Consider the following 227,565-nt stretch of genomic DNA (forward strand, 5'->3'; position numbering starts at 1 on the left):
GTTCCAACTGCTGCGAATACCTCTCCGCAGCCCGCGATCCTGGTATCTTCGGCCCGGTATTTCGCTGCTCTGTTCCAACGAGCCGCGGCTAGCGTCTGGTTCCGTCTCGGAGCTCTCTGCCATCTTGCTCGCGGCGGCCACACGCCGAGACATGTGAAGGGCGGCCATATCCGCAGCCTCGCGATCCCTCTCGTCTTCTTCATCCTCCTCCATGTACTCGTCGAGCGTGCTGTGGAATAGCGGCGCATCCTGGGCGGCGGACATGCGGGAAGCAAAGCCCATTTGACCATAACGCGAACCGCCCGTCTGGTAGGGGTTTCCTCCGTAGCCTCTACCTAGAAAGGAGCGTCCGCCATTTCGAGGAGGGCCCCGCGATGACCAGTCGTTCGGTTGTCGTGGTGGGTTCTCGTTGCCTTGATCTTGCCCCGCAAAGTTGGATAGTCGAGACTGTGATTGCGCCAGAAACCTGGACGCATCTGGGGGCGAGTTAGTTGGTTGACCGCCGCTGCTGGGCGTCGCCTGGGGTGGTTCCGCAGCGGTGTATGAGACTTACATTCCGAGAACATGGTGCTACCGATAGCGAGGACCTTGTCCCCTCAGGAAAAGTTCCGTAATCTTGAGAAGTGGCAGGACAGGAACGCGGGACGTCGGGGCAAATAAGTGTCGGGCTGGTGAAGGTCCTATGAATGATGATGACGGACAAAGAGCAAACGGCTGGAATGTTTTGGGTGCCGGCGGCGGCGGTGGACACTAATGGTATACGCAAACAGAACCTGGAAAGAGACGGGTTGACGGCAGTTCCTGCGGAAAGCCTATTCTTGGACTGGGAGAGAATGCCACCTTTGAGATAAGGTAAGGACAATAAATCTGATCAAGCCCGGAGAGCTCGTGAGAAGGGCATCTGCACCGGGTTCTGGGAAAAGATATGAACCAAAGGTCATGCGGTACGGACGAAGAGGTGAAAGGTGCCTAGGCCGGTGAGTGACTGACTGATGGAAGTGGACCGGGCCAGTGAGGGAACTGGGAAAGTACATGGATGGCCGGGGGTCGCCTTCTGGGATGCCCGTGGAAATCCCACCACCCAAGGTACCTTATGTAACCCAATGCTTTACACGCCTGTGAATGTTAGGCAGCGCGGACGCTGATGCAGCCTAAGCAGTGGCACACAGATGGCACACGACACCCGCGACACCGCCCACACGACAATGACAAGGTACCTTTTACCTGGGAACCCTTCCTGCCGGGTACCTACCTCACTAACAACCCAGCCACTCACAACGTCGATACCCGGGGAGGCAGGCAAAGCAGGGGAACGTGGGAGCCACCCACGGGCTGCGGCCGGCACTCATCGGACTTATCGTGGTGGGCGATAAGGCGGTAAGTTGGCGAATGCATTGCAGCATTGCAGCATTGAGGGCCCGGATTGCCTGAGATGGGCTCCTCCCAGTTCCATGTTCGCCTTGATCTGGGAACTCCGAGAAGCGCATACTGTGGTAGGTACTCCTCCATACAGCATTAACCCAAGGGAAAACCTACGTGAGCTGGAGCACGTTTTTCAACTTGTTGCATCTTGTTTTTTCACTGCAGTTACATGGCACCTGCTCCCCTTACCCAGTGGAGTGAGTGCTTCAAGCGTCGCAGTTCTACTGCCCGCCGTCTGCCTTTCTATACCTACCTACCTTATGTGTACTGTGAGATTCCAAAGACACTTCGACTGCTGCCTCCTGCATGGCACTGACATGTCCTGGCGCGAGACCAGCAACTAAGAAGGCACTTGGCCCGAATTAACCCCAGTTCCGAGTCATTCAGTCCTGAGTAAGTCAGTCATTTCCCCAATCATCGTCAACTGACAATCACCAAAACTGGCCGCCGTTGTTTATTGTTGCTGCTGCTACCTTACGTGCTTACCTACCTAGGCATTGGTACTCTGCGAGTCTGCGCAAACAAGCGGCTCGCCTTATCACTAAGTACTTGCGTCACTGATAACACCATGCCAAATCCCTGCCGCCCTTTCCCTGGTCATCGGTCCAGTTTAAACTGGGGCTCTGTCGTCTTCTTAGGCCTAGCCTGTGGACATGGGGGACGCCATCTTAAACACTGACCAGCGTGATGCAACTCGCCATTTCTTGCAGACCAGCACATTTCCGTCTCCGATTCCACCTCTCAGAGATACTCTAGAAAGCCGTTCGCACAACCCAATCTAAAGGTCATCTTCCACTTAGATAAAGGAGAGGTCGCCATCAAAGTCATCCCCAGGTCCAAACATCATTTCTCGGGAACCACGCGGACACCGAACATTGAGAACAGACGACATCCCTCCTGCTGCCAACCGTTTCCAAACATCCCACTCAACTCGCCTGTCTCCCTCGATCGGAGCCGACGCAACCCCCCCAGTACCCAGTGCCCACCCCTTGTCAGACGTGAACTTCTGAACACGTGCTCCGATAACCGACAGCTGTTTGAAGCTTTCCAACATCAGACCAACCGACAACCAGCAACAACACCACCACTGCACTGCTCACCACACCATACACGGTCCCCTTCCAATCCACCTCTTCGAAACCATTCATCACCAGCGGAAACGGTCTCGCGGGGCAGCCGAGAGAGACAATCGAAAGAAAGGGGGGAAACAGCACAGCTATCCATCTGTCTGGTTTATCAAAGCCAAGGAAAACCACAGACCTCTACGTCGAACCTCGCTCACACGCACATACTCCCTCCTCCTCCCACCTCACGCGAAGCCACAGACCGCAAAGGGCCATGTCGTCTCCACCATGGGACTACATCGCTAAACTCGTCTGTATCGGCGACTCGGGCTGCGGCAAATCCTCCCTCACCATCCGCCTCTGCGAAGGCCGCTTCTCCCGCACCACGACGTGACAATCGGCGTCGAGTTCGGCTCCCGCATCGTCCCCGTCGGTCCCCCAAACACCCTCCTGCCCCTCCCCGGCCCCGGAACCCAAGACGAACCCGGACGGCAGCGCATCCTCCACCGGCCTCCCCGAGCCCCCGCGTATTTCGGCTACCGCAGACCAAGGGCCCCAGAAGCACATGAAGCTGTCCCTCTGGGACACCGCCGGCCAGGAAACATACAAATCCGTCACGCGCTCCTACTTCCGCGGCGCCAGCGGCGCCCTCCTCGTCTTCGACCTCAGCCGCAAACAAACCTTCCAGCACGTGACCGACTGGCTCAACGACCTGCGCCAGATCGCCGAGCCCGACATCGTCGTCATCCTCGTCGGCAACAAGGCCGACCTCACCCAGGGGGAGGACGGGGACGGCAACAACAAGCGTGAGGTGACAAAGGAGGAGGCCGAGGAGTGGGCCAAGAGGAACGGCGTCTTCGAGTACGTCGAGACGAGCGCAAAGAGCGGCGAGAACGTCGAAAAGGCCTTTATGCGCGTCGCCGAGAGGATATACAATAACATCCAGGCCGGGAAATACGACCTCAATGATCGGAGGTCCGGTGTCAAGGGACCGAGTGCGGGGGGCAATAAGCAAGTGAGAATAGGGGGCGACGCGAATAAGGGCTCCGGCGGTGGCTGTTGTTAGATGTGCCGCGAAATGAAACAAAAACAAAAGCATACACGAGAAGGACAGTGATACCCAGAGGACCATCAGCGACAGAGTTTTTTCTTCTCCCTTCTTTCGCATTCAGCAACCCCTTTGTACTACTACTCTTTTTTGTAATTATAATGTATGGTCAATGGGCTGGTCAACTCACGATGAGAGAAAGAAATAGTAGGAACAAGGAACAGATTTCATATTGCATTATGTACGGAAGTTGTTATCCCGTCAACTTTGGCTTCCCCCAAAGCTCGAAAGGCCCCCACCTTGCCACCGTTTTTATCGCCCATATCCTTACAGAGAGAGAGAGAGTTGGGTAGCAAAGCCGAGTCATAAAAAACCCCGGCCGTTCAAGTACATGATTCCCACGGAGGAATCGTTCTGATACAATCTTTGGTGACTCTTTATCAGATTTAGTCAGAAATTCTCCAGCTGTCGAACCACTTCAAGTAGCTGTACTGCTTGTTGTTGCCCGTCATGCCGAAGCAAATGGGGCTGAAGAGAATGTAGAGACCAATAATGGTCGCGTACAGGACGCCGTACACGCCGTACTGGAAGACCTGGTTCTTGTTGCGGAGGAACCAATCAGCCAAGAAGCCGAAAGTAAGGATGGCGAAGTACAGTGCAGGGTAGTAGTGGTGAACGTAGGTGACACGGGCCATGACGACGAAGGGGAGGTAGTGAAGGAACCAGCCAGCTACGGGGTACAATCCCGCGTAGTGGATCTGGTCAATCTCCTTCGAGTTCAGGTCGTTGTACCCGCGTTGCCAGCGGATCAAGTACCAGACGACGACAAGCGCGAAGACGCCCAAGCCGGCGGTAGAGCCCCAGTAGACCAGGGGGTTGCCGAGGAGGAAGTACTTGACAATGTTGTCGTCCCAACCACACATGCGCAGACCGACGTTGAGAATGGGCCACTGCCACCATTGAGAGGCCAGGTCGTCCTGCTTATCGGGATCGGGCACAAGGGCGTTGTTGGAGGTCATCATGGCAACGTTGAGGTGGATGAAGTCGTGGAGGAAGGGAGACTTGTAAGAGCCAGGGTCGCCAGGGGGAACTATATCAGTTAGCAGGCTGAGCAAGACAGACAGGAATCATAGCTTCAACTTACGCTTCTCGTTCCAGTGTGCCTCGACGTTCCAGTGGGTGTATGAGTCTCTGGGGTTGTTGGTCTTGGTGCAAGTCACCTCAATCTGTTTGAAACCCCACTGAGGCAGGTTGACGTTGCCAGCGCGGAGGTAGCAGCCAAGAACCGGGTGCCTCAAGCGGAATGCCGTTGTCAGGGTGCGAATTCTGCTGCGATCACGGGAGGCGACATCACGAACGACCTCAACAGTCCAGTGGTCCTTGTCGTCACCAATAGTCAAGTTGCCGTAGCTGGAGACTTCCTTGTCGGACTTGGTCATGGGAGCAGCGATCTCGTGGGAGTGAAGGTTGCGGCCGGTTTGGGCGTGGATAAGACGGATCGTCTCGCCGTCGCCAATGAATCGGGGAGGGGCTTCGGCGTCGTAGTCCGCGTCCGCACGGTTGGGGTAGAAGAACCAGTCGTTGTTGGCATCCTTGTGGTGGTAGCAGGTGACCTGCTGCTGAGTAGAGCCCTCAGGGTAGGTCTGGACGTGGGAGTGCAGGAGACCACCACCATATCCCATGTTCTTGATGGTCGCGCGCGATCCGTAGGCGACTTCCAAGGGGCTGTTCTTGCCGACCTCGGTGCCCTTCAAGTTTGCCTGGAACAAGGAGCTCATTTGCGCATCACCAGGACCTGTGTGGTCGAGAATGGCAAAGTGGAGTGCGAAAGAGAGCATGTAGACCAGGAACGGGACGATGATGAGGCCAACGACGCGAGTGACAACGTGAGCGCCCAGTGTGGTGACGGGCATCTTGGTGTTGCCAAACTTGGTCCAGAGATCCTCAATGGTGTACAGGCCGACGAGGGAGGTGACGAAGAGACCGACAAGCTTAACACTGCACACACAGCCAATGCTGAGGCCAGTCATGAACAGCCAGAAGAACCACTCGGGCTCGAAAGCATCATTGCGCTGGTTGTGAAACTTGGCCCAGCACAGAACAGTCGCCACAGTTCCGAAGAGCAGCATCGAGTCGAGAAGGATGAAGCGGCTGATGGTTGTGTACGAGTTCTCGCAAAGGACCATGAGAGTAACAAGCCAGACAGCAGGACGTCTGAGGTTCAGCTCGCGGGCAGTGTAGTAGGCCATGGGAATGCAGAGAATACCGAAGAGGGCGTTGAAAGCTCTCATGAAGGTGTAGTCGACATCCTCGGGGTATTTTTCTCCAGACTTGAATTCGAAGGATCCGTTGTAGCCAGCGAGAACACCAGAGAGGCCAACAAGCATCTTGCCCAAGGGCGGGTGAACATCGAAGTAATATTCATGCTTGATGTAGTGAGATCCGAACTTTCCAAAGTGGGCCTCGTCCCAGGTAACGATGTCGCTGATGCCAATCCTCCAGAGTCGGGTGAAGATGGCGACGGCCGTGAAGATGATGGGGGCGATGATGGGCTCCCATTGATCGAGGAAGGAGCTCTGCTAAAGAAAGAGACGAGCGTCAGTACCCGAATAGATGTACAAAAGCTAGTGATGCTGTAGAGGGAGTGCGCTTACCTTCTTGACAAGCTTCTTCTTGTCGTCGATTTCAGGGGCAGCCGTTATGGGGACGGACTGGCCCTGGGGAACGGCTCGTCGTCTGACGCCATCGCCCACGTCAGTGCCGGACGCGACAATGGGCTTTTCGGTAGCCATGGCTGTTGGTGAGACCAGTCAGCAAACGGAAAGGCGGCGTAAGGAATGGGTAGAGACTGACTCTCGAAACGGGATGACCGAATGCGTTGATGAAGGCAGGCTTCAAGGGGGTGTGTGCAGGAAGAGTGGAAGTCAAGCTCCAAGAACAGGAGCTCTGAGCTCCTGGTTAGTGATCGGACGAGTCAAGACTCAAAAAACGCCCGGGGGCAGTAAAAAAGTTGGAGAATTGAAGAAGGTGAAGAGAAGCCGCGCAAAAAGAGAATCAGCGAGTTTCTCTTGAGGCACAGGTGTTCCGCAAACCAAACCAGCTCATGAAAAAGAAGGTGAGGTCAGTCAGCTGGGGGGGAAGGAAAGAGAAAGGGAAAGCTGAAAAAGGGCACCCAGAATTACCAGGGAATCATGCAATTAATATGGAGGTGGACGGGAGAGTGGCAGAGTGGTGCCCTTTGGCCAGGTGGGAATTTTTTGGTGAGGTTTGAACTAAATCGGGAGGAGCTGGGAGCTGGGAGCTGGGATTCTGGGAACCTAAGGAGAAAGCACCCTTCGACCCTTTGGAACCCCCTTGCGGCAACACGAAATAAATGCCACCTATGCACCAACAGACACGGTATCCCTCCCTTTCCACTCCTTCCAGACCACCAAGACCCCGACCACACTTTACGCGAATCTCGTCCCTGGGTCCAATGGCCGTGATCTATTGGCTCAGCTGCCCTCAAGTGGCCTTTAAGCGGATGGCCTACGCCGCATACCTTGGGCAGGCCGCGCAGGTCCTCTCGATGGAATGGCCTGAATGGCCCGGGAAGGACCCCAAATAGCCCCTCCGTTACCCCCTGCCCCCACAGGCTACCTTGCCTTACAGCTGCCTACCAGGTACGGATACCTTACCCCCTGAGGTCCTACAGATGGGATCCCCACGCGGCTCTCTCACTCTTCGACGATCATTGTCAATGTCGATGGAACCCGGAATCCCACTCCTACCTTACCCTCCATACCTTACGCCTTGCTGTATTCGATTCTAACATCGTGACATTCAAGAATACGGATGCATCATACCTATTCCTACCTCCCTTGCAAGGTATTATTAACGATCATATATATACCTTACCTTGTTTACGGATACAGAGCACCATCATCATCATCTCCAGCTTGGGATCCAAAGCAATGGAAGCAATACAGCTTGGACACACCTGCAGCCACCTTATGAGGCGTTCATTTTCTTCCACAACTGCAATGCTAGCGCCATAGCAAAGACCAGACGACAGAACACAACACAATCCATCCTTTTCTTTTCCATGGACAAACACACAGGCCACACACAACCACCAAGGATGCAAAATGTACAATGTCTTTTCTTCATGACAGCTGTGGCTCAGCTGTGGTTTCCGACTGCGCTAACCCTTCCGGGCCGCACGATAAGCCCCCGCTTTCGGGGCTAACCGGAATGCCAGTGCGCATCTTCCATTCAGTCCCATCGGCCCAGAGAAGAGACCATCGGCCGCGGTGTGGACTCGATCTCGGCGTTTCGGGGAGTCGACGGCGGTGGAGGCCTGCGCCGTGCAGATTGCCCGCAGATGCGGTGGTTCTCCAGTAGAGCAGCTTCCGGAGAGCACAGTTGCACGGCACGAAGGAGTACACTACTCTCACCGGCCGCCTCAGCCCGAATAAGAAAGTGCTTTTACTTCTTCTGTCTTGTATGACGGAGCGCAAAGCCTTTACTGACATACCTACTTCTCACCCAAAGAAGTAAGGACCGGGAAGACCTGATTTGTTGCTGGGAGCCCGCCATCGCGGTGTTTCTTCAGAGGAAGAAAGAAAAAAGGGGTCACTGCTTCTGCCCGCCTCTCTCACGGTTCACCTCAGACACTGGGCCAGTCACCAATCTAACTCACCATCGCTTGGGCGCGGCCCATCTGCCCCGCCGAGTCAAGCCTCTCACTCACTCTGCAGCATGCTGAAGCCCGCATGCGGAAACGCCAGACAGCTGCATCACATGTCTTTTTTCGTCCCTACTCTCTCATCCACTCCGTGCTGTTTCCCCCCTCCTTGGCTGGTCCCGGTCTGATCCATAACACATTGTCGGCACAGACAATCGTTGCTAACAATCGCCCCATTGCGGTGCAAATGTACATGTTCCAGAGACTCTCTGGCACCTGATTTTGGACTCACATCAAGCCTCAGGTTTGTCTTTTCGAAAGTGTACCCCCACCACGTCCACCATTCTGGATCTGAACCGTCTCCGCCGACGCCGCCGACGAGAAAGAGCGGATTGCATTAGGGGTCTCGCCCGTCTTATGTCATCGCTCCTGCATCCAATCGTCCGGTCCCGTACCACATCTAGCACCACCGACCACCACCACACTACCTTACTACAACCACCACCACCGGACACCACTACCACCATTACCACCGCTACTTCAAATATCCTTCCCGCGGTGCCCCGACCGTCCAATCCTCGCCTCCCCTCCTCTCGATCTTGTCGCCCTGGATGTAGCAGACCTCCTCTGCTGCGCGTCACTTTCTACAAATCCGGCTCGGCCCCCCGACTCACCTCTCCGCCGATACCTCCTACCTCTCAATGTCGTCTCTGGTATCCGACTTCCTCATCAATCCGGTCCTCCGACAAGCTCGCCGCTTTTCTGAGATCTCGAGAACAACCTTTGTCTCCGAACGGGATTCTTCGTCCGACCCTGTCGCCGTCCCAAGCGACGTGGATAGTCCCGCAACTCGGCATGCGACTGTTGCGCCACCCGAACCCACCCCGGCACGATCACTCGATATTGCGACACTACCGCCAACCGTCGACGACGAGCAACCTCAGTCTCCGACTCCTCTAGCTCAGAACCCCCCACCGTACACGATGGCCGCGATGCCGCCTACGACACGGGAATCTCTGCCCGCCGATGACGGTATGGGTGCGATGCGAAAGCGTTTACTCGACATTCAGTCGCAAGATATCGCAGCAGACGACAAGGCCCGGCTTATGCACGAGGCTTTGATGGAGGGATACCGCAAGTCTCGAGACGCTCCGCGCCAAGGCAATGCACCACCAGCCAGCGTGATAGCTGCAGGGGAAGCATGGGAGCAGTCAGTGCCGATTGCACCTCTCGAGTCGTTGAAGTTTTGGCAACATGCGATTGGAGAGCCCTCCTCGCCAGAAAAGTTTATTCTTACCGCTGACGATGTTCGGCCCACGTACGCGGCCGCAAAGCTCGCTACAAGAGAAGAGCCTGAGGGTGCGGTGATTCTTGGCTGCCAACACTACCGCCGCAATGTCAAGCTGCAGTGCTCGACTTGCGCCAAGTGGTATACTTGTCGTTTCTGCCATGACGCAGTCGAGGACCACACCCTGGTCAGGAAGGAAACCAAGAACATGCTCTGCATGCTCTGTGCCACGCCTCAGAAAGCATCAGAGGTTTGCGTGAACTGCGGGGAGACTGCAGCCCGTTACTACTGCAACATGTGCAAACTTTGGGATGACCATCCATCCAATCCCATTTACCATTGTAACGACTGCGGTATCTGCCGACGAGGAAGAGGCATCGGGAAAGACTTCTTCCATTGCAAGGTATTTGAATGAACTGAAGCCAGAGGCTTTTCTTGACGGTCGCTAACATGTGTCTTAGAAATGTTGCGCATGCATCTCGATATCCATTCAACAGTCACACAAGTGTATCGAGCGCTCAACGGACTGTGACTGTCCTATTTGCGGAGAGTACATGTTTACATCTCCTAAGCCAGTCGTCTTTATGGGATGCGGTCACAGCATTCACCAGAAGTGCTATGACGAGCACATGCTGAGATCATACAAATGTCCCATTTGCAACAAGAGTTTGCTCAATATGCAGAGCCAATTCCGCCAATTAGAGCTGGCTATACTTGCCCAGCCGATGCCCCCTGAATTCAGGGACACCCGCGCCACAATCTTGTGTAACGATTGTAGCGGAAAGAGTTCCGTCCCTTACCACTGGCTCGGCCTCAAGTGCGCGATTTGCACTTCTTACAACACCGTGGAAATCCAGATCAGCGGCGGAAGAGAAGAGACGCACGCGACACACGCCAGTCACGTGCCCGTCACGCCAGCAGCAGTTACGCCAGCTCTTCTTTCGCCTGCGCTTCCTACCCCCGTAACGACTCAAGCTGCTGCTCCGGCAGGAATGGACATACCGCAGATCGGCAGGCGACGACATTCATCTCATGCTGGTCCTGAGGCACGTCATCTGATGTTGGATCGCTTTGCTAGGTCAGCCTCGCCAGCAGTCACACCTGGGATGTCACTACCAAACGCAACAAATGCTGCCATCGAAGAAGAAGATGAATCAGAGAATGACATTCTTAACTTATGGGGACGGGGTCACGGTGATTCGGACAGCGATACCATGTCGACGGACATGGACGAAGAAGACTCGGAGGGCGAGGATGATGACGATGATGATGACTATGAGAACGAGATCATGCTCATCGGACATCGGTAACCTCGGCTACGATGCAATCATGATTTAGACAATGAGGTGCATCTGCAAGAGACGGATATAAGATGGCGCACTGGGTTTTTGCGATGGTCGCATGGATTGGACATATGGGTCGTCAAAGGTCATTGTAAGCATATTACTAGCTGGTTGGGTAAGGGTTAGTCGGCGTTTTTAGGATGGCAGAGTTTGTCAGCCTCGGATGGCACTGCTAGGTTCCTTTTCATAGCCCTTGGAAACTGGGCATTATTTAATGTTTCCATAATAGACAAAAACTGAAAATGAATGACAAGCAACGCAAAATGCCTGAAACGCCTACTATCCGTGAATTTCCATCCTTCTTGCCCTTGTCGTAACTTTCATAGCAGACTCTCCTATCTCAAGGCACACACCTATTGACGCCTCCGTGATGCAATTTGGGCATCGACCTCCTGGGATTCCTTTCTAAGCTCCTTCACAACGGTCTATTTGCGATAGTCTAGTTAGTAAGTGTCACGTCTGATTCGGGGCTCGATGGGTAAGGTGTATTATTCTTACGGCAAGAGCCTCTGGGTTTACGCCATTCTCAATCATGGAGATGCAGATCGACAGGGTGCGACGGTCCAGGTGGCAGTTCTTCTCTCACAATCATATTAGCATGGAGTGGGATTTTGAGAGGGTGTAGTAGGTGGGCGTCGCAACTGACGAGGATGGTAGAAATCTCATGCAAGATGTCAACAGCCTGCTGGGCCGCAGCCTGCTTCCCGCTTCGATCGTCGGCGGGCATTTTTGTATGGTATTTATTGCTGGTTGCGAGATTGTATGAGTGAGATAAAGGTCATTGAATGAGCGGACGTCGCTTTGTTCAGCGGGAGCGGGGCCAATCAACTTCAGTGAGTAACGGTAGCCTGTGAGGTGCTTGAGGTGGGTGTCTTAGTTGTACGGAGTTGAGAGTCGGCAGGGGCCGAAGTTGCCCATTAGGAAAACGCGTCTGAAGAGTGGCCCCGACGCGCCGGGCGAACTAATGGCAGGGGTTGGCTGGGCTAAAGTGGGCAACTACCGGAAATGGGGCCCATCTTTTTTTATGTGAAGCCGCGACTGACCGAACTTTTTCACGTTTCTTAGTCCGTTCAGTCTTCCGTCGCTGTCTCACTTTTGCTTTATCGTCATGACCTCGAATTTGCTGCAACAGTCAGCTCATGTTTTCTGACGGCTAAAGTTGCGCATTTTCTGTGTTCCCATACAACTAGCTAGGCACCTTCCACGCATGACCACGAATCGTTCATAGCCCGCCAGGCTTTTCTATCTTTCTTCGCATGATGAAGCACACCCTACCGCTCTCTCACGATATGCCCAGTTTCCCACGAATACACTACTTAGACTTACGGGAAACGAACGGGTCTAATGACTGACGCACGGGAAGAGACCAGCCGCTTATATGGCCCCCCAAAAATCACTATTATTCCTCATGAAGGGATTGAAGATGGACCACCTCAACTGCATATGAGCCGGGTGCCAGGCCAAGGTGAGCGAGTGCATCGGCCGGTTTTGGCCTCTCGCGTTTGCTGACCTTACAATAGCTCAAGCTCTTCGGATTATCCAGGCTCCTGAGACCCTCTATCCTGCCTCTCTCTCTACGGAACTGGCACCTTCATCAACAATTTGGGATTCACAGCGAGTGCAGAGACGATGGCTGTTCAACGCTCACCCAGAGGCTTTCGCAGGCAGCTCCGAAGCCGCCAGCTTTCTGTACGAAGGACTCGCTCAGCTCATGCGCGCCGATGCCGCGCCGACGACTCAGCCGCTTATGACGATCAGTCAGATGGCAGATGTCACCAACCACACACGGGTTGTGCCCGTCCCCGTACTGGCCACGGCTGCCGGCGAGTCGGGTGAGCTCCTCCGTCTGTCCAAGATTGATGAGACAAACTGGCAGTGGGGTGAGAACGAGAGCCCAACGCTTCGCATGTTGAGCATCGACCAGCATGACAAGGAAGAATCTGTCTTGTGGTCGAGCGATGGAGCCCCGATTCTGCAGATCAAGCCTGCGCTGAGCTTGGTCCGGTTCGAGCCCACGAGATGGCTGCTGGTGCAGAAACGGACTTCGACTACCATCCTCCAGCCGGATTACCACAAGATCCCTGTTTCAGAACGCCCATCTGGGATTGAACAGGCTATCGAACGCCCATCTCGAATTAACCCGAGACCCGTCCTCACCATCTCCTCGGAGCAGACTGGGGGTTTTGCGCATTCTGATGTGTCTTTCAGCTATGGCTCGCAGAAAAAGCCGCCTCAGCTGGCCATTATAGATGAGTGCGGCTACTACAGTGTCTGGGATGTCAAGGGTCGAGGCATGGTGGGTTCCAGCGGCTTGCGTCCAAAGCTCCGTCATTGCGGCCACATTCACTTGGGTGTCACGGAGCAGCTCCCCGACGAGGACTCGCCGGCTTTCCGCGCAGAGCCTCATGGCGTCATGTGGATCGGCGCGGCCGGCCCAGGTGTTGATCTTTGGGACGTGCCCGAAGGGCAAGATGTCGATGCAGGAAACGACCTAGCCGCCCTGACGTCGAGGTCCAAAAAACTCGTCATCTGGAACCGCGCAAAATTCGAGGTCGTTGATATCAAAGACTCGACGTTCCGAAAGAGCTTGGTCATACTCAAGACGGACGAGCCAGACTACATCCTCGACGTGAAGCCAAACCCTTTGAACAGAAGCCAGATCTTCATCCTCACGAGCTCGGGGTTCTTTTGGATCGAGACGTCGTCTTCAGGGACAACAGCCAACAAGGCAGGCGGACTCTCCATTCTACAATCCTTTGCACATCTCAGGGGCTCGGATGCCGACGCTCTCAGGCTCACCGTGCATCATGGCGGTTCGGAGGCAGGAAATGAGAAGTGCACGGTTTTTATCTACTCTGACAGATCACCAGAGGTAGATGTCTACTGGTTCTACGCGCCTGAAGACACGGGATTGCCACAGTTTGAGCACCATATCATGAAGCTCACGGGCGACGCGACGAAGCTTCAGACTCTGTGTCCGGTGCCAGCTTTCCTGAGAAACCCCTCTCCTGCATCAGCCAAGGGCCCAGGCTTGGAGTACCTCAACCATGAGATCAGATTTCAGCAGTTGTTCGTTCTTGGCAGGGACCTCAGCTTGAGCCAGAGCCTCTTTGCAATCTCAGCCGGCCCTGACCTCGATGTGGTGGCCCCCGATAGCAGTCGCGAGTGGTCAAGGGATGGACGCAGACAGGCGCACAACAAGAGGCGAAGACAGTTCCTGCAGCATTTTGAAGGCACTTTTGTCGTTCCCGATGGCCTGGGTGATATGGATGAGCTGGTGCAGCGCCGCGCCAATCGATATCAGGAGCTCATGGAGAGTGAGCAGGCAGGAGAGGAAGCACAACTTAAACAGCGGTGGCCTAGGGGTCTGAACCTGGACCAGTTCGTATCTCGCGTCAATGTTTCGATCGAGTCGGTCATCATGGCGTCAGAGCAAGCTACCATTGAGGGGCCTCTGTCTGTGTTCGAGGCCATACGGGAAGCAGCCGTCAACTGTCTCGAAACTGAGGGCGGGTACATCCCGCTGCATACTTTGTAAATTTGGATCTTCCCACGCCCACGTCTTTCATATACTGATAGGTTCTCAGGCACGAGTACGAAAATACCTTTGAGGCGCCCCCTGTATCCCACGAGGCAGTAGCAGCGTGGGACTCTCGCTTCCAGGAGATGATGAACGCGCAGACCGATCGCGTCATTGCTCAACCTCTCACAACGCAATTTCTACACGGCTTGGAAACATTGTCGCCCCTCGCAGACATTCGTGACCAGCTCGAGGAGATGTGGAGTGCAGTGGGCCTCCCGCCTAGAGCACAGCAATCACGTAACGTTGTGCTGGCAGAGACGGCCGAAGCCATCGCCAGGTCCCTCTTCGGTGTGGCCGTACTCGACGCGAACCTCCCAAGTAGAGAAGACGAGTCCCCTACCTGGGTTCCCGAGCCTCCACCACTGCCAGTCCGGCAGCCGAGTCAACGGTCAAGCCAGCGCTTCTCGTCATCGCCCGCAAAACGTAGCCAACTATCGTCAAGCCAGCGACTCTCGCTCTCCCCGACCAAATTAAGCCAGCCCCTCAGCCAGAGAATCTCTCTATCGCCAACCAAACGCGGCCAAGCCCTCGGCCACCGCCTATCGTTCTCGCCTTCCAAAGGTGCCCGCTCCCAACAACGCTTCGATATACCCCCTTCATCGTTCCCCTTTCCCTCCTCAGGGCCCCTATTCTCCCCGTCCTCCTCCGCCGCCCCCTCCTCGAGCTTCCCAGACGCCGCACCACCAACACCAACAACACCTGCACCCACCACAATCGCAACCACGGCCCTCCAGCGCCTAAGCATGCTCGCCGAAGACATCAACACCGCGGAAGCCCCCGCCCGCCAACACAAAGTCCTCGCCTACTGGCCCACCGCCCGCGGCGTCAGCACGGAAGGCTACGTCTCCTCCGTCCTCGCCTCCTCCACAAAACACATGGACGTCCTCAACGAGCGCCGCCACCGCGCCGAATCCCGTCGCCGCAAGCGCAGGTCACAATTTCTCGGCGCGTCGTCGCAGCACGGGTGGGGTACGAGCGAGATGGACGACGTTTTCGAGTCATCTGGGCCCGGGACCGGGCCGGCGACGAAGACGAAGACGAAGACGGCGACGAACACCGGGTTGGAGTTTGCGCCTGCGCTACCGCCGGCAACGCAGCCTCTTCCCAAGCTTGCGCCGCCCATCATCGGCTCGAGCCAGCTTCCGCCCGTGCCGTCTTCGCAGGCTATCTTCTCGTCGCAGATGCCGCTCGTCATGTCACAGCCCATGGCTGGGAGGCACGGTATGCGGTCGCCGGGGAAGAAGAAGAAGAGAAAGTCTGGGTTTTAAGGGGGCCTGGGACATGGGGGGAAAAAAGGTCCGCCTCGGATCATTGTGTTGCAGGTTGTTACTCATGTTTTTTCATAAATACTACGGTCATGTCGGAGATACATCATAATACCCCCCCTATCTGGGACGATGAGCTGTTCCTCAGCTCAATGCAAATTACTATCAATAAACCCACTTCAACCCTCTCACTTTTCTAACTTCATCTCGCATCTGTCTGTGACAAGTCTCTTCAACTCAACCTCCATCCCCTGGGAAACCCCAGCTCCTTCCTACTCACTGCCGTCCCCCGATCCCGCTGCCAACATCATTCACCCCCGTCCCCTTGATCTTGTGATCACTAGGATTCGCCGCCGCCTCGTACAGAATATTCGCCGGTGCCCTCCCCAACTGCATCCACTCGCCCTTGAACCCCACATACGACACCCTCGTCTCGTCCTCGTCCCCGTCACCGAAATTATCCTCGAAGAACAGCGTCAGGCGCTGGACGCGCCCGAAGAGGCTCCGCTTGACGGGGATCTCCTGGACCTGCCCCGTGCGCGAGAGCTCGAATTCCTGCGTGGGGTGCGCGTCTTCGGCCGAGGAAAAGTCCAGGTCGTCGCGGTTGATGAAGAGTTTTAGGGTGCGGGGCGCCGAGGGGGAATCGGAGGTGCGGAGGAGGAGGGCGTGGAGTTTTACTTGGCCGGTGAAGCTGGCGGTTCGTTAGTGGTGTTAAGGATGAAGAGATGTTGAACGGTTTGTGTGTGTGTGTGTGTGTGTGTGTGTGTAAAATGAATGAGATGGATGGAATGAGTGAAAAACAAAGTTGAACAGCTCGTAGCCACAAAAAGCCAAAACACAATCAATAAGACAAGACCAGCTGAGAGTAAATAAATACATGGACAAATAAAGGGAAGAAGATGAAGAAGAATAAAGGGTGGTGCTTCACTCACGGAACATTAACCAACAACTGCTCATCACAGTCGCTCACAACCTCGGGCTCGGCGTCCAGCCTCTCGGCCCACGTCTTCTTGACGACGGCCCGCGCGCTGCCGATGGCCGCCTCGTTGAGGGCCGTCACCTCGTCAAAGTTGATGTGGCCGTACAGCGAGTGCTGCAGCGCGGGCGTGATGTCGTCCGAGTGGTCGTGCTCGTCGTGCCCGCCGTGCCCGCCGTGGCTGTGGTCGTGGTGTTCGTCGTGGCAGTGGGCCATTGTGTGTGGTATTACTAGGTTATTATCTTGCTGTAGTGTTCTGATGTTTTGATGTTGGGTGTTTTGGTGATTTGCTGGTGAGATGGGTGGTGACGATGGTGGGGTGTTTTTGGAGGGGTCGTTTGGCACTGGTGAGGGGTTCCTCCTTTCTGGTGGGTAGTTTGGGTGATATATTCCAATGCGTTGGTAGCTAGGTGATATCTTTTTTCTGTGGTGATATCTCGTTGCGTAAAGACCGTCTGGGTATCAAGGATGCGAAATGAGTGAGTGATGAAGATGAGTCGTTCTACGTTTGCTTAATGATGCTCTGAATGATGTAGTGCAGTGAACAAACGGCCCCACTTCAAGCTAGAAGGTTCCGGCGCCGGGTCCGTGATTGGCTCTAAGCCCACCTCCGCTGGACGTCGAGGTCCGTTGCGGCGTCGTTGATAGAAAGAAGCTTTTACCAAAATAGGTTGTTTCTGTTCATAGAAATCATTTCTTGTGGTTTTTTTTTTTTTTCTATTTTTCATATCTTAATGATTGAATGCTTGAATGTCTAAATGAAATACTCGACCGTTCGTGCTGTTTGCTCGTCTTGTCAGGCGGGCGAGAACTGGGTCGGGCTCACCTTTGACTACCACGAATTCACATCTTACGTGGATCAGAAGGAGCTCCATATCTTTAAGATTCTAATAATCTTTTGTAGTAGAAGTCATATTGCCATTCTTTCATTTCATCGTGTCCTGGTTCTGTTCGCATGAGTATGTCTGAACCAAATTAGCTATTGGCCGGTCCCAAACACATCGTATGTGGCTAGCTATATCTCTCAACAGCGGCTATTTCACTACACCCTACCGGTACCAGGGATTCCAAGTTCTCATATATTTATGGGAAATTTCTTAGATGTTCACGTTTCGGTAAGACAGCAAGTATGCCCTCGGTCTGTGATGTGGACGGCATGTACTTGCCAGCTTTTGCCGTCTATCAACTTTACGAGTGACAAGTAGAGTGTTAACTTAGCCGGTACAATACAATGATACCTGGAATTTATACGGTATGAGATTGCAAAGTTTCGCTAGAAACGCAGCAAAACTTACCCTCCCTGCGACAACATCCTAAGATTTCAAGATTCCCCCTTCAACACCGTCATCGCCTCCGCCTCACCATGGACGCAACCTCCCCGTCCCCCTCCAAACTCTCATCCACAAACCCAAACCTCTCATAAAGCCCCTTGCCCGCCTTACTAGCATCAACATACGCCGCGACCCCGTTCTCATCCGCAAGGCCACACCCCCACGCGAGCAACATGGACGCCGCGCCCCGCCGCTGGTAATCCGGATGCGTGACCAGTGTGTCGAGATCTGAACGTTCCTCCCCAAATATTCATCAGTAACCATCAATAGCCATCATAGATACGATTCTCTCGTCGAGAGCATCTATACCTCTCTCGGGACAAGATCACAAAAAGTCTCAGAACGCCTAAGGGGAAGTCCAGGTCGAACAATAGGTCAAGGGAGAACCGGGAAAACCAAAATAGAAGAAAACCAACTCACAATAATGCCTCTCATCACCCATAACCCTTCCCCTCTCCCCCTCTTCCCTAGCAAAGAACAAATCACACACCTCGGAAGGCATATCCTCCGCCCAAGGAGGATACCGCCGGCCCCTCTCGGCCGGCATACTCGTATCCCACTTGGCCCACGCCGCGATCCTTGGTCTGCCGCCGCCGCTGCCGCCTCCTTTCCCCCCTCTCTCATCCGTTTCCTCCGTCCCGCTCCCGGCGATGCTACTCACATCAACAACCTTGACAAACCGCTGAAACGGCTTCGCCCGCAAATCCCCGCCATTCGCGTCATCCCACCACGCCCTCACGCCCAGCGTATCGGGCCACAGACGGCGAATCACCTCGTCGTCCGCAAACGCCGCAAACCACGTCTCCGTCAGGGCGGGGATATCATCCAGCGTGGCTTCTTCCAGCTTGAGGGTGTTTTCCTTCTTCGTGGCCATTGTGTGGTTTCTCTTTTTCCTTTTTCCTTCCCTTTCTTCTCCTTCTCCTCTATTGTCTCTTTTCTTCTGTTGTTCTGCCTTTTCTTCTTGTCGAAAGGTCGCTGTCGTTATGTTGACGAGCTTTGATCACTCGTGATGAAATCGCACCTGAGAAGTGAGATGAGATTAGAGATACAGAAGTAAGTATTCTTTGTTGACCAGGTAAATCAGGGGCAAATAGGTAAGCAGGCAGGACAAATGCGGGGTTTGCATCTTTGTCGATCAGGGGCAGATGGGTGACACGATCGATCCAATGTGGTTCGTATTGGCTGAACTTCAGTCTCAAATCTCGGTAATCGACTCCCGTATTCGTCCTCAGCTAGTTTGCAATCTTTGACTCTGCTTAAAGATGACCTTTTGTTGAAAATGAAGCAACCTACAAAGGCATAGGTCCTCACGCTGCAGCTGCAGAAGCCGATGGACACCCAAGTAGGAACACCAACACGGTTCATCACCTATCCGCGAGCAAGCCACAAGTTTGATCAGCACTCTTTTTGCGTGACTGATTTCAATGATGCAGAAGTCGCTGGTGATAGACACAAAATTTATGTACAGACACTGTCCAATGAAAATAGCTCCCATTCAACTAAAGTACGTAAAAGTGCTCGCAGACGCTGGGTTCGGCGACCCTCTCATCTTTGTTCTGCAACGCTTCTCTTAAATCCGATCCATCATCCTCGTTTTTTCCCACACCCGTCTCAAACGTTGAAAGGAAAAGTCAACCCAGGCGCTCAGCCGTTTCTTTACTATCCAGTCCGGGAGGCCTGAGACACCGAGGAGAAAGTTGCCGCCGTCTATATGCAAAATACCGTCTAAACGTGTTGATTCTCTTGTGCGCCGGCCTCATCTCAATCATCCTGGTTACCCAGAGGAGCGTATCTACCGCTGCCGCTGCTGCTCTGGTCTCGCGTGCGACCAACAACTCTGGAGACCCATCCACTAATGGTACTGCTGGCCTCACCATCCTGCCCCTTGCCGTCGGGAATGTCAGGAGGGTCGAGAGACAGGCCGGGAATGGCGCTGTTGGCAGTGAAGTTGCCAGGCCGTCCCCGGTATTCGGATCCAATGGGCGATCCGGGCATGAGCGAGTCGTTCTCGCGACCATGCAGAGACGGTGTCCCAATGACAGTGCTGGCGTCGCCAAAGAGCGAATCCATCTCTTCCAAGCGGACACCACAGGTCTCGGGGTAGATGAAGTATACTGCGTGGGTGTGTTAGCATTCAAAGTGCAGGATGGGTACGAAGAAGACAACTTACCAACAATGAAACTGACTGCACAGAAGAAGGCGTGCACAAGGTACAACCGCCACTTGATCCACTCCTGGAGCAGGGGCGTCATTTCTCCGACGAGCCAGTTGAACGCCCAGTTGGTTGCCGTTGACAAACTGGCACCCTTAGAACGAATGCTCAGGGGCAAGATCTCCGGAGGGTAGAGCCAAGGGATCGGGCCCCATGAGTATCCAAATGCCGCATTGTATATCATGACAAAGATGACGACCAAGGTGGGTGTGTAGGTGATGTCGAGGTAGAGCCAGTACGAGATCATTGACAGTGAAACACACATGACAATGGCACCGCTCAGCAGGATTGGCCGGCGACCCCATCTGTCAACCAGATACCATGGGGGAATGGTCGAGAGAAGGTAGGTAATGCCGTTCACGCCAGCCATGAGGACGGCGTCATGACCAACCCAGCCTGCCTGTTCAAAGACGTAGGGAGCATAGTAGCTGATGACGTTGATGCCATTGAGCTGAGCAAGACCCTGGGCCGACATGGCAATGAAGACACGGGTGCTGTACTTGCGGAACATCTCGGCGTATGTCCTCTCACCCTCCTGTCGCTGGAGAAGCACGTTCATCTTAATTTCGCGATACTCGTCTCGGGCCTTTTGGTTGTGGATGTCACCCTTGCCGTAGAGGTTGGCAATGACAACGATACCTTCTTCGTCGTGATCGTTGTCAAGGAGCCATCTGGTCACACGTCAGGATATCGCACACAAAACATTCACGGCACGCAGAAGACCAACCTTGGAGACTCTACAATGACCAAACTTCCGAAGCCGAGAAGGGCTCCCATCACGCACTGCATCAGAAGAGGAACACGCCATGACATGTCACTTTTGATAAAACCGCAGAAGTAGTCAACCCAAACCGAGGTGGTGTAGCCGATGATGTTACCGGAGAACTCGATGCAGGCAAGCTTTCCACGGTTGTGGGGAGGGGAGATCTCAGACTGGTAGACTGGGACGATGGTAGACAGAGCACCAACGCCCAGACCAGCAATGATTCTGCCCAACATCATCATGGGCATGCCAGTAGCGAATGTTTGCAAGGCACCGCCAACGAAGAAAATCATGGAGCCATATAGAATAGTCTTGCGTCGGCCGATGATATCGCCAACCTTGCCAACGACCAGGGATGAGATAAAGGCACCAACCTCGAGGATAGCAACCATGGTACCAATCTCGGCCGAGGAAGGCTGGTGGAAGTAATTACGGAAGTAGACACCCCTATTGATTCCATCGATTAGCTGTGGCGATCAAAAAGGTGAGCGGTGGGCAGAGTAGTGGACGTACGTTATGATGCCTGACATGACACCCTGATCATAGCCGAATAGGAAGACTCCCAAGGAGACGAAGATACTCGTGAAATAGCTGTTGGACGTGATTGTCAGTCAAAGGATGTCGCGATAAGGGTGTTTCGGAAGGGCTGGACGCACATCAGGGCCTTGCCAGTAAGGCCGTGAACAGAGGAACCGCCCGGCATGATGGCGCCGATGACTCGCTGCGCGCGGGTCGGACGAGGTTGGGCGATGTCGGGAACCTCGATTGCCTCCTTACTAACACCTCCACGACGGGTTTGTGAATTATCGCGGCGACTAGGAGACTCTTGTATGCGAACACGCTTCTTCTTGGAAGACTTGTGGGAGGGATGTCTCTTGTGAACGCCGGCTAGCAGCTCGTCATCAACGTCGCTGGGCAGCTGGGTGCGAAGGGGGTCTTCGTCGTCGATAAGGTCGGCGATGTCCCCAGTGTCGGTCCAGGAATCGGACTCGGAACCGAGAGAGTCCTCTGATGACGGGTGGCCGTGGTGATTGTGTTTGTCGTTGTCAAAGTTGTGGTGTTGACGGTGGGAGGTGGAAGAGGAGGTGTGGTTGTGATCACGGTCACGGGCGCTGTGGTGGTTGTCGTCCCGATCAGATGCTAGCAATGACGTCTCTTGTTCTTGCTGGTCTGGATGTGGCCGGGACTGCAGGGTCCGCAATGGGATGTTGGACGGGAGACGTCTACCGTTTGAAGAGGGAATCTTGGGCGGTTATGGGGCTGATTAGCGACAGCACCCTTCCGCTCTAAGAGGAATTGAAAAGGTTGGGGGGGTGGAAGTGAAAAGAATGTCTAAAAAACGACGACTGGCGGGCAGCGAGTCGAGTCGAGTCGGGTCGAAAAAGTGACGGTGCTTGGTGCTTGGTGCGTGTTACTGGGTGCGGCGAGTAGGCCGAATCGGCATGTGTACTCTGTAAGGTGAGGTAAGGTAGCGTTGGATGACAGTCCAATCCACTCGCTGATGCAGCACTGCAGTGAGAGACTATGGTGGGACTAGGAAGGGGCAGCTATGCGGACGGGCGGGCTGGCCGTGGGACCGCTGGGCAGGTAGCTCTCTGGCTGGTGAAGGTGCGTGCTTGGTCCCAATGTTGGATTTTGGGGAACCTTGGAAAGGGATTGGGGAGCAAATCGAGGCCTGCTATTGGTGCTGCTGTTGCTGCTGGGGGGAGGGAGCCTGGAGCAGGACGGGCGCGGGATGGGATTGGGCTGGAAGGGAAGGGAGAAGGGGAGGGGCCAGGCCAAGGCAAGTGCCAGGCAAACAGGCTGACAGGCAAGGCAAGAAAGAGGGAGAGGGAAAGCGGCGGGAAGGGAAGGGACGGGAGGGAGCGACTGAGAAACTGCAGGAGACAGCTCAGGCTGGCGGGCTGGCGGCAGGAGCAGGAGACAGGCGGCGCGAGTCCGGCTTGGTTGGGGGCTTCCAAGAGTGGATGCCGTCGATGCAACCTGCTGCACAGTGACACACGGTCTTTCCAGGAAGCCTGTGAACTTGGGAAAGACCAAGGAAACCGATTGCTGGGGGTCCCACTTTCCTTCGGTTGTAGGTAGCTTGTGCGCTGAGCAGCAGATTGTGGATCACCGCCGACCGGTGCAAGAATAGCTGAAGACGGGAAAGTACTCTGTACTATGTATCCTGAGAATAGGATTCAAGAGAACAAATTCCAGTCTCTGCTTTCTTCGCTTCTTCTTCTCGTTCAATTCCAATGCCAGTGTCTCTCGGTGCTTTCGAATAGAACGAGAGGACAGGGTACAATGGAAGGTCAAGAATGATGTCCAGGAATCCTGGCTTGGGGCAAGTGTCTTCCTGCGATAGGTAGGTACCGATGAGAAGCAGATGACCAGCCAAAGGGGAGTCTACCTTGTTCCTCCAGGCTTCCCGTATCCTTTCGATGCAGGGTGCAGCTGGCCAAGGGGGCAAAAGGAGTACAGGCCGTACGCAGTAGCGCGCGAGCCCACCTGAATGATGCTTCTACGCAACGGTGCAGCAAAGACGATGCCGCGATGGGGAAAACGGATGCAAGAGGCAGAGAGAACTCTTCAAGTCCACGCCGTTGTCCGACTTTCTCCTAGGGTGCGGAGAGCGCCTAACGGGTTTGAGGCAGTATGCCCAGTAGCGCAGATCTACCTGACCCTTTGCCTTGGCACAGAGTCCCGTCGATACAGCACGTAGCACGCAGCAGCAGCAGCAGCAGCAGCAATCAGTATCGACAGAGCGATGAAATGATTGAAGGGGGTTGGTAAATGTGCTGCCCACTGCCGATGACGAAGTCGATTGAAGAACGTGGATTGGTTTGCTGCTAGGGCGGCTACCCGCTTGGACGGTAAGGTACGATACGGTAGATATGGTGAATGTACCTCAAGAACCAGGGATAGAAGAATGAAAAGAGCAGATGGAAATGGCAAGCATGAAGCGAGAGGATCAACAAACGGTCATGCGGCCGAGTATCAGTCGAGTCGTGGGTGGTGTCTTGTATCGAACAAAAGGAGTGTCAGGTGGTCGGTCTGGATGAAGTATCTGTACGGAGTACTGGGCTACGAATGTTGCTCGAGAATGGGTTGGAGGGTGAATGAATGGTGGTTGAACTTGTGAGCCTCCTTTGGGGGAACGCGTAGGATACCTTAGACAGGACGGGGCACACGACCTCCTTTTCTTCCGGCTGGACGAGCAGCAAGGGACAGATTTCTGTCCTCAGTCCTGCCGCCCCTGAAATGAGGATTATCCGATTCTGGCGCATGGGTTCCGGGAGCCAAGGGAAGGGAATCTGGGAACTCTGCGGACGGGACGGGCTGTCCAATGCGATTGCCAGATGGACAGATTACACAGATTACCTCCTTCTCACTTTTCAGAGGCTGAGGAAGTTACTCGCCCACTAAGTATGGATCTATGGATGGACCTGCTGCGTCGTATGCGTATGAAAAACTATGGGAACTCAGCGAGGCTCAGAGATCAGAGAGATTGAGGGACCACTCAACTCCAGACCCGAACCTTCCCTCACAGATTCCATTTCTAATTCCGCAGTCCAGCCCCACGCCTTGCAGGCACACGCCGCACGACTTCACACAATCCATCCTGGGCCGCGTTATCCCATCCCATACTAGGTATGACACTTCACGCTCGGCATGCTGCTCTTGGCCCTCTCAATTCACAGATGATTTACGTATCGCTTACACTTCTATTCTCAACGTGAGAATTCATTATCTACTTCAAAGGTGACCACGCACGTGAAACCGTTTGCTGACTCGATTCACATGTGGGCCATTCTACTGGTCCCGATGGAAGGGATCATCGGCGTGTCGTCGGGCTTTCGGACCATACGAGACCGCCCCCAAATCTTGCCTTTCGCAACCAATCCCGTATGCCGATAGACGACAGCCGTGCTAGTTGCACTCGTCGAATTGAGGCCCGTCTACCGTCACAGAGTGCAGACTACCTTACAGTGTATCAATCGGAACTTTCCTTTCCTTGAGGCTTTTCAGCCGTTGAAGATCGTCCCGGTCCGGGTCGAACTATCCGCCGGTGCGGTTCGCACACCCTCATGGAACTGTCGTGCCTTTTTTTTTTCTCTTTGATCCCGGGCACTATCCCGCTACCGTGTCCCAGCACAGGCGTTTCGCAACGTCCATCCAACGGTTCCGTGAGGGTACACGGCCCCGTTTTTGACGACGATGCCGAAAACCGTCTGAGGGAAAGAGGCTCCACAACGGTGCTTTGCCGTCGTACCTTCCCCTTCGCTGCCCACCAAAACATCGACGTCATTTCTTCAGGACCCATTCGAAGATGCAAGAGGGTTCATCCTGCCACCACCGCCTTTACCCCAGACAATGCAACCACAAACCCTCTGCGCAATGTGCACGGCGTGACAACCTAACCCTCGCCAACCTCGGATCTGGGAAATCTTCTCCTCCCCCCAAAAAAGAATTCAGATTCGGAGTTGCAGTGGGACATGATCCAACCTTTTCGTGACCACCTGACACATTGTTGCATGGACTGATCGACGAGTCAAAAGTCGCACGCACGCGACAGCAGACAACAATGCACGTCTCTTTCCACGACCGCTCGACCGACAACAGTGGCACTGTCTCGAGAAAGACCCTGAAAAGGAATAACTTTCGGGTTTGGGCCCTCCACTTGGTGAACACTGCGATCCACATAAGTCTCGAGAACCAAAGCTGCCTTCATGGCTCACGACACAACGGATGGGCCTCGTTTTCCACTGATCCATCTTCGTGCTTGGAAGTCTACATTGGAAGAGCGGGGGTGATTCCTTTCTTTTACGAGTACCTAAAACCCCCCAGTCCATTCCCCCGCGCCTAGGTTGCTCACGAGTCGCGGCCGGTCAAGACCCCGAGACCCCAAGACCCCAAGACCCTTAAACATCGTGGAGGAGGGGAAGCAACTTGAATCGTTGACTAAGACACTGGAGAAATGACCGTTCGATTCCCGCCGAAAGTGTAGTTTGTAATGTGGACGACGTGGGGAAAGTGACATTTCGGAAGACTTGTGACGGTTGAACATCGCTTATTAGTCAACTTGCTATGCAACAAGCATAGCAACAGAGAGCTCTGGTCTATTGCCAAAGTATTCAAGGTGAAGGCAGAAAATGACTGAGTATCGTTCACCATGTCAATTGAGTTATGCCGCATGCGTTGCTATTCATCGCAGTCTGTGTGTGTACCGTAAAGTAGGCCGTGCCTAGGGTAAACAAACGCCCGTTACTTCCCACATCCTATCAACACCCTACCGTGTACTAGATCAACAAAAAAAAAACCCAAGAAGCATACGGAAATTTCCCAAGGAGATCAAAACAATCTTCTCACCGCAACTTGAAAGCATATTCAACAAGATATCACATGTGGGTCGTGAGGCCGGGGTGAGCAGCAAAGTGGGAGGGGGGACACATCGTGAGTTTGTCCGTGGTGGAGTCAAAACACCAAAACTTCAACGACAAAAACATACAACACCAGGTATTCGCTGGTCGTCACCGACCCAACTACTAATCCGGCCCTCATTGGCTTGTCTATGGGAGAGCGGACGGGATCCCGAATTTTCCAATGGGTATGGTCGTATGTGATGATTTAGGGAGGGCAAGATGATTATAGCCTGGTGGGATGACGAGTGATTGTGTCCGGATGGAATGTTATGGGACTGTGAATTATGAAAGTTGGGCTGTTTACGCGTCGAGATACCTCTGCTGAGAGACCCAATGTCATATAAGGAAGTCCTAGTAGTATGAGATTCGTGTGTAAAACGTCTGGCTGTTGCCTCCCGCGGTTGCCTTGTACCGGAACCGGTATTGACCATCATCAAGGAGTTTAAGAGGACTGATATATAATAGGCCCCTAGCTAGATCACTATTTACAGGCTGTAAGCGCTACTTGGTTTAAAGAGTGCGAACAAGTACGCAGACTTTTCTAGTAAAAACGCTTTCGCAATACAGCAATCCTTACCTTAGGCTCGAACTTCAAGAGCTTGCAGTTACAGCTTCAAGGTTGACAAAGCTGTCGATATCGGATACGTGATGTTCAGTTTCTTGGTGTTTCCTTTCATTACTCTCAAATGATTTGTAGATCAGTGTAAGTAGTGGAGGTCCCGCGGACGACAAAACCAAGATTCGCGGTCTTCAACAAGCACAGTACGCTGTTCAGATGTACGTGCGGCTCTTCGAAGACGCAGGAATTGTGCCTCTCAGTTTCTGTTCAAATAGTCTAAGTGAAAAGAAGAAGGGCTATTGATAAGTCGACAGAGAGAATCCGCTTTTAAACTGGGAAGGAAACCAATTGCCTTGACTTTCCCGTTCAACCCTCTTGATCCTCATACCAACAGCAGGCACAGGAGATCCATACATCCGATACCGTCTCTCCTCAATCTTGCATTTGGTTAATACCTCTTTTTGAGATGATTGGCTCTCTTAATCCATGCGTCTCTTTTTTTTTTGTAAGCAATTTACCATCATGAGTATGGTAAATGCCCTTGATCTTTCTTATCTTGGTCGGAGCTCGTTCCGCGCCACGACACCAGAACCGTTCCGTACAAGTTCCGAGAGAGCGGGGAACCCGATAACACCAAGCCGACAACCACTATACTCCAGGATTGACTATCACAACTCAAAGAATTTGAAATATAGATCTCATCGATTTCAAAGACGATGAACCAGTCGGCTCGGAATAAGAAGGAAAAGTCTCGAAGTGGGTAAAACGCGCGCCTCTCATGCCGACTGTGGTGGTTCCTCTCAACTAACAAATGTCTGTCTTCCAATTACCTTAGGTGGTTGCCTCGTGTGTAAGCGAAGGGTAAGTCGATCTTGACGGTTACTCCTACGGGAAGTGTTGGGACTCAATTCTAATATCGGGTTGTAAACCAAAAGCGAGTCAAGTGTGACGAGCAAGAGCCGAGCTGTCAAAGATGTATCAAGATTGGCACCGAATGCCCCGGTTATAAGCGACCTGTGAGATGGTCTACCAAGTATGAGAAGGCTACGGTCTGGGATCGCAATGCGACTGAGCCTTGCTGCCGAAAGACTGCCAGAACGGTTTCAAGTGTCCAGAGACTCTCGGTGGACACAGAACATCCGACCTTGCTGGCATCTGAAAATCTTCAAGATGTGCCTCCTCCCGCTGAGAGCGGAGAATTCGACACAGTCGTGGTACCAGAGGCTTTGACGAGCATTGGCACAATCACACCATCACCGTTTCAGGACTACTCAGGAGAGATATCAGCACTCTTGCGGTATTACTTCGCCACAGTCTGCCACGTTTTATCCTCTTTCGATTCGCTGCACAATCCGTTCCGCTCAGAGGTGCCTAGGTTATTCAGCCAGTCTCCGCTACTGCTCTACTGCGTCTTGAGCATGTCCGCCGCACACCTCTATCAAAACGAAGAGTCAAAGGCTGTTGTTCCGTTGAAACTCCAGACAAAGGCCATTTCGTATCTCGCCGGACAGCTACCCACGCCACCTCATATTGATGGGCTTGGAGTGTCCATCTACCGCAAGCCAGCAGCAGGAAGACTAGTCAGAGCTAGTGTTCAAGATGATGTCGTTCTGGGAACTATTCTACTAGGAATGACATCGGTATGTTTTTTTCGCACTCTCCCGGCTTCACTCCATTTCGACCGCGGTCTATGATTGATGAGTTTACAAACAGGCCTGGCACGACGTATCTTCCACTGGATTAATGCATCTCCACGGATCAAGGGAGCTCTTTAAAGCCTGGATGTCATCTAGCCATCTAGACACCGGCCTCCAACAGATGAGGAGAACGACGACCGCTACCCAAGACTTTGTGGTCTCGTCCATGGTGTACTGGGAAGCCATGAGCTCCTTCATCGTAGACCAGGACCCGGACGCTCTATCCTACCTGGACGTCTTCTGCCACCTCCCGCCTTCTCTCAAGAGGTACCCGTGTCCCTGGACAGGCGTGGGGACGATCACCTTCATATACCTGGCAAAAACAGCGACGTTGGTCAGGAAGTTTAGAGTTCTGGGTAGTTTGGGCTTGTGCCTACGGGGTGGTGGTGTCCAGGATACGTCGTACTCGGATCTTTTGCAACAGGCCACGATCTTACAAGAGGAGATTTCAAGGCTCGAAGATTCAGCTGTGGGCTCAGTTGCAGACAGTGGCGATATATTCACACCTCCAGATCATCTCATCGCCATGGAGCAATGTTACCGGCAGGCGGCTCTGATTGAGTTGTACAGGGCATTCCCCGAGCTGGTAGAAATCTCAACCGCCAAGGATCACGCGAGGCTCGATGCCAATGAACAGGATAATGGGAAAGCGGGAGAAGTTCATCATCTTGCTTTGAGGATCCTTCAGACCATGGAAGAGATACCCGTCACATCTGGCACCGTCTCGACGCAGCTTTTACCGCTCATCATCGCCGGGAGCGTTCTCGGTCTGGTTTCGAGAGAGGATATTGCCGATGAAGGTACTGAGTTTCTAGGCAGTGCGAAAGAGGTCACGAGGTGGAGAGACTTTGTGAGAATGCGCACTCGTTGGCTTTACCAGTTGATTCGACTCAAGCCTGTAAGGCATGGGTTGCTCATCTTGGAGGAAGTTTGGGCGCGCATGGATAACCTATACGCTGCAGATTGCTCTGATAACCTCAATCCAAAGGGTAAAAATTGCCATTGGATCGATGTAATGGAAGAAAGGGGGCTAGAAACAATGCTGGGGTAAAGCTACGACAAGCATGACATAGATACCTCAGCTCAGACTTACACGTGAGAACACGCAGACTTTACCAGATTTTGGTATCAGTAGAAGCGTGATAAGTAGAAAAGAATGTAAATTCAATGATCAAAAAAAGAGCCAGCGTTATGAGCGAATTCGAAGGTCTCAGCAGATGAATGCCATCCGTTTGGGCGCTTCAGGATGTAGTAGCGCACCTCGCACTTTTTGTCCTAATTGGGAAATATGTGTCCCCACCAACCACGATGCAGTCGACACCGGCGATAGCAGAGACAGGAGTGATGAACATGGACATAAATAGACTCTGCTTTTCCAGTCGAATTGGGGCTTCGGAATATCTTATTTCTATCAGTCTGCTCCAGTAATTCCTTATTGGACATTGTCTGCTTCAAGCCCTATACCATGCCTTCAACACGAGACGGCTACCTCTGGACTCCGTCCGGGGAAACAATCGGTCTATCCACAAAGGCAGTGGTAGACTCTACCCCAGAATCTTCCATCACCAAAACATACGACGTCGTCGTGATTGGAAGCGGCTTCGCCGGCCTCATTGCCGCGCGCAACCTCAGCCGTGACTCTGGCGCTCGAGTTCTTCTCTTGGAAGGCCGAGATCGCATAGGAGGGAGGACATGGACGGCAAATGCGCTAGGAGAGGACTTTGAGATGGGCGGGACATGGGTACACTGGAAAGTCTTCTCAAGTTGTCACCGAGCATATGGTGCATGCCAACTAACCGGAGCACAAACAGGCACCAACCCCACGTCTTTACAGAAATCCATCGATACGGCCTACAATCCAACCTAAAGACGTCTTCAGGCACAGCTGCCGTGGAAAACACATTCTACACACCACAAGATTCGAAGCCTGGGCTGGTCGATACCCTTGCCACCAACAAAGCCGTCCAAAACGTCGCGGATGCCTTCTTCTCGATCGACGGTCTGTCCAGCCGCGAGTTGATGCCGTATGCCCATGACCCATTCCGCCTCCCTGCAGCTTGGATGAAGTACGATCACCTGTCCGCCAAAGACCGTCTGAATCAGCTCGACGTTAGCCAACACAACAAGGATCTTTTCGACGCCATGATCAGCTCTTTTGGCGCGGTCCCCGGCAGCGAGTGCGGTTTCACCGAAGTACTGCGTTGGTATGCCCTGGGAGGTCACTCTATGGCTGGGACCTTCGAGCTTGCCGGCATGTATAAGCTTGGTGGAGGCGGGATGACCTCGCTAGCACGGGCGATTCTAGCAGACTACCGCGGGCATGTGATCTTCAATGCCGTGGTTGACAAGGTAGAGCAGCGGGGATCGACTGTCGTGGTGTCCACGAAGAATGGACGTCGGTTCGAGGCCAAGTATTGTATCTCGACTATTCCCCTGTAAGTGCTTCTCTCTTCAACTGAAATACCTGAGATGCTAAGAATATGCCCAAGGAACTGTCTGTCAGACGTAACCTTCTCCCCGCCGCTCTCACCACTTAGAATGGAAGCCATTCGGGCAGGCCACATCAATAAGGGAAGCAAGGTTCATTTCCGACTTGCAAGGCCTGAACCGGGATGGTTCTCCATGGCGAATGGATACGGATCTTCACCGTGGTGCTTTGCATTCTCAGATCACAATGGTACCACTGATAAAGCAGACACCGGCAACTTTTGCATCGGGTTTGGCTACGGTTCGCATCATATCGATCCGAAGGCGTCTACCGAGATGATTACGACTTTCCAAGACAACATCAAACCCGCGGCCGGGATAACAGCCTACCTCACCCATGACTGGGCCAGCGATAGCCTCGCCAAAGGTACTTGGAGTTGCTGGGGGGCTAACTCAATGACCAAGTGGCTCAAGGAGCTCCAAAGACCAGAAGGCCGAGTTCATTTCGCGAGCGCCGATTGGGCTGATGGATGGCGAGGGTTCATTGACGGGGCAATCGAGAGAGGTGCTACCGTGGGACGGGAGATTGAGGTGTTGCTTGCGGAAGACAATGTCATCGCTAAGCTGTAGTGGCTGGATGTATCCCAATTTTGTTATATTTGTGTACATATCCTTGTTGAGTGTGTCATGGTGATCGCCTAGCAATGGAGCATCCACAGACATCTTTGAATAGCAATGTGCGTGCTGTTTCAGGTTTCAAAGCCACACCCTCAAGAACCAAAAGCCTTGATGTTTCCCGCTAGAGACACTGACTTTGGTATGTATCTTTATTAATAACAGAGGCGATTTTTCTCATCAAGATGAACCCTACTTTGTTGTACATTAATCGGGCCGCAAGCCAACCTTCTTTTGGGGCAGCTGCTAGGCCTCGCTTTCTCATCTTTGTCTATACCCTTTCGTCGAGTCTTCGTCATGTCCAACGATCTATCGGCCTCAGCTCCGAGACTCCACGTTCTATCCATCCAACGCCGTTGCTTGTTTTTTGTTTTCTTGTGAACGTCTAGGCTCCTTTTTTTGTCTTCTTCGTTTATTTCTTAAGCATGCCGTCAAAGGCGGGAATGAGAGTCTGTGCAAGCCAGAATGAGAAGACCAGCTTGGGTCCAGTCATGAGGAGCTACAGGGGAGATGGAAAGTCAGCAAATGGCCGATATGGACAGAGGAAGGGGAGAGGGAAAACTGCTGGATAGTCTTACCTTGGGAACCAGACCCTTGAAGAAAGCGGTGGCACCTTCGTTCTTCATCATGTTGGAGATAATTCTGAAACCGCTCTCGGGGTTCTCAAAGTTACGGTTCTGGATACGGGTCTTGATGACGTCGAGGGGAGCGGAGACGAGGAGGGAGGCGGAGGCACCGGCAATGGAGGCGATGAAGTTCTGGAACCAGGACGCCTTGTTGTAGTCGTCGAGCTTGAAGAGGTACTCCTTTGTGAAGGCGGAACCACCGAAGAGCTGTTGATAGAAACATAGGTTAGTTACTGCCACAGACCCAAAAAATGAGACCGAAAAGCGCTTACAGCGAAAGAACCAGGAGCGTTACGGGCGGCGGTCCAGCCCCAACCTCTGTACAGGCCGAAGCCCTCGTCGGCAACGATTCTGAAGACACCACGGCCGCGGAAGGCCTCGGGGTTTGTCTGTCTCTTGATCTTGAGGACGTCGAGGGGAAGGAGAACGATCTCTCCGATACCGATCAAACTGTGATAAAGTCGCGCGTCAGAATGCGTGTTTGGCCCTCACAGATTTCTTCGGTCTCCGAGCTTGCGCAAGGGGACCAAGAAAAAAAAAAGACTCACCTGCCAGCGGTGGAGTGCATGATAGCCTTGCCAGTCTTCTTGCCGAAAGCGCGCTCAAAGTCCTCGCCATAGTTCTTGGCCAAGAAGTCCCTGGCGATGGGCTGACCGCCATACTTGTATATTCTCTGGAGGACTTTGTAGCCGGCGGCGTATCCCAGACCGGGGAAGAGCGAAACGAACTTGCGGCCCGCTGTCGCGTTGGCCGTGTCCTTGAAGATGACCTTGTTGAGCTGCTCGACGCCGGAGATCTTGATTGCGGAAACGTGTCAGCTTTCTCGGGGGGTCATGTCGTTGAAGCCTTGCTTGCGGTAGGCAGGAAAGGGAGGGGAAGCTCGGTCCGGCGTACCTTGGTCTGGTTGCTCATCAAGCGCTTCGCGATAGTGTCCACCTGAGCTTCTGATTAGCTTCTCATTCCGCGGGCCCTTTTATATAATCGTAGCTCGTCGCAGCACTCACGGGGTGGAAGACGGCCAATTCAGCAATACCAGCGGAGCCTGCAAAACGTCAGCGCGCCGAAGCTTCATGCGCGGGCGCAAGAAGAGGGAGCGTACCGGAGCCCAGGAGTCGCGCGGTGTTCGACTCCTTCTCCCGTCCAGTACCAGCAGTCGGAGACATCTTGATAGGAATCTGCGATAAAGTGCGAAGGGGAAACTAAGAAGTCCCAATTGAACAAGAGTAAAAAAGGCGGGTTCCAGAGGTTCGGACTATCGTCAGGTCGTGGGGGCACGGATATCAGGAGCAGCTCAAAAGAGAAGGGTGATTCAAAGTTTGGAGTCGACAGCTGGGAAATTTTTACTCAACCACTTTGGACCGAACTCGCAGCTTAACTTTTGCTGACCCTGCAGGGGCAGGCACCCCCTGGACCGCCGAGCACCGGGAAGTGGAGCCTAGCTCGGCAGGGATTGGTTCGCCGCGCCGAAGCAGCTTCCATCTACCGACCGATACGCTAGCTCCGACCGTTCTCGACCGATCGGGCTGGATTGTGGCTCGGTTTATAGATAGAGATTCACTTGACCACGATCAATCGACCGTATACCTATTCTCACTCGGAGTCACATCGTGCTGTCGGGGTGACTAAGCTCCAGCTTGGGCGAACTCGAGAATCGCACCCCCATTTTAGCGAGTTCGGGAAAGTTGTGTACGATGTTGAGACGCCGTTCCTGGAAAAAACTGCGCTTCCTTTTGATTTTGGGTATCTATCATCCTTTTGCCCTCCCCATTTTTGAGCCATCCTCCCAACAGCCCATTGCATATGCCGATGACGATGGCACCTGAGGCGCTGTGTACGGTTCTATGCCTCAATCTAGTAGTCTCTGAAGACTCCCACTAGTTCGTCCAGTCTCATGACATGAGCAAGAAGTTTGCTCTGCAACTCCAGGTACTTGCTGTACTTGTTGTAGTGTTCTGCAGTCATGACCTCTTCCTCCTTGCCCTTCACGTCCCTTCTCTCGACGAATGACAGAATGTTGCGTTCTCGGTAGCGATGCACTTCCAGGTTTTGAAGGCATCGAAGCATTGCTTTGTAGTAGTCGTCGACCAGTTGCGCCTCGGTTCTTTCAATGTCAAAGAACCAAAAGAACATTGTTCGCGTCGCTGTTCGGCTGGCATCTCTGGGAACCTCCTGAACATCAACGAAGCCGGCCATCTGCATGGCAAGCATTTTGCCCTGAACCTCGCCCTTCTTCATGAGAGCGAGAGATGGGAGCATCTTCTCATCCAACTTTCCCTTCTCCCGCATGATGCGAGTCAAACGCAGTCCATGCCGACCGAATGACTGTTCGATGACGGCATCCACCTCTGTCTGTTTAAATCCCTCGATCAATGGCTTGAAATCGACGGTCCACTGCCCTCGACCTTGACTGCCACAGTGCCGCAGAAAGCCTTGTCGGCTTTCAGATAGTAGTAGCAAATGCTGCCGCATTTGATCAATACGGCTAGCGCCGAACACGGGCCCATCTTCGAATCTGACCTCGCGGGATCCAGAAGCTGCCCGTGACCCTTCGTCTTCGGAATCGCCCGAATCTGCTGCGCCATTCATATTGGGACGAGCAGAAGCCCTCGGAGCCATCGGAGGTTCATAATCAGAGTCGTCGGAATCGTACATAGGCTGGCCTGGCGTAGCTCTGACCTTCTCAGCACTGCGAACGTCAATCTGGTCTGCAGAAGCCTTTCCAACTCCATGAGAGACATCAATAGAGTCATCGAGGTTTTCGAGTATTTCTAGACTAGTCACAGTAACTTGGCGTGAGTTCGAGCCTGGACCGTCTGCGTCGTTATCAGAGTCGATTCTCGGATCCAACTGACAGCGGGACACCTGTTGCGTCAATAGCCGTAGAGCGGTATGGTATATATGGCCGGTGACTTCTCCAAAAGCATCGGCTGCGTACTGGGCCAGCTTCTGGTTTCGCAGCTCAACGAGACACTTCTCGGTATTGACCCTCAGAACAATGTGCGACTAAACTTTGTAATTAGCCAGGGAAGAGGAAGACAATATTTCATGCAGATGAAGACTCACGTCGATCTCAGGTACATCCTCGTCCCAGTCTGCAGTCTCTCTTGCTCCTTTGCCATTGGCAAGCTTTCTCCGCTTGGTAGAAAACATGTTACCACGTCCGACTTGTCGCTTCAGCTTTTTGCTCTCGTCGCGTGCCTCTCGGAGTCTCTTCGAAACTTCTGTTTGCATGAGTTCTTTGTTCCGTGCTGTCGCTCGCTCGCCAGGGGCCGTTTTGGTGACCTCTTCTTCGATTTCGCGGTAAACGTCTTCGGGGTTTCGAAACGTCTTGGGCCCGACCTGATCAACAATTTCCGCCACAATCAGGCGATTCAAGACAGCGTGAAGCTCCTGAGCCGCATGCGACGGCCTATGCCCATTGACCTTTGCTTTAGAGCCGTTGCCATTGACATGACCGTTCGTCGCATGGTCGCCATTGAGACCTGTCCCGTTCCTCCCCTCGAAAGCCTGCAAGAGATCCGATACCCTAGCGTGGCCGAGCTGCATAATAGTCTGTACAATCTCCTGTTCCGCAGGGCCGAATTCGATGCCAACCATCTCGATGATTTTCCCAGCGCGGATTATGTTGTAACATCCATCGGGATTCGCTTCATATGTGCCGATCTTGTTATTGGAGTCGGACTCGTGGTAAATGAGGCTCTGCTGAACGAGGAGGGCTAGGCCATGGCGCAGCTGCCGCGGAGTAAGACCAGTGGTTTGGATAAGTTGAGCAATGGTAGACCTGCCCTTGCTGAACAGTACAGCCAGGATTCGCTGGAAGAAAAGCATTCGTTAGTATGACCTGTTGAGGATACATGATGTGTAAAAGGTGCGATTATGTTGCGCCGTGTGGGACATAGAGATGGTGCTTGAAACTTACTGCAGGTAACTCGCCGCATATGTCGTTGACGAGGTGAGCGCATAGCTCAGCGCCATGCTTGGTCTGGGGGAGGAGTTAGAGAGATTATGACTTCAGCTTGATCAGCGCGATGCGAAACCTACCACCAACATGGCGAAACTTGGATCCAGGAATCAATTGACTCTAGAGATCCTCTCAATATCCCTAGAGCTGCCACACAAGCTACCGAGAAGTCATTGAGATAATACAGTGCCGTGTGCTGGGTATTGAACAAAGCACTTGGCCACGGATGATTTTGTCGCAGTGAAGGTCGCGGTCTTCAAGTGGTGGAGGGACTGAAATAAAAGTATGGGAACTTTTTTTCTGAGCGGCGGGCCACCTAAGGCGGGGTGGGGGACAAGGTCGATGGAAAGCGCCGAGTCACCGACAGAGTCATGGAGGCTGAAGCTCCAGGTGGATGGATGGCGTGGCTAGAACGTCTGAGATGCAGTACCAAAAACTTAGGTAAGAATGGATCAGCGACGCTCGAATGGAGCCTGAAATTCAGACGGGTCAATTGAGGCCTTCTTGGGATGGCGGGTGCTTACTGGGGCATGTGGCTTGTGGCTTGACACCAGCCTCAATACCTAAGGTAATGTCGGAAACTTGGGATTCACGGATTCTGCGACTCATCACTTTGATTACCTAAGGCAAACTACGGGCGATGGAGGAAGCAGAGTGGAGCGTTCGGCCCCTGTGCCAGGTAATCAGACGGGCTTTCATTGGAGGTTCGGGGATAAGGCAGTTTTCCATCACGTGACGGTGCGAGTGACCCGTAGCTAACCTCGTTCGATGGATCGAAAATTGGTCGGGATGTGAACGAGGCACTTTCTTGTTGAAGCTCCGACGAATTGAGCGTCACGAAACTGGATCTGCCAATTGTCGGCAACCGCATCATCGCAATGATTTCTAGACCGTCCCTCACGAGGGCTGCGCAGCAGACCCTCCGCAACTCGAGCTGTGCTCCCACAATCTCGGGTCGTCGGTTCGCCAGCGCTGCTGCTGGCTCCGGCGCCTTTGAGACCGCCGACGTTGGTGGTGTCAAGGTTGCTGCCAGAGACTCCCAGGGCCCTACGACCAAGTTGGCCATCGTGGCAAAGGCCGGTACCAGATACCAGCCTCTTCCCGGCCTGGCCGCTGGCCTCGAGTCTTTCGCCTTCAAGGTACGATGCGACCCGTTTCCAGCCCTTGGAATCTTTTCCACATATCCGAAGATATTGCGCTGACACGATTTTCAACGAGTAGAACACGACAAAACGCTCTGGTCTGCGCATCGTTCGCGAGTCTGAACTCCTCGGCAGCCAATTGACCGCATACCACACCCGCGAAGCCCTCGTCCTCGAGGCCAGCTTTTTCCGCGATGACCTTCCCTACTTCACGGAACTCCTCGCCGAGGTCGTCTCCCAGACCAAGTACACCAGTGAGACTCGCAAATACATCTGAGCGTGTGGCATGGTTGGTTAACTGTTTATCTAGCCCACGAGTTCCACGAGGAGGTTCAGCCTGTTCTCCGCTTGAAGCAGTCTGGCACCAGCGCTGCCGCTCTTGCCCTTGACTCCGCCCACTCCGTTGCTTTCCACTCCGGCCTCGGCTCTCCCTCCAACCTGACGCCCTCGATCCCTATTCAGCCCTACCTCAGCGAGTACGCCGTTTCCGACTTCGCCCAGGCCGCCTTCGCCAAGTCTAATATCGCTCTTGTCGCCGATGGTGCCTCCGCCGCGAACGTCAGCAAATGGGCCGAGCAGTTCTTCAAGTCGGTTCCCTCTGCCTCCTCCGGCAAGCTGGCCCTGAACACCGCCGCCACCAAGTACTTCGGTGGTGAGCAGCGTACCTACAGCCCCTCTGGAAACGCCTATGTCATCGCCTTCCCCGGTGCCACCACTGGCCAGGCTTCTCCCGAGCTTGCCGTTCTTGCGGCTCTGCTGGGCGGCAAGTCCAACATTAAGTGGTCCACTGGCTTCAGCTTGATCAACAAGGCTGTTGGCGTTGTTCCCGGCTTGTCCACCTCAACCGTCAACCTGTCATACTCTGACGCTGGCCTCCTGACTATCCAGCTCGCTGGCTCAGCCTCTGCTGTCCGTGGTGCCGCCCAGGAGACTGCCAAGGCCCTGAAGAGCATCGCCGAGGGTACCGTTAGCAAGGAGGACCTGACCAAGGCTATTGCCAAGGCCAAGTTCGATGCCCTTGAGGCTTCGGAGAAGCGCAGCGGTAGCATCCTCCTCGCTGGATCCAGCCTCGTCCACAGCGGCAAGGCCGTTGACGCCACCGAGGCCATCAAGTCTATCGAGTCTGTTACGGCTGAGAAGCTCAAGGCGGTGAGTGAACTGAGATTTCTGATACATTCCCAAGAACCCATTGCTGACGATCATATCACAGGCGACGAAGACGATCCTGGAGGGTAAGGCCAGTGTTGCGGCAGTTGGTGACCTGTTCGCTCTGCCGTACGCTGAGGAGCTTGGCCTCCGGGTATAAATGGGGATTTAGCCCTGTCTTGTAGCGGCCGAATGAACCGTGTATCAACAGTCAAGCATTTGCGGTAGAATGGGGAAATGTATCCTTTGTGAACATATGTAGTAGAATTTTCTTGTGTCTGCCTAGCTTGCCTAATTCCCACGTATGAAATTGTTTTGTTCACTTATTGACCCGCGTTATGCTCAAGATCATACGCTACTGCTGTCTACTCTCATCGTCGGCCTGTAGAGAAATACGTCTCTCAACGTTTCTCAGATGAAGGGTGGACTCAGAAGAACATAGAAGGGGCTGAAAACATTCTCCAAAAGCTCGATGTCTATTCCACAGGACAAATGACGAAAAGCTGTCTCTGCAGACGCATAACTCTTTTGGTAGAAACGGTATTACTTCTTCTTCTTCTCATGTGGTCGAACAAATATTTTTTCCGCAGCTAGCCTTCAGAGATTGATATGATGTACATAAGAAGGAGGCTCTATATGTACCCTACAGCGAATGCATATTGCCACATAGTACTACGTAGGATGGTACAGAATGTTTCTCCGTCCAAGAAGGTTACAACAACCACCGGTCCACCAGGGGTCTTGAGGCACCCGAGCACCAACGAGGGCCACACGGACACAGCTCATTGGTCTTCGGGCCTGACCAAAAGCTTATTGGCTGAGGGTGCAGTTGCCGAAAGACTTTCAGGTCCACCTACACACTGGGCAACTTGAAGTACGTCTTGCGTAAAGAAGATAGGTCTGTGGCTGGTGTACCATCTTAGCTTGAAGGAGGACGATACTCCCTGGAAGTACTTAACGATCACAATGACAACTTTGGCCAAGTATTTAGCCAATGGCAGGAAAGAATGAGGTAACAAGACGCAATAATAAACTACACCAAATGTTGACTGAGAGTTGCTCGAAACAATGCATGGACATGGAGGTGAGGGGACAACACAGAGCACGGCCCCTCAGTGAGGTAAGGTAAGGTATTATTGGGCGACAAGGTACCTGTTTTGAGTACCTCATGTTAAGGCAGAGTAGCCAGACAACCATACGGTCCATCCATACCCTACGCAGTACATACATGCTTGGAGAGCAGCTCAGGTGAGAAGTTGGGGGCTGCAGCAATGGAACAAGAATGAGGTAATTGTGCGAGTGCGAACCCCCAAAGTTGAAAGAGCCACCTCAGACTGTAGCTCAGGGAGTGTGTACACAGTATCTGCAGTACAGGACGACATGAGGCAGCCTAAGGAGATGTCTCGTGCCTTTAATAAACCGCGCTGATGGTGGTGGATTGGTTCGAGGGGCTTAAAACGATCCAGGGGCCACTCATCTCTAGCCATCCCCCGGGAGCACTATCCGTACCCGCACCCACACCCACACCACGCCTTTTCCCTCGCTAGCCCCCGTCCAAAGTGCAAGGCGCAGGGTACGAAGTACACCACACCAGAGGGCAGGGCCCACGGGCGAAGGAAGGTACCCCAAGTTAAGCATCCCCAATCCCACACAGAGCCCAGCACCCGGACAGGTCCAGTACGCAGTAGGGGACTGCTGGTGCCAGTTGCTGCTGAACACTGGTGGAGGGAAAACAAAGCCTCACCTCACCTCACCTCAACCTCCACACCCAATCCCAACTCCCTCCACGTCCTCGCCCTTTTTTATGCCCACGATCGACGCCGGTCTCTTGTGCCTGCTTCTTCCCCCCCCTTCAACCCTCCGCTCGGAGTTGCCCAATTGCGACGCAAACTGAGCAGTGCCTTCTCGACAAGGACTATATCTGGGGGAGACTTTCGTTTCTCTCCCCTTTTTGCTGGGCCTATTCAGCCCTCTTCGCAGAACCTCTCGACCAGGTGAGACACATAGCCATCATCCTCCTTCCCAATCTTCGCATCGTCCTTCAGCCCTACACTTTGGACATAGCAACACCACCTTCTCTCTTTCTTCCTTTGCGCTGCCTTTCTCCACTGCATCGCACCTCCCCTTGTTCTCTCTTCGCTGCTTTGAACGTCGTCGCCAACCATACGTCAAGCTGCGACCTGAAGCTATCTGTCCTTCACACTGCTGTTCTCCCCCCGCCGTTGAACCCTTGAAAGCTAACCGTGGCCAACATTGTCGTTACTGCAGGTGAATCTGCTCAGAACTGTCGGGCCCACCGCGGCCTCACTGTCTGAACATCTCGACGATCAAGGGTCAACGACGACTGCTCGATTCTCGAACCCGACGAACCGATATATCCTCCGATTCCCGTCGCAAGGTGTGTAGTACCACTGATTCACAGACTCTTTACCTCGCACTCAGCGGAGTCATTTCCGATTATCAGCGTACTGTCCGAATCCGATTTGTTACTTCATTTTCGATTGCGTCTTGGAATTCCGACCCAAACCACTCTATATTGATGCACAAAAAGTATAACCAAAGTGTTGGCTGACTTCTTCCTCGTAGGGAACTGGAGGTCATTGGTAGCCAAGGTGGCACTGCTGTCGAAAGAATCCTACCTGTACTACCTCGACAGTCCACGGCTGCAAGATGGTCGCCCCTAAGAAACCTCAGAGCGAAATCAACAACGGAAACAAGTCCAACAACATGTCCTACAACAAGAGGGATTCGGCCATGGGTGGTAAGGCTGACGGCAAGGGCCAAAATGGCATGCCTATTTCTTCACCCTGACCACTGCAAAAACATAATGCTAATCGTAATGCAGGCGCTCGATCTGGGTTCAGAACCGATACCGCTATTTCCAACAACAGACCCGGTACTGAGCGAACCCTCCAGCCATGGGTCCCCGACTCAAACGATGGCATCGATGGCAGTTTGGAGAAGCCATCTGGCAGTGGAGGAGCTTGGGACCAATTCGCTGAGAATGAGCGACTCTTCGGCCTCAAGACCGACTACGACGAGAACATCTACACAACCACCATCGACAAAAGTCACCCGCAGTACCGTGATCGCATGGCTGCCGCCGAGCGCAAGGCTCGCGAGATCGAGCGAAGCCTGGCCACCACGGCGCACGTTGCGGAGGAGCGTGTCATGGATTATGTCACTGGCGGTGGTGACGACAAGGGCGGGGACGAAGAAGACAAGTAAGGCTCTCTCTCTCCTTGATGTCTTCGTCTTGAAGCAGCCCAAGCTAACACCCATTTCCAGATACAGCGGAGTCCGCCGTCAGGACTTTCCTCCTTTGTCGAGCCGCGAAAACAAGTACACGCCTCCTGCCAAGCGAGCACCCGCTTCGAATGCGACCGTCGTTGGCGCCCCGATTGACCCCGCGATCATCTCGTCGCAACTGAGAGCCCCCGCAAAGAAGCAGACCACAGTGAAGCCCGAAGATGCCAAGCTTTTGAGCCAGCTCGTCAACAAGGGCAGTGCTACCCAAGCTGCTGAGGCGCCCAAAGCCGCTGATCCCAAGCCTGCTGCCCCCGCCACGAAGACTGCCCCGAAGCAGGAGCCGACCAAGCCGGCCGAGACAAAGCCAGCAGAGACGAAGCAGACCGTCGCCGCAAAGCCCGGCGACGCCAAGACTGCTGAGAAGTCGGCTACCCAAGCCCGTCCCTCGGCAGCTACGAGCCGAACGATCTCCCCGCAGGTCAAAGAAGGCGCCCCGGGAGCTCCGAGTGCCACTGCGACGGTCGAAGCCGACGTTTTGAAGTCGTTCAGAACGTTTGCCAGCCAGCAGCGGCAGAACGCTGAGAAAGTTCGGAGCAGCAAGGCCAAGGCCGACAAGGAAGTCAAGTTGACAGAACTGAAGAAATTCGCCGACACCTTCAAGCTGTCTACTCCAGTTCCTACTGACCTGATTTCCATCATCGCCAAGGACCCCGATAAACAGAAGGAAATTCAGGCGAAGGCTCTCCAGAACGCGGAAGATGTTGCTCGTACCAAGACGACACCCACTCTCAAGGGCAAGGACGCTTCATCGAAGGAGGGTGCAGGAAAGCCGCCTGTTGATGCCCCAGCTGCTCAAGCCTCCGTTGAGACAAGGAATGCTACTCGTCCGGCGCCAGCAAATACTATTTCTCCCTCCAATGTTCCGAACCGTCACCCGAATGCTCGCCAGTCTTACGCCAGCCCTCAGTATCACGCCCAAACGTACAGGAACGATAGATCTGGCCAACACATGGCACAACAGAACCGCCAGCCCTTGGCACAGCGCCTGCGCCACGTGGAGCAGCAGAAGATGTCGGCGCCTCCCAACCAGCACCCTGGTGGCCCTGACATGCGGATGCCGCCAACCGGCCCTGCGAACAACACTGAGGCCTTCCGGCGTGCAGGCGGTGTCCCGAGTCACCTTGGCGGGAAGTTGAACCCTAACAGCCACGAGTTCAGACCGAACCCCTTCGCGACTTCCTTCAACCCGAATGGACACCCCAGCGCAGGTTCCAGTCCTCGCTCTGCTGCTGCCAACAACGCCCCAGAGACAGCATCGACCCCGGCAACAGCTGGACAGTTGATTCGTCGGAAGACGAAGGCAGTCGATGTGAAGAAGTGTTACATACTGGCACACGTCAAGACGTTCACGCCGCCCCAGGGTCGGAACTGGGACGACAACGACGGTCTGAGACCCTCATACGACACCCCGCCTACTTGGAGACAACCTTCAGACAACGAGAAGCCGGATTCTACGATGCTCATGACTTCCAAGGAGTTCTTGGAGCGTCAGTCATTCGCTGTGTCGTCAATTGCCACACCGAACCACACTCACGTTGTTCCTAGCGTGGCTCACCAGCATCAGCTTCCCTTTCATCTGCAGCAACCTGCGCACGGTATGGGCCCGCGTCAGTCACCACACATGCCACCCATGCCTATACAAAACCAACATGGACATGTTCCCCATACACCGTACCAGAATATGGATGACCACCGGATGATTCACTCCAACTCGGCCCAGTCCTTCGCTTCGCCGCGTATGGCACAGGTCCCTATTACTTACAACACGCCAGCCATGACCTCGGCGGGTCAGGTGCCCTACAACCAGCCGATGATGCAGCCCTACGGTGGGCCGGCTACACCTCAGATGGGTGGCTACCGAAACTTCTCCCAAAACCATCAATACGTGCCGCAGCAGCCCGGTGGCCCTATGGGGGCACCTATGATGCCTCAATTCATCAACCCCCAAGGCATGGTGCCGGCACCCGGTCAAATGCCAATGTATGCTGGCAACCACCAGTTCATGCCTCCGAATGGCGCGCCGCCTCAGCCTATTCCAGGGGCCAACGGCTATCCCAGCCCGGGACGCCCGTCAGCGCCGATGATGGTTCATCAAGGCTCGCAGCAAGGCCAACCGGTGTATGGCATGAGCCCCAACGTGCAGTACCAGCAGCCTGCGTATACTCCGCAGCAACCCGGCGGTCAGGGTAAGATGGTACCCGGCAGTCGCTTTCAATAAACTGCTAACACCTCGGCTTAGTTGGCAATGTGCGTGGGTACAATAGTCCCGGACCTCAACACTTTGGAACGAGTCCCTCTCAAATGCATCAATACGGCGCACAGCACCGCAGTGGAAGCAACAATTATGGAGGCAAGCCGTTCAACAACCATGGGCAGCACCAGGGTCCTCAACAGGTTCCCGCGGCGCCTGCCAGTGGTCCTGGACACGCTCCTGGAGGTACCGAAGAAGCCAAATGAGAGCTCGACGAAACCACCGAGGCATACCAACAACGCCATGGAGAAGTATTCCAGCACATCTCAGTATCTAGGCCCCTTTAGCGTTGATGAATAACTACTTGATCCGCGAAGCTTGGGATGGATGCTGCCAACTTGGATGTGCCAGCAATTACATGAAGCAGTCTATGGAAACCTCTGGAGCGGCTGTCAAGGAGATATCTCCAAGGGGGCTAGCATTCGGGGGGAAGCCAGCCACCGAGCTGGAGGAGCAGGGTCGGACTTGCTGTATGTAGTGCGTTTGCTGAACTGGAAAGTCATGTATTGGTCAGCTTGTGGTTGGAGAAGACAGTCCAAAAGGTTCAGATGACGCAGGGGGTCAACTGCGATGATGCCTGAAGGAGTGGGACTGTCATACCTCACAAGCGGATCACGGCAAAGGATCAAGGGGGATGTGAGGACGTCAGTCATGATCCAAACGCACATGTGAAGGCTGGGTGTGTCGCGGTAGCTAGGTAGAGCTAGTGACGAGAACGAAAAGCATAGGAGTTGAACAGTGTAGGCCAAAAAGCCATCTATCAATAGGTGGCTCCAAATGACAAAATATTACTTCAAATGGTCAAAGTGAATTGCGCCCGATTAAACAATAAAGACTTCTGGGCCTCTCTGGCAGCTAGTCATGCCAGTCTTTGCTGCATTGTGTAATGCTTTTGGATCAAGGACAAACAAAGCAGAAATGCACGAGTGGCCATGAGAAAAGGGAGAAGGAGATCGGAAAACCCTAGTGTTGCTGGAATATCTCGGGACGGCATGTTCGGCACCTTGACACAGCTACCTGAGGAAAGAAGAGGAGTTCAGGAATAGAAACTTGATTGTGCGAGGTCAGGCTGAGACTTTGATTATGGGTAAGAGGGCTAGTAGTTCACGGCTGTTTCCAGAGTTTGAAAGACTATTATTCCTGGACAGAATGAGAGAAATGGAGAGTTAAATGACGTGAGAGGGGTCTAGTCATACTTGCATGGGCTATTTTATCGATGATGGGGGATTGAATATAGTTGTGAGGTTGAGGTGGATAATTAAAGAGTTCGAGGTATCATGGCGGGGAGATTTTTTTAAAAAGGATGGGATGTATGGCAGCATGGAGTGAGTGGAGGGTGACAACCTAGGGCGCCTCTTGATGCAGGATCCATTGTTAGAACTTAGCATGCGTAAGGTATGCATTTTCGACTGGCGGCTGTATGAGGATGAGCCGATGAGGTACCTAAGGCAAGCGTGGCAAGGTAGGGAATGGCGGGAAACATTCTCATTCGTGGCGGTTGTAGGATGCATGCCATTTGACGGCGCATGTCGCATGTTTCAAGAACCCCCTGCTTTCTTCTTTTATCCACCCTCCTTTTGGCCCTTTCCCCGATCGAGCATGGGGAAGTTTGGACGTTTGAAAAGTTGTAACCGTACTTTTTTTTTCTTCTTCTCCAAGTCTGCCAAGTCACGTCACAGTCGGTTCCCGTGGATGGCTTGGGTGGAGGGAGCCGAGGAGGCACACCGCGCATCACCGAACACTGGCTGGAATGAAGCCGTGTGGACCTGGGCGGCCTGGACCTCTTTGGGGTCGACGACCTTTGCTCTCTCAATGGAAGTTTCTGCGCTCCACAGATGGTCACCGGACACCGGTGAAGGTGAGGCTGCTACCTACGGATAGCTGGCGCAGGGGGGCACTTTTGCTCGGTTCAATGTACACATCAGTCAAGGACTGTAAGAACTAGCTGCGTTGACTGTTTCGTGCTCAAGTTACTGAGATGTCTTTCTCTATTCTCTTGTGGTCTAGCTTGGGATGTATCCTGTCTTGTAGTGTTCGTCCTTGAGCTGGAAGGCAAGGCAAGCTGGCAAGGCGGTAGCCCGCCCGCCTGGGTGAGTGTAAACGGACAGCGCCAATCAATGAACTGGGCGCCGAAGCGACAGTCAGACACGCAGGCCGGTTGGTTGGACGCGGTCTGGATGACTTTTCCCCAAATTCAAGTATGCTGGCATGATAGTATGATGGTAGGTACTTCGCGAACATGGAAGTAGCTAAGAGGCACAGCGGCTCATCCAAGGTTCGATTTGTGGCCCTTGCGCTTCACATCTTTACCGCGCAGCTATGTACAGCTACCGCTGTGGCCTGCCATTTGCGCATCCGTCACTGAGCCAATGACAAGCCTGGATCAGCACTTTGTCTCTTTTTGGACGGTCCAGGGTCTGTTCATCCCACCTTTTTTGGACCACGTCCCACACCTCTCTCACCCTCTCTCGGCCATCATATCCGCACATCAGAGACAAGACAAACGCGCTTCTTGTCGCCCAAGAGTGGCCCACGGTGAGGGGGAACAACTTACAGGTACCTTCGCCGACATACCCGCATCGCATCGAGAACATACGATGAGGTGCAGTGTGACTTGGTCCCTTACCCTTGCCTTGCCTTCATCTGTTCGGCCAAATGGGAGGGAGTGACTCTGGAGTTGTAACGCTTTCCGCGAGACCAGACCGGGGTTCCGTGAAGGACCCGCAAGGCGGCAGCAGGCGGGTTGAGCAAGGGTGCAAGGGGCACAAGACAGGAATTCGGCTGCTGCTCCTTGGGGCGCCCAACTCGGGGATTTCTCTTTATCGAGTTTTTCTTCAGGATGGAGCCGTTGTTGGACAGGAAAGAAGGGGACGGACGGGTGAGCCGAGAGTTGCGCCAGGACCTTGGGTCGTTGCGAGAAGAATCCAGAGGGAGAAGAAAAGGGAGGATATCAACCATACGCCGTCCATGCTGGACCTACACTACGTTGAAGGGATATCTCAAGGGTTCCCCTTCAGTTTCTACTTTCTACTAGTACCCGAGTTGCAGGTTGACATATCCATAACTTCCTAAGTAGCTATACTAGTTGTTTGGAGGCATCTAACCTGGGCGCCCGAGGTATCTCAATGTAGACCTGTTGGATGACGATGAAGAAAAGAAGGGTGCATGCGCCCAGGGCAGGGGTTGACTTGCGGCGCGAGAGAGGCACACCCCGCGACCGCTAGCCAGGCCGCATGGCTACCTCACCTTCATGGATCAGAATCCAGGTTCTGGACTGCAACTGGACGAGAAGTCAGAGAGTGAGAGAGCAGGCCTTTCAACCCTGGCAAGCCTGGGAAGCGGCTCTCTCCCCCTCTTGTTCGTACCCTTTCCTTTGCCAAGATACTGATGCACCAGCTGAGTGGTGTGGTTTGTTCGACAATAAAGAGCCCGTGACGGCCTCCCGCCTTTCTTCAGCCCTCTTATTTCATCTTCACCTGACTTCATTCGTAGCAGCTCGATCCGAGTTCTTGGGAACCTTCTTTTTTTCCCCTTTCTCACCTCTATCTCTACAATTTCTCTTTCTGTTGCTCAACCTCGTCCAGTGTTGTTGCGTCATCCACGCTCTTGACTGCTACAAGACTCAGCCCAACTTGGCCTACTTTCTTCCCCATTTACACGTGGAGAACTCGTAGCCTCACTGCCGTTCCTTCCTTTCCTGCCACTTCTAAATCTTCAACGGTTACGTATTAGTCGGTATTATTCAACTCCCGACCAGCCTCATTGTTTGGACGTTTGAACACATTCCTTCCACCGCCTTTCTCCATTGTAAAAGTCACCCGACTTTTTTTCTTCTCTTTCCTCGAGCCGGCTCGACTCTCAAGACCACATTCAGATAAAGACAAGTGAAGACACCCCGTCTCACTCACCTTGATTTGTCCGACTCATCTTCATTCGCCTACAACAATTCTTCAATCACCCCGACCTAAGAATCAACAGACCAACACACATCTCAAGACGAGGAGCAAATCCACTCTTTGACCCTAAAGAAAAATCCATCCATCCTTCTTCCAGTCAACACCAAGCTTTTGTCAACAACATCTGGAAGCGAAGCCACCTTAAAAAAGGAACTTCTCATCCTCTTCAAATCACCCTCAGCCTAGATCATATTCTTCCGACACCAGACGACACCATGAAGTCCACCTTCGTCTCCGCGATCGTGCTGCTTGCCGGCCAAGCCGCGGCTCATATGGCCATCACCTACCCGCCGCCTCTGCGATCCAAGCAGAACCCCTTCGCCGGCCAGGACATCGACTACAGCATCACCAGCCCTCTGAGTGCTTCTGGCAGCGACTTCCCCTGCAAGGGCACCTTGAACCTCCTCGGAACCGCTGCGGCCTCTCCCGTCGCTACTTGGCAGGCCGGTCAGCAGTACAACATGACCATCGCTGGCGGTGCCAACCACAACGGCGGTAGTTGCCAGGCTTCCCTCTCCTTCGACAACGGCAAGACCTTCACAGTCATCCACAGCTACATCGGTAACTGCCCTGTCGCAGGCACTTCGTCTCTCACCTTCACCTTGCCTGCCGACACCCCGTCTGCCAAGGACGCCCTCTTCGCCTGGACTTGGTTCAACAATGTTGGTAACCGAGAGTTGTATGTCCATCCTCACCTTCTGATTCTCGCAGAGACCATGCTAATCTTCCTTCCACAGCTACATGAACTGCGCAGTCATCACCACCACCGGCGGAGGCGGCAGCGCTTCCACTCCCTTCGCCAGCCGTCCCCAGATCTTCAAGGCCAACATCGCCAACGGCTGCAGCACTGTCGAGGGATCCGACGTTCTGTTCCCCAACCCCGGCCCCCCTGGAGACGTCACCAACGCCGGCACCAAGACCGCTGCCCCTGTCGGCACCTGCGACGTCGCTGTTGGTGGTGGCAGCTCTGGAGGTGGTAGCAGCAGCTCTCCCAGCAGCTCTGCCAACGTCGTCGCTCCTGCTCCATCCGCTCCAGCCGCTTCTCAGGTCTCTCAGCCGAGCTCCCAGTCGACTACTCGCGCTGCTGGAGGCGCCTCGTCATCTGCTGGACTGTAAGTGTATCTGACCAGCGTCATTGTAATTATACTAACTCCCATTAGCCCTGGCGGCGTCTTCCTCACCGTCCCGGCCTCCAGCAACTCTGCCGTTGCCTCTGCCCGACCGACCACACTCGCGACCGTCAGCATTCCGGCTTCACCCAGCGAAGAGTGCACCGAGGGATCTGCGGCACCCACCGCCATGCCTGCTCCCACTTCGGCAGTCGTCCCCTCTGCCGCTCCTTCTGCTGCCCCCTCGGCTGCCCCATCCGCAGCTCCCTCGCCTGGCGCCGGATCTGGTGATGCTGCTGACGGCTCCATGACTCCCGGCAAAGCTTGCACCCCCGAGGGCCAGTGGAACTGCGTCTCCGGCACTCATTTCCAGCGTTGTGCCTCTGGACAGTGGTCGGTGCTCATGAGTATGGCTCCTGGCACCAAATGCCAGTCTGGCACAACCGAGGTCCTAGTCTGGCAGAAGAAGAGAGCCCACGGTCGCCGCTCCCTCCGCGCTAGACACCACATCTAAGCCTCGCGAGCCTCTGTAACAACCAACTTTTCTGCCCTTCGGAATGTATTGTCGAAAGGTTCACGACATTTTTATGAGACTTGGACGAGATACGGGGACACGCATCCATAGACATGGGGGACAAACTCTGGCTTTCTGAGATTTTGGCGTTTTGAGGATAGCATGGATCTTCCAGGACTGGTTCTTGGTTCGCATAGGAAAAGGCTGGCAGGTAAATACGCCAGACAAGCTAGTTAGCAAATCACCACGATCGTTGTAAAACATGGCTCTCTCGTGTAACATGCCGACGATGCAGTGCCAGGTGACGTGTACTTGGTGTGACTGTGGTTGTCGATGTCAAAAAGACGACTGGACTTGGCTTGTCGTCTGGTGAGGATGACACCTGCCGGGCCGGCAAGAACTGGTCAGACAGTGCCAGCTGGCAGCCGACCGCCACTTCAGGCAGCATACGCTCCTGTGGCTGGAGCTCTGAACCTCGAGACTTCAACCCCAGGTGAAAGACATTGAACGATTATCATTCCACGCTACCACATTATTTTCGCATTTGAGCGATAAATTCTTACCGTTGCAGAATTATTGAATCATACGCGACTACCTACTGTCGATCTGGCGGGTGGGCCGCTCCTGACGTACCGGGTCTCATCCCTGCGAAGACCCAGGCCGGTTCATCTGAGGCAAGGAGGGAGTTCACATTAAGGTGGCTTGGCAGGGTGGTGACGAAGTGAAGATCTCAACGCTATGCTTCGCAGCAGCCTCTAAGCATATTACATAAAACTGAAGATGGCGGTACCGTCAGGTCGTACGGCCTTCAAGAAGAAGGATGGTGTCTTGACCCTGACGCCGGATCAGCAGTCCGTCATTTGGACTCCAGCACCCGGGAATGGCCCGCCTACGGTCTCCCTGGTGATTGCCAATATCTCAAGTGAGCTTCCACCGGACTAGACAGTATTCTGCGTTACTGACGCGGGCCACAGATTTGCAACAAACACCAGACAGCGCGGCCAAGGTCATGCTCAAGATCTTTGAGAAGCCTCCAGATGCAACAGAACAAGTGCCGTACCTCTTCCACTTCACATCACCAGAAGCCAGGTCCGAGGCCAACGCCATCAAGGACCTGCTCTCGAGGCTGTTGGCCGATATCCGCTCCGGCGATCCCAACGTCCCCAAACCCTCCGGCAACTCAACTCCGAACGCGGCCAACGGCGCAAATGGTGCCAGTGGTGGTGGCGCTGGCGCCGGCGGCGGCTCGTCCATGGCGTTTGCCAGCTCCGCCAACGCGAAGCCCAACAGCGCGCGCTGGTTCGACGACGCCCAGCTCAAGGGCGATATTGAGCTGCAGCAGTCCCTTATGAAGAAGGACCGCACTCTACACCAGACGTACATGGATGCGCGCGCGACCAAGCCCGAGTCGATATCGGACGCGGCCTTCAACGCGCAGTTCTGGTCGACGCGCACAAACTTGCTGCGTGCCCACGCCATCGAGGTGAACCAGCAAAAGGGCGCGTACAACGTCCTCCCCGCGATAAAGCCGCGGCTGGAGAACGACGTGCTGAAGCTCGACATCACCGTCGAGATGGTTCAGCTCATCATGGCGCAGCACCCGCTCGTCAAGCGGCTCTACGACGAAAACGTGCCCAAGGTCCCCGAGAGCGAGTTCTGGTCCCGCTTCTTTCTTAGCAAGCTTTTCCGCACGCTGAAGGGAGACAGGATCACGGACGAGAGAAAGGAGGGCATCAAGCGCGACGCGCTCTTCGACGCCCACGACGCCAGCGAGAACACGACAATGTTCCAGCGCAAGAGCATGGCGCAGAGCGTGCCGCACATCATTGACGTCCACGGCAACGAGGAGAACCAGGGCGGCTTCCGCAGCGGGAACCAAAAGGACGTCGAGATGCGGCCGCGCAAGAACGTGCCCATTGTCAACACCCTCAACAGTCTCAGCGAGCGTATGCTCGCCAACGTGGCCCCCTCAGATCGCGATGGCGGCGCCGAGGCCGAAGAGGACTCGACGTGGGCGGAGATTGCCCTCCGCGACCTGCGCGGCGACGCAAAGGAGAACAAGATCATACTCAACATCAAGGAGCAGAACCGTTTCTTTGCGAAAAAGGACGAGGCAAAGTCCGCAAACGCCCTCGCCTTTGCAAAGCAGAACCCCTCGGACGTCCTCTTTGACATCCAGACCGACCTCGAGACCATTGAGACGGACGGCGCAGGCGGCCTCAACCTCCGCGCGGGCATCGGCATCGTCGACGACAGCGACAGTGACGACGACGCCGCCGGAGGAGGAGGAGGAGGAACGCGGCGCCCGCCCCACGTCGGCTCCCGCGCCGCGCGCAAAGCAGCGGGCGACGACATCATGAAGGGCATCCGGCAGCGCCGCGCGCAAAAGTACGGCGACACGGCGGCGGACGAGTCCCGCCCCATGGGCCTGCCCGTCGAGGTCGCGGAGCGGTGCCAGCTGACGCACGCCACGACGGTCGAGTTCCTGCACCAGTTCTGGAACGCTTTCTTGTCGGGCGACCCGGACCGCGCCAACGAGCTGCAGTACCTCGTCGAGTCCCTCAAGCGCTCGGCCGAGCGCATCCACGCCGTCGCCGACGAGGCGGAGAAGACGCGCGACGACATCATCCGGGCCAAGAAGAAGGAGATTATGGATCACTACAAGGCGACGGGGAAGAAGATTCGCGGGTGGCGGCCCGAGCACGAAAAGGGCGGGAGGAAGGCCGTGTTGGCGATTATGCAGCCCACGCTCGAGGCGTTGAAGAGGGCGCAGGGGGATTATCAGCGGGCTCTTGCTGCTGAAGGGGTTCAGCTTTCCACTGAGGCTTGATGAAGATTGCACTTGGGGTGAGGTGAGGTGAGGCTGGGACTTGCTAGGGGACTACGTTCTGGGCTTATGGCGGAGAGAAAACTAAAGGGTCGGGTTGTACAAGAGATATCAAAATGCGAAACCATCAGGAGCTTTATTGAGGAATTAAGCAAACCACATCGAGCCGTACACGCTTCTTCTCCGATGCTCACTATGCACGCAAGTCTTGTCGAGTGACGCTCCATACTGTCTCGTAAATCACCAAGGAGGGGCACATAAGTTAGTGTTTTCCAAATCCCATGTTATGAGGATAGTAATTCATAGCCCATCTCTTGCTATTCCTTCTTGTTCAGCAAGTCTTTAAGATAATACCTAATTAGGTACCTGATCGTAGATGGTTTGTGTCCTCTCAATGATAATACAGTATCCCACCACTCACTTCCTTCCCCCCTTTCTATAGCCCACAATGGGGATGTCCTCAGAGGAACCTCTTTCCCACCACGCAACAAAAATCGTACAAGTTCGCCCCGAAAGACCAACCTCGTCCCCATCCATCTCTTTGATGATGGCCAAGTTAAGGGTGGAAGGTTTGCTTCAGCGAAGCCAGAATGACATTACAAAGAGAAAGGGAACAGATAAACGCGAAAAATGAATTAAAGGTGTCTTCAAGCAACCGCCTGCCGCACCCGAGCCTCCTCAGCATCCGTCGACGTCGGCAACACACCGAAGCCCATGCCCTTCCTCTTCTGGCTATTCTTGGCCCGGACGTCGCCGTACTTTTCGTCGAACCGCCGGATGCTCTTCAAGCTGTCCATGTCCTCGCTGACGCTGGCGGCAATCATTTTGAGGGCTTTGTCAAAGTGGTGCTTGACGAGCGTGCGTTTCGGCGGGAACACGTAGGGTTCCGGGCCGGTGTGCCGTGCCGCCACCTCGCTCTCCTCCTGCACGGCCGTCATGGCGGCCGCGACGCAGAGGTTCTTGAGGTCGGAACCGGAGTAGAGCACCGTCCTGCGCGCGACGTCGTCGACGTCGACCGAGGCGTCGAGCGTCTCGCCCTTGAGGAGGATGCGGAGGATGGAGGCGCGGTCCGCCTTGAGGGGCAGATCAACGAGGATTTTGCGCGGCAGCCGGCGCAGCACGGCGTCGTCGAGGTCAAAGGGCCGGTTGGTGGCGACCATGATGAAGGCTTTCGTGTCGCTCATGCCGTCCCACTCGCGCAGGAACTGGTTGATGGTCTCGCGGTGCGCGGCGCGGTTGCGCTGCCCGCGGGCGGCGAGTAAGGCGTCGGCCTCGTCGATGAAGATGACGAGCGGGCTCAGCTTCTTGGCGAGCGAGAAGAGGGCGCGCACGTTCTTCTCGCTCTGGCCGACGTACATGTCGTTGATGCTGGCGCCGCTGACCTCGAGCATGTTGGCGCCGCTTTCCTTGGCGACGGCCTTGGCGAGGAGGGTTTTGCCGGTGCCGGGCGGGCCGTAGAGGAGGCAGCCCGGTATCCTGTCGGTGGCGAGGACACCGTAGGTGAAGGCTTCGGGGCGGACAAGCGACAGCGACGTCAGGAGCTTGAGGTTGTTCTTGGTTTCCGCGTCGGCGTGGACGTCGGCGAACGTCGTCTTGATCTCACTGCTGTTGACGAGACCGCTGAGGAGCTTCTTCTCGTAGTCGTTGTAGTTGCCGGACACGCGGAGACGTTCGGGTTCGGGCTTCTGCATGTCGGCAGACGAGCTGCCGCCACCGGAGGAGGGTTTGGAGCGCGTCGGTCGGTCCTGGATGCGGTGCAGCTGCGCGGTGCTGTAACTGCTGGACTCGACGACATCGAAGAGAACCCTCCATGACTCGTCGGGGCTGACGGTGCCCTCACAGGCGTAGAAGAGGCGGGTGATGTGGTATACGTCGGAAAGGGGTAGGATGGAGGTTGCCAGGACGCGGGGGATGAGCGAAACCTCCATATAAGAGCCGTGCGTGTCATCCAAGAGGAATTGCGGTGGCGAGGACTTTGACACGCCGACGATACGCAGTTTACTCGTGTCTCGCGTTTGGCCAGAAATGCTCTTCAGCATATGCTGAATGTTTCGCAGGTTCTCTTGCAAGTAGTCGTTGGCCTCGTAGATCTTCTTGGTGTTTGCAGCGTCGGTGATCCGCTGGAAGTTCAGGGGCAAAGGGATCAAACACTCCTCTGCTGCAATCTCCTTGAGTGTCGATGCGTATTGCTCCGAAGGGTTCTCGTTGGATGAGGTGCCCACGAGGGTGACTCTTTTTCCAGCGCGCCACATAGTGTCAACGATGGTCCGAAGTCGACCGATGAGCAGCGCACCCTCGAGCGTCATGTTGAGCTCGACAAAGTCGTCCACGTGAATGATCAGGTTGCGATCAGGCTTCGATGTCATCTTCGTCGCCGAGTTGGCAATCTCCTCGAGGACGGCATTGATCTTCAGGTTCTCCCATCGGTCGACAGAGGGAAGGATGTAGTCCTTGGGGCCTTCTTTGATCTTCTGCAGTTCGTTGTCCATCGGGTTGCCGTAGCCGCCATCAACCCCATGATCCCGAAGGTTGACCCAAGCCGCTTCGATCTCGCCAGAAAGATCCTCATCGTTAGGCTTGGACGGCTCCTCGCTCTTGACGAGACGTCCGTTCATCTCGGCAGATCGGTACCCCAGCATGGAGATTGAGCCACGCGAGTAGGCACAGTCCTGTCCGATGTAGTCGCCCACAAGCATCGCCAACTCCTGCGCATCGAGGTGAATCAGATCAGCCTCCGCGCATGACGCAACGTGCTTCATGAGTTTCTTGGTATGGCTTCGACCGGTGTAGTTCGGGATGTTGACGACAGTAAGAGGTCTCTTGAGCTCCCTGCCTGCGGCACTTGTGTCCGGCTGCAGGGAAAGCTCCGCGCACACAGCCGTGACAACTTCCCCGCGGATTCTGGGGTCGAATAACCTCAGTCCGTCACGTCTCAGCTTCGGTCGTCCCTCTTCGATGTATTGCTCGACAAGTGACTGCAGTACGCTGTCTGGGTCTTGTGTTGGATCGGCGTCCGTCGTTGCTCTGGTGTGTTGCGACAAAAGGTTCGAGAGGATGAATTTGTTGGAGTATCGAAGCATGTCTGCGAATTCCGTGGTCGGCAGCGGCTCGCGGGAGCTCTGCAGGTTATTCGAGGATCGCATCTCGTCAATGGAGAGACTCAGCCACTGCGATGCCTCAGCGAGGAGGCGGCTCCTCCTCTCAATGGCTTCGAGATTGCCCCGGCGCAGCGCATCTTGCAGCTTCGCTTCGCTCCAAGACGCATGGCTGAAGACGAGATCCAAGTCCTTCCAAAGCAGGTCGTGCCAGCGGGCGCCCATGTATCGATGGTGCCACAGGTCGTTCGTGAGGGTGTTGATGCGGTTTTCGGGGTCGTACAGCGACACGCTGGTGTCGAGGAAGCTCTGCGGCAGCTTCACGGGTGGCAGCTCGTCAGCGGCCCGCGGCCTCGAAAGGCGCGCTCTCGCCGAGGCGAACGCGCCGCCTCTCGACCTCCGAAAAGCCGACTCGGCTGTGACCGACTCTGTCTTGCTTATGTTGCCATCTTTGCTTCTACCGCCGTCTTCTTGCTCGCCGGCTGGTTTGTCTGATGGTTTGCCGTCTTCTGCGCCGCCTTCGGACGGGCTCTTCCGCAAGCTAAAGGACGGGTGGAAATGTCGACACTGGCTGCGATGAGCGGCCGAAAGCGCTAGTCTTGATGATATTGAGACGCGAGAGGCTGAAGCAAGGGCCCGAGGCCCTATTGCATACATTCGGAAGGAAAATGAGTAAAATGCCAGCAATTGGTAGTGTCGTTGCGTGGCAAAAAAGACCTTGTTTGCTTTCGAGTTGTTGAAGCCGGCACCATGCTTAGTGAGAACGGCGGAATCTCGGCAGAGCCTTCACCGACACTCACCGAGCAGCCCACACCGAACTAAATCACAATGAAATCATTTACGATGGATCCTAGACCAAGCCATAGATGACTCAGCATAGGAAATGCAATAGAATAGAAATACAGTCAGGAAGGTTTTCGTTAATCGCTAGTAAATAGCTTGTTGGTATGGATATTGTACATTTCGTTCAGCCGGAGGGATTGGATGCTCTGTGACGGGCACTTTTCTCAGAATATGACGTCCTCCCCGAAATCCACTTCCTCAGTATCAGCTGGCAACTCTTTCACCCTCGTCCACCACTCATGCCAGTTCCGCATTTGATCTAGCAGGCTCGTCGTCAATTCTTGCATGTCCCAGTTAGGCCGTAGTGATCCAATCCCAGACTGTGTTGAAGGTGTCCCGCGGTTTTGTGCTGATACCGTTAACAACGGTCCTGTCGTAACCCAATTCCTACTGATGTCATTTCCTATATGCTCTGACCAGGTCAGAACCGTGGTGTCCTGGATTGTAAAGATCTCATTGAGAGTTCTAAGTCGGCGGAACAGCCCCGAAGCTGCTATGAAAGGGGTTTCTTGGTTTTCAAGATACTCTTGCGCCCCTTCGGCAAGCAGGCTGAACCAATGTAACATCGCCATGACGTTGTCCCAGCCTCTAGGTTCTGTGGCCATGAATGAAAACGCTTCGAGAGAAGGTCGAAAAGCGTTGAGGAGCCAAGTGATTCGTCTGAGCACATGAACATGCTCAGGACTAAGCATGCTCCGTCCTAGGGCGGATGCCCAAGCCAGTGTGGTCGTGACCAAGGCAGCAATGCACCCAAGATTGTCTTCGCTGACTTGACGAGGAACAGGTGGCAATTTTATTGCCAGTCCAAGCGCGTCGCATAGAACATCGAGCATCGCGTAGGCCTCGACATTGGATAGAGTAGCATGCAATACCGCGGGAAGCATCTTGCCGAGAACGAACGACATGATGGCATCGTTCTCTAGAGCTCCTTTCAGCAGGACAACTTCATGCGGCAGTCGGCCACGCTGGAGAGCTCCCTTGAAGTTATTGAGCAAGAAGTGGAATAGTGTACTAGGGACTCTGGGGTCGCCTTCCGCAAGCTTGAATCCGTATGACTGGATCAACGCTGCTTGTAATTGCGGGTCCTGCATGGGCGGCGAATACTCCTTGCTCACCTCCAAGAAGAACTTTTGCACGGGACAGATGTCTGACCCATGTGCCTTGATCAAGGAGATGATGTTGCGTACGAACTTCACATAGCTCGGGTGTTGTGATACGTCTGCGGTCATGACCTTAACATCAGCCCGCATTTGGTTCATGACGGCACTCAGCACTCTCTCGAACTCCGACCGCATGTTCTTCTTAGAAGCAGCATCGGCTGCGTGTAGAGATTTCCGCATCCAAGATATCGCGTCTGAACGTGGTCAGTTATCTGTGCCACGGGATCAACTTCCGCAAGTACTCACACTCAAAAAAGTCACGATTGGCCGCGTAGCCTGGGTTGACGACGAGACCTGCTTTGTCCGGAATGAAAGGATAACCCTGTCGCTGAAGCTGCTGTCCAAATCGGTTCTCAAATCTCAAGTAGTGACTCGGCTGTACGATGACCATGAGCCACAACAGCAAAAGGCTTCCTCCAATATCCTGCGTCATGTTAGTTATATATATGTATCACGCGTCAGTGGCGTTCCTGACCTCCAGGTTAATGGTTGCTCCCTTCTGCGCAACAACGGAAAGGAAGAGTGGAAGATATTGACGTTGTTCGCAGCCAAGCTTGTTTGGCGCTTTCCCGAAAAGCCCATATTTGGTACTTTTGAAGACCTGCGAGAGTGCCTAGGAATGGTTAGCGATTGATACGCCCTCTGACTTAACTTATATCAACTCACCATCATTCCACAGCGGACGAAAAGACCAATCATCATGCCAGACACCACGACAGATTGCTCAACACAGGTTGTTGACACACTTGAAGTGCCAGGTTTACCACGCGATTGATTCGACAAGAGGCAGCGTGCTGCTGAAAGGAAGGCAGCTGCCAACTCACGGTCCAGCATCTAGGAAGGCGTCAGACACGTAAATGAAACAGAAGTATGAGTATGACTTACCAAAATAGCATCCTCAGACTCCAAAGTTCGAGAAGCCATACTGTCTTGACTATCATCTGCTTCATTGAAGACCGACTCGATTCGACCGAGAAGACGTTCGAGCGTAGTCAGAGAGGCTTGGAGAAGGGTGGAAGGGAAGTCTGCTGGCAAAGTAGAGAAGTGCTGGAAGACTTGCTGCAATTGATCTGCGAGTGATGTTAGTTCAACTACGCTGAATGTCTGGCAAGTTATCTTACAAGGGCTAGACGCGAGCCTTGCCAGCTCCAAACTACTCGCATATTGCACAACCTCCATTGAGGACTTGACTGAGAAAAGCATGATCTCCATGGTAGCAGCTTTGTTCGTAGCTACAATGGAGTTCATCAGGTCTTCGCTGACATTGTTGCTGTCATCCTTGGACAGCGCCAAGAACTGCTGTTGGATATCTGCCGCGGCAGAGTTGTACTGGTCCAACAGCTGCTTGAACACATTGGCCTGCCAGCTAGCCAGCGGGTTGAAGGACGCGGTGGACTCTTCATGTACAACAAACCTTGCCAGTTGATTCCAGGCCCGCAGATTAATAAGACAGGCTTCCTTATGAGAGCTAGCAGGAATAACCAACTTCTCCAGATTGTGGATGCCGGGTCGAAGATCAGGTGGCGCTGCCCAGAACAGAGTACATAAGAGATCATGATGGTTCCTGAGAGCGGCTAAGTCATGCTGGTGGACATTTTGTTCTTTGGAATATTGCCGATCGTGATTTGGCAGTGTGCGAGCGACCAAATTCCGAATGTCGTTGACTGCCCCTTTCTGCCTCAACCTCTTGATGGCTAGTGCCACGAGTTTGAGAAATATGTGGAAACACCTATCCTCAGGCTCGACATGGAGAGACGGGTCAAGGTGAAGGCTGTCTAAGAAACGAGCTGAACGGAAGGCTTCTTCGTTGCGTAGATGAGATAAGTTCTGGGAGCCAAAGAAGTCAAAGATGGTACCGATGATACCGCTGCTTTTCTGCCAACCCCATTGATCGACCAGATAGTGACATCTAGATACTAGTGCCCGACAGTAGTCGTTGAAGCTCGGCGACTGGCGGGGATTGTCGCGGTATAGTTGAAAGACGCGTTTGAGGACTTGCTGGGGTAAGCTCCACCCCTCCAGGGGAGCCAGGTGTCTCCGATCAGAAACGACTACACCATTGTCGTCAAATTCGCACAGAGGTAGAAGTGTGAACATCTTCTTCCAGAGATTCTCAAACTCTTGGGAGTCCATGCCACGAACGATGCTTGGTTGTATCATGGACGAGTATGTGACATCCCAGAATGTCATTCTCGGAATCCGAAGATATTCTAGGACCTTCATAAGAAGCACCCAAGCGTGTGCTACGACCTTATCGGAGCGAATGCCACGCTCGCGGTATCTCAAGGTCTGAAGATCATCGTAGAGTTGTGTAACGTCGTCCAGGCCAATGTCGAGTAGCAATCGGACCAGTGTTTCTGCAGTTTTTCTAAGAAGCGCCTCCATAGTAAAGCTCTCTGTCATCAGATTCGGACTTTTTTGACAAAGGCGGACTGAGTAGGAGACGACGAGAAATACATTCGACAACACGTCAGCCAGTTCCCGACGTCTTGCCAAGTCAACCACATTTTGAGAGTCGAAGCGTGTCAAGAAAGATTTAACCACGTCCGAGACCCGAGAGATGAAGGAACCAGCATCGGCATCGTTGTTGAAGCTCATAGCTTTTTGAACATAGTCCAGAACAAATCTTGCCGCTCCTTTGGCATTGGGTGTGACTTCTGCAGACAGTGGTGGCTTGAGAATTTGTTCGAGGATTCCGTCCATCACGATGCCGAACTCGGACGAGACCTGTTCGGTCCACGAGTCCCATCGAAGGACCATTTCACCCAGAGTATAAGAAATTCGGGGTCGATGATTCCACACCTTCTCGGGAAAATGGTCATACGCTGCTGAGCTGACCCGACCATTGCCTATGAGTGTTGTCTCGTGGAAAAATACCCCGCGGTCCAAGGGGAAGATGTCAAAGTGCTGTGTGTAGTGTGTGCCGAAAGGACCAAGACCAAGAAGCTGATTATCGTTGAACAAGGCCGTGGGCGTTTCAGTAGGAGTCATCAACTCTACAGTAGGTAAGGGATCGTCTGCATGACGGAAATGGGCTGCCGTAACATCGATCTTGATTGGCTGTGCAGACTTTCTCGGACGTTTCAATAAGGGCTTTTTGACTGCTGCAGGCTCAGGAGAGCCTCTAGTAGCAAGGCTGTGCCCTGACACTACTGATGATGTGTCGTCTAGGAAAGAGTCCAAGTGCGCACTTCTCGATGACAGCGACTGCGAGTGATGACGCTTGAAAAGAGCATCGAGAGCTCGCTTCTTTGCTTGAAAACCGACTCTGCCCGGTTGCTGGGTCAAGTCCGTTTCAAGCTGAGCCGGTCTATTTGGGGCATCTTGCGTCTGCTGGCTTGTGACCGAATTGCTCCTCGACATTTGCCTTACTCGAGAGTGCGTCTCCGGCAAAGGCGTCAAAGGCGTTGAGACCTCACGACGGAGTTCATCCGGCTGGGCGGCGCTGCGTGCCTTCGGAGAAGGTACAGCACCACGAGAGAAGACGTTGGATGGTAGTTGACTGAGTGGGCGCCTTCCACTTGGCCCTGTGGGCTTAGGTCTCTTCGCCTGCAATCCAGATCGTGGTCGAATCTTGCCTCCTTTCCACTGTTGAAGCACTCTGCTCGCATCCACATTGTCCTTCCGCGTGGCTAGGCGTATGCTCTTGTTTGTAGGACTGGATCGTCCCATGTGCCGTTTGCTCTGAGCTGCTCGAGCCGCAATCTTGAGAAACTTTGGCGCATCTGGTTCGATGACATCCAGAATACTCAACCTTGGAGGAGATTTGGCTCGGGGCACAATTCGAGTACTGCTCGAAGCAGATTTGCGACTTTTGGAGAAAGGATCAAGGCGTGAAGCCCCATGAGATCGATTTGCGGTTTTCGGCGGTCGCCCACGTTTCTTGGGTTGAGTGCCCAATGGACGGTCGTTCTTTTTCTGCCTTTTGGCGGGTTGTTGAAAGTCTCTCAAAGTCAATTGACGTTTTCTGCTTGGAAGCATATGATCAACTTGATCTTCTTCGACGACGGAGCCACCGTCGTCGTCGTCACTGATTTCCATGATCTCGGGTCTTTCGAAAGGCAACACAGTCTGGATATTGTGAGAAGGGCGTGTGGGCGTCTGCGCAGTGACAACATCGTCGTCCGAATCATCAAAGAGGAACGCTGCTGCCGTAGACGATGCCGAGCGGCCTACCCGTCGGACAGCTACGCCTCGTCTTGGACCCTTCTCAGGGGAGTCATCAGGGCGTTGATATTGAGTCGGCTTGGGGCGGTTTGCCTGTTGATCGAGTCTAAGCCAGGATGCCGGAAGAACACCTCGCATTCTCTTTGCAATCGCCGCGCCGACCTCCTCGCTACCGCCATTCTGACCCTCCGACTCCTCTCCTGAGCTGCTCTGCGCATCATCATCTCCGGATCCATCTTCTTCTCCCACATCGGAAGTGTGTGCCATGGTCAGGTCGAATACTGGCGGCTCCGCTTCGACTGAAACACGCCGCTCGAACTCAGAAGGAGATAGCATGTTGCTATCCACAATAGGCAGATCGTCGCCCTCGAAAATAGCCGTTTCGGCGTTGTTCTCGGCAGGCAATGATGTTGGATCAGCCGGACGGTTGAGCGAAGTGATTTGCACTTCAGGCGACGAAGAGGGCGAAGAAAGAATGCCGTAGATCTCATCATACTGCTGAAACTGCGGACGCGAGGGCGAAAGCGCATTTGGGGCTGCCGCCTGTGTCACTACAGCCTTCATCGCAGTGGCTTTCCCACGTTTTCGCTTGTTGGTAGATCGGTTTGCCAGCAAGTCGCGATGAATCTTATCAAGAGAAGGCAGATCATCGACATCGGAGAAGCTGGTATTATCCGTATCTCCCTGACTTGGTTGGCTACTCGGTCCACCGCGGTGCTTGGGGGATGATGTTCTTAGGGGTGAAGCGGAGAGGGACGACATCAGCTGAGGACTGGAGCTCGGCGGGACGTCCAGGCCGTTGAACTGGCTCTCATCTGTGGTTCCGTTTGGCGCATCAGCCGTGAGTTCTTGGCTGTCATCCTCAAAATCCTTCTCCTGGGAATCCTCCTCCGGCCGTTGTCGTCTCGGGGCTGGTTCTGTCGGCATTCTGATCGGCCGGATGCCGTGTGACTTGAGAGCCTTGCTGTACTGAGCATTCTCAATGAGATATGGGTGTTCCTGGATGGGTTTCCTTGGTCTGAACGAGCGTTCATACCGCACAGCGACTTTTCGGGCAACCTCCTCGTCCCTGCTGGAGCTTTCCACCCGCTGAATAGCTGCCGGCCTCGGCTGCTTCCTCGGCTGGGCCGGCGCCGGAGAAGCTAGGGAAGAGGCTGCTGAGGAGGCGAACAGGGGCCTCACGGGCGAAGCACTGCTATTATTGGACTGCTCGGCTGGAGCCGCCACCTCTGCCTCCGGACTCGAACTAGCAAAGAGCTGGGCAGCCAACCGTCTCTGCCGGCTCTGTTGGCTGGGTTGTGAAGAGGCCATCAGAGGTTTGTTGGGAGGTGGAAGGCTTTCGGTATCGTTCTCGGCGGGGAACTCAGGTTCAGGAGCAGTGATTCTAACATAGCTCGTCGAAACAGTATCATCGCCAGCCAGTGGATCGGGGGAGTCGTCGCGATTGTTGGGAAGATACATAGTCCTCGTTTTCGCCGTAGGTACCGCCACCTGGGCTTCTGGTTCGTCTAAATCCAAGTTGAAGGGGTCGTCCAGCTCATCCACATCCGGCACCGAAGACAGCGGTGAAGATGGCGGCTCCCCGTCAAAAGGCGTAGACACCACATGATGGGGGTTTGTTGCTACACGATCTGGAGTCGCGTCTGCTGGCGTATCTTGTGACGATTCGGGAACGTCCCATATGCTCTCTCGGGCACCCTTCGCTTGCAAAGTATCGGGGGTGGGTTTCGAAGGTAGTTCGGGGTTCGGTAGCGACTCCAGATCCTGGCTATCGAAGTCGAGTTCGTCGTCCGAGTCTGGGACCTCGCCCAGTTCTTTCCAGTTTGCCATGACATAAAGCGTTCATCATAAAGAAGTACACATCGCAAAGTATGAAGCAGTAAAGGGCTTCTGAGGATGGTTGGGTGGCCAAAATTTCGGCTCGTCTTCTGCGATTCGGAAAGCGTAGTGCTCTCATTACCTAAGATAAGGTAATCGTACCCAGGCGAGATGCAAATAATCCGAGTGTTGAAGCAGACGCGTTCGGGCGGTCGCTGAGCGCGTCTGGTGGGGTACACGCTGTTGCACGCGGTGGCACGGGGGCGGGAAACCACTTTAGTCGATTGCGTGTGCGCACAGGCCCCGGCCTGTACCGATTTTTGGGTGACCGACCGCGACCTCTGGGTTCGCGCTACCTGAGCTATCCCGGGTGTATCAATGATTACATCACAGCCGCCGCTTCCTAATATTTGCAAGATTGAGCTACCTATCCTGGCATAATAATCGTGCACCGAAGGATTCGTTCCAAAATTCGACTGTTCCAAACCGTTCAAGGCCTTCAAGATGAGCTTCAGGAACGTTATACCCATCGTCGTAGCTGTGGTAGCAGGCATCTCCATCAGTACGCACCACCCCCAACCACTTGATGCTAGAGGAGAGACTTCTGGCCCAACTCGACAGTCGCTGACCTTGATAGCTAACTACACGTTAAAGCCTGAGCTCGAAAGGCAAGCAAAGCTGCGCGAGCAAAAACAATTTCAACTACCCAAGCCCATCTTGTCAAGCGAACCGAATACCTCCGATTTACAGACTCCGAACCAAACAACACCTCAAGCCGGCACGGGTTCCGAGAACTCAAGACCGAATTCTTGAAGATCTAAACAGAAATGGATTTAACAATCTCGCCACAGAGCTATCAGGCTGCTACAAGCTAAAGTAACTTGCATTCTGGCAACGGAAGATATCCAGGTCTACCAGGAGACATATCACGTACCCCGGAGACCATGATATGGTAAGTCCCCCAAAAGAGAGGGACTTATGGCGAAAAAAATAAGTTCAGGCAAAACAATGAATTGATTCGCATAGCTTGTCAACTTCATGCCTAAGGGAACAATACTCGAAATAATAGAGTCGGATAATTGAGTCGGATAATTGAGTGGATGTAAGATATTCGACAGCACCCAAGAGCATGCTGTGTCTGTTCAGTTCAATTGTACAATAAGTATCAAGAGCACAATATCGGACAGCACTACAGGAGGAGAGAGTGCGCAACCAGAAGCATATAGAATTCGCTCATTGGCTGAATTGTCTGGGTTGCACAAAGGCTGACAGAAGTCACCGACTTCGGCCGAGATGCGCCGTGATGTTAAAATCAAGTACAAACAGAACGGTTCGTATGCGGCAGCCGATTGAGCCGGCAAACCCGTGAAACACGGATCCAAGAGGTTCAAAAGTGATGCTCAAGTGACTGAGCAGTCCCCGAAGCACATTTATACTTTTAAATAATGACCACAAGACGAAGCAACTGAGATCCCGGTCAAACGGCGGTATTCGGGATGAGCCGACAACCGAGCCCTGCAATGGGAGCTGCGCTGTTGCAACACTGGGCTGCAAACCTGCCAGTGACAGCAGCAAACAGCACTTTGGTGCACTGGAGAGCTACCCGTAAAGCTCCCCGTCAGCCCAGACACCGAGGTGAAGGAACCGGCAACACCCCCTGTGGCCCGGCTCCCCCGTGCCCAGCACTCAATTCCATTGGAAGGATGGCTCTCGCACAGGCCACAAAATCATCACGTGATCTCCCAGTCACCCAGTCGCAGCCGGCGTATTGCAATCGAAATTCCAATCATACGATTGCCCGGAACTTCTAGGTAGACCAAAAAAACCCTCTTCTTCCTCCTCGACGCCCATCACGAATCTCGCAAGAAACCCCCCCCACCCGCGACGTCCACGAACTCAATCGCTCCAATTGAGCTCCTCCCCGAACTCGACCGTTCCCCTTTAGCGATTTTTCGATTTTTTTTCCCCCGACGACACATAAACCCCGACACAATGTTGCGCCCGACCGTTTCCCTGGCCCGTACCGGCCTGCGCGCCCACTCCGCCGTCATCCGCCGCGCCGCTTCCACCCACGCCATCTCCAACCCTACGCTCGCCAACATCGAGAAGAGATGGGAGGGCATGCCCCTCCAGGAGCAGGCCGAGCTCTGGATGGCCCTGAGAGACCGCATGAAGGGCCCCTGGGCTGAGCTCACCCTTCAGGAGAAGAAGGCCGGTGCGTGACTATTTTCCATTATATTCCGTCGGGGGAGAGGAAACGTGGTTCGATATTGGCCGAAAGAGGATAGAGAGAAAGGGAGGGAGGAGACAAAGCCATTGAGAGGAAGCACTCTTCAATTGAGAACATCAATTGAGCAAGAGGGAAGAGGCATCTTATATATGCCATCCGATGCTCTCTCTCTCAATTGGCTTTTTCTGATGCCCGAACCTCATATCCATCCCCCCCATCCCTGTGCATATGCATTGCGTCACATCGAGAAACCTCGAAAAACTAACGCAAATTGTCTCAACAGCCTACTGGATTGCCTTTGGCCCTCACGGTCCCCGCTCCGGTACCCCCGCCGGCGAGACCGGCCGCGTCTTCTGGGGCGTCATGGCCGCTGTCGCCGCCAGCTTGGCCATCTTCTCCACCGTCCGCATGTTCGCCGGCCCTGCTCCCGACACCATGACCAAGGAGTACCAGGAGGCTTCCAACGAGTTCCTCAAGGTATGTAGCATACACACTGGCAATCTTCACTGCGTCCTCGACTAGGGACACGTCGACGTCGACGTCAAACACAACGTCAAACACAAATACATCAGATGGCTAACCACTCTTTTCCTTCGCGTATAGAAACAAAATTCTGACCCCCTCACTGGTCTCTCTTCCGAGGGCTACTCCGGCAAGGGCATGGTCCAGTCTCCTCCCAAGGCTTAAAACCCCCGATATCCCGTTACCCTTCCCTATCTCGTCTCTTAGAATCACGAATCACAAATTCGACACACACCATGGCAGTTTTGCCCATGTATTAAATGACTACTAGTAGAAGGCTGGCTGGCATGGGCTGAGGGGGGTTTGCGACGTGACTCGAGGACAACCCAATCTGCTTGGTGTAAATACTGTACTAAAAGAGCTGAATTCCAAGCAAATTTCCATTTGTTTCTTTAAACGAGTCTGCCCTTGGTGCCGTATCAGGACGTGTGGTGACTCACGTTTACCTCACTAATTTCTTGACTATGTTGACTTTGTCACTCAATATCATATCACGTATGGAGAGATATCAAAGTCCACAGGCTGCCCATGAGCATATCTTGCTGGTGGCCAAAGTTAAAGCCATAATGGCGAGGAGTTTCGAAAGGACAGGTGATAAATCTATTGGTTTGGTTTCTAGAAACACAGTGCTTTTGCGTAACTCATGACAATTGCGATTAGCTTGGTAAGTAAGTCTCCTTCTCTTTCCCTTTCTCTATTCGTCTTCCACTATCCATGGCCCACTGCTTCCCCTCATTGTAACAACCACTGCTTAAGAGTGTTGGGAAATGGGTGACTCCAAGCCAAGCACCTACACACTGTTAGTCTCATAGGTCCTGTTATTGTAGAGGGAAGCCTTACCAAAGCAGATCTGCTGGGAATGTAGACGTGAGTCCAGTTCTTGCGGTTGTTCCACTCCATGGCAGTGGTGAAGAATCGAGTTCCCTCATCCACCCGCGCGTGACCTCCAAAGTCTTTGGAGTCAGTGTTGAGGATAACCTTGTAAGAGCCGGGCACATCAATGCCGATTCTGTAGTCGGCGAAGCTCTCAGTGGGGTGGAAGTTGAATATGAAGACTACACCAGCCCTCTCAAAAACAATGACCTTGTCGTTCTCGTTCTTGAGAGAGATGTACGCCTGAGGCGCGGCCAACCAGCCGTACTTGCCCTCGGTGGTGTTCATTGCGCGATCAAAGTTGTTCAAAAATTGGTATCGAAGCAAATGATCATCAGTGAGGTTCAGCTGGCGTCTAGCATACCAGAACGAGTTCTGGTTGCCCTCGCGCGGGAAGTCAAGCCATTCAGGATGGCCAAATTCATTGCCCTCAAAGTTCAGGTAGCCTTCGCCGCCGAGTCCGTGGGTCAACAGACGAATCATCTTGTGGAGGGCCATGCCGCGGTCAATAACCGGCGTCAAGGGAGTCAAAGTTGACATGTTCGTGTACATCTCGGCATCGCAAAGATGGAACATGAGGGTTTTGTCACCCACAAGCCTGGTCCCAGTTAGCTTCAAGTGTCGTGAGTTTCGTACAAAGGGGCAGCTTACGCCTGGTCGTGACTTTCAGCATAAGCAATCGTCTTCTCTCCATGTCTCCGGTTCGTCAGAGTGAAGCAGATGTTGCCAATGTCCCAGTTCTCGTCCTTCGTCTCCTTGAGGATCTTGATCCACATATCCGGGACAGCCATGGCGAGTCGGTAATCGAAACCAACACCACCGAGGGAGAGCGGCAGGCAAAGAGCCGGCATACCCGAAACATCCTCAGCGATGGTAATAACTTCCGGATACAATGAGTGCAGCAGTTCGTTCGCGACCATGAGGTAAGCAATCGCCTCCTCATCAGCATCTGGCCCGAAGTACTCGTGGTAACCACCAGAAAATCCGCTATCGTCGTCAGCAAAGAGTTACCCAAAGAGTGTTTTCAGCCATGTCTAGCACTTACGTTCCGATACCGTGGTGCTGGTAGAGCATGCTCGTCACACCGTCGAAACGGAAACCATCGAAGTGGTACTCATCCATCCAGAACCGCAGGTTGCTGAGCAAGAATCTCATGACTTCGTGATGACCGTAATTGAACAGCCTGCTGTCCCACAGCTCGTGGCGGCCACGTCCTCCCTCGTGGAAGTATTGGTGGTCTGTGCCGTCGAATTCGTTGAGTCCATCCAAAACGTTCTTGGAGGCATGGCTGTGAACAACGTCGAGAAGCACAGTGATTCCCATGCTGTGAGCCACGTCGACCAATTCCTTGAGGTCTTCCGGTGGTCCGTAACGACTGCTAGCGGCGAAGAAGTTGTTGATCTGGTACCCAAAGCTGGCATAGTAGGCATGCTCCATAACTGCCATGAGCTGGATAACGTTGTATCCGAGATCTCTGATTCTGGGCAGCATGTTTTGGGTGAACTCCTTGTAAGTTGCAACGCGCAACTCGGGTGATGAGATTCCCACATGAGCCTCATATACGCGTGCGCTGCGAGGCTTTTGTGGCCTCGGGTACTTGAACTCGTACTTTTCTCCCGGAGGAGGATTCCAGAAACGAGCATCATAAGCTGGAGATACGGACAGATCTTGCGTCACGTATTTGATCCACGCAGGGAGTCGGTCGACACGCTCGCCACTGGGGAGTTGCAAGGAGATCTATAATGATGTGAGCCCAACCACGCCTCAGAAATCCTGTGAAATAAGCGTACCTTGACTTTGGAGTTGTGAGGGATTGCAGCCTGGCCATTGTTTGCGGGAAGAGTAATTTCAAAAACTCCGAAGTCATTCTTCTTCATCTCATGTGAGTTCCGGTCCCAATTGTCTGTTGCCACCCAATCAGCGTGTGCCGTTATACTAGATGCGACTCAACTCACTGAAGTCACCAGTCAGGAAAGCCTGAGTGGCGTTGGGTGCCCATTCTCGATAAATGATGTTGTTGTCATGGTCGACATTGAATCCAAAGAGTGAGGTGCCCTATTCACCCAACTTAGCTCTTGGGTGGAAGATACGAGCTCACTTGACCTACCTTGGAGAACTTCTCGAGCCCACCTTCAGTGTCATTGATTTTCTTGATCCAGTCCTGAGCGCGGGAGTAGCGCCTCTTCAAGGATTCCTGAAAAGGCGACAGCCATGGGTCAAGCTTGACAACGCCTGGCATATTTTAGACAATGGCCCTACAAGTAGATATGATTAGGAAGCTTACCAGTGCCGTCGGTTGGGAAGCCATCGGCAGCACCGCTCGGTCCGTTCAGAGCGATGGTATTGGCAGAGTTCTGAGCAACAGCGGCCATGTTGATTGATGACGATGGAGCTTGCGGTGGGAAGACGAAGTTGATGGTGCGGGGCAGAACCGCGGTTGTTTGAGCTGAACTCGATCTAAATAGGGCAGATAGAGCACGTCAGGTGTCGTTCAAAGTTGGTCGGCAATATGAAGCAGGGTAAGGTGAGAGAGAAGGAGGCAGCGAGGGGGTGGATTGGAAGCAATGGAAAGCTCCCCGCACAAAATGTTGAGGTAAGGTGAGGTGAGGTAAGGTATGGTAGAACAGCTATGTGACGGCAGAGCCAAGCAAGTACCTGAGCTAGATGGAGATTTCACGCCTTTCCTAACGTAGGTCGGTAGGGGTCTGGAGCTAAGCAAGGAATGCGCAGATTGGGAGCAATCTCTGCAGGAATTGAGCGAGTCTGGGGTTCTCGATCAAGCGTTGGATGTTGGACTTGATGGAGAGAAGAGGTCGGTCAACGGTGTCGAGAAGGAAGATGCAAGGGAGAGAAATAAACACGGATGATTGCTTTCTTGGACGAATGCCAGTGACAGTTTGTTTGGATTGCCTGATAATTCCCCCGCACTGCCGGGATAAGCTTGGGATGGGTTTAACCTTCCAAACCACAGAACTAAAGATGGGAAGGGAGAGCTCAAGGTATATCAATTGGCGCTGTGCATGATATGACGTCGTGGGGCAACGCAGTTGGGAGCTCGCATCTCGCAAAAGCAGCCCGGTCAGTACACTATGTATGCTAAGGTAGCCAAAAGTATTACCCCATACATCTCGATAGGAGAAGCACCTGGTACCCACGGGGCAAAAGTCCAGGCCTTCCTCTGATCACCTCACTGATGGTTGGTCTGGCTGGTGCGACCAATTCAACGAGAATTGCTGCTCCATCGGAAGTGGCAGGGCGCTAAGGCAAGGTAGGAACGAGAAAAAATATGCTGCCGCCACTCGAAACCCCCTCCCTGGGGATGCCTGTTTGGTGCATCTCAATTCTCAACAACAAAAAATTCACCGGCCGAATCAAAACGGGTTGATGAGCGACCAAGGCGCCGCGCAGCCGATTGGACTCATCGCCACCTCCGGAAGGGTGGCACACCCACAGCGCTCATCCAGTGTGCCAGTTGATCCAGCCTGAGTCCAAGGCGAAAAGGCAACGCTGAAGGTTGAGGCACTTCTTTTAGCGGCTGAAACTCCGCGTTGGTACTTGAATTTGCTCGGCAACCCCGTCTTCTCACTTGATGGACTGATGGAGGCGTCGCTTGCTTGCCGGTTTTTACACCTTGCTCCTTCGAGGTGAGGAAAAGAGGGTAACGTCGATAGGTAATGCCCTCCATCAACCAGTAAGAAGAGGAAGGGGGAGCAGGGGAGACGAGTACGAGTTATCAATATCAGCGTTGGTGGGACCGATATGTCGTTATCGTCGCCAAATGCCATCACCGATACGTCGTGGGCCCTCTGAGAATTGCATGCCAGACGCATAGTGGTGGAGCTTTTCTGCTAACAAGAACTCTGGGGTGGGCTGGAGGCGCAACTTCGTTGTTTCGGGTGGTTCTCACCAGATGGCCCAGTCGTCCAGCACATTTCTCTGTATATTTCTACATAACGATAGGTATGGCAACTTACATGACTACCTACAGTCAAGAAAAGTACTGTCTAATTCTGTAGACCGACGTTGAATTTCACGGTCCGCATTGGGAAACCGTTAGAGACGGCTGTTTCCAGAACCATCAAAACACCTTTCAGGCTTTTGTTGCTCTCCAATACAATACAAAACTCATTCCCATATCTGTCCACGGATTTTCAATGTGCAGGCTTGTCTCTCAGCTCTGATGGACAGCCGTAGTAACCTATAATGCCAGTTATTTACAGTATTTTGCTAGATGTATTGATAGGCAGCCCAGACTCGGACATGGACATGGGCCACTGTACCTTCGCACCGAGAGCTTGATCGGTCCTACCTGGCTCGATTCCCACTCCCAAATAGGGCAGAATCCAAGATATGCTAGTGATCGCGGCCGGGGTATATCAAGCTAACGCAAGCTTCGATGCAATGGGAATTGACTTTAGGAAGGTGAGCAATCTAGAAACCATTCTCGAACAACGAGCTGATGGGAGCTTTCCCCAGTGTTAGCCGCTCCTAAGCGCTGCTGCGCTGGAGCTCCAGCTCCTCAACCCCGCATCCGGGCCACTGGACCGCCGACAGCTCTGAGCAAGGTCCCTTATCCGGCCTATCTATCGAGCCAGCCACACTCTCACGACATCCCCTCCGGTCACCGGACTCCCCGTCATCATTACCGACATCCCCCAAACACGGAGACCACGACCGATATCGACGAGCTTCACGAATATCACGGCGGCTATCTGATTATGGTCCCTTGACCGGGCACCCACAACAATGGCTCTATCCACGAGGCCGCAGGCCTACACATGCGCACGATGCCTACTCCTCTCGAGCGCTAAGCGTACCTTCTCCGCCTCCTCCGCGGCTCGAACCGCCCCAAGACGTACACAAGATTTCAACTCTGGTTTCACAAGCAGCTATGATCCGACTAGTGATACTGGACGTGGGCCCATGTTCAACAAGAACAACTTCGGAGTTCCGCAGTTCTATCCCCGAGATCTGAAGAAGCGTGTAGACGACTATGTTGTCGGCCAACATCGAGCAAAGAAGACCATCTGCTCCACCATCTTCAACCACTATCAAGGGGTGCGGCGGAGAAGGCACCAGGAACACGAGGAGAAACTCCAGAGAGAAAAGGCCGAGAGGCAACGCTATGCCCGAGACAGAGACATTCTCGAGAGGCGTGACATTCATCCTGTTCAAGGTCAGCGAGGTCGTCAATCTGCCTTCCAGCGCTTCCCTGCTGATGACGAGTGGCCCCAAGATGAGTTCCCTGGTCACGCTGAATCTGCGCAACACCTGGACGAAGGCTATGAGTCGTCCACCGGTTTTGACGGGTCCTATCTTGCAGAGGAACCTGCAACCCCTCCTCCAGTCAAGATAGACAAGAGCAACTTGCTGCTCATCGGCCCCACTGGTGTCGGAAAGACATACATACTAGAGTAGGGTTGTCATGAATACCCTCAATGCCTGCTGAAAGTCTAACATGACATAGAACTCTAAGCAAGAAGCTCAACGTACCGTTCACGATCTCCGATTGCAATGGATTCACACAGGCCGGCTATATTGGACAGGATGTCGAGACATGCGTCGAGAGACTATTGATCGAATCGAACTACGACATCAAAGCTACAGAGCAGGGCATTATTGTCCTGGACGAGTTTGATAAGCTGGCGAAAAGGGAGAGCATGAACGGCCGCGACGTTGGCGGAGAAGGCGTTCAACAAGCCTTACTCAAGCTAGTCGAGGGCTCCAAAGTAACAATCAACGTCAAGGACAACCGCTCTTCACGATCGACACCTCCTATTACAACAAACTATACTTCTTCGAGCTCAACGTCAGCCCCTCAATCGACTCCGCCGCAGGGCAAGGTCGACCAGTACACAATCGACACGACAAACATTCTATTCGTCTTTTGTGGTGCGTTTGTTGGTCTCGACAAGGTTATTGTACGGAGAGTATCGAAGCCATCCATGGGCTTCGGCTCAGAGCTGAAAGGAAAACATGGCCTCGCCGGCAATCAGCACGACTTACCGCGCCAATCGTTCTCGCATCTGCCGCATGTTGACCCCGAGGCACCGGCATCAGCATACACTCCCTTGGACCTCACAACGCCAGTGGATCTGCAGGCGTTTGGGTTCATTCCCGAACTGATTGGTCGAGTGCACAACATCTGTGCACTTAGCCCTTTATCCCTGAACGATCTTTACAGAATTCTGACTGAGCCGCGCAACTCTCTGGTTGCGCAATACACTGCTCTATTCGAGACATACCCTTCCAAGCTACGCTTCACGCAAAAAGCCTTATATGCAATTGCGGAACGGGCTGCGAAGGCCGAGACTGGAGCTCGAGGCCTTAAGATGGAGATGGAGAGAGTTCTGGCAGAGCCGATTTTCGATGCGCCCATGTCGTACGTCTTGATCACCGAAGGTTGCGTAAAGGGCACTGAGAAAGCTGGATACTGGGGCAAGGACGGCCGTATGGAACTAGAGCGGCGGATGGCCGACGAGGATGCTGAACCTGGATCGCAGCCACACGATGTCACCTTTGAGCAGTATCGCGAAGCTGGCCAGAGTGGCGCATGAGGCGGTCGCAGACAATGACCTCCTGTTATATACATTTCCCCTGCTATGGAGTCCTGGAGTTGGCAAGGTGCTTGAGTTGAGTTAGTCATGCACTGGAATGAGAATAATCATGCATGAAGACTGCTCCTCGTCCGTCGTGAAGTACTTGATGTTTCTGAAAAAAACATTATTGCTGCGGCATCACATCCGTGTAAATACAGATACTATTGAAGTCCTGATAGGTAAACATAACATAAGTGGAGTTGTCAACTAAGGTATAGTAAGAGGTTCAATTGCAGATGTCAAGTTGTCGGCGGAGACACCTCGGCTCGGACGGACATGGCGATGTTCGGAGGGGAGGAAGGGAGTCAGGGACTGAGGCGTGCATGAAAGCTGGCACCTGGGGGCGACGGCTCTCGTCACCCGGGGGATCGGGGACACGTAGGCATTGGGAGCCCGTACCGGAGTCCTTTCTCTTCTTCAGTGCCTGGAGAGCCTGGGAAAGGCAACAAGGCCCCAACATTTGCAAGATTCACCCACAGTCCCCACGCCGAGTGGAATCCTTCAATTCCAGGTTGAAAGGCCGAGTCTGGCAGCTTGAAGCCAGGCCAAAAGAAAAAAAGTTTCCCGTCATTTCCTGAGGGCGAAGCTCCCAAGACGTGCCAGGCTGGGTGCTCCAATTGAACCCGAGCGTGGACCCGGTGTATCCCGGAGAGAGGAGCTCATCCAAATCGAGACTAGCGCAGCGAGGTAATTTTTCCTACCCAGATTCCGGTCACGTGACGCCCCCGAGCAAAGCTCTAACCGACGAAGCGTACATCCCGAGCAAAACTGCTCACTTCCTCCTAAGTCCTCCTCCAACTTTCAACCATCACCTCTCCACTCCCATCCGAAGTCGCCCTTAATCATCTGTGAAGATGTTCAAGAGGTTGGTACCAACTACCTGATCGACTTTTTGAACCATCTCGCGTTCAATTGGCCCCAATTGAGCTAACCGGTCCCTCGCAGCGGCATTTCCTCCTTCGCCCGGGCGGCTCGCCCTTCCTTTGCGGCGACCGCTCCTCGCGCCATCAGACCTTCCACCTTCAGATTCCCTGCCTCCAGCAGATTCGCCAGCACTGCCGGTGTCGGTGATGGAAAGATCTACCAGGTTAGTGATGGCTTCGTTCATCCCTTCCGTTGACCCGAGGGCGATGTCGGTTACTGACAACAACAAACCAACAGGTCATTGGTGCCGTCGTCGACGGTTCGTACTATCCGAAGAAAACCCTTTAAAGGGGTTCGACCATCACGAAATCATCAATACTGACGCGTGGATACAGTCAAGTTCGACACCGCCAAGCTCCCTCCCATTCTGAACGCCCTCGAGACGACAAACAACGACCAGAAGCTGGTTCTTGAGGTCGCGGTACGTACCTTTGGCAGCTGGAAAAATATCCACTGCAAATTAGCAAAAGTCGAGTTTCATCTGACACGTCTGCACAGCAACACTTGGGTGAGAATGTTGTCCGCTGCATTGCCATGGACGGTTCGTATATCCTACCCTGAAAAAGTTTTTCGCGCTCGTACTCACAATCCCCTTAGGTACCGAAGGTCTCGTCCGTGGCCGCCCTGCCACCGACACTGGTGCCCCCATCACCATTCCCGTCGGTCCGGCGACCTTGGGCCGTATCATTAATGTCACTGGTGACCCCATTGACGAGCGTGGCCCCATCAAGACCGAGAAGCGCCTTCCCATTCACACCGAGCCCCCTGCGTTCATCGACCAGTCTACCACCGCCGAGGTTCTCGTCACTGGTATCAAGGTCGTCGATCTTCTCGCTCCCTACGCTCGTGGTGGAAAGATTGGTCTCTTCGGTGGTGCCGGTGTCGGCAAGACCGTCTTCATTCAGGAGTTGATCAACAACATCGCCAAGGCCCACGGTGGTTACTCCGTCTTCACTGGTGTCGGTGAGCGTACCCGTGAGGGTAACGATCTGTACCACGAGATGCAGGAGACTTCCGTCATTCAGCTTGATGGCGAGTCCAAGGTCGCCTTGGTGTTCGGTCAGATGAACGAGCCCCCAGGTGCCCGTGCCCGTGTTGCCCTGACTGGTCTTACTATTGCCGAGTACTTCCGTGACGAGGAGGGACAGGATGGTGAGTTGAGAATCCGCTCTTCTTGACATTGAAATATATGGCTAACAAATCCTCAGTGTTGCTCTTCATTGACAACATTTTCCGTTTCACCCAGGCCGGTTCCGAGGTGTCTGCCCTTCTGGGTCGTATCCCCTCTGCCGTCGGTTACCAGCCCACCCTCGCCATCGACATGGGTGGTATGCAGGAGCGTATTACCACCACCAAGAAGGGTTCCATTACTTCCGTCCAGGCCGTCTACGTCCCTGCTGACGATTTGACTGATCCCGCCCCCGCCACCACCTTCGCTCACTTGGACGCCACCACTGTCTTGTCCCGTGGTATCTCCGAGTTGGGTATCTACCCCGCTGTCGACCCTCTTGACTCCAAGTCTCGTATGCTGGACCCCCGTATTGTCGGCCAGGACCACTACGACACCGCCACCCGCGTCCAGCAGATTCTCCAGGAGTACAAGTCTCTCCAGGATATCATTGCCATTCTTGGTATGGACGAACTTTCTGAGGCTGACAAGCTCACCGTCGAGCGTGCCCGTAAGATCCAGCGTTTCCTGTCCCAGCCCTTCACCGTCGCCCAGGTTTTCACTGGTATCGAGGGTAAGCTGGTCGACCTGAAGGAGACCATTTCCTCCTTCAAGGCCATTCTCTCTGGTGAGGGTGACAACCTTCCCGAGGGTGCCTTCTACATGGTCGGTGACTTCGCCTCGGCCAAGGAGAAGGGTGAGAAGATTCTGGCGGAGTTGGAGAAGAACTAAACGATTCGCGACGAAAATACCAAATGACGTCGAGAGTTGGGGCGTTGAGCCTGTGTATAGAAGAGGAACGATGGAACGGGGAGGTTTCTTAGCTCAATCCAAGTCTCTTTTGTGAGCTGTGTACCAAGAAATCTACTTAATTCCTCTTGTAGTTGAGAGAATCTCCTTATTTCTTCAGCCGTTGTCCCACCATGCAAGTGACTCGCCATGCTTCCCGATTAGTGACATGCTCGTAATTGTATCCCATATAGCTTGTGATTCGTATGCATTTTGTTCCGCTTTTCATCAGATCCAGACAAGCTTTCGGCTTTTCATTGTACAAATGATGATGTCACGTACCCTAGGTTGCCAATCGACGCAACGACACGATCTCTTGCTTCATCTTCATTTCTCGGATGTGGAAAGTCGGGGCCGCTTCACTCTGTCTGCTCCAGGCGCTCGGTCGGCCATACATACATACGCTTCTTGCGGACCGTGGCCAGTTCCTTGTCAATCTGCTGCTGGGAGCCCACCGTCCAGACGAGGCTTCCTTTTATAGGATAAGCGAAAAGTAGGAATTTCCGTATCCTCTTTGACTTACGGACAGTGCCCTTTAATATCATTTAGTCTATTGAGTGTGTTCCAGTCGGAATATTTCTAAGATGATAAAGAGTGTAACTTGGCGGCGGAAATTACTTTAGTATGAGTAAATATTTTATAGTGACGAGTGCCGCCTTCACCTTTGAACCTTCAATGGCCAACGTCATCAAAATACTTGCAGGATACCTCAAGTCCGAACTCGTGGTTCTTGTCGTCTACCTTTTTTTCGAAGTAAGTCGGTATCTGGGTCCATCTAGATGAGAAGCTCTTGAGGTCGAGACAGGTCAGCATTCCAAAGAAGTTGAATGCTGATGCCGATTTTCTCCGTTGCGTCTTGGAAGAGTGTACACCATCCGCCAGCTTATTGCAAGGATAGATAGACATGCATAGGGAGCTGAGTGATTGAGATTACAGACAAACCTTCCATGGGCAAGATGCTGAACTCCTTCGACCTGGCTTGCCACGTTCATCAGACGTCCTAAGCCCATAGTAAGATCAAGAACGGCTGGAAATCACAGCACTCGCATTGCCACACTTTCATTCCCGTCAAAGCATCATACCGGACAAGGCCAGATATTCATGGCTATGGACAGGATGACGTTCAAGGCAAGGAATCTATCTACGTCGAGTTCGTTCAGTCGAATACAAATACGGGTACCAAGAGGAAAACATTGAAGCGATTCAAAAAGAGGCCAGTTGCCCCATATAGATAGATCTATGTTCTAGCTTGGTCTCACAAAGCGGTCGAAAACTGTAGGTCATTCTGCAATAATGCCTCACCTGATACTCGAGTAGTTCATGGGCCGTCTTTTTGCCAGAGGCGACAATGCTCTTCCGCTTATCGCTCATGTTGATGACCAAAATAATGACTGAATCACTCTTAAATTTCTAGAATATGAAATAGCACAGGCCGGCAGTCTTCTCCCCTTTCCCGGTTTAGATGTAATCTAGAGATATTGGGCTGCCTACAATGACATCTCACTCCTGGTCTTCGGATCCAATTTGACAGCCACATGATCAGTTTATCCACCGTTGGTGTGGGCGGCGACATTCTTCCGTCTTACGTTTCTTAGACTCGACTCCTCAGTCTCATTTATGGTCCATTCTGCGCATCTAAATGAATCTGTTCCGGTATATAAAGGGGGATCGATCGCCGTAGGGTGTAGTCTGTCTCCGCCAGGCCGTTGCCGATCCGGCAAAGTCGGACCAGATGAGGCTGGCTGTCTCCAATGACGACGATGATGATGTTGATGATGGTGCTGATGAATTATTTTTAGTTATGATTTACCCCTACCAAAACTCATTCCTCAATCAGATCCATTTCTAATGCGTAGTAAACTCTCGTTCTGAACGTATTCGTGAACGGATACGTCGTGTCCACTCGGGCGAGCCGGATAGAGAAGAAGTTCCGGAACAATGCCTGGAAAACAAAAGAATCTCATCATGGATTTTCCCAAGTGAATAAAAGGTCCATCCGTCATTGTCTCCTTGCGAACCCAGTCGCTCTGCCACATGATCCAAGGCAACACCGAAGAAGATTGCCGCCGTATCCCACTCAGCCCGTTCAATCGTTACGCTCTTATTCAAGCCTTCTAGGAGCCTTTATTCACGTGATTGAACGGATTACATCGTACCTAATTTGGCGAGCCTGATGGAAAGGAGGAAAAGCTGCTGCAATGCACCATGCGTGGAAGAGGAAGATATCCCATATTATTTCATGAACTAAACAGGTCCAAACTGTATTACACAGAGTCCACCTCACGGACATCTGGCAGTCGATGACTTGCTCCGAGGCCCATTGTCCCTTGTGTAGGATCTCATGTTCAATTAACTAGCGTTCTTATTCTTATACTTTATCAAGAGTCTTATACGTATGAAATTGCTACTGTTATGTTGGGGAAGGGTTCACTCCTTCTTTTTTCTTAAATTTTTTTACGTTCTTGAAATCTGAAGTGACGCTTTCCCATGCCCGGTCAGCATGTGCGTGAAAGAGAATCAGTGGTCACGACTATCCACAGTTTATTCTTTACACATAGGGTTATTGGTGAAGTGAAGGGGGGTCCCATCAAGTTGCGTTCACCGATGGTGGCTTGTTTACGGTGTCTATGTGTGGCAGCCGGCCAAATTAATAGGAGAGGATCAGGGGCTCTGCCGGTTGTTTTCTGTCCCCAGTGAGCTTCGCATAAATAGAGGTGAGTAAGTGATTCGTACTGAACAGGTGATCTCTTCAAGCAACCAACTTGCATTTGTCTTGATCTCACACTGGTGTTCAGTCTTGATCTTGGTCTTTGAGGAGCGGCTAAAACTGAAAGAAAGACAAGATACCACCAACTGGATGGTTCAAAGTAGGAAGCTGCCGTTCAAGAGTGCCGGTCACTCGTGAAGCTATTGTACGCTCATGTACCAGGGTTTCAATACAGGAGAAAAGTAAAAGGAGAAGAGGAGGAAGCATACAAAGGCAAGTCCATCTAAAATCTTGGAAAGAAGTTTCCCACAGGATTAAGATCTGAATCTGCATGGAACACATGCTTGGCTCCAGGAAGGAGGTGAGTGTTGTTGTATTGCTTGCCTCCTCCTGTAGCAAGGTCTTTGCAGTGAGTTTCCATTCGTAGATTAGCATCAAATCATGTAGTTTCCATTTATGCAAATATGTACTGATATGGCTTGTCAACATCACATTCATTCAACCACATCGTAGTTACCATGCTGATGCCATGTAGGGTAGTTGTTTTTTTACTTCTCCCAGAACAGTCTGTCCACTAGGCAACCTCCAGACTATGCATGGTCTAGATATACAATCCATTACCTTGCAGTTGAAGGTACGAACGGTACATCTTCTAGCAACTGAGCTCTGGTCCGTGTTGACATGTCATCAATAGCAAACCAATATATTAAACCCATGTTATGCACCAAGAGAACCGTGTTCATTAACGTGACACGCTGCCACCGACTGTCCAACTACTGAATTGAATGGGTATCTGTCGCAAGAACAACTTTCCCGTCCCATGCAGTCACCAACCCATGGAACCTCCAATATCAAGCCCTTTTTGTGCCTTCGAAATGCCTATTGGGGAAAGATCATCCGTATTAAATCTCCTTTCATCATAATCATCATCCTTCGTAAAGAAGAAGCCTGCACAATGCCAACGCCTTTCCCATTTATGTGCCGTTGTTACCCCCATTGGCGGAGCCAGTGGAGGCGGTATGGTGATGCCCAAGACCCAGGACTCTTTGGAGGCTCTTCCTAATACCCTTCCCCGTGCCGTCGTCCTGAGCCTCAGATGTCTTTTCGCCTCTGCCCAAAAAGCCGAAGCTCATCCTACGAGTGGGATTCGGGCCTTGCCCGTCCGTCACTGACTTCTTCCGCCGCCGTACGGCCACAATACCGGGCTCTGCAGCTGAGGGCTTCGGTGGCCACTCGCCGTCCCGCTTCCAGCCAACCACGCACGCCCGGATCATGTCTGACAAGTTGACGGGACAGGAGGGTGTCAGTGCGTGGACTATCACCTTCTCATACAAGGAAATGTACACGGAGGGAGTAATAGATGCGCGCATTGGGTTACCCGGTGGGAGCAGTGGCGCTGGAACAGGAATGAGTGTCTCGACGGGGTATGTCGTTGACGTGGGAGATGCCGTCGACTTTTGAGACTCTTTGGACTTGATCGCGGTGAGTTCCTTGGACGGGTCCTTTGAGAGCTCAGAGCCGTCTGATACAGCGGCCGAGGCTTCGTTGCTCACCCGCTGTTGCAGAGAGTGCGCAGGCGACGCTGGTGAGGCGGGAGCGGGCTGAGGGTGAGAGAATGAGGTGCGAAAGAAGAGGCGGCGTGGGGAGAGAGGGGAGAACGTCTGCGTAGGAGAAACGGGCTTTGTGCGAACGCGCACCGTTCTTGCGCCTGTCCAGGCATTGCGCCTTGCCTCGAAGCAAGCCAACCCTTCATTCCATTCCATCTCCTCGCGCAGGGCTCGCCGTCTCCGCGCACGCTTGTCTGCTATAGACGCCTTGACTGTCGCGCCGATTGCATCGGGGCTGTCGAAACGGAAAGGAGAGAGAGACAGGGGAGGATCTTCGTCGGACAGATCAGACACCCATTCTAGGCGAGGCTTGAAACGCGCCGCGTCTTCTGAGACGGTGCTGTAGACAGACTCAGCGTCGTTATCTTCCTCTTCGTCGTCGTCGTCTTCTTCACTGTCTGTTGTGTGGATGGCTTCATCATTCGAGGTCGCCGTAGCTTCGACCTTCGGTTCAGAAGTTTCTTGTTGCGGTTTCTCGGCGGTGTCCTGTTCGGGTGTTGCACTAACATCGGGTGTAGCATCGCCGTTTTGGGGTTGGGGTACGACTGGTGGCCAGACGAATTCCCAATCGTTGCGAATCTTGGCGGTCAAGTACTTCTTGACAGCTGCCTTTTGCTTTTCTTTGTCCTTGCTAAGCAGATCAGGATCGTAGTCGGGCAAGTCCAAGGCCAAAGGCTGTTGTGACATGGACAGACGGAACTTGGCCAGCGGTGAGCGTGGAGACTTGTACATGTCTGAGAAGAGCATCTTGGAGTTCGAGGAGGAAGGGTGTGGATTTGGCTTTGACGGGGGGTTGGCCGACGGCGCAGCTGACGACGGAGGAGAAGCAGGAGGCATGAGAGGCGAGTCGAGGGACGAGGGAGCGGGTGCCGTCCGCTTTATATGAAGGGCAAGTGAAGCTCCGGGCAGGGTTGCCGCGGGCGTAGGAGTAGCAGTAGCAGCTAATGCTGGCGGCGTAGCAGCAGCAGCCGCAGCCGTCTCCGTTGCAGTCGCGTGCGGGGTGGGCTGGTGGTGCGGGTGAGGGTGATGGAGCTGGGGCGCGCCGACGTCTGGATCTGGGACCGGGACCAGGACTGGGACTGGGGTGGTGGTCGCGGCCGCGGGTGGCCTGATGTTGGTTTCCAAGGGGGCTGGACTGTCAGTTATATCAATCCTGTCATGTACCGGTATATGGCCTGTACGCTGTTTTGGTTTTGTGCAACACGACACTCATAAGTCATGCAACATGCACCGCATCCAGGGTGTCGTGAACAAAATGAAAACGGGGTAAAGGAAGAAGAAGAAGGGGGGTCGTGTTGGAGTAGTGTGAGCCACTGTCTGGCATCGTGTGCGAATAGGTAGGTATTAGAGTCAAGTGTCGGCGGGCAAGCCAAGATGGTCCAGACCCTTGCTCAGTCTACCACCTATTCCACTTCTGTCTCTGTTGGGGCAATTTGGGGGGGAGGCACATGGGAATAGATATAAAAAAAAAGGTGGAGGATGGACAAGTGAAGAAAGGGCCAGGCTACACCAGGCAATCGGACTTGATGCCTGTACTGTATAGTACGTGTACCTAGTAGCGCATGGTATGAAAGAGAAGGTCGAGGAGAGGAGGCAGAAGGTGCCAGGACCATCTCGGTTTAGCGTCCTGTGTCTCGTGCACTCACCTTGATTTGACGAAAGAGGAGCGGTGACTTCGTCGCCGCGGGGAGCAGAAGCAGTAGGAGCTGCAGCAGCAATAGTAGAATCAGAAGCAGACGCAGATGCAGACGTAAGGTGGTGGTGATCTTGTTGGCTGGGCATAGATGTAGCAGTGGATGGCGCCTCAGCGTGCGAGGAAGGTAACGGCATGGTTTATGAATGAAGAGGATCGACCAGCCCGAGTATTCGCACTCCTAACACACGTGTACGAGACGAGTAGGGGGGGGGGGGGGAGGAGCAGGGCGTTCCAGGGTCCAACAAGGCATGAAGTTCGTTCGGGCAAACAAAAAAAGTCAGAAAAGAAGCGAAAGGCAATTCTGACTCTATTTCTTGCGTCTTACGCTAGTTGGGAAAAGCACATCCGCCAGGGCCAATTTTTCCTTCCTTCCCAAAGCTTAAGAAAAGGTGGGCAGGGATCCATCATAAGGTAGGTACACTACCTTACGGCGTACGCAGTATCCGTACTTGACTACTCAGTATGGGTACATCCACCAAGCAACACAAAAGTTCAATGTCACCACCTCAGTTGACAGTTGCACTTGCACTCGCCCCCTGGATTTGTGCCTGTCAGCAAGTGCCACCTCTATCTAAGGTAGGTGTACGTTCCGCGGTATTATCCAATATCGCAAAAAAAGTCACCTTGAGCCGGCCTGCCTGCCTATGATAGTACAACATGCGAACTCACTCTGAAGGTTGGCCTTGCGCTTTCGATGGTAACTTGGTAAGGACCTGGAAAGTGGGGAGACTAGAGACAGGATTTTTGGTGTGATTGTCCACGCGACATGGCCTCTGCAAAAGTTTGCCCTCCTAGAGTGACATCGCCATCGGCATCGGATCCGAGCTCACCTCTCATCTCACAGAAATCGATGCCACTTGGAAAACCTCGTCGGTCAGCTGTCCCAGCCTGGCAAGCCTGGACTTTTTTCTTCTTCTCTCGCCCCGTCGGTATCGCGTTCCTTTCACTCCCTGGCACCTCTGCCTACGTAGTAGAGTCCGAGAAAGAGGGTCCTCCAGCTTGAGGCCGTCTCCAAGCTAGGAGACTGTCATTGGCTTGGCATGACAAGCCAAAAGGACGGAAGGATCCTGTGGCCCCAGCAGCAGCTTCTGGCGAGCTGGAGCGTGCCATGGAGTTTGCTTGATTGCTCGATATCTTTGGAAGCTTCCATTGCCTGCGGCTTGCTGACTTGCCAATCTCCTTGAGTTTGCCAAGCTGGTTCGCTGCTTGATTTCTCGCTCCTGTTCACCGTCCGGTAAGCTCGACCCCGTGTTGTAACCTGTAATACCTTAGGTAGGTCTCAATCAACCCCCGTCCCGGCTTCTTGCAGGTGCAGATCCGGGGTGTGGTTGGCTCCCTGAACCACGAAAGAAACATGAACACCCTAGACGCGGAGAGCTGCAGTCGACCACCACCTCAGTATTGGATCCAGTACCAGAGCAATTTACCGAGGTAGGTGCTCCTGTAGGCTGTTCGGTATACCAGTCATGGAAAGGGATGTAAGCTTGCTGACAGCAAGAAACAGAGTTCATCTCCAACCGAGAGAGAGTGAACACCCCCGGCCGGTGAATCATGACGTTGAATATTTCTAACCCATCAGAATCATTCAACGGCAGCGTTCGACGGTTGAAATCACAACCCCATATTTTTTCTTCCCCCAGATCCGCTTCAACGTGCGCGCCCATTTTTTTCTTTCGGACATCGCACCACTCGCACATATCGGCAATGAGGCTCGGGGGATGATTGTACAAGCAAGCGACACACTCCGTCTATCAGACCAAGTAGAGAGGAAAGCAAGCTACCTACTCAAGCTTTGTCCAAGATCGTTACCCTACTTGGCTTCCATCTGCCTAGCAGACTCGGTGCTTGGAACACACCCGTGGACAACAAATTAACGCTCGACCAAAACCTCGGTCCAGAGTCTTTACTACCAGACTACCTATGTATCCGTTACTGTCTCTGCGGAGAAGCAAGCTGCAATTGCTTCCACTCCTTCAGGCAAGGTCTGAGGCGGGGGAGAGACACCACATGACTGACGCCTTCTCACTTCTGCAAGGATCTCCCACCAATGTGATTATATAAGCCAGCGACTGCTCCACGGGGATGCTCCGTAGCGTGGTAAGGATCGTCGCTTGTCGCATCACCCCACAGCTGAACCGCTCATATGTTGAGGTACCGGATTGACGACAGACCAGACGGCCAGCTCCGAAGCTGAAGGGTCTTGTGTATTCCGTGATTTGCAATCAGTGAGCTGACGTCTTCGCAGGATTCCCCAAATTGCATGCTTTTGGGGATAAGGCTGAAGCAATCGAGTGCTGGTCATGTATGCACATTTTGGGGGGGAAAGTCTAGATCCGTTACTTGGTTTTAAGCTACTCCTGACTATGTGTACTGTAAAATGATGCCAATTTTCACCCAGCGCCGCCCACTGCCCCCGAACGACACCTTTTGACGGGGGAGGTAAACTACCATCTGCATTTCAGGTGTCTCGTAACTCGAATGCAGCTTGTGATGTTCCCTGAAGTAAGAGAAGTCAAGCAGCAAGAAAGGGGTTAACGCATCCGTCTCTCTATGCGACTTCCTCAACCATCTTGCCGGATTTCAGACCTGGAGGTCCAAACACCTTGCCAGTCGGTCCTCCGATGATCTCCTCGGGCACAGCAACGATGCTGCCCTTCTTGGAGTTAACCCAGCGGACAAAGGCGACATCGGGCTTCGATGAGTCGCCGCCGGGTGTGTCCTCACCATTGGCTCCCTTGCCTTTGGTCTTGGGCGCCTGCTTCTTCAAAAGCTTGTTGATGGTTTCCATCTGTTGTCTGGCACTTAGCATACGTCCTGTAAATGACCAGTTATCCGCAGATAGGGAGATACTTGCCTTGACTTCTTCGTTACGCTTATCAGACAGGTTGCGCCGTCGACGTGCCATTTCTGCCCTTCTCATCGATAACTCCTCAGCAGTGAAGACCTTCTTTGCTTGGACCTCTGTTGTGATTCCATGTCAGTGTTCTGCTTTTCGTCAAGACCCCTCGCAAAACAACGCATTCTTACCGTCTGAGAGTTTCATGTACTGCTGAGGCTCGTCCTCGAAGCGAGCCCGCTGTCTCCTCGTCATCTTGGTCAAATCGGGCGTACCCTCACGACTGCCCAGGTCGCTGTCGAGCTCGCCTTCGGCATCCGCTCCCACAGTCTCGTCCGCGACTTCAATCTCCTCTTCCTCCTCGCCCTCGGCGTCTTCTTCTTCGCCTTCGGCATCTTCCTCTTCACCTTCAGCATCCTCTTCTTCGTCTTCCTCGTCCTCGTCGTCCTCATCATCATCGTCGCCGGCACCCCCAACGTCGATGCTCATGTTCATCGTGTTCTCAGGGTCACTAACTTCAATCTCGCTAAGCTCCTCCTCGTCATCGTCATCGTCCTCAATCACTCTCGCCGCTGCTGGTCGTCGAGGCGTGACCTTTCCAGCCTTGGGCAAGGAGATCTTGATGGTGGGGGCCGCAGGGGTGTCCATGTCGATGTCGCCATCGGCATCTTCCTCCTCGCCCTCGGCGTCGACTTCCATGTCGTCGTCATCGCCATCAGCATCAGGCTCCTCCATTTCCTCGTCTTCGTCTTCCTCATCCTCATCGCTATCGGATTCTACAACGTAGCTCTTCTTCGGGCCACGGTTGCGTCTGCCGGCAACGACCTCGCTGTTGACCGAAATGCTATTTCCCGTCGAGTTCCGCCCCCTGCTGGTAGCCTCGCGAAGCTTGTTCGCGGGCACTTTGACAGTGAGGTTCAGATGCTCACTTCCTGGTGACGAAGGCGGGCCGCGGGATACGCCCGAGGTCCGGCCATCTGAGCGGCGAGCACGGGTAGACATGCTGCTGGTTCGCTCGCTATCGGCCCAGTCAGTAATCTGTTCTTGCGCCTTCTTGGCCGCCGAGCGGCGCGGTCGCGAAGCCATGTCTTGGGTATATGCGAAAGCTGATCTCTCTCGTGGGTTGTCTTGGCAGGAGAACAATGACGCGCAAGGGGATTACGCCACGTATGAGTGGTTTATGTACGGAATGAAGATGGGATATCTCGGGGTGAAAAGGTTTAGGGTGGTTTCGGGATAATGGTGGGGGAGTTTTTTATCCAAGATTGGACGCGGGAGGTTGAATTAAGGTAAGCTCGGGGGCCGGTCCAGACAAGGAAAAGGAAGGGGAAGGGGAAAGGGAAAGGTGAGGTGGCACTGCTGCTAGGGAATCTGATCCCTTGATACGGGAGATGAGGTAAGGCAGTCAATGTAGTTGGCCGAGATGCAACTTTAGCCCAGGTAGGTTTCAACGCCTTCTCTTCTTAATGAATCGCATACGCACGCGCGGGGCGCCTTTTTCGGTTTCTTGTTAAACCACCCGGGGACTCGCCAGTCTCGACACGGCCACTTTCCAACAAGACTATGTCGTGGAACCAAATCGGATTCGCAGAGTGAACACAACCCCGGCCGATATAGTCTCTCTTTCTTCTGAGAGATGTTGGATTGCGTATCGATATCGCTGCGGTTTGCCTCACTTGACTTGGCAGAGCAATCCGACGATGTTGATATTGTGATTTGAAGGAGGAGAGAGACAAGCACGAGGTGAGGGTTGATGCAGGTGCAGTGTGTAGATGTGACGGGGTGACAAGGAAAAAGCTAAAAGGAAGAGGTCGCATCTGCGATGGGATTTTGAGCTTACCGATTGATTGATACCTTACGGAGGATAGACGACGCTTAGCCGCAGCAAGCAAGATGGGCGCGCGCAAACAGGCGGACGGCAAGTGGGATGGATAATCGCCTTTTTGGTGGCCTATCGCCCTCACAACTGGATACCGGGCACAGAGCAACCTTGCTGGGACGGTTTTGGTGGCTGTGGCCAAGCCAAGCCGCAGAAGGCAGAAAAAAAAAAGTGAACCCCCTGGAAAATGGGAACTGAGACTTTTGGGATCGATTGGATCTTGTCGCCTCCTGAGTACGTGCTGCAGCTGTCGCTTCTTCTCTTTCTTTGTTTTCCTGCGTTTCTTTCGTGTGACGCTTGGTTTCTCAACCCCTGGCGCTTGAGCTTTCGTTCCTATCCCCCTTTACTTAGCGAGTCCACTCCCAATTGTCTCCTGCCCATGTGGTACACGGTAAGATGAGCAATTGGCCCGGTGAGAGCTTACCTTGATCCTTGGTCGCGCGGCGAGGTGTGTCGGTGAAGGCGGCCCAGTTGAAGAGACGGTTGGAGATCGTCGGTGACCACGCGAATCGGATGGTCCCGATTGAGAGCCTTTGCTGGCTTGAAACAGGAGTGAACCTGGTACGGAGTACACCTTGAAGGGATTTTCGAGGCGGGCGAGAGATGGATAACGATTGCTATAGTTGAGACGGATTCTCAATGAGAATGCTTGTGCTGGTCCGGTTGCTACTCACCTTGAGTTCAGCCTTTCACCAGAGCACTGAAGTCCGCTGAAGCGCGCCCGGATGTCGAAAACGGAAGCCCCGTTTTTGGGGTGGTCGCCATGGGCACCGTGCATTGGGCCCAGCACCGTGTAGAACTGAAGGGCCCCAGCGAATGGCCGTTATCCAACGTGCTGGAACAGTGACCCCCGTAAAGAACGTCCAGCCTCTTCCGTTTCCCGCTTCCCCAGCCGAGGCATGTGGTCATAGGTGCCGAACCGCCGACCCCATCAATATCCCGCCCTCCGGACCAGTGCCCGACTCATACGCGATTCAATATTGCGCCAAAATCCACGGCTCTCATAGACACGTTTTTGCAAATCTCCTACTACAACAGGGCGCAATTACTTAACTCTGACCATGAGCGACTCCGACGACAGTGGCAGCACGCCCGGTATCCCGTCATGGCAGCGCGGCCAAAAGAAAGAACCCGAACTCGAGCCGGAGACCACCACCTCGCAGGATGCGAAGCGGGACGACGTCCCCTCCCGCGATGACAGCCTCGAAGTCGCCCGCAAGTTCCTGCAGGACGACGAGATCAAGGACGCGCCGAGGGAAGCAAAGGAGTCGTTCCTCAAGACCAAAGGCATCTCGCCAGAGGATATAGAGCGGCTGTTGGGTAGCTCGGCATCTGAGCCGGCGCAAGAGGTATGCTTCCCAGTTTCGCTTTTGCCTCGATTCATGGATCTCTTATGACTGACGACATGAATACAGATCACTCAACCAGGACAGTCACCGCAAAGCTCAAGTCAAGTAACAACAGCATCACCAGCACCAGAACACACAACACCATCACAGACACACTCTACACCCTCACCCTCACCACAACCGCAAAACGAAATCTCCTTCCCCCGCCAAACAGACCAACCCCCCGTGATAACCTACCCCGAGTTCCTCACGAAACCGACCCGCCCCCGCCGCTCGTCACCGCAAACGGCATCCTCAACACCCTCTACGCCTTCGCCGGTATCTCCACCCTCCTCTACGGCACGAGCAAGTACCTCGTCCAGCCCATGGTCGAGAACCTCACCGAAGCCCGCTACGACCTCCACGAGACAACCTCCCAGAACCTCGCAAAGATAATCGAGAAGCTCGAGGGCACCGTCTCCGAAATCCCCGCTCCCAAGAAATCTGCCGCGGCGGCCGCAGCAGCAGCAGCAGAGGGCGCAGCAGACGACGACGCGAGCAGCGCAGACGACCCGACCGAAATGTTCCACCGCGATATCGGCACGCAGACATCGATTCCTTCCACGCCCTCCTTGACGACCTGGGGAGAGAACAAGAACAGCAACAGCGACAAGGAAAAGTCCCCGACGGACAGACAGGCCGACAAGCTGACGTGGTTCAAGAACCAGGCCGCCTGGCTCAAGACCACGGTCGTCGCCGACGCCGACGACGTGGCGGACCTGAAGTCGAAAATGGACGTGCTCAAGGACGACCTCGTGCAGCTGGCGTACCCGAGCCCGTCCGACTACGCCGGGAGCAGCTACTCGCTGTACGGCGGCCCGCGCAAGAACGAGCCCGAGGACGAGATCAAGAAGGCGAGGGATAATATTCGGAGGGTCAAGGGGGTGTTGCTCAGCACGAGGAATTTCCCTGCTTCCGCGAGGTGATTTTTTCCCCCACCCCTTTGGTGGATAGATGGATCTTTTTTTTTTTTTTAATCAAAAATGCCTTTGGGACACCGGGCCGGGGGGTTATTTATGAGGATGAGAAAAATATGTATCATATTAGTGAAAGCTTATAATGGAACTGAGCGACTTTTATTTACTATTGCTGGATACGTTTGGCGCTGGGAATTGTTCAATATGGCCGGCGGTGCATTTTATTGACGCCCATGCCTGAAGGAGGCGAAGACAGCCTTACATGCTTCCTTCACTCGCAGTACACGTATAAGGATGAACTGAAGTTGCCATCTGCATGAGGGGGTTGGAACTCCTTAGTTTCCTATCTCATCCATGTCATACGCAGACTTGAATGTCTAACATATCCTTTCCATGCCATGCCTGCTCAAATGCAATAATCACACAGTCCCTCAAATCCGGAATTGCTTTACCTCAGGTAACTGGTGATGATACTCCGAAATTTGATCCCTCTGATTCGCCATCGCACGGCTGAATCCGTCTGCACGAGACTACCCCTTTCCTTCTGGTTTTCTTCTTTCACTTTTTGCCGCTCTCTTGCGACTCCGCCTTGCTCTTCTCGGCGGGCAACCTGAGGACTTCAAACACCCGCTGCCAAGAAGCAATGTTGAGGTGCTCAAAATGCCGGTTCTCGGCAACCTGCTGCTGGTACCACTCGGTGGTCGGTCTGAACGTGTAAGGCCACGCGGGACGAGGATTTTGTCTGTCAATGTTCATCACCCAGGAGTAGAACAAATTCTCACATCTGCTCTGTCCTGTCGGATTGATGGCCCTGGGCGGGTGGAAGATGATCTTGCTCTCGCTGCCATGATTTCGATGACCCCCAATCATGTCAATATCCATTGAAGAGTCTGCAGGATGACGCCCTTGCCCGATGGGCGCATCGCCGGGACAAATCTTGCGGAAACCCCTGCGGAGTAATAATTTATCAACCGCTGGAAGATGTTGCTTGCAGTCCGACATCATCACGTCCAAGTTATGAAACGTGATGTCGACTGGCAAGGTATAGTCTGAAGTCTGTGTTTCGAATCCACCATACCAGACCTCTAGCAGAGGAAGGCCCCGATGTTTGTCTTCAGATCGTTCCCGTACCATCTGGATAAGGTGCTGCTGTGCCTGCAAGAGTTGGGACTCGTAGATCTCGCTCGCTGTGGAACATCGATTCTTGGCCGCGATGTCCCATATGAAAAGCTCGGTTCCTTTCCAAGGCGCATGAGGTTCACGAACCCGCCAAATCGCAAGCCAGGGATGACGCGGTGGCGGTTTGCTTGCATGATCGTCTTCAGGAGTGTAAAAAAAGGCGAAGTAGGTGTTGAATGTCGGCGGCAAATGAAAGGGTGCCGCAGGTTGCTTGAAACGCTCCTGGTAGGATGAGAAGAACGGCCAGGGCCACTCCATCCACTTCTCGAAAGTTGAAAAGTCGCGATGGAAGTCTCCATAAGAGTCAGCTGTATTGGCAACGTCTTCGTAATAGGAGACGGCAAAGCCGAAGAGCTTCCCAAATGGACACACTTTCGGACGTTCGTTGCGAGTGCCAATTGCCTTCAACTTGCTCATGAAGTGGTGGCCAGACAAGCCCTCAAGAGGTTTACTACCTCCACTTTCTGGTCCAGGATTATTGTCGGAACCTGACATGGTCTGACGGGGACCATGAACATCGGGGTTTGGTTCGGCTCCAAAATCGCGCCCAACCCCAGGCGGGTATATGGGAATGTCGCCGTCTTTGATGAGGTGGCTGTTGTCAGAAGTGCCATCTGTTCCTAAAACGTGGAACTTGCGGAACTGGTCGAAACGAGTTTGGGACCAACAGCCGAACCAATTCACCAAGCTTTGCTCGTCATTGGCATCGATAGATCCGTCAGCAAAGACAATGGCCTCAAGCTGCTCATCCGGCACAATGGTTGTCTCTATAGCCGACTGAAGGCCTTCCACTATCGCCCATGTCTCAAATCGAGCTGTGCAATCTTCTTTGCTCAATCCTGCAACTCGTGCTATATCCTCGCGCTTCGACGTTGACCACCGGCGCGTTAGGTCACCATCCGCCATCAAGTCGTCCCGGCGGGCGGACCGCTCATGCGCAAGATCGCGCAGATACTCACGCAGGCTCGCCGCCGCCACAATCTTTTGGTTATTATTGGGCTTCTGATAGGTCCTATGGTACCACTGAAAGAGTTGGAAGGCACGGCGTGGTTCAGAGACCAGAAAACTTGGCGTAACCAAAATTGCGTTACCGTGTGGGAAAAACCTCGTCAACTCAAATGTGCCCAGCTTTGGCATCTCGTTGTACATAGACCGAATGGATGGGTACGCGGGAGACAGCTGGAGTGACTCTCCAATGCACCAAAAGACGTAAGTTGCACTGCTCTTGTGCAAAAGCAGCTTGAGCAAACCAGGAAACCGTCGGAGCGAATCGGCGGCTGCCTCGTGAATAATGATAACTCCTTGCGTAACAATTTTCGGGTTGGTAAAGGCGGCCCAGTCGCCACCCGTTTTAGTTGAGAATATCCTACATTCGGGATTCTCTGAGCGCAGCCATTCGCTCACGGCCTCAAGTAACAGCACCCTAGATGGAGGAAACGCCAGGTAGAAATTGTGGCGTACATTTCGAATGCCAGGGGGTAGCATCGTATGGTAATCGAGGCGTAAGAGATCGCGAAAAATGGCAATCCGTGAAGCTATCTTTGAAGTGTTGACCTGTCTGATCGGCAAAGGCTTCTTAATAGCCGGCTGTGGCTTGAAAATGACATATGTCAGGGAGACGTTTGCCGGGCTGTTGGCTTCGACTTCAGGCATTGTTTGCTTCCAATCCTCACACTCCGATGGGTAGATGATGATGAGAAAGTCTTCATAGAAGCACGCAATCCCAAACGACCCTGATCGTAATCGCTCTGCTGCTCTCTCTACAGCAGCTTGGTCGTTGTTTGACTTGGGCCTGACGCTTCCATTTGAGAGTACTCGTTCAACAACAATTGCCCTTTGAGAGGCAAAGGTTTTCGCTGTGAAATTTCTGGCGAAATGCAGCTGTTTCTCGTCAACAAATTGAGAATGCCATGCGTCAGAGTCGGCTCTAACGTTATCAAATGTCATTTCGATGTCTTTGCTTCCCTGAGGACCGAAGACGACAGTTTTGTCGTAGTTTTGGCCTGTGCATCTCGACTTGTAGTCTGTTATTGATAACTTGCGAAGGATAGACTGAGGCTTAGCAGGCGGTTGAGTAGACTGTGATGGATCTGAAGGCATTGGGGGCGACTTGAGTCTTTTCGGCCGAGCAGTCGGATAGTCCACGTCCATCTCTTCTGGCTCATCGACAAGCGGAACATCTGCAAACTGTACAGACTTCCTTTTCTTGGTCGTTGGCTGAGTAGTCTGCGACTGACCCAGGTTTTGAGGGTGTGACGCCCCTGTCCTCTCCGACGTCGTCATACTGGACTCACTGGCTGATCTCGTCGAGAGATCATCGACTGAGCGCTTCAGTACGGACCGAGGGATGCAAGCGGTGGTGCTGGTGCTCGAGACGGTGTTCGTACCGGTAGTGGTTCCAGGAGGAGGCCCGCGGCTGATGCTGAATAACTTCGTTGGGACAGCCGCGGGAGCCACGTCCGCTTTCTCACGACCTTGTAACTCGGCTTTTCTCCTGAGTCGGTGATTTGAGAACAGACGAGCATCCTTGGTGGGATCGGCCACGTTCTGTACAAGTTGACGGCGCTGCTTTGATTGCTTGCCGGCCGCAAAGACATTGATGCCCGTTCCGCTGTTCTGTGATCTAACCATCGTTCTGGAGCTCACAACAGTCTTTTTGGCCTTGTGTGTGGTCTGCGAATTCGCACTACCCACCGGCAACCGGCTGATTGTCGCATTATTGACTCCTCTGTTCGGCAGAGGCTTCTTCTTTGCTGTTCCTTGATATCCAGTCGCCGCTGCCTGCGCCGAAGGTGGCTGTGAGCGTGGCTGAGGGCTAGAGCTGGATTGTGCCTTTCTCGTTGGTGACTTTAGTTTCTCTGTCGCTGAAGTCCGTTTCTGGGAGATTGGTTTCTCTGCAACGTCCTGCTTAGGGGCGATCTTGGAGGGTTGAGTATCAGAATGAAACGCATCCTCGTTTCGCCCCACAACCTTTGGAGGGGGGAATACGGCGTTAAACTCATCCTCCCCAACGTCGTCGTCGCTAAGATAGTAGTCCGCTTTGGTTTCACCCTCCCACAGCCTAAGCTGGATACCTCGTTTTTTCCGTTCAACATTGCGCTGGTGATGCCGCTGGTATTTTTCCTCTTGACGCTTGACCACGCTTTCTTGCCAGGCGAGAATGTCGAACGGCTTCTCCTCTCCGCAAGCTTGCTTTGCTTGGGTGTCTTTCCATTCCCCAAGTAGCTCATCCGTCACGTTTTCCTCAGGCTCCCATGTTGCCTCTTCAATGGGGTAACCGGTCCACTCTACCAAAAATTTGTCTCTTCCACCTTCGCGACTTTGAGCGCGGATACCCTCTACCAGCCATTCCTCATCGGAATCATGTTCGGACGCGAGGGTGGAGTTGATGGAGATGTTGTCGTCGTCAGGTTGCTTATCACCGGCGACGAAAAGCCCGGAAACGTCCATGACACGCTTATACTCTGGAGAACATATCCAGAAGGCACGCTGGAAGGAATACGCTATGAACGTATGTGTAATCTGTTGCCACAGGTATTCGACGCACCAGAGGTGGACGCACTCAGATGACGGTGTGAGTGTTGATACACCGGGTAGCAGGCCTCAGTGAATGCAACCGCACGCTGTACTAGAGTATAGAGAGGAACCTCTAATGCTCAAAGGGCAGTGCTATTCGGGCGAGGGCTGAGAACTGTTGATGAGGCAAAGAGGATGGAGCTCTGGTTCATGAATTCCAATGCAGTTTATATGAACTAGTAAATGGTGAGCGACGAGTTTCTTCAGGCGAGATAATGAAGACTGACCGGCGGGACAGATTGCGTCCCTACTCGTCAGGTACCAAAGGTCAATCAAGACTTTGGAGATGGAGATGGAGAGGGGCGGGGAAGGTGGAAGGTGGAAGTTTTGTACAAGATAAATCAGGTATGTACCGAATTGCTTTCCTGAAATTGGGAGCGAAAAGTGACGATTCAATATCGAAGATGCACCAGGGCGGTGGGAGAGCGTTTACATGCATGTCACCACAGCGTGGGCAGGTACGGAGGGCATCCCGTCGTGCCTTTGGGGAGGTGCCATGGGATAGTGTCCGTGCGGCATTTCAGGGAAGGTGCCACGGCCCACGGTGCTTTCAGTGTTCACAGTGCTGCAACCAAGGTAAGGTAAAGTAGGTGGGTAGGAAAAGTCAAGTACGGGTACCCTATGGTAAGTGGACCTAAGGTATCTAACGATGGTAGAAGGCAGCGGGTAGCGTCTTAGCGTGCAGAGAGTACCTAATGTCCTATAGGCCCTCGGATAAGAAGCAACTTTCCATCGACGACCTCTACCTTACTGAAAATACTAGATGGGGACGCACCAACATCATACGATCTTAGTTACTCAATGGACCTTATTAGATCCTACCTTGAGAGCCGGAATTCGTAAAGAAAACTCTCTACGGGTACTCTGATCAACTCGTGAATTGGCTGGGTACGGTGAGTGCGGGCAAGCAAACAGGAATCTCTCTTGTCTGTATTGACGATCTCAAAATGGTTGCCTCAACTGGCAAGGATATTGTTCAAAACCTAGGTACCCCACTTGATCTTGACAACTTGTAGAACCTGCCCGTGATTACGGACCTCAGTGGTAAACAAAGCTTAGGTCGCCTCATGGAAGGCTTGTGTCCTGGATGCCGCAATCTGGAAGTTTGTGTCATGCATGTGGCGTTGAAGATCGAGTGCTGCTGCTGCTTGGGGGCACTGCGTGTAAATGGACTACGTCAGCTTCTTTGGTACTTCAGCATAGATCAAGCTGTGTGTGACACTCAGAGCACATGGCGAGCTGGGTCAGAAGAAGCGACGTGAGCCATGCTGAGGTTGTCCTCTCTGAACACCGCGGCGTGGGCACACGTGATGCTTGAGGTGAAACGCGACACTTCCGGCTACCGACGGCGGGATCCCGTCCTGGGACCTCACCTACTGCAGTCAACTGCTGACCTCTTCACATCCTGTCAACCTTCGAGGCAAACGAGGGAGACGCCGATGTGACGAACGTGGTTGGTGCATGCCCGGCGGTGGTGTGGCTCAGCGGGTTTAGCACATCCGGGAACGTGGAGCATCCTCCCCCTTCGACTTTGATGTGTCCGGGCAGGGAATGGGTAGCCATGGAAGTAATGGAAGCAAAGGCATTGATCAATTTTTGTACTTTCCTTGCCAGCGTGTCGTCTATTTATCTGCATTCTTGCCAAAGTACCTCTTTGACCTTCTTGCATATTATGGACGTTCCAGTTACTTGACAACCCCACCAGTTGATGATCTGGCGGCAGGGAGATGCTGAATTGCCGGTTTCTAAAAACACCATGAATGGCTTTCTGATTTAACCGTACCTTTAATGATAAACTCGCCCCCTTTCATTCCGAGGAAAAAACATCTTGTAACTCCTGCTTTTGATACCTCTGCCTCTTGCTCATCCGCTCAATCGTGCAAAACGTCCAGTAGTCTCTCATACGTCTCAAACGTTATCAGAGCTCTTAGGTTCATCATTAACTTGCACCACGCGCTAAAGTACCTTGACAGTCGAGGTACTTCCTGTACCTTAACTGGATACTCCCAATCTTCCAGCACCCAGGACCCGACAAGCCCCCTTTGCCGCTGCTTTGGGACGGGATACAACCCCCAACGGCACCCTTACCTTACCTTACCTTACCTTCCATACCTTACAGCACCCCACTGTACCTTAGGTAGGTACCTGACACGCCCAGATACCTCACCTTAGGCACGCCCGACTTCTCTTTTCCCAGTGGCTGTTCGCTCTCTGGGTACCTATAGTGCCTACTTTCCTCCGGGCAAGCGAATCTCTGTGGCCTAGAGCTGCCCGGGTGCCGACACCACCACCTCACCTCAATCTTTGCTGCCTCACCCACCACCCTATGCTGCCTTGACCTGCACTGTCCACCACCTCTCTCAGTTTGGTTCAGTTCCAGACCCTTACACATTGCCTCGCCTCAACTCAACTGCTTTATCTCTCGGGGCCGCGCACCACCTCCATCGAACCGCAGTATCCTCGCTTCGCAAAACACCAACGAACCTACACCTCCCTAGACACTCGTCCATCGCATTTGCAACACAATCCGACATCATGGCCAACGACGAATATGACGTGAGTCTCTCCATCTCCAATCTCCCATACCCCTTGGCCCTACTGCGGCCCCTCTCCCTCTTCCACTGCTCTCAAGTCTCCCCCTCCTTGCGCTAACTTGAAGCCTCGACAGTTCCTCTTCAAAGGTGCGCCAACGACCGATCCGACCTTGCGACGTTATCGCATAATAGCCAAAGGGTTTCTGTGAGGACCAGCTGACATTTTTATCTTCTAGTGGTGTTGATCGGAGACTCGGGCGTCGGAAAGTCCAACCTTCTCAGTCGATTCACCCGCAATGAGTTCAACCTGGACTCCAAGTCGACAATTGGTGTCGAGTTTGCCACTAGATCCATTCAAGTCGACTCTAAGACGATCAAGGCACAGATTTGGGATACCGCCGGCCAGGAACGCTACCGCGCCATCACTTCAGCCTACTACCGAGGAGCTGTCGGTGCCCTCCTCGTCTACGACATCAGCAAACACCAGACATACGAGAACGTCACCCGGTGGTTGAAGGAACTGCGAGATCACGCTGATGCCAACATCGTCATCATGCTTGTCGGAAACAAGAGCGATTTGCGCCACCTGCGAGCGGTGCCTACAGAGGAGGCAAAGGCTTTCGCCAGTACGTTGCGGTGAAGCGTCAGGGGGGAGCGCCGTAGACCCTGAGTTGGCTAACCGTTGCTCTAGGCGAGAACCACCTTTCATTCATTGAGACGTCTGCCCTCGATGCCAGCAACGTCGAGCTTGCATTCCAGAACATCTTGACCGGTGCGTCTACTCCCCTATTTTGCAACTCGCCTACGCAATACCGGGTGTCTCGTGATATTCAAGTGCTAACGTGACCCGCCTTGCCGCAGAGATCTACCGCATCGTATCTAGCAAGGCCCTCGACTCGGGCGACGGACCCCAAGCCTCGATCGGAGCCGGTGCCGGCATTTCGCTCAGCACGCCTGCGGACAACAGTGCAGAGAAGAGCGGCAAGTGCTGTTAAGCGAATCCCCTTCTGCGAAACTGTTTCACGGCCTTTTGGGAGGGCTGCTACGGTCGATATCATGGCATGTCACACACATGCCCCGGAATCTGTACGCCACTTGGTCAAGGAGGGGCTGCTGCATCGAGGAATGACTAGGAATCCAATGAGTCTTTTTTATGATTTCTGAGGGGACGGAGTATAGTCTCGGCCTTTCTTTTGTTCTCCTTTATACGGCTCAGTGCGGCTTGTCTGGGATTTGACGTTTCTGACGATCGCTCTGACATGCTTACGTAGTTGAATGAATCCATCTTAATGCCTTGAGAGAAGGTCTTCTATGGTGATTTAATGACGTGAGAAGTATTTTTTGTTTTATTTTTTGGCTTCTCCATCCAAACGACCTGTCCTCGCCATTTACATACACATCGTAGCCAAGATATCCCTTGGCGAGGATGTCCGTGGTGTGCGATGGTACCTCGAATAAACGGGTCGCATCTTTGGCCGCCTTCAGCCTGAACAGGAAGTGTTCGTGAGTTCTGACGTACCCTTTCTGGTGCACCAATACAGTAAAGTAAATTGCTAGGTGTTTTGCGGTCATGACAGGTGTTCCTCTGAGTCCAAAGGGGCTTCTGCCCCTGGCCCAGCTCATTATCTTAGTGGTCAAACCAGCCATGCCTTTACATTGAAGTACCGCATTCCCAAATTTCGGGGTCTTTCTCAAGCCATGTCCTGGCATCACACTGGTCAGGATGTCTTGAAGCGCTCCAGCGAGGTGAAATTGAGGTGGGCATGCAAGCTTGCTGCGATCCACAAAGTTTCTTTCCCCCCAGCCCGCGCTAGGTAAGTCGTAGGTCCTACGGGTGTCCATCCCCTCACGCCTGGCCCTGCCCCTCGAGTCCCCCTCGCTCTTTAGTTGGGTTAGCCTGCGCTTGAGATCCTGTCCCCCCCTTCTGTGGCATACTCTGATACGGTCTGGGCGACAGGGCAGCAGAGGCAATGAATGTGCGCAAGTCAGGTACGTACCTCCCTTACTCATTGAAAAGGTTCGAGGTGCACTGGCACCACAGGGAACCTCTCTCAAGTGGGTGTGTGCCCCGCTATACCGGGTCACCGCCTGACCGATAAGCTCTCTTATCGGGCGTCCCGTCCGTAGCGGGAAGAAAAAAATTTGGGCTGGTCGCAAACCGTCGGCTTCTATTTCCTGCAGGTGGGCTGCGATATCTTCTTCGCGTCAAACATTCACCTTCGACGTCGCCAACACACCCCACACCACTTCTATAACCCGACAAGATGGCTTCCGTGTACAAGTCATTGTCCAAGAAGGCCGACAAGCCTGAGGCGCCGACCAATGGCGTCAAGAAGGTGCGCCAGAAGAGGCGCGCTCTTGTTCTTTCGAGCAGAGGCGTCACTTACAGGTGAAGCTCCGCCAACAGATTTCCATGTGCCATCACAGTCTTTCTGACCTTGTACCTCAACAGACACCGACACCTGATGACCGATATTCACTCGATGATGCCCCACGGAAAGCTGGACAGCAAGGTCCGTAACATCCTTGCCATTGCTTGCTGAACTCGTCGACCATTCTCGATTCTAACAAACCGCTTTAGTTCGATACCAAGTCAAAACTCCACGTCCTCAACGAACTCGCCGAGCTCAACTCGACACCTCAGATTTGCTACTTGGAGGCCAGGAAGCACCAGGACTTGTACATGTGGTTGGCAAACGTGAGTGTTTCCCACAACAATAGTTGATCTCGAAGGGGGTGGGCAGTACTGACATCTACAAGGCACCGAACGGCCCCAGTGTGCGTCTACACATTCAGAATATCATGACCATGGAGGAATTGCGATTCCCGGGTAACTGTCTTAAGGGCAGCCGTCCTATACTGTCCTTTGACTCTGCATTCGATACCGAACCTCATCTTCAGGTCATCAAGAACTTGATGACAATGGTGTTCGGTGTTCCAGAGGGAGCGAGAAAGTCCAAGCCTTTCGTGGACCACGTGATGGGAATCAGCTGGGTTGACGAGAAGATCTGGATCCGCTGTAAGTCTTATTACTACCCTGCCAACCGCATTCGTTTCTTAAAAACTGACACCGCGACAATCAGATTTCGAGGTCAAGGAGGTCGATGCCGAGACGGAGGAGGAAACCGGAAAGTCGGCCCTCAGGGGAGGCAAGACAGACGTCGCCCTGGTGGAGATTGGCCCGCGGTGGACGGCGACCCCGATCGTCATACTCGAAGGCAGCATGTGTGGAAGCAAGATCTGGGAGAGCCGAAGCTTCGTCTCTCCGAACCAGATTCGTGCGGACCTGAGGAAGAAGAAGTCCACTCGTCACGTCTCGCGGACGGAGCAGGAGGTAGAGCGGGCGGCAAAGAGAGGCGAGCTTGGCCTCAGGAGCAAGGGTGGAAAGAGCGCGGCGAAGGACGAGCTGGATACCAAGGCACTGTTTGCGTAATAATGAGATTCCATGCCGTTCGGGCATATTTGAGTTTATTGGCTGGCAAGGGGCCACTCTGTTTCTGCTCTTTTTGCTCAGGAGTTTTGAATTGCCGAGGAAACCTGGAGCACACGACGAAGGCAGAGAAGAATGAGGTACGTCAGGTAGCAGATATGTCAGATGGTAGATATGGTGTATACCTGGCATCATTCACTCATATGGGTGGGCGATGCGAAGCTTTTGATAACAAAATACGTACTCTCAATGTCGGCTCCAACAACCTCTCAATGATTGGCTGATGCACCGCAAACACCCCTAGCCACAATCACGAGCGATACGGCACCCCTGACGCCAACTCCCCGGGGAAGGAACCCACTGGAGGTACCTACCTAGGGAGATAACTTCCGTCATCTCGGAAACTCGTGGCACCTGTGCGGCTTGACCTCCTGAGCTTGAGCAACATTAGGTCAGCAACCGGGAGCTTGGTGCATGTCCTCTGCGTCACCGTCGCATCTACCCTTTTGCTTCACCTCGATTCCCCCTCCGCGTTGAGGTTTCCCTTTCTGCAGCACTGCTTCAGGAACCCAGCACCGCGTTCAGTGTGAGCAAGCATGGCCAACCGGGACATCTGCCAGCTCATTTCGACCAAAATCGTGTCCTCTGTGCAAACAATGCCGACCTACATCATCGCCCTTATTGATAGCCCCAACGTCGGGGTTATCAGGAAGTAAACCCCTTGATCCGATACCTCACTGGTGATTCCATTCATCCGTGAGGCCAGACGAGACGAATCAGTCTCTAAAATACACGCACATCTATTGTGGCTGGATCCTTATCCGGTGACGATTTGTTGAAGAGCTCTTTAGAGCTTCCTTTCGACATCAAAGCTAGGCCACGGGCTCTAGCTCATTCTGTCCGTCCTTGATAAGCAGGCAAGCATCAAAAGACGCCAGGGAACTCATTGTCACGAGATCCAACGAAAGAAGCTGCCTGAAAGCAACATGCTGCAATACACCAGTGAGTCGCGGGTTTGCCACATCATTGTTTATGGGATAAAGCCTCTGACTTGTTCATAGATTCAACTCGTATCATCTTTGCTGCCGAAGGCGTTCCGCTGCTTCTCTGACCTGTTCATCTGAATTGTCGTCAATTTGAATCAGCCCCAGACTGAACTATAGTCAGACTACCCTCTCACCACAAACATCCCCCACCCTGAAACTTGACTCTGCATCGCTCCATCAGACCAATCTCTTCCTTATTCTTGATCAGCTTTCAGACCACGATCGCCTTCATTACACATAGACCGCTATAGACAACCGTTGAATGCTTTCAAGATGTCTTCAACCTACTCGTCACTATTTGTGGGCCCACAACTACAACCAAACCTGGCGGATGACGATCTGGGCAAATTGGACGGTCTCGAAGGACTTCCCCTTGAGATTATTTTCGATATTTACCATCAGCTCGATATCCGCAGCATCTTCTCCCTAGCTCGGGTCAATACTCTGTTCCATGGACTCTTGACAAGAAACAAGGCGGCTATTTTGCTGCCAGTCCTCCAGCGAGAGTTTAGCCCCTTGCCCGAGCTTCTCCAAGTCTTCACGGCATCGGACCAAGATATGGCCCAGTATGGAGATACCTTCCAGCCGCGACGAGTAGTTTTCAGAAGATTCCCCGGCGACATGACCGGTGTCACTCTATCCCGTGGTGGTGTTCAACACAATGCGGGTGCTTTGAACGGCGACAAACCCCCAAGAACCACTTTGCCGTCACCTCGATCGGTCACGCTTGTTGAACGGGACTTGAAACCCTTGCTAAAGTATTGTTTGGTGACACGACAATGGGAGGAATTGTTCCCTCAACTCCACTGGTTTGCGACACCCGAGGACTGCCGTCAACTTGACGAGCCAGAGAGATTCAAGCTTCGCCGTGCTCTTTATCGTTGGTGGCTCTACGCCTTTTATTTTCACGGTGAACTTCTTCGTCCTCGAAGTAGTCAGCCGGAGCCGTTCGTCAACGATATTCGAACCAGCCACATGAGACTGCATTCAACTCGCGAGTTGATCGAGATGAGAGATCTCTTTTTGTCGATGAAGAATCTTGTACGGCATTACATCTACCCAAACTTAGAGCAGAACCTCGAACCTGTAAGTGGTATTTGGCGCCTTACAATATAATATTGCAGGCGCAGCGGCGCTGGAATCGAATCAATCCTGACATCTACCACAGGTTGACGAGAGCAGCCCCCTCGAGACTATGATTGAGACCAGCATTCGCGAACGCATTGTGGACACGTATGCCAAGCTGGATCCGGAAGACCTGATGTTTTACTTCGAGAACTTATTCAACTACCCTCGGAAGAGACTGGTAATGGATGTCAACTTGAAGCACCCCGCATTCTCCCAGGACCAGGAATCTTTTGTGGCAGCGATCCAGTCAGCAGCAGACGAGCGGCCCTGGCTTTTCGACATTGCTGATTTGACCAGCATTGGAGGCATCGTTACCTCTAATGACGACTTGGACGAACATCTGGGTCGAGACGGAAGTCATGATGGCTCGATACCTCCTCCGGGAGCATTTCGGCGGCCGAGAGGGATTTGGGCGCCACCAGGAGACGATGGCCGAGCTCTCGCTGAGCGAAGTCATTCCCACGGCGGGCAACGTTACTAAGCATGCTTAGTTTCCGGATGGAGGCAATTGGGGCTGGGGCCAGCGTCCCATGATGGTTTGTCTAAGCTGAGAGTGAGATATCAATTGGCCTGGGTAATGTAGATCCTAATAGAGTCATCGTCAATGGCCTCATATCGCCATCGTCAAGTTGATGTCGCATCTTTCGTGCATGAGACCTAAGTGGTTTTTTTTTTTAGCAACGGCGCGTTCCTTCGCCGATCTATGCTAGACAATGTATCATTATCATTCATCAACAACACCATCACGAACTTCCTCATTTGCACTGTCATTTTGTTGGTATCGTCAAAGCGATGATGGGAAGTAATGTGGTAGCAGACTGAACTTGCCTTATTCGGGAACCCAGCAATGAGTGGATTGCGGACTTGATGTCTTAGCTAGTGCAAGGCTGCGACCTACAGGGGCGTAAGTGTGGCGGGTGTACCCTGCAAGGCGGCGAGCTTGTGGCCAGCTCCCGCCTTGTCAGTGGCCCAAGCCTCTCCCATCCTCACTCACACCCGGCCACTCACTTAATAGCCGTCCTACACGACGGCATTGTCCCCCATCAGCGCGGCGCATTGTCTTTGCGCATCTGGAACCTTGTTCTTAATATCTCCTTTCTCTCGAACTCACCTCTTACACCCGATATACGATCCAACATCTGCAGGCGCTGCGCTTGTAATCCGACTTGCGACAGACCGACCTACTACAGCTGGCGGCGACCTTGTCCGATCTCAGTGCTGATCTCATCTCGGGCAGCAGCCATAGTTGAGCCGCCGTTCTCGCAAAGGTCAGTTGCTATTTCACAAAGTGCCTTTTCTATCTATGACAGTCAAGCGACAGTCTGATCAGTCTTGTGTCTCATCATCAAGCGGGCTAGTTGAGATGGCGCATCTTGAATGTTTCTCTTTAAGCCGTTTGCCTTTCATCAAGACCGAGCAACAAAGAAGCTTCATTTGAGCTTCATAAGTCCTCAGTTTCATTCTGAGAGGTGTTTTTGATGCTATCACTTATTCAAGAGACGCGCTTCCGAAACAACAACTCACAAAAGATACACTTTGTCTTTCACTTGGCCTGCCTTGCTGTTCATCAACGTTCGGCTCCTCGACGAACCCTGAGTATATAACTAACCTGGAATTAGAAGATCGCCTAATTCAGGGCAGTCTGGATTGTTTCTTTCTGCGTGGTTGAAGAGCGATAAGCTTCCGGAGACAGGGCAGAGCATTTAGTCGGACCTGCTCATCTTTCTGAGACATAGGACTGCCTTCCGTCCTAGCTCAAAACATCTTGGCCATTAGTACCTCGGAAAGTCTCTGTTATTTAGCCACGGCGATCTCGCTCTGCTGCCCGAAGTATCGGACACTGTCCTCATCCCAGGTCGCTTACGATAAGCATCATCATCAACGTTTTGGGGCGTGTAGATACAGCCGGTTTCTGGACCATGGAAGGCGGCGACCCGGACGTCGTCATGGGCGGGGACGATAAGCCTTCAAATGATGCCACAACCACCAATGGAGTCGCAGTGCCTGCTGATGGGGTACAAAAAGATGAGAATACCACATCGCCCGACGACGAGGATGAGGAGGACGGAGAGGACTATGAAGAAATTCTAGACGATGACTCGATCCGCAGACGAGGACTACTACCCACGGCATGTTGCTACGATGACCGCATGAAGCTTCACGTCAACGCCGATTTCGGTACCACGCCTCATCATCCGGAAGACCCTCGCCGAATAGAAGAGATTTTCAAAGCGTTCAAGAGGAATGGCCTGGTTTTCAACGGCCCAGAAAGCAAAATCACGGAAGTGATGCGCCACAACCCGTCGAAGTACATGTGGAGGATTGGCGCTCGCGAAGCAACCAAGGAAGAAATTCTTACCACACACACTCCGCTGCACTATCACTGGGTCGAGAGCCTATCGAAGATGGACTACCCAACGCTACGAGAAACGAGCCGGCAATATGATCAAGGCCGTGCCTCGCTCTATGTCGGTAGCCTGACATTCACGGCAGCCCTTCTCTCCTGCGGCGGCGCCATCGACACCTGCAAGCATGTCGTCGAGGGTAACGTCAAGAATGCATTTGCTGTCATCAGACCCCCCGGTCATCATGCAGAATATGACCAACCCCTCGGGTTCTGCTTCTTCAACAACGTGCCCGTCGCTGTCAAGATATGTCAGCAAGAGTATCCAGAGGCCTGCAGAAAGGTGCTCATTTTGGACTGGGACGTTCATCACGGCAACGGCATTCAGAATATTTTCTACGACGACCCAAATGTTCTGTACATCTCTCTTCACGTCTACCAAAATGGACAATTCTATCCCGGACCGCCAGAGAACGCAGAAATACCGGATGGGGGCCTCGAGCACTGCGGTACGGGACCTGGACTGGGGAAGAACATCAACATTGGATGGCATGATCAGGGTATGGGGGATGGCGAGTACATTGCCGCCTTCCAAAAGATCATCATGCCTATCGCCAAGGAATTCAACCCGGACTTGGTCGTCATTTCTGCAGGATTCGACGCTGCCGACGGAGACGAGCTTGGCGGTTGCTTTGTGAGCCCTGCTTGCTACGCACACATGACCCATATGCTCATGTCCTTGGCAGAAGGCAAAGTTGTCGTGTGCCTGGAGGGTGGCTACAACCTGCAAGCCATCTCAACGTCAGCGGTATCAGTCGCTCGTACGCTAATGGGAGAACCACCACCGAAGATGAATTTGCCATCTCTGAACAAGGACGCGGCCAGGGTCCTCGCCAAAGTACAAAGCTATCACGCGCCGTACTGGGAATGCATGAGACCTGGCATTATTCCGATGCCGGATATCCAAGATCTGCATGTAACAAGACTCAACGACCACATCAGGCTCGGCCAAAGGCAGGCTCTGTCACAACGCCATCAGATGATTCCTCTTTTCATACAAAGAGACATGCTCTTCAAGTCCTACGAGAACCAGGTCCTCGTAACACCAGACATTCCATCCGCGCGGCGAATCCTCATCATCTTTCATGATCCGCCGGAGGTGTTGGCTCAACCTGATGTGGTTGACCGCCACGTGGAAGCCCATAACGCCTGGGTAGTCGACAGCGTCGAACAGTACATCGATTGGGCTGTTGGCCAAGGCATTGCGGTCATGGATGTTAACGTTCCGAACAAGGTTCTGCGAGACGAAGACATGGAGCCTTACACCCAGCAGACAGGAGAGATTGAGCTCCTGGGCGAGCTTCAGGAGCTGGCGAACTACTTGTGGGACAACTACATCCAGCTCTACGAGGAGGCCGACGACATTTTGCTGCTTGGCGTAGGTCGGTCGTACAGTGGAGTCAGGGCGCTCTTGACTGGACGAGGTATGTCTCTTCACAACAGAAGTAACGTGCTGTTCCCCTACTAATCATTTCACGGCAGACTGCAAAGCCAGAATTGCTGGAGTCGCCTGCTTTATTAAGGGAATGTTGCGACCTGTCAAGTCTGACGTTGACACCGAGCTTGCACCTTGGTATAAGGATCACTCCCAGATCTACGTTGAGCATGATCATGCGTGCTGGTCTCGTGCGGACACAAAGCACAGAGTAAGTAAGCGCCGCTTCGGCACGGTAATTCGGAGTCCGGAAAACGGCACCCAGAAGATGGCGCAGACCCATGCCAAGGAGGTCCAGAGCTGGATGCTGGATATGCTCGCGGCTCGGCAGAATGGTGACACTACGGAAGACGATAAGATGGCTTGACATACGCCGGCTGAGCGAAGCTGGAAGTTCGAGCATGGGACGAGAAACCGGGGTAGGCGCGTCTAGTGCAGCACATATGCAAATGGGTACTGAAGCGTCGGCTGACGTTGAGTACGGAGACATGTTCCAGGTCCGCAGCACGCTGATTACGGGGGTGCGGAGGATTTTTGAGAGAAGAGACACTTTTGGTAGCGAGGAATCTTCGAGCGCGGGATAGTGGCCAGCGACGTACCTTAGGCATTTCGCAAGAGAATTCTGTTGATACACCACCACAGTTGCCAACCATGTTGCCCCGAACCGTTCAATCTGCCCTACCTACTATCTGCGTAGTGCGATAGAGAGCACCGTTCACCAAAGGCGTAGTCTGTAGCTGGGTCCAAGAGGCGAGTCACAGCCTTCCTCTCCAACAGTGGATCACAGCATCCACACAATAACCCGCCTTGCTAGCTCAATCGGTAGAGCGTGAGACTCTTAATCTCAAGGTTGCGGGTTCGACCCCCGCGTGAGGCTCAAATCCTCACCGCGATTGGCAAAGCCACTCTTCGGGTTAATCTTTTGCTTTTTGACCTTTCGGTGATGTGTCTTGCACCAGGTTTGGCACATGCAGGGTGAGGGGGAAGGCATGTAGCAGTAAGTGACCTGACTTTTGTCTTTTTCAGTCTCCAAGTGTAGAAGAGACTTAGTCAGTGGATCCTTCTCTGAAAACCTGTTGCCGCAATGTTTTTCGTGGCCTTTCGATACTCGCCTCGTCGTGGGGGCGTCTGCAATTTTTCCGGCAAATCACTTTAGATCCCAGGCCATCGTCAATTCTCTAGACCTTAATTGGTCCTAGCCGAAAGGACGCCTTGTGGAACAGCACTGACGTTGTCGCGCTCTCTTTAATTGGCCTAATAGCCGATGTGTCTCTATCTTATCTCGACTGCCGCGTCTGGGCGCGCTTCACAGCTGGTTCTCAGCCTCCGTTTTGTGGGTACCCTTTGGTTTTCAGGGGGGGCCCGATCCCAATCCTCGGGCGCTTTTTGCTGCTTGCATCCTTAGGAACCCTGCTGCTCCATCCAAGGACGATTGACGTCTAACGTTGGCGCGCATTTTAGCTGACCCATCAACTTTCCAACCCGACTACCTATCGCGCGCGCGCAAGCAAAGATTCACGACCCCATCACGAGAGGCGTTGTTACGAGCACTGCTCTCAGCCTATCTGCAGGCTACAATTTCCACGACACACGAACGAACATGGATCGCGATCGGAGAAGCAGGTAAGTAGTGCTATGGCAGCTCTGTTGTATTTCCCATCCGTTCATTCCGAGCTCATCGAGGGCCTACCTGATCGAGCTTGGCATATTCCACGATTCCTTCATACTGGAGCGTCGCTCACGGGAAGTGGAACCCCGTGGCATCAGTGATCAGTGTATCGCTTGCTTTCCAACTTGGTACCTGTCACGGACCCATCTCGGACTGCCGGACCTGTACGGCGATCACACATCTTCACAGGCAGGCAGGAGCGATGTGCCTCCTGCACCGATTTACCATTGCCCAGCCCCCATGGGCCTTCTAATTGTATTTGAACCATCATCCATGGCATCAGCTGACGAAACATCCCAGGTACGAGGACGGTGAGGTCACTAGGTATGGCGCTGGCGAGTCCTGGAGACCCTTCCCTAGAGGCGGAGGTGGCGGCGGCGACCGCTCTCCTCGACGAGCCCGAAGCCCGCTGAGGGACCGCGAACGAGACCGAGATAGAGATCGTGACCGCGACCGCGATCGCGACCGTGATCGTGACAGAGATAGAGACCGGCCAAGATCTCGCGACCGCGACAGAGACCGAGATCGAGATACCAGAGACACCAGAGACACCAGAGACCGCCCGAGATCCAGAGACCGCGACAGAGACCGCGCCCGCACACCACCGTTGACCTCGGACAGCTATGTCCCCGGAAGATCTCCCGCGCGACGCCGCTCGCGCAGTGCTGAGCGTTACCGACGTGATCGGTCCCGCGATAGAGACCCGCGCCCTCAGAGCGACACATGGCGCAGACGAGACAGAACTCGAAGCCCCCCTCCTGTGAGACGGCCCTCGCCGAGACGTAGCCCTTCAAGGCGCCGCAGTCCTATTGGAAGATCTCCCGCCATCCGAGATGAGAGAAGTGATCGAGCCAGATCGCCGCCGCGCCGCGACAACAGAGACAGAGAGCGTGAGAGGGACAGAGACAGGGACTTTGATCGGCGGGACGACAGGTACCGTGCGTTGCCCCCCTTTGCGCAGACTACGGTCTCATTACCTATTAGACGCCGGTCGCGTTCGCCATATGGCCGCGACAGAGGTCCCAGGGACAGAAGTCCACCCCGGCGGTCGCCTGCGCCGGTATCTCGTGGCAACTACCGCCCACGGTCTCGTAGTACGAGCCGCCGTGGCGGTGGGGGCGAGAGATACGTAGGATCCTCTTACAGACGGGCCTCGCCGCCCCGAGATTCTGGCATCTCGTCAGCGATCACGTCTCGATCAGCTTCAGGCAAGTCGTCACCGCATCCTCCTCCTTCCACCCGAGCACGTTCGCGGCCGCAATCGAGGGAGCGTGGGGAGCGTGTCGAGCGAGTCGAGCGGGAGCAGCAGCGAGAGCGAGAGCGGGAACCCACACCGCTTCAGACCGGTGCTTCTGCCGCATCATCGTCCTCGACGATGACGACGACGATTCGCGAAGCACCCAAGCCTGCCGCAAACGCCACCGCAAACGCCGCCGTTTCCGCCGCCTCCGCGATCGCCGCCCCCCAAGAGCCGGCCCCGCCGGCCGCAAAGACACCACCTCGAGGCCCCGCCGCTTTACGTGCTCCTCCAACCGGCCCTGCCGCGACCCGAAACTTCACTGCGCCCGCCAGCTCACCAGCTGTCCAGCCACCCTAGACACCCGCCGACCCCGAGCGTGCCACCCTCGCGCGCAGACGCCGTTAGCCCGACGATCCCCGGCCGGCCCCCCGAGGCTATGTAGCTCCGGCCAGGGCGGCGGATACAACGCCCGCGGTGGACGAGGCTCGTGGTCCGGTCCATCCCCTCGCCAGGCCCCTGCCCCCACGACATCCCCTTCCGCCATTGGCAACGGACCCTCCAGCATCCCAACCGGTCCGCGCGCCAACCCCTCCAACACAACACCGTTAAGCACATCGTCAGCACCTAAAGCCTTCAACCCCCCCACGGGCCCCTCCTCACAGCACGGTGGCCCCGGAAACGTCCGCCTGACGCTCGCGCAGAGCATGCTTGCGACCTTGCCGCCCATCATCCCCGGCGGCAAGATCGACCCGTCCCTGCTCCCGACGACGACGGGCATCACGAGGGACATTGAGCCGCACTACAAGAGACTCAAGGCGGAGGAGGAAAAGGCCCGCGCAGAGCTGGATGCGAAGCAGGATAAGTTGCGGCAGAGCCTCCAGATGTGGGACAAGCTCGAGATGGAGTCCAAGGCGTGGAAGACGAGGGTGGACGTGAGCGAGCAGAGCTTGAAGAGTTTGGCTGGTGAAGGCATGGGCGGTGCCGCGTTCTAGGAGAGAGCGAGCTCCGTTACGTGGTAGATTACATTGGGAAGGACGTAGAAGGAAGGAATGGACTCTGTGTTGTGATTTCGGGTGGACCGGAGACGGGGGAAAGGGCTTACTCTTGTTTTCTTTTCTCCCCCCCTTTTACAGCGGCGATGAAGATGTACTACTACTATTATCTGTTAGTCGGAGAGGCACATACCCTTGCCTCCTCCCTTTCTTGCTTTTGCTTCATTACATGTAGGAAAATACAAGAAATCAAGTGGGTGTCCAAGTACATACATACCCTCCGTGTGTTTGTAAACTTGACAGGTACCGGAATACTCGTATGTCTGGTCTGGCCAAACGGATTAATAAGTCCCCCTTCCTCGTCGGGAGTTTGTAGCAAGGTAGCGAGAGAGAGAGAGAGAGAGAGAGAGGAAATCTGGGTTGCTGTGCCTCTTGTGGCTTGATCCCGAAGAGTGAAGTAAATGCGCGGTGTATTGGATACGTCCCAGTTCATGAATGAAGAAGAAGGCGTGCCAGCATTGATGGTACCGTTTCTTTTGTCTTTATTAAGCAACTGTTTACTGCTGCCTTATCTGTACCGTAGGGCATGGAAGAAGCCATAACCTGAGGTACCTTATAGTAAGGCATGGTAGGCCAGAATGTGATGCCTCCAAATTGTCTCTCTTCTGGCCTTTCAGCCCGATCCATCAGTTCATATCCATGATCCATACCCATTTCCGTAAACCCATGCTGGCCAGCCAAGCGAGTTCCAGTGAAGCCCTTCCTTATTTCCCAAGCCAAACCATAGCTCATCTCGTCGTCTCATCTTTCATGGTATCAAGCCATGAACTCGTGTGTATAGAAGACGGCCAAGTTGTAGTATTACACAATATCTGAGGAAATTTGCATCGTCCTCAGTGCTTCCCTGGGAAAGCCAAAATGAAAAAGGTCATGCGAGTACACCTCTCACAGACAAACAAAGGGAAGCGAAGACTCAAATCATTCCTACGCGTAGTCCATATCGCTATCCCACTCGTCGTCGACCTCAAAGTCTCGTTCGTCGTTCAGGAAGTCATCCATGCTGTACTGATGCTCCCGAGGCTTTTGGTTGTCGATATGGATATCGACAACGTTGCACATGCCTTGTACAAATTTATCTGCCGCCGTTTCTTCTGTGGCCTGGTCGGTTTCACACTCGTTGGAATCTTCTTCGGGTTCTTCCATATCGACATCGCTATCAGAGTCAAATTCATCGCTATCAGGCTCCGCGTACGACTTGGGCTGCAGCTGCTGGCCACGAAGCCCTCTCGACGTGCTGCTAGCGCGAGAAGATGTACCGGAAGCATGAGACACAACTCGTTTGCTCCGCCGAGATGGCTCTGCGATAGGTTTCTTGGACTTTCGTTTCGAAACGACCAGGGGCGATGGCTCGACGGGCAACGGTTTCTGCAGGGTGAAGTGTGGTTTTGGGTCAGGGCTTTGTCGAAGGAAGATCCTTTCAAACTTTTCCTGCCACGACTTTCGGAGCTCCACTCGTGATCGCCAGGAAATACTGAGCATTGCCTTGATGGAGATATGTCTAAGATCCGGTAACTCTATAGCGCTATCAATCAATGATTGAAGAAAGGCCTCGGCAGCCGCAGTATCGGCTGCGCCGGAGCTCCAGTGACGAAGATTCTCCAGATGAACCACTTGCAAAGATGCTGGCCAGCTAGGAACCTCATTCGGAAGCAATAGCGTGTCGTAAGATGGAAGTCGATCGTTACTCGATTCCAATAGGCTGAAGTACTGCAGGTTCATACGCAGCTCCTTAAGGTGCGGACAAGCAGTTCCCAGCACCGTAAGGAAGGACAGGTTCAGTGAACGGTTGTGATTCAACATAAGCGACTGCAACTGATGTCCCTTCGTGACCAGAAACAAGCTGAAATCGTCGGCAATGACTTCCGCACAGTTCACTAGTTCTAGGCGTCTCAGCCTTGCTGGGAGCAAGGGAAATAGTGACGTAGTAATGATTGTCGATGATTCAAAGACCAGATCGTCGAGATTGGGGAGAGCCAGTATAGAATTCGCAAGCAGGCTTACAGACTTCTGATCTTCGGCAAGCAATTCAGGATTGGTCTCGGGATCTTTGTCCAGTCTGATGGATGGCATCTGGTAGTTCACGAACTTGAGTTTCCGTAAAGAGACGAAGCTCGGCATCTGGTGAACTTCTTGAAGCCTCGCAAGGCTCGCCTCCCAGTTCTTGTCCATCAGCCTGGAGCTCCACTGCCAGCTTTGGAGCCGTGTTATTGCAGTCTTTTCCCCAGCCTCAGCATCTGCAGTAGGAGACACCTCAAATGCCTCAAAGAGCTCGTCAGGGTAAGTCCACTTGATGGATTCCTTCAGCTTTCGGAAAGGGGCCTGGTCATATCCATGCACGAGCAGGACCTCTTTGAGACGTGGCAAGTTCTGCATCAGCTTCAGTGGCGATGTCAGACCTCTTAAGGACACCAGTCTCACGTCGATGTGAAGGGCCTCGATTTTGGCTCTGTAGTTGAACGTAGTCTGCGATAGCGGCTTCTCGAGCAATTCCGCGAGCCCATAAGCTTTGGTCTCGTCCCGTACTGGTGGACATTTGTAGAGAACGGTCAATGCTGGATCAGCGAACTGCCTGCACGTCCTGGCCGTATGGAGAATCCAGTTGACGTCTAATGTATCCTGCTCATCACCTGAAACCGCCGCGAATTGAAATATCTGAACCCAGATTGAATGCGCAATTTGAGGGTCGAGCCAATTTGGAATGACGGGGCTTGTGGTGTTCATATCGATATCCGCCTTTTTCTTCGATGGCCTTCCACGCGGCTTAGCCGGAGTGGTCTTTGGGGTACGTTTCGCATCTGAGAATTCGTCTTCGAACCCATTGTCTTCAGACTCGTCCGAGGAGTCGTGCTTGGCTTTCCGCGGTGCAGCCTCCACTTTGCGAGGTCGACCTCGACCTCTCTTATGGGCAGAGTCTCGCGCAGTGGTGGTCGACTTGCGTTTGGTGCCGGCCCGGCTCGCCCCTCTTCCGTCGCTAGCCTTATTCGGCGTCTTTCGGGGATTCTTGCGTGAGGTGCGAGGTGATTCTTCAAAATCTTCGGATTCGTCCGCGACGGAGTCTTCCTCATCAGTGCTTTCCATGCCAACATATGACTGAATGTGGGAGCGAGTCGAGGATCGAGTTTTAGATCGGAGACCATCGGCAAGCTTGTTCGGGGACGTTCGGGCTCCGGCCTTGGTAACTCGCATTCGATCGTTGGCAGTAGATTGGGAACCTGTAGCGATCGCTGAGCTGCGACGAGGCCTCGAGGCTGTGGCTTGCCGCTTAGAAACCATGGTGCAGTTGTGGTGTGCCCTGCATCGAGAGGAGTTGCTTCTTAGGGATTGTTCCAATAAAGACCGTCTTGGACTTGGTGACTAACCTGTGCTTCAACTATACGCAGAGCCGTCCGGTGATGTAACCAGTCAGAAGAGTGTCGAGTTGCACACCAAACCTAGCGCATGCTGATTGAAGCTGTCAAGTGATGACGTTTGCGACGGTATGCGCCAGCGGCCGGAAGTCCGATATCAATAAGTACAACGACAAGTTGCAGAAGCGATTCACCCGTGCAACGTGTAACAAGAGATGGAGGAAGAATTGACGGCGCACAGCGACACACTTGTGTAAAGGGAAAGTGTAAGGTAAGAAATTTGGAGAGGCTCGTGGAGGAAAGTTCACACATTTGCAAGTGAGTTGGAGTTGGTGGGGTAGGTGCGCGCAACAGTCACCTCACTGAACCACCAACGAAGAGGAGCTGTCAGCCTTGCACTAGCGTCTGGGGACACCTCAAGGCTGCCGTGGGCTGCAGTCGACGCTTGTTAAGGAGCCCCGCAAACACATGGCCTGTGCGCCGTAGGTACCATAAAGAAAGGAAAAAAAAAAAAGAAGGCCAGGTAAGTGGAAGTCCTCGGTCTCTCAACTTTGAGAGTGAGTTTGCTTGAAGTGTGACAGCATCAGGTTTCCCTGGCGTAACAACATCGACACAAAGAATGCTAATGTGCGGAGTGGCGGTAATTTGGATAGGAGCAAGTAGATCCTGGCCGGCGAGGGAAAGATTGGCTGTCATTTGCTTTGCGCCGAGTTGCCGTGCGGATGGCAGCTCTACTGTAGCTCTGGAAGAAAACATCATGTCATGTTCAAGTGCAAGTTGGCCTGAAGGAAACAGAAATATTTGTTCAAGAAATTCGAGACAGGGTTCCATACTCGGGAAAGCAGGACCAACTTAACTTGATTTGGGTGCCGGGGCGAGCATCTGCGCAGTCGGGTGCTTTCCGTTTCGCCTGGAGAGAATGGCCCCGCTGGTACAGGAGTTTGACCAATCATGAACATGACTTGATGGTTTCCTCGAGTAACGTACCCGTACCTACCTTACCTTACTGCGTACACCACCTTACTCCGTAAGGTATCTGAATGCAGGTAGGTATCCGCAGCCAGAAGCCCAAAGCCAACCAGAACAGGCACAAAGCACACCTCAGTAGAAGACACCTACGGAGTAAGGTACCTTAGGTACCTTATTCATCGATCAAGTGCTGTGGTGCCCCCTTGCCCAGGGCAGGCAGTTAGTTTCACGGGCAATTAGGGGGCGTGAGAGCCTGGCGCCACTGGCCAGTGACAAACACGTTTGCTGAAGGCCCCCCCGGTCCATCTCCAAAATTCAATTGCTCCGGGGGTGGATTATCCACGTTTTTTGAGCCATCGACGACGACGCGCTTCCACTCCCACTCTATCACGGCCTGTTCCTGTTATTGTCATCGCCCAGCGCCACCACTCTTGACCGTCAGGAACGCGCCGTCTTTCTTCAGCCAAAGCTAGAACATGGTTTTCTAGTCTTGCAGTCCGTCATATTTTAGGCTCGCTTCTGTTTCTTTCGTCCAAGCAGCCTACCGCCCGGGCTTCTTTTTCTTTTTTCTGACCAAGACCCGAGTCGCAGTCGCAGTCGCGGTCGCGTCTCGCTCGTTGGGTCCCACTCACTGTCTCGGCCCTCCTGTCGCATTGCTCACAAGTCACCACGACACCTCTTTGGCTCTGGATCTGGCACAAAAAAAATCTAAACTTGACTTGCGCCTTGTCCGGATTGTGCAGCCCGCCACTCTGCATCTTCTGCTTCAAGACGCCAGAAAGGAGACAACAGTGAGGTTGCGCCTCACTGCCCCTTTCTCGTGAGACTCGGCCTCTCACTTGCAGTCCTTCAATGAGCATCGAGACAAGACATCCTTCCACTCTGGCTCACCACGTTGAAGTGGGCTTTGCGAAGTAAGGGGCGACCACACCCAGGGTAGATTTGAAGGCTTACAGTCTTCATTTAGCCTTTCTGGGAAGCACCAAGCGGGACTATCTCTATAAACCTCTCATGGTCCCCCTTCACCAGCTATGACGCTTCACTCGCGGCGCCAGCGCAGTACCCCTTTTCTCCAGAGGAACATCTTGCAAGGCATGGGAAACACCCAGTCTTCGGCTTCCAAGGCCGCTGCTTCCGGAGATGTTTCCAACGGCCATCATGAAGTCCGCCCCAACAAGCGTCGTCGCATGGATGCCGATCATCAGCTCGCCGACCAAATATTTCAGGCACGAGATGTTGGTGATCTGCAGCGCAACCTCCGTGTCCAGGTCAACAGAATCTTCCACAGGGCCTCGAAAAGAATATCCGTGGCCCCTTCCGACGATGTAGTGAACCTCAAAGCCCGATGCAAGGTTTCGCTGTCGCATGTCACCAAAGCTGGTGAAGTCCTGCTCTACTGCAACAGCCAGCTGTGCGATATCAGGTCTTTCAAGGATCCTGGCGGCCCCAATCGAATGGCGCGCATCTGCCTGCAACGCCCATTCTACATCCCGGAAGACAGCATGCGCATCAACCGCGACGACAATGGCTCCTTTGACTTGGCTGACTCTTACCGTCTCTGTGTCGAGCTCGAAGCTGCCGGTCCAACCTTTTGGCCTCCCATCAACATCAACTCTTCAGGCGACGATGCAAACCCTACCGAGGCCATACACTGGGTCCTCGCTGCCGCATCGTCAGATTTATTCACACGCAGGAAGGCACTACTGAACCTCAAAGTCAAAAAGACGCCGCAGTCCCTTGGCCCGACAGAGCATGTCATTGATATTGATGCGCAGTGGACGACTGCCTTTGAGGCAGGCCAGATTCGGGCTGTGGAAGCGGGCACAGAGCCCTCCATCACAGTATCCGGCATGCTAGCCGCGCAGGATTCACTTCTCACGGATTACGGCCAGGAGCCATTATACGAAAGTCCACCAGGAACTCCAGTCAAGGCTCCCAGAAACGGCGCTGTGAACGGGGATGTCCACGTCGACGAGGATCTCGAAGAGGAACTCACCCCTAACCGGTCGCTGAGAGTGCGCGGCGCCACCAAGAATTACAACCTGAAAGTCCTCAGTGACAAGGCCCAGGGCAGGGACAAGAAGCGGAAGAAACGCGGCACCGCAAATGCTGTTGAAGAGGGAACCGTTACCTATCACCTACCCAGCGAAAAAGTCTGTCTGGACTCATTCCGCTGCGTCACGTGCGGCATGCCACATAGCTCGCTTCCTCAGCTACAGGTTCATCTCATTAGTCTACATGACCAGTATGAGTTCCGGCCGCAGTCCCGCGCGAAAGGCGCAGAGTTCGAAGTGGCACACCGCTATGAGTCCTACACATTTGGTCCGGAGCCGTTTGCTCTTAGAAGACCTACGAAGGCGTTCGATTTGGATCAGTTCGCAGAGGGCAATATATCATTCTTATCATCACGGTTTGGTACCGAGGACCAGAGCACACCCGGACCCCAACCACTAGGTCGCGGCAGCAAACAACCGCTCGCCAAACCTGCACAGGTTCGCTCTCCCGCAAGCTCTCTCACAAGAACGTTGCTGACTCTTTATAGACACGATCGAAAGTGCTTCTGCCAGATATTGGACAGACGCTCTATGACCCCATCACCAGGGCGACATTACAACCAGGCACCGAATACAAGAAGCCGCCCGCTAGCGATAAGTGGCTCATCCAGTGGCATCGTGATGCCTTGGCGGACTTCTCTGATGTCCCGCCGGACGAGAGGGAGTATATGCAGGAATGGGATAAGTTCATGCTCACCAAGCGCCTCTCGTCTAGCATATACTTCCCCGCGGCGTGGCTGAGCTTTGTGAGGCTCAAGTCGGAATGGCTCCTCTCTTCGCCTTCTCGCATGACCGAGTTTGGCAAGCACTTTACGTACCTGTTGGCGCGAAGCAGCCTCGACCACGGTACTGTCGTGGAGGCCCTCGACCACATTGCTATGCGCAAGGCGAAACTAGGCATCAAAACCGGGGAGTATCCGACGCTGGTGCCCAAGGGATCGCCTCAGGGGCCTCACATCCGCAAGAGCGCCGGTGGCTGCTTGGTGTGTGGGCTGACTGTTCTGGGACCGAGGCTTCTCCTGTGTACCAACCTGGTGAGTGATGACCCGTGATTAAAAGCAACCTTGCAATCGACGCCAGCTAAACTTTGTCTTTAGAAATGCTCAAAACGGCTCTATCACTCAGACTGCATCAGCGAGAACGCAAAGATGAGCGTCGATGACCCGGATTGGGTTTGCAACGAGTGTTTTGACACACAAGCGGCAGAACGGACATGAGAGGAAAGCCCAGCCACCGCCAGCCGCGGTAATAAGATGTATAAGCGTATAGTAAGAAGTATTCACTCGTCAACTCGAGGGATGGGGAGAGAAAGATTAGGGGAAACGGGAGGATGTGTATGAGGGGAAGAAAGAAAGAAAAAGAGAGAAGAAGAAGAAGAAGCCTACCATTTTCCATCTCAACAAAGCGGACATCATCTGCATAGAGCAAACGGCGTCGCATCATGATTGTAGCGAGCCGACAGAGATGGGATTCTAGAGGCACCAGGCATGATCTATACTAATTGAATCTCACTTTGAAATGACGAGTAAATGGCCTCCTAACGTCCGAAGTTGAGTTTGTTCTGTTTTTTGTTTTTCCCTAGAGCAATCTATTCGAGATACCGAGACCAACATATGTATGCATGGGATCGTCAAATCGCAAAAAAATAACATTCAGAATTTCTGTATGCCCAACCCGGCGCCGATGCCCCTATTGCAACATAAAAAACCATTCAAGGATACCATTACAATTCTCTCTCTCTCTCTCTCCTTTTCCTTCTAGACGAAAGAATTCAGCCAAGCACCAAGCACCAAGCACCAAGTCAGGTTTAGAACCTGTACTTGCTCTGCTTCTTCTTCTCGTCGTTGCGCTTCTCATCCACCTTTTGCCTCTTACGCGACTCCTGCGCAATCATCTCGGACAGATCCTCCTCGTACGCCCACTTGGCACCCAACCCTTCCTCGCGCTTCCCTTCCTCGAACCGCCGCCGCACCTCGTCCTTGCTGATGCCGTCGTTGTTGAGCAGCGCGTCCGGGTCGAGCGCGACGTCCACGTCGCCTGGCTTCTTGCGCTTGCGGCTGTCGTCCTCCTGGCCGAGAACGGGCATGTTTGCCTTTTGCTGGTTGAGGTCGTACACTCTGTCGCTGCCAAAGAAGCCCTCGGTGCGCTGCTGCCGCTCGGGGATGACCTGGTACGCCGAGCGTGGGTGCGAGCTCTCCTCCGTGTCGAAGCCGCGGCGCTGCTTGCGGAGATCCATCTCGCCCGCCACCGAGGTTTCGACGCCGTGGCCCGGGTAATCCGTCGGTACGGATGAGACCATACCCCCCGAGGTCTCAATGCCGCTCGGCGAGGCGAGGCCGCCGCCGGGGCCGTCCTCGTCTTCCTCCTCCTCCTCGTCGGATTCTTCTTCCGAGTCTTCCTCTTCGGACTCCTCGTCGCGGGGTTGCAGCTCACCCCAGAGAGTCTTCTCGACGGGCTCGCCCGTGGCCAGGGGCGCGGCGACGGGTGGTGCGATTTGTGCGCCGGCCTGGTTTGTGAGACCGAAGACGTCGCCTCCGTAGAGGGGACGGTTGAATTCGTCGACGGGGGGCTTACCCCAGCCACCGGGATGGAAACCCCACGAACCGCCTGGTGGCGGCGGGGCGTTGAGTCCTGGGATCTTGAGAGTGGGATATGATGGAGGCGGGCCGAATCGCTGCTGGTTGATGAGCCATGGTGGAGGTGCGCCTGGCGGCATACCCAAGGCCTCCTTTGTGGCCTCGGTCAGGTCACCCGGCCGGAAGTGCTGGAAATCAACCTCGCTCTCCTTGCCCTCGTAGTACACCTCGCCGAACCGCGTGAGTTCCGGCTTGGTCTGGAAGCGGAAGAACGCATCGTAGAGCTTCTGGTAGTCGATGTCCAGTTTGCCCATCTTTGGGGCAACACGCTCACGCTGCTTCTGCTTCAGAGATTGCTGCTCCTGCTTTTCGAGAACAGCATCGCGCATTTCCGTAATGCCCGTCTCGGCGATAAACTTTGGTAACCGGAAGGGCGGCTTCTCGATACCTCGCTTCGAGGAAAGGTACTCCCTCTTGAGCGCCCAGTGGCCTGGGACGGGTACCACATTCCTTTGCGCCTTGATCTGTACGAGAAGGCGCGGGTCTGTGGATGAAGTATCCTGCCACTCGACAACATCAGGGATCTTGACCAAAGCCTTCAGTTCCGCAATAGAGAGCTTGTTGAGTTGCTTCCTCTTCTTCTTGGAGAGCTTTGTCTGTCCGGATGCCTCCTCGTCCTCGCTGGGGATGTCATCCTCGTCCCACAATACCTCGCCCGTATTGCCTGCATTGGCCTCCTTTGAAACTTCGTCCTCGTCTATCGCGACGCCGAATTTTGAGAAGATATCCTTGAAAGCTGCAAACCTCTCATCGTCAAAGTTGAAATCATCGTCGGCAGGGCCATCGGCTTCGACCTTGGCGTTGTTCTCGGACTCGTTCTTAACCTCGAGATCGTTGCCATTTGTTTCTTGCGTTGCCTCAGTCTCCTCAGGCTTCGTCTCGTCGTCCTTGACCTCTGGAGTGTTTGACGCGACCTGATTGTCCTCCACATCAGTATCACGCGCGCATGCAGCAACACAGAACGGAAAACGCACCTCTGTCTGAGCCTTCTTCTGTTCCTTCTTTTTCGCTCTCCGCATCTGGTTCTTGGTCATCTTTGGGGCCGCCATCTTGAATCGAAATGCGCCGTGGAGCTGAACGCTTTTGGTGTAGCTTGTGTTACGACGTAGCAGACCACTGCGGCTATGGTGAATCTTTTCGGGTCTATGCGAGGGCGCATGCTTTGTGGGAACGCAAAACGGCGGTGGTGCTGCGGGCGCGCAGGAATGGGCTGGAGAGAAGGATTACAATGTGATGGAACAGATGTTGATGGAAGTCGAATGCTGAACAGCCTTCTGGAGGCGACTGGCGATGCGTGACAGCCGCGCCAAACTTTTGGAGGCTGCTTGACGATTAAGTGGGTCTGTCCGTAATCCTGGCCGAAGAGGTAAGAACGGTACGTATTCTTACTGCTCGAAGCTTGGACCGGCGCCGTCCAGTGCTTGCCAAGTGGTATCGGTAGGCGGCGTTACTAATCATCCAGCAGCGCCGTAGGTGTCTCCCGTCAATGCCACGACGCCGTGCAAACTGCAGGTGCCAACCCGTTGCGCCGGTCTTCCAGCGGGTTTAGTGCCCGGGCACGGGCTGTTGAATGCCGTGGTACTGGTGGGCGAAGCTCCGTGGGGGGATGCGTTTCTGCCCCTTGCTCAGCAGGGATAGCAGCCACTGACAACGAGCCATTCCTAAGCCGCGCTGCAGCACCGTGGGATCTCCGATTGATTGAGATGAGGACAGCTCCCCCAGTAACTTTAGGGAGCTGACTTTTTGTATGGACGTGTAAATCTCGCCCTGCCGTCGAGACTTTTTTTTTGCCCATGCGAAAGAGAGAGAGAACGTCTGGCCTCCCACCATCAGAGCGTCACCATCTGAAAATCGACTTTCCACAAAGGCAGAGACAATGCTCGACCTTAAGCAAGTCTAAGGTTTTTTGGTTTCCTTCGCGCATGATTGCCGCATCTGTCACTCGTTTTTCTATCAGTACAACAGATATCTCCAGAGGGGTGCCCAGGCCTCAGAGGTACTACCTAATTTACGAGAATCGCATACCCACCCTGCCAGCATTATCAGCTACCTTACGGAGACGGGATACCTTGTCTTGATACCAAGAACTTTTGTCCCCGCCAAATTTCCCCCAGTGCTCGCGTCATGCCTCACTCCACAAGTTCTGGTTCTACAACACAAACCTCCTCGGTCAATCGGTCGCAGCACTCACCAAGACCGTACGGCGATATCGATTCCCTCTCTGCCAACGGCAACGGCGGCATGGAGAAGTTCCCCGACCACATCGATTCCCACCTCACCAACGGTTCGAGGGCGCCGAGTCCTGCAAAGTCGAACGGCTATGCGCTGCCAGGAGCGCCCGTAGGCGGCGACCGCTGGCAACCCAGAAAGGAGAGTCTCCAGGGTCGCAGCGTCAGATGGGGTGCACCGGGGCAGCAAGTGCCAACGCGGTACGGCCACGGGAGGCAGAAGAGCCTGGGTGACGCCATTCACAACATACGGACAAGAGGCGGAAGTGTCGGCCAGAATGCTCACGAGATAGCTGATGCGCTCAAGGCGCCTGTCTCTCCGAGGTTGATTGTGAGTCTTGTTGAGAAACGCTGCTCTGCTTCCTTCCTGGTGTTTTTTTTGCTTGCTGGCCGCTAACAGCTCGCATCATAGGCGCTCTGTGTCCTCTGGTACACCTCGTCCGCCCTTACGAACACGTCCTCGAAGTCCATCCTTACCGCCTTCGACAAGCCTGCGACGCTGACCCTTATTCAATTCGCCTTCGTGGCGACCTACTGCATCCTCTTCGCCTGGCTCGCCAACATCTTTCCAAGTCTCAAGACCACGATACCAGCCCTCAAGCATGGCATTCGCTACCCTTCCCGCGATGTCATTTCGACGACGATGCCCCTTGCCGCATTCCAAATCTTTGGCCACTTGTTGAGCTCGACCGCGACCTCCAAGATCCCCGTCTCGCTGGTCCACACCATCAAGGGTCTCTCTCCCCTTTTCACCGTCTTGGCTTACCGCTTGATCTTTAACATCCGGTACTCCGTCAACACCTACCTGTCGTTGGTCCCCCTGACCCTCGGAGTCATGCTTGCTTGCTCCGGCAAGCACAACAGCTACAGCGGCGAGCTCCTGGGCATCTTATACGCCCTTCTCGCCACCATCATCTTCGTGACGCAGAACATCTTCTCGAAGCGTCTCTTCAACGAAGCCGCCAAGGCCGAGGCCGAAGGCCAGTCGGCGCGGTCGCAAAAGCTCGACAAGCTCAACTTGCTCTGCTACTCCTCCGGCATGGCGTTCATCCTGACGGTCCCAATCTGGTTCTGGAGCGAAGGCACTGGCATCATCGGCGACGTCCTCCACGACGGCGCAGTCGACCTGAACGAAAAAGCGGGCTCCTTTGACCACGGCCGCCTCACCATCGAGTTCATCTTCAACGGCACATTCCATTTTGGACAAAACATCCTCGCCTTCGTCCTCTTGTCCCTCGTCTCGCCAGTGACGTACTCGGTCGCCAGTCTAATCAAGCGCGTGTTCGTCATCGTCATTGCCATCATCTGGTTCCGCAACCAGACCACCCCTCTCCAGGGCGTCGGCATCCTGCTGACCTTTGTCGGCCTCTACCTCTACGACCGCACCCACGACCGGGACAAGGCGGACCGCAAGGCAAAGATGATGGAGATCAAGGAGGAGCCCCTGCTACCCCTGAACACAAAGGACGCCTTGAACGCCAGCCAGAATGCGCCCGTCTTTGAGAGCCCCATGGTCTCCGCTGGAGCCTTCCAGTCGTTTAGCAACGGGCACTCGCCTCATGGCGAAGATGCCAAGAAGTCTGACGGCCCCAGCAACGGTAGAGCTCGCGGCGCGAGTAACGCTGCTTGGCTCGCACCGGGCACCAAACAGGAAGATACCTGGCGATTTGGGGACCGGTAGAGAGGGAGGATGGGGCAGGACGCAGGATGGGAGTTGTAAAAACATGTCTTTTTTTGGCCAATGAGTCGCAAGGAGTTCAATGTCAATGTACTATCATGATAGGCGCCAGTCTGGGTTGACGGCAACGTATGGATGAAACACGCACACTTGTAAGCTTGCCTTGGGTTTAGATGTGATTGGGGGGGTTCTGGCATTAGGTGAGGTTCACCTTCCAAGACGAGATACCTAGACACCGCGAAGCGAGAAAGGCTCCGGCGTTTGAATGACATTCTCGATGCATTTCAAGCTGAACATCCACAACGTTTCATGAAAAATTGGCAGAACTTTGATGTCCCCTTCATATTGTTACTGAGCCTGGCCATAACAACTCTCATGCACCGTCTCAAACATCAAGTCATCCGTACACTGACAACCCAACCTTAGTCGATGAGCCATTCCTCCACCTCAATACCAACACTCCGCCCCACGCCCCGAATGATGTCCCACCCGACATTAATCCTCCACTTGCCGCCCCGATCCATCGGATCACCACCCGTACCAACCTTCATCAGCAACCGCAGACTCGCGAGCGTCGAGATAGCCATACCGACGTCGCCGTCCACTACGCTGCTGCCGCCAACGGTACCGAACCCGCCACGCACGTCGGCCTCGGCCCACTCGCTCCGCACGGCAGCAAAGATGGCAAGCATGCGCTCCAGAACAAAGGCGTGCGCGCCGAGCAGCTTGCGCGAGATCTTCTTGTGCTTGCTCGGCCGGCCCCTCTTCGGCGCCACGAACCCGCCGCCGCGGCGTTTCCGGCGGCCGTGGTGGTATGTGGAGAAGAGCGTTAGGTCGTGGCGGGGCGCGTTGTGCGAGGCGAGGTAGGCTGCGAGGAGGAGCAGGCGGGTGGTTGTCGGTAGTAGGGTTGTTAGGTCGGCGGTGGCGGTGCTCATCAGTGCCGCCGTCGACTGGGCTGATACTGTTGTCGCGTGCTTCGAGGGCGTGCCTACTGGTGTATGGCCATTCACCTTTGTCGTCGTCGTTGTCGTCGTAGAAGAAGAGTTGCCGAGCTTGATGGAGACGATACTCGGGTTCAGGAGGCTCTCGTCCTGAAAGTGCACGCGCGAAGCGATGAGGAGCTTGGAGAACTCGCGCGGGCCGTGGGTGCGCGCCAATATGGGCGCCGTGAAGCGCGGCCAGAGGGCGTCGCAGCTGTGGCGGCACGAGGGCAAGGTGCGGGATGCCGATGTCGTGAGGGCGTCGCAGACGGCGCCGACGAAGCGGGTCCAGAGGAAGTTTGTGTCGTCTTGCGTCGTGGTCGGAGTCGGCGGCGGCGGGGACGCCGAGATGATTTTTATGAATTCCTGTTTGGTGTAATTTGGGAATTGGATGTGTGGTACGAAGGAGGTGCGGAGGCTGGAGGGGGGAGGGGCGGTGACGATGAAGACGCAGGTTAGACACGGTATCTACGGACAGTAGGGTATTAGTATGCCATCGGTTGAAGGGGGAGAGGAGGGGTTGTATATGATCACTCACCACTTCGGATAGCCGTGCTAATGCTGGGAGGAGAGTTGCGGGAGCGTCCCTCTGACGGTCAATTGCGTCGAAGACGAGCACGAAGCGCCAGCCGTCGGGTCGTTGTGTGTACTTTAGCATCTTGCAGAGCTCAACCAGCAATTGGGCCAACGTCTCGCACTTCCTGGGCGGAGCCTCCCATTGTATCGCGTCCACCACGGCAGCGATTGTCCGCTCGAACAGATGCCGGCCCGTGATGCATTGTATGGAGTTGACGATGGCGAAGCTAAGAGAGGTTCTGGGTTCGGGTTCGGTTTCTTCGTCGGGGGGCTTGGAGAGGTTCTGCAAGAGTGACTCGACGATGGCTGACTTGCCGGTGGCTTCGGTGCCGTAGACGATGAGGTTGCGACAGGGCGCGGCGGCGGGCTGAAGTGTTGAGGTCAGTGTCTAGTCTTCACATATAGTCTTCGATCGAAGACTTGGCGACTTACATGGAGAAGAGTAGCTAAAGAACGGATCTGACGTTCGCGGCAGGGGAAACGCTCGAACAAGGGGGATAGGAGGAGCTCCTCGGGGAGCTGAAAGAGAGACGCCATGTCAATTGGGGGCAATTGCTCTGGCGTTCGAACCTTTTAGTAAGTATCACCTCGAAAACAGCGTTCGTCGCCCGGAGAAAGAAAACCGGGGAAACGGGCCGGAAACCCAAGACCTCCGTGTCGCGTACGAAGGTACGGAGTAACATGGAGAGGAAAGGACCTGCGAGCCGCTGAGACGCGAAATCAGGTGACCGGAGCATCGGCCCACCTCGGGCCCCTCTTCACGGCGGGCGCAGGGGGACCAGAAATGGCCCGCGTGCGTTGGGACCCAGGCGCCCTGTGCCGGGCGCAGCTCCACTTCTTGAGACTTGACCACACTCAGTTTTAGCTCGCCTGCGGCAGTACGGGCCTCACAGCTCACAGTACCTACCGGTACTTCTCAAGTCACAACTTCCCCCGCCTCCTCCTTCACTCACCGGGAACTGTGCGCCAAGTGTCAAATGTCCACGTTCCCCAAAGGTCAAACAAACATGTCCGTATCCAAACCCACTACAACGCTCAAAAGGGCAACCCACGGAGGGTTGACAGCAGGGAGAAGCGTACTGTGGGAGGCGCAGTGCCTTTACGGATACACAGTACCCTTCTTTCCGACCCTTGGAATGAACAAACTTGTGTGTAATGCCGGGTGCTGAAAGGCTTGCGCAAGCCTCTTATCCGTCCTTTTTCCCCTTCTTGCTGCCGCTGCACACATGCTTCGTGGCCCCCGCGGGCGCAGTTTGGGTACGTCAACGGCATGGAAGTTGGAACACACCATGTACTGTTGCGGTGCGTTCGTTTCTCTCCCGCTTGTGAGGTGAGCTTCTCTGGCTTCTATTAGCCCGTCTTATTAAAACCAGCATGCCACCACCTTCGAAGGATTCGTGCCGCCCAACAGGGAAAAGCGCTAGTCATCCGTCAGATGAGAGTCAGGTAGAGAGCTCGTCAGCTCGTTGTGGGGTCAATGATCTCTCCATTTGTGGCTTTGATAACTAAGGTAACAATTACCAACACCTGGGGAAGGCAGCAGCAGCAACAGGCTCGTTTGTTCGTGAGGCCTCACACACACACACTCAACCCGACACAATTTAAGTCGGCATTTGCATAGTAGAACCAACGAAGCCAACCACCTAACCCCTGGGGGCAAAAAAGAGACAAACTTGAAGCTAGCGGGCCGACTAATCAGTGCGAAGGGGGACTGTGTTTTGAAGCTTCATCCGATAACTAGGCGTCTCATTCCGTCAGCAGCGTCACCCGCCCACGGAACTCTGTTTCAACCCCGACGACATCTCTACTTCCCCCGTCCGGCCGTTGGACATCATCCCTAAAAAGAAGTAGAGGTCCGAGCATCACCAACTCAACCCCTTCTACCTAGCGTCCCGACTTCACACACTTGACAATTTCCGAACGAACGTACCTTTCACCTCATTGCCACTACCGAGAAGCTTCTCTTTCTCTCCCTCCCATCTTCCCCACTCGTCATTCATCTCACCCCAACAACCTCCACCTCATCTCACTTCACCCCGTAGCCATCCTTCCCTCTCATCCCGAATCCTGACGCCGTAAGACTGAAGGGCAGCTGCTTGGTTCAGGTTCATCATTGAGACGAGAGTCGGGTGGCCTTGGGGGGCCCCGTCAAGGACACAAACATACACTCACACGATGACCATCCTCTCATCCTCCGGACAGTCAGACTCAGCGGACGCCGCCGCCATCACCGCAGGAGGCTCAACAAATCACATCGAGGATAAACCGTACCACTCAAAACGGCCTCACAAAAAGTCCCGGACGGGATGTAAGAACTGCAAAACACGCAAGGTGAAGTGCGATGAGGCTCGTCCAACATGTCGTAACTGCTTGCTCCGCAAGGCCAATTGCAACTACCCCGGACCGTCCCACTCTCACCCCGACCGCCACCCACCGGGATCGCCATCGGGCTCCTCCGCCGGGACCTTCTCCCCGGCCCGCTCGCGGTCTCACACGCCGCCGCACCACCGCAACAATCACAACCACCACGCGGCCGGCAGCGGCGGCGGCGGCGGCGACGACGACGACGCCAACGCCCTCGTCATCAAAGAACCGCTCTACATCCCCGCCGGCGACAGGGATGCCATTGACATGAAGCTCCTCTGGTTCTATACCACAAACACCTTCACCTCCTTCGCCACGCAGGCCGGCAGGGTAAAGCGCATCGACGACATCCTCAAAGTCAAGATCCCAAGCCACGCCTTCCAGAGCCCCTTCCTCATGGACTGCCTCCTCGGCACATCCGCCCTCCAGCTCCAGCACCTCAAACAAGACATCGCCCCCTCCCGCGCCCTCCGCTACCGCGCACGCGCCTTCGAGGGCTACCGCAAGGCCATCGAGGAAGGTAAACCGGAAACTTTCCCGGCCCTCATCGCGACGTCCTTGCTGCTCACCGCCTTATCGTCGCAAATGTTCCGCGAAGAGGGGACAAAGGACCTCTACATCATCGACTGGATGGTCGTCTGGCGCGGCATCGGTCTCATGATCGACATGGCCACACCGCAGACCCTGTGGGATTCTGGCCTCGCGGAGCTCTTCATGCGACCGCCGATCAACCTCGACGAGGCTGCCAAGCATATCCCCAATAACCTGCTCTTCATGGTCTCCTCCATCCAGCCCGGCGACCCGGACTACGACGACATCTCGACGTACTACGACACGCTCAAGTACCTCGGCTCCCTCTATGCCGAGCTCGTCAACGGGTTTGGGCCCATCATGACCCTCCGCGTCGTGACGTGGTTCACTTTTATTCCAAAGGGCTTTGTCGAGCTTGGACGGGAAAAGAGGCCTCGCGCGCTCGTTATTTTGGCTCATTATCTCATGTTCATGAAGGCGACGCAGAACCTATGGTGGATCGAGGGTATCGGCGATCGTGAGATTGCGGGGATTGTAAATCATCTGGGCGAAGGATGGTACGAGCAGCTCGCCACGCCGCGTCTGGCTCTGCTGCTGGACGACCGGACCGATATTGCGCGGCTGATTCTGGGTGATCCGGACTGGGAGTCGCCCATTGACTTTTACAATGCTCCGACGCGGGATCCACGGACGGAGTTGCTCACTTGGGTGGATGATCACGGCAAGAGGTATAAGGGCATGCCGCAACGGGTTGGGGATTTGCACCCTGCGGATCCAGCGCCGAGGACGTTACCATGGGAAAGAGATGGTTTTCATCATGATCCGATGATGCTCAGCCCCGCGGGGCGGCGGTATGCTGAGAGGGTGCTAGAGGCGATCGACTCGGGAGTTCAGGACATGGATGTATCTTGAACAGGCTGGGAACAGCTTTGTTTAGCGAAGGTACGGAAAGGGTTTCCGACAGTGTTCGATTGCAATACCCAAATGGTGCAATATGTTTACAGACTATAGCGAATAGTAGAACTATCTTGACCCTGACAATCCAGACATTCAATGCAAGCGCAAGCAAGAATGGGCCAAGGCCTTGTGATCGGACTTTCAGCAGACACTCGGTATTCTTCTCATGTAGAAGGGAGGTAGATTTCGTGGCTGCCGAGACTCTCATTGCAAGAGACGTTTTAGTCAACATATGAATTTTATTTGATAAATACATTTCATCAAGAGCGAGCATTCAAAATTCAAACAAAGGCCAGGAGAACAATGCATCAAACGACAAAAAATAAATAAATAGAAACTGCAACCCCCGATCAAACAACAAGCGATATCGGCCTCTCGCAGGTAACGAGTAAATTCAACTTCAATCCAGCTCCCCAAGTCAGCAGACGCGTTCCCGGCGTCGCTTCCAGCCGCGAAACGGAAGTGCGAGTGCGTGCAATCCCCAAGAAAATGCCTACCAACCACAAAAAAAATCTATGTGGTATGGTGCACTATTTGGCGCAAATCTTTTAAAACACTTCGGACAAGGAATGCTGATATCCCGCATCGCCGGAACGTATTTCCCCGCCTCGGGGTGATCCTTCTTCCTGTGCTTGATGAGATCTTTCTCTCTCGCGTAACCCTTGGCGCCAGTCTTGCTACATCCTCTCACTGTACAGGGGAAGGCTGTGAAGTCGTGGGCGTTCTTCATGTGTTTGGTGTATTCCGACTGTGATTCGAATGGCTTGGAGCGGTTTTGTTCTTCACGACTGAGTGTTTTGAAGTTTTCGTCCCGGTGGTGCAGGCAATCCGCAAAGTGGCAGACTGGAGGTGTCTGGTATTTTCCTCGGCGGGAAGGCATGATGTCTTCGATCTTCCCCTCGGCTTCGAACTTGTGGTAGCCGCGGACATGTTGTACAAGATGGTCTCTTCTTCGAAAACCGTTCTCTCCGCGGTGACTTTTGCAGAACTGACAGGGGAATTTCGGCAGGTCAGTCCCCATGGAGTCAAGATGCCGATTGAGGACATCAAGTCGAGCGAAGTTTTTGCCACAAGAACAAGCAAACGGGTTGTGCTGTGCTTCGTTGGCGTGCTCTTGAAGTTTGGACTTGCTCTTGAACTCAACGGAACACTCCACACAAGCAAACGGATGCCCCTTGTCAACGCGCTCGTGGCCTTCAAGATGAGGCCGGCGTTGATGAGCATCACGCTCTTCTCTCATCATGAATCCCTTACCACAGCCTTGGACTGGGCAAAAATATGCCTTATGGTTTTTGCTCTTAGCATGCCATTGTAGTCTGCATTCGCGCTCGAATTCTTCGCCGCACTCGGCACAAGTCCACTCGACTGGAGCTGTTGAAGCTACCTCCAGGGATTTCAAACCACTTTGGACCGAAGCGTTGGCCAATGACAATGTCAACTCATTGCCGGCATGTGGACTGCAACCATGCATGATCTCATCTGCACTAAGACTGTGTTATTTGGAGAGGAGGTATGGGAAATGGGGCGGGAAACTCACGGCCATATTGGATTAAATGGGTCAGGTCTGACGTTGATGCCACTGACACCCTTTTTGTTAGCAAGTGGTAAAAAAAAAAAAAAGTCTCACGGATCCAGGGGGTCCGCAGCGCCAAGAGCGCCATCGTCGACGTGGCCGAAGTCGTAATAACCAGTAGGATCAAGCAGATCCTTGAAGCTCATGTCGGTGGCGTTGTCCTCGGCATCGAGCTCGTCGAGGAACTTGCTGTCGGTAAAACAATTGACGTTGTCAGACATTGTGGCGTTATTTGATTGCTGGGGGTGCGTTGAAGCGGCGAGGGGAAATCAGGCTGTGATGAGAGCTGTATGCTGGTGTAGAGTCGCAAAAGAGGTGCGGATGAGTGTTGGCCAAGGGGAGAAGGGGATGGGGACAGCGTCCTGCTTATCTCACTCTCAGAAGAGCCTCCTAACAGTCTCTCGCTGCTTTAACGAGAAGACAATAAGTCTGAAGTGTGGTGGAGGCTCAAACCTGGAGACAAGAAAGGTGATAGGATGGAGAAGCAAGCCACCTTCCGCCCTATTTGTGTGAGGAACAGGAAACTGACACCCTTTTCCTGTGAGATAAGGAAAGTGAGGCTGTTGGAAGCGGCCACATGCAGGTTAGGCTGTGGTTGCCTTAAGTAGGCGGCACACAAGGAAGTTGGGCGAACCAGAGAAGCAGCGAGGAAGGGTCGCAAGATATGGTATGGTATGATTTGTGTATTGAAACAACCAAACTCCAAAGAGTAACAAAGAAACATGAAATCGTTCCCAGAATTTCCAAACCAATCGAAAAGCCCCTCATCCAATCAGAGAATCTTCAACAGACATTAACAAAGCAACAAATGATATCAGATAAAAGAGACCAAAAATGGTAACACACTCAACACTAGTCCCCCTCTATGCAGTCTTTAGTACAGTATGTACAAAATCCCTCCTCTTATTGCTGCTCAAACAAAAGCGACCTGGGGTTTCCAAGCAGAATCTTGAACGTCTCCTCAATCTTATCAAGAAGCTCGGCAGCATGACCCTTCCACGACTCGAAGGTGACGATCTCAATCGTCAACTTGTCGCCCTGGGGGAACGCCTGGATCTTCCATTCGCGAAGGGGCTCCTGCTGCGGGTAAATCGTCTCCATGCGGCTGCTCGCCGTCTCGAACCCGAGACTCTCGACGTGCTCGACGTCCTGGTGCACCACCGTGTCGAACCAGTCCACGGAAGCGGGCCAGTCGGTGCATAGCTTGGCGATCTCGGGCAGACCGATGCCCTCGTGCGCCGAGCTGGCAATGTGCTGGTTCTGCACGAGGTTCAGAAGGTCGAGGACCGTCCAGTCGTCCTCGAACTTGACGCGCACGGGCACGTATTGCCAGCAGGGGCCGACGACCATGTCGGCGTTGGGGAAGTCGATGTTACGACCGCTCACGACTTCGCCAAAGGTGACGTCGCGCGTGCTCTGCAGACGGGCGAGGGTAAGGGCCCAGGCTGCGGTTGGGAGCGTGGCGATGGTGACGTCTTTAGAGCGGGTGGAGATGTCGAACGTCCTGTCGATGGCGTAGTGCTGTCTCTCCGTCACGGGGGTATCGGGCTTCAGAACATTGACAGAGGATCCCTGGAGGAGCTCCTTCCAGTAGTCGACACTCTGCGGGATGTTGGACTTGACGACGTGGCCGACGAAGGAGGAGAAGGGGAGAGCCTTGGGAACGGGCTTGCCCTCGTGCAGAGCCGAAAGCTGATGCAACATGATGGGAAGGCAAATCTCATCGTACTGAGCGTGCGAGACACGGAACACCAGAGCGGATTGGCCGTTGCTGCTGTGGACGAAGAACCACTTGATAAAGATGGAGCCAAGCGGCATCCGGGTCTGGACGTCCATGTTGCAGAGGTCCTTGACAAAGGTCTCGACGTCACTGTCGATCTCGTACTCCACGACAGGGGTCTTGACATCTTCAAGGATGACGCTCAGGCAAGCGCCGTTGTGCTTGACAAAAACTGATCTCAGCACCTCGTTGAGGGAGACGAGCTCTTGACAGCTCTGGAAGAGACGGGGGCGGTCGACGTCGCTCTCAAAGTACATGGCCTCATAACGAGCAGAGAAGCGAGGGATCTCAATCGTGCCCTTGACGGCGACCTCCTGCAACGGTCTTGCGGGGAAAGCATCGACAATCTTCCATGTCGGGTCGGCCAGCAGGGGGCGGAGAGTCTCTGCCGGGGCATCGCCGAGGTTCTCAACCAGCTCGAAGGGAACAAGAGGCTTCAGGGACTCTTGAGAGTCCTGAGTGGGCTCAGAGTCCTGCAGGACGCTGGCCATGTCATACAACGTCCTCTTGGTGAAGACCTGGTTGACGGTAAGTGTGAGGCCAGCAAGGCGAGCCTCGGAGACGAGCTTCATGGCACCGATGGAATCTCCACCAAGGCGGAAGAAGCTGTCGTTGAGGCCGATATCACTCTCGGGGAGCCTGAGTACACGGCTCCAGAGAGTTCGCAGACGACGCTGCTTGGCAGACGTGGCAGAGATGCGCTTAGTAGGCGCCTTGGTGGCGGTGCTGGCCTTTTGGACCAGATCGCTCGTCTTACCGGTGATCTCGACAGATCCATCCGCGTTGAACTTGGCCAGGCGCTCCGTCTTGTAGAATTTGCCAGCTTCCTTGTTCTCGGCCCACGAGGGGTTCTCTAGCGTGGAGAGGGACAAGTCGGACTTGCTGACTACCACGAGTTCACCAACAACTCCAAGAGGTGCCAGAAGCGCAGAGTCGGTCGGGTTGACAATGTACACCGCCTCGGCCTCAGGGTACTCCTGCTGAACGCCCTTGGCGCTCTCGGTGCTCAAGCGAGCGACCTCGGTCTTGTCCTCCTCAGTCAGGTACGCGATATCGCCAAGTGGCGTATCGGTAAGCTGGCAAAGCTTCTGCGCCACCTGGGAGAACTGGGCGAGTGCCTTCTCCATGAGAGGCTTTTGAACAGTCTTTGAGTCGAATGAGGCCATCACCAAGAAGCCCTTGGGGTCCGTCGAGCAGACGAGCATGAGGGCGTAGGTGTTGAACTTGAGAGCTTCCTCCGCGGCCTCCGCGTCGCCAGCGGGGACGAGGCGGTTGGCCGGGTACTTGTTGAACTCTTCCTGGTCGAAGTCGTCGGCGCTCGGGTGCAGAACAAGACCGGTTCTCAGTTCGCAGGCCTCGAGGGCATCCGGGCTGAGACGACGGATGTGCTGGAGACCGGTGTGCTCGTAGGGGATCTGCTGGATGGTCTGGTCCTGGATGTCTTGGAGGTAGTCGCTGACGAGCGTCTCGGCGTTAACCTGGGTTCGGAAGGGAACGGTCGTGATCATGGGGCCCTCGATCTCGTCAGAACCTCTGATGGGCGCGTTACGGCCGGTGAGAGTCTCGCCAAAGACGACGTCGTTGGATGAGGCGTAGTGAGATGCAACGTAGGCCCAGGCACCGCGGATCACGGTGGCGACGGTGGTGTTGGACGCGGGTCTGCCGTTCAGGGGCACGTAGACTTCCAGGAGAGAGTCGGCCTGCGTCTGGTAGCCCTCGTACGGCAGCGCGGGGAACTGAGTGGTGGCAGCGGCACCCTGGAGCTGTTCGCGCCAGTATGTCTCGGCGGCGCTGCGGTCCATGCTGCCGAGGTACTTGATAAAGTCCTTGAACTCGGCCGGGCGCTGGGCCTTCTCTCCGTCAAAGGCCTTGTTGACCTTGTCGACGATGAGGGGCATGCACCAGCCGTCGTACAGGGCGTGGTGCATCGTCAGCACGAACTGCACCTTGCCCGACGCGTTGTCCGTGACGAGTGCGTAGCGGACGAGGGGTCTGCCGAGGTCCATGCCCTCCTCGCGGTCCTTGACGAGGTAGCCCTGGAGGTCGTCGCCAATGTGCCAGGCAATGTCCTCCTTGACGACGACCTGGGCGAGGCCGCGGCCGGGCACCTGGACGATTCTCGTGCGGAGGATGGCGCAGTCTGCGGCGGCAACGTCGAAGGCGTTGCGGAGCTTGTCTGCCGTCGCCGTGTCTGCGAGGTCGACGACTCTCTGCGCGACGTACGCCGAGGTAACCTTTGCCGACAGAGCCATAAGACCCTCCTGAAGGGGGGTGCAGGGGTAAATGTCCTCGATGGCGGACTCATCGATGCCGCAGAGCTTAGCGGACTCGGCGCGGGCCTCCTCGGGGGTCCAGCCTTCCTCGAGAAGAGAGAAGGGGGCGACGGCGGCGTCGTCTTCCTTGGACACCTTGGTCGCGTTCTCGGCCATGGCCTTGAGCGTGGGGAAGTTGAAGATGGTGGCGACGGTCAAGGCGATGCCGTCCTCTCTTGCGGCAGCGACGAGCTTCATCGCGCGGAGGGAGTCACCGCCGAGGGCGAAGAAGCTGTCATGCAGACCGATGGCGGCGGCGGACTCGCTGCCCAGGATCTTAATCCAGACCTGCTGCAGCGCCTTCTCCATCTCCGTCTCGGGCTCCGATTTCTCGGTAGGTGCAACACGCAGGCGGGCGACTTGCTCGCGGGACATGGAGCCTCCGAGCTCGCGCAGGCGCTTGCGGTCGATCTTGCCCGAGACCAGGGAGGGCATCTTGCGGAGGGGGATGTAGGCCGAGGGGACCATATAGCGGGGGATCTCGGCGCCGAGGGCAATGTCGATCTCGGCGATGGCCTGGCTGAACTCGGGGGAGAAGGTGGTGACGTCGCCGCTGTCAGCATCTGCAGGGCCGTCAACGGGGTTCTGCTCGACGACGAAGGCGACGAGCGTGGGCTCGCTGCCGCCGGGCTTGATGACCTCGGCGACGATCTTGACGCCCGAGGGCATCTTGCCCCGGAGGTGGTGCTCGACCTCGGCCAGCTCGATGCGCTGACCGCGGAGCTTGACCTGCTGGTCCTTGCGGCCGACGAAGGCAATGGAGCCCGTACCGTCTGGGTCGTAGCGGACCAGGTCGCCCGTCTTGTACAGGCGTCCGTGTCTGCCGCAGGCGGGGCCGCCGCCGGCGAGCAGCCAGGCCGGGTCCTCGATGAAGACCTCGTCCGTCTTGGCCTTGTCGTTGAGGTAGCCCATGCCGACGACGGGGCCCTCGATGAGGAGCTCGCCGACGGCGCCGACGGGCATCAGGCGCTCGTGGTCGTCCGGGTCGACGATCCAGGTGAGGCCGCCGGTGCCCTTGCCGATGTTGGTGGAGGTGCTGCTGACGTTGCCGTTGATTGTGCAGCCGACGGTGCACTCTGATGGTCCGTAGGCGATGATGACGCTCGTGGTCTTGCTCCAGGTCGAGGCATCTCCAGCAGAAACGGCTTCACCTCCGAGACCGAGGACCTCGAGGGAAGGAATGACGTCCGCGTCGAGGACACGGGCGACGGAAGGGGTCATGTGCGCCATGTTGCACTTTGAGTTGCGGATGGCGCCGCTGAGGTCGTTCATGCGGTCCTCGTCCGAGGCGATGCAGAGGCACCCGCCGGCGGCGAGCGTGCAGAGCATGCAGTCGATACTGACGTCAAAGGCGTACGAGGCAAAGTCGAAGCAGCGCGAGTGGGCGCGGTAGCCGACCTCCCAACCGCGGGGCACGGCGCCGCTGGTGAAGTTTTCGTGGGAAATCATGACGCCCTTTGGCTTGCCCGTGCTGCCGGAGGTGAATTGGATGTAGAGCGGGGACGAGGGCGGGACGACGGGCAGCTCGGCGGCGAGCTCGAGGGTATCATTGTTGAGGGTGTCGTCCGAGGCGATGACGAGGGTCTGCTCGGGCGCGATGCGCCGGCCGAGGTCGCTCTGGTTCTGGGAGGTGACGATCATGGTGGCACCGGTCTGCTCGACGATGGTGCGGAGGCGGGCCTCGGGCTGGGACGGGTCCGTGAGGGCGAAGGCGGCGCCGGCCTTCATGACGGCCAGGAGGGCGACGGTGGTCCAGCGGGACTTTTCAAAGCACATTGGCACCGTGGAGCCGACGGTGACGCCGCGGGCGACGAGGTGGCGCGCGAGGCGGGTGGACAGGCGGTCGACGTCGCCGTAGGAGAAGTTGCCGTCCCAGGACTCGACGGCCGGCCTTTCGGGCCCCTTTGCCGCGACCTCGGAGATGATGTCCTGCATGCACTTTTGCATGTTCTCGGGCAGCTCGGCGTTCCATGTCCAGAGCTGCTCGAGGTCCTTTGCGGTGGGACCGATGGTGTCCGAGACCTGGCGGTAGGGCTTCTCGAGGATGGTGGTGAGGATCTCGATGAAGGAGTCGAGCTGGAAGATGGCATGGCGGTAGGAGAGGACAGCGCGGTCCCATTGGGCCTTGATCACCAGCTGGTTCTCGTTGAGCGTCGCCTCGATCTGGTATGTCCACTGGGTTTCAGGGGTTAGCCTGTTGAACTGAACATCGTATAAGAGGAAGTGAAGTGTCACGAAAGAGGGTTGTCTACGTACGTCTTGTGATCTCTTGGAGGGGGCCTTCTCAGAGTTGCCCTGAGATTTGGGTGCTCCATTGTTAAAGTATATCACCGGGATGGTCTGCGTTTCACTATCGAGACCGCTCTCGCCGAGCTCCTTGATAACCTCCAAGGCCTCTGCTATCGAGTCGCTGTTCTTGAACGGCGCCTCGCTCAGGCTCAGGCTGTTGTGTGTCGCCGACGACGGTTCTTGGCCGTCCCGTGTTCTAAATCCCCAGTTCACCTTGCTCAGGCCGTCGTCGTTGTTGCGGTGGAGGACGAGCAGCCATGCGAAGAGGAGCTCATGTCTGAAGTCGCTTACACCGGCGGCGGTGGTGGTGGTGGTGGACTCGGCCCGCGATGTCACGACAACGGTCCTCGTTGAAGAGGGGTTCACGGTGCTGTTGCCGTTGGTCAAGCCATTTGTTGCGCCGTCGGTGAGGCCTGTTTCTTGGTAGGCGGTTCCGCCGCCTTCGCTGTCCCGCAAATGCATCGTGTGTTTGGTTTCTGTTTACTTCCGGAGGGGGGGAGGAGGGGGTATCGAAGAGAAGTGAGTGGTGACAAGGAAGAAGAGGATGGAGGGGTAAAGTTAACGAGTGTTATGAAGTAAATCGAGGTTGAACTCGCAGCATTTCACAAGCCTTTGGACAACGATGGCTTCGTCTTGGTTCTTTTGCAAAACGTCGTCTTGTTTGAGACTTGTTGAAGAAAGATGGTTGGATTTTTGTCTGACGAGGACGATCAACCGGCCCAAGGGTGGAGAGCTACCCTTTCACTTCACGCATACGCAGTACTTGGTAGACATGCACCAAGACTCGGAGGAGTCTTGTATACACAGTAACCGCGAGAGGCTCTTATGTGTGCGACTCTGCAGGTCTGTCCGGCAGGTATCCTTGCATGAAGACTACCCGAGAAACATACATACATGGCTTCCCGACTTCTTGATTAGATCGACGAACCCCATGGATGGGTACTGCGGTATGTACCTTGCGGCGGCGCTGCAGCCGAGCTACGTCTCCTCGCAGACCGAGCTGGATCATGGATGGGCTGCGCTGCCGCTGCGGAGAGCAAGCGGAGGAGGGTAAAGCGGGAAAAAAGCCTGTGAAAGAGAGAAGGGCGTGCATATTGATTCTCGCCCCGGGAACCACCAAACACACCAGTCAGTTTCTTGCGATGCTCATTGATGGGAAGGGCAGATGCGAGCCACAACGGCGCAACGTGCCTAATCCATGGAGCCGTCCGGGTGGGTATAGCAGAAATGGGTTGTGTAATGTGTGACTTTGTGCTCGTATGTGTGTGTGAGAGAACGGAGTATCTGGTACGAATACTGATCGTGTATTCCGCCCATTTCGACTTCGGCGCGATCGAATGGGCCTGACTAAACAACCTAGGAACCACCAAAGGAACCTAGCATACCTTTAGGTAGGTAGGTATGCTGCATGCAGAGCTATTGCGACTGTACCACAATGTCAGCGTTATGGGAACTTTGGAAGAGCCACGGAGTGAGAGTGAGGGACGTCAGATGCGAACGAGTTGAGCACACCCTCGCAGCACCAATGAGGCAAGAGATTCATGACGGGTCCCCTTGAGCTAAGGCGCCATCTCATCATACGTTCTCGTAGTTCTGGATGGGAGGGGAAAAAGGTACACTACACGGAGGAGTGAAGGAGGGAAAAAAGAAAGAGAGAGGTAAGGGGATGAAGTGGGAAGAGGGGGGTGTGATGATGTCGTGGGTCCTTCCCTCCGATGCGACCTTACGAAAAAGAGAAACGGAGCAGGAGCTTGGGGAGTTGGGAGCTGGGAGCTGGGAGGGTGCGAGGTACAAAGATACAAGACCGGTACCTGTCCGGGGGTGTGGGGCCTCAAAGACGGATCTGATTAGGAGCGCCAAGGGGGCGTGTCCCGCTTGTGGGCCGGTAGGCCCTGAGGCGAGCGCCGGGAGGACATCGGCGGCCCTCATTTCTGCAGCAGAAAATTTTCCCTCAAATTTCCAGACTCTTCAATTATTATCCGCCATCTTCTCATGCTCAAGTTGTCCAATAAATGGCACAAACAGGGGGGCGGTTGCTGTCTCGCGGCCTCGCCTGTCGGTGACACACGCAAGGAGAAAAAGCGCCGGCTCGAGAAACGCGGATCTGATAACTTTAACGCGCCCATTTCCCACTCTCCCACTCTCCCACTCTCCCAGGATGTGACGAACATATTGATGATGGATCATGCATTTCGTGACCTTTTTCTTGACTAGACAAGTGATGCCCGCCTCACATGTGGAGGGGAGGGGGGGAGCCGAACCCAAGCCCCATCGTAAGGTAGCACTTACTACTCTACTTAGTATAGTATAGGAGGAAACTGGGCCTTTTTAAACAGTACTACTGTGAAGTGTGAGAGGAATCGGGCCCTTGGCTAAGATAGGTAGGCGCACACTGCCACACACAGACGGGGTTAACGGGCAAAGGCTTCCTACTAAAGATGGGTAAAACGGCTCTGCGTCATCCAGTAAGCGCTCTTTATCCATGAATGGCCAACGCTGCTGGTTTCCCTTCTTGGGCTCTCCCGCCACGGTGCCGCTGACGGCGGAAGCTCCCAACGGTTGCGGCATTTCCTTACGATCCCCTTCAGGGATTACCGAGAACTGCCGCGTCAACCCCCGTGGTATTTTGTGTGATCACAGTGCTTGGCGCTTCAGTCTGTCATCTCTTTGTGTCCTTGAGGACTTCGAGCCGGTCTTCGGGACCGACCTGCTCGGAGCTGCTCCAGTTCCGTGAGGGAAAAGTCTTCAGACGAATCCCCAGCCTAAATACTCACACCACCAACGCACTGTAGTGGCCCGGCAAAAAAGTTCCGTCCTGCTGCGTTGCTTGAACCGATATTTCCGACCTATCGTTTGTCATTGATTTGTTTGGCCTTCGCTGCCGTTGACGCACAGCACAATTAGCAAAAGAAACGCACTTTTCTTGTTGCGAACGAACCATAGAACGCCATCTATCCCACTTCGGAACAGCTTCACAGACGCGGACAGACGCAGAGAGACCTCAGGATCGCAAGACAACCAGAGACAGACAGCCAGCCAGACTACCGCGAATTCAGTCAAGTCAAACTGTTGCTCGCGAACAAGCAGACTCGCCAATTCTTGCCCTGTTATTTTTGCCCTTTCTCGGCTTTCACTCAGACGCCATGGGCCTCACCGTTCTACCCGCTTTAATCCCCGACATCCCCCAGGTGTACGATGCCTATTTTGCGGCCTTCAAGGGGTCGGTAATCCTCGACATCCTGTTTCCGACGGGGATTGACGAGGCTTTCCGTGAGGGTCATACGAAACACACTGTTGAATACTGGCACAAGACTAGCACCCAGTACACCATCAAGTGCGTTGATGTCGAGACTGGCGAGGTCGTCGGCATGGCCCTCTGGGATGCATTCCTCAAGGAGCGCACACCAGAGGAATACAGGAGTCCTGGCGCCGTTTGGCTCCAAGGCGAGCAGAGAGCTCGCGCCGATGAGTTAATCAACCCGCTCAGCGCAGCCAAAGAAAAGCTTTGGGCCGGCCGAAAATACGTTTGTGAGTGGGACCCGCCGTGAAATCACACGTCCTCGTTTTCCCGATCCCTTCCCCTTGCACCCGGTTCGCGCCTTTTTTTTCCTTCTTTTTTTCTTCAGGCTTCTCACGACATACCACGTGAACCCCCGTTGCTGATGACACACGCTTTTGCGTTTTCCCTGGGGACAGACTGTCATATTATTGCAGTGAAGCCTGAACACCAAAGAAAGGGCGTAGGCGCCCTTTTGACGAAATGGGGCCTCGACATGGCTGAGTTGGCGGGACTTCCCGTCTATCTTGAGTCGTCTGAAGAGGGATTCGGCCTCTACAAACGTCTGGGTTTTGAAGTGCTCCAGGACAAAATCGTGCACCGCGGAGGGCTGGTGGGCAAGGATAGGGACGTTGAAGTGCCTCTGATGGTGAAGATGCCGTCTGCAGCCAAGGGATTGACTTTCGAAGAGTGGCGTGCTCAAGGATACCCGTCTTTCCAATAAGCATACTTTTTTTGTGTGGCTGTGTTGGCTGGCTGAACGCAGTATCCGGATGCTTTTGGACGTGGAGTCTGCGATGTCAGCAGGATTATCAGATGTTACCTTTTTGGAGTCTTGGAGGATGGATCCTGTGTAACGACTCAATGAGTGTCATAGACTACGGAGTAGAGGTAGACGTTGGATGTTCTGGAAGCGCCAAGACAAGAAGCGCCCAGGAGACAAAGTGCCAAGAAGAAGCTAAGACGAGGCAAATCTGCAAGTCAATCTGAAGAAAGGAAAGTTGTCTGTACCTGGATTATTGTGCGATGGTGCATGGCTTGGCTTGGCTTTGTATTGTATTTGACGAAATATTAGCCATGCCCTTGCTCGCATGAGAAAAAGAGTCGCTTGGCCTGCCACCCTGCGTGGCCGAGGGACGCGCCACACCGCACCCGACGACTGCAAGTGGGAGGAAACGGGATGAGGGGGTGGTACCGTGGTTCACGGGGTCGGGTAAGGGAAGGGGTCGATGTGTGAAGGTGATGGGTGATGGACGATGCCACGATGGACTAGCATCAGATGGAATCATGGCGTGAGAGGGACAGAGGCGCTAGAGGCAGAGGTACCGATACTGGCGGCTTGTTTTCTGCCCATCTGCCCACATCGGTCCCAAGGTAAGAAGGTGGACGAAGAAGGGGGGGTGGGCAAATGCAACTTGACGTCTTTGACGAGGCGAGTGAACGGCGATCGGTGGATTGGCGTGGAGTTAATCTTCAAGGATGATGGAATCTGAAGAATTGTCCCGAAGTCGGAGAAGGGGTGATTGGGAGGGTGTGAGGGAAAGAAATACAGCGGGACATTTTCGGGGGAACGAAGGTACGATGGTAAGGTACGTACGTCGGTACGGAGTACCCGTACCTTCTCGTGGTGAGGTACTGGAGAAAATATGGAAGGAGGGGTCCAGTGACTCTGGTCCACTGGTGTAAGGGAAGGTACCTCAGACGACCTGATGTGGGAAGCTGAGGAAGGAGTGGTCAATGGTGGGAGCGAAAGAAAATTTTGCACGCTGAAGAACATGAGTAAAATGCTCCTTCCCTAATCTTATCTGATCCAAGATTTGATTGATTAGATCGAGAACCGAACCTATCCGAGGCAGCGACAGGGGTGGTGGCGGGTACAGCGGGGTCCCTTTGGCTGCCATGTGGGGCCTCGCTATTTTCTGAGTGGCTGCACCGCTGCAGTCCCGGCGCAACTGGCGATGGAGGGGAAGGAGCTGCAAACGCCATTGACCAATTTGAGACACGACCCTAAGTTCCTCCACATTCAATGCAATCACACATGTCAACTTTGTCAATGGAAGACTCAACAGCATCCTGGGACCTTGGGCCTTGGACCTTACTCTGACACACCCACATGTACGATCCATCGCGATCCCACTCATCCCACGCTCTAGACTCGCTGTCAGCCCTCCGAATACACACGAATATGTGACAAAGTACTGCTCGCTGGCAAGCTGGCTGCTAGGTAGACACATATTGCCTACCAAATCTCGTGGCTCCATCGAACCCATCTGCTGGTTTTGGTGTGTCATTATGTGTGTCCTCGCATCGCCAATCGAGTCGCCCTGGCATGACGCGAGTAGCCTTTTCGACCGTTCGTATACGCCCCTCAACACCAGGTACACTCGAGGAGAATACTCCAGGTACTTGTCGTGAAACAATTGCCCGTTCGGTGTAGCCCGCCGCTGACTGCATACGCTGGGCAAGGTGAAAGCCCCCAAAGAAAAAAAAGAAGCAATCCCAGCTAAGGTTCTGCGCCGTACGGATACTTGCGCGTGAGTTCGCAACGTCCCGCTGTGTGGCGCCCCGTCCTGGTGGCCGGCAAAGCAGCACGGCCAACACCTTAACGGGCTAAAGCCCAGCGCCAGCCCAGCGCCAGCGGGGGGTGAAGAGACCTCGCTTGCGGCTTGCCTCCTTGCTGGATCCAGATGATCCCCGAAAGCCGTTCCTCGGTGACGCAGATGCAGGGCCCTTTGGACATGGGTCGTCTCTCCCATCTGGACCCAGGCCAGTTATTTCTGCCATGCGACCCGAGAGGATGGCCGGCGTTGCACCAAGATCGCGGTGACACTTTTTTGGACCTGCCATAGACAAACCTTTTGACCAAGACCAAGACGTTCAGTTTGGCTTCAGTAGTAATTTCGTTAAGCAATTGAAGCATTTACTCAGTAATTCTTTGTCGACACAATGGCCGCAGAAGCATCAACAGCCCCGGTATCCGAGCCTTTGGCTCCCGCGCAGAAGCTGTCCATCCTTCATGGACCCCGCGATCCTCCTCTGGTTGACCTGAGTCTCGGCGAGCTGCTGGAGCTTCAGACCTACCAACACGGAACCAAGGAGTGTTTGGTAATTCCTTGGACCGGTGCACGATGGACCTACAATGAGCTCAATCAGCAGAGCTTGCTGCTTGCGCAGGCTCTGCTCGAGATGGGCATCAAGGCCGGTGACAGAGTCGGTGTTATGGCAGGCAACTGCGAGCAATACGCCGCCATCTTCTTTGCTGTCTCTAGAATCGGTGCTATCCTCGTTATTCTGAACAACACGTACACTCCCAGCGAGGCCATGTACGCTGTTGAGTTCTCAGGTTAGTTACTAATCTGACAGTTGCTGATTCCGAGCTAACTCCGGTGTTCAGAATGCAAGATCCTCTTCACCACCAAGCAGATTGGCAGACTCGACAACACCAAATTCTTGAGCCAAATAGCGAACAAGATCAATGGGCCCAAGATTGTCATGATCCGGGGCGACACGAGCGGATACAAGACATACGATGACCTCATCAAGTCGAGCTCGAGGCAGAGCCCGAGAGAGCTTCACCTAGCCATGAGCAAGGTGGTGCCGCATCAAGTGTGCAACCTCCAGTTCACCAGTGGTACCACTGGCCGTCCCAAGGCCGCCATGCTTACCCATCAGTAAGTGTGATGAAGCTATTAGAAAAGTTTGAGGAGGCTAACATTGGGTTCAGCAATGTCGTTAACAACGCTCGTTTCATTGGTGATCGTATGCGCCTCACCCCCGACGACGTGCTATGCTGCCCTCCCCCTCTGTTCCACTGCTTCGGTCTCGTCCTCGGTCTCCTGTCTGTCATCACGCACGGTGCAAAGATTGTCTACCCTGCGGAAGTTTTCGACACCAAGGCCACGCTCAAGGCCATCCTCGAGGAGGACTGCACAGCACTCCACGGCGTGCCTGCCATGTTCGACTCCCTGTTCCAGGCGGCACCCGACGACTTCAAGTCATCAAAGATTCGTACCGGAATTGTGGCTGGCGCCCCTGTCCCCAGATACCTGATGGAGTTGATGGTCAACCGTCTCGGTATGAGAGAGTTCACCAGCAGTTACGGCCTGACCGAGGCATCGCCTACCTGCTTCAACGCCTTCACCGACGATGCCTTGGGTAAGAGACTAACCACCGTCGGTACGCTCATGCCCCATGCCTCGGCCAAGATTGTCGACAGAGACGGCAACGTTGTGCCCATGGGCCAGCGCGGAGAGCTTTGCATGGCCGGATACCAGCTGCAGGCTGGCTACTGGAACAACTCGGAGAAGACCAACGAGGTCATGGTCCGTGACTCTGCAGGCGTCTTGTGGCTACACACTGGTGACGAGGCCGTGTTTGACGACGCCGGATACTGCTCAATCACCGGTCGCTTCAAGGACATCATCATCCGAGGTAAGCCATAAACGTCCGTCGCCCGACTACGGCATAATTTACTAACACATGTTTTTCCCTCAGGTGGCGAGAACATCTACCCGCTTGAGATTGAGGAGCGCCTCATGGCCCACCCGTCCATCTCCCAGGCCATCGTTGTCGGCCTCAAGGACGAGCACTACGGCGAGGTCGTCGGCGCCTTTGTACAGCGCGCCGACAACGCGGACAAGCCCTCGTTCCAGGAGCTCAAGGACTGGGTCCGCCAGCGCCTCGGCGGTCACAAGAGCCCCGCGCACATTTTCTGGCTCGGCGAGGACGGCGTGCCGGCCAACGTGCCCCTCACGGGCAGCGGCAAGGTGCGCAAGTTTGAGATTGCCAAGGTGGGCGACGAGATTCTCAAGAAGAGCAGAACCGTCTCTGCCAAGTTGTAAGATTGCGGTCTTCGTAGGATATCTTGCCGAGGACGGCGTGGAGTGTGTTCAATGAGTGATACCACACAAAAGTTGTCTTTTCTAACCATTTTCATTGTTACTATTTTATGCCAGGCGATGAGTTTTTGTTTTTCGGTTTAAATTTGGCTTAGATTTTTTAGACCTACAGGATTACTGAACGTGTCGTTGAATTGACTTTTCTCTTTCTTCACACTACCGTGTGGATTCGCTTGTGCAAGTCATCCTCAAACTCTGTTTTCTTGCCTTATCTGTATGTATTCTCAAAGGCTAATTGTTTTCCGATCATCCCTTCTGTCACATTCGGCCGCCTTTGAAGATCGCGTTTACTGGGACTATGCTTACCCCGATCAAGGCTTGGCGTCGAAAATCGCAATTGCGTGATGAGAACCCGATGGTTTGGGTGAACCCACCCTAAGTGAGGCCAAAAATTGAATCCTTCGATTGAGGCCAAATTTGACTACCGTCGTCTGTGAGACTGTGACTCATTTTCAACCCTCTTTTTTTTTTATCTCGTTCAGGAAGGTCGGAAGTTTTCATTTCACCGTAAACTATTCATTTGGTTTCATTGTAAGACTCATTGGGCCCAAATTAGTGATCTCGATTGTGTAGTCGGACTATTTCGAAACGTAGATATACGCAAAGGTACGGATCAGTATGCTGATATAAGTGACAGGAATCCAGCCTCAATTGAAACCACGATCAAATCACCACCACCACAACAGTAGCCAATTTCTCAATCTGCCCATTATAGTCTCCTCCAAAATTGCAACCAAGACAACATTCAATAAGCTTCGTCCAACAGAAAACAAGGAACAAATACAATCACCTCACTGCAATGTCTCAATCCAATCACGAACCAAACTCCCAATCCTCATCGCCCTCCCCTCTCCTCCTCTCCCTCGCAAAATCATACCCCCACGACCCATCCCACTTACACAAGGTCCTCCTCCCGCAACTAACCCACCGCCTCCGCCTCGCCTCCCTCTGGTCCATCGCGCCGGACACCCGCGTCCTCGACATCGGCTGCGGCCAAGGCGACTCCGCCCTCGTCCTCTCCCACGCCGTAGCCCCACTCTCCATCACCCCCGATGGTGACGCCACCAACACCGTCAACCCGGGCCCGGATCCGGGCTCCGCCCCGGCAGGCCACATCACGGCCCTAGACCCGGCCCCGGGCGACTACGGCAGCCCCTACACCCTCGCCCAATCCCAATCCCACATCTCCTCGTCGCCCTACGGCGCAGCAATCACCTTCCACCAGTCCGACGCGCCGTTCTATCTCACATCGCACCCTTCTGAGATCTTTGACGCCGCCACGCTCTGTCATTCGCTTTGGTACTTCCCCTCTGGTGCCGCAATCTCCTCCCTCTTTGAAGCCCTCTACAGATCCAACATCTCCAAGCTCTGTTTCGCAGAATACGCCCTCCGAGCCCGGACTGCCGCGCAGAAACCGCACGAACTCGCCGTCGCGGCGCAAAAGCGGTTTTATGCGCTGCGGGCCGGGGCGGAAAAGGGGTTCAGTCTGGACCAGGGCAACGTCCGCGGCGCGCTTGCTCCCGAGGAGATTGTGGTGCTGGCGGAGGGGGCTGGGTGGAAGGTTCGGGAGAGGGGGTTGTTGATACGCCTGGGTTGCTGGATGGGCAGTGGGAGGTTGGGGCTGTGCTTGAAGCGTCTTGGACTGAGGAGGTTGTCGCCGAGGGGTTAGGGAAGGGTGCGGAGGAAGAGTTGTTGGGATATGTGAGGCAGATTCGGGATGCGGTGGAGGAGGTTAAGGGGGGTGGTGGGAAGGTTGAGACGATGGATGCTGTTTGGGTTGTTATGGAGCGTTGAGATATGTGATTTGCTCAAATATCTTACAAAATTCGATGAAGGAGATTAAACTCGAGGTGTGAATACTCTCTACTACTATCTAGGAACGATTTCAAGTAACGATGTCCAACCCGCCTGATCGTCATGTCCACTCCCAATTATCAATATCGCCATTTCGAATACCGCCCTTAAGCTACTAAGACAATGTGCGAGAGATGTAAGGTCAGGTAGATGCCCTGATGGCGTGGAGGTAAGTATCGCAACAATACAGTAAATGGAAGCAGTCACCCTAAAAGGGTAGGGAGGCATGCAGCATGAGCGTAGGATTGTGTACAGCTATCGTGGAAGCGAACTATACACCCCGAAACCGCCTATGTCAGGTCATTCTCTTAATAACGATATGACACTCATGATAGAGCACAAGGGGACAGAGCATCTGGCCAACTACTTACTTAACCTTACTTTGAGACACTTTGCGCCTACCTCAAATGTCGTTTCTGTTCATAATGGCGATGACCAATGTAAGGCAAGGCACGGCAGATGCTTCATGATTGTACTAAGGTACCTAAATCAATGTAGGTTCCTGCTCGCACGTCTCGTGTTTCCCATCTCAATAGGTTTTCTTCAGACACCTGCTCGACTCCTTGGCTTCCTCTCTTCATCTCCATGAAAAAGGCTCAACGTCGTTCATCTTCCTGGACACCCGCTAAGTACCCATAAAGCTGCACTTGCAATCAACGACATGCCCGCAGATCTGACCATGGGGTTTCTCCCATAGCGTGGTCTTCTCGGCGCGACTATCCGGCCGGACTCCGGGACCCGGATCCCGAGGACACTTTTAACCTTGAAGGCGATGCGCAAGTTTCCATCAGCTCGGAAATGCCCCAGAGTTCAAACACACAGACACATCATCATCTGGGACCACCGGCGGGGGCCACGAGGATATCAGACGAACTAGATGACACAATGCATCGACCCGACAGAATGCAATACGACATCCTCTATGGCGGCATGGCCCTGTGTGGACAACTGGACCATAGGATACGACGGCGTGTCCCGAGGACCCGAAAGAAGACTTGTCGGGACGAATGCCATTCGACGTGGAACAATCAGCAATACCTAACAAAAACAGGGGACTCTCGCAGGTGTTGACGGAATCTGACGGTCGGCGTTAACGATGATCTGGGTGGCGCATATCGGTCCGGAGCGTCAATTGCCGCAAGGGACTTGTTGCAGGTCCAGTGCAAGAGCTGCAGAAAGTCTCAGCCATCGACGTGCAGGAAGACGAGCCGGCTTTGGTCGATCTGGTACGAATGCCTGCCCGAGCCGGCCAAAGCACCGCTCGACGGCTTGAGATCAACGACGCTATTACCTAGCCCACTTGAACCCCATTACGAAAGCGCCTTGGCCGAGAAACGAGTACGATGCCACATTCTGAATCGCGTGGTGGCAGACCAAGTTATCAATCTCTGTGGAGTTGAGCCGTCCAAGAGTGGATTGTGGGCGTGGAGCTGTTGTGGACAACACTTGCAGCTGACAGTGGGACGTGGGCAAACAACCGGTCGGAGCAACCCCGTATTGCGCAGGCGCGTTCACGAATTTCATGGCTGTCTACACTTCTGAAGAGCATCACGAACATTCCAAGCAAGTCCAGAGTCGGCGGCACAGCTCGCCTCAGTGCGGGAACGGCGCGGTTGACGGGCGGCAGATGTGACTTGGCAGGCGGGGGAGCCTCCGATCGAGGAACGGCTCAAGATCCGACGAAAAGAAGAAGCATCGAGGCACACGGATGATTGCTCAGAACTTGCGAGTGAGTTGAAGGCGTCACTGGCGTTCCGATTCCCAAGCAGGCGTGGTAGGGGATGGGACGCAGTGGGGACGAAGAGAGTCACGTACCCTGATCTGAAGAGGTGCGGTGTTTTTTTTACCAAGGATCTGCCCAAACAGGCCACTTGGACCGAACGCGACCCCACGCGAGCTACCTGTTTCTACATACACGCCCTCCTGGACGATGAGATGATGAGATGATGGGATCCACGGGTAGGTTCGGGATGTTGAAGCAGTAAACCATGCTGCAAGTATCACAACCAGCCTTAGCGTGTCCGTAAATCTACTCCCGTTGCTCCGCCTGAGAGAAAAAAAAATTTGCCTTGATCTTATCAGATCCATCATCCAGCTTGCGGCGGCCACCGGTCGGCTTTGAGTGGGTCCACGAAGCTCCGAGGCCGGAGCTATGGCCGAATTTGGTTCTAATAAAGTTATCAGATCCGCTAAGACCAGGTCGGTGCAGCCACCTTCCTTGGAGGAGGGAAAAAAAGAAGGGGAAAAAAGCCGGTACTTTTATAGGTACCTACCTAGTAGGCGCCACGCACGCAATTGACGGCAATACATCAACTACGAGAGGGACGACCGCCACGCACCCCATTTCGATCAACCCTGAACGCTCTCTTGGTTATCAGATCTATTCTGAAGGTGGCACAGGCTGTGAAACTCAAATTTTCTTCGGAGCATTTTGTCGCCTACCCTAGGAACCCTTATGGCCCGAGGTCTCGGCGTTTCGCCGTGGACCACCTCAGTGATGGAGGGGTGAAGAGTGAGGCCCCCCCTCGACATCAACCATATCCGCGTACCTTGATCCTCCTTGTACTCTTTTGTACCTTTTTCTTCGCGTATAGACACACGCCCCCCAAGCTACCGTGGAGTTGCGGTACAAGTTGTACCCCGCCGTTGAACTTCACTCTGACCACCACCCCGTGCCCCAGAAGTTGTGATGGATGGTGTGCTGGAGACGATGTCATGGGCCGGTCCTGGAGGCTGGAGCTACCAGTCGCTTCGCTTCCTCGCTTCCCATGAAGCTCTCTTGCGTCGCGCGCCCTGCAGCCCATTGAAGAAAAAAAAAAATTTGTGAGCCATGGCAAGGCATGGCGTGGCATGGCGGCAGACACACAGAGACAAGTGAGCGGCGGGCTTCCGTTTTCCAATGGGCCAGGGGTCATCATGGCATTGGACTCTTGGAGACCAGGGATCCAATGGCGTTAACTCGGTATGTCTTCCAAAGGAGTAGGCGGTGGTGACATGAATGCCCGCGAAGCTCCGAACTCGAAGCTCTACCGTTGGCAACTTTCTCTGTGAACTTTTGCTTTCCTATCTGTCCCTTTACAGAATCTCGGAGTCAAGCATTGAGGAACCTCTTTCGCGTTTTTGATACCCTCCTCGAAAAGCCTGTTCCCATTCCCAATCCCTTCACTCTGTTACCAGCCAGTTTGGGGATAGACATCACATATCAATCGCAATCATGTCGGCACCAATCTCTCTATCGGCTGTCTCCTCCAGCGAGAGCATCATCAAGCTCCCTCATCCGTACCACGCCGAGTACGCCGTCCAACGCGCCTTCAACCACGACACCTTTGCCGGCAAGACGTCAGAGGGCGGCCTTCACTTCTACCGCCTGGCACCCCTCGCTGCTCAGGACAACAACACCAAGAAGCAGACGACTCCCCTCCCCGAGCGTCTTCACAGCGAGAACCTCTACTTCTCCGAGCCCGCGGACCTCAAGTCGAGCGAGCTCCCGGCCGACTCCAACAACAGCGCCTGGGCCCGCGCCCGCCGCTCCCCGAGCACCGTCTTCTCGTGGGACGGCAAGACCAAGCCCACGCTCGCCCAGGCCTGGCTCCTCGTCTATGCCATCTTCGTCCTCCGCCCCAACGAGGAGCTCGTCCGCCTCGAGCTCCGCGGCGCCAGCGCCGACACCCTCGGCCAGCAGCTCCGCGACGTCCTCCTCGCCATCGAGCACCCGACCCAGACAGACGCCCAGAAGCCCGCCGCCTCCGCGGAGCAGTCCACCGTCGTCCTCCTCCGCTCCGCCTTTTGGCAGGGCGCCGGATCGCCGTTCGGTCCCCGTCCCGTCTGGCTGCCACAGGAGTCCCCCGCGGCCCTCGACAACCCTTTGTCGTCGTACCCCCTGACTCCCCTCCAGCACACCATGACGGCCGTCCCGGCCTCGGACCCGTCCAACCCGAACCTCTACCAGCAGGCGTGGCACCCGATCCGGCCGGCGAAGCCCGCGCCGGGGGCGACGGTGTACAGCCGCTGGATCCCGCACCTCAGGGAGACGTTCAGCATGGTGGCGCTCGACTACCGCAACGCGGAGCACCTTCGCTTGTTCCACGAGTGGCAGAACGACCCGCGCGTGTCGCAGGGGTGGAACGAGACGGGCACGCTCGACCAGCACCGCGAGTACCTGCGCAAGATTGACGAGGACCCGCACCAGTTTGCCATTCTCGCCGCGTGGGAGGATACGTTCTTCGCCTACTTTGAGGTCTACTGGGCCAAGGTGCGTCTACTTTTGTTTCTCTCTTCGTCTCTCTCTCTCTCTCTATCTATCTCTTTCATTCTGCAACAGCCAAGTACTAAACACAACCAATCAACAGGAGGACAAGCTAGGCGGCTACTACGACGCCCAAGACTGGGACCGCGGCCGCCACTCTCTGGTGGGCGACGTCCGCTTCCGGGGACCCCACCGCGTGACGGCGTGGTGGTCCTCGCTGATGCACTTCCTCTACCTCGACGACCCGCGCACGACCTGGGTCGTGGGCGAGCCCAAGAAGACGAACGACACGGTGCTCATGTACGACTTCATGCACGGGTTCGGGCTCGACAAGTTTGTCGACCTGCCGCACAAGCGGAGCGCCTTTGTGCGGTGCTCGCGCGAGAGGTTCTTCCAGCTCTGCCCGCTGGGGGATAATGAAAAGGTTGTGGGCGGTATGAGGATTCAGCTTGTGCCCAAGTTGTAAAGAAGACACAACCCCAATTGGGGGAAAGTTAGGCTACAGGCTATATAGTAAGGTACTTACGTATGTGTGGATTAAGGGCAGCCAGCTTGTTGAAATCTTAAAAGTATTGCGGTATGTGGGTGTGGGATAATGTACATGGAAGATATGCAGACAAAGTTAGGAAGGTGTTATTTTGGTGAAGAATTTTGTGTTTACCACTTTTTTTTTTTTTTGGGTGCATAATCTTATCTGATCTGATAAATGTCGGTGACATTTCACTGCTTGACCTCACCTAGGTACCTACCCAATGCTCTGAATCCTGACAGCGGCACTCGAAAAAAGAATGAAATAATAGGCTCTAGACAGTAGACACTCATGAGAAACATCGTTTGCATTTCAAAGTCTAGCCAATTCAGTCTAAACTAACCCAAGAGACGATACACTTTATTGCATTGCCGTCATCGTTCATCATTGTACTCCCAAGAACACCGTAAATCCCCAAAACACAAAAGATCCCATTTTTGTTTTTTTCATTCATGAACAACTCGAGAGTCAAGAGTCGGGGGCCTTTCCGAGACCGAGGTGGTTCCAGCAGACTAATTGTGGTAGAACGCGCACGCAACGGTTAGCAATCAATCAATCTCTCACTGACGATGGGGTCCGAGACGGAGAAGGGGGGGGCGTGTGAAAGGCAGGAGGAGAGGAACAGAGAGGAGAGAGGAGAGAACAGGGAAGGCCGGTCGGTGCCGGTGGGATCCAGAGACCCAGGAAAACCACAACCAAAACCCCAAAAGAAAAAGGAAAAGAAGAAAAAAGTAACTCACTGGTAAAGCCGAGGTCGTCTCTAAAGTACGCGTGCATGACATCCTCACCCCACGTAGTCCCCACAACGGGCCCGCTCGCGACGGCCTTCTTCCCAATCGCCAACCCGATCATGGGCTCAACGGGGCCGAGCTCCGAAAAGGTGGGCTTGTGCTGTCCCGAAGTGAGCTTGGCCAGCATGAGCTGGTGCGCGTTGATGGCGGCGTAGTGACCCATGTGCATCGCCGTGCCGCACCGCTTGATACCCGGCCACAGGCAGATATCGCCCACGACGATGTGGTCCTCGGCGTTGGGGACGTTGCCGTCGCCCTTGAGGACCATGTTGGCGTGGATCTTGACGTAACCTTCCTCGTCCTTTGCGGCGGCGGGGAAGTAGTCTGTCGAGGGCACGCTGCGGGAGATGGCCATGACGACCTCGGAGGCGATGAGCTTGTCGCCGTTTGTGAATTCAATCTCGTGGCGGGCGCGGCCGTTGGGCAAGGGGTCGAGCTTGCGCGTCTCCTTTACGCGGTGGTTCAGGAGGACGTTGACGCCCGCCTCGCGCGTGAGCTCGAGGGCCTTGTCCTTGCACTCGTCTGACAGACCCTCGGAGGAGAGGAGCTTGTCGCGGGAGTGCACCAAGGTGACCTTGGAGTCCGGCTCGACGAGCTTGAGCTCGGCGGCCATCTCGATGCCCACGGCGCCGCCGCCAACGACGACGACGCCATCCGGAGCGTTGCGGACGGCGTTGATTTGTTCCTCTGCCTCGAGGAGGTACTGCTTGCGTGTCAGGGACTGGGGCACGACGGGGAAGACGCGGCGGAGACCGGAGGCGGCGACGAGGAAGTCGTAGGAGAAGTCCTGGGGTTGCTTGGTGGCGTGGTCGAGGACGGTGGCCGTCTTTGTGGCCGGGTCGACTTTGGAGACGGAGCCCTGGACGAAGCGGACGTTGGGGCGCTGGAGGGAGGCGATGTCCTCAAACTTGACCCAGGACTTTGCTGCGTATTTGGAGTCGGCGAAGGCGAGGGGGGAGCCAATTAGGTGGACTTTTTGGAGGGGTTCATGTTAGCGGGGTGTTTTGTGATATAGTCTGGAAGCTTCACGGGATTCTTACAGAAGCCATCACGCTCGTCGACGAGGGTGATCTCGACGGGGACGTTCTTGAGATCTGGGTGGTGCTCGTAGGGAATGTGAGCGAGACGAGGCGACTTGCCGCTGCTCAGGTCGAGCAGATTCAAGGTGGTAGAGACACCGGCGTAGGAGAGACCTCCGATGACGAAGACCTTGAAGGGGGGGATAGCACCAGGAAGAGAGCCCATCTTGTCTGCTGTTGTCGGGGACGTAAAGGAGTCGTTGGAATCTACAACTACGTCTGAACGAAACAAGGAGGAAGAAGAAGAAGAGGAGGAGGAGGAGGAGGAAGAATAAGACCGGTTGGAGCTATAGGACTCTAGCGGCGAGGCTTGATGAAGAGGGAGGCAAGTAGAGGCGAGGGAAGGGAGTGAAGATGCAGATGGAGATGCAGAAGCAGAAGCAGATGCAGTGGCAGTTGCGGACGAGAACATTCGCATGGATAGGAGCAAACACAAAGATAGAGTCCGCCGGAAGCCGAGCGGAGGGCCTGCGTCGGACCGGAGCTGTCGCTGGCGTGCTGGTACTGGTGGTGGTGGTGCTTGTACTCTGCGGGTGACGCTGCTCAGACTGGTTAAAGTTGCCCGTTGTTGGATCCCACCACCACCACCAATACCGACGAATCCTTTTCCCAACAAGGAGGACCCAATTCCAGATTCACCCCTCCAAGACTGGGCCAAGACCAAGGAGGAGTAGAAGCAGGAGGGCGGCGAAGAACACGAGGAAAGGGGCAGGTCGAGCCGAGGGCTGGCTCGGAGAATGAGACGCCTTGCAGCCGAGAGTGCTGGGCGAAGGATCCGCTTGGCCATGGCGGCGATCGCAAGGAAGGGGAACAGAAAGACAACAAAAAGGAGAGGGAAGACGAGGTCAAGGGGCCGACGGACGGGACTGAGTGACACTCTCACACCAGCGGCGTCACTGTCAGTCAGTAGGGAGGGGAAACAGAAAGCGACAGCGGAGATGACGGCATTGCTGGGTGGGTTTTGGGGCCGCCGGGGAGTTTGGGAGAATTTGTAAAAGGGCATTTCCCCCCTAATGTATGTATTGTATTGCTACATTGTGACTTTCTTGGAAGGATTAAAATACTATGGGTAAAGCTGCGTGGATCTTGAAATTGCCGTCGTCGTAAACCTGCGGCTTGTTGATGTTCAAGGGTTTGGCATTTTTGCTCGGTTCGGTTGTTCGGGGATGTCTTCGTAGAACGGCGTTTTGTTGGAGACTGGTGGTGGTTAGAGGGGTGTTGTTGGGAGGGGTCTGAGAATTATCAGATGGTGGAGGAGTTAAAGTTATCAGATCCGTTCAGAGACATGCAAGCCACTCCCAGCGCCGGGTCTAAGAAGCGGACTGGCTGGGCTGGGATCTAATCAGCATTACCTAACAAACACAAGCATGAACGAGACCAACTAAATGAAGAAACCAAGGTACTCTACACGCGTTGGGGAACTGCGCCTCGTTTTCAGTGGGCAGCAGTAATGTTCGGAATTCAAGGATGGAAAAACTGTAATTCTCTTCTTCTTCTTCTTCTTCTTCTTCTTCTCCTTTCCATCTCGGGTTCCTTTGCTTTCCGTTGCTTCTACTGAGTAACTTGGTAATGAAGTACGGAGCAGAGATGCTGGATGGATCGGCCGTTGAAGCTAATGCCGCCAAAGGTTCTTACTGCAGCACACAGCAAAAGACACGGGTTTCGCAATTGGGTTTGCTCCTCACTGCTACACACCGGCGAGATGTATGTACCCAATGACGCCTTCTTTTGCAAATTCGAGATGAAGTGGATGAGTGGGTGTGGTGGACACTGGAATTGTTCAATGTACCCTCAATGGGAAATGGTGTGTGTGGGTGCCCAGCGTCAGAAGAGATGCGCCATTTTCCCCAGCAGCAGCCATGGCCGGGGCCGTCGCCGTGGCTTTTCTGAAATTTTTCATTCGCGACATGGGAGGATCAGGAAATTTCAAGAGGTATTCCGTAAAGCTTTCCGAATGGATAACAAGTTTGGCAGATCCGCAAAAAGAATATACTGCGTAGTATGGAGTACTCCGTAAGGTAGAGAGAGCAGGGAGCATGGAAGGAGCAAGAAAGGAACATGGATGTCTGTCTACCTGTTCTCCGTGAGTCCGTACCTACAAATGTACACTTTGTACGGAGCAGTACGTACATCCGTACCCTCGTACCTGTTCGGGTCGGCGTGTACAGCCTTACTTAATCCGGAAGGGATGGGCCGTCTCCGCCAAGACAAATTATCTGATCCGAACCCACAGTCCGGTCCTCGGCCCCACATCCACTCGCTCCATTTGCTCCAGTCGTCTTCGCTTTTCCCACTCTGCTTGTCTGATTCTTTCACCCCCTTTGACCCTCCCAAATCGCTATCAGATGCTATCGCGGATGCTCCAATGTACATCTGTACATGCGGCCTCGCCCACAAACACTACCTACACTACACACTGCACACCTCCACTGTCCACTCAGGGATGCCGCCGGTACCCTTCACGTGCCATAGCACATTGCACATCCCGCTACAACCGTCGACTCCCGCAGTAGCGTGACCGTCTACCGTGGCTGCTGCGGTCACTGGTCTCTCGCCGCTTAACGATCCCCGAGCCTCGAGGACCACCTATGGAATGTCGCAAGAAAGCAGTGCTGTATACCAGTCCGCAGGGGGGGTCACAGTCGGCGTTGGGCGTCGGTCGCCGTTCTCCCCCCTCGTTACGGCATGCCCCCCTCGTGGCCCTCTCAGCTCCCTAACTCGGCTACTCCACGGCAGGGTACTTTGCATTACCACCCACCTACGGCTATGGAGTACGGATACCCTCCCTAAAGTCCCGTCCTTGCTGCTTCCATTGCTAGCCTGAACAAGGTACTTGAGCAAGTCACAATTGCCCCCAGCGGAGACTCGAGTCGCTTCTGTGAAATGTGCTGTCATCAAAGCCTGTGAAGCCAAGCAACTGCTCGCTACCGTTGGCTGGCCTTGGGAATGACTCCCCTAATTTACCCGCTAATGCTGCGGATGCCAATGAACACACCTGTGGACAAGAAAAAAAAATCCCCCCTCCACTTCTGGTTCTGGTTCTGGTTCTGGTTCTGGCATGGTGCAAGAAACTGCAAGGTTGCCCTGTACGGTTGGGACCTCGCTCGACGCTTTCGCTGAGCTCTTCCTTGCCACCAGCTGCACGCCAAGTCTCTGTGTTTCTGGGGGCTGGCGATGAGAGAGCTCCTTTCTTAACCATCTGCTTCAATTGCGAAAAGCGGTCAAACTCTCCCTGATACCTGTTCGTCAGTTCAAGGTCGGATCACCATGCCTGACCAAGACTCACGATCGGCTGCGGCCGAGAAGGCTGATACTGCGCTCTCGACATCACCAGAGCAACAACAAGTACAGACAACATCAACAGAGACTACCGAAGTCGCGAAACCAAAGGGAAAGGTGAGTGTTGCACGTCCAGCCTGGGCTGAATCTGAATCACGTTTTCAGGATTTTTTTTCTTCTTGGCCTCTCTCCTTTCCCTTCCTTGAGTACGTGACGTTTGCGAAGAGAAACTAACCATCTTCTCCCAGCGCTTCGAAACTGTCTTCAGCTTTTTCAAGCTGCTTTTCTATGCCAACCCAACATGGCTCGATTACACGCTGGTCTGCGTGGGCACCATTGCCGCCATCGGCTCCGGTGTCCCGTTCCCTCTGATGGGTATTCTCTTCGGACAGCTGATTGACGACATGAACGGCGCTACCTGCGCCGACGGAATCGGAGATGTAGGCGCCTACCAGGACGCCGTCAACGACAAAGTCATCAAGCTCGTCTGGATCACCTGCGTCGCCTTCTGCCTCATCTACACGCACACCACCTGCTGGGGAATCATCAGCCAGAGACTCGCCTCCCGCCTCCGCGAGAAGTACTTCCAGAGTTTGCTGAGACAGGATGTCGGCTTCTTCGAGAGCAGACAGGCCGGTGAGGTCTCGTCCCGCCTCAACTCCGATATCCAAACCATTCAGTCCGGAACGTCCGAGAAAGTCAGTCACTTCATCGGCACAATCTCCTTCTTCGTCACGGCGTACGTTATCGGCTTCATCAAGTACGCGCCCCTGGCTGGCATGCTAGTTTCGCTCATTCCCGCCTACTTACTCGCGTCCATGATTTGCGGAAGCTACATCCAGAAATGGAGCGGAGCCATGTCGGAGGGTATGGCCAAGGCCTCGTCCATCGCTTCAGAGGCGCTGTCTCACGTCGCCGTCGTCCAGGCGTTTGGCGCCGGACCTCGCCTCGAGAACAAGTTCGCCGGCCATGTCATGGTCGCTCAGAAGGAGGGTATCAAGAAGGCTATTGCTGCTGCCTCCAACGCCGGACTCTTGTACTTCATCGCCTACGCTGCGAACGCCCTCGCCTACTGGCAAGGTAGCAAGGCCATCTCAAGATCAGTTGCTGGAACTGGCGACGGTACTTCAGTCGGTGACATTTACACCGTTGTGTTCCTCATTGTCGACGGTACGTACTTCATTTCTGTACTATTTGGCCACGTTTGCTTACTCTACGACTAGCCTGTATCATGCTCGGTACCATCGCACCTCTGCTGCCCCTTTTCGGATCAGCAGCCGCTGCCTTTGTCAAGCTCCGGGAGGACATCGACAAGCACTCCACTATTGATTCCGTTACCGAGGATGGTGACAGGCTGCCCACCAATGTCCACGGCGAGGTTGAACTTCGTGGAGTTACCTTCTCCTACCCCTCGCGCCCCGACACGGACGTGCTCAAGAATATCTCGCTCGTCTGCCCTGGTGGGAAGTACACCGCCATCGTCGGTCTTTCCGGCAGCGGAAAGTCGACTATTGCCGGCCTTGCCACGAGAATCTACGACCCCAAGGAGGGCACAGTCCTCATCGACGGCCAGGATATCCGCAATCTCAACGTCAGAAACGTCCGCAGTTACATCAGTCTCGTTCAGCAGGAGCCTTCTCTGCTCGACCGCTCCGTCATCGAAAACATTGCTCTGGGTCTCGTCAACTCGCCCAAGGAGGAGCACCAGAGACTCAAGGAGACGCTCTACGGACCCCAGCTCGCCCAGCTTGCCGAAGACCTTATGGCTGGGGAGGACCTCAACACCGCCGCCCAGAAGTACGGACCCGAAGTTGTCGAGATTGTCAAGCTCGTTCAGAACGCGACCGACCTGGCGGACGCCACCTCCTTCATCGACCGCCTCAAGTATGGATTCGGAACCGCCGTCGGCAGTGGCGGTAAGCTCGTCAGTGGTGGTCAGAGACAGCGTGTGGCCCTCGCCCGTGCTCTCATTCGTGACCCCAAGATTTTGATTCTCGATGAGGCCACCGCCGCCTTGGACTCTGCCAGTGAAGCTCGTATTCAAAAGGCTGTTGAGAATGTCTCCAAGGGTAGAACCCTCATCTCCATTGCTCACCGTCTCTCCACCATCAAGAACGCCGACAACATCATCGTTATGAGCGCCGGTGATATCTTGGAACAGGGAACCCACGCTGATCTCATCGCCCGCAACGGCGCCTACGCTAACTTGGTCAACCTGCAAAACATCAACGGCTCCGAGGAGGAAAAGGCCCCCTCTCGCGCAAGCACCGCCGTCGAGTCGTCTGCGGCCTCTGTGGATGCCGAGACGCCAGGCGTCGACCCCAAGGATCTTGCCAGGGCCATCGAAACCGAGGCAGGCCCGGAGGCCGTCGTGACCGAGAAGACGAAGAAGCAACTCAAGAAGGAGGCCAAGGAGCTCAAGAAAAAGAAGAAGAACGCCGCCCTGGAGACCGAGAACAGCGGTCTCGACAATGACAGGTCTACCTGGTGGATCACCAAGAAGGCCGGCGTCATGGTCCGTCCTCACATTCTGTACCTCCTCCTCGCCATGGTGTCCGCCTTCATTGTCGGCTGCACTTTCAGCGCATCTGGTACCATTTTCGGTTTCGCCATTGGCGTCGCCAGCCCTTGCAACGAGCCCAGCTACATCCAGAGCAGAGGTGCCTTCTTCGCCGGCCTGTTCTTCATGCTCGCCTGCGTCGAACTCGTCGCCAACTTGTGCAGTTGGTCCGCCTTTGGTTACATTGCCGAGAAGCTTCTGTACAAGATCCGCGTCGGCTCGTTCCGCGCCCTCTTCCAGCAGGAGCTCGAGTGGCACCAGTCAGGCGCCCGCAACCCTTCGTCGCTCCTGTCCCTCATCACCAAGGACGCGGCGTCCATCGGTGGCTTCAGCGGTTCCATTATGGGAACCATCTTCGCCGTCGTTGTCAACCTGTTTGTCGCCATCATCTACTCTCACATTCTGAACTGGAGAATCGCCATCGTCTGCTTGGTCATCGTGCCCATGCTCCTTGGTTCCGGTATCATGCAGATCCGTGTCCTCTCGAGGTTCGAGGAGAAGCACGCCGGAGCGTACGCCACCGCCGTCGGCATCACCGTCGAGTCCGTCAACTCTATCAAGACCGTCGCCACTCTCTCCCTGGAGCACGAGGTCTTTGGCCAGTACAAGCGCGCCCTCAAGGACCCCAAGAAGGAAATCATCTCGGCAGTCACCTTTGCCAACATTTGGCTCGCCGTCGCCAACGTCACCGGTAACATCATCTACGCCTTTGCCTACTGGTGGGGATCCAAGCAGATCGTCGCCGGCAACGCCACGCAGACGCAGTTCCTCATCATCAACGTCGCTATGCTCGTCGGCGCCCAGCTGTGGGGTCAAATGTTCACCCTCGCCCCTGAGGTCACCCGCGCCCGCATGGCCGCCTCGAGAATCTTCAGTCTCCTCGACCTCAGCAAGTCTGACGCCGACCCGGCAGGCAAGGCCGCCGACGCTGCCGACGCCGCCTCAGAGTCCTCCAAGGGCAAGGAGAAGGAAAAGGACGTCGAGGCCCTCGCCAACCCCAACCCGCGCCCGTCCCCCGGTCGCGGCGGCGTCGCCGTCTCCTTCAAGAACGTCTCCTTCTCCTACCCTGCCCGCCCCGAGGTCCAGATCCTCGACAACATGTCCTTCACCATCCAACCCGGCCAGTTCTGCGGTCTCGTCGGCCCCTCGGGCGCCGGCAAGTCCACCGTCATGGCCATCGTCCAGCGCATGTACTCGGCCAGCACGGGCACAATCGAGATTGACGGCATGGACATTTCCAAGTTCGACGGCACCGACTTCCGCGACGACATCGCCGTCGTGCCCCAGGACAGCGCCCTCTTCGACGGCAGCGTCAAGTTTAACGTCGGCCTCGGCGCCCGCCCCGGCCAGGACGCCACGGACGAGGAAATCGAAGAGGCCTGCCGCCTCGCCAACATCCACGAGACCATCGTCGGCCTCCCCCAGGGCTACGACACCGAGTGCGGCCCCAACGGCTCCCAGCTCTCCGGCGGCCAGCGCCAGCGCGTCGCCATCGCCCGCGCCCTCGTCCGCAAGCCCCGCCTCCTCCTCCTCGACGAGAGCACCTCCGCCCTCGACGCCGAGAGCGAAAAGGCGCTCCAAGAAGGCCTCGAGCGCGCCGCGCGCGGCATCACCGTCATCGCCATCGCTCACAGGCTGCACACGGTCCGCAAGGCCGACGTCATCTTCGTCGTCGAGGCCGGCGCCGTCGCCGCCAAGGGAAGGCACGAGGAGCTCATGGAGAAGAGCGAGAGTTACCGCCTCAACGCCATGCAGCAAATGCTGGGTCACTAGGCAAGGGGCACTGGGGAGGGACAAGAAGTCCGTGGCTTTTCCATTCCGTTACTTGGTTCCATATTTTTCTCAATCTCTTAAAAAAAGTGTAATATCAAGTCCCTAGACCCTTTGAGGGCGGGACATTCTGAATTTCTCTCTCGCAAAGTCATCATCATCATCATCATCAGTTAGGAGTTCATAGATAGGAATGGGTGAAATCTCAAAAACAAAGGTCAAATTTTTTTTTTTGCATCCTCACATTCCCGCATATTCAAAGATTAAAGGGAGCCGCAATACCTCAGCCCCGTAAAGACCAAATCACACCCGGTACTCTCCATGCACTTCCTCTCCATGCAACAGTCTGATGTCTCGCTCGTGTCATCTCACCCTCAGACGTGCCATCTGTTCGCCCGAGCATCCAAGCTCAACAACTTGAAAAAGAAGCGCGTTTAATGCATGAAATAGCCGGGGCGAGCCGAAAGAAAAAAAGAATGTCGGGGTCTCGGAGAACTCGTGTATCCCGCATGGCTTTTTTGTTCTCTGCCCTCTTTTTTTCCACAAGTTCGCGACTCTTTGCTTTGACCTTCTCATTCAGGGGCTTGCTTTCTCTCGCATGGCGAAGCTTCAACACGTTTTGTGTCGCTTCACTTTTTACTTTCCCTTTCTGCGCCTGGGCTGTACGCTGGCACTCACGATACTGGCTGGGGCTTTGGGGAGGCATCATCGCAACGGTCTGGTTTCATACAAAGATGAGATTTGAGGAAGAACGGTCAGGTCAAGTATTGGCACGGCGCGCTAGTGAATGAAGTGCTATACAGAATGCCAAGAATATTGTCACCATAGTCCACACAACAGTTATAGGTGAGAGATAGGGGGAGGAAAGTAAGAGGCGACGGAAGGCGACTGAATATGCGATCTAAGGAAACGTTTCCACCTAGTATCCGTGAAGCCAATTTCCATGCATAGTCCTCCGCTAGCCTTCAATTCTTGGATTGTACCCAAGCATCGCAGGAGTTTCTCTGTGACCAGGTCAGGAGGCTGCACCTGATCCTGTGACTCCAAGCGACAACGTGACTGCGTATCTTCATAAACCCCTGCTTCGTGGGGGAGACCGATAACCGTGTGAAAACCCATTCCAAAAGTGCTGAACCGTTACATAGCAGACCGAAACGCCGGGAACATTCTGAAGCCGTGAGGTGACTAGACCGTCAGAAAGTCGGAGGCTTAAGCCATCTCAAAGTTGCCAAAGGTGTTCTCGCCGGAGTAGGTGATGTAAAGGAATCTGAACACAATAGGTCAGCAACAAAGAGCTTGTGTCAAGGTAGCAGAATGCTCGTGAAACGTACCCGTCCTCGTCTTTGTGCTCCTCGTAGATGCTGCTCATGAGAGCGGCGGTAGGCGGCAGCACCTCATCGACGAAGATGAAGATGGCCTTCTCCGGGGAGAGCTTGATGCGCTTGCGGATGACGTAGACGAACTGACCAACCGTCAAGTCGGCGGGGACGAGGTACTTCTTCTTATCAATAGTAGCGATATCAGACTTCTCGACCTTCTCGCAGATAACCTGTGTTGTGAGGGCCTTGTCAGCTTTCGGACTTGTAAAGGTAGGTAGATAGGCAGATCGGCGGTGACGGTCGGGGAACGTGGGGCAGCCTCCAATAACGCGCGAAGCTGACGAATGCAGTCACGGCGAAACGGCGGAGCTGTATCTCTGTACAGAGACTACAGAGGAATAGCCACGAGATGAGGCCGACGCAATGGAGAGTTACAACGTACGGGAATACGATCAGAATACTTCTGGCGGATACGCTCGGCCTCAGCCTTACGCTTCTCAAAGGGGTGCTCGTCCTTGAACTTGGATCGCATGATGACGGATATGTGGTGGGTGAAGTGGAAGTGGGTTGTGGGTTTGTAAATGGGCTGGTCGTGGGGAGTTGGGCGACGGTCAAGATATAGATGGCTCGATGTTTGTCGACTGGTGGTGCCTGATGCGTCGGAGTATGTAGAAGGGAGAGTTGAAGTAACGAGGGGCCGTTTGCGAAAGGCAAAAGAAGGATGGACGGTCGGTTGCCGCCTGCTTTGGGGTGCCTTGGGGTCAGACACGGGGGACGGGAATGGGCGGTCACTGACTGGAAGTGTCTGGGTGGCTCAGGCGGCTGGTTGGTAAAGCAAAGCACCCAGAAAGGCAGGAACCTAAGACCAGCCAGGTACCTTTCCGCAGTGTATTAGCTGGTGAGTGACATCCATTGATGGCCGTGTAATGACTAAGCCGGTGAGAGAGGTGCTCAACTCAACCCCACGCCCTCCTTCCCCTCCCCTCCTCATCCTCATCCTCATTGCATAAGCCAGCTCCCTCCCACTCCAGCACTCCAGGTCCTCCCGTCCTTATCCTTATCGGATTATCGGAGCGGGGCAAGACACCGATGCGCACCCCAGCAACCCAGCAATCAGCAGCGCAGTGAGACTGTGAGGTGAGGCCAGCGCAGGTGCTCCGGGTGCTGGGGGCAAAGATTGACCACAGGCAGGCAGCTGACCGTCCACGCAGCCACTTGACACAGCCTGGCAGCCTGTCACGCCTTTCTGGATCCGATTTGAGTCACAGGAGAAGGTCCTGGCACACTGTTCCATTCTATTGGAGTACGAGTACCTTGCCTTAGTTGCTTAGGTCCAAAAGTAGGGGCCTACCTGAGGTTGGTTCCCTCTTCGGACGGGACTGAAAGCTCTCACGGGATCACCGTAGTCGCAACCTCCTGATACGTGCACGCAAGCCGGCCTTGTCTGTGCATGCAAAGCTGCTTGTTGTCTTCAAAGCCGCTTGAAGTGCATTGTCACTCAGAGCCTTGGACGGGAGAGTCTGTACAATGCCTTTGCAAATTACCTATCCTCGTCTTGACGTCATTTATCCCCGGTAAGAGGTGAGAGGGAAGCAATTTGCGAAAGCCCACTCACAATAGGACTTTGAGCGACCACGGGAACAGTTGACCCTTCAGGTTCTAGGTAGGTTGACAGCGACAGGAAGGAACTGTCACTGGACTTAAACCCAAATGGCCCAAGTGCTCTTATCTGCCGATCTTACTTAAGCGACCCCACTCTGGACCTCCGATAACCGACCTCAGGTCCCCTACCTTACCTTAAGACATTGTAAGCGAATACAAGCGCTTCTACCTTTCCCGACATGCTGGCAGCTGGGCAGCTCTCATCCTTGGGCTGCTTCTCATGATGTATATGCACTGGATGACCTAAGTCAAAAGCCACGAAAAAGTGCGAATACCTATGTGATGAGATGGTTCTGGAAGTGATTTCCGTTTCAAGACTTGAATTGATTCTATGAGAGGAAAAGAAAACTCCGGGATTCCACCCTGGGCACCCAAGGTTGCATTTCCGCTTACCTTACAGCAGAGCGAACGCGAGCTACCTTACCCTTCCCACCTATCTTATCAAGGGCATAGAAGAGTTCTACGCCTCTTGGCCTAATAGATTAAAAAGCCAAGCTCCTGTACGGTTGGGCGAAGGACATCACTTCAGAGGTCTATGACAGCTACAAATAAGCATGCAGCAATACAGGGGCAATTCCTCACCGCGTGTTGGTCCGTTGAAGCTTGTCCGGCGTTCGGCGGCAGATGCACGATTCTCGGACTCACTAGTCCTCACCCCACCTCTCCAGCGGCCCATAGCCGGCAGAGAGCCCGGTCCAGGCTGTGGATGCGCTGGATGGACAGCTGCTGCACTGCTGTGCTCTGTTGGGTCGGAGCAGGGCGGCAGGGGTCCCGCACCTAACCAACGTGGAACGATTTCGGAATTTACTTTTACAGCTGGCCTGACTGGCTCAATCCTCGAACGACGTTCCAGTCAGTCCATGATTGCAACCCAGTGGTCTTATGCCTCTCACTTGAGAACGAATCATCCGATTTTCCCTCCCTGTAACAATCCAAGTCGCTCTTTTCTTCGTTGTTCGTTCCCATTATAGAGTTTGTATTTATATTCCTTTCGCCCATCATGGCCTCCACAAAGCAATCGCAGAGGTTGCTTGCACAATTCGCCAGTTCCCGAACTAGAATCGCCATCACCACCACCAAGCAGCAACAGCTTCAATTCGGTCGCAGACTCGTCTCCTCCTCTTCAAAGTCCCATTTTAAGGGTCAACAGTCCGGTGCCGCTTATAGCCGCTTCCTCATTGGCGCAATTGGTCTTGCTGCTGCAGCTCCCATCGCCTACAAGATGGTACTGCAGCTTATGCCCTTCACCACCACGAACCCCAAAACCTCCCCAATGCCGGAGCTTCCGCCTTTCCCATTGATGCATCAAAGCTCGCCCGTCACTAACATCACTGTCCGATGCAGGCCGTCCAAGAACCCTTCCAACTCGATCCGCCGACCCTGGCCGAGCGCGATGCCCTGACCAAGCGGGAGTCCGAAGTTACCGTCGACTCGCCCATGCGCCTGCGCATGGAAAAGTTCATCAAGGAACAACAACAGATCATCGTTAAGGAGCTCGAAAAGGTCGACGGCACCAAGTTCCGCAAGGACGAATGGAACCGCAAAGAGGGCGGCGGCGGCATCACCTGCGTGCTCCAGGACGGCAACGTCTTTGAAAAGGGCGGCGTCGGTGTGTCCGTCGTCTACGGCACCCTCCCCAAGCCCGCCATCGCCAAGATGCGTGTGAACCACAAGAACCTCGACGACAACGTCGACTCCCTCCCCTTCTTCGCTGCCGGCCTCAGCATGGTCCTGCACCCCAAGAACCCCATGGCCCCGACGGTACACCTCAACTACCGCTACTTTGAGACGTCGAACCCCGACGGCACCTCGCAGGCCTGGTGGTTCGGCGGCGGCAGCGACCTGACCCCGTCATACCTCTTTGACGAGGACGCCGTGCACTTCCACAAGACGCTCAAGGAGACGTGCGACTCGCATGACAAGAGCTACTACCCGCGCTTCAAGAAGTGGTGCGACGAGTACTTTTACAACAAGCACCGCGGCGAGTGCCGCGGCGTCGGCGGCATCTTCTTTGACGACCTCGACGAGACCGAAAAGGACCGCGAGAACACCTTTGCCTTCATCCAGGACTGTCTCAAGTCCTTCCTGCCGGGCTACCTCCCCATCCTCGAGAAGAGAAAGGACATGCCCTTCAACGAGGCCGAGAAGGACTGGCAGCAGATCCGCCGAGGCAAGTACGTCGAGTTTAACCTTGTCCACGACCGCGGCACCGCCTTTGGCCTCAACACCCCCGGCTCAAGAGTCGAGAGTATTCTCATGAGTCTGCCCCTGACGGCCAGCTGGAAGTACATGCATGAGCCCGAACCCAAGAGCCGCGAGCAACGCCTTGTGGATGTCCTCAGAGCGCCCAAGGAGTGGGTTTAGAAGCAGGGCCGAGGAAACGGGGTAGGGGAGGAAGAGGAAACCTGGTTACGGAGCACCGGATGCGAGCGATCTTTGCTGTAAGATTATGCCAAATTTTGCGGCGAACATAATGTGATTATTAGACAAAAGCTGTAAGGCGGCAAAACTCAAAAGAGATATTTTCTTCTGTTCATCACCCTTTCGTCTCGATTGCTTCGGAGTTTTGGTATTCAAGCTTCGGACAGACATGTGACTTATAAGAACTTCATTATGACAAAGCTGGGAAATGCAGACTTCAATCTCACATGAGGCATACAATCCGGAGCCAATTCCGGCGACTATGCGTTCTGGTTGATGAGCCTAACACCCGTGAACCAGGCAAACACATTACAGACCTCGGTCAGTTAACCGCAACTTTCATCTCTCAACACTTATCGTTCAACACAACCCACACGACAAATCATAGCCCAGAAGTAGGGCAGGCGGGCTATGCCATGTCTTCTCTCACACCGGTATCAACGCAATCAGACACCCTGCCAACACCTCGAGTCCTCATCACGAACCTCATCAACTCCCTCACCTCGGTCCCTCTACCACCGCCGGGAAACACCGCCGGCAACAACGCAGTTGACGCAACAAACCCCCTCAAAACCCTCCCGCAATCCCACCGTCCGCTCCTGGTAACCCTCCACGTCCTCTTCCCCTTCCTCGTCCTCCCGGCCCTAGATCTCCTGGACCGAAACCTCGTCACGCGCGTGGTTCCGGAGACCCCTCCCTCCGCCGGCCACGGCCGCGGCCGCGACCACCGGGAAGGGAACAACAACCCCACCAACCCCGCACCCGCCGCCCGCCAACATCAACCCAGTATCAATGCCAACGACACCGCGTCCGAAGCGGTCGTCGCCGATGGACAGGGGTCCTCACCACCCCGCCTCCAACCAGCAACAAACCAAACTTCAGCAGCCGCCGCCGCCGCATTCCACCTCGTCCGCTCCGTAGCCTCCACAATGACCCGCAGACACCACGCCGTCGCGACAACAGCCTCCGCGTCGACGACGTACCTCGTCCACCTCGACACCTGGAACTGCTCCTGCGCCAACTTTGCGTATGAAGCGTTTCCGTCAGTCGTCAATGCTAGCGGCGGCGGGCGTGATGCAGGATACGGAGGAGCGGATTCGGAGCTGGTCATCATGGGCGCGGATGGAGCTGAGGACGATGATAACGACGACAGCGAGGCGAGTGACTGGCAGTTTGGAGGTCTAAGTCTGGACGGCGTGGATGATGGCGGTGTGCCTTGCTGCAAACACCTGCTCGCCTGTTTGCTCTCCGAGCAGTGGGGGGATACGTTGGGGAAATATGTCACTGAGAGAAGAGTGAGCAGGGAGGAGATGGCGGGGTTGGTTGCGGATGTATAGTCACTCGACAGTATAGCACCTCAATGAACAATAGCACGGGGTCTCAGAGCATCAGTCAAAACATGCTATCATTGTACAAGGCATACTCTTTTCTTGTGAATTTGCCTGTTCCCTCCCCCGGCCTTGCCCCCCAGGACGCCGAGATATTATGACATGACCACGCCCCAGTGTCTATCGCGGGTATCAGTTCCCGTGCTTTGAATGCGTGTGGTTGCTCCGTCCACTGCGTCATCGCGCAGTCCTCTATTTCTTCTCCTTCTTCGCCTCCTTCTCCTTGTCAGAAGCCTCCTTGCTCTCGCCGTTGACACCGTTCGCCTTGTCGTCCTTCTTTCCATCCTTGCCGTTCGCTTCCTCCTCCTTCTTGGCCTCCTTCTCCTCTGCCTGCTGTCGGTTCTGGATCTTGTTCTCGATAAGGTCGTGGAAGGCAGTGATGGCGCGGATCAAACTGCTGAGGTAGATGGCCATGAGCTGGTCGTTGGTCTTGATGCTCATGGCGTGAGAGAGCTCGCCGCCGCTCGACTTGCCATCGGCCTTTGGCGTGGACAGGTTGGGAAGCAGGTTAAAGACGTCCTGTAGGTTGCCCAGGATGGCGTGGTTCACGGGCAGCTGGCCGTCGAGAACCTTCTGGAGGTAGGCACCGATATCGCGGAGGCGAAGATGCAGCCCTTGGAGTGACTGAAGCTGGTTTGTTATTCTCGTTGAGAGGGTTCCGACAGCGACATCGCGAATGTCACGAAGGAGGTGCTCGACACCAATCTCCTCTGCTTCCTCGGCCTCGATGATCGACGGGGTGTGGACGAAGGTTCTTGACGTGGTGGTGCCGTCCTGTAGTCATGTGTGTTAGCAGTTGCTTCGTACGACAGAACATAACGCCACTCACATCCTTGATCTCTTCAACGGCGAAGTATGCGTCCGTCGGCACACCTGCCTCCTTCGGCTGGACGTCAATGATGACTAGGAGAGGGTTGGGGGTGTAGCGCTTGAACAGCTCGTTGATCTCGAGATCGGACGCCCGCAGCTTGGGGCCGGAGTGGTACCAGCCGATCAGCTTTTCTCTTGCGTTGACCTTCTTGAACATATCATTCATTCCCTCGACGTAGTTGTGGTCCAGGAACCACACTGAGGGGTCCTTGTCATCTTCCTCGAACGGCACTGCGAGCATGGATTAGTACCGCGGGGATGACCTAGATGGATAGCTTCCTCCAGACTGGTCCTTACCTGCGAAACTGTTGGATACGCGGACGTTGTTTCCGTCATTTGAACCAAGCAGAACACCCACCACTCTCCGTTTCGATCCCTTGGCTACCGCGCGATTGTAGTGGTCGACGACGGAAAGAAGCACGAGAGGGGCAACGGAGACATTCCGCTGAACGAGAGACAGAGTCTCCGCGGTGGTGGCAGGCATGATAGAGGAATTTCGTAGCTTCGTTAGGTCGATTGGTTCGGATTCGGGGGACGATAGAGAGTTGCTGGATCGGTGGTGGTTTTGGGTTGTGGTGGGTGTAGTAGAGGCAGGGTATGTGATGGTGGTGGTGGTGTCGTAACTGCTAAGGCTGCCTTCCCGCCCAGCTAAGCTACGAATCGGGCCTAGGTGCAAGCAGTTGGAAGCTCGAGCCTTGCCAGATCACGTGTGAGAGCTATATCTGAGTCAGCAAGATGCAAGCCACAGTTGTTGAGCCGCAAGCAGCGATCAGCCACAGTTCGGGCCGTGCGACGGTGCTAGGGAATGGAAGCGCACGTCCGATATTTGTTCATTGGACAAGATCTCTGAGAGAGGCCCCAGACGGTCGAGTCCGCAATCGGCCTGCGAGGTTCTGTTCATTCCGTGCTCAGTAACACAGTGACTCGCTGACTGAGGAACTCGACGACGGACTTATTTCCGTCAGGAATAGTCAACCTCAAGATGACAAGTAACAGTTGGACACGAAGTCAAGTGAGGCGCTCGGAGAATTGCGGGTGACTGGGATGACCCCAAGAGACTCACATGCCGCATCCAAAAGCACCAAAAGCACCCAAAAAACACTTGGAAAACAAAAAAAAACTTGACCCAGTGACCTCATACATGGCGTCCCATCCGGTGCGCCGGGGGCCATTCTCGAGAGCTTCTGATGCCGTGCCTTATCCGCAAGCTACCTAGCCGGGCCGCCAATACAGAGCAGGCCCCAATCGCTCGCGGTACTATCCCCCGATGTAGACAGTACGTATCCGCGCTGGACCTCGGCGGAGAGGCAACGGCGAAGACGAGCCAATGGCAGCCGGAGCGCTGTAACGGAAGCGCACGCAGTGGCACCAAGGCGGAAATATGGAGGGCGCTGTTACGCTGCGAAACAGCCGAACGAACGCCTGCCACCCTGTTCCCCAGCGAAAGTCCAGCGGTCCCTCGGAGCACCCATCTGGCCAATGATCAGCCTTCATTCCTGCACTGGGGCCGCTCAGTGGCCTGTCACCTGCACTCAACGAGGCCATGGAAAGCGCAAGCTCGGTACGATGTAGGCGGTACCTGGCACAAACTGGAGGCGGAACCTGGACGACTTGGCCTGTTAGGACCTTGCAGCGATTTCTCAACCTCTCTCGCAATCATTTTTCCCGCAAAAGCTTTAGTTCGCACTGCTCCCCCCAGTCCAACTTTCGACCTCGACTCCATCATCCTCTCCTCTCCTCTCTTCCTCATTCCTCCCTCGTAGCCACACTCGTGCATCTCTTTGCTCCTCCTCCCTCCTATCGTTAGCCTCGGTCCGGCCATATCAATAACCTCATCAACCGTCAAAATGAGCAGTCTCGTTGAGGAAGCAGTCAAGAAGCTGACCAACACGGTCGAGAGCCTCGAGTCCAGAATCAAGTCTCTGGAGGACCGCGCAGCTGGCGGTTCCGGCAAGCTCACCACTGAGGAGGTCCGCATGATCCTCATCGGTCCCCCCGGTGCCGGTATGTAGCTCCAATTGAGCATTCTCGCACGTGCTATTTGTGTCGCGACAGTCGTACTGACGATGGTATTCCACACAGGCAAGGGCACTCAAGCTCCTAAGATCAAGGAGAAGTTCAACTGCTGCCACTTGGTAAGTCAATTGGCCCTATCTGTGCTTGCTGCTACGCTTTAGATCATTTCTAATCGACCATCAAACTCGCAGGCCACTGGCGACATGCTGCGATCCCAGGTCGCCAAGAAGACTCCGCTCGGCCGGGAAGCTAAGAAGATCATGGACCAGGGCGGTCTGGTCAGCGATGACATCGTCATTGGCATGATCAAGGAGGAGCTCGACAACAACAAGGAGTGCAAGGGAGGGTATGGCACATCTTTCTTCTGCCAGAGAACCGGCTTGCCGGTGAAATGGCCACTACTGAATAGGCATTGCTAACTAGAACGACGTAGCTTCATCCTCGACGGTTTCCCTCGTACCGTCCCCCAGGCCGAGGGCCTCGACACCATGCTCAAGGCTCGCAACCAGACGCTTCAGCACGCCGTTGAGCTCCAGATCGACGATTCATTGCTCGTCGCTCGCATCACTGGCCGCCTCGTCCACCCCGCCAGCGGTCGCAGCTACCACAGCACCTTCAACCCTCCCAAGGAGTACATGAAGGACGACATCACCGGCGAGCCCCTCATCCAGCGCAGCGACGACAACGCCGAGGCCCTGAAGAAGCGTCTTGCTACCTACCACGCCCAGACCGCCCCCGTCGTCAACTACTACAAGCAGAACGGTATCTGGAAGGGTCTCGACGCGTCGCAGCAGCCCGGCCAGGTATGGAAGAACATGCTTGAGGTCTTTGACGAGCAGCGCAAGGGTGGTCATGCCTCCGGCATCCTGAGCCGCATCGCCGGAAAGAACTAAGAGGGCACGGGCTTCCCAGCCTTTGCTCCCGCCAGCGCGCCGCCCTGTCCACAGCCTCCTCGGCGGCTGCGTACAACAAGCTGGCCAGAAGGAACAGGAGAAAAAGGTCTACATTTACAGCGTCTCTTGCTTTGGCCCTCTTTCTTCCGGATCAATGATGTGACCAGAAGAGAGGAGCGTATGGACCGGAGGAACTTTTTTATGGGACTTTTTTATGGATCATGAAACGGACTGGAAAGGATTCATCCTCGTCCGCCCCCCGAAGCTGTTGAGATCAACAGGACTGGGCTGGTTTATGTCTTTTTTTGCGTCAACGTGGCCAGGATCAGTTGTACCGTGTAGAAAACCCCTTCCGTCGCACGCTTGTATGTAAAAACAACAACTTTATTGTCTCACTAATAACCAAAACCGGCGGTTTGCAGTTGGATGGCCTCGCAATTCTATTTTCCCATGATCCCCCATTGCTCGATGTGCTGTGGTTGCCATGATTTTGCTCGAGTACTTCAATTTTGGACAGGGTACCTGTATGCCGTGATGTCATTGCTTTCCAGATCACCGTGGGAGCAACCATGGAGGAATTTCCAATCGCGACGCAGACAGACGTCTAGACGGCTGGAGACGCGTAGCAAAGAGAACACGACACGCTGGCCGGATTCGGGCTTCGTCGGTATTTCTCAAAGAAGCGAAAAATGAGTGGGGCCGCGGCCCCCCGATGCCGACCCGGGGGAGCGTACCTATTCCTAGAAACCGGAGGGGCTGACAATTCTAACCTGGATTAGCAGCGACATCCGATGAACCCGATATCGTGTTTTCTCAAATCGGAGCAGCGAAGTGCCGATGGCAAGTATCATTACGGAATCAAGCTTCTCAACTTCCTGGAAAAGAGAGGGGTTCATGGAGGCTGCCGACGTTTGATGCCGACTCACTTACTAACTCCTTGCTACGCGGATCCGGAATCTTCGGGTGGTGAATGCTCCGCAGACGAGTTGGTTTACGAAGCAGCCGGTAGAACGGAGCCTTCAACGACGTTGAACGCGAGATGAAATGTCATGTTGCCAAATTACACATACACATACAATCATGCACCGAAATCATGGTCCCAAAGGGTAGGTCATTGTGTTGATAAATAATCGATTCTATCCCCAAGTCACCAGAAAGAGGACCTACGTTCCCCAGAAACGGGAACACGACAGGCTTGCAAACCTCCCGCACGCTAGAACAAAGCTATAAATAAAAGTTGAAGAGTATGATAAGGCTGCAGGGAGAAAAAGGACTTGATAAAAAGTCTAGATGGGAAGATGAAGAAGAAGCTCGTGGAAAAGGAGACAGAATACCGCCCAGCCACCGGCGCAGTGCAATGCAATGGTACCCGAGATGCAGGCCAGACAAGCCATCCCCTTTGCTTCGCTAAATCACGGAAGGGGAAGAGAGAAAAAGAAGAGACAGTGGAAAACCAACGCCGATATGTTCTCCCACTCCAACGCAAGATGAGGTAAGGGTAGGCTAGGTTGCTAGTCCTTGTCGAAGGATGTGATGTGAACCTGAATATGGAAATTGAAGAGAAGCCGAGTCGTCATACGGTAAGCAGAATGATGCTAGGCGTTAAATTCGAGGTGCTTAAGGTTGCCTCATCTCCTAGGAGTGGCTATGGGTGCAGACAGTCAGTCTTCAAATCCTCGTGTCCAGCCTCAGAAATGAGACTTACCATTGACCATTTGTCTCTGTTTGCCCAGCCAGCTCTTGGGGGCCTCATTCCGCCTTTGCAAGACGACGTGATTGCTTTGAATACGGCTAGTAAGATCGTACCACGCCGTCGCAATGAGCGCGTTCTCGCGCTGGAGGTTCTTGATAATTTGGTCGCTCGCAGCCTGTTGAAGCCGTGTCTGTCAGCTGATCCGGTTCTCCTTCATCATGATGATCAAGACGAGAGCATGACGCTCAAGCCCAGTGTAGTGTTATTGGGACCGTTGTAGCGTGATAGAAACGTACCTTCTGGGCCGCGGCAGCTTCTCCACCTTCAGCTGCCTTGAGCTTCCGCTGCAAGTCATATTTATCCTGCTCGGATTTCTCCAGTTGCTGAAATGATTAAAAATCGTCAGCCATAAACTCTTATTCCATGAACGCCAATACAAAGTATAATCAACTCGATGACTTTGATCGCCTGAATACCTTCCTCCACCAGCTCACTCTCGGTCTGAGAACCAAGGGAGATTTTGGTGTTTGAGGAGGAAGGTCAAGATGGGGGTGACACGTAGGGACCAAAATCCGAGCATTCGGGCGGCTGTCATATAACACAGCTCCGGACGGGGCACCGGGAATCTTAGGCACGCCGGCTTCGGCATTTCGATGTTGTAGGGCTAGGGCGTTCGCAAGAGATCTGAGGGAACTCACTGATTGGCGCTCCTTGAGTCTGACACGCAGCTTATCAACCTTCTCCTGGAGCTTCTGGGCAGCTTCCGTCGGCTCGGCACTCGTGCCATCCTTGGCCTCGTCAAGGTCTTTTCGAAGCTTGTCTTTCTCAAGCAGGGCGTTGATAAGTGAGCTCCGCTGTTCTTCGAGGTCAGTACCGAGGTTTTTGAGCTGTTGACGCGCTGCCTCGAGTTCTTCACGGATTGAACCGGAAATAAGTTGGTCAGTAGACTTGAGTTCCTCGAGAGCATCAACGCTATCCTTTGCGACGGCTGAGAGATCAGTTCTTGCACTAAGGAGCTCGCGATCCTTGTCAGAGAGCTGAGCTTGGATCTCGCTGTTCTTTCTCCTCTCGCTCTCAAGCTCATGGGCCTTTTGAGCAAGTTGGATTCTCAGGTTGGCTAGCACCTCGCTGTGATGGAAGTCTTGAGTTAGCACTTTGCCCACGCCTAACCGCATAGCTGTGTCAACGATTTCAACTAACTTTTCGCCACTGCTCTCGATCAAAGCGCTGATTTGAGCCTCCGCAATCTGGTGCTTCTCGAAGGTGTCGTTGTAAGTTCCTTGGATACGCTCGCGTTGCCTACGCTCCTCCTCGAGTTCCTGACGCAATCGAGCGTTTTCGGGGCCAGATCCCATACCGCTTCGCAGCAAGTTGTTCTCTGCCTTGAGGCGAGAGACCTCAAGGCTAAGATTGGGAGGGGCGGCGCTGCTAACACCCTCAAGCTCCTGCTCGAGACTGAAGCCTGCAGTGCCAGCATCGGGGGACAGAGCACCCGGGGATCCCGAGTTGATCTGCTCCTGCAGCTCGGAGATGAGGTGCTCATCAGAGAGACGCTGCGCATCGAGCGTTGCAAGACGAGCTCTCAACTGCATAGTGTCATCGTGAAGAGCCCTGCGCTGAGCATCCAACTCAACGTACTGCAGCTCGTAATCTCTGAGCTTCGAGGCGTACTGCTCGTTGGTCTGCTCCAAGGCCTGATTTCTCTTCAGAACCTTCTCGTACTCAATGAGATCGCGCTGCATCTGCTCCTTTTCGTAGAGCAAGTTGTCCATCTCCTTTGACAACGTGGACTGCGCCTCAAGCTTTTGCTTGTACCGCTCAACCATGTTGGCCTTGCGGGATAGTTCCTCATTCTTGAACCGTAGCTCCTTGACCTCATCGTCAAGAGTCTCAAGCTTCTGCGTCTTGGCTTTGAGTGCCGAAACTTCACTCGTCAACCGCTCCTTGGCTATGCGATCATCTTCAGCCTGCGCCTCCTGGTTGGCAATGAGCTCGTCCTGCTCGCGCAGCTTCAGCTCAAGCGACCTGATGACCTCCTTGCCAGCACCGTCTTGGGCATCGTGGAACGCCTCCAGCTCCCTGCCCTTGCGAACGACTTCCTCTTTCAGATCGTCGTAACTTTCCTGCAGGTGGCCCAAGCGCGTTTCCATATCCGCGAGCAACTTTCCCTTCTTGTCCAGGTCAGAGCGGAGGCGTATGTTGTCGGCTTCCATTGCGAGATCGACATCGTGGCTTTCGTTCCCGAGCTCGGAGGTTTCCTCTACGTCCGCCGCCTCGGCATCGTTTATAGCTGTACTCATGTCTTGCGTGACTCGCTGAAGCTGCATGAGGACCGTCTTGTCGGAGATATCCTGGGTGATACGGGTAACCCATCGCTCGTTGTTGCTACCAAGCATTGCAACAGCAAATAGCACGGCAAGAAGCTGAGTAGAGCATTGCGTTAGCTTGAACTTGCGTTCCCGGCGCCGAAACAAGGGCAGTTGGGCTGGACACGGGTGGTTGCATACCTTACTGATGGCCTCCGGCTGCGCTTCTCTCGCCCTGGGTCTGATATCGGCAAGCTTGGTCTGTCCAATAAGCCCCGGACACTCGCGATATACTAATCTCTGGATGCCCTTGTAGACATCGTATAGCTCGCCCTCGGTGGTGTTGGAGTCGAAGGAGGGGTCGAGTGCTTGAAGAACCTTGGACAGCAGGTGTCCGTCGAGGAAATCTGATATTGAGTCTGCCTGTCCATCCAGGGGAAATGTGTTTGCCTGTGCAACGAGCATTAAGTCAGCATAATGTCGGAACGGCGTAAACGAAGCGGTCAGTGACAACACTGGGGAAAGGGAAGTGACCCATCGGAGGGACACAAGGGGGAAGATGTATCTGGAGGGGAGCGCAAAGCACGGCGACTTACCCATTGCACCAGCGCGGCCTGCGCGCTTCCTGAGTACGGCATGATGCCCGTTCTTCCGTGTCGTAACCGTTCGTCGTCTTCGTGGTCGTCTTTCGTCGTAGTTTCGTAGATGTTTCTAGGCTAGTGAGGTATCTCTAGGTAAAGTACCTTATGAATTGAAGCTGGAGCACGTGGGAAAAGGCGAAAGGGCTCCCGCGCGGTTCCACAACGTTTTGCGGTCGTGTTCGTGCTTGTCGCAAGTCAAAGCGGGCAGGGGAAATGTGGTTCCATGGACCCGGGAAGCTCTCATCGCAAAGGGGGCTTTTTCGGCTAGGGGTGGAGGGAGCGGCGGTTGACGGGATATTAAAGGTTCAGGTCAGAGTTGGTTAGAAATAGCCTCGTCGGCCGAGGGAAGGGCGGTGTAAAGGGAAATATGAGGAGAACAGAGCCTTGTTTACGCACAGTCGTATGAGACAAGGGCGGCAGCAGCAGCAAAATTAAAAAGAGGGATGTGTCTCTTGTTCGCGGGTGCTTGGCTTGTCGTCCCAAAAAGCCAAAAAAGACAGGCGCATTGTTCACGTCTGGCGTCCGCTCCCTCCTGTCGAACCCACACTCAATCTTGCATGACCTGCATCAACCTAAGGTACCTAGTGTCCGTAGGTAAGCTCCCTGGGCCTCCTTATCGATTGCCAAAGGCAGCTAGGCCCTATGAAATTCTTAGCGCGTGTTGCGCAACTACCGCCCATCCGTCAGCTTATTATCAGAGGTACCTGAGCTTGCCTAGAGGTATTGGTTTCTTTTTGATCCGGCACGTCGGTGACAAACGCACAACGAAAAGATACAATCCTCCTGTCCGTTCTTCTATTAAGGTACCTCCCGCCCCCAAGCCCGAAACTCCAAGTGACGCGAAGCGGGACGGACTGCCAGGGGTTGACCCGATGCTACAGTGGGGCACTCCCTATGCCTTCGTCTCTTCGAGTCTTCGACAATCTTCAAGGCTTTCACTGGTGACAGCACCGTTGGGGTTTTCTTTGGCGGCAATGCGAGAGGGCTGATGGCTGAGCAGCCACTTTTCTTTCTTGCTTTCTTTTTACTGTCAGGATTCTTTGGTGGAAGGCTGCTTGAGACGAAGTCGACAGAGCCAGGTTGAAGAACAATGAGATTGTGCCCATGGCCACCGAGAACCTCGGATTCTTGTTCAAAATCCAAACATCAGTTGAAAAGTGCTTTTCTTATCAAACACGACCGAACATTGTTCAAACTACACTATTTTTGTAGCCATAAGCACAGACTCCAAGTCACCTTCTCGGATGGTCCTGGGTCATTACTCGACAACCAACCAACCACCCTCCTGGTGGTGATTCCTCCCTTCGTGGTCGGCAGAGCCTACAGTACAGAAACGAGTACCGGAATCACGGACGATCTTGCCATCCCGTCAATATGGTATGGAATTCTCCACGAAAGCTTGATGAGGTCGGTCATCCATCGTAGGGTTGCAATCGATTCGCTTTGGACCCTTCTCCACGGTCCTGTGCCGAACTAAAGAGCACCATTATACCTACGGATATACCCAAGGTATGCAGATGCAGGCACGTAGGCTGGAGGATTCCCTCTTCAGCCCCCCTTCAGGTCTCTCTAGTCAGTGACAGGCCGCCTGCATCATCTTCAGAGACTGGTGGCTTTCCAAAAGTCTCCCCCCACATTGCGCTTTGACACGTCTGTGAGTATGAGATTGCTAGGTGCTTTTTCTGCCCAACATAATTGGAGCATTACGCGAGGTATCAGAAACACCGGGCTTTCATCCCGTGAGGGGACCGCCGACTTTGTTGTACAATAGGAGGTGTGCTGCAGCATGCTGCGTCACTGCAATCAAGCACCTGCAGCATCTAACATTCCAGACAATGCCTCGAGATATCAAGTAATCTTGTGCCTCTCAGCGACAGATTGTATCCCTGGGTCAATAAAAGCTGAATCAGCATCCTTGGCCGGCAGTGGGGAAGCTAGAAGACGCAGAAATCCGCTTTTGATCTGCACATCTGCTTTCCGTGCCGCACATGAATCCCCCACTCATCAGGTACATCACCTTGGGGATTGGTTCTTAAACGTCGAAAGGGTTCAAACCTCACGCAAGGCTTAGATTTCTCATTAACGTCGTTGTGTGGATGTCAGCCGCATGCGGAACCTGAAATACATCATTATGGAACGCCACGACGTCAGCAATGTACGGAGTAAAGCTGCCGTCAGTTGAGAAGGATTCCCGTACACGTGGCGGAATAGTCGAGGCAAAGACTAAAACCGCGAGTACGTAGATATGCTGTGATTTTGATTTTCGGTCTTGTTTTTGAGGCGTCGGGCAGGAAATGAACTAGATGCGGTCCAAGCCTCGCCGTAGCCGTACATAAAAAGATGCCTCCAAGGCATTTCTCATCGATGAAAACTCCCGACTCCGTAGTGATAAATCGTCTATGACGGCAATGGTAATTATGAGTGCCTCCTCGCTTGTCCCTGTCGCAGCCGCCGGGAAAGGCGGCGGATATCGTTGTCCTCGTGACCTAGTCCAGCCAAAGTCCCTTTTCGCACATTGTTGTATCTTTCACCAGATGCATGCTTCGCAAATTGTCTGTCGCCAGTTGTGCCGACCGATGGACAACTTGGTTCAATAATGGGGCTACCATCTATACGGAATTGGTGACGGTGTGGTCCTCTTCAATTGTGAGGCTTTCGCTGAAGGCTTGAACGGATTCAAGGACCTTGGCAGGTGTGACGGCGGCAAATCCCCTAATCGTTGTTAGCTGCGATTCAAAAACCTCAAACCGATGGAAGAGTAATGCCTCACCTAATCATAGAGTAGGTATGGGTGATCTGACCGCCGGCATCGATGATGGATTGCTTCGCCCGCTGAATGATGTCGTCACCGACGGAATCGGATTTGGCCCAGACGATGACGGACTTCATCTGGTCGACGGCGAGAACACCGGGGACAACAGCCATAGCGGCGACGAGGAAGGTGGAGGGTCTCATGATTGCGAAGGGTGATAGAGGTCTTCGAAAAGGGGTGGAACGAAGTTCTTTGCGATCGCGGATGTCTATGCGGGTCGGTATTGAGAGTCTGACTTTGCGGCGATTGATCAAAGTCGAGGATGAGGGTAGTGTCAGTGTTGTAGGGTAGGTAGTATGGTTGACGAATGCGCTCAAGGGTCTTGTGGGGAGTCTGCGGTTATTTAATCTTTGCTTGCGAGTTACTGGAGAAGGTTGCTGGAGACTCGCGGATTGGTGAAGGACGGGTGGATGCAGGGAGGAAGTTCAGCAAGTTGGACGTGGACGGACCGGACTGGGCCTTGATGGATATCGAATGGATGTTTGGGCTCCCCTTTGTCATGGCAGGGTGACTGACCAGTGACCACTGAATTGATGGGGACACAGCGAGCGGAGGGTACCTAGGATGGGCAATCACCAGCCGAACCTTAGTTGACCACCTGCCCAGTAGGGAGCGCCGTCGACCGGTGCCCCCCCCTCAAAAGTAGTGGAGGTGTTCCATAGGGAAAGAGTCCCAAAAGAGACCTGTTTGTCACTCTTTTGCGTCCAGCTTGCCAGGTTCCGGCCAGTAACATACGTCAGTTGGGTATCCGTCTCTGCGTCTAGAATGGTGTGGGAACTGGCAATGATGGGACAACCTGGTGGCGCTAGCAAGCAGTATGCACATGTGCAACCTAATTTTTTGTTCTTTTCGCCAGCATTTCCATCCGACTCTTGCGTCTCCATAGATAGGTAAGGTACATACATACCAGAAACTGTCCGTTCGTTCAGTCTGCAGCACATCAACTGTATCCGTACCGACCATGGGGTGGCAAGGGTCTTGGCGCGGCTTCAAACTGGTGACATGCAACAAAAGTCCCACTTTGCTGTTTCCTCCGCCTCCGGTCACGGGTGCTCTCCGTCGTCCCGCCAGGACTCGGCCTTCCCTCTGAGGAAGGTCACCAGCGGGAATATGGCGACATCAACCAATCTCGGGCTCCGATAGTCCGTACACATTCACCAACTTCACCTGTACAAACGTGCCACCTTGTAGCGCTGTGTGTAATCGTGTAGAACTTCTAGGTGTAACCACCGCATTCGATGGCGCGATCGACCGCTTGGTGCACCCGCATCTCCCGCTGCAGACTCGGAACAATTAGCGATCGGTGACATCGATGCAGGTTATGGACAAGCAATTCTACCATCTCACGTCACCAGCCGACTCATTTGTACGACTTTATCCGGTTCCTCCGACGATGGTAATCGATAATCTAGCTTGATCTTCAGAGCTTGTGATTCTTTGCGGGTGTAGACCGTGTTCACCTCGTCGGTCGCCTCACAAAGCCCGAACAAGAACGTTGGGCTGGCTTAAAGATACGATTAAGTGCTACGAGCATCCAGTGCCAATCTATCAACCTGATGTTGGTGGGGTGTTGCCTCCCATGTAATGCATGTGATCCTCAACGCCGGTCCATAATCACCAAACAACGAAACTCCAGTTCCCACACATGTAGGAAAACAATGCTGGTGTAATACAGAGGCCCCAAGTGATGCTCCAGGTCCAAGAAAAAAGAGGCAAACAAAACACAGAAAGATCACCAGGTTGCCTCTACCCCTTCGCACTGCCCGTCGCGCTGTCATTCTCGCCCCAGATATCCTTAGTCTCCTGCTCGACAGCCCGCATCGCAACAGCAACGTGTTCAAGTTTGGCAACGACGTCGAGGACACCTTTATTAACCCGTTGGAAGTACCGATCGTTGGCCTCGCGCCTCTTTCGTGCGAGCAAGATGTCCACCTCTGTCTCCTGCTCGAGTTTCGCACCGAGTCGTTCCGTGCCCCCGCTGCTACCTGGCCGCCCATTGTTGCTTCCCGTGCTCCGCGGTCCCTCGTTGCCATCTGACGCAACGCCGCCCGTCTCTCCGAGCACTGCGCTCTTGAGGTTGCGAACCTCCTCGCCCCCAGCTGCTGACGTGTTGGAGCGCTGACCCGTCATCTCGATGGCCTCATCGGCCTCACTTCGTGCCCACGCCTGTGCCAGATCGATCTGCGCCGTCCTAAGCTCCTCCAGCTTGCGATCGTGATCGGGCCCAAACACGTGAGTCCCGCCTGACGCCGAGAGCTCGACCTCCTCGAGCGTCGCCTGCATCTCCGCCCATAATGCGTCGGTCCTGTCGCTGCTCCGGGTGCTATCCGCGGTCTTGAGATTCCGGACAGGGCGCGCAACGGACGGCGCGACTACCGAGCCCGTGTGAAGAGATCCATTCCGTTGGTTATTCATGGCTTGCTGAGGGAGAGGCGTGACGCCAGCGGAGGAGGTGGCCGGCGCTCCAGGCGCAAGTATACCCGGTAACGAGGCATGAGAGGCGGCGGGAGATGGATGAAGGAATAGGGACGGCGGAGGGTCGCGCTGTTTGCCTTTGCTCTTGGCTGATTGAGACATGCCTACATTTTGTGTGTCGTCGTGAACATTCCAAGCCCGGGACTTGGCGTCTGAGACAGCTTCTCTTGAACTTGACGGCATCTGATAGGATTGGTTGGGTTTAGGTAGTCGAGGCAAGCTGTGGACCTTTGGGGGGCACCCCTGGCTAAGACGGTACGGTCAGCAGCGTGGGGTTCGAGCTCCGGGCGGACCAACGTGGTTGAAAGCGAAACCCGGCCGTGGTTGGGTGAACTTGACCCCACTTTTTGACTTTCAGACCCGGCCTTCTTCCGCTCCTAAGGCAAAGAGAAAACGCACGAGCCTGTATCACGTGACGGAAAATCACGCTCCTCCCACCGAAGGGCACAAACCCTCTGTGTGCCGAAAAAGCTGTCGTCGGACAAATCTGAGGATACCACTTTTCGCGAAGAAGCAGTCAGGCACTATCACCACCACCAAGTCAATTCCCGCGATACCCCCCAACACATCGGTACGTTTGCGCTGTCCCATCTAGAACCTCCAACCCATCGACGACGAATTTCCCGAGCAAAAAGTTTTTCAACAATCTCGACGACGAAATCTCGATTGCCACCAACACACAACTACCCCTCTAGGAACTTTTTCAACTGACAATAGTCTCATCCAGCCAACATGCCTCGTGGACTCAATGCGGCGCGCAAGCTGCGCATGAACCGTAAGGACCAGAAGTGGGCCGATCTCGGATACAAGAAGCGTGCCCTCGGTACCGCTTTCAAGTCCTCCCCCTTCGGTGGTTCCTCCCACGCCAAGGGCATCGTCCTCGAGAAGGTCGGTGTCGAGGCCAAGCAGCCCAACTCCGCTATCCGAAAGTGCGTTCGTGTTCAGTTGATCAAGAACGGCAAGAAGGTCACTGCTTTCGGTACGATACACCCCTCCCGAAATACTCCCAACATACGATTCTCGACGACGATCAAGAGAACGGGAAAAGAAGACTGGTCTTGAATAGGACCATGTAGCGAAGGGAACAAAATTGCTGACATTTTTATGATTCTAGTCCCCAACGACGGTTGCTTGAACTTCGTCGACGAGAACGACGAGGTCCTCCTGGCCGGTTTCGGTCGCAAGGGCAAGGCCAAGGGTGATATTCCCGGTGTCCGTTTCAAGGTCGTCAAGGTCTCTGGTGTCGGTCTGCTCGCTCTGTGGAAGGAGAAGAAGGAGAAGCCCAGATCCTAAACGGGAGGCTTTTTTCGATCGCGCGAAAGCATGGGAAGGACAGTGGAAGAAAATTCGGCACTCGGAGTTTTACGCTTGCATTGGCATCAATGGGTTATGGTCCTGATACTGCGGGTAGACTTTGGTCGATGAAATAAAACATCATGAAAGTCAATACCTGAACATGCGGCATTTCACATCACACATTACACAAAATGGGGTTTATTGGGGGTGGTTTGTGAAGAACAAAATCAAGAATCAGGGAAATGTTGATTCTACGTGCTATGAAATTTACAGACGATGTTGGTACAAGTTTTTTCTCCTAGCATCTATACGCCCTTTTTGAAGTTTCCTACTCCAGCTGCTTCTGACTGGCAGCATCCTCGTTTCCGCCTTGAACATATCTTACAGTATAATCGGCCGCGAGACCTAGGCTGATGACGCCACCAGTGATCCAGCAACCGTTAATGAACCACCACCAGCAGTCCTTGACGCTCTTCAGGTTGACCCGCTTGATCATGACACCGAGTGTCACTGCCGCTCCACCGACGCTGCCGATGAAGAAGGCTGGACCCGCACCAGCTGCGAACCCAGCAGCACCCAAAAGACTCAGCTGAACCGCAGCAAGACCCGTCAAGACCTGCTTGGTCTCAGCATCATGCTTGAGGGCGATACTCTTGATGCCCGCCTTGACATCATCCTTAATATCCATGTGGGCGTATATCATATCGTACAGAATCGTCCAGGCGATGTTTGATGTGTACAGAAGCCCGGCAGCCGTCAACGCCGCGCTGTTGGACAACAGGTCGATTCCGAGAGCTGGAAAGCCCATCATCGCACCCCAAGAAAAGGTGAGGCCCAGTACGGCCTGGGGGTAGTAGGTAACCCGCTTCGCCAAGGGGTAGGAGGCCACAAAGAGCAGACTAGGAATGCCGTACCAGAGGCAGGACGTGGGGAATTGGACCAAGATGCCCAGTCCAGCCAGGAGCTGGGCGCCGGTGAAAGCGAGACCCTGAAAGGGAGTGATGGCGCCTCGCGCGATGGGTCGGAATTTCGTTCTCGTGACGTGCGGATCGAGGTTGCGGTCCCACAGATCGTTGATGCTGCAGCCTGCACCTCGCATGATGAGAGCTCCCGAGAAGAACAGGAGCGAAGTTCCGATGACAGAGGCCGGAGATGCCATGGGCATGGCCATTGGCGCCGCCATCAGAGTTGAGAAGAGACAAGGGAAGAAGAGGTAGTAAGTGCCTGCTGGCTTATCGATGCGGGTGAGTTCTGCGTAGGGAACCCATGATGCGGGCAGGTAAGAGATTATGCCGGTCGTGGGCGGCGAGTACACGGCTTCAGGTGACGCTGGTTCGGGGGTGTCTGGAGCAATGGCTGTTGTGAGGCGTTTCGTGGTAGTGTGGAGAGCTGTGTGCTGTTGATGAACTGAGCTCCGAAGAGTGAGACTTGTGCTAGGCTTGCGGTGTGCCTGCAAGCTCAATCGAGATGCTGGTACCGCTGAGAGAAATCTCGTTGTTCCGGATGAGGGTTTGCATGCCGCCCTCAGAGGACCTCTTAGCAAGTTGACCTGCCTCATTTCGAGTCACTGTCACGATGTTAGTATAAGTGACATATTTACGAATTATGAACGTGTAGAGGAGATAACGAGTTGGTCGTAGCAATACCAGAGAGAAAGTACAAAAGTTTCTGATATTCAAAAGGAGTGATATTCGCAATATGGAAAACATTGAAACGTTGAGCCTTAAGTCATCTAAACTGTGAAACTCTTCAGCTGTGATGTGCAAGGGTGCCAGCTCCCTCAACTATGTTCACCAGAGCGCATACATTGCATCGACAGGCCTAAGCTTCAGAGGCAAGAGCCAGTGGAATACTGCCCGCCGGAATCTATATTGGGGAAGAACGTAAAGAAACCTCAAGACTTACCAATAACCGATACGGAGCTCTAACAAAAACCAGATATGCCCCGTCAACTTTTTACACCCGTCACCGAGAGAACCGAAATTTGGGAACCGTTGCCGAAGGGTCCAGAGCTTAAGTGTGGTCCGTGCCATTTGATCCTTGGGGGCCAAGGTACCGGTAGATTCGCAGATCTTCATTGGCTGCGCATTTGACTTTCGTTCCTCTTCATCACCTTTGAATCTCGAATTGGTCAGCCTCGCCCAACGCCACTTTCCGTTTACGCGACACGCTTTCCAGCCTCTGGATCGCATCGCCGCTTGTCGCGAACGTCACAAATTGGCACCTTCACTCGTCATCCTTCTACATTCGCCGGCCCGACGCGCCGCAAGTCGTCTCCATTGCGCCTGAGAATACTTCTACCGCACGTATCCCAACCGACGCGTCAAAGATCGCATTCTCATGCATTTCCCCGCCCGAAAGTGGCTATAACCAGCCGTCAAGATGCCGCCTCCATCGCATCCCCAGGCCAAGTTCGACCCTATTCCCCCGGACTTGGACCTTTTTACACTGGTCGATCATACCCCGAATTTCGAATGGGTTCTCCGAATTTCGACTGCGCAGATCCAAGGATTGGGCCCCCAGGAGTTTGAGAAGTTGGTCCAACTACAAGTCATTCAAGGCGGGAAGCCCTTGGTGATTGAGAAGTGGAACGAGGTTCTCCCTGAGTGGCTTTTCAGTGGAGAGTGGATGGAGAAGACATATGACAAGAAGCGTAAGTGTAGTCACCTTCTGCTCAATCGCGGCCGTAGCTGACGTCTAGACAGAGGAGAATGTCCGCGACATTACCGGCCAGACCGAGATCCCGATGACCACAGGGCACTATATGAGAGCCATGAAGCAACTCACCAACCAATGGACACCGACCAACTATCGAGACGAGAGACGGCAACGCCTTTACCTGAAAGACATCGACTGCCCCCCCGAATGGCAAGAACACCTGCAGAAAGTCATACCTCCCAACCTGTTTTACATGAACGAAAACGTCACGCAAAAAGGAGCAGCAGACAATCGAGAAAGCGATCCCTTCCGTGGCTTTGGCGATAGATCAAAGGTGGCACCCGCAGGAGATCTCATGTCAAGCCTACCCGAAGAGATGCGAGCACAGAACCTAATGTGCTATATCGGACACGAAGGAACATTCACCCCGGCGCATCGTGAAATGTGCGCCAGTCTCGGACAGAATATCATGGTTGAGGCTTCAGGGAGCGAGAACGGAGATAAACCTGGAAGTTCCATATGGTTCATGACGGAGACCAAGGATCGAGAAGTCGTCCGCGAGTACTTCCTGTCTATGCTCGGCCACGACATCGAGATCGAGAAGCATTTTGCCCAGATCAACGCCTGGAAAAAGGCGACCTTTCCGGTTTACATCGTCGAGCAAAAGCCCGGCGATTTCATTCTCATCCCCCCCTTGGCCCCGCACCAGGTCTGGAATAGGGGTACGCGCACCATGAAGGTCGCGTGGAACCGCACGACTGTCGAGACCCTGGACATGGCACTTCACGAGGCCCTTCCGAAAGCTCGTCTTGTCTGCCGTGATGAGCAGTACAAGAACAAAGCTATAATCTATTATACGCTTAAGAAGTACTTCGCGCAGATGGTCAAGGCCGAGCAGGACAGCGAGATGGGCATTGCCGGTCTAAGCTCGGAGATTTTCCGATCATCCTCACGGTATAAGCAGCTTGCTAAGGATTTCCGCCATCTATTCTCACTCTACACTGAGATTCTCGTCGACGAAATGTTTGCGACTAAGGAGAAGAACGTCGAGTATGTCGAGTACGATTCTTGCGTCACCTGCTCGTATTGCAGATCGAATATTTTCAACAGATTCTTGACCTGCAAGCACTGTGTGCGGACCCTAGTCAACGGGGACGAGGATGCATACGACGTCTGTATGGAATGCTACGCCATGGGACGATCCTGTGTCTGCATATCCAAACTTCAATGGTGCGAGCAATGGTCGTGGGAACAACTGACGGAGGACTACGAACTCTGGCGGGCGATGATTATAAAGAATGACGGCTTCGTCGATATAGAGCTGTCACCTCAACCCCTTGAAATCGCTCGCACCCGGCGAGGCAAGAAGGCACTGGCCGAGATTTGCCAGGAGGGCTTGCACAGGCGACCTTTCAAAGATATTTCGAGGCTTGACGAGGACAAGCCACTCACCGAGTCCGAACCCGAGCCAGAATTGGACGACAACGGCAAGCCCAAGAAGAAAAAGTACAAACGTAAGAAGAAGAAGGGAGAACTTCGTCGCTGCCACGTTTGCTGTCACAAGGACTACGCCTACAAGGTGCAAGAATGCTCAAACCCAGAGTGCAAAGAAAGCTACTGCTACGGTGTGCTTTACCGCGCGTTCGATCAGATGCCACAGACGGTACAGGAGAATGAGAATTGGCTTTGCCCAAAGTGCCTGGGCGTATGCAATTGCGGCGCATGTCGCCGTGCCGAGAGCGGCAACCCCTATACGCCAAAGAACACCCTTCTTGGTCATGACACCCGGGCTATTGCGGATGATAGAAGTGTTGAGGCCCTCGTCGACTTCCGCGTGCACAATCTCAACTGGCTCAAGACAGCTGGCGAAGAAGGCCGCAGCGCAAACAGCAAACGTATGAAGGAGCTACGGGAGAAGGCTGACACCGCAAAGGCTCAGGAGAGTGCTTCTCTGACTGCCGAAGACATCGCTAATGGCGCTAACGGTGCTGCCACGTCCGCGGAGGGTGGAATGAACGGATACGGAGATCAGAGTCATGTCCTCGGTGAACAGGACGGACATCATACTGATGATCGCGATCTCAACGCAACTCAAGACATGTCGCAGATGGACATTGACCCGTCTGCTCCAGTGGCGAACATGAATGGGGACCCCGAATGGGACCAGTCAGCATACCCGGATCCCTTGGGCATGGACGGCCAACCTATGTTCGGCATGGGTTACTACCACCAAAGTGGTCCAGATCAGATTCTATTCGACCCGTTCCAAATGCCTTCAACGGACGCCATGGTGTTTGACGAGGAGGCTGAGTACGTCAAGAATATGTTGCGGACACAGAAGCGGAAGGCAAAACAGGAGAATGACATGGATCCAGACTTTCATGGGCCCAGGCCCCAAAACAGGAAGAAGGCAAAGAAAGATGACGGTGCTGATGAATCTGCCATGGATCCGGCGTTGTTCGGTTCGGCACAACCTGCTGCCGCGGGCGCCGCACCCGAAGCTGGTGAGGGTGATGTTGCCGAACAAGCCGGTGTGAGCGGTGGTCCTGAGGATGAAGCCTCGGCCCAGCTTGAAAGAGAAGCAGTCCAGGCAGGCGGTCCTGCACGACGCGGGATGTCAGCTCCTCAATTCCCGGCAAACGTTCCTTCATTGCGACATGCAAGGCCTAGAGCGTCTTATGCTGAGCCAGAAGAACCAATGATCGACGACCCCGATGACATGGTGCCGGCTTTCAAGCAAAGGCCACCGGTCCAAAACGATGAGCCGGAGGCGGGCGATGCCAGTCATGATCCTAGAGACTTGGCTTCTGACGCTGTGCGCGCTCTCATCCAGAAGGGAACTGATGCTGCGGCCGCCACCGCCGCCGCTGATGGAGCCGAAACGCCCACAGTACCGAGGAGGCGAGGCAGGCCGCCACGGAACGCGAACTCGACGCCGGCTTCGGCGCCGAGGGCCCCTCTAGCCGATGCCGTTCCAAAGCCGTCTGAACTTGCAGCAAGAAATGCAGCGAAGAAACGCGAAGAACGAGCATCTCGACGGTCGGGCCTTAGCCGCGTTGTGACTATAGACGGAGCCAGCTCGTTCAACCCGAGAGCTAGGGGCAATACCGTCAGCGATGACGATGATGATGCAGATGACGAAGACGCAGCTCACGATGTAACGGAAGCCGAACTCGAGGCTCAACTTGAGCGAGAGTTGGCTGGAGAAGGTCCATCCCAGAGTGCACCCGTCACCTCCATCGAGACCGAGACGGCGGAGGCAACCGCAGCACCGCCTAAGAAGCGCCGTGGTCGACCGCCCAAGAACAAGACTGCCGCGGTAGAGAAAGCGCTCGTTGATCGATCACCGCCCCCGCCCCCTCCGGGTGCCACAAAGATGATGTCAATGGCGGCTCGTGTTGCAGCTCGCGGAGGAAAGTTCAAGATTACTTCGCGCAAGTCGCGAGATGCGAGCGCGAAGCAGACTCTGACACCAAACCAGGCGTCTTCCGCGAGGCCTTCCGTCAGTCGCAGCGAGCAGCAAGCCAAGAGCATGCCTTCTACTGAAGAGGCAACGAAGCCAGCAAAGGAGACGACCAGAGAACCTTCGCGGGAACCAAGCGCAGATCTCACTCCTCCGCCTCCTGGTGCGTTAGCCAGAGTGAGAGAGCCAAGCTCGGATCATACGCCTCCGCCGCCAGGCGCATCTAGAGACAGGCAATCCAGCTCCGACCATACACCTCCGCCTCGAGGTGCCGTCGGTCGACGCTGGCGCAAGTCGGACGAAGATGAGTCGGACTTTAACGCTCCCGTTGCTTCGCCGTACTCGGCGTCTTCCTCTGATTCAGGCATTCCCGCTGATCGTTCTCCTCCGCCGCCGTCGGCGCGCCGAGGTAGGCCTTCGGGTGGTCTGACTGTCGTAAGGATCGGCTCCGAGTCGGAATCGGAGAGTGAGATCTCGTCGTCTTCCGAATCGGATAGCGGTATCGGTGGTCCGGAGCCTAGCAGGATGCGAGGTGGTTCGACCAGGGGTGGGTCGACTCGGGGTAGAGGGAGAGGGCGTGGACGTGGAAGAGGCCGTGGTCATTGAGGACCTTGTAAATGGGAATCGGAAAATAGGGGAATCACGTTAGGCGTTTTGGGTGGGGAAGGTCGGCTTTTTTTTAATTTTTTTTCTAGGACCTGTTTTGTTGTAGCATTATATCATACCCCGGAACGTATGCCTCTCTCGTTGAGCATCTTCCAAGTCATTTTAGTTAGGACTAAGTACCAAGGACATTCTGCGCATCCTGGCTGGAGATGAAAGCTTATGATGGTTCCCTACTGTGTACATAGACAATGTGTCACTCACTGTCATGGAATGACATGGGAAGGAAGAGAAAGAGAAAAAGAAATCTCGGTCACCTTCTAGTATTCGAACTCACAAGCTACAGCTCGGTAGTTTTGCAGTTCATGATTAGGGGTATAATCATCTCAAGCTTCTGAGCAAGAGTCCCTTTTACTGCTGTTGAGAATTGTCAGAGGTGAACCTGCCTATAAGCCCGTGGATGGAAAAAAAAATTTTAATCACGAAGGTATCTATTCATTGTATTCTCTCCTCTGCCAAATTACTCAAAACAAGACATTTTTTGCGCCCCATCCTGGAGTCGTGCGAGCCTCGCTCGTTCCATCATTTCTTGACTCTGCCCAACTGTTAAATTACCAACACCACCTCCCTCCCTAATCTGCTCCTCAGACTAGACATGGCGTGTCAACGCCACCCATCGACTCTGATCCTCTGCTCACTCGGCAGACGCTCTGGCGAGTGCCTCGTGCAGGTGCGGCGGGAAGCGGTACCGCAGCTGCGAGGTGTACGTGGTGAGGTCGAGCGTCATCTGCTTCATCTGCTCAACCATCATGCGGCGAGTGCCCTCGTTGCCACTGAACTGGCCGCCGGTGAGCTGGTCGCGCTGGCGCGTGCAGCAGATGATGGTCCACATCAGTAAATTCGGCACATTGATAGAGACGGGCTGGGAGAGGCCGGAGAACTTTGCGGCGTAGGCGCGGATGATGCTCGGGTCACCGCTGGCGTCGAGCGGAAGAATCTCGAGACCGCGGATTTTCTAGAATGCCAAAGTCAGTCATCTGTGTGCAATGGAAATGGGGGGAAGCAGTGAGTGGTGCGGGATGTCACTTACATCCAGACATTGAGCCCACTGGCCGGCCTCGACGAGGGACTTGATAGTGCTCATCTCCAGCAGGACGCGGCAGGCGACTCTGTTCTGCTCCTGGATCTTGCGGTGGAACATGGCATCGCGCTCGTACATGGACATCATAGTACGGGCGAGCTCCACGGGGTCGTCGATGGAAGCCAGGCTAAGGCTGCTGCCGGTCTCGGCCTCCTGGCCTGCGGCACGAGGCTTAACGGGCATGAGGCGCATGGGATCCTCGCCAATCTCGAGGGAGATGGCTTCGCTGAGTGCACGGCTGACAATGGAGACGACGGTGTCGTACTCGCCAGCTAGGTGGTACAGGAGGACTGAGTCAGTGGTGCGGCCGTTCTCGTCGGCGAAGCTGGCAGCCTGAACGGTGACGGTGTTGATGAAGTCGTTCTCCTCCGTCAGGCCGATCAAGGAACCGCGCTCCTCGATGATACCGCGTATCCGCTGACCATCAGGACGGATGTCGCCGATGAGCTTGCTAAACTCACGCGTCTCGAGCACGAGCTCGCGCAGGGCCTCCCAGCAGAGGTTAGCATGACGACGACCAGCCTCGCCAGACAAGTCCATGTTGAGGCAAATGAGAGTCAGGTAGTCAACAGCAGATACAACATCGGCTGCTCTGAAGTCCCTTGTGTAGTAGCCAATCATTCTGCCAAAGTTGATCTGAACAGAATCCTTAACGTTCAAGCTGCGCAGATCGTTGGAGGCGCTGAAAGGATCGGAAGGTCGGAGAAGGCCGTAGTACTCGAGCGCAATGGCGAAGTGAACTGCGTCAACGTAGGAAAAGGGGTAAAGATACGCGATAGCCTCCTCGAACATGCCTGATAGTACCTGGAGGTAGAAGAACATGCCAAAGCTGCCACTGTTGTCTTCGGCAGAGGTCTTCGGGAAGTGCTTGGCTCCGATTTCCTTGATACTGGACTGCAGTTCGGAAAGGCCGTAAGCCTCGCTAGCCACCTCAACCGAACGGTCGCCTTCTCGGGCAAGGTTGAACTGAAGCCAAATCCAGTCGTTGATATCGGTGTTGAGGCCATCCAGACTACGGTTGTTCAGGTCACAGCGACCAATGATCTTGTAACAGGCCATCCGGAAGGGATCGATGGAGTTGTCGGGAGCGTTGCGCACACGCTGAGTGTACTCGGCGTTGCATCTATCCTGCAACGTGCGCTTCAAGCGGCGGTCTTCGTTAGAAGCATAGCCGTTGAGATAGCTCTGGAATGTGCGGTCGATGCTGCGGAATTGATTGCCGTTATCATTCACATACGTCGCAGCCTCGCTAACGTGACCAGAGCGCAGCAAGTAGAAGACGATGGCCCACACATATTCACCACCAGTTTGCTGAAGGTCTGTGTTATCAGGCACCAAATCCTTTCGTGCAGAACGTAACCGGATATAGGCTCTGATCTTGCTGACAATATCGGGGCGACCACCTAGGTTGGCTTCGTGGGGGTGTTTTGCGATGAGGGCCTCGACTTCTTGAAGGAACTGCTTCTCAAGGTATCTATTGGCACCATCCAACAGCCTCTTTCGCATAGATATCGAGCTGGCAGAGTTTGGAGCTTCATCCAAGTACATCTTAGCAAATTGCCGCTCCTTCGCAGTGGCACCATTGATGGTAGTCTCTGCTTCAGGGTCTTCTCCGACAATCTCGCGAACAGCATGGTACGCCTCAACGATGTGTGGTGCGTATGGGTCCAGAGACCGGTGCTCAACATCCGCGAGCTCTGAAAGGATGGGGTAGGGATGAGCGATGAGCCGGGCCTGGTTGAGGTTGCGGACCTTTTCGGAAAGCTTGTTCTGCTTCTCTCGTAGAGATCTGTCGTCAGAATTGATGTGGCCTGTCAATGAACCGCCGTTGTCCGTGGACCGATCAACATCTGAGAACTCTGGCTGGTGAGAGCCGATCCTGCTTGCGTTGCCGATGACAGAGCGATGCATGCTCGACTTGCCCAGGACGCTTGCTCTGCCGGAACGAGCTCCAGTCGCCTGGCTCTTGCTTCGGCGCGAACGACCAAAGCCACCAGAGGCCTCTCTTGTCGACGCAGCGGGTCCGAAAGAAGACTCTTCACGAGCCTTGATACCAAAGTGCTCGTAGATGCGCTTGCGCTGAGCATCCCATTCCATCGTCACGTTGTCCTCCAAGAAGTTGTCAAAGTCGCGAACTGATCTCTCCAAGCCGTCCGCAATCATGCTCATCGTCGTCTTCGTCTGGAGGTTCGCGAGGTACGTCTCGACGTCGATTTCGGCGGGTGAGTAGCCAGATGGTCTCTCGACACGGCCGGTCTGCAAGTCGAGGGATCCAAGGTCTTTCGCGGCGGTCGAAGGATCCACGCCAGACGCAGCGAGGAGATAGTGCGCCCTGCCATCGGAAGGACGCTCCTGGGCCTTTGTTCCGAGCTTCTTCAGGCGCTGGCGAAGGTCGCCCAGGCCCAATTGCAGGCTAGGGAGGTCCTCCATGCCATTTTCGCCATCTCCTTGCTTCTTGCTCTTGGCGAAGAGGCTGTCAAAGTATGCGCCTGACGGCTGACCCTGCTGGATTTGGGACTGGTTGTTTGTGTTCTGCTGCGGTTGCTGCGATGAGGGGAAGAGTGAGCCGCCGAGAGTGTTGTTTGTATTCGTCTGGCCAAAAGTCGAGCCCGTCGTTTGCGTCTGGTTTTGGTTTTGTTGGCCACCTCCAATGGCGCCGAAGAGAGATGGCTTCTGTGCCGTCGATGCTCCCAGTCCGCCCAAGCCTCCCAAGCCAAGTCCGCCTGGTTGTTGCTGCTGGCCTTGTTGCTGCTGCTGTTGTTGATGAGGCGCACCAAACAGCGAGGATCCTGTCGCCGGTTGTGCCGTCGTTGATGTACCGAAGAGACCGCCGGTCGTCGCAGGCTTGGCCTGGTTGAGGTTTCCAAACAGGCCGCCTGAAGCAGGTGTAGAGCTAGTCTGTTGGGTGCTGGTCGTGTTCTGTTGTCCAAACAAACCACCTCCTGTGCTGCTCTGTTGCTGGGTTCCGCTGGTCGAGGCTCCCAGACCACCCAGAGGGTTGTTGCCGAAGAGCGACATATCGTAAAGTTCTCGTGGTCACGTCCAGTCGTCGAAGGGATTGGGCGCAACGGTGACGGGGATTTCGAAGGTGTTGTCAATGGATGAACGCGCTTGAGACAGCTGGCCAGGCGCGTTTGGAGAATGAAATTTTGAGGTTTGGGAGAGCTCTCAGCCAGAGCTCCACTGATTGGTGGGGAGCGACCAGGCAACGGCCTGCATAAATCCTCCGCACGGGGAAAGAGCCGCCCTCCATCCCACAGCGCTTACTTGAGGTCCCAATTGCATGCGCCATCCCCCAGGCACGGATGAAGACGCTCGGAATTCATTTCCATAAGCTGGTATGCAATGATAATGGCAAGCCATTACCGTGACGGGTGACAGTGGTTTTTCTTGCGTTTGAACCTCTCATGGTATAAAGAAAGCATTGGCATTGGCATTGGATTAAGTAAGTTGAGCTAATGTACACCCTGAAGCTCTCCAGCCGACTAAGAATGTGAGCTCACTAAGCATCCGTATTTATTGTCATGTTAGTTATCCTGAGGTTTGTCTCCATTTCCCCTCATTGTTCTTCCATATGAATGTTCCTATCTTGGCAGGTATCGTCCGATCTATATGCCGCCATTCCATAATCACGTAGGCACTGATAGACGGTCGCTGTTGACATGCAAACGACGGATAGTGTCTTTCTATGAGTGATGCTGAGCCGACAGACATGTCAGCCAGCGGCCAACTTTGCGGCGAGATACATATAAAGCCAAACCTGACTGCGGGCAATGCGTTACTACTTAAAAAGAGTTTCTTCATGACTCGGCGATATCAACCCGGCAAATTCGGAAAGCCAGTGGTGGTGGACTCACAGATTATGTCAACAGTCCCCACCAGCCGTTATAGTCGATCATATCAGTTTGCCGAGCGTCGAGACCCCAATTCGATGGCCGGTGGATGTTCAAACGCCGTCGGCGATGATGATACTCTCCGAAGACGAGCCGCGGTTCTTCTTGTGTTATTATCTATTCAGTATTGGAGGAAAGCCAAGGACTTAATCTGAACTGGAAGGATAAATAGTTTGATACACGACATCTACTTACATACTTCATTGACATCAATATCAGACTTCAACAACATCAAATAGGTCCTGCTGCACTCTTTAAGCTCGGGTTTTCATTGAAACTCCGATCTGACCACGAATAATGCGTTCCGCCACATTCCTTCTCGTCATTTGCAACGTTCCGGCAATCTTCGCTGCTTGTAGGAGCGTCACGCAGCCATGCGTAAGCCCTTCTGAAGACCAATGTACTTGAGGAATTTTACTTTGACTGACAACGTGTTTCAGACCAACTTTCAGACTTGCTACGGGCTAGAAATGGCTTCGACCTGTGCTTCTAACGAGCATGTTGGTTCTGGAAGTTGCCAGTCCGTAACATCTGCTGCTAACAGTCACGTCACGGTAAGCTATCTCTCTTCTGACAGACAAAGATTCGCGGTTGATGATAAGTTCCCAGTGCGAGTGTTGTACTTGAGAGAGGAAACGGTTCTTCGGGGGTGCTGGAGCGAAAATCCAGACCTGTCAACTTGAGGGCGGCAAGCCAATCTTGTCTCCTAGGAACAAGTGCGTCAGCTGTCTGGCCCTGCCGAAACCCTGGGTACTAAGTTAGAAGATGCCCACGAAAGAAGTCTGTTGGCGCTCAGCCACGAACGTAGATCATATACCCTGGGCAGGCCTGCTTTTTTTTCAATTGGAATCTCATTCATGGCGATTATGTCCGGGGCGTAACCTTGTTGGCAAGCTGACCAGATCACCCTGCTTCAGGCTTCATCGTGCCCTTTGACTTCCCCTTTAGATGAACCAGGTAGGCCCGGGAGCCAACTTTCACAGCAGCGATGAGAATTATACTATCACTCATCGTTGCCAGTATGTAAGGGCTATTGATATAACCCGTTCGTAGATGGCAGTTTGAAGTAAACAATAGCCGTGTGAGGCAGATGATGTAGTGTCATGTATTCTATCCGCTAATTTGCGACAATAAGTAGATCTCAACTATTCAAAACTAACACTATAATGAATTGCGATTTGCCCCTAAAGTACTCTCACGAGCTTCCTTATTATATTTATGGCCAGTCAAAAAAGCAGTGAAAAAGGAACATCGGAACAGCGATGAAGCTGTCTCGTTAGACTTTGTTGTTGCTCCCGCGAATAGCAATGAATCTGTTTACGAAGCTCATATTCTCCAACCATATCCTCTAGGAAGAATCATCCCTCTTCTTCACAAACTCCGTCTCAAAAGGAAGCCCATTAGACATCCTCACCGCACCATAAAGCGCAGAGACGTCCAGCTGCCGCCCTACCGACTCGCCGTACGCTTTCGCCACTTCCAGATTCTTCATAACGAGCGAAGAAACACCAAGTTGCACTCCCAAATCTGTTGCAGCAGTCTGAATCTCTTGCCCGCCCAGAACCGCAAGAACAACATCGGCCCACGGTCTCTCGCCCCGTGGAGGCATGTACGCTCCGGTTGTCAGGCGCTGCGAGATCATGAGCCCTGGGAGGCCGTACTGCTGCTGGATCAGATTCTCGACGTCGGCAACTCCTAAGCCAGCCTTCTCCGCAAGGACGTGAGCTTCGGCAATGACCTCTATCATACCAATTCCGAGTGAGTTTCTGTTGGTTATGTGTTAGTGTCTCCTCTCAAAAAGAGAGGTGTAAGTTCGGTAACTCACGCAACAGCTTTCAGACTGCTTGCGAGCCGCACATCGTCCCCGAGTCGTAAGACCCCTCTACCCATCACCCCGACAATGTACGGGTCGACAATATCGATGGCAGCCTCCGCCCCTGCCAATATCCAAAGAAGTTGTCCTTTTGCGGCTACGGGACTGGCACCAAGAACAGGGGCTGCGACGTACTCTGCACCCTTTTCCCTCAATCTCAACCTCACTTGAGCTGAAATCTTGGGATGAATGCTCGAGGTATCGACAATGATCTTTTTGTCAAAAGGAGTAGTCGAACCATTTGAAGCTAACATTGTGTTCAAAACTGTTTCGACCGCACTTCCATCACTTAGGGACATGAAGATGATGTCAGATTTCGCGGTAAGCTCATCGAGGCTGCGAGAAACACCACCCAACACTTCCAGAGCTGCACCCCTGGTCTTGGTGCGATTGTAGAAGCTGAGGCTTGGCGCGCCACTCTGCGAAAGGTGCTTTTGTAAGTTGGTCGCCATGCCCAACCCCATGGAGCCCAAGCCTGTTTGTTTGCGCACATTAGTGAGCTGCCATGTAATAGGGTTGGTAAGGGGACGGTTCGGCTTGCCTATCCATCCTAGCCTCAGGTGAGGACTAGCTGTGGGTACAATAACACTGCTCATGATGTAAGGCGTATGATCTGGAGACTAATTTATCAATGTGTTCTGTTATTATGAGAGCTTGGCAGGACACCGAGGCTTTTAAGCTTCGGGAAATGCACATTGTAGAGTTGACAATAAGCCTTGATGACATCCCAAGTGTCCGGGGTAAATATAAATGTCCGACGGAGACGGCGATTACATCGTCAGCTTTCTAACTTCAGAAGCATCTCCAATTCCTGCCGGCAACTCATTGATGGTCTTTCATGTTTCACACCAGGTATCTTGAATTCTGTTGGCCTAGACTTAAAAGCGCATGAACTGCGAAGTGTGCATTCAAATAATCGAGGTTTTCCTCTACAATTGCTTTCCTTCATTCGCACCCATAAATGACTTCTCACATAGTCCCTCAAAAGTTCTCGTCAATTATAGATATACACATCAACAGCCTAACTTGTAACTATGGCATCACATCCTCTCCCAGTTCTTGTCATCATCGGCGGCGGCGGCATCGGTCTTGCCACAGCCCACCGCCTTGGCCCCGGCCGACGAGTTCTATTTGCAAGTCGCTCCCCCTCTACCCTCGACGCGGGGGCCGAATCTCTCAAGAAGAAGGGCATTGAGGTCACTACGCAACAGGTCGACGTCTCTTCCTATGACTCCGTGACAGCCGTCGCAAAGGCAGCCGCGGCTCTGGGCGTCATCGAGGCCGTCGTACTGACATCTGGCGTCAGCGCGGTAGTCGGATCAGTCGAGATGATTCTAACAGTGGACATTCGGGGCACCGCGAATGTCATTGATGCGTTTGGCAAGGAAATTGTCATGCCTGCAGGTTCTTCGCTTGTTTGTACCGGGAGTATAGCGCAAAACTTATGCCCGCCCATGTCCCCAGAACTGGAGACGCACCTCGCTACGGCGCCACTCTCATCCCTCTTGTCGCCAAATGAGGAGCTTGATCATATCATCAGTGGAAGGAGTAGAGTTGCATACTATGTGGCGAAGAAGGCAAGTTTCCTGCGGGTTCAGGCAGCGGCGGCGTCGAGAGAGTATGCCGGCAGAGGTGTGAGGGTCAACTGTGTTAGTCCCGGGATGACGGAGACGAACATGCTGACGGCAGAAAAGTCGATGGATTTAGTGGGTGATATGATTACTGCTGCGCTAAAGGTTCATCCTTTGAAAAGGGCGTCCACGGCGGATGAGATTGCTCAGGCGATTGAGTTTGTTATTCAATGCGGTTACGTCAACGGAGTTGACATTCTTGTTGATGGGGGAATCAGCGCCGTCGAGTTGTGGAGCAGCATAGTCTATCCCGAGAAGGCAGCGAATCTGAGGAAGTCCATTGAGGAATAGCTCTGGGATTCAGGTTAATAATCATCAGTTGAAGGGAAAGCAGTTGAGACGCTCGAATGGTCAATAATATCTGATTCACGACCATACTCAAATTTGCTGAAGTGTAAAAGATAAAGCCTCAATCTAGCTTTTGCCTTTTGGCATTACTGGGACTTGTTTTCTCGAATTTGACATATATCAAATATCAAAGTAAGGTCCTTGGCCAGCATCACGTCGTGATTTCATATCTCATATTTTCATGGTTGACTAGGGCAGTACTACAATCATAACTCACCCCATATTCTAAGCCATAGAAATGAATGCGAGCCCTCCGACACTGAAGAAATGACTGCCGTGGATTTGAGACCCAACTTGTGGTCCTCGACATGTTTATTTCCTTCACCAGCCAACAACAATGCTGCTTCTGCACAGGATTCATGAGAATTGCGATCCAGGATTGAGACGGGGAATACTCTCCTACCAGAAAACCGGATCGGTTAGCAATGGAGTAAGTAGGATTATCACATAGATGAAATGTCAGATGTCGGCCGACAAGGACCGACACGGAGAACCACGCCGCATAGGCGCATCATCAGCCGAGTCCGTCAACCACTCACGCCGCAGACTCCAGTTATTGCTTACGGTGTGGGGTCATCTCACTTCTCAAAGGATCCGTCCGTCTTATACACCTTGGATATTTAGACTTGATCCCAAGCTGCAAATTCATCGTGAGACTTCACCCTTCTATCGAAAAAGTGTAGTCTCCTCAAGAACCCCCGTCTCGGAGCGTCCCCCCAGAACCTCTCCCAACAATGGCTAACCTAACATCCTCACGACACCCCCTTCTAACAATCCTCTTCACAACCATATTCGCTCTCCTCGCAGCCGCGGGCGTCTACTTCATCCGCATCCAACCAGGCCACACCTCCTTTACCCAAAACCTCACCGACCTCGTCGAGACGGAGAAACTCCCAAGATGGCTCCCGCCTCTACACGACCTACACCGGCCTCAAGCCGCTCGACCTCGGCCTCACCTACCTCGTCGCCTCCTTTGTCCAGGGACCCCTCAACCTCAACGAGGCGGCAAGGATCCAGCAGATCCACTTTCTGCTCAACTTCTTCCCGGCCGTGGTGGTCTTCAACGTCGAAGCCTATCGATCCAGGAACAGATGGAGTTTCCTCAGCTTGTAAGCCCCTCCTCCCTCCATCACAACTTTCTCAACCTACCACAACCGGCAGAGTTCAAAGCAACGTTTACAACATGAACAATCAAACAAGCTCAAGAAAGAGGCTGACAGCATTGAGATAGTCACGCCGCCTGGGCAGCCCTCTACCAAACAGTCGGCGGCGGCGTCATAATCCCCCTCTACCACCTCGCCTACACCCTCCTCACCACAAGGAAAACCTACCTCGTCTCCAGCGGCGACATGCCCCTACCCCTCGCAAAGGCCCTCCTCCCGGCCTCCCTCCTCCTTTTCGCCCTCCCGACCGCGGCAATGTACTACCCCTGGACGAACCCCCCGTCTCGCCCAGAACCTCATCGCCCTCTGGCAGGTCGCGCCCGTCCTCCTCAATGCCGGGATATGGCTCCTAGCCAGCACAGTCTACAAATCCAATCAAACCCCTGAGAATAAGACCACCACCACTCGCCAGCAAACAACCCTCACCCTCCGCCGCCTCTACAACACCGCCATCCTCGTCGCCGCAGCATCCCACTTCTACACCCTCTACACCATCTTCACCTCTCAAAACAAATCTTTAACCCTGTCAAACGTCTTCCTCCCGCTAAATGACATATCAACCGGCGACGTCGGCACCGGCCTCTTCCAAATCTTCCAATGGGACTTTTGGCTCATCTTTGGCTCCTCGAGGCTGTGGTGCGCCCTCGTCGTCTACGACGTCCAGAAGCAACAGCACGGCAAGGTCAACTTCAAAAAGTTTTTGGCGTACTACGTCCTGGCCAACAACTTGGAGTTCGTCGTCGGGCCGGGGGCCGTGCTGGCGGGTGTATGGCGGTGGAGGGAGGAGCGGTTGGTCGAGATTGAGGCCGAGGCTGGTAGTCTGCAGAAGGAGCATGCTCTCTAGTGAGAAAGGGGAAGGGAATAGAAAGAGGCCAGTCGGGTACAGACCTGCACAGTTGGCTTCAAGAATGACTTCAAAAAGCTCGGGGTATTTACACAACCACCAGGCGGCAAGGAGAGAGAGCCGCATGTTACATCACTTGTTAAATGGACGGAACAAAACTCACAGGACAAATGTACCAGTGTCGACATTATTCCCCGGCCTAGACCGATAATGTCTGCCTCTATGTAAAATAGTTGGAAAAGCACCCCTCGCTATATAATACTCGACACACCCATCTTTGGTCCTCTAGACCGTGTCTGCTCCCTCGGCAGAGCTCCATGCATCGAGACTCCTCGCGATACTCCAACGAATAAGGAAAATAACAAAGTGAACTATCAAGAAAGATTTGAGGGGCTGAAATTGCCCAGTGAGATAAATGGCTTACTGGTTCCGTGGGGAACTTCTTTCCATACCGGCGCTGCGCAACGTCCAAGTCCTTAACCCAGACCCCAAAAGCCAGCACGGCATTCCTTGGCCGTGCCAGTTCATCTTAACCCAGTCCTGGTCGCTGTAGGCAGGGGGCGAAACTCTGTTCCACACATGTCCCCCGCAGATATCAACTCCGTTTCTCCCCTTTGACCCGAAAAACAAGAACCGAACAAGGCCATACGTTTGACCAAATGCGTGGCAGAATTGGTTTGAAGCAAGTCGAAATGATCTATAGGACCTCAACAACACGGTCCTGAACGTTCCTCACAATCTCCGGAACCTGGTCCACCTTAGATCCAACCATGGACCAGGCCGCGGCAAAGTAGTGGGGATAACGGCTGTATAACATAGCAGCCAAAATACATGTAAGAAGGGGAATCTGGTACAAGTCAGTCTAACGGGTCCCTGTTGAAACGCTTGCGTGGTGAGACTTACCCAGATAAACCAAAGGTTCTTGTCGCTACGCATGCCCTTGAATTTGGCCTCGTGGGCCCGGAGGAAGTTCTGTTGCTGTTCCTTCGTGATGGCGCTCTTTCGTCCAATTCTGAGTACGCTTGGCACTGGCGCCGTGCTTGACGATGCCTCAGTGACATCGATTGTCTGGGTGTCGTACATGGTCGCACATTTGATATCGGCAGCAGCCTCAGCAGCGGCTCCAAGAGCGGCGGCTTGCTTCTTGTCGAGTTCATCTTGCGGGAAGATTTCGTCGTAGGCCGGCGGCGGTGCCGAGTTGTTGTTAGTGTTCCGGAATGATGACAGATCCCACCATCTTCCGTCCATCGGCCTGGGTGTCTCCTCGTCTGCCGATCCAGGCCGTGAGCCGGACATACCGGGCATGAGCGAGGTGACCCTACCCATGAGAGGATTCTGCTGGAGGTATGCATGATAGTCGGGGAGCATTGGCATCCTAGGCAGAGCAGGCATCTGCGGGAGATTGGGGAAGTGCATCGTCATGGCTTGCTGGAACTGCTGGATTTGGGCAGTGAATTGGTCTCTGACGGCCGAGGCAATGGCTGTTGTGGGCGACGCAAGTCCTGGTTGAATCTCGTCTTGACCCCGTTGGAGGATGCTCTGTCTGTCGGGGCGTGGTGTGAACGCATGGCTGCTAGATCGGCGGCGCATGTCAAGCCAAGAGTCTTCTTCTTCCTGTTCGTCATCCTCGTAATCTCCCGACGAGTACTCGGGGCTTTCTTCGCCGTCGTCTGCAGACTCCGACTCGCTGGACATGCCCAGGGGATCCCAAAGCGATCTCAGGGATGCGGCACTGCTTGCTCTGCTGTGCAAAGAGCCACCGCTCCTGGAGCGGATATGACGCTCGCAGCGACGAATATGATCGATGACCTTGCGTGAGCGAGCAACATCGGCGGGACGAAGTCCTGAAAGACTGCGGATCGTGGGGTCAGCACCAGCTTGCATCAATCTGCGAACGATGGACTCGTGGTCGTTCATTGCTGCCAGATGCATAGGAGTGAAGCCACCCTTATCCCGCAAGTCTGGGTTAGCACCGCGTGCCAATAGTCCAGCAATGAAGCGATGGTATCCCAAGGCACAGCCCATGTGCAACATCGTTTGACCAGTGGACCTTCTCAGATCAAGTCTCGACATTCTCGGGTTGTCATCCAAGTCGATGAGCTCCAAACACTTCAGAAGTTGGGATTCGGTGCTCATGTTGAAGGTGCTTCCGCCAAAGCCGCCGACACTACCTGAGGGACCAGATGCACCCCAGCTCGAGTCACCCTGACCGATAATGCGCTGAGCAAGTTCCTTGACATCAACCATTTGTCCAGACATCTTGTGACCTAGGATTGAGAGAGCCGTGCGAATAAGCTTCTCCTCGTCGTCGTCGACATACTTAAACATTTGGTTCTGTTTGGACATAGCTGGGAACGGTGGTCCGGCTTGCGTTTGACTTTGCTTGAAAGTGACAAGAACAGCTCCAGAGACAGGCGAGGGAGGCAGAAGACAGACTAGGGATGATTCACCCCAGAAAGTAGTTGTGGTAGCCTTCTGGTCGCCAAACAGCACTTCGAGACCTTGGTAGAAGCTGGCTCCGAGGATCGTAACCTCGATGCCACCAGACTTCGGGCCTTCGTTGGGAATAATCTTGTGGATGGTCGGCTGTGGTCGCGCTGGAGCAACGGCGTTCGTCGGCATGTAGGACATCGTGTTGAATTGGTTTTGCGATACCACATTCACGCCGTTACGCAGTCCACTGGGGCTTGCAGCGCGGCTCTGGTGTGCTGATGCGGGCGCAGAGAACATCGGCATGGCAACGTTGTCCATGCTGGCCGAGCGATTGGCGTTAGTGAACAGTGTTTGGTCGTTGCTGTTGGGTGTAGGCGGGCCAGTAGCGTATGCTTGCGGCATGGGCGGCGGAGCGCCGTTCTGAACAAACACAGCTTCGGGAGGAGTCTGGAAGCTGGTCAGGTTAGGCGTGAATGGTGATGTTGATGCAGAGGCAGCTGCGGGGACTGGGTTGGGCATCTGTGTTGGCGGTGGCGTTGTGTCCAGGCGCGTCATTGCCATTCCTATCGGTACTCTCGATCCTGTGCTGGCCTTCCGCTTCTTCGTCTGAGGTCCACCATGCGCGTTCGGAGACTGCGGTCGCGATAATGAACGAGGAGTAGTGCTCGAAGCCGGAGGGGCTGGCGCTTTAGCCGTCGTGTTTGCAACTGGGAATTGAGGGGCGGAATTGCGATGCATATTTTGCAGATCGGAGCTGGAATGAGACAGTCGGAAGGGTGTTCCACCATTGCTGAGCGGGCTGGATTCCATCGGAGCGTTCATCATAGGTACCAAGTTGGTGCTGTTGTTATCAGAGGCTTGGGTCGCAGGTGGGTTCAACTGCTGCGGGATCGGGTGCGTCTTGTGATCGTCAGTGATCATTATGGATTGAGACATCTCCTGTGCCACAACCCGGTCTTGCCAGTCCTTGATGGTAAAGATGACCTGGAATCCCAACTTCTCGGCATGGTGCCTGCAGTAGCAAGCAATTCTCATCGGCGCATCGACCTGCATGGCACCGGGGGGCGCCACAGGCTCTGGACGTCCTGTCACTGTAGAGTCTGACACAACACCGTTGGGTGTCTGCCACTCCTTCACTTCTTGTGTATTGAAGACGATCACCCGCCTGGTCTCGTCGCGATTCCACATCTCCTCTTCCTCAACCTTCTTGATTTTCTTCCTTGCGGCTCGTTTCCGCTCACGGGTGATACAGCCGGCGCAGATGCGTACTTCGCCTCCGTTTTGCGGCTTGTTCTCCTCGTCATCCTCGTCGCTAACGGATCGGGCGTTCATGACGGGGCTGTGAGTGGCGGCTGCGGCGCGCTGGAAGGCCTTGCGCTTGTTGTCGTCGTTTTGCATCGCACTAGTACAGACGAGCATAGTGTACAATTCCAGCATATCGGGTGTCCGTTCGGCTGGTGGCTTGGCTAGTAGCTTTGGCTTCGAAATGGTGTGCACTGGCAGATGTAGACGCTTGATACCAGGAGGTAGCGGGAAAAGCGTCAATTTGATGGGAATCTGTGTCTCAACGCGCGACTTGGAGGGTGTCGGGTGAATCGTCAACCGACATCCACGGCTGAGGAAATCAAAATTCGGCTGGGTGAAAATCGGCATTTGTTGTGGCATCGGGACCGGGAGACCATCGTGTTGGTGGTATTGCGGTTGCATGGGCATATTGGCAACCATCTGGTGCGCCGCGGGGTCCAGCTTGCCAGGCCAGAAGCCTTGCGGGTTCATAGCCCCCATTGCGGCAGCGTTGAAGTCTGGTGCGCCGGGCGATGGCGAACTGTTGAAAAAGGCTGATGGCGACGCTTCATGGCTGGTTATCATATTTTGTGACATTGGAGAGCATTCCCTCGAGTTGGTCATCTTCAATCCATTCATGGGCTGCGATATGGAGTATTGCTGGGTCGGGTTAGCTGGGTTCTGTTTCTGTCGTGTCGTGCTGCGTAATTCCACTCACTGAGTTCCGCTTGCCGTGGTTTGCGTTTCTGGGATTGCCCGGAGCGATCGTCTTTGGCGGTCCATTCGTGTGAATGGTGGGCATCTCTGGCGACTCCATGCTCATGGCACCGGCTGCGTTGGGACTACTTGAAGCACTCTCAAAGTCGAAGGACTCGTCCATAAATTTGTCATCGTTCAAATCCAGGCCGTCGGGCAGCGTCGCGTCGGCATTTGCGCTGAACATGAAGATGCTGTCTTCTGGACGACCGACAAAGGCCGAGGCGTCCCAGTCGTGCTTGACGTCGGCTCCATCGGTCATCATTACGTCGGCGGTCTTCCCTGAGGCGGAACTGGCGGTCCTTTTCGAGGACGCTGAGTCGGAGGAAGAATCTCGGAAGGAGTCGATGAGAGAGTCGGGCGAGCCAGCGGCGACGGTACCGGTGGCCAGCAAGGTGGCTTGGGGTTCGAGCGACTTTGCTTCGTGAAGCGACTGAGGGAAATCGGATATTTTGAGGGTATCGTGGGCGTTGAGGTCGAAATTTGTCGGCAGAGGACTCGAGTCACCGAACGGATTGTTCTCGTCGTATTCCAAGAACTCGTTGAATTCGCCGGTGGGGGACATTCCCGGAACGGCTGGCATAGGGCTGGCACCGATAGCGGCACCAGCAGTCGTCATACCTTGGCCAGAAACAGTGATGATGGATGAACGTTGTGTGCGTGTTGTGTGAGGCCCGACGACGACGGCGACGACGACGGAGATGGCGACGAAAGGGGAGGAGGTGAAAGCTCGGTCTGGGGATGTTGTGGGGAAAAGGGCGTCTCGTGGTAAAGTGGTGTAGACCAGGCGGTGGAGTGGGGGCCCACCGTCCAGTGTCCCTCTAATGCGAGTCCGACCCGGATTTGCGCTGGGCGAGGTGAGTTTGTGTTTGATTGTCGCACTGGGTTGGAGCCAGGATGTGCGGCGGATACACGGTGTAACCTGTTGCTGACGAGCGGCCGTCGGCGCAATTGGGTAATAATGGTCCTAATGGTCGGTGGTTGAGTGTTCGGAGGGGCCCTGTAAATCCTTCCTCTTGTTGTCTGTATCCGTTCCTTCGTACGGTGCGGAGCTATTGTGCGTGGGTTGGGTGCTTGGGATTTCGTAGCAGATAGGTTGTCTATCCTAAGAGCACATTGCTGCGGCGCCGGGGAACGCAAATGTCTCTTGTTTTTCTCAGTCGTCTTTCCTTCTTCTCGCTGGGCTGTTCTGTCGGGGACTTGTGGGGTGGTTGGAGTGAGTGCAGTCAGGGGGTTTCTTGTTCTTTTTTCCCTTGTTATTCCCCGGCCGAGTAGGACGGGAGGACAATGATAGGTGATGTTACTAGGTAGGTAGGTTGTTCGAGTTTACGATGAGCAGAGGGAGCCAAAAGTACGATGGGTAAAAAATTAAAATAAAATTAAAATAAAAAAAGAGAAGGCGAGGGCGGAAATTGTATGCCTAGGAATCGGAGTCTGCACTGGTGCGTGTACGTGCGTGCGTGCGAGCGGGCAGCGCTCCAATCTCTAGAAAGTCCAAGTCGAGGCGGTAACAATGTCTCAAAAAGCGGCCAGTCCCTTGGAAAGCGGTGACTCGAAATTGGGCTGGGCAAAGAGAAAGAGACAGGGGGATGGATATGTGAAGGGCGATTCGAATCAGGGTGCAGATAGATGAAGCCAATCAATAAAGGCAACGCCCGTCGTTCCAGGGTGCAGTGTAGATTCCAGGTTGTGTGTGTCCAGAGTCCAGACCGATTGAGTTTGGTTGCAGATGCAGCGACCGTTGTCAGAAGAACGAGAAGAAGAAGCAGCAGCAGAAAAAGAAGAACAATAACAACAAGCAGACGACGAGGACCAGGTCGACAAGACGGGCGGATGGATGTCAGCGATGACAACAGGCAGCTATCAACTGGTATTGTGTGACCTTGATGAACGAGCGCCGGCCCCCGGTGACCGGAGACAATTGAGATCTAGAGGCTACAACTTTCGCTGGATTTGCAGGCGACACAAGATGATACCGCAGGGTTACAATGCTCGGAGTAAGCACCGAGCCACTGGCATTAAGATACAACTGCAGCACACACACAGAGAGGAAGTAGGTGTAGAGAAGACTGTAGGCACAGATGCAGAAACGACGAAAAAAGCACAGTTGATGGTGAAATGGAACAAATTGTGGACCGAGTGAGTTTTGATCGTTTGGTGATGTGTACGGAGTACCTTAGGCCGGTGTACGGGTGGGTGTGTGTGGTAGTGCTGTTTCCGTATGTGTCCAAGTTGCAGCATGTAAGGCGAGGTGAAGGTAAGTTACCTTTCCAAGGTGAGGTATTGATTAATAGTAGAGGCGTGGCTGGATCATTTCCCATACTTTGTATCCGTACGGATACAAGCTGAGGGAACACGGCACGTTTGAATACTTGGCTTCAATAGATGGCTTATCTGGCTTCCTTGGGTATTGCGGTGTCCAGAGTAGGTGGCCTGACGCAAGCTGCGGCGAAAAGGTGTAACTACGGTAGGTAAGGTATGCAGGTATTCACGTATATCACTCAATCTTGGGACTGAACGAGTACGATGAGGATCGGTCTGAAGCTGGTTCGCCATCAGGCCGTCCCATTGTCCGAGACGCGCTCGCTTGCTGTGCGTGGGTGGGAGCCAGAGCCAATCTGAGGGGTGAGTTGAGAAATGGTGGGGTGTGCCTTGTCATTCTCTTTCTCATCTTGCAGCGTCCTCCTCGATGATACCTTGCCTCAGATAATGTGGCACTATGATCTCCCGTCCTCTGTGAATTCGTACAGGTGGAAGTGGCAGGGATGGACGAAGAGATGGCACTGCAACTCAAGGGTTGGAAGGGACGGCGGGCAGATATCTATCTGCCAATGGGAATGGAAGCTAGATAACCAGATTGGCTGTGCGACTTTGCTGAGAATGCCATGTATCCGTATGGATGGATCCTAGAGAGTTGGTCTTGCGTCTTGCATCCTGCACTTGCAGCTGGCGTTGTGGCGTTGGATGCCCAGTGCTCAAGCTTCCCGTTTGGGCCTGATACTCGTAGAGGTAGCCGCACCTTGAGCACGCTAGATTCATCGAACTTTCCTGCCGGTCTGCGTGTATCTGCGTGTACGGAGTATGTGTGTCTGCTTGGAGTTGGAGCTGTTGCTGGAGCTGGAACTGACTGACGCCCTGTGCTCTTTCCGCGCTTGCGGCCGTGGCTCTTTCTCTCTCTCTATCGTCTCTGTGCCCTCTGCATTGGAGATCAGTGTGTCCGGTCTACCGTGTATCTCAGCATCCGTATCTGTGAGGTATCCATCATCGTGCGTGCGCGCCTGTGCCCGGTTGCCTGCCTGACTTGACCGGGGACAACGCAGCAAAACAAGACGACCTCGGCTATTTCCTCTGTCCCTTTTCGGCTTCCGTCTACATTGGCAAAGATCCATTCATTGCAATGGAAGTTGGTGGAGGAACATGGTCGATTAACACTGAAGTTGAGTGTGCAGTGACTTGCAAAAGGTTGGTTGATGAGGCGTGGAAATTGCTGAGGTGGGATCCGCAAAAAAAAACTCATCGATGGGAGAAGAATAGAGATACGTACCGCAGGTGCAGGTATCTAATTGGCCGTGTGTCTGCGGCGGAAGACTTACGCGAACGCACCGTGTGGCACCTGCGCCACGCGCCGCCAAGACAGATGGCAGCCCTCTCCGAGAGCTCCACTCGGTGCCCTGAGTCCACTCAAGCCACCCACTTTCTGGCCAATAACAGACTTGTCTGGCGACGGTCCCTTGCTAGAGTCTGAGCACAGTGTGAACGTCTTTCATTCTTCCTGTCGACTCTCGAGACATTCTCACTCACATCCCACGTCGCCCGATCCCTTCCATGGGCGTACCGACCTCCTCCCACCACGGTACCACCCACCATCCATCCACCTACTGCGGTACACTACATTGAACAGACTGAGGTGACTGATAAGCAAACCAGGGCAGCGCAGCTAAAACACGCGCGTCCCGATGGCGAATGGCCCCTCCGGTACGCAGGACGGATACCTGGTAAATTATGACATTGCTCTGCGAGATGAGCCTTTGGGTCTTTCTCTTCTATTACCCGCTTACCTAACTAGCCTTAGTGTGGTAGGCACCTAGGTTCCAGTGCCTGCTTACTGTCCGCGGATACGTGTACGAAGTTACAAAACTGCATAGTCGCCAACATCACCCTGTGCAGCAATTCTGCCTGCCCGCCTCGAAACCCACTTCAGCCCAGATAGAGCCACATTCCTCGGGCCTGCTCCCCCCATTCCACTGTTTCTCATACCGGTAGGGCCCAAAAGGCTCCTTCCAGGTTGCTTCCAGGTTCCTGAACCCTCGACTCGATATCCTGGGCCACGCCTGGTGGCTCAGGCTCTGGTCCCTGACCCGTCGCCAGGATGCCAATGCACCGGCGATGCAGAGTTGCAGTCCCGCCGCCTTCCTTGCCTCGCCAGGCTTACCTCACTCGTCACTTTCACGACTTCGGCCTTGCCCCTCATCAACAATCAACGTCAGTCCTCATCATCTTGCAGGCAACAAGTAGCAGATTGCTTGGTGCCGAAGCAACCTGGCCTCTTCCAAGTCCGGATACGACTTGGCTCTTGTTCGGACTTTTGCTACGCGTCTCTCGTCTCTCTGCCTAGGCCCTTCTCCACAAGTCATTACGCTTTTGGCCAAGTCTCGTGATACCCAACGGACGGCAACTCCTGGGAGACTCCTTGAGTCTTTGCTCACTTTCTCATAATGTGAACTACCAATACTGGTCAGTGGCCAACTTACCGTGTGCCCGCACATTGGACGAAAACAGTAACCTGATCCTCTCCTTTGGACTGGAGCTACGCCGACCCAGACCGGTGCCGCGGGAAACTAAGTCTCTCACGGACTCTTGTCATCGACTTGAATACGCAGCTCGGCTCGTCTCAGGACGTCAGCGCTTACCTGTTGCTACAGCTTATGCAGGTAGAGGCCCATGTATCCGTACTCCGTACCTCCCTCTCCAACAACGGGACTGTGTAGGTTTATGTCCTGGGTTCCTTCCCGGCCAACCTAAAGTATCGACACCAAGACCGAGCGGATCTTACTTGGTCTTGTTATGCATCGATACTACTACGCACCACCCTCAACAAGAGACGGTACGACTTTGCGGCGTGTCCTGAACCTAACCTTGGCCGGACCATTCCATCCAAGGAGAGACTACTCGGCTTTCCAGAAACCGTCTGATTTCTATTCCACCGTCTAGAGACAAGCTCTTTCTCTTACCTTGTCGCCGGGAAATAGTCTAGCTTCATTGGCCCATCTTTGGATTTACTCGTTGAAATGCAAGACAGCGATTGTCTGCAACATCAGTTAGTTAGTCATTGCAACGAACTGCTACCACCCTACGACGCAAGCCAAATCTAGCCACCGTTGGCCGCCTAGAGTAATCCCGACGCAAGAACCGGCGGAAGACGGGTTGGCACGATATCAGCCTGCCGCATTACCTGCGTCCGATGTCAATCATCGGCCCTTTGATAGGCTCCCGCCTCGCTCAGCGTCAGGAACGGAACCCGGTGGTGAATGCAACCCTTCCCGCAGATGGTCGTTCACATCTGCACCAACAATACCGCCGGTCGCTACCACCCATCCTTTTCTCCTAGCGAAGGAATTTGGCAATTCAACCAGTCGATCAGTTCTATTCTGTCCGAGTCTGGGCCTCAGCCCAGCTCAAGCCTTGCCGTCTGAGCGGGATCAAACAAGCCAACGCTGCCAGCCTCCTAAGAATCTAGGAAATCGAGATGCGACACTTAACTCTTCAGCCCCGACGTCGCTCCGAATCTCGCACAAACGCCTCACATACCACCACCACACGGTTTAGTTAGCCTTTTGCAATCGTGTGTCAACCATTCTTGGTCTGGTCGGGTTGCACAAAGCAGAACTTGATTTCTCCCAACCCAAGTCGGGGAGGGATTGCACAAACTCATTATGTAAAAACTCTTGCACTTGGCTTACCGCGTAAATTGTGCATAAAGCTGGGTTTTCCATCTGACCTTGATCGAAACGTACTAGACATCACCTGGACTGCAGCCAGCGACGGTAACCTAGTCTCTCCCAGCCTAGAGTGCAGCTACCAGCTCCAAGAGCACCAATCAACGATTGGCCTTATACCACCAGAACTTGGTCTACGTGTGGGCAACAACTTTGAGGTACCTAGGCATAACTAGGCGACTCCGATGTGTGTGTGTAGAGAACTCGCAAATGGTGGACCGAGTAAATACCGAGTGGCAATTTTCCAGTTCAATTAGACGTCTACCTAATTACGGGTATTCTAGCCGGTTCTATCCCAGTTCTATCTACAACAGATTCTCTACGAACAAAGATTGGACAAGTGTCACTTCAAAGGCCAACGAACCACGACTTCGTCTCCCATATACTTTCCTTTTGCTTTCCGGAGAGTACCCCCGAGAGACATGGGAATTGACAGCGGCTGGTATCCGGAATTCTGTCCGCTGCGTAGGTTGATTGTCTCACGTCTAAGTCAAAAGAACGCTTTTGCAGTTGCAGAAAATAAGTTCTGCATCACACGAAATCTTCTGCCTCACGGGTTTTTTTTCCTGCAAATCACCGAGGTGCTGCGGGTGTCTCGTCCGGAAACCGGATTGTACGACTTGGGAGCTCTGGTGGTGGCGGTGGCGTCTGCGCCTGGTGTTGCTCATCAGCCACCTTTGTCGCAGAACCATTAACGTGTTCTCCGTCTCCGGGGCCTGAACGCTTTTGCTGCTCCGGTTGATCGGCCCGCTTCGTCCAAGGAGGGGCCGCGCCCGGCTCGTCCGCGCCCGCAGGCTGCGGAGGGATGACTGAGCCGCCGATCCTGTAGATGGGCCGATTGGCTCCTTCCATATCGGATTGAGGTTGGGACTGTGACTGTGACTGTGACTGTGCCCGCGACTCGGTATCGTAGCCTGAGCCTGTCGCTGCTTCGATGCCTTGGGATCGTGAACGACCAAAGGGATACAGCACTCTGCCACGAATGCGGAACGAGGGTCGAGTGGCCTCGGGACCGCCCTCGCCGTCGCCTTCGCCGCTCATGAACGATATGCCTCTAGAGAGCGAGCGTGGAGCGTAGTAGCCGAGCTTGCCGAGCGGGATGCTCAGCCCGTGGACCACCTATGTGAAACTTCATTTTAGTTCTCGACGATTTTGGGAGTGCGTCACTTACTATACTACAGACTGCGAGGAACCAGACGACGACTCTGACTATCTCAGGCAGGTGAGCGACATCCGAACGAGGTTCATCGCCTTCATTCAGCGTGTGCAAGAATTCGACCGTGACGTAGAGATAAAAGATGGCCGATACTCCAATGGGGCCAAAGAAGCCCACGAAGATGGCTTGCTTCACCTGCTCGATCTGGGGTATGAAGCGGTGGATGGCGAAGACGAAGGGCAGGCGCCGCAGGAGAAGAACCAAGATGCCGAGCGGGATGAGGCGGTAGATGGGGATCACATTGTTGTGGAGGAACTCGTTCCACGGGATGACGGCGCCGTACCACATAAAGATGGTGACGTTCAAGAGCATGTCAATCGTTGGCTGGAAGGAGTCGTCTTCGGTTTCCAAGCGGAACCAGTCGTCCCACGTAAAAGCGTTGCCTGCGATGAAGCACGCGAGCACGTCATCGCTGCCAATCATGCCGCACGTACCGACGATGAAGAGCGCCAGGGAGATTGCAAAGACCAGGAAGCTCTCCCTGTCGACGTATTTACGCTTCTCGGCCCATCTGAGCAGTGTCTTTGCGAGCCATCCCACAACGGCGCCGTAGATGACGCTGAGGATGATGGTATAGCCCCAGGTCTCGCCGAACCACAAACCCATCGCCAAGCCAGCGCCTCCAGAGACCTGCTTGCCGCCGTCGCCAATGTACTTGATCAGGTAGAGGGCGAAGAACAGGAACGGATATCCCAGCCCATCGTTGGCGCCGGACTCGCTGATGATGAGATTTTGTAGCTCCGTAGGGATGTTGTGGTCTGCGAAGCGGCCCTTGACGATGACGTTGGACAGCACCGGATCCGTGGGCGTCACGCAGGCGCCGACGGCGAGGGCGTGCAAGAAGGGGATATGCGGCACCATGGCCCAGACGAGGAGGGATGTTGCGAGCCACATGCAGGTCATGACGGGCCCGACGAGCAGGGCCATGGGCTTCCACTGCGTGCGGAGGTACCTGCTGGGCAGCTGGACGCCGGCGAGAACCAGCTGAACGCCGAGGACGAGGCGGGAGAAGGCAAGGGTAACGCTCTCGACGTCCTCTTCCGTGCCGGCATATTCCAGCGGTCTGATGAGGTTTGCTGCGGGAGGGGAGAAGGCCACGCCCGCGAGGAGGGATATCACTAGGAGTTTTTGGTTAGCCGCTTGACTGCAAGACGAATCGAGAAAGTGATATCCTGCATGGCGATCTAGGCGCATCTACTGCGACCCTTGACACCATATTCGCCATTTGGGGCCCCGGTGGGCAGTGAAACGCGAGAACAGCGGTGGGACTTACGGGCTTCAGAGAGGTAGTAGTTCTCCTTGCATAGGTATGAGACCAGGCCGAACAGCGAGATCCAGCCACCCAGCAGGCCCACGAGGATATTGAAGTTTGTGAGCGCGAGGGTAGGCATCTTGGGCAGGCCTTGCTCGAGGTGAGATTTGCTTCAAAAAAAAGGTCGAGAGCACTCAAGCTTTCGCCAAGGTGCCTGGCCGGGCTTGGAAGCTTGGAAGCCTCCGCACTTTGTGCAAGTTTGCGTTGTAGGCCCCGCGATCTCGTGGGTAAGATGACCCAATGAGTGCGCGCGGAAATGCGACAAGGTCCCGGTTTGCCAAGTTTTTGAACCACGAGAGTAGGCGGTTGATCTCTCGGCAACACAAAACCGACCAGGAAGGCGATAAAGAGAAAGCGCGCACGCCCTATGGACAGGAAGTTCTTCTGATTTCGGATCCGAAGGAGACCGGAATCAATACGTTTTCGTGGGGTACGATCCGAAATACAGTTTATTCTAGCCAACAGCAGATAGACGATTGTTATCGAATCGCGGGGTTCGAAGCGTCGTGGACGAGGAGGAGAGTTGCGGCGCTTGCGTGGCTGACTATCATTGGGAGACCAACAGGATCAACGACTTTTGTGGCGATGATGGTTGCTTCTTTGGATGTTCTTTTCTGCGACCAAGAGATGGCGGTCTGCACGTCTTGCGGATTCTCGAGGGGTTCTGAACTCCTGTCTGCCCAATGGGTTCCGAATGCGGAGCGCAGACGCGGGCGGCCGAGTGAATAGGTAAAACCCAAGCGGAAGTACTTGGCAAAAAAGGTCGCGATGTAAGGGGGAAGGGAGGATGAAGGGGAAAAAAGAAAGTGGCGGCTCGGCGAGGATCTAATGCAAGTTCTGTGGTTTCTGGATATCGGGGCGAACGCCGCCGAGCTGTGGCCCGGCCCTTGTTTTTTTTCCATCATCACCGCTGGTTTGGCAAAGCGGGAAGGAGGGATGTCCCTGGTCCCCTGCTCGGGTACCTAGGGTATTTGTTGTTGACCCGATGAGGTATGGCTCCTGGGAAGTAAGTATTAGAGTGAGATGATGGACGCTCGGATTTGCGTCGATGTGGGGTACGCAGAGTTCAGCCGTTTTGCACAGAATGGAGAGGAGAGACTACCCTATGCGCTGGACCTTTGCTAACTTACTGAATGGTGACGAACTATCTTGGGGAATGCAAGCTTAAGACGGCGCTTCTTGTGCGCTTCTGGTCATCAAAGCCGGACCTCGTGTAATGCCCACAGACCAAGTTTTCCAAGTTTATCCGTACTGGTGCACAATATCTCTTTGAACCTCTCTTTAGTCAACATGGGTTTCGACGATAAGCAAATGCCTGTCTGGCCCTACAAAACTATATTATTGAATAGGCGCAACAAGGTGACAAGTAAACTAGTTTCTCGGAACTTCAAACCGGTGCCAAGAACCTAGATCCCTTCTGTCCCTTCCTCCCCCCTCTCTCGCTTTCTCTTGTTTCTGAAACCACATTCTCTAGCTTCAAGAACCTCGCCAGCAATCCACAAACGCCCACAGAAACGACAACGTGGGGGGCGTGGAAAGGGAGAGAGAGCAAGGAAGAGTAACGAAAAGAATACCTCAATCACATTAGCTCGAGGGCAGAAAAAAAAAAAAGACACACGCGCGTACATAGAACTACCAGTTTAGTACGGTCTCACAAACCGCCACCGTGCTTGTGAGACAAAAGTGCCTTTTTTCCAAGACGATCACATTCGCGCTGGCCTGCCGCGGAAGCAACGGGAGAGGCAGGAAAGGGTCTCCAAAGATAAAGATATTCTGCCCTTGTGGAAGGCAGAAAATCCTACGTAATGAAACAAAAGCCCAGAACTCCTATTCGTAGGTAATCCAACGTCAGTGGCATAAAAGAGGGAGAGAACTTCGTCGAGGGGATGATGCAATTCAGCTGAGGATGGATATCTACCGTATCTGGGACATGAAAACTACTTAAACACTAAACAGAAACGGGAAACAGAATGATTGAACAAAACACCTGCTAAAAACTTGACCACGTCATTGGGAGTTCCGCCGCGAACCAAAACATTCGTCAATGGTCTTCCTGCATGCATAGTACCCCCTCTACGTCTTTACCGTCAATATCTCTTTGTGGACCACAACAATGCCAGATATACGATTCGCCGTTAAGAAAAATAATTACACTATCAAAGGCTAGAAAAGTTTGCGAGGAGATGGGGATATTGACACAAGCAGAAGCATCACCAGTCAAACAACCATAACCACATGCGCCGGAAACGCGGTCTTCGCCTCCCTTTGACGTAACCGTCACAACAAGCCAACGGCCCTTCACGAGTATGATGATATTCAACATCGCCCGTATCGCTGCTGCAGGATGGTAGTGCGAGGGGTCGGAGCTTCGTCCGGGTATCGTCGATTGGCGCGTAAGGTCGCCCTCTGTCGACCCCTCCGACTCACTGCCGCATCGTACCATATGCTATCGCCACCAGGTAGGCACATCAGAACACGCCTTGCACGTGTTTTGTAGAATCATAATCATCCTTATTCGACTTGAATTCCGAGGCCATCGTGGCCGCCTCACTTGAGCTTTCTTCTTGACTTCGTTGGCAAAGTTTTCCTTGCACCGGCCGTGGCGAGCTCATCCGCAGCCTTGTTGCCTACAGATGTCGGATCTCGCTTTGCAGTATGAGCCCTCACCCAGTTGATGCTTGTTATTGTCCCTGCAGCCTCTCGCCTTTTGAGATGATCGATTATTGCCTTGATCAAGTCCTGATTTTTGACGGGTCCTTTCCACGTCTTCCAGCCGTTGGCCATCCACTTTTGGCAGTCGCGAGTGACGCAGTTCTTTGCGTATTCGCTATCCGTCCAAATTTGGACATCCTGCGTGACCGAGGTGTACTCGAGTGCTCGAAGGACGGCGGTAAGTTCTGCTCGCTGATTCGTTTGTGATTCGCCTTCGAGGGGTTCAGATATGTTCCTAAATGCGTCTGAGTCAGTCCGCTGCGTCTGTCCTGTTGAGGAAATGAGGTAGGGGAACTACATCACCACTGCTCCGTTTGAGAATGAATCATGACGAAAAAAGGCAAGATGTGGTTGATGACCAGCTTACCTTGCATCGTTGGGTCCGAAATAGACACCTACGCCGGCCCTGGCGGAGGGAGTACCGTTGCCCGCCGAAGCTCCGTCGATATAGATTTGGGGCAAGTTCAGTACCTCCGGATTCACGGAATCGTCTTCAGACTTCTTCTTCATGTCCTCCTTCTCCATCTCATCGTCGGTCTCCTTCTTCGCCTTCGGGGCCTTCGTTGCGGCGCTGGTGGCTGGCTTCCTCGGCAGAACCTTGATACCCGCATTCAGGGCGCCGGCCTCAGCGCCGGCAATCGTTTCCTCATTGCCCCATTCCCTGATGAACTCCAACGCGCCGGTGTATGTGTCGAACCTCTTATACTTGGGCCCTTTGGCATCCTTGATTGCCAAGGAAACCGTATCCCAGTCGTTGACGAAGATGCCCGTGAAATTACCACGCGCGACGGCATAGTATCTCGGAGGAGCGGGCTTTTCCCCAGCTGGCGCGGGTACGAACTTGCCTTCCACAAAAGCCTGGGCCTCTTCGCGTGTGAAAAAAGACTTGTCTAGAAAGCAGCCTCTGTCAGTCGAACCGGTCAAGAAGGCCCCCAAATCCACAGTGGTATGGTCAAGTGTCTTCACATACATATTGCTCCTTTTTGATGAGCAGTCTGCTTCTGACATTCGAGCCATGTCAGATATACACCTGGCCGGAGACCGACGCGCACAGCGTAGTATCTCTGCAGGTCCTTGTCCGCCTTGCGCTTCCTCGATTTGTCCGCCGGCATGTCGACGCGCTCGTTCAGAAAGCTTGCGAGAAGCTGTAGGTTGTCACGGTAATCGTTGCGGATGTCGTCCGGTCTGCCTCGCCAGGTTGTGGCGCGTCGTCGTCTTAAAAGTACCGATGGGAGAAGGCGACAGCTTACAGAAGCTCGGGGATGAAGTTCGTCCACAGCCTTTGTCCAAAAAGCTTGAAGTCGCGAGCGCATGTGTCGGGGCCGTTACAAAGCTACCTGGTTGGTGTCGCGTGGGTCAAGAGAGTCAAAGGCGACTCATGCTGGTGGCTAGAAGGGTCTCGAAAGCTGCAGTTCCAGGGCCGTTTCCTGAGCGGTTGCCTTTGTTCGTGGGCGCATGCCGAAACATGCAACGGGGGAAAAGAATGAAGATTGCGGCAAGGGCTGGTGACGAGGGGACCACTTCAATGGATGGGAGTATGGATCAGTTCTCCCAGTGCGGGCCTTCCTCACCAGCATTAGGCGCGCCGATAAGATAAGGCGCATCTCTTCCCCGCAGGAAGCACGACCGCTGTAAATGGAAGCTTGCCGACCCTTAGCGCACTCTGACTCTGTACCTAAGTGCACACCGTGCTAGGTATTACCTACCCACGCGGTTGTCAGAAAAAGCGGCACATATACAAGCATTTCTCAGCATAGGTAAGCATCGCAAAAGACATCACAAGGTCAGCTATTAAATTTCAAAAAAACCGGAATATAATCTGAGTTATTAAATACCCTCAAGTGTAATTTAGGTGTATTTGTAATATGACTAAATTCAGGAAAGATTGATAAAATCGATTATAAAAGTAGTTAGTTGCCTTGGTGTGGTGTTTATTCTGGCAACCGCGTGCTACCTCATTCATCGGGCACTACCTTAAGGGACTTACTTTTGTTACTTTTGTAGGGTAAGTGAGTACCTTAGAGGCTGCGGCCAATATCACTTGGATGCTGATATTACATCGGCTGGAACTCTTTCCCAGCGGTTGTTTCTACGTGATTTTGGTATCCTAGAGAGTGAAGGGTCCATCTTCCCTCAACCATCGCTCATCACAGCAAGTATGGACGATGAAGATTTGATGTAAGTTGCTTGTGCATTGCTAAAGTTGCCGTCTGTTACAAATGAGACAGCATGGGTATAATTTCTGTCCAGCCTACCGTCGCACGTCTCTCGAATCTCCCTCATCCCGTCAGACATTCCACGGGAGCTGAAAGGACTATCTAAACCCTCTGCTAGCCCTTCCAACCAATCTCTCAACCAACTACAACAAGTAAACTGTAAAGCGCAAAAGCCGCCAACGAGCTGGCTCAGAGCTTGGGGTACAGGGTTTATCGATACTAATGCATCGAGACTACCGTCAACTTTCACAATCGTTGGCATCCCGGTACACAAAGACTGTTCTGGCCTAGGCCGGTTTCCCGACCATAAGCACCAAGGTATCGTCGTAAAGTCCCATGGGGACTAAGCATGGACTCTGTGATCAACCGGCGGCAAAGGTCCCACGCAGTCGCTCGATTCCCACTCCCACGCCAGTAAGCTCCAGTTCAGCTCACGTCTCCAGAAGAGACCGAGACCCTCGCCTCCACCGCAGTTCTCCAGCTCGGGGTGGCCATGTCCTCGATCTTCCGAGCACATGCCCCCAGTAAGTGGCATGCGTTGAGCGAAAACGACTTTGCCCATCCGCGAGTGAAGGATAGCCATCGAGCATTGGACGCAAGGCTCGTGAGTCAAGTACATCTCCATGCCGTGGCACAGGTAGCCGTCCGCGTTGGGATGCTCGTCTTCATGGACCGTGAGCTCGTCTTCCAAGAGCGGAAGATCTTGAAAAGTGTCGTATTCAAGGATAGGCGGCACGTTGGAGCGGCCAGCTGCACGTCTCTCGTGTCGCACAAGCTTCTGCGCCACCATGCTGATAGCTCTGAGCACGCAGTGACCCATGGGGTTGCCGGTACCGCTTCTGTTGGGCTCCTGGTGCCAACGAGCATCTCCCGCAACCGCTACCAGGTGGGATTTTCCCCCTTCGCGCTGGACGATGACGGCACCCATGGGTTCGCCGACACCCGCCTTCTTGGCCTGGAAGGCGACGCGATGGGCCAAGGTCATCCACAGAGATGTCTCATCCTTGATGGTTTCCGTTGATCGTCCCACCATGCTAGGGTGCGGTCCAAGAGGGTTGTTCTTTCTGTACACCGTAGGCCAGAACTGCGAGGTCCACATAGCTGCCTGCACCTGAGAAGTAGGCGGTACCATGGGGATAGGAATCTTGGTGAGGAAAACGTTCTCATCCATTCCCTCGATGGCTCCTAGCTTTGCGACCAAGTCGTGCTTATCGAAGTCTTTCTCTTCACCAAGCATGATGTAGATCCAGGTGGATTTACCGGTGTGGACTTGGCGGCCTTCGGGGGAGTCGTTCATGAACTGTGTTTTGAGATGAGCCGGGATATCCGCTGGCTTCGCACATCTTCGCAAGTGAGGCAAGTTGTTAGCCACGCCTTCAGGGAGCATCGAGCGGATCAGACTGGAGTCAGGTTAGTATGTGACAGAAACATGATGACTGCTACTCACTTGACGACATTGTTAGTAGACGTAGATGGAGCCCTCGTGATCAAAGCCTGGACAATGGTGTGGTCTTGTCGGATTTCCAAAGTCGTCTTCAGAGGAATAAGCACCCCTCGGCCGAGTTGTTGTGGAAGCAGGTGGTCGATGAGAGCATGGGGCTGGATGACATCAGGGCCAGTGTGCTCGATCTTTTCCTCAGATTGATCGTCAGGCCTATCAGAGGCCATGGCCGGGAGCGAGGCGCGTTCGACAGCGAGCATCTTGACTGGTGGTCTCCAGACTGGCTTCCAAGATTTGGGCAGAAAAAGCAGGAACTGGTGTGTTCGTCAGTATAGCTGGGGGATGATTTGGAGTACGCCACGCCGGAGCCGTGACTCACTTCAACAAGAAAGTTACGGTATCTCGATTTCGGTCTCCCGAGGCACAAGACGACCGACAGAGAGGGCTACGGAGATAGCTGCTGTGCACCGCTGTGGCGTACCGTGAGCGAAGTGTGGAATGCAACAGACGACAGAACGACTGGAGTAGCTCCACGACGGCTTCCTGAGAAGGACTGTAGTGACTTGGGTGAAGAGACCAGTCAGAAGCCTGTCATCAAAGGTTTGCTGCTAGAATCTGATGCGGCTCGTTTGAGTTTGACGTTGTCGAACAGAGCCAAGATCGGATGTAGCGGAGGCTTTGCCGAGCAGTCAAGAAAACAGAATGATGACTAGAGAAGATTTCCAGTCAAGTCCTTGTGCGACCGACAGTTGATGTAGGTGGCACACCTAGCTCTTTCTTGAGAAAGAGAAATATGGTGTCGTGTCCTCGATCTCCAACTGTTCTATACCCTTTCCTCAGTGCTGTGAGGGCTGGATGTTTTTGTAGGGAAGCGACAAGCCAGCGCAATTACCTCAGTTGGTCAGATCTGGATGAAGGAGGTTGCGAAGTTGCTTTTGGTCCAAAGTGAAGTGCACTCAGGTAATACCTGGTAGCGGAACTCAGCGGAAGGAAGTCGCGAGAAGCAACTTGATGAAGGGGCCCACACTGCCTCAGGAACCTAGGTACTTCGAAAGGCAGAGCCAGGACGAATAGAATCGTGCCCCGGGACGTTGAATAGGAAGGCGCAAAAAAGGAAGGCACCCGACCTGCACCTTCAGCTCCTCTTCTGCTCTTGCCTTAGATTAGATCCTGTTCACTTCCAGCCCTGAGCTGCTTTGTTTATCTCCCTCTGTCCTTTGACTCTTTTGCAGCCTTGAAGCCAGACTTGGTTCTCGGTCACTTCTCTAGAAATATTGTGGGCGGTGCACAAAGCCTTCCGTCGATTCAGGAGGCAAGTTTGAGGTGCAAAGATATTTGCCAAGATATCTGGAAATGCGCCAGGTATTATTGGAACCGATGATTGGCGGGTCCAGCTAGTCTGATATCTCGTTCGGAGAGTCTCAGTGTTGGTATCAGTCTCAGCCTCAGCTTTCCATCTATAGATGGCTTCAAGACGGATGTAACCCAAAGACTCGAAGATCAATGTTGTTCTGCCGGGTCCTGAAACGGCAGGGCCCAGATTTGGGACCAAACAAAGAAACAAGAACAGAGAAAAGAGGCCCTATCAGATCAGATGGCGTCGTTGTTTAATGGGTAATGTAGATGAAGGCCAAGAGCATCCGGATCTGGAAGTTGTTTGAACTGCGGTATCGAACGGACGGGACCGAAGTGAAGCATCAGAAAATTTGGCGATCTATTTGACAGACTGGATCCCAGTAGGCCAGGCGTTGTCAGGCACAGAGGGCCCCTGGTCGAATCGGATTGCAGAGCAGAGCCGCTAGCGGGGTCTAGGGTCTTATCGATAAAGTGACAGGCCGCTCACGCACCTCGGTGTAGCCAGTCCGCGCCTGGCAGTGACCACTCCGTCGACTAGACGTTTGGATTGTGCCTGCGACGTCTAAGGTATTTCCAGATTCGTAACATGGGGGTAAGAGTGGGGCACCTGTACGAACATCTAGGTAGGTAGCAATTGCATGGAGAATTTCTTTGGCAATCACCACCGGCCATTCCTTTCTCGTTCTTGTCCATGGTGTTTGTGCAACTTTCCGTACTTTCCGTAAGAGATGACGTGTGTTGTCCCAAGAGTGACCAAGAGGCGAGAGAGAAGAGTGGGAAGGCGCAAAAAACAAGAGAGATCACATCTGCAATAATGGGAGGAGGGCGTCGACTGAAGCAAGATAGCTAGCAACTAGAGAAGGAGCTGGAGAAGACTGGAGAAGACATGGAACGCGAGAGGCAAGAGGCGACTAGGGAGATGCACTTCAACCACTGAAACAGGTAACCGAATGTCTCTTACAGACCCATCAGGATGAATAACGCGAAGCAAGACAAAACCTCACCTTATCTCACCTCACCAAAAATACTCACCGGTCGGGCCTCACCTCAATTAGATGATGGTTTCTTGGAGGCAGGTCCACACATTCCATACCCAGGCTGAGCTCTTTCAGCAGAGATAAGCTTCTAATTCTGTAGTTTTGGTTGGTTATTTGCGCAGTGTACTGTCTCATAACGCCCGAGCAAGCCAAGAACGGTAGACAAGTCGACTTTCCGGCTCTCATCCTCCGTGCCAACATGCCTCCATCACGGGTCGTCTCATTGGTTATCAACCGTTGGTGCGTGGCAGAACAAGTCTCACAAGCCAGACTGTTCTCTCTCAAAGGTGCCGCATCTGAATTAGAAATGCAATCGTCCAACGGTAACTCGACCCCACGTGTGAAGGCTCCATCGCCTAGGTATTTCTCAATCTCCGATGACGGCACGCCCTACTGGCCGGCGGGGGCCGGCCACGACTGCAAGTCATACCCCCATCCCTAAACGCTCTTGCAAGCTCCCAGTCGCAACGCGTGTCGGCCGTATCTCCTCTCCGCACTGCGCCTCAGATGACGCTTTCGCCATCGCAGATCCAGCAAGCGTTCCTTGACATCTTGGCAAGACTGCCTCTGCTACGGAGTAGTTGGTCCCTTGATTATCGTCGAGGTGGCCATGACAGTGGGCTTCTAGAAAGCGAACGGCAAACCCTGCCGCGAACCCCTCACGATGCATGCGGGGTCAGCAGCAGAAGCGGAATAGACTACGGAGTAACAGAGACTAATTACGCCTAAACTTCGACACCTGGTGGAGACCACAGAGTGGCGGCGCGGCGGCAATACCAGAAATGAGGAGTGCGAATGAGGGCCGCGCCGCCGGCGCCTGGAGCACCTGGAATTGCCAACCCTCCCCCCTCCACACTTGAGATTTGGGAGCTGAGAAGTCACAATTGTCTCTGCTGCAGTCCGCATCCTGCAGTGTAACAGGAGAACCTTCTGCAAAAGAGTCTTCGAGTGGGGGTCCCACGCCAAATTCCTCCTTCGTCATCCATGCCGAGTCCCTGTTTCTGGCACGAAGCATGAAAGCAACCTCGCAACTGGACTTTTAAAGATGATTGGCCGCTGCGGTTGAGTTACCAATGGCCATTGGTATGGCGGGATGACTGGGCGTTGGGTGCTAGCCTCACTCACCCCGAGAACGATGACATGGCGTCCTCAGACTTTGGCGGGACATACGGATTACTTTCCCGCCATTCTGCAGGCTGTATCGTGTATGTACACAATCGGGCTCACCATGGGCTTTTTCGTTTCGCAGGGGCGAGATCTCAATGTGCCAGAAGGGCATTTGGGTGACATCACCGCCCAGACCTGAGTGAAGGTGAGCATCATGAGCCATCTTTCTTTGCAGAAATGTCTAGGAAGATCAGGCTGGCTGGTGTTTAGCAGTGACAGAATGCTTGCTGTCAAGACTCTAAAGCAGCCCTGACATCCCCACAAAGCGTCCAACAACTTGTAGGGGTTCCGTGAGGGGTTCACAGGTTCGCCAGAGGAGCGCAGCGGATCCTTGGTGGGAGCGGATCTCCGGGGGCGTGGAGGTTCCTTTTCCAGCCTCCGGACTTCGGGGTGACTCCGACAGAAGGTCAGCCCAAGCGCTAGATGAGTTGTTGCAACGCCAACAGAATATGTAATGGCCATCACCGGCACGCGACCCTGGAGATGGTGTGTGTCAAATCATGCTGTGCACCCTTCTCGGGGACGCCTTGTTGAGCGCCGCCGGAGACTTGTTGCAGCACATCGGAGGGCCATCTGTTGCTACACCCACTACTGGATAGTACCTACTCATTCAACAAGAAGTGATAGAGAGAGGTAACCTCGAAAAGGGGCTATCAAGGCTAGGTACGTGGCCACCTAGAAATGGAACAGGGCGATCAACCGCAAGGATAAGCTTTGAGCAAGTGTCGAAGGCGTGTTTGCGAGGGCTGATGTGAGTGGTCTATTCCGGTTGGCTTGGCTGAGAGCTGGAATGCTTGAGAAAGATGGGATGGTTGTAGAATAGCTCTGGTGCCGGCACAAGTTGATTCAGGAGAGGACTTGGCGGCCGACTACTCTGGACATCTGAGTCGTGAAACATTTAGGTGGGAAGGGAAGTGGAAAGGGCAGAACGGATCGACGGGGTATCTCCGACAAGCCCGGTGAGCGAAGCACAGCAAAGCAAGGCCAGGTCAGGCCAGGCCACACCTCGTCCAGCACTCAAGCGCTGAGCGAGCAGAACGGTGAGAAGCAGGAAAGAGTTGACGTGGGACTTGGCCGTCCGAGTTACATTGTCCGTATTACGGGCACTTTTCTCTCCTCGACTTCCCATGTCTGCAGGAATAATATAACCCACGGAGCTAAGGTAAGGTATAACTCACGGGCAACACGGTACACGCACACAGACCGGGCGGACCAGACGAGCATAGAGGATGGAGCACGGCGACACGGAGGGCAGGACCCAGGCAAACGGGGAGACGCAAAGGATGGGGCCGGCTGTCATGACGGTGTTTGGGGTTTTAATTTTGGACGACGGGACGGAGGGTATGTGTTTGTTGAGGTTCTTATTTTTGCTGTACTGTAACGGGCTGTGCTGGTGCACAGAGACGTATGTGGCTCTCTCTCACCCGCTGTGCTGAAATCCCCAATCCATGGCCCATGGCCAGACGGCGGTTGTCAGGACTCCTTTCCAGGTCCAGGCTCAGGTTGAGCTTTGAGCTTGAACTTTGCAGCTTTCGATAGGATAGGCATGAATGGCTTTAAACTTGGCGGACGGAAGATTGACGTGGGACATGGACATGGGACAAGACCGAGGGCGTGGGCGGATGGGCTTCTGGTATTGGACCAAGACACCAATAGGTAGCGTACCCGGGCAGCCAGCTCCCGAGTCCAGAGTAAGGTAAGGTAAAACAGACCGTGGACACGTACGTCCAGCCATTAGAAAAGGCCAGAATAATGAGCTTTGTTTGTTGACGTTGCAATGTTGACAACGTAAGCACTCGCCTCAGGCCTGACACCTAGAATCGAACCGTTTACCTCAGGCCAGAAATAGGTGTTAGGGGGGTTCTGGAAATGATGCCGAGCCTTTTTCCTTCCTCAGGTTCTCTCTATCAACTCTCGAGTCGCCCGCGGCCTTTGAGCTCGGCCGTATTGTATTTTCTCCATCAGAAAACCAACAACAGAAATCATGCGTTGGATGGATAAGTATCCGTAAAGGGACCGACATATTGCCCAGGACAGTTTGGGTTACTAAGACTCTGAGATGGATACGTAGATAGAAAGAAGGAAAAAAAACACGTGAAATGACCTCAGTAAAGGTGGAAAATGGAATGCTGTCAATTTCGTTCTTGAGCCCTGCCAAACGGACGGGAAGGTACGATCCCCTAGGATAGGGCGCGCGCGCGGCTGCCTTGAACCGTCATGTCACCTCACCTTTGGAAAGAGTGAGTCCACTTCTAAAATCAATTCTTTCCTGTTCGCTCTCAAGTTTTCAACCACTCTTGCTCTTTCGCACGTCCCATTCGCTCAGGCACAGATGCAGTGCCATATGGCACGTCCGCCCGGTTTGGGCCTCTCCCGTTTTCCGTCTCGTTGCGTGTACCAACCCGTTGGGCTGGCAGACAGGTATCGAGATCGAGAGACAGAACACAACCTAACAGACAAGAAAGAGAGAGGGCACGTAAAGCGCTTAGACTGCTCCGTTTGAAAGAAGCGACCCGCCCGCCAGGTGCGAATGGATGGCTGGAAGGCATGGATACGCGCCGCCGCCCTCCTCCTTTCCCCAAACCCCGAAATCAAATCTCCAATTCCCCTTGTAAAATGGAAGGACAAAAAAAAAAATACAAACCCTCCTCCAAATATTAGAGAGAAGGAAAAAAAAGCACCATCCCGCGCCGCCACGGGTCTAGCATCCCAGGGCTCCGGTGCCAGGAGAGGCCCGACAGGGTCGCAGACGGGGGTACCTTGCCAAAATGAAATGCACCCTGGATCGCTGGAAAGGGCACATCGGCGACCGGTCACCGAGCATGCAGCACCGACCCAATTAGAGGCTCCACCGAAGGGAACTTCTCCAGAAGCAGAACACAGTTGCAGGGCAAGCCCCGAATTTCGAACGTGGTGGTACGGATACCTTACTGCTTGGCTGGTGTGTGGTGTTGGAGTTCATTGGGGGCGGCGGAATGCGACAGGAGAGAAATGGGACAATTGCGAGTGGTTCCTGCACACAACGGTTCTATTGCAGTGATTCTGTCAATTTTCGAGTACCTGCGTATCTGTAAGGTAGACACGGACTCTACCTAAGGTAAGGTGCGACTAGACAGTCTGTACCTGCCCAGCATTGGTTTCCCGTTTACAGATTTGCAGAGTACAAACACAGCCAAGAATGTACTATTGTATCGTGCCAAGAGGATTCTTTCTAACCTTGGATGTCGAGTCTCTTCTCACACGCCTCACGCCTCACTCTCTCCAAACACCAGAAGGTAGGTACTCCATCTTCAGACACACCTCGTCTTCAACAAGGCCAGCCATGCAGAGGAGGAGTATCCGTACCTTACTCCGTACCATACCTTAGTAGAACATGCAACCTATGGAAAAGGCAGGGCAGGGCAGGGCTCTCTGCAAAATAAGGCAGTGAGGAGCCTGAGGAGTCCTCGGACGGGCCTTCTCCTTGCTCACCCTCACCCTGTCCCTGTCCCTCGTCCCCGTTCATCGAACCCTCGCCCTCACTCACAGGCTCATCCTCACTCATACAGCCCAGATCCATTCTCACCTCACCCCATCCATCCCATACCGTCCCATCCTGAGGTGTCTTGCTCTGTGCTGCCCATCACTCATCCAGGGCCACCATCCCATTACCCATCGCCCATTGCCTCGACCGTACCACTAAAGTAGATATATCGGTCCTTCCTCCATCGACGGGCTCCATCGCTCTGACCCTCCCCTCTTCTTTCTATCCTCTTTAACCTGACAGACCCATCCATCCCGAACACATTAGAATCTTCTTTCTTTTCCGTTCCTGTTGTCCCACAGCCTTTTTTTACATTGATACCTTTTTATCTATACAGCCAGTTGCTTTGTGTGTCTTCTTTTGCTTGCACTGCAACTTTCGCCATCCATCACTGCCATACAATTTTACAAAGTATTTGGCATTCTCATCCATCGTAGTCTATCTGTACCATCAACCTACAGGTAATGAACTACAGTGCTCTGTCTCTGTATAGAGTAGATATCTCCTCGTCCTCGTCCTCCTCCGCACCAGAACAAGACCGCTTTGCACTTACACGCGCTGTGTTCCTTGTCTTGTTCCCCTCTCAACACTTTTTTCTCTCATTCCGCCCAGACCACGCCTGCTGCGAACCCGGCAAGACCCCTGCACGCTAAGGCAAGAGCTAGCCGTCT

At 54.1% G+C, this 227,565-nt stretch overlaps 61 protein-coding genes and 1 non-coding gene across 62 annotated transcripts in view; 33 read left to right on the plus strand and 29 right to left on the minus strand.

Annotated features, from left to right (window-relative positions):
- Positions 1-476, minus strand: part of N0V96_006666 (uncharacterized protein) — a gene marked incomplete at both ends in the record, with an annotated part of 2,252 nt that extends 1,776 nt beyond the window's left edge. Inside the window, one exon of the mRNA XM_053197751.2 lies at positions 1-476. This exon is cut by the window's left edge and continues 1,776 nt beyond it. Within this exon, the coding sequence (XP_053044829.2) occupies positions 1-476 (476 nt within the window).
- Positions 477-2,760: 2,284 nt separating this feature from the next.
- N0V96_006667 (uncharacterized protein) lies at positions 2,761-3,552 on the plus strand (the record flags this gene model as incomplete). The annotated part of the gene is given in 2 exon segments (XM_065757794.1): positions 2,761-2,876; positions 2,895-3,552. The coding sequence occupies 2 exon segments, from the start codon at positions 2,761-2,763 to the stop codon at positions 3,550-3,552; spliced, it is 774 nt and encodes a 257-aa protein (XP_065613711.1).
- Positions 3,553-3,980: 428 nt separating this feature from the next.
- Positions 3,981-6,326, minus strand: PMT2 (Protein O-mannosyltransferase 2; the record flags this gene model as incomplete). Its single annotated transcript, XM_053197753.1, has 3 exons — positions 3,981-4,624; positions 4,679-6,113; positions 6,189-6,326. The coding sequence occupies 3 exons, from the start codon at positions 6,324-6,326 to the stop codon at positions 3,981-3,983; spliced, it is 2,217 nt and encodes a 738-aa protein (XP_053044831.1).
- A 2,575-nt stretch (positions 6,327-8,901) lies between these two features.
- N0V96_006669 (uncharacterized protein) lies at positions 8,902-10,798 on the plus strand (the record flags this gene model as incomplete). The annotated part of the gene is made up of 2 exons (XM_065757795.1): positions 8,902-9,891; positions 9,950-10,798. 2 exons carry the CDS (start codon positions 8,902-8,904, stop codon positions 10,796-10,798), a joined length of 1,839 nt encoding a protein of 612 aa, XP_065613712.1.
- Positions 10,799-12,542: 1,744 nt separating this feature from the next.
- Positions 12,543-15,682, plus strand: N0V96_006670 (uncharacterized protein; the record flags this gene model as incomplete). Its single annotated transcript, XM_053197755.2, has 2 exons — positions 12,543-14,365; positions 14,419-15,682. 2 exons carry the CDS (start codon positions 12,543-12,545, stop codon positions 15,680-15,682), a joined length of 3,087 nt encoding a protein of 1,028 aa, XP_053044833.2.
- A 273-nt stretch (positions 15,683-15,955) lies between these two features.
- Positions 15,956-16,871, minus strand: N0V96_006671 (uncharacterized protein; the record flags this gene model as incomplete). The annotated part of the gene is made up of 2 exons (XM_053197756.1): positions 15,956-16,370; positions 16,612-16,871. 2 exons carry the CDS (start codon positions 16,869-16,871, stop codon positions 15,956-15,958), a joined length of 675 nt encoding a protein of 224 aa, XP_053044834.1.
- Positions 16,872-19,747: 2,876 nt separating this feature from the next.
- On the minus strand, positions 19,748-22,405 carry HGT3 (Ribulose bisphosphate carboxylase large chain; the record flags this gene model as incomplete). The annotated part of the gene is made up of 6 exons (XM_053197757.1): positions 19,748-20,100; positions 20,157-20,869; positions 20,926-21,408; positions 21,475-21,552; positions 21,618-22,073; positions 22,377-22,405. 6 exons carry the CDS (start codon positions 22,403-22,405, stop codon positions 19,748-19,750), a joined length of 2,112 nt encoding a protein of 703 aa, XP_053044835.1.
- A 5,941-nt stretch (positions 22,406-28,346) lies between these two features.
- On the plus strand, positions 28,347-31,064 carry N0V96_006673 (uncharacterized protein; the record flags this gene model as incomplete). Its single annotated transcript, XM_065757796.1, has 4 exons — positions 28,347-28,568; positions 28,747-29,614; positions 30,179-30,406; positions 30,460-31,064. 4 exons carry the CDS (start codon positions 28,347-28,349, stop codon positions 31,062-31,064), a joined length of 1,923 nt encoding a protein of 640 aa, XP_065613713.1.
- Positions 31,065-32,139: 1,075 nt separating this feature from the next.
- Positions 32,140-33,516, minus strand: YHM1 (high copy suppressor of abf2; the record flags this gene model as incomplete). Its single annotated transcript, XM_053197759.1, has 7 exons — positions 32,140-32,226; positions 32,306-32,560; positions 32,626-32,803; positions 32,902-33,149; positions 33,248-33,289; positions 33,358-33,395; positions 33,453-33,516. 7 exons carry the CDS (start codon positions 33,514-33,516, stop codon positions 32,140-32,142), a joined length of 912 nt encoding a protein of 303 aa, XP_053044837.1.
- Positions 33,517-34,204: 688 nt separating this feature from the next.
- Positions 34,205-36,403, minus strand: RPC82 (RNA polymerase III subunit C82; the record flags this gene model as incomplete). Its single annotated transcript, XM_053197760.2, has 4 exons — positions 34,205-35,356; positions 35,417-36,166; positions 36,273-36,335; positions 36,395-36,403. 4 exons carry the CDS (start codon positions 36,401-36,403, stop codon positions 34,205-34,207), a joined length of 1,974 nt encoding a protein of 657 aa, XP_053044838.1.
- A 789-nt stretch (positions 36,404-37,192) lies between these two features.
- On the plus strand, positions 37,193-38,762 carry QCR2 (ubiquinol-cytochrome c reductase core subunit 1; the record flags this gene model as incomplete). The annotated part of the gene is made up of 4 exons (XM_053197761.2): positions 37,193-37,453; positions 37,536-37,710; positions 37,767-38,605; positions 38,667-38,762. The coding sequence occupies 4 exons, from the start codon at positions 37,193-37,195 to the stop codon at positions 38,760-38,762; spliced, it is 1,371 nt and encodes a 456-aa protein (XP_053044839.1).
- Positions 38,763-41,272: 2,510 nt separating this feature from the next.
- Positions 41,273-44,368, plus strand: PBP1 (poly(A)-binding protein binding protein; the record flags this gene model as incomplete). The annotated part of the gene is made up of 5 exons (XM_065757797.1): positions 41,273-41,363; positions 41,448-41,826; positions 41,891-44,097; positions 44,151-44,158; positions 44,234-44,368. 5 exons carry the CDS (start codon positions 41,273-41,275, stop codon positions 44,366-44,368), a joined length of 2,820 nt encoding a protein of 939 aa, XP_065613714.1.
- Positions 44,369-48,333: 3,965 nt separating this feature from the next.
- On the plus strand, positions 48,334-49,741 carry N0V96_006678 (uncharacterized protein; the record flags this gene model as incomplete). Its single annotated transcript, XM_053197763.2, has 3 exons — positions 48,334-48,797; positions 48,856-49,230; positions 49,279-49,741. The coding sequence occupies 3 exons, from the start codon at positions 48,334-48,336 to the stop codon at positions 49,739-49,741; spliced, it is 1,302 nt and encodes a 433-aa protein (XP_053044841.2).
- A 780-nt stretch (positions 49,742-50,521) lies between these two features.
- TFB1 (RNA polymerase II transcription factor B subunit 1) lies at positions 50,522-52,571 on the plus strand (the record flags this gene model as incomplete). The annotated part of the gene is made up of 2 exons (XM_053197764.2): positions 50,522-50,663; positions 50,716-52,571. The coding sequence occupies 2 exons, from the start codon at positions 50,522-50,524 to the stop codon at positions 52,569-52,571; spliced, it is 1,998 nt and encodes a 665-aa protein (XP_053044842.1).
- A 644-nt stretch (positions 52,572-53,215) lies between these two features.
- N0V96_006680 (uncharacterized protein) lies at positions 53,216-56,320 on the minus strand (the record flags this gene model as incomplete). The annotated part of the gene is made up of 1 exon (XM_065757798.1): positions 53,216-56,320. One exon carries the CDS (start codon positions 56,318-56,320, stop codon positions 53,216-53,218), a length of 3,105 nt encoding a protein of 1,034 aa, XP_065613715.1.
- A 480-nt stretch (positions 56,321-56,800) lies between these two features.
- On the minus strand, positions 56,801-63,663 carry N0V96_006681 (uncharacterized protein; the record flags this gene model as incomplete). The annotated part of the gene is made up of 6 exons (XM_065757799.1): positions 56,801-56,876; positions 56,924-57,860; positions 57,913-58,090; positions 58,333-58,500; positions 58,552-58,736; positions 58,788-63,663. The coding sequence occupies 6 exons, from the start codon at positions 63,661-63,663 to the stop codon at positions 56,801-56,803; spliced, it is 6,420 nt and encodes a 2,139-aa protein (XP_065613716.1).
- A 1,980-nt stretch (positions 63,664-65,643) lies between these two features.
- Positions 65,644-66,568, plus strand: cox5 (Cytochrome c oxidase subunit 5B, mitochondrial; the record flags this gene model as incomplete). The annotated part of the gene is made up of 3 exons (XM_053197766.1): positions 65,644-65,866; positions 66,165-66,358; positions 66,485-66,568. 3 exons carry the CDS (start codon positions 65,644-65,646, stop codon positions 66,566-66,568), a joined length of 501 nt encoding a protein of 166 aa, XP_053044844.1.
- A 567-nt stretch (positions 66,569-67,135) lies between these two features.
- GLC3 (alpha-1,4-glucan branching enzyme) lies at positions 67,136-69,648 on the minus strand (the record flags this gene model as incomplete). Its single annotated transcript, XM_065757800.1, has 7 exons — positions 67,136-67,874; positions 67,928-68,263; positions 68,322-69,013; positions 69,067-69,179; positions 69,232-69,331; positions 69,384-69,508; positions 69,561-69,648. 7 exons carry the CDS (start codon positions 69,646-69,648, stop codon positions 67,136-67,138), a joined length of 2,193 nt encoding a protein of 730 aa, XP_065613717.1.
- A 2,374-nt stretch (positions 69,649-72,022) lies between these two features.
- MCX1 (ATP-binding protein) lies at positions 72,023-73,833 on the plus strand (the record flags this gene model as incomplete). Its single annotated transcript, XM_053197768.2, has 2 exons — positions 72,023-72,690; positions 72,744-73,833. 2 exons carry the CDS (start codon positions 72,023-72,025, stop codon positions 73,831-73,833), a joined length of 1,758 nt encoding a protein of 585 aa, XP_053044846.1.
- An 896-nt stretch (positions 73,834-74,729) lies between these two features.
- On the plus strand, positions 74,730-76,699 carry ATP2 (atp2, beta subunit of the F1 sector of mitochondrial F1F0 ATP synthase; the record flags this gene model as incomplete). Its single annotated transcript, XM_053197769.2, has 7 exons — positions 74,730-74,740; positions 74,821-74,962; positions 75,037-75,058; positions 75,135-75,220; positions 75,298-75,340; positions 75,397-75,951; positions 76,008-76,699. 7 exons carry the CDS (start codon positions 74,730-74,732, stop codon positions 76,697-76,699), a joined length of 1,551 nt encoding a protein of 516 aa, XP_053044847.1.
- Positions 76,700-80,437: 3,738 nt separating this feature from the next.
- On the minus strand, positions 80,438-82,306 carry N0V96_006686 (uncharacterized protein; the record flags this gene model as incomplete). Its single annotated transcript, XM_065757801.1, has 2 exons — positions 80,438-82,178; positions 82,302-82,306. The coding sequence occupies 2 exons, from the start codon at positions 82,304-82,306 to the stop codon at positions 80,438-80,440; spliced, it is 1,746 nt and encodes a 581-aa protein (XP_065613718.1).
- Positions 82,307-85,314: 3,008 nt separating this feature from the next.
- On the minus strand, positions 85,315-86,688 carry N0V96_006687 (uncharacterized protein; the record flags this gene model as incomplete). Its single annotated transcript, XM_053197771.2, has 2 exons — positions 85,315-85,727; positions 85,794-86,688. The coding sequence occupies 2 exons, from the start codon at positions 86,686-86,688 to the stop codon at positions 85,315-85,317; spliced, it is 1,308 nt and encodes a 435-aa protein (XP_053044849.1).
- A 1,854-nt stretch (positions 86,689-88,542) lies between these two features.
- On the plus strand, positions 88,543-89,795 carry N0V96_006688 (uncharacterized protein; the record flags this gene model as incomplete). Its single annotated transcript, XM_065757802.1, has 3 exons — positions 88,543-88,830; positions 88,897-88,930; positions 88,981-89,795. 3 exons carry the CDS (start codon positions 88,543-88,545, stop codon positions 89,793-89,795), a joined length of 1,137 nt encoding a protein of 378 aa, XP_065613719.1.
- A 549-nt stretch (positions 89,796-90,344) lies between these two features.
- On the minus strand, positions 90,345-94,415 carry N0V96_006689 (uncharacterized protein; the record flags this gene model as incomplete). Its single annotated transcript, XM_053197773.1, has 1 exon — positions 90,345-94,415. One exon carries the CDS (start codon positions 94,413-94,415, stop codon positions 90,345-90,347), a length of 4,071 nt encoding a protein of 1,356 aa, XP_053044851.1.
- Positions 94,416-97,076: 2,661 nt separating this feature from the next.
- Positions 97,077-98,070, plus strand: YPT31 (Rab GTPase ypt31; the record flags this gene model as incomplete). Its single annotated transcript, XM_053197774.2, has 5 exons — positions 97,077-97,097; positions 97,210-97,222; positions 97,312-97,701; positions 97,767-97,847; positions 97,937-98,070. 5 exons carry the CDS (start codon positions 97,077-97,079, stop codon positions 98,068-98,070), a joined length of 639 nt encoding a protein of 212 aa, XP_053044852.1.
- Positions 98,071-99,339: 1,269 nt separating this feature from the next.
- Positions 99,340-100,508, plus strand: BRX1 (Ribosome biogenesis protein brx1; the record flags this gene model as incomplete). Its single annotated transcript, XM_053197775.1, has 5 exons — positions 99,340-99,464; positions 99,528-99,588; positions 99,657-99,773; positions 99,836-100,094; positions 100,159-100,508. The coding sequence occupies 5 exons, from the start codon at positions 99,340-99,342 to the stop codon at positions 100,506-100,508; spliced, it is 912 nt and encodes a 303-aa protein (XP_053044853.1).
- Positions 100,509-102,526: 2,018 nt separating this feature from the next.
- N0V96_006692 (uncharacterized protein) lies at positions 102,527-103,160 on the plus strand (the record flags this gene model as incomplete). The annotated part of the gene is made up of 2 exons (XM_053197776.2): positions 102,527-102,637; positions 102,720-103,160. The coding sequence occupies 2 exons, from the start codon at positions 102,527-102,529 to the stop codon at positions 103,158-103,160; spliced, it is 552 nt and encodes a 183-aa protein (XP_053044854.2).
- A 1,438-nt stretch (positions 103,161-104,598) lies between these two features.
- On the plus strand, positions 104,599-106,885 carry HDA1 (Histone deacetylase hda1; the record flags this gene model as incomplete). The annotated part of the gene is made up of 2 exons (XM_053197777.1): positions 104,599-106,507; positions 106,566-106,885. 2 exons carry the CDS (start codon positions 104,599-104,601, stop codon positions 106,883-106,885), a joined length of 2,229 nt encoding a protein of 742 aa, XP_053044855.1.
- Positions 106,886-107,322: 437 nt separating this feature from the next.
- On the plus strand, positions 107,323-107,395 carry N0V96_006694. Its single transcript has one exon. It is a non-coding gene; the product is annotated as a tRNA-Lys (tRNA).
- A 1,796-nt stretch (positions 107,396-109,191) lies between these two features.
- On the plus strand, positions 109,192-110,419 carry N0V96_006695 (uncharacterized protein; the record flags this gene model as incomplete). Its single annotated transcript, XM_065757803.1, has 2 exons — positions 109,192-109,281; positions 109,334-110,419. 2 exons carry the CDS (start codon positions 109,192-109,194, stop codon positions 110,417-110,419), a joined length of 1,176 nt encoding a protein of 391 aa, XP_065613720.1.
- A 984-nt stretch (positions 110,420-111,403) lies between these two features.
- On the minus strand, positions 111,404-113,665 carry N0V96_006696 (uncharacterized protein; the record flags this gene model as incomplete). The annotated part of the gene is made up of 1 exon (XM_053198881.2): positions 111,404-113,665. The coding sequence occupies one exon, from the start codon at positions 113,663-113,665 to the stop codon at positions 111,404-111,406; it is 2,262 nt and encodes a 753-aa protein (XP_053043713.2).
- Positions 113,666-115,889: 2,224 nt separating this feature from the next.
- N0V96_006697 (uncharacterized protein) lies at positions 115,890-118,066 on the plus strand (the record flags this gene model as incomplete). Its single annotated transcript, XM_053198880.2, has 3 exons — positions 115,890-117,287; positions 117,338-117,883; positions 117,947-118,066. 3 exons carry the CDS (start codon positions 115,890-115,892, stop codon positions 118,064-118,066), a joined length of 2,064 nt encoding a protein of 687 aa, XP_053043712.2.
- A 590-nt stretch (positions 118,067-118,656) lies between these two features.
- Positions 118,657-120,534, minus strand: N0V96_006698 (uncharacterized protein; the record flags this gene model as incomplete). Its single annotated transcript, XM_053198879.2, has 2 exons — positions 118,657-120,399; positions 120,460-120,534. The coding sequence occupies 2 exons, from the start codon at positions 120,532-120,534 to the stop codon at positions 118,657-118,659; spliced, it is 1,818 nt and encodes a 605-aa protein (XP_053043711.2).
- Positions 120,535-121,609: 1,075 nt separating this feature from the next.
- N0V96_006699 (uncharacterized protein) lies at positions 121,610-123,394 on the plus strand (the record flags this gene model as incomplete). Its single annotated transcript, XM_053198878.2, has 2 exons — positions 121,610-122,044; positions 122,126-123,394. 2 exons carry the CDS (start codon positions 121,610-121,612, stop codon positions 123,392-123,394), a joined length of 1,704 nt encoding a protein of 567 aa, XP_053043710.1.
- A 419-nt stretch (positions 123,395-123,813) lies between these two features.
- On the minus strand, positions 123,814-125,484 carry N0V96_006700 (uncharacterized protein; the record flags this gene model as incomplete). Its single annotated transcript, XM_065757804.1, has 3 exons — positions 123,814-124,839; positions 124,910-125,314; positions 125,380-125,484. The coding sequence occupies 3 exons, from the start codon at positions 125,482-125,484 to the stop codon at positions 123,814-123,816; spliced, it is 1,536 nt and encodes a 511-aa protein (XP_065613721.1).
- A 1,638-nt stretch (positions 125,485-127,122) lies between these two features.
- Positions 127,123-128,754, plus strand: N0V96_006701 (uncharacterized protein; the record flags this gene model as incomplete). Its single annotated transcript, XM_053198876.2, has 1 exon — positions 127,123-128,754. One exon carries the CDS (start codon positions 127,123-127,125, stop codon positions 128,752-128,754), a length of 1,632 nt encoding a protein of 543 aa, XP_053043708.2.
- Positions 128,755-131,275: 2,521 nt separating this feature from the next.
- Positions 131,276-137,215, minus strand: N0V96_006702 (uncharacterized protein; the record flags this gene model as incomplete). The annotated part of the gene is made up of 2 exons (XM_053198874.2): positions 131,276-136,639; positions 136,721-137,215. 2 exons carry the CDS (start codon positions 137,213-137,215, stop codon positions 131,276-131,278), a joined length of 5,859 nt encoding a protein of 1,952 aa, XP_053043706.2.
- Positions 137,216-139,896: 2,681 nt separating this feature from the next.
- N0V96_006703 (uncharacterized protein) lies at positions 139,897-140,754 on the plus strand (the record flags this gene model as incomplete). The annotated part of the gene is made up of 2 exons (XM_053198873.1): positions 139,897-140,281; positions 140,468-140,754. 2 exons carry the CDS (start codon positions 139,897-139,899, stop codon positions 140,752-140,754), a joined length of 672 nt encoding a protein of 223 aa, XP_053043705.1.
- Positions 140,755-142,976: 2,222 nt separating this feature from the next.
- N0V96_006704 (uncharacterized protein) lies at positions 142,977-144,871 on the plus strand (the record flags this gene model as incomplete). The annotated part of the gene is made up of 4 exons (XM_053198872.1): positions 142,977-143,373; positions 143,425-143,701; positions 143,755-144,461; positions 144,525-144,871. 4 exons carry the CDS (start codon positions 142,977-142,979, stop codon positions 144,869-144,871), a joined length of 1,728 nt encoding a protein of 575 aa, XP_053043704.1.
- An 856-nt stretch (positions 144,872-145,727) lies between these two features.
- Positions 145,728-146,597, plus strand: N0V96_006705 (uncharacterized protein; the record flags this gene model as incomplete). The annotated part of the gene is made up of 1 exon (XM_053198871.2): positions 145,728-146,597. The coding sequence occupies one exon, from the start codon at positions 145,728-145,730 to the stop codon at positions 146,595-146,597; it is 870 nt and encodes a 289-aa protein (XP_053043703.2).
- A 3,399-nt stretch (positions 146,598-149,996) lies between these two features.
- On the plus strand, positions 149,997-151,494 carry N0V96_006706 (uncharacterized protein; the record flags this gene model as incomplete). Its single annotated transcript, XM_053198870.2, has 2 exons — positions 149,997-151,034; positions 151,132-151,494. The coding sequence occupies 2 exons, from the start codon at positions 149,997-149,999 to the stop codon at positions 151,492-151,494; spliced, it is 1,401 nt and encodes a 466-aa protein (XP_053043702.2).
- Positions 151,495-152,025: 531 nt separating this feature from the next.
- N0V96_006707 (uncharacterized protein) lies at positions 152,026-153,593 on the minus strand (the record flags this gene model as incomplete). Its single annotated transcript, XM_053198869.1, has 3 exons — positions 152,026-152,069; positions 152,298-153,320; positions 153,389-153,593. The coding sequence occupies 3 exons, from the start codon at positions 153,591-153,593 to the stop codon at positions 152,026-152,028; spliced, it is 1,272 nt and encodes a 423-aa protein (XP_053043701.1).
- Positions 153,594-156,694: 3,101 nt separating this feature from the next.
- N0V96_006708 (uncharacterized protein) lies at positions 156,695-161,039 on the plus strand (the record flags this gene model as incomplete). Its single annotated transcript, XM_053198868.2, has 3 exons — positions 156,695-156,823; positions 156,955-157,876; positions 157,930-161,039. 3 exons carry the CDS (start codon positions 156,695-156,697, stop codon positions 161,037-161,039), a joined length of 4,161 nt encoding a protein of 1,386 aa, XP_053043700.2.
- Positions 161,040-162,245: 1,206 nt separating this feature from the next.
- ATG8 (ubiquitin-like protein atg8) lies at positions 162,246-162,887 on the minus strand (the record flags this gene model as incomplete). The annotated part of the gene is made up of 3 exons (XM_053198867.1): positions 162,246-162,303; positions 162,368-162,585; positions 162,798-162,887. The coding sequence occupies 3 exons, from the start codon at positions 162,885-162,887 to the stop codon at positions 162,246-162,248; spliced, it is 366 nt and encodes a 121-aa protein (XP_053043699.1).
- Positions 162,888-165,017: 2,130 nt separating this feature from the next.
- On the plus strand, positions 165,018-166,381 carry HEM13 (Coproporphyrinogen-III oxidase; the record flags this gene model as incomplete). Its single annotated transcript, XM_053198866.1, has 2 exons — positions 165,018-165,242; positions 165,362-166,381. The coding sequence occupies 2 exons, from the start codon at positions 165,018-165,020 to the stop codon at positions 166,379-166,381; spliced, it is 1,245 nt and encodes a 414-aa protein (XP_053043698.1).
- A 473-nt stretch (positions 166,382-166,854) lies between these two features.
- On the plus strand, positions 166,855-167,775 carry N0V96_006711 (uncharacterized protein; the record flags this gene model as incomplete). The annotated part of the gene is made up of 1 exon (XM_065757805.1): positions 166,855-167,775. The coding sequence occupies one exon, from the start codon at positions 166,855-166,857 to the stop codon at positions 167,773-167,775; it is 921 nt and encodes a 306-aa protein (XP_065613722.1).
- Positions 167,776-168,018: 243 nt separating this feature from the next.
- RPN8 (proteasome regulatory particle subunit) lies at positions 168,019-169,180 on the minus strand (the record flags this gene model as incomplete). Its single annotated transcript, XM_053198865.1, has 3 exons — positions 168,019-168,600; positions 168,656-168,927; positions 168,994-169,180. 3 exons carry the CDS (start codon positions 169,178-169,180, stop codon positions 168,019-168,021), a joined length of 1,041 nt encoding a protein of 346 aa, XP_053043697.1.
- Positions 169,181-170,543: 1,363 nt separating this feature from the next.
- ADK1 (adenylate kinase) lies at positions 170,544-171,605 on the plus strand (the record flags this gene model as incomplete). The annotated part of the gene is made up of 4 exons (XM_053198864.1): positions 170,544-170,700; positions 170,779-170,831; positions 170,904-171,058; positions 171,146-171,605. The coding sequence occupies 4 exons, from the start codon at positions 170,544-170,546 to the stop codon at positions 171,603-171,605; spliced, it is 825 nt and encodes a 274-aa protein (XP_053043696.1).
- A 1,628-nt stretch (positions 171,606-173,233) lies between these two features.
- Positions 173,234-176,242, minus strand: N0V96_006714 (uncharacterized protein; the record flags this gene model as incomplete). The annotated part of the gene is made up of 7 exons (XM_065757806.1): positions 173,234-173,250; positions 173,311-173,473; positions 173,595-173,681; positions 173,997-174,426; positions 174,499-175,721; positions 175,806-176,054; positions 176,201-176,242. 7 exons carry the CDS (start codon positions 176,240-176,242, stop codon positions 173,234-173,236), a joined length of 2,211 nt encoding a protein of 736 aa, XP_065613723.1.
- Positions 176,243-178,854: 2,612 nt separating this feature from the next.
- Positions 178,855-179,200, minus strand: N0V96_006715 (uncharacterized protein; the record flags this gene model as incomplete). The annotated part of the gene is made up of 2 exons (XM_053198862.1): positions 178,855-178,957; positions 179,016-179,200. 2 exons carry the CDS (start codon positions 179,198-179,200, stop codon positions 178,855-178,857), a joined length of 288 nt encoding a protein of 95 aa, XP_053043694.1.
- Positions 179,201-180,803: 1,603 nt separating this feature from the next.
- N0V96_006716 (uncharacterized protein) lies at positions 180,804-181,715 on the minus strand (the record flags this gene model as incomplete). The annotated part of the gene is made up of 1 exon (XM_053198861.2): positions 180,804-181,715. The coding sequence occupies one exon, from the start codon at positions 181,713-181,715 to the stop codon at positions 180,804-180,806; it is 912 nt and encodes a 303-aa protein (XP_053043693.2).
- Positions 181,716-182,264: 549 nt separating this feature from the next.
- On the plus strand, positions 182,265-182,825 carry rps23 (40S ribosomal protein uS12; the record flags this gene model as incomplete). The annotated part of the gene is made up of 2 exons (XM_053198860.1): positions 182,265-182,511; positions 182,647-182,825. 2 exons carry the CDS (start codon positions 182,265-182,267, stop codon positions 182,823-182,825), a joined length of 426 nt encoding a protein of 141 aa, XP_053043692.1.
- Positions 182,826-183,156: 331 nt separating this feature from the next.
- Positions 183,157-184,386, minus strand: COQ2 (Para-hydroxybenzoate--polyprenyltransferase, mitochondrial precursor (PHB:polyprenyltransferase); the record flags this gene model as incomplete). Its single annotated transcript, XM_053198859.2, has 1 exon — positions 183,157-184,386. One exon carries the CDS (start codon positions 184,384-184,386, stop codon positions 183,157-183,159), a length of 1,230 nt encoding a protein of 409 aa, XP_053043691.2.
- Positions 184,387-185,210: 824 nt separating this feature from the next.
- On the plus strand, positions 185,211-189,555 carry N0V96_006719 (uncharacterized protein; the record flags this gene model as incomplete). Its single annotated transcript, XM_053198858.2, has 2 exons — positions 185,211-185,481; positions 185,534-189,555. The coding sequence occupies 2 exons, from the start codon at positions 185,211-185,213 to the stop codon at positions 189,553-189,555; spliced, it is 4,293 nt and encodes a 1,430-aa protein (XP_053043690.1).
- Positions 189,556-190,246: 691 nt separating this feature from the next.
- NIC96 (nuclear pore complex subunit) lies at positions 190,247-193,711 on the minus strand (the record flags this gene model as incomplete). The annotated part of the gene is made up of 2 exons (XM_053198857.2): positions 190,247-190,567; positions 190,643-193,711. 2 exons carry the CDS (start codon positions 193,709-193,711, stop codon positions 190,247-190,249), a joined length of 3,390 nt encoding a protein of 1,129 aa, XP_053043689.1.
- A 2,223-nt stretch (positions 193,712-195,934) lies between these two features.
- On the minus strand, positions 195,935-196,713 carry N0V96_006721 (uncharacterized protein; the record flags this gene model as incomplete). The annotated part of the gene is made up of 2 exons (XM_053198856.2): positions 195,935-196,352; positions 196,412-196,713. 2 exons carry the CDS (start codon positions 196,711-196,713, stop codon positions 195,935-195,937), a joined length of 720 nt encoding a protein of 239 aa, XP_053043688.2.
- Positions 196,714-197,493: 780 nt separating this feature from the next.
- On the plus strand, positions 197,494-198,381 carry N0V96_006722 (uncharacterized protein; the record flags this gene model as incomplete). The annotated part of the gene is made up of 1 exon (XM_053198855.2): positions 197,494-198,381. The coding sequence occupies one exon, from the start codon at positions 197,494-197,496 to the stop codon at positions 198,379-198,381; it is 888 nt and encodes a 295-aa protein (XP_053043687.2).
- A 482-nt stretch (positions 198,382-198,863) lies between these two features.
- On the plus strand, positions 198,864-200,445 carry N0V96_006723 (uncharacterized protein; the record flags this gene model as incomplete). Its single annotated transcript, XM_065757807.1, has 5 exons — positions 198,864-198,868; positions 198,945-198,960; positions 199,246-199,547; positions 199,670-199,914; positions 199,955-200,445. 5 exons carry the CDS (start codon positions 198,864-198,866, stop codon positions 200,443-200,445), a joined length of 1,059 nt encoding a protein of 352 aa, XP_065613724.1.
- Positions 200,446-201,142: 697 nt separating this feature from the next.
- Positions 201,143-205,537, minus strand: SPT23 (SPT3 Dosage dependent suppressor of Ty-induced promoter mutations-like protein; the record flags this gene model as incomplete). The annotated part of the gene is made up of 3 exons (XM_053198853.2): positions 201,143-201,292; positions 201,349-204,822; positions 204,881-205,537. The coding sequence occupies 3 exons, from the start codon at positions 205,535-205,537 to the stop codon at positions 201,143-201,145; spliced, it is 4,281 nt and encodes a 1,426-aa protein (XP_053043685.1).
- Positions 205,538-211,487: 5,950 nt separating this feature from the next.
- Positions 211,488-213,521, minus strand: N0V96_006725 (uncharacterized protein; the record flags this gene model as incomplete). The annotated part of the gene is made up of 3 exons (XM_065757808.1): positions 211,488-212,033; positions 212,086-213,206; positions 213,404-213,521. 3 exons carry the CDS (start codon positions 213,519-213,521, stop codon positions 211,488-211,490), a joined length of 1,785 nt encoding a protein of 594 aa, XP_065613725.1.
- A 2,468-nt stretch (positions 213,522-215,989) lies between these two features.
- N0V96_006726 (uncharacterized protein) lies at positions 215,990-217,266 on the minus strand (the record flags this gene model as incomplete). The annotated part of the gene is made up of 3 exons (XM_053198851.2): positions 215,990-216,389; positions 216,522-217,044; positions 217,185-217,266. 3 exons carry the CDS (start codon positions 217,264-217,266, stop codon positions 215,990-215,992), a joined length of 1,005 nt encoding a protein of 334 aa, XP_053043683.2.
- A 1,447-nt stretch (positions 217,267-218,713) lies between these two features.
- On the minus strand, positions 218,714-220,071 carry N0V96_006727 (uncharacterized protein; the record flags this gene model as incomplete). Its single annotated transcript, XM_053198850.1, has 2 exons — positions 218,714-219,770; positions 219,818-220,071. The coding sequence occupies 2 exons, from the start codon at positions 220,069-220,071 to the stop codon at positions 218,714-218,716; spliced, it is 1,311 nt and encodes a 436-aa protein (XP_053043682.1).
- Positions 220,072-227,565: the final 7,494 nt, after the last annotated feature.

The sequence above is a fragment of the Colletotrichum fioriniae genome, assembly GCF_027942845.1.
Source record: "Colletotrichum fioriniae strain IMI 355084 chromosome Unknown scaffold_7, whole genome shotgun sequence".
In the NCBI taxonomy this organism is placed as follows: Eukaryota; Fungi; Ascomycota; class Sordariomycetes; order Glomerellales; family Glomerellaceae; genus Colletotrichum; species Colletotrichum fioriniae.